General features: G+C 44.8%; 1 protein-coding gene across 2 annotated transcripts; it reads left to right on the plus strand.

Moving 5' to 3' along the window:
* The first annotated feature begins 101,490 nt into the window (after positions 1-101,490).
* On the plus strand, positions 101,491-210,551 carry LOC141091488 (galactosylgalactosylxylosylprotein 3-beta-glucuronosyltransferase 1-like). Of its 2 annotated transcripts, none has more exons than XM_073577098.1 (6): positions 101,491-102,007; positions 195,581-195,728; positions 201,305-201,837; positions 207,601-207,897; positions 208,174-208,278; positions 210,010-210,551. In XM_073577098.1, the coding sequence occupies exons 2-5, from the start codon at positions 195,617-195,619 to the stop codon at positions 208,258-208,260; spliced, it is 1,029 nt and encodes a 342-aa protein (XP_073433199.1). In that variant the 5' UTR covers positions 101,491-102,007; positions 195,581-195,616; the 3' UTR covers positions 208,261-208,278; positions 210,010-210,551. The 2 variants fall into 2 exon arrangements, with proteins under 2 accessions (XP_073433199.1, XP_073433200.1); XM_073577099.1 differs by lacking the exon at positions 101,491-102,007 and adding an exon at positions 104,011-104,129.
* Positions 210,552-279,941: the final 69,390 nt, after the last annotated feature.

Genomic DNA, 279,941 nt, shown 5'->3' on the forward strand with positions numbered 1-279,941 from the left:
GCATGGCCTGTTACAGTGTATCTGAGCATGTCTTCAAGGCCGTGTTCACACATCCGTATGCCAAGGACCGGCTGTGTGTCCCCAATGAGATTGTCAAGTTTGGGCCAGGAAAGTCGGTGAACCTGTGTCGGTATTCACAGGGTCGGGACAAACGGTATTCAGTCTTGAGCCTCTTAAAAAATAAACATGCTGAATGACTGCGGCTGCCCAACGCCTTCCTCCTGCCGCAGGCATTCAGCAAAGTGACGGCTGAGGCTCAGGCACACAGCGGGGCAGTGTTAGTCACTGACATCGCTCGTCTCTCTCTGCTTGCGCTTTGGCCATTGCTCTCTCTGCACTCAGTTGTATTCGCATCTGTCAGACGAGAATACAATTTCTGTGAGTGCCGCCAGGAACAGGAGCAGAGAAGCTGTAAAGCTGTAATCAGCCGCCTGCTCCACCGAGAACTCCAGCAAGACGTAGGCCTCTTCCAGCTTGTGCCCAGTTGGAGACGGAGCACAGAGGGAGCACCGGATGGCGCGATGAAGTGATGTCATCGTGCCGTCAAGCACCACTGCTGTACTTCATGGAAGAGGAGATGAGGATCGGGGAATATAAGCTTTTTTGTTTTGTTTTTCTTATTTCTTATATTACTTGGCCATGAAATCAGGGACTGTGCAGGGGGGCATAAAATGAGGAGCTGTGCAGGGGGGGGCATAAATTGAGGAGCTGTGCAGGAGGAGGCTCTATGAAGGGTAGCATGAAATCAGGGACTGTGCATGGGGCATAAAATGAGGAGCTGTCAGGGGGGGCATAAATTGAGGAGCTGTGCAGGAGGAGGCTCTATGAAGGGTAGCATGAAATCAGGGACTGTGCATGGGGCATAAAATGAGGAGCTGAGCAGGGGGGGGCATAAATTGAGGAGCTGTGCAGGGGGGGGGCATAAACTGAGGAGCTGTGCAGGAGGAGGCTCTATGAAGGGTAGCATGAAATCAGGGACTGTGCATGGGGCATAAAATGAGGAGCTGTGCAGGGGGGGCATAAACTGAGGAGCTGTGCAGGAGGAGGCTCTATGAAGGGTAGCATGAAATCAGGGACTGTGCATGGGGCATAAAATGAGGAGCTGTGCAGGGGGGGCATAAACTGAGGAGCTGTGCAGGAGGAGGCTCTATGAAGGGGAGCATAAAATCAGGGACTGTGCATGGGGCATAAAATGGGCTGTGCAGAGAAGCATGAAATGAGGGGCAGTGCAGTGGGACAGGAAATGATGGGCTGTGCAGGGGAGCCTTGAAAAGAGGGGCTATGCATGGTGACCATGAATTGAGGGGCTGTGCAGTGGGTCATCAAATAAGGGACTTGCGGTGGGGCCATGAAATGAGGGGCTGTGAAAGGGAGCACAAAATGAGGGGATGTGCGGGTGGCCATGAAATGAGGGGCTGAACAGGGGGGCATAAAATGAGGGGCTGTGTAGGGGGGACCATGACATGAGGGGCTGTTCAGGGGGCAGGAAATGAGGGGTTGTGAGGTGGGACAGCAACTGAGGGGCTGTGCAGGGGGACAAGCAAAGTGTATGAGGAGCTGTGGCGACCAACCTGTATAAGGGGCTGTGGAGGAAATTGTACTCTTTGCTGTGGTGGCCATACTGGATGGGGTATGTAGTTAATATCAGACTGTTTAAGGTGCTGTTTGTGGGTCATAATCCTGTATGGGGTGCTGTGGGGGCCATCAAAATATACATTACATGGGGGCTGCTTTGGACAACATCCTATTTATGGGGGCTGTTTTGATCTTCATACTATATATGGGGAGCTGTGGTGTTGTGTTGACCATGTCCTATATTGGCAGCTTGTTGGGTGGAGGGCGGTATGAGGGCATAGTGTGACGAGGGGGCAGCGTGTGAATGGATATGGAGGGGGGAAGTGTGAAATTGGGGGCACAAAATGGAGAGGGGTTTTCATGGTGGGGGGCAGTGTGGAGATATAGAAAATGTAATGGAAAATTAGAGAGGGAACAGCCATGGTATAGGCCATTGTTCATAGGACAGATGGTGTGGCAGTTATAGATGATAATAGTAGAGTGGAGGCCATATGCCATAGGAGGCTTATTTAGGGTACAATATGGACAGATATCGTTATGCAGATGGCATTTTAATAACACTCTTATTTTTAAGGGCACTGTGTGAGGATGTGCTGCAAAAGACCGGAGAAGAGGGAGGGCTGCAGAAACCAGCTGTGGATGTGAAAAGTCATCATGGCGTCCCGACAAGATGGAGTTGAAGGCAAAGAGACGACTCCAGAGAAGATGTTATCTGTAAGGTTATAAGATACCTGGATGTAAATGTTTATTTGTGATATTAATTCTCATCACTACTGTTGTACCTGTATGGTCCTCAGTCTGATGATGGCTGTTAATAACAACTCCTAGTATCGCCTCACCATTGTTAACAACACACTGGGAGTTGTAGTGTTGGAGGTTCATGCGATACAATTGTTTATGGGACTGAGTTGATATTACAATTGATCGTTGCACTCAGCTTGGTTCTTGTTTTCAAGAACTCTTGGATCTGGTCATGTATTCATGTACTGATGGTGGTTCTGGTGATGTTTTTATTTACTGATGGTGGTTCTGATGATGTTTTTATTTACTGATGGTGGTTCTGTCGACAAATTCATGTACTGATGGAGGATCCTGTAATGTATTCATGTACTAGTGGTGGTTCTAGTAACATTCGTGTACTGATGGTGGTTCTGTTGATGTATTTATTTACTGATGATGTTTTTGGTGCCATATTCATGTACTATTGATGGCTCTAGTGCTCTAATTATGTACTGATGATGATTTTGGTTTCGTATTCATGTACTGATGATGGTTCTGGTGATGAATATATAACCAGAATCATCATCACTACATGATTACAGTGCCAGAACAAACATCACTACACAATATGTCACCAGAGTCGGAATACATCAGCAGAACCACCATCGGTACATCAATACATCATTAGAGCCACCATCAGATTTGTGCAAGCTATATTTATCTCATGACGGATGCAAAAACCATCAGAAGTTTCTTGTCTATAATGGGGGTCTGTTTATTTTCCAATAGGGTATCTGCCAAATGCTGAACACATTAATTGAAACCAAACAACTCCCATTATAGTTAACCTACAGTCATATGTTAAAGTTTGGGCACCCCTATTAATGTTAACCTTTTTTCTTTATAACAATTTTGGTTTTTGCAACAGCTATTTCAGTTTCATATATCTAATAACTGATGGACTCAGTTATATTTCTGGATTCAAATGAGGTTTATTGTACTAACAGAAAATCTGCATTTAAACAAAATTTGACCGGTGCAAAAGTATGGGCACCCTTATCATTTTCTTGATTTGAACACTCCTAACTACTTTTTACTGACTTCCTGAAGCACTAAATTGGTTTTGTAACCTCATTGAGCTTTGAACTTCATAGCCAGGTGTATCAAATCATGAGAAAAGGTATTTAAGGTGGCCACTTGCAAGTAGTTCTCCTATTTGATTCTCCTATGAAGAGTGGCATCATGGGCTCCTCAAAACAACTCTCAAATGATCTGAAAACAGAGATTACTCAACATAGCTTTTCAGGGGAAGGATACAAAAAGTTGTCTCAGAGATTTAACCTGTCAGTTTCCACTGTGAGGAACATAGTAAGGAAATGGAAGAACACAGGTACAGTTCTTGTTAAGCCCAGAAGTGGCAGGCCAAGAAAAATATCAGAAAGGCAGAGAAGAAGAATGGTGAGAACAGTCAAGGACAATCCACAGACCACCTCCAAAGACCGGCAGCATCATCTTGCTGCAGATGGTGTCACTGTGCATCGGTCAACAATACAGCGCACTTTGCACAAGGAGAAGCTGTATGGGAGAGTGATGCGAAAGAAGCCGTTTCTGCAAGCACGCCACAGACAGAGTCACCTGAGGTATGCAAAAGCACATTAGAACAAGCCAGTTACATTTTGGAAGAAGGTCCTGTGGACTGATGAAACAAAGATTGAGTTGTTTGGTCATACAAAAAGGCGTTATGCATGGAGGCTAAAAAACACAGCATTCCAAGAAAAACACATCATGCTTTGGGGCTGTATGGCCAATGGCGGCACCGGGAGTCTTGTTAAAGTTGAGGGTCGCTTGGATTCAACTCAGTATCAGCAGATTCTTGACAATAATGTGCAAGAATCAGTGACAAAGTTGAAGTTATGCAGGGGATGGATATTTCAGCAAGACAATGATCCAAAACACCGCTCAAGTCTACTCAGGCATTCAGGCAGAGGAACAATTACAATGTTCTGGAATGGCCATCCCAGTCCCCAGACCTGAATATCATTGAACATCTGTGGGATGATTTGAAGCGGGCTGTCCATGCTCGGCGACCATCAAACTTAACTGAACTGGAATTGTTTTGTAAACAGGAATGGTCACAAATACCTTCATCCAGGAACTCATTAATAGCTACAGGAAGCGACTAGAGGCTGTTATTTTTTCAAAAGGAGGATCTACGAAATATTAATGTCACTTTTATGTTGAGGTGCCCATACTTTTGCACCGGTCAAATTTTGTTTAAATGCAGATTGCACATTTTCTGTTAGCACAATAAACCTCATTTGAATCCAGAAATATAACTGAGTCCATCAGTTATTAGATATATGAAACTGAAATAGCTGTTGCAAAAACCAAAATTGTTATAAAGAAAAAAGGTTAACATTAATAGGGGTGCCCAAACTTTAACATATGACTGTAATTCTAGTTGAAGCTCTGATGACCAGCTTATTACCTAAGCCATCATGTAACAACCCTGCCGGCATCACTGCATGGCCGCTCATGCCCCACACACCAACTTACTCACTGCTCCAGGCCATACTTTCTGTCTGCTGCCGGCTCCATGCTATGTGCCTCTTGCTTCCTGCCTGCTCTCTGCATGCTTCCTGGCTGTGTACATAAGGGGCGGCACCAGAACTCTCTGGATCTTATGGAATCAGTGTGCACCTGCCTAATGTGTCCCTGGCCAATTACCAAGAGGCCTCTAGCATTTAGGGCAGCTCCACCCGGTGGAAGCTGCCTGTGCAATGTCTTAACTCATTTAGTGTCTTGCTACTGAGTTGCCAGGTCCTGTCCTGTATTTTGCCTTCTCTGAAAGCTAGTTCCTAACTTTGTCTTGTACCTGTCCATCCGCCCTCCAGGAGGCAGAATATCCTTATCTCTTTGCTATTGCTCCTGACCTTGTCTCATACTTGTCCTTGCCGCCCTCCAGAAGGCAGAATATCCTGGTCTCTGTGTCTTTGTTCCTGTACCTTGTCTCTTACCGTTACCTTATCTGAACTCAGTCCTACATCTGTCTGTTAGTCTACTTGTCTGTGGCTCCTTTCCCTGCTGTGTCTATCCTTGTGTCTTCTCCATCTGCCTGTGCTACGCACTCTTGCGACTCTGCCTGTGCATCGATCTCTTGCGATTCTGCCTGTGCTCCGTACTCCTGCGGTTCTGCCTGTGCTCCGCACTTCTGCTGCTGCGGAATCTCTCGCTGCAAACTGCAGCTCCTCTCTGCAGTCTTGCGGTTCTTCTCCAGTGTGAACCGGTCCAAACCTGTTCCCTCATACCTGTCTATATTTCCATCCTACCTGTACCAGTTCCTACACCTCCTGTGTGAACATGTCCCTACCTATTCCATACACCACTCTTTCCTGCCTGTGTCCCTGTGCTTTTCGAGTTATTCCCTGCCCCTGTGTCTCAGCCGTTCCCGCCTGCCTTGGTCTCAACCGTGCCCGCCTGCCTGTGTCTCAGCCGTGCCCGCCTGCCTGTGTCTCAGGCGTGCTCATCTGCCAGTCTTGCCTGCTGCCGGCACCTGTCCTAGTGTTCCGTCTCCTCAGTGGGATCAGCAGCCACAGCCAGACACCACCCTGGAGTGGCACCTGGCAGCTACCTGCCGCACAAGCCTGACCTCACCATCAGAGGCTCCAGTGAACACCAAGGCAGCTGTCCTAGTCACGCTCCTTCCAGGGTAGTCTGGTTTGTGGCAAAGTGGGGCCACAACCCCCTGACTCACGCCCACCAGGCAGGGCGTGAGCGTGACAAATCGGAGGGGGAGGTGCATTAGTTACCTTAGTCTCTGACCCATGAATTTGCTATTGGCTTTATCTGCCTAGGGCACCAAAATACCTTGTCCCGGCCCTGGGTCTCACACATGTGCAAATAAGGCATTAGACAAGGAGCTTTTTCACATGGAAGCTATTCAATAATGATTAAATACAGTTATGGGGCACTGTGATGTTATTGTTATGTATGAGGCACTGTAGCTGTTACTGTAATGAGCTCTGTTTTACTGTTTTTTCTCGCCCTACCTGTGCGCTTTAATTAGTTTGAATGGAACATAATGAGAGTAAGAAGTGTCAGCTGTGGGTTGACTGAGATTCACCTATACTGCGGATCCCACCTGCCCATTATAAAATATCCACCCAGAGATTCTCCTTTAGCTTTCTATTCCAGCAGTTGGCACCCAGCAAAGAAAGCCCTCACCGCGGTGCCCACTCATCAGCATTAACATATCCTCCATTCAATTCCAAAGCTCTGTTGCCCACCATTAGTTATGCTGACTTGCCTTAGTAACTCCTTGTAGCCACCACTAGGGGGAACTCATTCTATATAAATGTATACTCCTTTTACACAGCTCAATACCATTAGTTAAAATGTATATGGTATACAGTGCGCTTCCCCTAGTGGTGGCTGTACGAATCTGTATGTAGTGAGCTCCCCCAAGTGGTAGCTGTATAAATATGTATGTAGTGAGCTCCCCCTAGTGGTGGCTGTATAAATCTGTTTGTAGTGCGCTCCATCTAGTGGTGGGTGTATAATCTGTATGTAGTGAGCTCCCCCTAATTGTGGCTGTATAAATCTATATGTAGTGAGCTCCATCTAGTGGTGGCTGTATAAATATGTATGTAGTGAGCTCCCCCTAGTGGTGGCTGTATAATCTGTATGTAGTGAGCTCCCTCCTAGTGGTGACTGTATCAATTTATATGTAGTGAGCTCCCCCTAGTGGTGACTATAAACATTTGTATGTAGTGAGCTCTCACTAGTGATGGCTGTTTGAATCTGTATGCAATGAGCTTCCTCTAGTGATGACTGTATGAAAATCTATGTATGGAGCTCCCTCCAGTGGTGGCGGTATAATCTGTATGTAGTGAGCTCCCCCTAGTGGTGACTGTATAAAAATCTATGTATAGAGCTCCCTCCAGTGGTGGCTGAATTGATCTGTCTGTAGTGACCTGCCTCTAGTGGTGACTGTATAAATGTATATGTAGTGAAATCCCTCTAGTGGAGTCTGCATAATCTGTATGTACTGAGCTCCCTCTATTGGTGGTTGTACAATCTGCATGCAGTAAGCTCCCCCTAGTGGTGACTGCATCCACTGCTGAATATATAGTTTATAATAATAACAATTCTAAAATTTGTTATGGGGTGCCAGGACTTCACTAACATTTGATGACATTTCCTGGCTAGTGAATATAATGCCAGAACTACAGTATTAACTGACACACAGACATGAAGTAGATAGAAAATGGGGGGGGGGCAACAAGTCGAACACTACTCTCCCCCCAGATGTATCATCCATGGACCTCACTCCTGGTATTTAGTTACACTACTGGCACGTAGCGGGTTGGAAAGAGTCAGTGCCACCCTCCTTGTAGCAGCATGAGATGATAGAAAATCCTCCTCTCCTCCCGCCTGGCAGAATCGTACGCGGTGCCGCAATTTGTTTTATTTTACAATTTCTATCCTCCATCACACGCCACCCCTTATCTGATGCTGGAAGCGTAAGACGCTCTATCAAATCTTGCTTTCCAATTCCCTTATAATCAGCGGAGGAATGTATGCAACGGATATGATTTCAAATCTCGTCTCGACAGAAAAAAAAAGTTAATTTATCCTCGGGTCACCTTGTCACTAAGAGTTTGATTATGTTCTAGTTGTTAGGATTATTGAAGTTATTTATCATGATCTCCTTTTCATACAAGGATAAGGGGAAATATATATCCATATTGTTTTTGTATTTTCTATTCTTTGTGGTAATTAATTATTTTCTTTAAATATCAGTTAGTTTTAAACAAAGTACAGAGTTTAAAGTTATAATTTTATTTTCTATTATTTTTTTATTTATTTTTCACTCTTTTTTTCCCCTATAAACATCAGAATTTACCGTTAAGGTCGGCGTCACACTAGCGAGAAATACGGACGAGTACTATGCGAAAAAAAATCACATCGCACTCGTCCCAATGTTAATCTATGGGGCAGCTCCCATCAGCCGATTTTGTTCTCGCTCGTATTATACGTGCGAGTGAAATCACAGCATCCTGCGATTGTCAGCGTATTATGCCCGTAAACCGCTAATGCAAGTCTATGAGGGCGAGAAAACTACGGATTACTCACGGACCAGACGTGTGACTTGTGAATACGCACCGGTGTCCTTTAACAAAAACTGGCAATTCAGTGCACGATACAGTAAAATCACACTGTAAATATATTTATATTTCATAGAGTTCTTCATAGCAGAATAGCCGCTAAATCAATTGCCGGCTTCTGTAAAATCATTCCAAAACCCAACATGAAATGACACAAGGTTACATACAGTAAACCATTTCATTTCATTTAGATTTTTATATGTCTTTGACTAATAATTAGTTTAGGATACGTGTGTAAAATTTGAGACATGTAGGTGTTAAATTAACAAGTAAATTAGTTGAAAAAAATTGTGTGGACTCCCTAGGTAATTTCTCTGCCAGAGAGGGAAAGCCAGTGAGTGAGGGCAGATATTAATAGCCTAGAGAGGGACCATTGTTTTTGCTCCCCCACCTCGGCTAAAAAAAATCTGCCCACAGCCACCCCAGAAAAGGCGCATTTATAAGATGCGCCTTTTCTGGCACTTAGCCTCTCTATTCCCATTGGTTCATGGGTTAATAATAATGGGTTAATGTCACCTTGCTATTGAAAGGTGACATTAAGCCGGGTTAATAATGGAGAGGTGTCAATAAGAGAAGTTTTTTTGTGGCCTGTTTATGCGGCAGACCGCAGAAATCACAGCAATACGGCCTAATAGAACGGTCAGCGAAAAACACGTCAGGATGGTGAGTTTGTGTAGGTTGGGAAAAAGATGCAGGAAATGTGAGAAATAAAATGTGTCTCTGTTACAAAGTCTTCAGACAAGTTGTCACAAAAGACGAGAGAAGTGAACGACTCCATCAGAAAGAAGGTCAGCTGTAAGTCACCATCTGTAACTGTACTGTCTGCAATTTTCTACTACCTGGTCCCCATATGGCGGAATCATCGGGCTTATTATATAGTGTTTGCAGGTATTATCTAGTCCTGTTATAGCAGAAACTTATGATAACTATTTACTGTACGTATATAGTTTTATTTTAAGTGTCGGGGTGGGGGTGTACGGGAAGACGTATGCTTTGAAGCTTGCACCCCTGATCTTTTAAGATCGTCCTGGTCTCCATAGCAAGGGCCAGCTTTACAGCTGCGTAACCTGTGGTTTTACAAAGGGTGCATAGACCACCAAGGCTAAAATTTAGCACCATATATAGAATTGCCCCAGAGGATTATTTACACCATGAATATTCAATATTTATTGTAATGCGGTATTTTTATCAGCATTGTATTTCAATCAAATTTGTTATTACGTTTCTTTATGACTATACTTTTTATTTGGACACTGTATGGTGTTCTATTATGCTATTGGGTTTGGCAGTTGTATTTTTTGCACTGTATGGCACTTTTTGTGGCGCTGCTAGGCATTTACTGAGCAGTATATTATTTTTGTCGGAGTCACTGCATGGCAGTAGTATTATTTTGCACTGTATGGCGGTTTTTGTGGCATGGTTAGGCATGGTGTGAACAGTATATTATTTTTGTCAGAGTCACTGTATGGCAGTAGTATTATTTTGCACTGTATGGCGGTTTTTGTGGCATGGTTAGGCATGGTGTGAACAGTATATTATTTTTGTCAGAGTCACTGTATGGCAGTAGTATTATTTTGCACTGTATGGTGGTTTTTGTGTTTTTTGTGACACGGTTAGGCATGGTGTGAACAGTATATTATTTCTGTCAGAGTCACTGTATGGCAGTAGTATTATTTTGCACTGTATGGCGGTTTTTGTGTTTTTTGTGGCACGGTTAGGCATGGTGTGAACAGTATATTATTTTTGTCAGAGTCACTGTATGGTAGTAGTATTATTTTGCACTGTATGTCAGTTTTTGTGGCATGGTTAGGCATGGTGTGAACAGTATATCATTTTTGTCAGAGTTACTGTATGGCAGTAGTATTATTTTGCACTGTATGGTGGTTTTTGTGGCACAATTAGGCATGGTGTGAACAGTATATTATTTTTGTCAGAGTCACTGTATGGTAGTAGTATTATTTTGCACTGTATGGCGGTTTTTGTGTTTTTTGTGGCACGGTTAGGCATGGTGTGAACAGTATATTATTTTTGTCAGAGTCACTGTATGGCAGTAGTATTATTTTGCACTGTATGGCGGTTTTTGTGGCACGGTTAGGCATGGACTGAGCAGTATATTATGTTAGCATGTCTTATAGGCCACTGTATGAAACTTATAATTCCGTGACAGAACAGACTGTAATCATATGACAGGAATAGTTGAAGGAGTCAGGAGGGCGAGGCTAACAATTACCAACACCTTAAGTGACCATAGTGACCGCCCCATAGTTCACCTTAAACATAACATTATATAATTGAATATTTTAAAGTTTTCCTTAAAATAATAATATATCAATACAATAAAAATTGTAGCACCGGCCCTTTAAAAAAAAAAACTTGTATTGTCATCGACTCTTTCAAGAACCTCATTGCGCCAGGACAAGGTGACAGCGCATCTTTTATAAGTGTCTTTCCAAAGCCGAGAAAATTGTAGAGCGTTAATGTGTTCGGAAGAGATAGCGAGGAAGCGCCATGAATCACTACGAGTCTTAAGAGCTGATCCGTCCATGTGACCCGCTAAGTATCACCCCAGGGCGATATCAATAAGCTGCTGGATATTGTCTGCATTCATCATAACACAGAGGTTTGTTCAGCTCATATCAAAGTCCTACATCCTGGTATAATCTATGGATATCGCCACTCAGTCACCAGCCGTTAATTACATGACTTAAAGGGGCGGCGTCCTGATTATAACGGGAGATGTTCTGTAGCACAATTGCTTATTTGCATGGATATTGAAAAAGCAAAGATTTCCGCTAATGTTTCAGAGAGTGTTGGGGGAGGGAGATGATTTTACTGGAAGAAATGTCAGATAAGAGATCGTGGAAATCAGCAGCAGCAAATCAAAGAAAATCATTTTCTTTCATCAAAGCTGAAATTATAGCAACAGTAAGAAAAATGGAATAAACACACGGATTATAAAATAATCTAGAGTCTATAAAAAGAATCACAATTACCAACAATAATAAAGTAATCATTAATAATCAATTATCTCCCCGAGGAGAAATTACCCTGGTAATATCCCATATGGACATGAATATAAATATACCAGAATATAACTACTATAATACTGCCCCTATGTACAAGAATATAACTACTATAATACTGCTCCTATGTACAGGAATATAACTACTATAATACTGCTCCTATGTACAAGAATATAACTACTATAATACTGCCCCCTATGTACAAGAATATAACTACTATAATACTGCCCCCTATGTACTAGAATATAACTACTATAATACTGCTCCTATGTACAAGAATATAACAACTATAATACTGCCCCTATGTACAAGAATATAACTACTATAATACTGCCCCCTATGTACAAGAATATAACTACTATAATACTGCTCCTATGTACAAGAATATAACTACTATAATACTGTCCCCTATGTACAAGAATATAACTACTATAATACTGCTCCTATGTACAAGAATATAACTACTATAATACTGCCCCTATGAACAAGAATATAACTACTATAATACTGCTCCTGTGTACAAGAATATAACTACTATAATACTGCTCCAATGTACAAGAATATAACTACTATAATACTGCTCCAATGTACAAGAATATAACTACTATAATACTGCTCATATGTACAAGAATATAACTACTATAATACTGCTCCAATGTACAAGAATATAACTACTATAATACTGCTCCTATGTACAAGAATATAACTACTATAATACTGCTCCTATGTACAAGAATATAACTACTATAATACTGCCCCTATGAACAAGAATATAACTACTTTAATACTTCTCCTGTGTACAAGAATATAACTACTATAATACTGCTCCTATGTAGAAGAATATAACTACTGTAATACTGCCCCTATGTACAAGAATATAACTACTATAATACTGCTCCTATGTACAAGAATATAACTATTATAATGCTGCCCCTATGTACAAGAATATAACTACTATAATACTGCCCCTATGTACAAGAATATAACTACTATAATACTGCTCCTATGTACAAGAATATAACTACTATAATACTGCTCCTATGTGCAAGAATATAACTACTATAATACTGCTCCTATGTACAAGAATATAACTACTGTAATACTGCCCCTATGTACAAGAATATAACTACTATAATACTGCTCCTATGTACAAGAGTATAACTACTGTAATACTGCCCCTATGTACAAGAATATAACTACTATAATACTGCTCCAATGTACAAGAATATAACTACTATAATACTGCTCCTATGTACAAGAATATAACTATTATAATGCTGCCCCTATGTACAAGAATATAACCACTATAATACTGCTCCTGTGTTCAAGAATATAACTACTATAATACTGCTATGTACAAGAATAAAACTACTATAATACTGCCCCTATGTACAAGAATATAACTACTATAATACTGCCCCTATTTACAAGAATATAATTACTATAATACTGCCCCTATGTACAATAATATAACTATTATAATACTGCCCCCTTTGCACAAGAATATAATTACTATAATACTACCCCTATATACAAGAATATAACTACTATAATACTGCCCCTATGTATAAGAATATAACTGCTATAATACTGCCCCTATATACAAGAATATAACTACTATAATACTGTCCCTATATACAAGAATATAACTACTATACTACTGCCCCTATGTATAAGAATATAACTACTATAATACTGCCCCTATATACAAGAATGTAACTACCATAATACTGCCCCTATATACAAGAATATAACTACTATAATACTGCCCCTATATACAAGAATATAACTACTATAATATTGCACCCTATGTACAAGACTATAACTACTATAATACTGCCCATATGAACAAGAATATAACTACTATAATACTGCCACTATGTATAAGAATATAACTACTAAAATACTGCCCCTATATACAAGAATATAACTACTATAATACTGCCCCTATATACAAGACTATAACTACTATAATACTTCCCCTATGTACAAGAATATAACTACTATAATACTGCCCCTATGTACAAGAATATAACTACTATAATACTGCCCCTATGTACAAGAATATAACTACTATAATATGTACAAGAATATAACTACTATAATACTGCCCCTATATACAAGAATATAACTACTATAATACTGCCCCTATGTACAAGAATATAACTACTATAATACTGCCCCTATGTACAAGAATATAACTACTATAATATGTACAAGAATATAACTACTATAATACTGCCCCTATATACAAGAATATAACTACTATAATACTGCCCCTATGTACAAGAATATAACTACTATAATACTGCCCCTATGTACAAGAATATAACTACTTTAATACTGCTCCTATGTACAAGAATATAACTACTATAATACTGCTCCTATGTACAAGAATATAACTATTATAATGCTGCCCCTATGTACAAGAATATAACCACTATAATACTGCTCCTGTGTTCAAGAATATAACTACTATAATACTGCTATGTACAAGAATAAAACTACTATAATACTGCCCCTATGTACAAGAATATAACTACTATAATACTGCCCCTATTTACAAGAATATAATTACTATAATACTGCCCCTATGTACAATAATATAACTATTATAATACTGCCCCCTTTGCACAAGAATATAATTACTATAATACTACCCCTATATACAAGAATATAACTACTATAATACTGCCCCTATGTATAAGAATATAACTGCTATAATACTGCCCCTATATACAAGAATATAACTACTATAATACTGTCCCTATATACAAGAATATAACTACTATACTACTGCCCCTATGTATAAGAATATAACTACTATAATACTGCCCCTATATACAAGAATGTAACTACCATAATACTGCCCCTATATACAAGAATATAACTACTATAATACTGCCCCTATATACAAGAATATAACTACTATAATATTGCACCCTATGTACAAGACTATAACTACTATAATACTGCCCATATGAACAAGAATATAACTACTATAATACTGCCACTATGTATAAGAATATAACTACTAAAATACTGCCCCTATATACAAGAATATAACTACTATAATACTGCCCCTATATACAAGACTATAACTACTATAATACTTCCCCTATGTACAAGAATATAACTACTATAATACTGCCCCTATGTACAAGAATATAACTACTATAATACTGCCCCTATGTACAAGAATATAACTACTATAATATGTACAAGAATATAACTACTATAATACTGCCCCTATATACAAGAATATAACTACTATAATACTGCCCCTATGTACAAGAATATAACTACTATAATACTGCCCCTATGTACAAGAATATAACTACTATAATATGTACAAGAATATAACTACTATAATACTGCCCCTATATACAAGAATATAACTACTATAATACTGCCCCTATGTACAAGAATATAACTACTATAATACTGCCCCTATGTACAAGAATATAACTACTTTAATACTGCTCCTATGTACAAGAATATAACTACTATAATACTGCTCCTATGTACAAGAATATAACTACTATAATACTGCCCCTATGTACAAGAATATAACTACTATAATACTGCTCCTATGTACAAGAATATAACTACAATAATACTGCTCCTATGTACAAGAATATAACTACTATAATACTGCTCCTATGTACAAGAATATAACTACTATAATACTGCCCCTATGTACAAGAATATAACTACTATAATACTGCTCCTATGTACAAGAATATAACTACTATAATACTGCCCCTATATACAAGAATATAACTACTATAATACTGCCCCTATGTACAAGAATATAACTACTATAATACTGCTCCTATGTACAAGAATATAACTACTATAATACTGCTCCTATGTACAGGAATATAACTACTATAATACTGCTCCTATGTATAAGAATATAACTACTATAATACTGCTCCTATGTACAGGAATATAACTACTATAATACTGCTCCTATGTACAAGAATATAACTACTATAATACTGCTCCTATGTACAAGAATATAACTACTATAATACTGCCCCTATGTACAAGAATATAACTACTATAATACTGCCCCTATGTACAAGAATATAACTACTATAATACTGCTCCCTATGTACAAGAATATAACTACTATAATACTGCCCCCTATATACAAGAATATAACTACTATAATACTGCTCCCTATGTACAAGAATATAACTACTATAATACTGCTCCCTATGTACAGGAATATACAGTCATGGCCGAAAGTGTTGTACCCCTTGAAATTATTCTAGACAATTAAGTATTTCTCATAGACAATTATGCAATTACACACGTGTTTTGTTATACACACATTTATTTCCTTTGTGTGTATTGGAACAACACAAAAAAAGATTAAAAAAAGGCAAATTGAACATAATTTCACACAGAACCCCAAAAATGGGCTGGACAGAATTTTTGGCACCCTCAACTTAATTGCTGGTTACACACCCTTTGGAGAAAATAACTGCAATCAGTAACTTCCAATAACCATCAACAAGCTTCTTACACCTCTCACCTGGAATTTTGGACGACCCCCAACAGCAATTTTAAGGTGTCTGTACAGATGATCAATGGGATTTAGATCCGGATTCATTGCTGCAACTTCAGAACTCTCCAGGACTTTGTCTCCATTCATCTCTGCCATCTCTTACCTGTTACTTGCCACAGGTAAGCATGAATGAGCATCATGTGCTTGAAGCAAAGTTGTTTACCCACAATTTTTGAAAGGTGCCAACAATTTTGTCCTGACCATTTTTGGGGTTTTGTGTGACATGATGTTCATTTTGCCTTTTTATCTCTGTTTTTTTTTTTGTTGTTTCAGTACACACAAGGGAAATAAACCTGTTTATAACAAAACATGTGTAATTGCATTAATTTTCTGGGGGAAATACTTCATTCTCCGGAACAATTTCAAGGGTGCCAACACTTTCGGCTATGACTATAACTGCTATAATACTGCCTGAGGTGCTCAATAATATGATGTGTGACATTTGCATTGTCAGGCAGACTGTGTCAGACTGTTTCTTGCGGTTGTTGCTATCATACTATCATTTGTTATTAAATGTCAGAGAGTTTTTCTATGTTGCATAATGTGCAGATATTTTTCTATGAAGCCACTTTTTGCCTCTAACACCGGCTCGGCAGGGACCATGAACATGTCTACAATAATTGGGATCTGGAAATGCTTTTAAATTATGCCCCAATTAAAGGGAGCACTGGCTTTTATTATGTGTCTATGTGCAGCACTAAAATCCAGAATAACTGACATCTGGTGGTTCCAGAGTGCGGGGTCCTGATCATCATTAATGGGTAGAGAGATGTGTGGAGCGCCCTCAGCGATGGGTAGAGGAGTGCAGGCTGAACTGGAGAGTCCAAATAAAGGCAAATTGCAGGAAATCAGCCGCACTGGCAGGGAGAAATTTTTAAATGATTTTATTTATTTCCGGGAAAGTTTTTCACCACAGTGCTGGGCAGAGGACTGCAGAGCAACACATCGCATTTGCGTTTCGATCCGTCCCGGATCTTTTTCAAACGTCGCTGGAGGTAAAGTGAAAATATGCAGAATTAATGTGCTGTACTCTATATATAATACTAGGTACTGAACCCGTTCTATGCCCGGGTGGCGAGTCACTCTCTCTATCTCTTTCTGTCTCTATGTCTCTCTCTCTCACTCTCTCTCTTTCTGTCTTTTTCTCTCTGTGTCTCTCTGTCTCTCACTCTCCCGGTGAAGCTGCTGCTCCAACCAACATCCTGCGCATGCGCTCACTCCTGCACTGACTCCTGCACATGTGCTCACTCCTGCACTGACTCCTGCACATGCGCTCACTCCTACATTGACTCCTGCGCATGCGCTCACTTCTGCACTGACTCCTGCACATGCGCTCACTTCTGCACTGACTCCTGCACATGCGCTCGCTCCTGCACTGACTCCTGCACATGCGCTCAGTCATGTGCTGACTCCTGCGCATGACGATTCCTACACATGCGCTCGCTCTTGCACTGACTCCTGTGCATGCGCTCGCTCTTGCACTGACTCCTGTGCATGCGCTCACTCCTGCACTGACTCCTGTGCATGCGTTCACTCCTGCACTGACTCCTGTGCAAGTGCTCACTCCTGCACTGACTCCTGTGCATGCGCTCACTCCTGCACTGACTCCTGCACATGCGCTCAGTCATGTGCTGACTCCTGCGCATGCCGATTCCTACACATGCGCTCGCTCTTGCACTGACTTCTGCGCATGCCCCGGAGGCTTCGGACACAAGGACACATCTCTGGTTATATTATAGACTAGCTGAAGAGCCCAGCGCTGCCCAGGCATAGTAACTAACTACGGTTAGTTATAACAAATTATAATGATTATTTCTATATATATATATGAAGTTGAGTGTAGAGCCCCGCCCACTCCACATAGCCACATTCACTATAATATCCCACATCATCCCGTCAGCCAGAGCCACCGGACTACTACCCCTAATATCCCACATCATCCCGTCAGCCAGAGCCACCGGACTACTACCCCTAATATCCCACATCATCCCGTCAGCCAGAGCTACTGGACTACTACCTCTAATATCCCACATCATCCCGTCAGCCAGAGCTACCGGACTACTACCCCTAATATCCCACATCATCCCGTCAGCCAGAGCCACCGGACTACTACCCCTAATATCCCACATCATCCCGTCAGCCAGAGCCACCGGACTACTACCCCTAATATCCCACATCATCCCGTCAGCCAGAGCCGCCGGACTACTACCCCTAATATCCCACATCATCCCGTCAGCCAGAGCCACCGGACTACTACCCCTAATATCCCACATCATCCCGTCAGCCAGAGCCGCCGGACTACTACCCCTAATATCCCACATCATCCCGTCAGCCAGAGCCGCCGGACTACTACCCCTAATATCCCACATCATCCCGTCAGCCAGAGCCACCGGACTACTACCCCTAATATCCCACATCATCCCGTCAGCCAGAGCCGCCGGACTACTACCCCTAATATCCCACATCATCCCGTCAGCCAGAGCCGCCGGACTACTACCCCTAATATCCCACATCATCCCGTCAGCCAGAGCCACCGGACTACTACCCCTAATATCCCACACCATCCTGTCAGCCAGAGCCACCGGACTACTACCGCTAATATCCCACATCATCCCGTCAGCCAGAGCCACCGGACTACTACCCCTAATATCCCACATCATCCCGTCAGCCAGAGCCACCGGACTACTACCCCTAATATCCCACACCATCCTGTCAGCCAGAGCCACCGGACTACTACCCCTAATATCCCACATCATCCCGTCAGCCAGAGCCACCGGACTACTACCCCTAATATCCCACATCATCCCTTCAGCCAGAGCCACCGGACTACTACCCCTAATATCCCACATCATCCCGTCAGCCAGAGCCACCGGACTACTACCCCTAATATCCCACATCATCCCATCATCCAGAGCCACCGGACTACTACCCCTAATATCCCACATCATCCCGTCAGCCAGAGCCACCAGACTACTACCCCTAATATCCCACACCATCCTGTCAGCCAGAGCCACCGGACTACTACCCCTAATATCCCACATCATCCAGTCAGAGCCTCCGGACTACTACCCCTAATATCCCACACCATCCTGTCAGCCAGAGCCACCGGACTACTACCCCTAATATCCCACACCATCCTGTCAGCCAGAGCCACTGGACTACTACCCCTAATATCCCACATCATCCAGTCAGAGCCTCCGGACTACTACCCCTAATATCCCACACCATCCTGTCAGCCAGAGCCACCGGACTACTACCCCTAATATCCCACACCATCCCGTCAGCCAGAGCCACGGGACTACTACCCCTAATATCCCACATCATCCCGTCAGAGCCACCGGACTACTACCCCTAATATCCCACATCATCCCGTCAGAGCCACCGGACTACTACCCCTAATATCCCACACCATCCTGTCAGCCAGAGCCACCGGACTACTACCGCTAATATCCCACATCATCCCGTCAGCCAGAGCCACCGGACTACTACCCCTAATATCCCACATCATCCCGTCAGCCAGAGCCACCGGACTACTACCCCTAATATCCCACATCATCCCGTCAGACAGAGCCACCGGACAACTACTCCTAATATCCCACATCATCCCATCAGCCAGAGCCACCGGACTACTACCCCTAATATCCCACATCATCCCGTCAGAGCCACCGGACTACTACCCCTAATATCCCACATCATCCCGTCAGCCAGAGCCACCGGACTACTACCCCTAATATCCCACACCATCCTGTCAGCCAGAGCCACTGGACTACTACCCCTAATATCCCACATCATCCCGTCAGCCAGAGCCACCGGACTACTACCCCTAATATCCCACATCATCCCGTCAGCCAGAGCCACCGGACTACTACCCCTAATATCCCACACCATCCCGTCAGCCAGAGCCACCGGACTACTACCCCTAATATCCCACACCATCCCGTCAGCCAGAGCCACCGGACTACTACCCCTAATATCCCACATCATCCCGTCAGCCAGAGCCACCGGACTACTACCCCTAATATCCCACACCATCCTGTCAGCCAGAGCCACCGGACTACTACCCCTAATATCCCACATCAGCCCGTCAGCCAGAGCCACCGGACTACTACCCCTAATATCCCACATCATCCCGTCAGCCAGAGCCACCGGACTACTACCCCTAATATCCCACATCATCCCGTCAGCCAGAGCCACCGGACTACTACCCCTAATATCCCACATCATCCCGTCAGCCAGAGCCACCGGACTACTACCCCTAATATCCCACATCATCCCGTCAGCCAGAGCCACCGGACTACTACCACTAATATCCCACATCATCCCGTCAGACAGAGCCACCGGACAACTACCCCTAATATCCCACATCATCCTGTCAGCCAGAGCCACCGGACTACTACCCCTAATATCCCACACCATCCCGTCAGCCAGAGCCACGGGACTACTACCCCTAATATCCCACATCATCCCGTCAGAGCCACCGGACTACTACCCCTAATATCCCACATCATCCCGTCAGAGCCACCGGACTACTACCCCTAATATCCCACACCATCCTGTCAGCCAGAGCCACCGGACTACTACCGCTAATATCCCACATCATCCCGTCAGCCAGAGCCACCGGACTACTACCCCTAATATCCCACATCATCCCGTCAGCCAGAGCCACCGGACTACTACCCCTAATATCCCACATCATCCCGTCAGACAGAGCCACCGGACAACTACTCCTAATATCCCACATCATCCCATCAGCCAGAGCCACCGGACTACTACCCCTAATATCCCACATCATCCCGTCAGAGCCACCGGACTACTACCCCTAATATCCCACATCATCCCGTCAGCCAGAGCCACCGGACTACTACCCCTAATATCCCACATCATCCCGTCAGCCAGAGCCACCGGACTACTACCCCTAATATCCCACATCATCCCGTCAGCCAGAGCCACCGGACTACTACCCCTAATATCCCACATCATCCCGTCAGCCAGAGCCACCGGACTACTACCCCTAATATCCCACATCATCCCGTCAGCCAGAGCCACCGGACTACTACCCCTAATATCCCACACCATCCTGTCAGCCAGAGCCACTGGACTACTACCCCTAATATCCCACATCATCCCGTCAGCCAGAGCCACCGGACTACTACCCCTAATATCCCACATCATCCCGTCAGCCAGAGCCACCGGACTACTACCCCTAATATCCCACATCATCCCGTCAGCCAGAGCCACCGGACTACTACCCCTAATATCCCACATCATCCCGTCAGCCAGAGCCACCGGACTACTACCCCTAATATCCCACATCATCCCGTCAGCCAGAGCCACCGGACAACTACCCCTAATATCCCACATCATCCCGTCAGCCAGAGCCACCGGACTACTACCCCTAATATCCCACATCATCCGGTCAGCAGCGTCGGACTGGCCCACCGGAGAACCGGTGGATTCTCCGGTGGGTCCTGGCATCTGGTGGGCTCTGGCACCTGCTGGAATACAGGGCCAGCAGTTGCCTAGGGCCCCCGCTGCTCCAGGGGCCCCCAGCCAGTGGTGTGTCGCACACCATGCAGCTGCTATGGGGGCCCCTGCCAGCGGAGCAGCAGCGGGTGTCAGGAGGCAGGAGCCCCTGTCCCCGCTGCTAAAGAGAAATGAATATTCACTGCGAAGCAGGTCTCCACCCCCAGAGGCCCCGCCCCCAGCCCAGTAAGCTGCTCTGCAGACGACAGCTGTAAATCAGGGCCGGCGCCGCCCTCAGTCCTCTCTGCTCCTGGCTCACAGCCAGTGCGGGATGACGTCACTACATCGCGCACCCGCTGTGTGTCTGGCAGAGGGGGCAGCTCCTGAGTCTCAAGCAGGCATCAGCGTGGGAGCGAGGAGGAGAGGTGAGTATTGTGTTTTGTTTTGTTTTTTATATCTCTCTCGCTCTCTCTATCTGTCTCTCTCTCTCTCTATCTCTCTTATATCTATCTATCTTTCTATCTCTATCTATTATCTATATCTATCTCTATCTATCGCTCTATCTTTATATCTATCTTTCTATCTCTACATCTATCTCTATATCTATCTATCTCTATATCTATCTATTATGTATATCTATCTCTATATATATTATCTCTATATTTATTATCTATCTATCTTTATCTATATATATATCTCTATCTAATATCTATATCTATCTATCTCTATACCTATCTATTTATCTATCCGTTATCTATCTCTATATCTTTTCTCTGTATCTATCTATCTCTATATCTATATCTCTCGCTATCTATCGCTCTATCTCTATATCTATCTCTATATCTATTTCTCTCTATATCTATCTATCTCTCTCTATAGCTATCTATCTATATATCTCTATCTATCTCTATATCTATCTCTCTGTATATCTATCTATCGCTCTATCTCTATATCTATCTTTCTATCTATATATCTATCTATCTTTCTCTATCTATTTATCTCTATATCTTTTCTCTGTATCTATCTCTCTCTATATCTATATCTATCTATCTCTATATATATCTATTATCTCTATATCTATTTCTCTCTATATCTATCTATTTATCTCTATCTCTATATCTATCTCTCTGTATATCTATCTCTATATCTATCTCTATATCTATCTCTATATCTATCTCTATCTATCTATCTATCTATTTATCTCTATCTATTATCTATCTCTATCTATCTATCGCTCTATCTCTATATCTATCTTTCTATCTCTACATCTATTTCTATATCTATCTATATCTATATCTATCTATCTATTATGTCTATCTATCTAGCTATCTCTGTTATCTATATCTACCTATCTCTATATCTTTCTGTCTTACTCTATCTCTATATCTATCTTTCTATCTAACACTATATCTCTATGTCTCATTATCTATCTATCTCTATCTCTATCTCTCTCTCTTTATCTATCTATCTATTGATCTATCCATCTATCTCTATATCTATCTCTATATCTATCTATTATATCTATCTATCCATCTATCTCTATCTATCTCTATATCTCTCTCTATATCTATCTCTATACATATCTCTATATCTAGCTATTATCTCTATCTATCTATATCTATGTTTCTATATCTATTATCTCTATATCTATCTCTATATACACTCACTGGCCACTTTATTAGGTACACCTGTCCAACTTTGTGTTAAGACTTAATTTCTAATCAGCCAATCACATGGCGGCAACTCAGTGCATTTAGGCATGTAGACATGGTCAAGACAATCTCCTGCAGTTCAAACCGAGCATCAGTATGGGGAAGAAAGGTGATTTGAGTGCCTTTGAACGTGGCATGATTGTTGGTGCCAGAAGGGCTGGTCTGAGAATTTCAGAAACTGCTGATCTACTGGGATTTTCACGCACAACCATCTCTAGGGTTTACAGAGAATGGTCCGAAAAAGAAAAAAAATCCAGTGAGCGGCAGTTCTGTGGCCGGAAATGCCTTGTTGATGCCAGAGGTCAGAGGAGAATGGGCAGACTGGTTCGAGCTGATAGAAAGGCAACAGTGACTCAAATTGCCACCCGTTACAACCAAGGTAGGCAGAAGAGCATCTCTGAACGCACAGTGCGTCGAACTTTGAGGCAGATGGGCTACAGCAGCAGAAGACCACACTGGGTACCACTCCTCTCAGCTAAGAACAGGCATCTGATGGCTACTTTCAGCAGGATAATGCGCCATGTCATAAAGCTCGAATCATCTCAGATTGGTTTCTTGAACATGACAATGAGTTCACTGTACTCAAATGGCCTCCTCAGTCACCAGATCTCAATCCAATAGAGCATCTTTGGGATGTGGTGGAACGGGAGATTCGCATCAGGGATGTGCAGCCGACAAATCTGCGCCAACTGTGTGATGCCATCATGTCAATATGGTCCAAAATCTCTGAGGAATGCTTCCAGCACCTTGTTGAATCTCTGCCACGAAGAATTGAGGCAGTTCTGAAGGCAAAAGGGGGTCCAACCCGTTACTAGCATGGTGTACCTAATAAAGTGGCCAGTGAGTGTATATCTCTATATCTATTTTTATTTATAGCCATCTATCTATATATGTCTATATTATTATTATTATTATTATTATTATATCTGTATATCTCTATTATCTATCTCTATCTATTATCTATCTCTATCTATATATCTATCTCTATATCTTTCTATCTATAGCTATCTATCTCTATATCTATCTATCTATCCATTATCTATTTTCTATCTATCTCTATATCTATCTACCTATCTATCTATCTATATTTATTTCTATATCTATGTTTATATCTATCTCTATCTATCTCTATGAATCTTTCTATCTATATCTATCCATTATCTACTATCTATCTCTATATCTATCTATTTCTACATCTATCTTTCTATCTATATCTATCTAACTCTATATCTATATATCTATATAGCCTTATACCCTATGAGGGGGTGCATTATTCCCTATGAGGGGGGCAGCATTATACCCTATGAGGGGGGCAGCATTATACCCTATGAGGATGCAGCATTATACCCTATGAGGGGGGCAGCATTATTCCCTATGACGGGGTGCATTATTATACCCTATGAGGGGGGCAGTATTATACCCTATGAGGGGGGCAGTATTATACCCTATGAGGGGGGCAGTATTATACCTTATGAGGGGGTGCATTATACCCTATGAGGGGGGCAGTATTATACCCTATGAGGGGGGCAGTATTATACCCTATGAGGGGGGCAGTATTATACCCTATGAGGGGGTGCATTATACCCTATGAGGGGGGCAGTATTATACCCTATGAGGGGGGCAGTATTATACCCTATGAGGGGGTCAGTATTATACCCTATGAGGGGGTGCATTATACCCTATGAGGAGGCAGCATTATACCCTATGAGTAGGCAGCATTATACCCTATGAGGAGGGCAGTATTATACCCTATGAGGGGGTGCATTATACCCTATGAGGGGGTGCATTATACCCTATGAGGGGGGCAGTATTATACCCTATGAGGGGGTGCATTATACCCTATGAGGGGGTGCATTATACCCTATGAGGGGGGCAGTATTATATTCTATGAGATGGCTGCATTATATTCTATGAGGGGTCTACATTATATTCTATGAGGGGGCTGCTTTATATTCTATGAGGGGGCTACCCCAACTCCTGCTACATAACTAAGACCTGTACTGCCTTACATTATACCCGGATATTAGCGTGTTTTACCGCACAATTGGTGGTCTGGTATTTAACTCTATGCAGCTACATAGTGGGCCCCAAGAATGATTTTCTCTGGTGGGCCCAAGGTGTTCCAGTCCGACGCTGCCCGTCAGCCAGAGCCACCGGACTACTACCCCTAATATCCCACACCATCCTGTCAGCCAGAGCCACCGGACTACTACCCCTAATATCCCACATCCTCCCGTCACCCAGAGCCACCGGACTACTACCCCTAATATCCCACATCATCCCGTCAGCCAGAGCCACCGGACTACTACCCCTAATATCCCACATCCTCCCGTCACCCAGAGCCACCGGACTACTACCCCTAATATCCTACATCATCCCGTCAGCCAGAGCCACCGGTCAACTACCCCTAATATCCCACATCATCCCGTCAGCCAGAGCCACCGGACTACTACCACTAATATCTGTCAGCACAGCCAGCTCCATAACCTTCATCAGAAGCCAGAGGCAAACCCGAAAATGAGCTCACAACAGGAAACCCTGAGAAATTTTTCGCATATGTTAGGATGAAAATGGAGAACTTTGATTTATTATTGGAAAGAATTGGACACCTCATCAGAAGAAGTGACACATATTGCCGCTTCTCCATTTCACCGGCGGAGCATCTCATGGTGACTCTTCGGTAAGCCATATTTATTTGATCTGCTTGCTTGAGAGCACACTTGCTCTGGAATGTTGTTGATGGTCGTTTGGAATAATTGTTTTTATAGGATCCCATGTTGTATTTGACTTATAACTTATGTTATTGCTGTGAATTGGAAATCATTTTAAACTTTTTTTTTATTCACAGATTCCTTGCATCTGGAGAATCCCTTTCGTCACTCCATTTCAAGTACAGACTTGGGATTTCCACCATATCTGGAATTGTGAAGTACACATGCCGTGCATTGTGGGACTCTTAAGTTGACAAATTTATACCAGAGCCCACAATGGAGAGATGGCTTGAAATTGCTGACAAGTTCCAAAAAATATGTCAGTTTCCTAATTGCTTGGGCGCAGTGGACGGGAAAAATATCCGCATCGTCGAACCTGCTGGATCTGGATCGGAATATTTTAATTACGAGAAGTATTTTTCCATTGTCCTCATGGCCATCGTTGATGCTGAATACAAATTTATAGCGGTTGATATTGGGGCCTATGGCCGGTCCAATGATTCCCAAGTCTTTAAATTATCAGCAATGGGCTGGCTTGTCTATGGAATCACCTTCCAATTTCCACCCCCTAGACTGCTGCCTGAAACATCAGGCCCACCAATGCCTTTTGTTTGTGTAGGGGATGAAGCCTTCCAGCTCTTAGAATACCTATTGAAACCGTACTCCAGCAGTGCATTGACACCTACAAGAAGAATTTTTAATTACCGCCTCACACGAGCACGAAGAATGGTGGAGGGCGCTTTTGGTATTCTTACAGCAAAATGGCGTGTTCTATTGACCGCGATCAACCTCAAGACTGAAACTGTGGACGAGGTGATCAAAGCTTGTGTGGTCTTGCACAATTTTGTTATCTGCAACGAACAGATTTCCATTGATGACACCTCTGAAGAATCCACCTTGCATGATTACCAGAACATTACCTTTGGAACTTCTGTGGCTGTTTCCAGAATGAGGGACAAATTTGCTGAATACTTTAATTCACCTGAAGGACGAATTGACTGGCCCGATGACAGAGTTTGAAAACTTCTTCTGTTACCTTTTTAACCAAAATTCATGTACTTTCTGTAACCACATTATTTGAAATTTTTAACAAAGTGGTGTACCACCTTGTTGTTACCTACATGATGTTACCGTTTAACCAAAGTTGGGTACATGGATGTGTATTTTACCACAATATTTTTACCTTTTTGACAAAGTAGTGTACCTGGTTGTGTATTATACAAAGTATTTTAACTTCTTTACCCAAAGTTATTTACATGGTTGTGGATACCCAATCAATGTAACCCTATGTAAGACATTTTTTTAACCTTTGTTTTACTATTTAACCTTTGAAATAAAAAACAGACAACTTTTTGAACCAACATAATTTTTTTTTTTTATTGTACTGGTATTAATCATTTTTTACTGAAAACGATTTTTATTAATCTGAAAAAATTCTGAGTTTTTAATAGCAAAAAACTATAAATTAACATAGTGTTAGGTGGAGATAATGCTGGAGGGGCTACCACTTTGGGACACTTCGACATTGGGAGTATGGAGAGAGGACTGAGATAGTGGTGGTGGGGAAGGATCGGTAGGTAAAAGAGGTGAAGGGGTTGAAAAAGAATAAGAATGGGAGGACATGTGGGAGGCAGAAGAGGTGGTGGGTGGTGGAGAGGATCGTTGGGCAGGGACTGGATGCGCAGAAGATGTGGATGGGAAATGGTACAGGGAAGGATGTTGGAATGTGGCAGGTTGGTGGTACGGGGCAGTTTGGTGGTATGGGAGAGGTTGCTGGTACTGGGGAGGTTGCTGGTACTGGTGAGGCTGCTGGTACTGGGGAGGCTGCTGGTATTGAATAAGAGGGGGAGGGGGGACAGAGGCTGAAGGGAGGGCAGGTGTGGGTGGAATTACTGGGGTGGGTGGAGGAGCTTGGGAGGTAACCTGCGCTAGAGCAGCGTGGCACGACTACATTACATGCATCTGCTGGCCAGGAGATAGTCCATCTATGCGCTCAACTACAGACCTGAAAAATGTGTGGTTTGGAGTTCGACTTGCATCTGAATGCATGCTTTGCAAAAGTGTTTTGACCTCAAGAATGCTGTTGCAGAGCATATTAAAGCCTGCGGCAATTTGCTCAGACAAGACTTTGAGACCGTTTTGAAAAGATGCATTCAGATGCAAGAATTCTTGAGCATAGCTCCTTTCCTGACCCCTCTGCCGCTGCCGCCCAGTACCTGCAGGTGTACTAGAGGTGGCAGCGGCAGAAGGGTGGGGTAAAGGGAAAGCTATTTCCTCACCAGCAGATTCATGGAATGGAGCTGGCCACGATGCTGCAGCGCTGGTGGATGGGATGGAGGGATCACATGTGAGGGCAGGCTGTGAAGGTGCAGATGGGCGAGGGCAGTCGAAGTGTCCATCGGTGGCGGTCTCGTGAAGGATCGCCCCAGAAGGGTCCAACTGTGCAGGCTCCCGAGTGCTTCTCACGGTGCTGATGAAGAAAGAGAGAAAAAACACAATTAATATATTGCTATTGCATGTCCCTGGCTGAAACTAAAGGAATTTGTTAGACATGTTACATTTTTTTGTACATGGGGTTTTTCAATATTTACCTTCTGGTGACCATTGTTGTCCGGAGGAACGACAGGGCGTGAGCATACTTGTACTTGCTCCTGTGTCCTCCAGAGTCACTCGGGGCCTGCATCTCTTTGTTGAACTCCTTCTTGAAGCAATCCCTGATAGACCGCCACCGCTTCACAATTCTCTCCCCTGAAAAGAGAAAGCACAAATTGGTTATTAGTCAACATCAGGGTTTCCCAAACTCCAGTCCTCAAGTCCCCCACGGGTCAAGTTTACAGGATTTCCATAGTGTTGCACAGGTGATAGAATCACAGATGCCTTGATGATACTTCCACCATCTGCGTAATACAAATGAAATCCTGAAAACAGAACCCAAATAGGGTCCACGAGGACTGAAGTTTGGGAAACACTGGTTTACATGCAGCCACATTACTGAAATGTGTATACTTACGGTTTAGAATCTTGGACCGGGCATCGAGGTCCTCACAGTTGGCCACAGATTTCCTCCCACATCTTCCGTGTGACTATGAGATCGGCATGGCGGCGGTCCCCCATGTTCCACAGTGGCTCCCTTTCTCGGACCAGATCAATGAGGAGGTCAATGTCCAGCCCCCCCTCCTCACCGTCCGAGTCAGGAGCACGCTGTGAATCCTGTTAAAGGAAAAAAAAAAATGTTAGCCTCAAAACTTGACACAAAAAAATCATCAAAAAACATTCTACCAAAAAGACAAAATAAAATTTTTTTAAAAATAACTACCAAAAAAAGGTGTAAAAATTTTTTTTTAAAAAATTCGAAAAAAGCCCAATAAAAATTTGTAAAAAATTATTGGGAATAAAGGGCCAAAAAACTAAAAAAAATTTTAAAAAATGCCAAAACCATTTCAAAAAAAAATTTTGAGAAAAAAGTAAAAAAAAAAAAAAAAGGGGGGGAAATAATATGGCGAAAAATATTTTCGAAGAAATTAAAAGAAATGTGAAGAAAAAAAAAAAGGTACTTACACGATGACGATGCACATGCCGACTGCCCTGGGAGGCACTTTGAGGACCTCTTGAACTGCCAAAAGATTCCGAAGACTATAATAAAAAACATAAAACAAAAAAAAAATTGTGCTTGGATGTAGGTATATGTGCTGTGTGCAGTGTGATATCTGCAATCATCTATTTTTATTTGTTGCCTGCAGTGTGATGTCTGTAATAAATAGTTTTATATGTGTTGTGTGTACTGTTATGTTGTGTTTCTGTGATGTATGAAAGAAACCTACGAATTGTGAGCCCACTCCAGGTATCTCTCCACCCCTTCTTTCTTCTTCTGGGAGCTCCTCTTCAGCCACCTCTTCATCTTCAAAATCCTTTAAAGAAAAAAAAAAAAAGAAAAGATTAAAAAATATATTAACCTATATAAATATATATATATTCATCTTATCATGTCAGGTCTGTCTGTCTGTCACAAAATTCACACGTAGGTGTTTGGTAGGGTTCCGCTAGGGCGCTACAAATCGGGCCATTCCTATATGTAGGTTCCGCTCCCAACGCTAGGGTCAACCCCGGGGCAGTATTCATACCTGGCGTTTCCAGCCGCGGTTCCGGCTCCGGTACCGAGTGGTAGATGGCAGCAGCCTCAACTCCTGGGGTGACTGGTTGGATGGGCCGCAGTTGGATCCGTGCCGGGACCAGGTCGGTCTCAGTCGGGGTCGTCGGTGGAGGTCGGTGCAGCCGCGCCCGGTCCAGATGGGGGCACGGTCCCGGCCCTCCGTTCTGCTCCAGAGCTCTCATATACTGTATCTCCTCCGGATGGGACTCACCCAATGGCAACATCAGCTATAAGGCGGTGGTGGCTGCTGCAGAGGATGTATCAGCTGTCGCAGCCTCCGCAGGGGCGGCCTGGGAGCGAGTGGCCTCTCCTCCCCCTGTTCTTCTGACTTCTCTCTTTTCATCATGGCGTTCTGGCGTTCTTCTTCCTGCCTCGGGCCCTTTCCCACCACTGGCTTCTTCTGCCCCTCCTTCTGGGGGCGGCGTATTCTTCCAGCGCCTCCATACCAAGCCAGTATACGAACCTCTCGGGGGGTGGGCCATGTATCTGTCACATAGTAATTGAGGCAGGGAAGGCAGTATTATACCCTATGAGGGGGTCAGTATTATACCCTATGAGGGGGTGCATTATACCCTATGAGGGGGTGCATTATACCCTATGAGGGGGGCAGTATTATATTCTATGAGATGGCTGCATTATATTTTATGAGGGGGCTGCTTTATATTCTATGAGGGGGCTACCCCAACTCCTGCTACATAACTAAGACCTGTACTGCCTTACATTATACCCGGATATTAGCGTGTTTTACCGCACAATTGGTGGTCTGGTATTTAACTCTATGCAGCTACATAGTGGGCCCCAAGAATGATTTTCTCTGGTGGGCCCAAGGTGCTCCAGTCCGACGTTGCCCGTCAGCCAGAGCCACCGGACTACTACCCCTAATATCCCACACCATCCTGTCAGCCAGAGCCACCGGACTACTACCCCTAATATCCCACATCATCCCGTCACCCAGAGCCACCGGACTACTACCCCTAATATCCCACATCATCCCGTCAGCCAGAGCCACCGGACTACTACCCCTAATATCCCACATCATCCCGTCAGCCAGAGCCACCGGACTACTACCCCTAATATCCCACATCATCCCGTCAGCCAGAGCCACCGGACTACTACCCCTAATATCCCACATCCTCCCGTCACCCAGAGTCACCGGACTACTACCCCTAATATCCCACACCATCCTGTCAGCCAGAGCCACCGGACTACTACCCCTAATATCCCACACCATCCTGTCAGCCAGAGCCACCGGACTACTACCCCTAATATCCCACATCATCCCGTCACCCAGAGCCACCGGACTACTACCCCTAATATCCCACATCATCCCGTCACCCAGAGCCACCGGACTACTACCCCTAATATCCCACACCATCCTGTCAGCCAGAGCCACCGGACTACTACCCCTAATATCCCACATCATCCCGTCAGCCAGAGCCACCGGACTACTACCCCTAATATCCCACATCCTCCCGTCACCCAGAGCCACCGGACTACTACCCCTAATATCCCACATCATCCCGTCAGCCAGAGCCACCGGACTACTACCCCTAATATCCCACATCCTCCCATCACCCAGAGCCACCGGACTACTACCCCTAATATCCCACATCATCCCGTCAGCCAGAGCCACCGGACTACTACCCCTAATATCCCACATCCTCCCGTCACCCAGAGCCACCGGACTACTACCCCTAATATCCCACATCATCCCGTCAGCCAGAGCCACCGGACTACTACCCCTAATATCCCACACCATCCTGTCAGCCAGAGCCACCGGACTACTACCCCTAATATCCCACATCATCCCGTCACCCAGAGCCACCGGACTACTACCCCTAATATCCCACATCATCCCGTCAGCCAGAGCCACCGGACTACTACCCCTAATATCCCACATCCTCCCGTCACCCAGAGCCACCGGACTACTACCCCTAATATCCCACATCATCCCGTCAGCCAGAGCCACCGGACTACTACCCCTAATATCCCACATCCTCCCGTCACCCAGAGCCACCGGACTACTACCCCTAATATCCCACATCATCCCGTCACCCAGAGCCACCGGACTACTACCCCTAATATCCCACATCCTCCCGTCACCCAGAGCCACCGGACTACTACCCCTAATATCCCACACCATCCTGTCAGCCAGAGCCACCGGACTACTACCCCTAATATCCCACATCATCCCGTCAGCCAGAGCCACCGGACTACTACCCCTAATATCCCACATCCTCCCGTCACCCAGAGCCACCGGACTACTACCCCTAATATCCCACATCATCCCGTCAGCCAGAGCCACCGGACTACTACCCCTAATATCCCACATCCTCCCGTCACCCAGAGCCACCGGACTACTACCCCTAATATCCCACATCATCCCGTCACCCAGAGCCACCGGACTACTACCCCTAATATCCCACATCCTCCCGTCACCCAGAGCCACCGGACTACTACCCCTAATATCCCACATCATCCCGTCAGCCAGAGCCACCGGACTACTACCCCTAATATCCCGCATCATCCCATCAGCCAGAGCCACCGGACTACTACCCCTAATATCCCACATCATCCCGTCACCCAGAGCCACCGGACTACTACCCCTAATATCCCGCATCATCCCGTCACCCAGAGCCACCGGACTACTACCCCTAATATCCCACATCATCCCGTCAGCCAGAGCCACCGGACTACTACCCCTAATATCCCACATCCTCCCGTCACCCAGAGCCACCGGACTACTACCCCTAATATCCCACATCATCCCATCAGCCAGAGCCACCGGACTACTACCCCTAATATCCCACATCCTCCCGTCACCCAGAGCCACCGGACTACTACCCCTAATATCCCACATCCTCCCGTCACCCAGAGCCACCGGACTACTACCCCTAATATCCCACATCATCCCATCAGCCAGAGCCACCGGTCAACTACCACTAATATCCCACATCATCCCGTCAGCCAGAGCCACCGGACTACTACCCCTAATATCCCACATCCTCCCGTCACCCAGAGACACCGGACTACTACCCCTAATATCCTACATCATCCCGTCAGCCAGAGCCACCGGTCAACTACCCCTAATATCCCACATCATCCCGTCAGCCAGAGCCACCGGACTACTACCCCTAATATCCCACATCCTCCCGTCACCCAGAGCCACCGGACTACTACCCCTAATATCCTACATCATCCCGTCAGCCAGAGCCACCGGACTACTACCACTAGTATCCCACATCATCCCGTCAGCCAGAGCCACCGGACTACTACCACTAATATCCCACATCATCCCGTCAGCCAGAGCCACCGGACTACTACCACTAATATCCCACATCATCCCGTCAGCCAGAGCCACCGGACTACTACCACTAATATCCCACATCATCTCATCAGCCAGAGCCACCGGACTACTACCCACATCATCCCATCAGCCAGAGCAACCAGACTACTACCCCTAATATCCCACATCATACCGTCAGCCTGGAGTCAGAACCAGAGCGCTGAGTGGAACGGTCCTAACTTCCATACCAGGGATCCCTTTAAGAGAGGCCTGGCGTCAGAATCAGAGCGCTGAGTGGATTTGCCCTCACTTCCATACCAATGATCCCTTTAATAGAAGCCTGGGGTCTGAATCAGAGCTCTGAGGGATTTGCCCTCACTTCCATACTGGGGATCCCTTTAAGAAAGCCTGGGATCAGAACCAGAGTGCTGGATGGATTTGCTCTGACTTCCATACCAATGATCCCTTTAATAGAACCCTGGGGTCAGAATCAGAGCGCTGAGGGATTTGCCCTAACTTTCGTACAGGAGATCCCTTTAAGACTACTTTCACACATCAGTTTTTTGCCGTCAGGTGCGTTCCGGCATTTTGCCGGAGCGCCGGATCCGGCTCCAACTGGAAGAAATGGATGCGGTTTTCTGCCGGATTCATCTAACGGATCCGGCAAAAACCCGGATCCATTTCTTCCGTTTCATCCGGTTTTTAATCCGTTTTTCGCTGGATTACGACGGGTCCGTTTTTTAAAAACGCCCATGGGGGTGCTCCAAAACATGTTTGGCTACGGATAACCTATTTTTACAGTGTTCCCAGCCCATCTTTCACAGTTTGTAGAGGAGCAAGTGCAGGTTGGAGAGAGAGAAGAGAAAGTAGCTGGCTGGCGAAGATGGACGTTGTGATAGCAAACATTCTGAAGAATTTGGTGGATTTCACTGTTGAGGAGAATCGTTTGAAAGCAATTGTTCTGGAGAAGGAGCGAAAGAGACAGCAGCGCATCATGCGTCAGCACCGACAACGTTTGTGGACCAACCCCATCACAGTCAAGAGAATGACGCGTGGGGTGTATTCTACACTCTACATGGAGCTAAGAGGAAACTGTTATGAATGAGTCACCGAGGAGGAAAAAACAAAAAGCAAGCTAAGCCCAGAAAACCGGAGAGGTTGGTAACTAGCGGATTGCAGACCCCTGATCCTATCCACAACAACTAGCAGTAGCCGTGGAGCGTGCCTACGGTGGTCCTAGACACCTCGTCATGGCCAGAGAACTAAATAAGCCTAAAGAAAGAAAGGGAAAATCTAAACTGCCCCAGAGCAGACCCCAAAGCAATAGACAGCCCCCAACATGTATTGTCGGTGAAAAAGGATGATAACACAAACACAGATAGAAAGATAGGCTGAGCAAACGATGGGGCCCTCGCTAACAAGAAAGGACAGGAAAGAAAAGTTGCTGTCTGCATTCACGCAAAAAAACATGCCAAAAAAATGTCCAACACGTCTGATAGAAAAAGGCCCTGAAGTCGCTAGACTTCAAATCACTATATCAGCACTCAGGTATATTCTGAAGACAGAGCAAAAGAGATCAACTGATCAGAGACAAAATGGGGATTCAGCCCAGTCCCAGCCAGGGCTGGCTGAACACAAAAACTAAGTAAACCAGACAAAACCTCATATGAACAACAGCAGAGAAAACTTAGCTTTAGGAAGGCAGGAACCAAACTGGAAACCAGAAGCCACAGTCAGGAAAATTCACCAGCAAGAAACTAGGGAGTCGGCTGCCTTAAATCCAGTGAGAAACTCCTGATGTTCAATCGCAGTCCTCTTCCTCAGGTGGCCGGTCTCTGCCATTTAGATCAGCTTCATTACCTCCCTTCACCAACAGAGGGACTCCAGATAGAGAACTCACTACTCCTCTGTCAGCACAGCCAGCTCCATAACCTTCATCAGAAGCCAGAGGCAAACCCGAAAATGAGCTCACAACAGGAAACCCTGAGAAATTTTTCGCATATGTTAGGATGAAAATGGAGAACTTTGATTTATTATTGGAAAGAATTGGACACCTCATCAGAAGAAGTGACACATATTGCCGCTTCTCCATTTCACCGGCGGAGCGTCTCATGGTGACTCTTCGGTAAGCCATATTTATTTGATCTGCTTGCTTGAGAGCACACTTGCTCTGGAATGTTGTTGATGGTCGTTTGGAATAATTGTTTTTATAGGATCCCATGTTGTATTTGACTTATAACTTATGTTATTGCTGTGAATTGGAAATCATTTTAAACTTTTTTTTTATTCACAGATTCCTTGCATCTGGAGAATCCCTTTCGTCACTCCATTTCAAGTACAGACTTGGGATTTCCACCATATCTGGAATTGTGAAGTACACATGCCGTGCATTGTGGGACTCTTAAGTTGACAAATTTATACCAGAGCCCACAATGGAGAGATGGCTTGAAATTGCTGACACGTCCCAAAAAATATGTCAGTTTCCTAATTGCTTGGGCGCAGTGGACGGGAAACATATCCGCATCGTCGAACCTGCTGGATCTGGATCGGAATATTTTAATTACGAGAAGTATTTTTCCATTGTCCTCATGGCCATCGTTGATGCTGAATACAAATTTATAGCGGTTGATATTGGGGCCTATGGCCGGTCCAATGATTCCCAAGTCTTTAAATTATCAGCAATGGGCTGGCTTGTCTATGGAATCACCTTCCAATTTCCACCCCCTAGACTGCTGCCTGAAACATCAGGCCCACCAATGCCTTTTGTTTGTGTAGGGGATGAAGCCTTCCAGCTCTTAGAATACCTATTGAAACCGTACTCCAGCAGTGCATTGACACCTACAAGAAGAATTTTTAATTACCGCCTCACACGAGCACGAAGAATGGTGGAGGGCGCTTTTGGTATTCTTACAGCAAAATGGCGTGTTCTATTGACCGCGATCAACCTCAAGACTGAAACTGTGGACGAGGTGATCAAAGCTTGTGTGGTCTTGCACAATTTTGTTATCTGCAACGAACAGATTTCCATTGATGACACCTCTGAAGAATCCACCTTGCATGATTACCAGAACATTACCTTTGGAACTTCTGAGGCTGTTTCCAGAATGAGGGACAAATTTGCTGAATACTTTAATTCACCTGAAGGACGAATTGACTGGCCCGATGACAGAGTTTGAAAACTTCTTCTGTTACCTTTTTAACCAAAATTCATGTACTTTCTGTAACCACATTATTTGAAATTTTTAACAAAGTGGTGTACCACCTTGTTGTTACCTACATGATGTTACCGTTTAACCAAAGTTGGGTACATGGATGTGTATTTTACCACAATATTTTTACCTTTTTGACAAAGTAGTGTACCTGGTTGTGTATTATACAAAGTATTTTAACTTCTTTACCCAAAGTTATTTACATGGTTGTGGATACCCAATCAATGTAACCCTATGTAAGACATTTTTTTAACCTTTGTTTTACTATTTAACCTTTGAAATAAAAAACAGACAACTTTTTGAACCAACATAATTTTTTTTTTTTATTGTACTGGTATTAATCATTTTTTACTGAAAACGATTTTTATTAATCTGAAAAAATTCTGAGTTTTTAATAGCAAAAAACTATAAATTAACATAGTGTTAGGTGGAGATAATGCTGGAGGGGCTACCACTTTGGGACACTTCGACATTGGGAGTATGGAGAGAGGACTGAGATAGTGGTGGTGGGGAAGGATCGGTAGGTAAAAGAGGTGAAGGGGTTGAAAAAGAATAAGAATGGGAGGACATGTGGGAGGCAGAAGAGGTGGTGGGTGGTGGAGAGGATCGTTGGGCAGGGACTGGATACGCAGAAGATGTGGATGGGAAATGGTTCAGGGAAGGATGTTGGAATGTGGCAGGTTGGTGGTACGGGGCAGTTTGGTGGTATGGGAGAGGTTGCTGGTACTGGGGAGGTTGCTGGTACTGGTGAGGCTGCTGGTACTGGGGAGGCTGCTGGTATTGAATAAGAGGGGGAGGGGGGACAGAGGCTGAAGGGAGGGCAGGTGTGGGTGGAATTACTGGGGTGGGTGGAGGAGCTTGGGAGGTAACCTGCGCTAGAGCAGCGTGGCACGACTACATTACATGCATCTGCTGGCCAGGAGATAGTCCATCTATGCGCTCAACTACAAACCTGAAAAATGTGTGGTTTGGAGTTCGACTTGCATCTGAATGCATGCTTTGCAAAAGTGTTTTGACCTCAAGAATGCTGTTGCAGAGCATATTAAAGCCTGCGGCAATTTGCTCAGACAAGACTTTGAGACCGTTTTGAAAAGATGCATTCAGATGCAAGAATTCTTGAGCATAGCTCCTTTCCTGACCCCTCTGCCGCTGCCGCCCAGTACCTGCAGGTGTACTAGAGGTGGCAGCGGCAGAAGGGTGGGGTAAAGGGAAAGCTATTTCCTCACCAGCAGATTCATGGAATGGAGCTGGCCACGATGCTGCAGCGCTGGTGGATGGGATGGAGGGATCACATGTGAGGGCAGGCTGTGAAGGTGCAGATGGGCGAGGGCAGTTGAAGTGTCCATCGGTGGCGGTCTCGTGAAGGATCGCCCCAGAAGGGTCCAACTGTGCAGGCTCCCGAGTGCTTCTCACGGTGCTGATGAAGAAAGAGAGAAAAAACACAATTAATATATTGCTATTGCATGTCCCTGGCTGAAACTAAAGGAATTTGTTAGACATGTTACATTTTTTTGTACATGGGGTTTTTGAATATTTACCTTCTGGTGACCATTGTTGTCCGGAGGAACGACAGGGCGTGAGCATACTTGTACTTGCTCCTTAGTCCTCCAGAGTCACTCGGGGCCTGCATCTCTTTGTTGAACTCCTTCTTGAAGCAATCCCTGATAGACCGCCACCGCTTCACAATTCTCTCCCCTGAAAAGAGAAAGCACAAATTGGTTATTAGTCAACATCAGGGTTTCCCAAACTCCAGTCCTCAAGTCCCCCACGGGTCAAGTTTACAGGATTTCCATAGTGTTGCACAGGTGATAGAATCACAGATGCCTTGATGATACTTCCACCATCTGCGTAATACAAATGAAATCCTGAAAACAGAACCCAAATAGGGTCCACGAGGACTGAAGTTTAGGAAACACTGGTTTACATGCAGCCACATTACTGAAATGTGTATACTTACGGTTTAGAATCTTGGACCGAGCATCGAGGTCCTCACAGTTGGCCACAGATTTCCTCCCACATCTTCCGTGTGACTATGAGATCGGCATGGCGGCGGTCCCCCATGTTCCACAGTGGCTCCCTTTCTCGGACCAGATCAATGAGGAGGTCAATGTCCAGCCCCCCCTCCTCACCGTCCGAGTCAGGAGCACGCTGTGAATCCTGTTAAAGGAAAAAAAAAAATGTTAGCCTCAAAACTTGACACAAAAAAATCATCAAAAAACATTCTACCAAAAAGACAAAATAAAAATTTTTTAAAAATAACTACCAAAAAAAAGGTGTAAAAAATTTTTTAAAAAAAATTCGAAAAAAGCCCAATAAAAATTTGTAAAAAATTATTGGGAATAAAGGGCCAAAAAACGAAAAAAATTTTAAAAAATGCCAAAACCATTTAAAAAAAAAATTTTGAGAAAAAAGTAAAAAAAAAAAAAAGGGGGGGAAGTAATATGGCGAAAAATATTTTCGAAGAAATTAAAAGAAATGTGAAGAAAAAAAAAAAGGTACTTACACGATGACGACTGCCGTGTTGCACATGCCGACTGCCCTGGGAGGCACTTTGAGGACCTCTTGAACTGCCAAAAGATTCCGAAGACTATAATAAAAAACATAAAACAAAAAAAAAATTGTGCTTGGATGTAGGTATATGTGCTGTGTGCAGTGTGATATCTGCAATCATCTATTTTTATTTGTTGCCTGCAGTGTGATGTCTGTAATAAATAGTTTTATATGTGTTGTGTGTACTGTTATGTTGTGTTTCTGTGATGTATGAAAGAAACCTACGAATTGTGAGCCCACTCCAGGTATCTCTCCACCCCTTCTTTCTTCTTCTGGGAGCTCCTCTTCAGCCACCTCTTCATCTTCAAAATCCTTTAAAGAAAAAAAAAAAAAGAAAAGATTAAAAAATATATTAACCTATATAAATATATATATATTCATCTTATCATGTCAGGTCTGTCTGTCTGTCACAAAATTCACACGTAGGTGTTTGGTAGGGTTCCGCTAGGGCGCTACAAATCGGGCCATTCCTATATGTAGGTTCCGCTCCCAACGCTAGGGTCAACCCCGGGGCAGTATTCATACCTGGCGTTTCCAGCCGCGGTTCCGGCTCCGGTACCGAGTGGTAGATGGCAGCAGCCGCAACTCCTGGGGTGACAGGTTGGATGGGCCGCAGTTGGATCCGTGCCGGGACCAGGTCGGTCTCAGTCGGGGTCGTCGGTGGAGGTCGGTGCAGCCGCGCCCGGTCCAGATGGGGGCACGGTCCCGGCCCTCCGTTCTGCTCCAGAGCTCTCATATACTGTATCTCCTCCGGATGGGACTCACCCAATGGCAACATCAGCTATAAGGCGGTGGTGGCTGCTGCAGAGGATGTATCAGCGGTCGCAGCCTCCGCAGGGGCGGCCTGGGAGCGAGTGGCCTCTCCTCCCCCTGTTCTTCTGACTTCTCTCTTTTCATCATGGCGTTCTGGCGTTCTCCTTCCTGCCTCGGGCCCTTTCCCACCACTGGCTTCTTCTGCCCCTCCTTCCGGGGGCGGCGTATTCTTCCAGCGCCTCCATACCAAGCCAGTATACGAACCTCTCGGGGGGTGGGCCATGTATCTGTCACATAGTAATTCAGGCAGGGAAGGCCCAATACTCTTCGCGGTCTTTTCCTAGGACCTCCCATCTCTTCACGCCCATCTTCTCCGTGCCAGCGGCCATTTTTAATGTCCATTTTACAGTCTATCAAATCAGGTCTTCTTCACATTTTCAAAAGTTCAAAGTCTCACAAATTTCAGGCACACAGAACCCGATGGCATCAGGTCTCGTCATCCTGTTCGTGACGCCAAATTTTGGGTCGCCCCGTCTCAGGGCTGTGGGGTACTCGGTACCGGGCCGGTGTCAGTGGGATGTGTCACGGTGGCTGTGACCCGGTCCGTGGCCCTGGGCGCCCAAATCAATGGTGGTTTGAGATATAGTTTATGTGATAGTTCGTGATGCCACCTGTGGTGTTTGGCAAGCAAGATGTTAAGCCAACGCTGCGTGCAGATCCTCTGGGGATGATGGTCTGTTGCAGCATAGATGGTGTAGCTCCCCACAGGTGAAGCTGTAACCCCAGGGCAGTGTGTAGGCGCAGGCGGTGTGAGGAATGTAGGTACCCAGATGTAGCAGTGCTGACGGTGTTGGCGCACAAATGAATGGAAGACACCAGGGCTTGCAGTGCCAAAGCTTAACTCACAGTTCGTGGTACACATTGGTGCCTGCCTTCGTGCCGTGTCCTCTGGGGTAGAGACTCAATCAACCTCCCGGCAAGTCAGGATTCTCCTCTCCAACACTCCGCCATCATGTACCTCTCCTGAACGACTCCTCTATTGCGCCTTGTAGTGTGAAGAGCTCCAGTACCGTGGTACTCTGAAGTTCCTCCTGTCAGATGTTCCTAACAACTCTACTTGTATGACAGACAGCTGTAGCCTCTCTCGGGGACTCCCTTCTCTGGAGTCCTGGCTCTCTATTCAGTTGCTGTTGTGCCCCAAGTCTTGGATGGGAGTAGTGCATTTACAGCCAACTACTCCACCGGTGTCTGCTGCAGAACCATAAGTGTCCATACAACCTCGGGGACCGGGCCCCGGCCTTGCGCTGAGAACCTATATGCAGGGTTCCTCTTCCAACCCACAACTCCTCTCTGTTCTCCTACTCCTTCGTTCCGCCCTGTTCCTTCTCTCTCTTACAGAAGTTTAGGCTGCAGTTCTACGTCTTTCTCCTTCTGTTCCTTTCCCGTGCCAGCTGGCTCAGGTCACTGAGGCAGCTGCAGCACTCCTTCCTCTCTCCCTCTTCTAGGGATCTCCTTCCTCTCAGACCCGTCCTCAGACTCTCCTGACTGACTGTCCAGACTCCCACTCGACTGACCTCCCGTCAGACTGACCTGTAATTCTAAACCTTCCCAACCTTTTATATATCTCAACTCCACTCACCTCCCAGCACATCTCGTGTTACTAAGCAAAGACCCACGAAAGGTGCTCTGCTACCCTCTAAGCATGAAGCCGCAATGTGGTCAGTGCTGAACTATCCTGGGTGTGGGGTGCAGGTGTTGTAGTGTGGATGTGCTGTTCCATGCATGTTTCTAGTTAAAGAAATCTATTTATGTTTTTTCGCTTGTCTCTGCTGCCATCTACTGGCCAGACCATTTAGTTCCTCGGTCTTTCCTTGTTCAGCCTGTGGGGAGGGGCTTCTCTTCAGCCTCTTCTCTTCCTGTTTGCTCAGTCATCGGCAGACATCTTACCTGAGAGAACTGTTCTCCCTCATGAGCTGAGGAAGCAAAGTCTTTTGACCCGCAAGTAGCGACTCCAGAGACAAGCTCCATGCAAGAGACTCAATGTAATGTTTGGATCGTTATCTACGGAATAAACCAACATTGTTCTTCATCACAACGCGTGTATGCTTATCTGAGAAGCTGCTAAGGGTCATGTCTGCCTCGCTTATTGGATACACAAAGGTAGGAAACTTCTCTCACTTACATGTCTGCATACCTTTAATCGCCATTAAGTGGGGACAGAACAGTCAAAAGACTAGCTTGCCGGCCCATACAAGTCAGAAGACTACTTTTAAAGCTCATAAGCAGCTAGAAAACCTCCTTATAGCCCAGCACCCCAGCTACAGATCTCCATCTGCCCCGTCTCCCTATGTGTAATCTGCCCAGCAACAAGCCTCGCACACCAGTCTGCCTGCTGCAGTGCACGTCTGGACAAGCCTAGAAGTAGCTCCACCACCTGCCACATCTTGCAATAACTCTGCTCGTACTGTTAATGAGGACTGTCTATGCACCTGCTGTTTCCTTCTGGCCACATCGCTCCTAAAGGCCTGCAGTACTCCATACCTCATTACCGCGCATCAGCGATCCGCGAACCCCCAAGTTTCGCCAAAGCCACTCTGGGAATCTAATCCGGGACCTCCCGCAGAGCCGCACAGCGATTTTCGGACCCCGATTCAAAAGTTGAATTTTTTAAAGAGACAGTACACCTTTATTCAAAATGGCCGAAAAAGACTTCGGACAGGTCCCTACTGCTGAAACAGTGCAAATACAACCTGATACCGTCCACGATGAAGCCCAGGAGGCAGACCCCACATCTCAAGCAGACCAAGTCACCCGACCAAAACGTTCTGCCAAACCAACTATAAAGGTGCTTGAAAACTATCACAATATGAAAGATGAGCTATGTGATCACCTGGAAGAACAGTGGGAATGCGTCACCTCTTATATGTCAAGACTCGAATCCTCATCAGGCAACGCCGCAAGCTTGCAATCCGTCATGGAGCGGCTGAACACCGCCCGTGAAAGGTACAAGAGACTATCAGCAAAGTACATCGCTCTTCTAAAAGATTTTAATTCTGATGAAGCTCCTCCAGACCTCAGTGAGGCGCTAGAGACGGACAAGGAGAGAGACGCCAAGGTCCAACAGGCCATAAACAAGGCTGAACACCGTATCTCTCACCTGCAAGAAACCAGGTCACACCGATCGACCTCATCTAAACGTTCCTCTCGGTCATCCAAGGCATCGTCCTCAAGAAGTTCAACCATGAGCGACAGGATACTAGAGGCCCGCATAAAGGCAGAGGAATCCAGAGTGAGACGCTCTTTCACTGAGAGAGAAGCTAAGGCAGAGGCAAAAAGGGCAGAAGCAGACATGGAAGCCAAGAGAGCAGAAGCAGAAGCGGAGGCTCAGCTGAAGATTCTTCGGTCACAGATGGAAGAGGAGGTCGCACTAGCTAAAGTGAGACTACTTGAGCAGGCGTTGATCCAAGGTCCTGATGCAGCTAACTCGCCACCACTGGAATCAGACGATCCAGTCAATCGCACGAAAGACTATGTACTAAACCAGCTACCTGTAGCAACCCCGGTCTACAGTACCGTCCAAGTCGACAACACCAAAACCTCCAACGTACTTCCAGAGGTGCCAGTACCCTCGAAGGCACCCGAGCTAATTAATGACAGTCACCCAGAGATACCTTCTCAAACACAGTCACCACCACAAGATGGCAACCAAGTGTTTCCTGACCCACCTTCACAGCTCAAGCGGTATTCGTCAGATTCTTCAAGGGCTAAACCACAGCTCAACCCTGCAGCAACATCGTTCTATCCGGGAACAGCTCATCCATTCACACCAGGCGGCCCATACGCCCCAGGGGCATCACGAGTCGTCGTGGCAACGAGTGGTGAGAAGTTGGATATGTCCGAGTTCGCCAGGTTCATGGTGAGCAGAGAGCTAATCAACACCAGTCTTATGAAGTTTGATGATCGTGCAGAGAGCTACAGGGCCTGGAAAGCAACCTTTAAGGCAGCCATCGCCAATCTCAACCTAACTGAAGAACAGGAACTTGACCTCCTGATAAAGTGGTTAGGTCCAAGCTCTTCAACCCGCATCAGGAGCCTCAGAGCGGTCCACGTGGGACAAGCAGAAGCAGGTCTCGCTGCCGCATGGCAAAGGCTGGAACGCACCTTTGGCAGCGCAGAGGCAATAGAGAAAGCCCTATTCAAGAGACTGCAGGATTTCCAAAAGATCAACCTTAAAGACGTCCACAAGCTGCAAGACCTAAGTGACCTGCTAATGGAGCTGGAGCTCGCCAAAAGAGACCCTCGTCTGTCTGGGCTGTGCTATCTGGATTCAGCCCATGGAGTAAACCCGATCGTGGTGAAGCTGCCATACAGCCTGCAGGAAAGGTGGGCAATGTCAGTATCAAGATACAAAAGAGTGAACGACGTTACCTTCCCTCCATTCATCCACTTCTGCAGGTTCATCGATGAACAGGCCCAGATGAGGAATGACCCCAGCCTCGACTTCCTAGAGTCCAACGCTTCGACAGCCGCACCAACTCCTGCGCCAAGGTATGAAAACACCACATACAAACGTAGAGACACTAAGAGAGCTGTGAGCGTTAGGAAGACCGAGCTACCGTCACCTGCAACGCCCACAGACGAACAGAACATCGTCTCAACACGAGATAAATCCTTTAATCGTGAATGTCCCATCCACAAGAAGCCACACTCGTTGACCAAGTGCAAAGGGTTTAGATCCAAAACCCTACAGGAGCGCCAGAAGATCCTCACAGAGCTCGGGGTTTGCTTCAAATGCTGCGCATCACTTGAGCACATGGCCAAGGACTGCAAATCCACAGTCAAGTGTGGGGAGTGCCACAGCGAAAAGCATGTTTCAGCCATGCACTCAACCCGAATAGCTAGAGACACACCGGCTGCAGTCACCACCGCTCCCGCTCCAAGTCATGGCGGGGAGCCACAGAATCAGACCGACACCGCCACAACTGTCTCCTGCACATGCTCAGAAGTATGTGGAGAGGGCCGCATGGAGAAATGTTGCGCCCGAATATGCCTCATCAAGGTTTACCCCGAAGGACATCCAGAAAAGGCAATGAAGGTGTATGCCATCATAGACGACCAAAGCAACCGGTCCCTGGCAGGAGCCAAATTCTTTGAAGCCTTCGGAATTAGTGGACCATCAGAGCCCTACACCTTGAACACCTGCTCAGGCCGCATAGAGACTAGCGGCAGAAGAGCCCAGGGATTCATCGCTTCTCCTATCAACGGGAAGACTGAAATACCTCTGCCAACGCTAGTTGAATGTGACCAAATACCCAGCCATAGGAGTGAAATTCCTACCCCAGAAGCTGTACTTCATCAGCCGCACCTGAAGCACCTCGCAAGCGTCATCCCACCTATGGACAACAACGTGGAGATTCTACTCCTGCTCGGCAGAGACAACCTGAGGGTACACAAGGTGCGACAACAGTGCAACGGACCTGACTACGCACCATACGCCCAGAGACTGGACCTCGGATGGGTAGTCATAGGAAACGTGTGCGTTGATCGATCAGAAATCGACTCCTTCAGGACCTACGTCCATGGAGACGGACGCACAACCTGCCTAAGGCCATGTCCTCATCACTACGAAGTGAAAGAGAAGCCCCCAGACTCAATACAGCTGCCTGACATCGCTTCTTCTCTGCGTACCGACAACTTGGGAAGATCAGTCTTTCACATCACCAAGGACGACGATAAAGTAGCCTTGTCAGTGGAGGACAGAGAATTCATCGACATAATGGACCGTGAGTTCTCTAAGGACAAAACCGACCACTGGGTCTCTCCATTACCCTTCCGATCCACCAGGGTAAGACTGCCAAACAACCGAGACCAAGCTCAGAACAGATTCAACTCTCTTCAACGTTCAACGAACCACAAACCTGAAATGAGGGAGCATATTGTCGCCTTTATGGACAGAATATTTCGCAACAACCACGCGGAACCCGCTCCTCCCGTGAAGAAGAACGAAGAGTGCTGGTATCTGCCTTCATTTGGTGTCTACCACCCACGGAAACCGAACCAAATCAGGGTTGTCTTTGACTCCAGCGCCAAACATGGAGGCGTATCACTCAACGATGTCCTCCTCACAGGTCCCAACCTGACGAACAACTTAGTAGGAGTGTTGCTGAGGTTCAGGAAAGAACTCGTCGCCATCACTGCCGATATCGAACAGATGTTCCACTGTTTCCTAGTCAGGGAGGACCACCGGAACTTCCTCAGATTCCTGTGGTTCAAGGACAACGACACCAACAAAGAGATGGTGGAATACCGAATGAGAGTCCATGTCTTCGGGAACAGCCCTTCACCCGCAGTAGCAACCTACGGTCTCCGAAGGACCGCATCAGAGGGAGAGTCTGAGTATGGCACAGACGCAAGAGACTTCGTTGAAAGAGACTTCTATGTAGACGACGGGCTCAAATCACTGCCCACTGAAGAAGCAGCCATTGATTTGCTCAAGAGGACCCAAGGTATGCTGGCCCAGGCAAGGCTCAGGCTTCATAAAATCGCTTCAAACAGCCCGACCGTAATGAGAGCCTTTGATTCGGGTGATCACGCCCCTGGATTCAAGGACATTGACTTGGGGCTAGACAGCCCACCCGTGCAGAGGAGCCTAGGCATCAGATGGGATCTCGCAGCCGACTCCTTCGGGTTTCAAGTGAATTGCTCGGACAAACCGTTCACAAAACGTGGTGTCCTCTCCATAGTGAACAGCTTATTTGACCCGCTGGGGTTCGTGGCGCCCATCACCATACAAGGCAAATCCTTGTTGAGACAACTATCTGAAACTGTCAAGGATTGGGATACCCCGCTCCCCTCCGACAAAGAGAAAAAATGGGAAACTTGGAAACAGTCGTTGTGCGGATTGAACAATATTCACATCCCGAGATGCTACACCAAAATCTCCCTTGCCTCTAGCGGAAGGAAAGAACTCCACGTCTTTTCAGACGCCTCCACAGAAGCCATAGCGGCGGTTGCATACCTGAAGGTGATGGACGCCAGCGGGCAAAGCTACGTCGGATTGGTGTTCGGCAAGGCGAAGCTAGCCCCGAAGCCCGACCACACCATCCCCAGACTCGAACTCTGTGGAGCCGTCTTGGCAGTGGAAATTGCTGACTTCATACTACAAGAACTGTGTATCGAAATAGATGAGGTCCAATTCTACACCGACAGCAAGGTCGTTTTGGGTTACATCTACAATACATCGAGACGATTCTACGTGTATGTCAGTAACCGCATCGAAAGGATCAGGAGATCCTCCAAACCGGAACAATGGCGTTACGTACCATCGGAGCTGAATCCAGCAGATCTTGCAACCAGACCCATGTCTATATCTTCTTTCGTTAACTCTTCTTGGCTTACAGGTCCAGAGTTCCTGCTGAGACAGTCAGAAGAAGGTGTCCAGGAAGACTTCAGCATCCTAGATCCAGACAACAATCCAGATGTCCGAACTGAAGTCCATACCCTGACCACCAGTGCTGAGAAAACATCCAACCTCGGCTGCCAACGTTTTGAACGTTTCTCCAGCTGGTTAAGACTCGTCAGGACTGTTGCCAGGTTAGTGCACATCGCCAGATGTTATCGTGCAGACTTTAAAGACAAGGACTGTCATCGCTGGCATGTATGCCACAGACCTCTTTCTGCTGAGGACATCTCCCGTAGTGAGTTCCTCATTATACGCCACCTCCAACAGAGCGAATTCGCCACCGAATGGAAGTGCTTAAATAACAAACAGCAGATTCCATTAAGAAGCCCCCTCGCCAATTTAAACCCAGTAATGGACAGCTTCGGCTTACTGAGGGTTGGCGGTCGTTTAAGCCAGGCTCGTTTCGGTGTCGCAGAGCAAAATCCTCTCATCATTCCCAACAAACACCACGTTACAGTCTTACTGATCCGTCATCATCATGAAAGGGCTGAACACCAAGGCAGGCAAATTACAGAGGGCACTCTACGGTCTGCAGGCCTCTGGATTGTCGGGATGAAGAGATGTGTAGCACAAATACTTCACGATTGTGTGCACTGTCGCAAAGTGAGAGGAAAGCAACCGTGCCAACAAATGGCCGACCTACCTACAGATAGACTTTCCATGGAACCACCTTTCACCTATGTGGGCCTAGACGTTTTCGGACCATGGATGGTATCCACACGCAGAACTCGTAGCAGCCGTGCGGACAGTAAGCGGTGGGCTGTGCTATTCACCTGCTTGAGCATCCGAGCCGTTCACATCGAGGTGTTAGAGTCCATGGATACCTCCTGCCTGATTAACGCCTTGAGAAGATTCCTCGCCATCAGAGGACCAGTAAAGCAGCTGAGGTCCGACCGCGGCAGCAACTTCGTCGGTGCATGTAGAGAGCTGAACATCGACACCAAGCCAATCCAAGACCAGCTGGCAGACAAGGGTTGCACCTGGATCTTCAATTCTCCTCACAGTTCTCACATGGGAGGCTCCTGGGAGAGGATGATCGGAATCTCACGCAACATCCTGAACTCCATGCTAAAGGACGTCAACTCCTCGAGACTCACGCACGAGACTCTAGTGACTCTTTTAGCCGAAGTCTCAGCCATCATCAACTCGAGACCCCTTGTGCCGGTGTCAATGGATCCAGAGGTACCAACCATGTTGACTCCCAACATCCTTCTTACCCAGAAGATCGACAACGCGGTAATTCCCAGCGGAGACTTCACTCATGCCAACACCTACCAAAGACACTGGAAACGAGTCCAATATTTGGCCGACTACTTCTGGAACCGATGGAGGAAGGAATACCTTACCATTCTTCAAGGGAGAAGGAAGTGGCGACATCCCAAGCCGAATATCAAGGAAGGAGATCTGGTCCTCATGAAAGACCAGACCACTGAAAGGACTGACTGGCCTCTGGGACTTGTTACCAGGACACTGCCTAGCCAGGACGGCAACGTGCGGAAGGTGGAGCTGAGGGTCTTTAGGAAGGGTGAGACGAAGATCTTTGCGAGGCCAATCCATGAACTCGTCCTCTTACTGCCTATCGAGAGCGCCACTACGGGATGAGCGTTCTGCACCTGAAGTTTGGCCGTTTTTCTGATTTTTTGAACTTTAATTGTTGCATTTAACATGCCCTTTCTTTTAGGTTTATTATTATTATGGACAATAGTGGAATCCCCATAGTGAATTCCAGACGGGGAGTGTGCTGTTCCATGCATGTTTCTAGTTAAAGAAATCTATTTATGTTTTTTCGCTTGTCTCTGCTGCCATCTACTGGCCAGACCATTTAGTTCCTCGGTCTTTCCTTGTTCAGCCTGTGGGGAGGGGCTTCTCTTCAGCCTCTTCTCTTCCTGTTTGCTCAGTCATCGGCAGACATCTTACCTGAGAGAACTGTTCTCCCTCATGAGCTGAGGAAGCAAAGTCTTTTGACCCGCAAGTAGCGACTCCAGAGACAAGCTCCATGCAAGAGACTCAATGTAATGTTTGGATCGTTATCTACGGAATAAACCAACATTGTTCTTCATCACAACGCGTGTATGCTTATCTGAGAAGCTGCTAAGGGTCATGTCTGCCTCGCTTATTGGATACACAAAGGTAGGAAACTTCTCTCACTTACATGTCTGCATACCTTTAATCACCATTAAGTGGGGACAGAACAGTGGAAAGGAGTTCCCAACTTACCTAGGAGGTGGGGCACTACACCTTAGGAGAAGGTTCAGTACCTCTGTGATGACTGCGCCTCAGGGGCGCCACATACACACTTGGTCAAAATTGTTGCTACCCCTCATTTAATGACAGAAAAACCTACAATGGTGACAGAAATAACTTGAATCTGACAAAAGTAATAATAAATCAAAAATCTATGAAAATGAGCAAATAAAAGTCAGACATTGCTTTTCAGCCATGCTTCCACAGAATTTAAAAAAAATATAACTCATGCAATTGGCCTCGACAGAAATGATGGTTCCTTAACTTAATATTTTGTTGCACAACCTTTTGAGGCAATCACTGCAATCAAACGATTCCTGTAACTGTCAGTGAGACTTCTGCACCTCTTGACAGGTGTTTTGGCCACTCCTCAAGAGTAAACTGCTCCAGTTGTCTCGTGTTTGAAGGTTGCCTTTTCCAGACGGCATGTTCCAGCTCTTTCCAAAGATGCTCAATAGGATTTAGGTCAGGGCTCATAGAAGCCACTTCAGAATAGTCCAGTGTTTTCCTCTTAGCCATTCTTGGGCGTTTTTAGCTGTGTTTTGGGTCCGTATCTTGTTTCAAGACCCATGACCTGCGACTGAGACCAAGGTTTCTGACACTGGGCAGCACATTTCTCTCTAGAATCCATTGATAGTCTTGAGATTTCATTGTACCTTGCACAGATTCTAGACACCCTGTGCCAGATGCAGCAAAGCAGCCCCAGAACATAACAGTGCCTCCTCCATGTTTCTCAGTAGGGACAGTGTTCTTTTCTTGATATGCTTTATTTTTCCATCTGTGAACATAGAGTTGATGTGCCTGGCCAAAAAGTTCCATTTTTGTCTTATCTGTCCATAGGGCATTCTCCCAGAAGCTTTGTGGCTCGTCAATATGTAATTTGGCAAATTCCTGTCTGGCTTTTTTATGATTTTTTTTTTCAGCAATGGTGTCCTTCTTGGTCATCTCCCATGAAGTCTACTTTGGCTCATACAACGACGGATGGTGCGATCTGACACTGATGTTCCTTGAGCTTGAAGTTCACCTTTAATCTGTTTAGAAGTTTCTCTGGGCTCTCTTGTTACCATTCATATTATCCGTCTCTTTGATTTGTCATCAGTTTTCCCCCTGCGGCCACGTCCAGGGAGATTGGCTACAGTCCCATGGAGCTTACATTTCTGAATAATATGTGCAGCTGTAGTCGCAGGAACATCGAGTTGCTTGCAGATGATCTTATAACTTTTACCTGTAACATGTTTGTCTAACATTTTCCTATCTCCTGAGACAACTCTTTCCTTCGCTCCCTCTGGCCCATGTTGAGTGTGATACGCACCATGTCACCACACAGCACAGTGAGGATCTGTAGCCTCTATACAGACCGCTCACTGATTCCAGGATTGTAGACACCTGTGATGCTAATTAGTGGACACACCGCGATGTAACATGTCCCTTTTGTCACATTATTTTCAGGGGTCCCATCCTTTCTGTCCAGGCCTATTCCATGAGTTTTATATTTTTAAAAATTCTGTGGAAGCATGGCTGAAAAGCAATGTCTGACTTTCATTTGTTCATTTTCATAGATTTTTTAAATTTATTATTGCTTTTGTCAGATTCAAGTTATTTCTGTCACCATTGTGGGGGTTTTTTTCTGTGTGGGTACCAACAATTTTGACCACGTGTGTACCTCTAATCACAAGGATAAGGGGCGTTGCGCTCCAGTGTTGATGTGATGTCATTCATAAAGGTATTAATTTTAGAAAGTGAACCAAAAGCGTGATGTCCTATTACTGCAGACCGGAAGTCTGTATATCTTCACTTTACCCACCAGCGACGTTTAAAGAAGACCCGGGACGAGTCGAAACGTAAATACGACTTGTCGCTCTATATTCTTGCACTCAGCACTTCGGTGAAATAATGTCCTGTAAATAAATGAATACAAACAATCGTTTATAAACTTCTCCATGCGAGTGCGGCCGATCATCAATAGGTAGACAGAACGGTCAGAAAAAAAAAAAAAGCCATCTTTATGCTGTGGATGGGCCCCCATAGGACTCATTACGCTTTGCCGGCGCTCAGATGTGCTTGGCTAAGGAAATTTCACCTGATAAGAACGTTTTGCCGCAGATTAATGGCGTCCGCCGGGAAACATTTATTGCTGTAACCTAATAAGAGGCGTAGCAGAGGAGTAGAAACGGCTGATTACACAAGTTACTTCTGAAGATCTTTACCTGACACCACAAGTTAAAAGGATCGATGCAAGGGGAAGAAGGAAAAATCAAAGGGCCTGGAGCGTTCTGACAATCTTGGGGAGTGAGGACATATGACACTGCGGGCACCGCGCTACGAGCGCTGTTTTCTATGTGGTTGGATCTCTTGTGGAGGCACTATTATAACATTGGAAACATTATATGGGCACCGCTTTATAGCTGACACTGCGGTATGGGACTACCGTGGCTCGGTTAATAGTATATGGTCATCATTACTCTATGGATGAACCTTTTTGGACAGGCACTGTTATATCACTGGCAAAATGGAATGGACACTGCTATATAGCTGGCACTATAAAAATAACGTTCTCAGGTGGCGAGCACAAAAATGGCAATGTTAGGCTCGCTTCATACTAGCCTTTAGGGCAGCAGCGCACGGCCGCCACTAAGCCCCGCCCCCTCCGGTCATCTCCGCCTAGTATCGCACTCGGCTGCATGCGATCTGCACACCCTATCTTTAGCATAGGGTGCGCAGACCATGCGCTGACGTGCGCTAGTAGAATTTTGCGTGCGCTGCGCCCCTTTGATGGTGCGCCGGTGTGCGCCGAACGCACCATGTTGCATTCTGGTGTGCTCGGGGCACCGTCAAAAGGGCGCAGCGCATGCAAAATTCTACTAGCGCACGGTCAGCTCACGGTCTGCGCACCCTATGCTAAAGATAGGGTGTGCAGATCGCATGCAGCCGTGTGCGATACTAGGTGGAGATGACCGGAGGGGGCGGGCAGGGGGCGGGGCTTAGTGGCGGCCGTGCGCTGCGGCCCAAAACGCTAGTGTGAAACTAGCCTTATATAGCTAGTTCTATTATTGAGGGCACTGATTTGTGACTGGTACTGTTGTGGGGTCATGAATATAAAAAGGTAACAACTTACAAGGCACCGTGATCAGATGATTCTATTATGTGGACATTTCAAGACACAAACCATAGATATATGGCTGACACTATTATATAAGATTAGGGAGGGCAAGGAAAGAAAACAAGAGTAAGGATGTGTAGTTAAAATTTAACTTTTATTCTTATATTAAGTTAAAAACTTTCAATTCAAAGACATCTATTTAAGGATCTATATTGGATCACCGTTATAGAAGTCGTTAGCGGTTATTACAACTGTGATCCACTAAATCCCGATTAGCGTCGATGGAGAAATAGAAAGTGAGATGAGAAACCCGACTATTGTTTCTTGCAAATTATAAATCAGGTTATTTAGTCCCCATATTCAATATAAGGCAGCTCTAATAACTGCAGTGTATTTGCGGTTTGCTGCGCTGTAACGGCACACATGTAATCTATTCCTTTATCATGATCTGTTACATACAGACTCAATGGTGATTCTGTATTAGACACACTATCCGGACATGTATCCCTGATGCGCATTTAACCGGGATAATGGCTTTTTCTAAAAAAAAAATCCGGTATCCCAGTGAAACGCGCGTCAGGGAGACATTTCCCAATAATGTGTCTATATGTCGAAATTATTGAGTTGCAGTGGCAACTTCTGGATTTGCGCAACTCTGGCCCGGAAGTTCAGTGGGGATCATTATCATTACCGTGGATTCCTAAATCAATGTCATATCTATTTTCAGATGCAACCTTCTCCGGTTACCAGTGATAGGAAAAAGGCTCTGTTCATCATTAATCTCCTGACTGATGAGGCTCATGCATGAACCTCACTTTATGTAAAAAAAAGAACTCTGACCTCCTAAATGACTTAGCTTCCTTCATCACAGCTATGGATCAAGTGTTTGATGACCCAAATCGTTGTGCTACAGCTGAAACCAAGTTGCATAATCTACGTCAAGGGCGGCGCTCTGTAGCTGAATATACCTCCGAATTCCGCCGCTAGGTGGCAGACACCACATGGAATTTAGCTGCCCAGAGGAGTCAATTTTGCCGAGGATTATCAGAGCTAATAAAAGATGAACTTGCAAAGATCGAGATCACTGATAATTTAGAGGACTTTATTCAACAATGTATGCGAATTGATCACTGAACGAGGAAAGGAAAGGCTGCAAATATTTGGAAACACCCCTAAGTACTCCTTTACTCAATATGCATTAAAAAAAAACAACAGGAAATGGAAAATGTGCCTGAACCTATGCAAATTGATGTAATCCGTAACCCTCTCTCTGCAGTAGAGAAGGAGAGGCGGCGTACAGAGAATCTATGCCTCTATTGTGGGACCGCTGGACATTTTGCCTTTAACTGTGCTAATAAAAGGACCATAGCCCTCACAAATGCCAGGACTGAAAGCGATTTAGACCTTTCTGAATGGATAGATCCAGTTCTGCAGACCATCTCATCTGTAATGCAGGCTAAAGCCAAAGAGCAACAAACATCGTCCCATTTTGTCATTCCCATACTGGTCATTAATAATAATAATAATAATAATAATAATAATTTTATTTCTATAGTGCCAACATATTCCGCAGCACTTTACATTTCAATAAACATTACAGCATAACAATAATCACATAAATCAACAGATACCAAGAGGAATGAGGGCCCTGCTGCTCGCGAGCTTACAATCTATGAGGAAATAAGGGGTCACGAAAGGTGGATGGTAACAATTGCTTTCGTTGTTCGGACCAGCCATAGTGTAAGAATCGGATGTTCATGTACTGCTGCATAAACAGGTTATCAGCTAGATTATGTAACAGTACAGACACAGAGGGCTAGTAAATGCATAAAGCGTGTGAGAACATGATGCAAGGAACCTGGTTATGGTAAAAATTTTGAATGGGCAACACAGGGATAGTTAGATTAATGCATTGAGGTGGTAGGCCAGTCTGAAGAAATGCATTATTAGGGCACGCTTAAAACTGTGGGTATTGGGGATTAATCGAATTAACCTGGGTAGTGCATTCCAAAAAAATTGGCGCAACACGTGAAAAGTCTTGGAGATGGGAGTGGGAGGTTCTGATTATTGATTTTGTTAACCTCAGGTCATTTGCAGAATTGAGGGCACGGGTAGGGTGGTAGGCTGAGATGAGGGAGGAGATGTAAGGTGGTGCTGAGCCATGGAGAGCTTTGTGGGTGAGGGTAATAAGTTTGTACTGGATTCTGGAGTGGATGGGTAACCAGTGTAATGACTGGCACAAGGTAGAGTCATTGGTGTAACGGTTGGTGAGAAATATGATCCTGGCTGCAGCATTCAGACGGATTGGAGGGGGGAGAGTTTGGTAAGAGGGAGACCGATTAGAAGAGAGTTACAACAGTCCAGATGAGAATGAATAAGAGAAACAGTAAGAGATTTGCAGAGTCAAAAGTAAGAAAAGGTTGAATTCTGGAAATGTTTTTGAGGTGTAGATAACAAGTGTGAGCCAGTGATCAGATGTGGGGGGGGGGGGTTAATGAAAGCTCTGAATCAAATATTATCCCAAGACAGCGGGCATGTTGCTGGGGAGTAATACTGGAACCATACACAGAAATGGCAATGTCGAGCATAGGTACATTAGTAGAGGGAGGAAACACAAGGAGTTCAGTCTTTGACAGGTTCAGTTTCAGATAGAGGGAGGACATGATGCTGGAGACAGCGGTAAGACAATCACTGGTGTTTTCTAATAATGCAGGGGTGATGTTAGGTGTAGAGGTGTATAATTGGGTGTCATCAGCATAGAGATGGTACTGGAAACCAAATCTACTGATTGTTTGACCAATAGGGGCAGTGTACAAAGAGAAGAGGAGCGGGCCTAGAACCAATTTTTGAAGAACCCCAACAGTAATCCAGGAGAATCAGCATGGAGTAGTGACCATTAGATTTAGCTGTTAGTAGATCATTTTTGGGAGCCAAAAAATACAATGTTCTGCCTTGTTAGATTCTGGAGCAGGAGGGAATTTCATGGACTTAAAAGTCACATTTGATAATAACATTGCAAGTAGGACTAAATCCATGCCAATTGATATGGAAACTGTGGATGGATCACCTTCATCATCTGGACCTGTTACTCATGAGACAATTGAACTGGAAATCTGTATTGAACCGAACCATCATGAAGCAGTTAGTTTCCATTTTATTTCATCTCCAAAATTTCCAGTTGTTCTAGGAATTCCCTGGTTTTCAATCCATAACCCATCTATCAACTGGGCATCAAGGACCATTACCTTTCCTTCTGAGTACTGTAAGAACAATTGCCATGCTAATGTATCGGTTTTCAAACAAATTCAAATTTCTGAGATTTCTCATCAGAATGATGATAAACTACCACCTCAGTGCCAGCAGTTCAGTGAGGTCTGCAGTAAGAAGAAAGACGATCAACCGCTTCCTCATCGTCCTTACGACTGTCCCATTGAACTACTTCCTGGAGCGTCCAATCCATTTGAGCAACTTTATAATGTTTCCGAACCAGAATTAAAAGTGCTAAATGTATATCTAGCCGAAAATTTAGAGAAAGGCTTCATTCAACCTTCTTCTTTGCCAGCTGGAGCACCCTAGTTTTGTGTAGAAAAGAAGGACTCGACCCTGCGGCCGTGTATTGATTATAGAGAAATCAATAAAATTACCATTAAGAATCGCTACCGACTCCCCTTAATCCCTGAGTTGGTGGAGAGACTGCCTTCTGACAGACTTTTTACCAAACTCGATCTAAGAGGGGCTTATAATCTCAAACGAATTCATCCAGGAGATGAGTGGAAGACCGCCTTTAGAACTAGATACGGACATTTTGAATACCTGGTTATGTCTTTCGGCCATTCAGCACTTCATCAATGATGTTTTTTGAGATTTTTTTTGGATCAATTTGTTGTTGTTTATCTCGATGACATTATTATATTTTCAGATACCCTGGAGGAGCATCGCAGACTTGTTCATTTAGTCCTGGAACGTCTACTAGAAAACCATCTCTATATTAAACTCGAAAAATGCGAATTCGAACAAACCAGAACTCAATTTCTGGAATATATCATCTCCCCAGAAGGTCTGAGCATGGATCCCAGTAAGATCAGAGCGGTAGTTGACTAGCTACCCCCAAAAATTCTAAAAGACGTCCAACGCTTTATAGGATATGCAAATTTCTACAGTAGATTCATTAAAAAATTTTCAAAAATCATTTTACCAATTACTTCACTCACAAAGAAAAAACTAAACTAAAAGAAAAAACAAACTAAAGACTCTTTTTACTTCCACACTATTACTTGTCCATCCAAACCTTGAACTGCCGTTTGTTGTCAAAGTAGACACCTCACCTCACAGCGAGTTGGAGACAAAACGCAGCTTCATCCATGTTTCTTTCTCATACCATGTCGGCTTCAGAATAGATCTATGACATTGGAAATAAGGAACTTTTAGCCATTAAAGTCGCCTTCTCCAAATGGAGACATCTTTTGGAAGGGGGCAAAGCATCCGGTGACTGTTCTTACTGACCACAAAAATTTAGAATCTATCCATACAGCTAAGAGGTTGTCTGCAAGACAAGCACATCGGGCCTTATTTTTCACCAGGTTTAACTTTATAATTTCTTATCGACCCGGTTCAAGAAATGGCAAGGCTGATGCTCTGTCCAGGATTTTTGCTGAACCTGAACCTCAGGAGGGATTTTGGATGCAGAACCACCAAATATATATCCCTGAATCTTCTCGACTTGAAGTCCTCAAACATGTCCAAGATTCTAAGCTTGTAAGACACCCTGGAATAATGAAAATGCAAGAACTACCGCTTTGTTCTTTTTGGTGGCCTAATTGTAGGAAAGATGTGAGAAAATATGTGTCCTACTATTTAACATGTGCACGGAACAAGACGCCACGATCTTCTCTAGGACTTCTTCAACCTCTTCCAGTTCCATCCAGGCCTTGGGGATCAATCTCAATGGATTTTATTGTGGACCTACCTCCATCTAAAGAAATGACTGTTATCCTTGTTGTGGTGGATCGGCTCACAAAGATGGCCCATTTTATTCCGACTAAAAGGATTCCTACCGCTGAACAAACCGCAGAATTAGTGATCAAAGAGATATTTATGCAGCATGGAATCCCTGACAGCGTAATTTCTGATAAAGGTGTTCAGTTTAGATCAAGATTTTGGAAAACCTTCAGTACAGGTTTAGGAGTTACTGGCAATTTGTCTACTGCCTTCCACCCACAATCCAATGGCCAGACTGAAAGAACTAACCAAACTCTTGAACAATAGCTGCGCTGTTTTATTTCTTACCTACAGGATGACTGGTTGGATTACCAACAGCAGAATTTGCTTATAATAACTCCAAACACAGTTCTACATCCCAAAGCCCATTTTTGGCTAACTATGGCTTACAGCCGGTATTTATTCCTAATCTTCCTTTTAATACCTCGGTTCCTGATATTACAAACAGACTTGGGCTAGGTTCACATTAGCGTACCGGAGCTCTGCGGAGGGCTGCATACTTCCTCCCTGAAGCTCCGCCCACTTCCGCACTTCTTCCATTTAGGTCCGCCTACTTCTGCATGCGTCCTGCGTACCTATGTTTAATAATGGGTACACAGGACATGCTGATGTATGTGGATGCGTTGTTTTGATGCGCCAGCCGACCGCACGGGAACGCAACATGTTGTGTTTTGCGAAGATGGCGGACATCCGTATACATCCGCATGCCCTTCATACCCAATGTTAAAGATAGGTACGCAGGACACATGCAGAAGTAGGCGGACCTAAACGAAAGAAATGTGGAAGTGGACGGAGCTTCAGGGAGGAAGTGCGCAGCCCTCTGCAGAGCCCCGGTACGCTAATGTGAATCTAGCCTTACAGAGTTGCAGAAAGCTCAAAAAGAACTAACGTAGATGTTAAAAAAGGCCCAAGATGATCACAAAGAAACAGCAGATAAACATCGCAAAGCCCCTCCTACCCTTCAGGTTGGTGACAATGTTTGGCTTTCTACAAAAAATTTGAAAACAAACATACCGTCTTCTAAATTGGGTGAAAAATTCATAGGACCTTTTCAAATTTCTGCCCAAATGAACCCAGTTACTTTCCTTTTAAAACTTCCTAACAGCCTGAAAATGCATCCTGTGTGCCATGTGTCCTTGCTCAAGCCATTCAGTGAGAACCCATTTCTAGGAAGAACTCAGCCACCTCCTCCACCAGAAAAAGTCCATGGTGAAGAAGAGTACATTGTGGATGAAATTCTTGACTCTAGAAGATTTAGCGGAAGACTACAATATTTGGTACGATGGAGGGGTTACAGATCAGAAGATAATTCATAGGTGCCAGAGGGCAATGTCCATGCACCCAGGCTTACAAGAGCTTTTCATTTGAGACAACCAGAGAAGCTAACGCCTGAACTGTCCAGAGGCCATCCTGGAAGTGCAGTACTGTCAGGACTCAAACCCAGCAGCTCTTGTGCACCAGGTGGCAGCTCTTACCTCTGAGCCATTCAGCTCGCTAGACAGTTCTGTGCTAACCCAAATACTAGTACCCGTGTTGTATCTGATTATCTCCACCCTGAGTTCTTGATTATCTCCACCCTGAGTTCCTGGTTGGCTTCACCCTGATTGAACACCTTATTTAAACCTGGCATTACACTCCCTTACTTGTGAGATTATTGAGCTACCAGCCTCAAGTCAAGCTTCGTTTCACCTGCTGCTCATCCTCAAGATTCTACTGCTGCTCAGTTTACCTACCTCTGGCTATATCCTGACTACGTAGCCTGCTGATCCTCAAGATTCTACTGCTTCACCATGTACTGTCCTCTGGCTATATCCTTACTATGTAACCTGCTGATCAGGGCCGCCATCAAGGCATTACTGCCCTGACTGGCGTATGGGGACCGGTGGGCAGAGGGGGCGTCTCATCTGCTCACCCAGGCCCCTACCGGCACACTAAACCGCCGGGCCCTTAGCGGCGTTGTACTGAGGCAGCTGAACGCTATTGACATGCAGACCCATCGGCCCGCATGTCAATAGTTAACAGCCGCCAGCCAATCGGAGGCTGGCAGCTGACGTTAGCTGCAGCGCGCCCGTCGCCGGCGTCTGACGTCACTGTCAGTCACCGGCGAGTGTGCGCTTCAGCAGCGTGGACTGGAGGGAGCCTCGCCCGCCGCTGGAGCGCGACCAGGTAAGGAAGAACTTTTTTTATTTTTTAATTGAAAGCGGCGATCCGGGGGGCCCGGGGCAGATTGCAGACATAATGGTGGCAGAATGCTGGACATAATGGGGGCAGAATGCTGGACATAATGGGGGCAGAATGCTGGACATAATGGGGGCAGAATGCTGGACATAATGGGGGCAGAATGCTGGACATGATGGGGCAGAATGCTGGACATGATGGGGGCAGAATGTTGGACATGATGGGGCAGAATGCTGGACATGATGGGGGCAGAATGCTGGACATGATGGGGCAGATTGCTGGACATGATGGGGGCAGATTGCTGGACATGATGGGGGCAGATTGCTGGACATGATGGGGCAGATTGCTGGACATGATGGGGCAGATTGCTGGACATGATGGGGCAGATTGCTGGACATGATGGGGCAGATTGCTGGACATGATGGGGCAGATTGCTGGACATGATGGGGGCAGATTGCTGGACATGATGGGGGCAGATTGCTGGACATGATGGGGCAGATTGCTGGACATGATGGGGCAGATTGCTGGACATGATGGGGGCAGAATGCTGGACATGATGGGGGCAGAATGCTGGACATGATGGGGGCAGAATGTGACAGTGAGACACAGGAGGGGGCAGAATGAACACGGGGCAGAATGTGACAGTGAGACACAGGAGGTGGCAGAATGTGAGACACTAGGGCAGAAAGTGACAATAAGACACAGGAGGGGGCAGAATGTGGCAGTAAGACAAAGGAAGGGGCAGAATGTGAGACACAGGAGGGTGCAGGATCATGGGGCAGGATGGATACGATGGAGACAGATGGGGAGATCATATAGGGCACAATGGATACTCATGAGGGTGGGCTGGGAGAACATATGGCTGAAGCCAGGAATGAGACACACGGGAGCCAAGATGCGGAATATTATTACCATAGTGGCTAATTAAGGGATATTATTACTGCAGTGATGTCTTTATTTTATTTTTTGAGTATACTGTTTTAAATGGGGGTATTTGTCCTGTTACTGTGTAGAGTGACTTTTTTTTCTTTATGTGATGTAATGTAGAAGTTGGGAAAAAAATAAGTAATGTGTTCTGCTCTAGATAACTGTGTTATTTCCTGCAGAGAAGAGTCCTGGCTGGAAGACGTGATGGTGGTCTGTGCTGGATGAAAGATGAAAAGCAAAGATGAAGGACTTCACCTAGATATGTCACTGGTGAGTTAGTGTGTTACCTATACACTGACACTATACAGTGGGGCAAAAAAGTATTTAGTCAGTCAGCAATAGTGCAAGTTCCACCACTTAAAAAGATGAGAGGCGTCTGTAATTTACATCATAGGTAGACCTCAACTATGGGAGACAAACTGAGAAAAAAAAATCCAGAAAATCACATTGTCTGTTTTTTTTTCATTTTATTTGCATATTATGGTGGAAAATAAGTATTTGGTCAGAAACAAGCAATCAAGATTTCTGGCTCTCACAGACCTGTAACTTCTTCTTTAAGAGTCTCCTCTTTCCTCCACTCATTACCTGTAGTAATGGCACCTGTTTAAACTTGTTATCAGTATAAAAAGACACCTGTGCACACCCTCAAACAGTCTGACTCCAAACTCCACTATGGTGAAGACCAAAGAGCTGTCAAAGGACACCAGAAACAAAAGTGTAGCCCTGCACCGGGCTGGGAAGACTGAATCTGCAATAGCCAACAAGCTTGGAGTGAAGAAATCAACTGTGGGAGCAATAATTAGAAAATGGAAGACATACAAGACCACTGATAATCTCCCTCGATCTGGTGCTCCACGCAAAATCCCACCCTGTGGGGTCAGAATGATCACAAGAACGGTGAGCAAAAATCCCAGAACCACGCGGGGGGACCTAGTGAATGAACTGCAGAGAGCTGGGACCAATGTAACAAGGCCTACCATAAGTAACACACTACGCCACCATGGACTCAGATCCTGCAGTGCCAGACGTGTCCCACTGCTTAAGCCTGTACATGCCCGGGCCCGTCTGAAGTTTGCTAGAGAGCATTTGGATGATCCAGAGGAGTTTTGGGAGAATGTCCTATGGTCTGATGAAACCAAACTGGAACTGTTTGGTAGAAACACAACTTGTCGTGTTTGGAGGAAAAAGAATACTGAGTTGCATCCATCAAACACCATACCTACTGTAAAGCATGGTGGTGGAAACATCATGCTTTGGGGCTGTTTCTCTGCAAAGGGGCCAGGACGACTGATCCGGGTACATGAAAGAATGAATGGGGCCATGTATCGTGAGATTTTGAGTGCAAACCTCCTTCCATCAGCAAGGGCATTGAATATGAAACGTGGCTGGGTCTTTCAACATGACAATGATCCAAAGCACACCGCCAGGGCAACGAAGGAGTGGCTTCGTAAGAAGCATTTCAAGGTCCTGGAGTGGCCTAGCCAGTCTCCAGATCTCAACCCTATAGAAAACCTTTGGAGGGAGTTGAAAGTCCATGTTGCCAAGCGAAAAGCCAAAAACATCACTGCTCTAGAGGAGATCTGCATGGAGGAATGGGCCAACATACCAACAACAGTGTGTGGCAACCTTGTGAAAACTTACAGAAAACGTTTGACCTCTGTCATTGCCAACAAAGGATATATCACAAAGTATTGAGATGAAATTTTGTTTCTGACCAAATACTTATTTTCCACCATAATATGCAAATAAAATGAAAAAAAAACAGACAATGTGATTTTCTGGATTTTTTTTTCTCAGTTTGTCTCCCATAGTTGAGGTCTACCTATGATGTAAATTACAGACGCCTCTCATCTTTTTAAGTGGTGGAACTTGCACTATTGCTGACTGACTAAATACTTTTTTGCCCCACTGTATATTGTATACTATATACAGAGGTCCTGTGTATAATGTCACCAGTGATCACTGTATTACCTGTACATTATATACAGAGCTCCTGTGTATAATGTCATTGATCACTGTATTACCTGTACACAGATACTGCATACTAAGTACAGATCTCCTGTGTATAATGGCACTTATGGTGATGGTATTGTGTTTTTTTATTACTGATCAGCATTGTAGTATTCAGTCACTATGTGTTGGTAATATGTGGTCTGGACATGGTGTTGTGGTATTTGTCCCTTGTATGTGCTATTATTTGGTCACTGTGGTGGTAATATGTGGTCTGGTCATGGTGCGATGGTATTTGTCCCTTGTATGTGATATTATTGGTCATAGAATCATAGAATCATAGAATCATAGAATCGTAGAGTTGGAAGGGACCTCCTGGGCCATCTGGTCCAACCCCCTGCTCAAAGCAGGATTCGCTAAATCATCCCAGTCAGATGTCTGTCCAGCCTCTGTTTGAAGACTTCCATTGAAGGAGAACTCACCACTTCTCGTGGCAGCCTGTTCCACTCATTGATCACTCTAACTGTCAAAAAGTTTTTTCTAATATCTAATCTGTGTCTCTTCCCATTCAGTTTCATCCCATTGCTTCTAGTCTTTCCTTGTGCAAATGAGAATAAAGTTGATCCTTCTACAATGTGACAGCCCTTTAGATATTTGTAGACAGCTATTAAGTCTCCTCTCAGTCTTCTCTTTTGCAAACTAAACATTCCCAAATCCTGCAACCTTTCCTCATAAGACAGGGTTTGCAGACCGGTCACCATTCTGGTCGCTCTTTTCTGAACTTGCTCCAGTTTGTTGATGTCTTTTTTAAAATGTGGTGCCCAAAACTGGACACAATATTCCAGATGAGGTCTGACCAAAGAGGAGTAGAGGGAAATAATGACTTCACGTGATCTAGACTGTATGCTTCTGTTAATACATCCTAGAATTGCATTTGCCTTTTTTGCTGCTGCATCACACTGTTGACTCATATTCAGTCTGTGATCTATTAGTATACCCAAGTCTTTTTCACATGTGCTGTCACTTAGCCCTATTCCTCCCATTCTATATATGCTTTTTTCATTTTTATTGCCCAGATGTAGTACTTTGCATTTCTCCCTGTTAAAAACCATTCTGTTAGTTGCTGCCCACTTCTCCAGTTTATTTAAATCTTTTTGAATCCTCTCTCTCTCTTCTCTAGTATTAGCTATCCCTCCTAGCTTTGTGTCATCAGCAAATTTAATCAGTTTACCCTCAATTCCTTCATCTAAATCGTTGATAAAGATGTTGAACAATACAGGGCCCAGGACAGAGCCCTGTGGTACCCCACTTGAGACATTCTTCCAACTGGATGTACAGCCATTTAAGACCACTCTTTGGGTCCGATCACTAAGCCAGTTATGAATCCACCTAACAGTTGCCTTGTCCATTCCATACTTAGTCATTTTTTCAATAAGGATTGTATGAGAGACTTTGTCAAATGCTTTGCTGAAGTCAAGATATACTATATCTACAGCATTTCCTTGATCCACCCAATCAGTGATACCGTCATAGAAGGAAATTAAGTTAGTCTGACATGACTTATTAGTTAGAAACCCATGCTGACTCTGTTTAATCACTTCATTCTTATCCAGGTATTGACATACATGTTGTTTAATAATTTGTTCAAAGATATTTCCTGGTATAGAAGTCAGACTCACCGGCCTATAGTTGCCTGGGTCCACCTTCTTCCCCTTTTTGAAGATAGGAACAACATTTGCTCTTCTCCAGTCTTCTGGCACTTCTCCTGTTCTCCAAGAATTTTCAAAGATTATGGAGAGGGGTTCAAAAATTTCTTCTGCTATCTCCTTCAGTACTCTGGGGTGTAATTCATCTGGACCTGGAGACTTGAATTCATTTAGGTTAGCTAAGTGTTTCCTCACTATCTTTCTGTTTATAGATATCCTGGATTCTTCTATTCCCTTAATAGGACAGTGAATAACAGTTGATGTTGCATTTCCTTTCTGAGAGAAAACAGATGCAAAATATGAATTTAAAAGTTCAGCCTTCTCAACATCCTGTCTTACCATTTCATCATTTTCATCCTGTAAAAATCCTATAGCATCTTTGACTTTTCTTTTACTTTTGACATATCCCCAAAATCCTTTATTATTGCTTTTGACATCTCTTGCAAGCCTCAGTTCATTTTCAGCTTTAGATAATCTGATTTGTGCCCTGCAGGTTCTGCAGACAGCATTATATTCTTCTTTAGATATGCCTCCCTCTTTCCATTTTATAAACATTTTTTTCTTCCTTTTTAGCATGTGCTTAAGTTCTGTGTTCATCCATCCTGGTTTCCTTAAATGCTTCCTATTCTTCCCTCTTTTCGGAATTGTTAACAACTGTGCTTTGAGAATTTCATTTTTCAAGATTTCCCATCCTTCCTGGACATTTTTGTCTTTAAGGATATCCAGCCATTGGATCCCTCCAATTCTCTTTCTGAATCCCTTAAAATCTGCCTTTCTGAAATCTAACCTTGACGTCTGAGTCTTCACAGGTCTTCCACCTCTAGTAATCCAAAATTCTAAAATAGCATGGTCGCTACCTCCTAGGGTCCCAGCCACTTTTACCTCCTCAACCATTTCCTCCCTGTTTATAAGGATTAGATCCAAGGTAGCAGTTCCCCTTGTTTTCTCCCTTACCTTTTGGAAGATAAAGTTGTCAGCAAGAGAGGATAAGAATTTCCTTGACCTGTTAGTTTTGCCTGAGAGAGATTCCCAACAAATGTCTGGATAGTTGAAATCTCCCATGACAACTATGTCATATTTTTTGGAGAACTTGGCCATCTGATGCATAAAGAGTTCATCTATATATTCGGCTTGCACAGGCGGCCTGTAGTAAATGCCTACAATGGTGTCCTTTCCATTGTTCTGTCCTTGTATTCTTACCCAAACAGTTTCCACAGAACTCCCAGTCTCTGAAGCTTCAAGCTCTGTGCAGATATACGCGTTTCGAACATACAATGCGACACCCCCTCCTCGTTTATCAAGTCTGTTTCTTGCAAATAAGTTGTATCCTTCTAGTCTTGTATTCCAATCATGTGTATTGTCCCACCAAGTTTCAGTGATTCCAATTACATCATATTTCTGTTCCTGTGTTAGTAGTTCCAATTCTCCTTGTTTGTTGCCCATGCTTTGTGCATTAGTATAGAAACATTTTAGTTTGTGATTGGTTTCTCTTTCTCCAATATTTTTATTAATTAGATTCTTTCGTCTTTGTTCTTCCTTTCCACTTCTAATAGCAGAGTTCTCAATAGCATTTGTCAGGTGTATGGCTTTTTCTGGTCTTTTGCTTCCCTTCCCATGGTCATTTTAAAAATTGAAAAATAAATAAAAATATACTGTACTTAAATTGTATTGCATATTTTAACAAATATTTAATAGGTTACAGTAGAGTAGGGCTGGGCCAAAAGTGTCTACAGTGTTGAAATGGCGGCTTAAAAAATCTTTTGGCCAAAACAAAAGCTGCCGGCTATATGTGTGATCTGGTGATGGGAACTGTTAATTTGTGATTGGTGAGAAGTGGAGTTTTTCCAAGAGAGCGGTGGGGCTGTGGACAGTTTGAGGAGTGGAGGCGGGGCTGCGGTGGAGCCTGGGCGGAATCTAAAGGGGGGCCCCGAAAATTTTGCCAGTATGGGGCCCTGAAATTCCTAGTGGCAGCCCTGCTGCTGATCCTCAAGATTCTACTGCTGCTCTGTGTACCGACCTCTGGCTATCCATGGCTACACTACCTGCTGCTGCCCCTAGTGGTTGCAATACCACTACTCCAACCCAGGTCAGTCCATAACAGGCTGTGTCAGAGAGGTCGTGCCTGAAGCTACTATTATAACCCGCGATCACTCACGTTAACCGCTCATATTTAGACACGGTGAGTGGAGTGGAGTGAACAACAGTGTATTTGACAATAGGGCAGTGGTGTGGCCACATTGGACTGCATTAAAAAGAGCTGCCTTATATTGAATATAGGGATTAAAAACCTGACTTATAATTTACAAAGGACAATAGTCAGGGATTCCATCTCACTTTGTATTTCTACATAGACACTAATTGGGATTTAGTGGATCGCAGTTCTAATAAACACTAGCAACTTCTATAACACTGATCCGGTATAGATCCTTAAATAAATGTATGTGAACTAAGAGGTTTTAGATTAATATAACAATAAATAGAATGCAAGACGTCTGAAATATACACTTTCCTATAACCCGGGCCTTATAGTCCTTGTGCATATCATATGGAGGAACTCAATAAATAACTTTTACAAGTTTATTTCAAAATTGCAAAATAAGATATGAAAAATGCACTTAGGTAATTTTGCAGAAAATATTAAAAAAAGTAAGCTACCGGGCCTGGGTTACACATTCTTGGGTTAAATTTTAATTACACATTCTTCCCCTTTTTATCTTTCCTTACCCTCCCTACTAATATACAGTTTACTGGTGGTGTACACCAATCTGTAATTATGTCCAATGACATTTGACAATATACATAGCGCACTATTATATAAGCACTGTGGTATATACTATTGTATGCGCAGTGTTATCTGGATATACAGTGCGGGCATCATTATGTAACTGGCACCACTGTAAAATCACCGGTAAAAAGCATTCACTATTGTCGAGATGTATCATTGTGTACCCTCCTCAGTGATTACCATCAGTGTGTGCCCTCATCAGTGATTACTCATCAGTGTGTGACCTCATCAGTGATTACCATCAGTGTGTGCCCTCCTCAGTGATTACCGTCAGTGTGCCGTCCTCAGTGATTACCATCAGTGTGTGCCCTCCTCAGTGATTACCCATCAGTGTGTGCCCTCCTCAGTGATTATCCATCAGTGTGTGCCCTCCTCAGTGATTACCATCAGTGTGTGCCCTCCTCAGTGATTACCATCAGTGTGTGCCCTCCTCAGTGATTACCCATCAGTGTGTGCCCTCCTCAGTGATTACCCATCAGTGTGTGCCCTCCTCAGTGATTACCATCAGTGTGTGCCCTCCTCAGTGATTACCCATCAGTGTGTGCCCTCCTCAGTGATTACCCATCAATGTGTACCCTCTTCAGTGATTACCATCCGTGTGTACCCTCCTCAGTGATTACCCATCAGTGTGTGCCCTCCTCAGTGATTACCCATCAGTGTGTGCCCTCCTCAGTGATTACCCATCAGTGTGTGCCCTCCTCAGTGATTACCCATCAGTGTGTGCCCTCCTCAGTGATTACCCATCAGTGTGTACCCTCCTCAGTGATTACCATCTGTGTGTGCCCTCCTCAGTGATTACCCATCAGTGTGTGCCCTCCTCAGTGATTACCCATCAATGTGTACCCTCTTCAGTGATTACCATCCGTGTGTACCCTCCTCAGTGATTACCCATCAGTGTGTACCCTCCTCAGTGATTACCATCAGTGTGTTCCCTCATCAGTGATTACTCATCAGTGTGTGCCCTCATCAGTGATTACCATCAGTGTGTGCCCTCCTCAGTGATTACCATCAGTGTGTGCCCTCCTCAGTGATTACCCATCAGTGTATGCCCTCCTCAGTGATTACCCATCAATGTGTACCCTCTTCAGTGATTACCATCAGTGTGTGCCCTCCTCAGTGATTACCCATCAGTGTGTACCCTCCTCAGTGATTACCATCTGTGTGTGCCCTCCTCAGTGATTACCCATCAGTGTGTGCCCTCCTCAGTGATTACCCATCAATGTGTACCCTCTTCAGTGATTACCATCCGTGTGTACCCTCCTCAGTGATTACCCATCAGTGTGTACCCTCCTCAGTGATTACCATCAGTGTGTGCCCTCATCAGTGATTACCATCAGTGTGTGCCCTCATCAGTGATTACCATCAGTGTGTGCCCTCATCAGTGATTACCATCAGTGTGTGCCCTCATCAGTGATTACCATCAGTGTGTGCCCTCATCAGTGATTACCATCAGTGTGTGCCCTCATCAGTGATTACCCATCAGTGTGTGCCCTCCTCAGTGATTACCCATCAATGTGTACCCTCTTCAGTGATTACCATCAGTGTGTGCCCTCCTCAGTGATTACCCATCAGTGTGTACCCTCCTCAGTGATTACCATCTGTGTGTGCCCTCCTCAGTGATTACCCATCAGTGTGTGCCCTCCTCAGTGATTACCCATCAATGTGTACCCTCTTCAGTGATTACCATCCGTGTGTACCCTCCTCAGTGATTACCATCAGTGTGTGCCCTCATCAGTGATTACCATCAGTGTGTGCCCTCATCAGTGATTACCATCAGTGTGTGCCCTCATCAGTGATTACCATCAGTGTGTGCCCTCATCAGTGATTACCATCAGTGTGTGCCCTCGTCAGTGATTACCATCAGTGTGTGCCCTCATCAGTGATTACCCATCAGTGTGTGCCCTCCTCAGTGATTACCCATCAGTGTGTGCCCTCCTCAGTGATTACCCATCAGTGTGTGCCCTCCTCAGTGATTACCCATCAGTATGTGCCCTCCTCAGTGATTACCATCAGTGTGTGCCCTCCTCAGTGATTACCCATCAGTGTGTGCCCTCCTCAGTGATTACCAATCAGGGTGTGCCCTCCTCAGTGATTACCCATCAGTGTGTGCCCTCCTCAGTGATTACCCATCAGTGTGTGCCCTCCTCAGTGATTATCCATCAGTGTGTGCCCTCCTCAGTGATTACCCATCAGTGTGTGCCCTCCTCAGTGTTTACCATCAGTGTGTGCCCTCCTCAGTGATTACCATCAGTGTGTGCCCTCCTCAGTGATTACCATCAGTGTGTGCCCTCCTCAGTGATTACCCATCAGTGTGTGCCCTCCTCAGTGATTACCCATCAGTGTGTGCCCTCCTCAGTGATTACCCATCAGTGTGTGCCCTCCTCAGTGATTACCCATCAGTGTGTGCCCTCCTCAGTGATTACCATCAGTGTGTGCCCTCCTCATTGGTTACCCATCAGTGTGTGCCCTCCTCAGTGATTACCCATCAGTGTGTGCCCTCCTCAGTGATTACCATCAGTGTGTGCCCTCCTCAGTGATTACCATCAGTGTGTGCCCTCCTCAGTGATTACCCATCAGTGTGTGCCCTCATCAGTGATTACCATCAGTGTGTGCCCTCCTCAGTGATTACCCATCAGTGTGTGCCCTCATCAGTGATTACCATCAGTGTGTGCCCTCATCAGTGATTACCATCAGTGTGTGCCCTCCTCAGTGATTACCATCAGTGTGTGCCCTCCTCAGTGATTACCATCAGTGTTGCCCTCATCAGTGATTACCATCAGTGTGTACCCTCCTCAGTGATTACCACCATCAGTGTGTACCCTCCTCAGTGATTACCATCAGTGTGTACCCTCCTCAGTGATTACCCATCAGTGTGTGCCCTCCTCAGTGATTACCCATCAGTGTGTGCCCTCCTCAGTGATTACCATCAGTGTGTGCCCTCTTCAGTGATTACCCATCAGTGTGTGCCCTCCTCAGTGATTACCCATCAGTGTGTGCCCTCCTCAGTGATTACCTTCAGTGTGTGCCCTCCTCAGTGATTACCCATCAGTGTGTGCCCTCCTCAGTGATTACCCATCAGTGTGTGCCCTCCTCAGTGATTACCATCAGTGTGTGCCCTCTTCAGTGATTACCCATCAGTGTGTGCCCTCCTCAGTGATTACCCATCAGTGTGTGCCCTCATCAGTGATTACCCATCAGTGTGTGCCCTCCTCAGTGATTACCCATCAGTGTGTGCCCTCATCAGTGATTACCATCAGTGTGTGCCCTCCTCAGTGATTACCATCAGTGTGTGCCCTCCTCAGTGATTACCATCAGTGTGTGCCCTCCTCAGTGATTACCATCAGTGTGTGCCCTCCTCAGTGATTACCATCAGTGTGTGCCCTCCTCAGTGATTACCGTCAGTGTGCCCTCTTCAGTGATTACCATCAGTATGTGCCCTCCTCAGTGATTACCATCATCAGTGTGTGCCCTCCTCAGTGATTACCATCAGTGTATACCCTCCTCAGTGATTACCATCAGTGTGTGTCTTCCTCAGTGATTACCACCATCAGTGTGTGCCCTCCTCAGTGATTGCCACCATCAGTGTGTGCCCTCCTCAGTGATTACCACCATCAGTGTGCCCCCTCCTCAGTGATTACCCATCAATGTGTACCCTCTTCAATGTTTACCATCAGTGTGTACCCTCCTCAGTGATTACCACCATCAGTGTGTACCCTCCTCAGTGATTACCATCAGTATGTGCCCTCCTTAGTGATTACCACCATCAGTGTGTCCCCTCCTCAGTGATTACCCATCAATGTGTACCCTCTTCAGTGATTACCATCAGTGTGTACCCTCCTCAGTGATTACCACCATCAGTGTGTACCCTCCTCAGTGATTACCATCAGTGTGTGCCCTCCTCAGTGATTACCCATCAATGTGTACCCTCTTCAGTAATTACCATCAGTGAGTGCCCTCCTCAGTGATTACCATCAGTGTGTACCCTCCTCAGTGATTACCATCAGTGTGTACCCTCCTCAGTGATTACCCCATTAATGTGTAAAGAATTAGGCTGAGTTCACACGTGGCGTTTTTTTCGCGTTTCCGCGCGATTTTGCCGCGAAAACGCGAAAAATAAGCATCCCATGCATTCCTATGGGATTCCGCAATGCTGTGCTAATGCTGCGGTTTTTACCGCGGCGGAATCGCTTCGCGGTAAAAACCGCAGCATGCTCATTAATTTGCGGAATCGCGGAGATCCCGCACCCATAGGAATGCATTGTTCCGCTTACTTCCCGCATGTGGCTGTGCACACCATGCGGAAAGTAAGCAGAACAATTGCGGATGGTACCCACGGTCTGGTACCAGACTGTCCTCCGGGCTTTGGGTACCATATCCCTGTAAAAAAATAGAATTTAAAATAAAAAATATTGTTATTCTTACCTTCCGACGTCCCGCGCAGTCGGAATTCCAGTCCGCGGGAAAATCGCATTTTAAATTCCCGCGATTTTCCTGCGGAAAAACTAGCGTTTTGCAAGCGTAATTAGCTTGCAAAATGCTAGCGTTCTCCAAGCGATCTGTAGCATCGCTTGGAAAACTGATTGACAGGTTGGTCAGACTTGTCAAACATAGTGTTTGACGAGTGTGACCAACTTTTTACTACTGAGGCCGCCTATGCGGCATCAGTAGTAAAAGATAGAATGTAAAAAAAAAAAAAAAAACAGTGTTATTCTCACCCTCCGACGTCCCGCGCATCCGTTCCCAGTAGTCCTTTGCGAAAATGCCCGCGATGACGTCAGTTCTCGCGGGATCGCGACGTCTCGCGGTAATTCGCGATGACGTCACGCGAATGACCGCGAGACTTCGCGATCCCGTGAGAACGGACGTCATCGCGAGCATTTTCGCAAAGGACTACTAGGAACGAGAGCGTGAAGAGAAGCGGGAAGGCTGCGCGGGACGTCGGAGGGTGAGAATAACAATATTTTTTATTTTAAATTCTATTTTTTACAGGGATATGGTACCCAAAGCCCGGAGGACAGTCTCCTCTCCTCCGGACCATGGGTACCATCCGCAATTGTTCTGCTTACTTTCCGCATGGTGTGCACAGCCACATGCGGGAAATAAGCGGAACAATGCATTCCTATGGGTGCGGGATCGCCGCGATTCCGCAAATTAATGAGCATGCTGTGGTTTTTACCGCGAAGCGATTTCGCCGCGGTTAAAAACGCAGCATTAGCACAGCATTGCGGAATCCCATAGGAATGCATGGGATGCTTATTTTTCGCGTTTTCGCGGCAAAATCGCACGGTTAAAACCGCAGCGGAAACGCGAAAAAAACGCCACGTGTGAACTCAGCCTTAATGTTCACATTTTTATATTTCCAGTCGCTGTCTGCGGCTTTATGACTGCAGTTCAGGGTTTTAATAAATGCTTCTTTTTCAAGTCTTCAGTTTTGTTCAAGAAACATTTCCTTAGAGGATTTCAGCTGCGCTGCTTGAATGATTACAGTCCTGGAGTTAAAAATCTCAATATAAAGTAAAGTAATATCTAGTAAATAACCAAAGGGACAAATGCAGACTGCGGGACCTTTACAGACTAGTCCACCCCAAGCCCTGTACATGGAGGCTGACACGCTTACAAATGGAAGAATAGTTGTTCAGAAGCTTCTACAATGTACACAGCCACAAATCATTAAAATGTGTGAAGGTCACATTGATGGCTTCAAAGATGGGGCACCCCGTGGGTCTCATTACGAACACATCAGATGATTAATCTTATAATATATCAATTTATTAACCCCATGATGTGCAGTTCTGGCGTTAAATGTATAAAAGTAATCCTTAAGCTCCTGAGCTCCCCCTGGGGGTGGCTGCCAGAGATTTTTTTCTTTGCCTAATAAGAATGATGTTGCAAAATTTACTTCTCTCTAAATCCTTGTCTTTCCATGCACTGTAGAAAATGCTTTCCTGCCAGGTGAGACCTATAAAAGTGTTAAAGTAAATCATTGAATGTGAGAACAAACCAGAATATATAAACTCATTAAAAGAATTTTCAAAGTTTAGGTTGTTTATGCATATGTGCTCATTGTAGGGGAAAACAATATTCTCTCCCTCCAGTGATGCCTCTTAGGGCTCTTTCACATGTCAGTGTGTCTAGTATGTGGATTGTTAGTGAATGGGTCTATGCACATGTCAGTGTGATTCCAGAAGCACGGGCTGCAAAACAGCGAGAGCAGGTGGCATCTAACAGGACTACTACTCCCATCAGCCTACACCTGCTGTTGCTAATAACAGTGAGAGCAGGTGGCGGTTGATGGGATTATTTATCAGCTGGTGCCTGCGCTATAAATAAAATAAATACACAAAAATGGCATGGGTTCCTCTTTATTTTTGATAACCAGCTAGGGAAAACTGACATCTGCAGGCTGCAACCGTCATTTGTCAACTTTAGCAAGACTGGTTATCAAGAATAAAGGGCTTCCACACCATTTTTTAAAAATATTTCAATAAATAATTTAAGACGGTGTGGGATCCACCTCATTTTTGACAACTAACCAAGTGAAAGTAGACACCTGGGGGTTGGAATTTTCAGGCTGATAAGAGACAATGTGTATTGGCCCACACCCCACACCAGCCTAAAAATAGCAGCCCGCAGCCGCCCGGCTTTGTCCAACTATTCCCACTTGCTTTGTGGTGGTGGTATGTGGGGTTCATATTTGTGGGGTTGATGTCACCTTTGTATTGTGCGGTAACATGAAGCCCATGGCTTAGTAATAAAGAGGATGCTGTATGTATCAGGTCTAGGTCTGTCATGTATGAGGTATAGGATCCTGTATGTACAATACACCTATCCATTACTAATCCTATAGTTATACTGTAAATAAACACAGCCAGAATAAAGTCCTTTATTTGAAATAAAAACAAAACACACTTTAGGCTGTGTGCCCATGTAGCGTTTTATTCCGGACACTAAAAACTGGACTCCTTCCCAGAAATCACGCGTTTTTTTCAGCGCGATTATGATTGCGGTTTTGCCGCGATTTTCGCGTGCGATATTCAAGCACTTTCCAAGCGATTTGAAGCATCGCTTGGAAAGTGATTGACAGGTGGGTCACACTCGTCAAACATAGTGTTTGACAAGTGTGAGCAGCTTTTTACTATTGAGGCCGCCTATGCAGCACCAATAGTAAAAGATAGAATGTTAAAATGCTAAAAAAAATAAAAAATCGGGGTATATTTACCTTCCGGCGTCCCGCACTGCATTCCCGGCCTCAGCGTTCCCAATAATGCCTTGCGAGACCTGTAATGACGTTGGTCTCGCGTTACTATAGCGATCTCGCGAGACCGCTAGAGTCACGCGAGACTACGTCATCACAGGACCTTGCCGCAAGGCATTACTGGGAACGCTGAGGCCGGGAATGCAGTGCGGGACGCCGGAAGGTAAATATACCCCGATTTTTTATTTTTTATTCTTTTTTTTACAGGGGTATGGTACCCAGGGCCTGGAGGACAGTCTCCTCTCCTCCACACCGTGTGTACCAACCGCACATGAGACGCTTAACTTCCTGCATGGTGGGCATAGCCACATGCGGGAAGTAAGCGATTCTCATGCATTCCTATGGGTGCGGAATCGCGGCAATTCTTTGCGATTCCGCACAAAAGAATGACCATGCTGCCATTTTTTCTGCGATGCGATTCCGCCGCGGAAAAAAGCACAGCATTAGCACAGCATGTGCGGAATGCCATAGGAATGCATGGGGGGGCGTTCTGTACATGATTTTTAAACGTTTTTGCACCGAAAATCACAGCAAAAACGCTTAAAAATCGCTACGTGGGCACACAGCCTTAATAACTTTCTTATTTAAAAATAACAAACAGTTATACTCACCTAACGCCTAATCCACCGATGCCCTCGTCTTCAGAAATGAATAGAAAATAAAAAACAACCATATCCCTCACTTGTCCGATGTTCTGTTCCAGCGCCATAATCCATGTTTTCAACCTGGACGGTGCCAAGATGCAACCCTGCAGGCTGAAAACCACCAGAGAATGAGCTGCTGTGAGAATGAGCTGCTGGTTGTCAAAAATGGGAGGTCCCCACACCGTGTTTTTTATTTATTTAAATAATAAACAAACTGCATAGGGACCCCTCTATTCTTGATAATCAGCCTTGGTAAATCTGGCAGATGAGGGTTGTGTCCCGCAGCGGTCACACAGGTTGGCATACACAAGCTCTTCAGCCTCATATTTATCTCACCCACGTCCGGGTTTCCTCATGGCTGTTTCTCCATGCTGCAGACATCCATTCCCTCCCGGGAATCACCAGGCATGTGCAGCCATTACACACAGCCACTCCACATGCTGTTAGCCAGGAGACACATCTCTCAGCGGGACCTTTCACAGCAGACCAACCAGGTCCCTGCATTCACCACATGTGACCTACCCTGGCCACCTTATATGGTCCGTAGCCACGCCCACTGGGTCACATGGCTATGACCTCATCACAGGCCCTTGAACCATTCACACACACATTGCAATAGTGCGTCGCCCGCCAGGGCCGTGGTGTACTCGGTACTGGGACGGTATCCGAGAGGGTAGTGTCACGATAGCAGTGACCTGGTCCGTGGCCCTGGGCGTCCATGTGAAAGGGGATGGTGTTAAGCGTGGCTGGTTAAAGTTTATAAGTGAATGATTCGTGACGCCACCTGTGCTTTCTGGTGAATTTGACCAGCGCTGCAGGGTTGCTTCTCTGGGACAGATGGTGTGGTGCAGCAATGATGTTGTAGCCCTCCACAGGTAGGGCTGTAGTCCCAGGGCAGTGTAAATAGGGAGATAGTGAGGAGAGCACAAAGGTGCAATGGTAAGCACAGAGATGTAGCAGTGCTGAGTGGGTTGATACAGGAATAAGCGGAGGACACCAGAGCATAAAGTTCCAAAGCTTTACTCACAGTCTGTTGTGTGTTATGATTGAGTCACCGAGGAGGAAAAAACAAAACACAAGCTCAGCCCAGAAAATCAGAGAGGTTGAAAACTAGCGGATTTCAGACCCCTAATCCTATCACACAACTAGCAGTAGCCGTGGAGTGTTCCTACGGTGATCCTAGACACCTCGTCACAACCGGAGATCTAAATAAGCCTAAAGAGAGAAAAGGGAAAAACTGACTGCCCCAGAGCAGACCCCAAAGCAATAGGCAGCCCCCAACATATAATGACGGTGAAGCAAGATGAAAACACTAACACAGATAGAAAGATAGGTTGAGCAAACGATGGGGCCCAAGCTAACTAAAAAGGACAGGACAGAAAAGCTGCTGTCTGCAATCCGAGAAAACCCTGCTAAAAATATTACCAACACAACTGATAAGCAAAAAGGACCCTGAAGTCACTAGACTTCAAACCGTATATCAGCACTATTCTGAAAGCAGAGCAAAAGAGAACACTGATCAAGGAAAAAGAATCCAGCACACTCCCAGCCGGGGATGGCTGAACTCAGAAAACAAGGTAAACAAAACCAAAACTAATAAGTTCAATAGCAGAGCAAAAAACTTATCTTTGGGAAGCAGGAATCAGACTGGTCTCCAAGAATCCAGCAGAGAAATCACCAGCCACTCAGAAGGGCGTCGGCTGCCTTATATCCAGTCTGAAGTTCCCGTTACCCAGTCACAATCCACCTGATCAGGTGTTTGGTTTCTTTCATCCAAATCAGCCTCACTACCTTCCTTCACCAGAAGAGGGAGATCCTCGGACACAAAAGGTGAACGAACAGATGAGCTCACAACAGTACCTCCCCCTTGAGGAGGGGTCACCGAACCCTCATCCAAGCCACCAGGCCGATCAGGATGAACCCGATGAAAAGCACGCACCAATCTTTCAGCATGAATATCAGAGGCAGAGACCCAGGAATTATCCTCCTGACCATAACCCTTCCACTTAACCAAATACTGGAGTCTCCGTCTAGCCAGACGGTAATCCAGTATCTTCTCTACCTCATATTCCATGTTACCTTCAACCAACACAGGGTCAGGAGGTGCCACCATAGGAACCACTGGTTCAACAAACCTCTTCAACAGGGACTTATGAAACACATTATGAATCTTAAATGTGACAGGAAGAGCCAACCGAAAAGAGACCGGATTAATAATCTCCAAAATCTTGTAAGGTCCAATAAATCTAGGTTTAAACTTTGGGGAAGCCACTTTCATAGAGATATTATTTGATGACAACCAGACCATATCACCCACCTTAAACCGGGGACCAATGGTCCTATGCCGGTTAGAAAACCGTTGGGCCTTTTCCTGGGAAAGAGACAACTTATCCACCACTTGGTCCCAAATCTGCTGCATTCTTTCCACCACAGTGTCAACCCCTGGACAGGCAGAAGACTCCACCTGCCCTGAAGAAAATCGAGGATGAAACCCAAAGTTACAGAAAAAGGGTGACATCAAAGTGGCAAAACTAGCTCTATTATTTAAACAAATTCGGCCAAGGGTAAAAATGAGACCCAATCATCCTGATCAGCAGATATAAAACATCTCAAATAAGCCTCCAAAGTCTGGTTTGTTTTCTCCGTCTGCCCATTGGTCTGAGGGTGAAATGCAGAGGAGAAGGAAAACTGAATTCCCAACTTGGAACAAAAGGTCCTCCAGAATCTAGAGACAAACTGAACTCCTCTGTCCGATACAATGTTCTCAGGAATCCCGTGCAAGCGAACCACCTGTTGCAAAAACAAGGGCACCAACTCTGAGGAAGATGGCAACTTAGGGAGTGGTACAAGATGGACCATCTTAGAGAATCTATCACAAATCACCCAGATAACAGTCATCCTCTGAGATACAGGCAGATCAGAAATAAAATCCATTGAAATACGGGTCCATGGCTTCCTGGGCACCGGCAAGGGCATCAACAACCCACTAGAACGAGAACAAGGCTTAGATCGGGAGCAAGTCCCACAGGACTGCACAAAATTTCTGACATCACGAGACAAGGCAGGCCACCAAAAAGACCGACTCACCAAATCTCTAGTACCAAAAATACCTGGATGACCAGCCAACGCGGAGCAATGAACCTCAGACATCACTTTCCTCCTCCACTGGTCAGGAACATACAACCTACCACTGGGACAACGCTCAGGCTTATCCTCCTGAAACTTCTCCAGAGCACGGCTCAAATAGGGCAAGATGGCAGAAAGAACCACCCACTCACCTAAGATGGTAGCAGGCTTGGTCACAATAGGAGAATCGGCCAAAAAACTCCTAGAGAGGGCATCAGCCTTAACATTCTTAGTGCCCGGAAGAAAGGAGACCACAAAATCAAAACGTATGAAAAACAAGGCCCACCTGTCTGTCTTCAAGCGTTTAGCCGACTCAAGGTAGATCAAAATCTTGTGGTCAGTGAGGACCACAACTTGATGTCTAGCTCCCTCCAACCAATGTCTCCACTCCTCAAATGCCCACTTCATGGCCAACAGTTCTCGATTCCCCACATCATAGTTGCGTTCCGAAGGAGAGAACTTTCGGGAAAAGAAGGCACAGGGGTTCATTTTAGATGTTACAGGATACTTTTGGGACAAAGCAGCTCCTGCACCAATCTTTGAAGCATTCACCTCCACCTGAAATGGAAGTGAGACATCGGGTTGTCGCAAAACCGGAGAAGAAGTGAACCTCCGCTTCAGCTGCTGAAAAGAAAAAAACAGCCTCTGGAGACCAATTCAGCAAATCAGCGCCCTTCTTAGTCAAATCAGTCAATGGTTTGGCAATAACAGAAAAATTGGCTATAAACTTACGATAAAAATTAGCAAAACCCAAAAACTTCTGGAGAGCCTTCAAAGAAGTGGGCTGAACCCAATCATAAATGGCCTGTACCTTGGCCGGGTCCATTTCAATAGTTGACGGAGACAAAATAAATCCCAAAAATGAAATCCTCTGTACACCAAAAAGACATTTCAATCCCTTAACATACAGGGAGTTTTCCCTCAAAATCCGGAACACAGTCCGAACATGTTTCACATGAGAGTCCCAATCCCTGGAAAAGATCAAAATATCATCCAAATAGATGATCAGAAACTTATCCACAAAGTCCCAGAAAATATCATTCATGAAGCACTGGAAGACAGAAGGGGCATTAGTGAGCCCAAAAGGCATCACCGGGTACTCAAAATGTCTCTCCGGAGTATTAAACGCTGTCTTCCATTCATCCCCATGCTTAATGCGAATAAGATTATACGCCCCCCTGAGGTCTAGCTTGGTAAACCAGCAAGCACCTTCAACTCTAGAAAATAGGTCAGAAATCAGGGGTAACGGATACTGATATTTAACAGTAATTTTGTTAAGGGAGCGATAGTCAATACAGGGCCTTAATGAACCATCCTTCTTGGCCACAAAAAAAAAAACAGCACCCAAAGGTGAAGAGGATGGTCTAATATGACCCTTCTCCAACGACGCCTTAATATAAGAACGCATAGCCTCATGTTCGGGTACAGATAAATTAAAAAGTCGACCCTTGGGAAATTTACACCCCGGACTCAGCTCAATTGCACAGTCATAACTCCTATGAGGAGGCAAAGACGCAGACTTACTCTCACTAAACACATCATAAAAATCAGCCAAATAGTCAGGAACCTCATGCGACTGGGGAGAGGTGGAGAAAACAGGAGCATCACTAAGGGCACACCGACAACCCCAACTCACCACAGACACAGGTTTCCAATCCAAAACTGGATTATGGATTTGCAACCAGGGGAACCCCAGAACGATGGTATCATGCAAATTATGCAACACCAAAAATCTGCAATTTTCTTGATGGTCTGGGGCGACCCGCATTACCACCTGGGTCCAAAACTGAGGTTTATTCTTCGCCAACGGAGTAGCATCAATACACCACAAAGGGATAGGCGTCCGCAGGGGTGTCATAGAGAAACCACAACGTTTAGCAAAATCCAAATCCATTAGGTTCAGAGCTGCTCCTGAATCCACAAAGGCTTTAGCGGAAAATGTAGACAGGGAGCAGATCAGAGTAATTGCCAGAAGAAACTTAGGTTGTACACCACCCACAGCAAATGTGTGTGCAAAACATTTCTCTCGTTTAGGGCAGACAGAAATAGTATGAGAGGCATCTCCACAGAAAAAACACAGCTTATTACGTCTTCTAAACTCCTGACGTTGCGCCCTAGACAAAACTCTATCACATTGCATAGGTTCAGACATTTGTTCAACAGATGGCAGCATTTCCCGTGTAGTTTTACGTTCACGTAAACGCCGATCAACCTGAATGGCTAATGACATAGAATTGTCAAGACCAGAGGGAACAGGAAATCCCACCATAATATCTTTTACGGTTTCTGACAAACCCTTCCGAAAGAGAGCTGCCAAGGCACCATCATTCCAAGTGGTGAGGACCGCCCACTTTCGGAATTTTTGACAGTACAGTTCTGTAGAATCTTGACCCTGGCTCAATGCCAACAGGGTCTTTTCAGCTTGATCAATCGCATTAGGTTCATCATACAACAACCCCAAGGCCTGAAAAAATGCATCCACATTTGTTAGAATAGGATCATCTGGTACTAAAGAAAACGCCCAATCCTGGGGATCGCCGCTCAGCAAGGAGATGACAATTTTAACCTGCTGCGCAGAGTTCCTCGATGAGTTAGGCTTCAAGGCAAGAAATAATTCTTAAAATTCAAAAATTTAGACCGATCCCCAAAAAACACATCAGGAGTGGGGATTTTTGGTTCAGCAGCGTGTGAATGAGCAAGATAGGCGGAAAATCCTCGCACTTCAGCAGCAAGCTGCTCCACACGATCAGACAATTGCTTAACTCCATCAGAAAAAAAAAAAATATTCCGCCGACGGCCTCAGAGAAAAAGAGGAAAAAATATACACACACACACACAAAAAAAAATAAATTCTGACACTCTTTTTTATTTTAACAAATCCTTCCTGCTTTTTAGTACCCTACAATCTGTGGTATGGCTGGTGATTCTGTTATGACTGAGTCACCGAGGAGGAAAAAACAAAACACAAGCTCAGCCCAGAAAATCAGAGAGGTTGGAAACTAGCGGATTGCAGACCCCTAATCCTATCACACAACTAGCTGTGGAGTGTTCCTACGGTGATCCTAGACACCTCGTCACAGCCAGAGATCTAAATAAGCCTAAAGAGAGAAAAGGGAAAAACTGACTGCCCCAGAGCAGACCCCAAAGCAATAGGCAGCCCCCAACATATAATGACGGTGAAGCAAGTTGAAAACACTAACACAGATAGAAAGATAGGCTGAGCAAACGATGGGGCCCAAGCTAACTAAAAAGAAAAGGACAGAAAAGCTGCTGTCTGCAACCTGAGAAAACCCTGCTAAAAATATTACCAACACAACTGATAAGCAAAAAGGACCCTGAAGTCACTAGACTTCAAACCCTATATCAGCACTCAGAATATTCTGAAAGCAGCGCAAAAGAGAACACTTATCAAGGAAAAAGAATCCAGCACACCCCCAGCCGGGGATGGCTGAACTCAGAAAACAAGGTAAACAAAACCAAAACTAATAAGTTCAATAGCAGAGCAAAAAACTTATCTTTGGGAAGCAGGAATCAGACTGGTCTCCAAGAATCCAGCAGAGAAATCACCAGCCACTCAGAAGGGCGTCGGCTGCCTTATATCCAGTCTGAAGTTCCCGTTACCCAGTCACTATCCACCTGATCAGGTGTTTGGTTTCTTTCATCCAAATCAGCCTCACTACCTTCCTTCACCAGAAGAGGGAGATCCTCGGACACAAAAGGTGAATGAACAGATGAGCTCACAACAGTTGTGCATACAGGTGCCCGCCTCGGTGTTATGTCCTCCAGGTCAGGGGCCCAGCCAACCTCCAGGCAAGATGAAGTACTCCGTTCCAAAACTCTGCCAACATATGCCTTCTCTGAGCGTCTCCTTTCTAGCGCTTGTAATGAAGTACTTGTGGTTGTGTGCTAAACCCAAGTTCCTCCATTAAGATGTTCCTTTGAGCTCTACTTGTATGGCAGACAGCTGTAGCCTGCTTCGGGGACTCCTTACTACTAAGTCCCGGCTCACTCACGTTGCTGTTGTGCCCCCAAGTCTTGTGTGGGAATAAAGTGATCACAACTTCTATTCCTCCGGTGTCTGCTGCAGGACCATTAGTATCCATACAACCTCGGGGACTGGACCCCGGCCATGCGCTTAGAACTTGAGGAAGGGTTCCACTCTGACCCTAGTCCTTAGTTCTCTTCTTCTCCTTATGTTCCGTACAAATCTTTATTCCTTATGGAGAATCAGGCTTTCTATATCTCTTTCCAGTGCCAGCAGCTCCAGGTCACAGGAGACTGCTGCAGCACCTCCCTCCATCCATCCCACTCAGGGAATCTTCTCTCACAGACTGACCTAGTCCTAATAATCTCCCACTCACTTGTGCAACTAAGCTCCACCCGCCTCCCAGCACTCTTCGTGTTCCAAGCAGGGAGCCACCAAAGGTGCTTTGCTAACTACTATGTTGTGTGGGATGCAGGTGTTGGAGGCTGGTCAGGTGTCTCCACCTTACCTGGATGGTGGGGTACCACACCTCAGGAGGAGGTGCAGCACCTCTGTGGCGACTGAACCCTCAGGGGTGCCACAATAGCGTTCTTAAATACACCCCCTGGGTGGGTTTGTAGGTAACTGGGTTCGCCCATCTCCCCAGCTACCTGGAGACTTCTCCCTGACACATTGACACAACACGTCAGCAGTATCACTACTGAGCAACACACATAAGTCTCCATCTCAAGGCCACCCACCATGAGATACATAATGGCCATTCATGACTCTGCCATTCACCCCCTCTCCTCGGACATCCACACAGCGCCCCCTAGCGGACACAGTGGTCACTACACCACACTGTCTATATTTCCCCTTTTCGCATGGAATAAATGGCGGTATATAAATGCATAATAATAATAATAAATAATAATTCCCAGGCGCCAGTACATGCGATATTGATGCGGCACACAGGAGACACATATATGACACACTTATGCCACAAGCATTAAGCACATGGACACTGATATCTCCGATACTGTTTTTTTCCAGTACCGGAAATATCTGGACATATGAAAGAGCCCTAAGCACTTGCACGGGTCACATTTATCAGGCTGCAGCAATGATCTTGTGCGGCTCAGCAGTCTCATGGTGACTATATTGGCCCAGTGATTGACTGCAGCAATCACATGGTTAGTAGTTTTGGTATCTCCTCTGCAGCTTGTTATCAAAGACAGGAACTTTGGTGGAGGGAATGTAAAGATAAGGTTATTATTTTTATATTGAGCAAACCAATAAGTCTAAAAAATACCCTTTCACTATTAGTCGCTAGAAAAGTGGCAACAAATCTTAAGTACTGCTAAATCACACATTTGATAATTTAAAGTGGAAAACCCCAGCTCCCCCTAGTGGTGGCTGCAAAGAGGAATCTTATGTATATTTCTGTATACAGGGAGCTCCTAGTGGTGTCTGCAGACAGAACCTTAACATGTATCTCTGCATACAGGGAGCTCCCCCTAGTGGTGTCTGCAGACTGGATTTTATCATGTATCTCTGTATACAGGGAGCTCCCCTAGTGGTGGCTGCAGACAGGATCTTATCATGTATCTCTGTATACAGAGAGCTCCCCCTAGTGGTGGCTGCAGACAGGATCTTATCATGTTTATCTGTATACAGGGAGCTCCCCCTAGTGGTGGCTGCAGACAGGATCTTATCATGTATCTCTGTATACAGGGAGCTCCCCCTAGCGGTGTCTGCAGACAGGATCTTATCATGTATCTCTGTATACAGGGAGCTCCCCCAGTGGTGTCTGCAGACAGGATCTTATCATGTATCTCTGTATATAGGGAGCTCCCCCCTAGTGGTGGCTGCAGTCAGAAGCTTATCATGTATCTCTGTATACAGGGAGCTCCCCCTAGTGGTGGCTGCAAAGAGAATCTTATTATGTATCTCTGTATACAGGGATCTCCTAGTGGTGTCTGCAGACAGGATCTTATCATGTATCTCTGTATACAGGGAGCTCCCCCTAGTGTTGTCTGCAGACAGAATCTTATCATGTATCTCTGTATACACGGAGCTCCCCCTAGTGGTGTCTGCAGGCAGGATCTTATCATGTATCTCTGTATACAGGGAGCTTCCCCTAGTGGTGGCTGCAGACAGGATCTTATCATGTATCTCTGTATACAGGGAGGTCCCCCTAGTGGTGGCTGCAGACAGGATCTTATGTATCTCTGTATACAGGGAGCTCCCTCTAGTGGTGATTGCAGACTGGATCTTATCATGTATCTCTGTATATAGGGAGCTCCCCCTAGTGGTGGCTGCAGACAGGATCTTATCATGAATCTCTGTATACAGGGAGCTCCCCCTAGTGGTGGCTGCAGACAGGATCTCATCATGCATCTCTGTATACAGGGAGCTCCCCCTAGTGGTGACTGCAGATAGGATATTATCGTGTATCTCTGTGTACAGGGAGCTCCCCCTAGTGGTGACTTCAGACAGGATCTTATCATGTATCTCTATATACTAGGACCTCCCCCTAGTGGTGACTGCAGACAGGATCTTACCATGTATTTCTGTGTACAGGGAGCTCCCCCTAGTGGTGACTGCAGACAGGATCTTATCATGTATCTCTGTATACAGGGAGCTCCCCCTAGTGGTGACTGCAGACAGGATCTTATTGTGTATCTCTATATACAGGGACCTCCCCCTAGCGGTGGCTGCAGACAGGATCTTATCATGTATTTCTGTGTATGGGGAGCTCCCCCTAGTGGCGACTGCAGACAGGATCTTATCATGTATCTCTGTATACAGGGAGCTCCCCCTGGTGGTGACTGCAAACAGGATCTTATCATGTATCTGTATATACAGGGAGCTCCCCCTAGTGGTGGCTGCAGACAGAATCTTATCATGTATCTCTGTGTACAGGGAGCTCTCCCTAGTGGTGGCTGCAGAAAGGATCTTATCATGTATCTGTATATACAGGGAGCTCCCCCTAGTGGTGGCTGCAGACAGAATCTTATCATGTATCTCTGTATACACTGAGCTCCCTCTAGTGGTGGCTGAAGTCAGAATCTTATCATGTATCTCTGTATACAGGGAGATCCCCCCCAGTGGTGACTGCAGACAGAATCTTATCATGTGGGGCAGTCTGTTAGACTGTTTATGGGGGTGCTCTGTTGGCTTTGTGTATGAAGGGAGCCACTTGCCCAGCATTTTGTATGGATGGAACTGTCTATGTAGTCATTGTGATTGTGTTGGTAAAGGGCTCATTATTTTGTTATGGGCTATATTTATGATTGTGGTTAACATAGAGAAACTTTTTGGGGTGCAGGATGTGTGCCAAATCTTTAGTAACTAGTGTGGGCATTACTTTTTGTACCCGGCCTGTGTTGATCAGACAGTAGACCAAGTTAGCTCTCCGTGCTCTGGACAGGACTGGATTCGGACAGACCTGGTGAGTTGGACTTTGTTTCTACTCCTCTGCACTGCTGCTATTGTGGCAGGAATCTATATATAGGGGGTGCAGTGGTGGCTGTCGCCCCCGAGCCCTGAAGTCTGCAGTGGTCCAGAGCTCACTGTATCACATAAGAAGACCCCAGTATTAAAAATGACAGATGATGGGGGGATTTTGCACTGGGGCCAGAGGCTCTGGATACAGATGTAGAATTTTCTTTATCTGAGATTCTTTTATGCAGCAAGAAGTCGAATGTAAATTACGCTGCAAATTCCTCTACTCAGGACCGCTGCGATCGTCGCCCCCTCATAAAGTGCCCGCAGAATGGATGCATTAGGCTAGCACTGGGGGTTACACAGATAGAAGATTACCTGTAGAAACATCCGGCTGTAAAGCTTTATACCATCACTAAAAGGGAAAAATTCCCTTCTGTGTTTACTGCGCTGCGGTCTCGGTATAAAGACCGTCAGCAATCAGGACTATAATAATCCCATCATCTGTGCTCATGACGTCTCTATACTGCAGCCGAGCAGAGCAATGAAAAGCAGGTGGATGGATAGGAGATAATAGATAGATAATAGATCGATGACCTCCCAATATATATATATAAATCTACCTTCTTACCCCCCACTGGGGGTGATCTTTGTTGTCCTTTCTCATTCTTGGGTCCTCTACCAGAGATCTGGGAGTTTGAGGGTTCTGCGCAGGATCTTAGTTGTTCCCAGCATTGCGCTTTTCTGGACAGAGAGCTCAGATGTTGCTCCTGGGATCTGTTGTAGACATTCTTCCAACTTAGGGGGGTCACTGCTCCAAGTGCTCTGATCACCACTGGAATCACTGTTGCCTTCACCTTCCACATCTTCTCCAGTTCTCCTTTGAGACCCTGGTATTTCTCCAGCTTCTCATATTCCTTCTCTCTTATGTTGGTTTACACTTTTATATATGGGTAAAAAAACAAAGGAGATTAAAAAAAAATGTGATCTAGATCATAAACTGTCTTCTCTTGGACTTCTAGAACACAGACAACCTCAATAGGAAAGGAACCCACCAAAACTGATAAGAGACAGCACTCCCAATGAGAGAGAATTTTGAGAGAACGGCAGAAGAGAGAGAAACCACAGTCTAGGAAGACGTCTGGTGGTCCCAAGCTTCTTCCATTTTAGGATTATGGAGGCCACTGTGCTCTCAGGAACCTTGAGTGCTGCAGAAATTCTTTTGTAACCTTGGCCAGATCTGTGCCTTGCCACAATTCTGTCTCTGAGCTCCTTGGCCGGTTCCTTTGGCCTCATGATTCTCATTTGGTCTGACATGCACTGTGAGCTGTGAGGTCTTATATAGACAGGTGTGCGCCTTTACAAATCAAGTCCTATCAGTTTAATTAAACACAGCTGGACTCCAATGAATAATAATAATCTTTATTTATATAGCGCCAACATATTCCGAAGCGGTTTACAGTTTAACAGTTTCAAAACACAAGTCATAAGTAACAACGTTAACAATACAATAATTAAAGCCAAAATAAGCCGCCCCTGCTCGTGAGAGCTTACAATCTACAATGAGGTGGGGGAGATACAGAGTACAGGTGTGTATTTACAGTGATGGTCCAGCCATCTTGAGGGAGTGAAGGATGGATGGAGATAGTGAATGGGCTACACACGCACACTTACACATAGAATGACTTTGATTAGTGAATGTGATAGGCCACTCTGAACAAGTGTGTTTTGAGGGAGCGCCAGAAACTATGCAAATTGTGGATAGTCCTGATTTCTTGGGGTAGAGCATTCCAGAGGATTGGCGCAGCGCGGAAGAAGTCTTGGAGTCGGGAGTGGGAGGTGCGGATTAGTGCAGAGGTTAGTCGAAAGTCGTTTGCAGAGCGCAGCGGTCGGTTAGGCCGATAGAGATGAGGGAGGAGATGTAGGGGGGGTGCCGCACTGTGGATAGCTTTGTGGGTGAGAACAAGTACTTTGAATTGGATCCTATAATGAATGGGCAGCCAGTGTAAGGACTGGCAAAGAGCGGACGTGTCCGAGTACCGATTCGCCAGATGGATGACCCCGGCTGCTGCACTAAGTATGGACTGGAGAGGGGATAGTTGAGTAACGGGGAGGCCAATTAATAGAGCATTGCAGTAATCCAGGCGGGAGTGGATCAATGCTACAGTGAGGGTTTTTGTTGTTTCCATGGTGAGAAAAGGGCGGATTCTAGAGATGTTCTTTAGGTGTAAGTGGCAAGAGCGGGCAAGGGATTGTATATGGGATGTGAAGGAGAGATTGGTGTCAAACATAACACCCAGACAGCGCACCTGCTGCCGGGGTGTTATTGTGGTACCACCCACAGAGAAGGAAATGTCAGATTTAGGGAGGTTAGTAGACGGCGAGAGCAGAAGTTCAGTTTTGGAGAGGTTGAGTTTCCGATAGAGAGCGGACATGATGTTGGAGACTGCAGACAGACAGTCAGTGGCGTTCTTTAGTACAGCGGGGGTAAGGTCGGGGGAAGACGTGTATAGTTGTGTGTCATCAGCATAAAGATAGTACTGAAAGCCAAATCTGCTGATGGTCTGTCCAATTGGGGCCGTGTAAAGAGAGAAGAGAAGGGGGCCAAGGACTGAGCCCTGAGGTACCCCGACAGCGAGAGGAAGAGGAGATGACGTGGAGCCAGAGAACAAAACACTGAAGGAGCGGTCAGAGAGATAGGAAGAGAACCAGGAGAGTGCAGTGTCCTTAATGCCTAGTGACTGGAGCCTAGAGAGTAGGAGAGGGTGGTCAACAGTGTCGAAAGCTGCAGAAAGGTCTAGAAGAATGAGCAGAGAGTGGTCACCGTTACGTTTTGCTGTCAGAAGGTCATTGGTCACTTTGATGAGTGCAGTTTCAGTTGAATGTAGGGGGCGGAAGCCGGACTGTGAAGGGTCTAGAAGGGAGTGAGGGGAGAGGTAACGGGTAAGGCGGGAGTAAACTAGGCGCTCCAAAAGTTTAGAGATGAAGGGGAGATTGGAGACTGGTCTGTTGTTGTTTGTGCAGGATGGGTCGAGAGCGGGTTTCTTTAGTAATGGAGGGGAGCTACTTGGTCAAGGGTGCTTTTATGAAGGAGTAGAACCATCTCAAGGAGGATCACAAGGAAATGGACAGCATGTGACTTACATATGAGTGTCTGGTCAAAGGATCTGAATACTTATGACCAAGTGAAATTTCAGTTTTTGTTTTTTAATACATTTGCAAAAATTTCTACCTGTTTTTTTCCCGTCAAGATGGGGTGCAGAATGTACATTAATGAGAAAAAAAATGGACTTTTTTGAATTTACCAAATGGCTGCAATGAAACAAACAGTGAAAAATTTACAGGGGTCTGAATACTTTCTGTACCCACTGTGGATCCCATTTTGGTTATTTTTTCTCCATCTTAAAGGTTCCTGGTGAATAATTATCCTCCTCACACAATGATTAATGATATGTGATCTGTCGGAAAGTCAACTCTCTTGTGTTCATCTTTGACCATTTGTTGTTTCCAATATTGAACAGGGCTAAAATGCGATATCAAACACATCCTAGAAAAAAAAAAATCCTCGGATACAAAGTTACCCAAAAACTTAATCTATTTGTTGAAGACGCTCTGCCATCTCTCTGTTACTTTGCTCCTTCTTCTGCATCTAATGTGAAGGATCATATTTGCCGTTTTGGAATCTAATAAGATACATTAATTAAAAAGAGTAGATGAAATAATGCGCCATTCATTACACGACGCGCGTTGTAGCTCTGATTCCTCGCAGTTCACTCGGCAGCATAATTAAGGACCTGGCAGACACAATCGGAGGAGGTCTTGGCGGAGAACTCGACGTCGCATTTCAATGTTGTACTCTGTAGTGGAGGACACAGTAGGTTAATCCCTTTAGAAAAGTTGCTTATAACCTAAAATATGACGCTCCACTACCCGAATCTCATTTTTCCTGTCGGTGTACCAGCTCCATCGTGTCAGGAGGAAGATGTGATTTTTTTTTTTGTTGAGTGCTGTGATTTGCTTAATGGTGTTTGTTTTATGATAAAACTCATTACAGCGGCTCAGTGAGAAGGCACAAGGATTTTGAGAGTAGCAGGGGGCAGAAATAGAGGAAAAACAATGGAAATGCGTTTGTCAACAAATCAGACGCTTGTTAGGAAACTCACCGGTGCGGTGGGAACTTCTATGCTGCGACAAAGTGAGGAAAAGAGAATATAGGGAATGTATCACCAGAAAACGACCCATTGTTTAAATCAGCTTTTTGGTTTTCAACTTTTTTTTTATATATCACAATCTGTATTTAAAGAAAAAAAATAGTAACCTTTGCTAGTTTCACACTGGCCACTGGGGATAATTTTTGACTCATCCTTCCTGTTCTTTACAGATGACATTTCAGAAGTCTCATTATCATCACAAGCAGAATTACGATGATGTGTAACCCCTCTATATTATTACACAACTGACCCAGGTATCCCGGGCTCCGCTTCCTTCCCCTCGGTCCGCTGCCCTGTGCTGTGCTCCATAATTTCCCTAGGCCTACTTAATGTCATCTAAGACACACACCTGTGTCTTAGGATTGAGACCCTAGAGTCCTCTGTTTTGTGTGCACCATCATCAGTGCTTCATCCAGTGAATTCATCCCTGTTGGATTCTACTTCACCTATCCTACTGCTCCTGAGATTCCTGTCTACCCAACTCCTCAAGGAAGCTGCACCAACGCCACATGGTCCGTGTGCCCATCCAGACCTGAGACTTAGTAAATGCAGCACAGGATCCACCAGTCACAAAATAAGGTATCACAGCTGACCTCCTCTTCCTCCCTTTGCACACACTTATTAGATGCTGAGTCACTTTATTGCTTCATGTTCATGTTGGTTTTCTAAAAGAACAGGAAGTTTGCATGTAGTGACCAGTGTGAAAATTTTATTCTTTCTAAATTATGTTTGAACACCAATATGCAAAATTAAGAAAAAAATTAAATAAGATAAATAAAATATAAAATAATAAGTAAAACAAAAAAAAGGACTTAACATAAAAACTTGCAGAGGGCCTGTGTGAGTTGCAGAGGGCCTGTGTGGGTTGCAGAGGGCATGTGTGAGTTGCAGAGGGCCTGTGTGAGTTGCAGAGGGCCTGTGTGAGTTACAGAGGGCCTGTGTGGGTTGGAGAGGGCCTGTGTGAGTTACAGAGGGCCTGTGTGAGTTGGAGAGGGCCTGTGTGAGTTACAGAGGGCCTGTGTGAGTTACAGAGGGCCTGTGTGAGTTGCAGAGGGCCTGTGTGAGTTACAGAGGGCCTGTGTGAGTTACAGAGGGCCTGTGTGAGTTGGAGAGGGCCTGTGTGAGTTGCAGAGGGCATGTGTGAGTTGGAGAGGGCCTGTGTGAGTTACAGAGGGCCTGTGTGGGTTGGAGAGGGCCTGTGTGAGTTGCAGAGGGCCTGTGTGAGTTACAGAGGGCCTGTGTGAGTTACAGAGGGCCTGTGTGGGTTGGAGAGGGCCTGTGTGAGTTGGAGAGGGCCTGTGTGAGTTACAGAGGGCCTGTGTGTTACAGAGGGCCTGTGTGAGTTACAGAGGGCCTGTGTGAGTTACAGAGGGCCTGTGTGAGTTACAGAGGGTGTGTGAGTTGCAGAGGGCATGTGTGAGTTGGAGAGGGCCTGTGTGAGTTACAGAGGGCCTGTGTGGGTTGGAGAGGGCCTGTGTGAGTTGCAGAGGGCCTGTGTGAGTTACAGAGGGCCTGTGTGAGTTACAGAGGGCCTGTGTGGGTTGGAGAGGGCCTGTGTGGGTTGGAGAGGGCCTGTGTGAGTTGGAGAGGGCCTGTGTGAGTTACAGAGGGCCTGTGTGAGTTACAGAGGTCCTGTGTGGGTTGGAGAGGGCCTGTGTGAGTTACAGAGGGCCTGTGTGAGTTGGAGAGGGCCTGTGTGAGTTACAGAGGGCCTGTGTGAGTTACAGAGGGCCTGTGTGAGTTACAGAGGGCCTGTGTGGGTTGGAGAGGGCCTGTGTGAGTTGGAGAGGGCATGTGTGAGTTGGAGAGGGCCTGTGTGAGTTACAGAGGGCCTGTGTGGGTTGGAGAGGGCCTGTGTGAGTTGGAGAGGGCATGTGTGAGTTGGAGAGGGCCTGTGTGAGTTACAGAGGGCCTGTGTGAGTTGCAGAGGGCCTGTGTTAGTTACAGAGGGCCTGTGTGAGTTACAGAGGGCCTGTGTGGGTTGGAGAGGGCCTGTGTGAGTTGGAGAGGGCCTGTGTGAGTTACAGAGGGCCTGTGTGAGTTACAGAGGTCCTGTGTGGGTTGGAGAGGGCCTGTGTGAGTTGCAGAGGGCCTGTGTGAGTTACAGAGGGCCTGTGTGAGTTACAGAGGGTGTGTGAGTTGCAGAGGGCCTGTGTGAGTTACAGAGGTCCTGTGTGAGTTACAGAGGGCCTGTGTGAGTTGCAGAGGGCCTGTGTGAGTTACAGAGGGCCTGTGTGAGTTACAGAGGGTGTGTGAGTTGCAGAGGGTGTGTGAGTTGCAGAGGGCCTGTGTGAGTTACAGAGGGTGTGTGAGTTGCAGAGGGCCTGTGTGAGTTGGAGAGGGCCTGTGTGAGTTGGAGAGGGCCTGTGTGAGTTACAGAGGGCCTGTGTGAGTTACAGAGGTCCTGTGTGGGTTGGAGAGGGCCTGTGTGAGTTGCAGAGGGCCTGTGTGAGTTACAGAGGGCCTGTGTGAGTTACAGAGGGTGTGTGAGTTGCAGAGGGCCTGTGTGAGTTACAGAGGTCCTGTGTGAGTTACAGAGGGCCTGTGTGAGTTGCAGAGGGCCTGTGTGAGTTACAGAGGGTGTGTGAGTTGCAGAGGGCCTGTGTGAGTTGCAGAGGGTGTGTGAGTTGCAGAGGGCCTGTGTGAGTTACAGAGGGCGTGTGAGTTGCAGAGGGCCTGTGTGAGTTGCAGAGGGCCTGTGTGAGTTGCAGAGGGCCTGTGTGAGTTGCAGAGGGCCTGTGTGAGTTGCAGAGGGCCTGTGTGAGTTGCAGAGGGCCTGTGTGAGTTGCAGAGGGCCTGTGTGAGTTACAGAGGGTGTGTGAGTTGCAGAGGGCCTGTGTGAGTTGCAGAGGGCGTGTGTGAGTTGCAGAGGGCCTGTGTGAGTTGCAGAGGGTGTGTGAGTTGCAGAGGGCCTGTGTGAGTTACAGAGGGTGTGTGAGTTGCAGAGGGCCTGTGTGAGTTGCAGAGGGCCTGTGTGAGTTGCAGAGGGCCTGTGTGAGTTGCAGAGGGCCTGTGTGAGTTACAGAGGGTGTGTGAGTTGCAGAGGGCCTGTGTGAGTTGCAGAGGGCCTGTGTGAGTTGCAGAGGGCCTGTGTGAGTTGCAGAGGGCCTGTGTGAGTTGCAGAGGGCCTGTGTGAGTTGCAGAGGGCCTGTGTGAGTTACAGAGGGTGTGTGAGTTGCAGAGGGCCTGTGTGAGTTGCAGAGGGCCTGTGTGAGTTGCAGAGGGCCTGTGTGAGTTGCAGAGGGCCTGTGTGAGTTGCAGAGGGCCTGTGTGGGTTGGAGAGGGCCTGTGTGAGTTGGAGAGGGCATGTGTGAGTTGGAGAGGGCCTGTGTGAGTTACAGAGGGCCTGTGTGGGTTGGAGAGGGCCTGTGTGAGTTGGAGAGGGCATGTGTGAGTTGGAGAGGGCCTGTGTGAGTTACAGAGGGCCTGTGTGAGTTACAGAGGGCCTGTGTGAGTTGCAGAGGGCCTGTGTGAGTTACAGAGGGCCTGTGTGAGTTACAGAGGGTGTGTGAGTTGCAGAGGGCCTGTGTGAGTTGCAGAGGGTGTGTGAGTTGCAGAGGGCCTGTGTGAGTTACAGAGGGTGTGTGAGTTGCAGAGGGCCTGTGTGAGTTGCAGAGGGCCTGTGTGAGTTGCAGAGGGCCTGTGTGAGTTGCAGAGGGCCTGTGTGAGTTGCAGAGGGCCTGTGTGAGTTGCAGAGGGCCTGTGTGAGTTACAGAGGGTGTGTGAGTTGCAGAGGGCCTGTGTGAGTTGCAGAGGGCGTGTGTGAGTTGCAGAGGGCCTGTGTGAGTTGCAGAGGGTGTGTGAGTTGCAGAGGGCCTGTGTGAGTTACAGAGGGTGTGTGAGTTGCAGAGGGCCTGTGTGAGTTGCAGAGGGCCTGTGTGAGTTGCAGAGGGCCTGTGTGAGTTGCAGAGGGCCTGTGTGAGTTGCAGAGGGCCTGTGTGAGTTACAGAGGGTGTGTGAGTTGCAGAGGGCCTGTGTGAGTTGCAGAGGGCCTGTGTGAGTTGCAGAGGGCCTGTGTGAGTTGCAGAGGGCCTGTGTGAGTTGCAGAGGGCCTGTGTGAGTTGCAGAGGGCCTGTGTGAGTTGCAGAGGGTGTGTGAGTTGCAGAGGGCCTGTGTGAGTTGCAGAGGGCCTGTGTGAGTTGCAGAGGGTGTGTGAGTTGCAGAGGGCCTGTGTGAGTTGCAGAGGGCCTGTGTGAGTTGCAGAGGGCCTGTGTGAGTTGCAGAGGGCCTGTGTGAGTTACAGAGGGTGTGTGAGTTGCAGAGGGCCTGTGTGAGTTGCAGAGGGTGTGTGAGTTGCAGAGGGCCTGTGTGAGTTGCAGGGGGCCTGTGTGAGTTGCAGAGGGTGTGTGAGTTGCAGAGGGCCTGTGTGAGTTACAGAGGGTGTGTGAGTTGCAGAGGGCCTGTGTGAGTTGCAGAGGGCCTGTGTGTTGCAGAGGGTGTGTGAGTTGCAGAGGGCCTGTGTGAGTTACAGAGGGTGTGTGAGTTGCAGGGGGCCTGTGTGAGTTGCAGAGGGTGTGTGAGTTGCAGAGGGCCTGTGTGAGTTGCAGAGGGTGTGTGAGTTGCAGAGGGTGTGTGAGTTGCAGAGGGCCTGTGTGAGTTGCAGAGGGTGTGTGAGTTGCAGAGGGCCTGTGTGAGTTACAGAGGGCCTGTGTCAGGCGCAGAGGGTCTGAGAAGTGAGCCATGTTACTGAATATTAGCTAGTAGGTGAGTAGTGAATAGATCTTGTCTCCTCATTCTCTGCCCTGTTGAATCCACGTACCTGTTAACAACTGTCCTGAGCATAAGAAGAATGGCCACCAGGAGGTCAGAGCAGAAAAAGATTGCCATTAATGTCCTCCTGCAAGGAAATGAAAGCCAGGAAAGAATGGAAAATGCATGCTGCCTGAAAAAGCCAAGACTGAGTGAGCAGAGCCGCGAGACAGTGTTGTCCCAGTACTGGGGAGTGACTCAGGGAAGCAGGACATGGAAGCCATCCTGAACAACTGACCAATTGTTCAGTGGACGATGAGCAGAACAAGTCTAACTAACATCAAAAAGTCAAAACAAAATGGAGGTAGTGAGGGGAAAAAGAGTCCACAGTCCAAGATTACAAGTCCGTTCTTGTCTCCAAATTCATGTGTGATTAATGATGGCTGTGTCTGATTTTTAGATAAGTGGATGGATAGACAGTCACGGAAGAGACCAGCACCACGTGAAACAGATTAGAATGGAAGAAAATCCTTTCGGACCCAGAACCAAAGGTCAGTACTTCATAAATAAAATTCAAATTTGGCAGCACGCCAGTGATTGTGATTAACAAAAAAAAAAAAGCTGTGTCCTCATTTCTTCTATGCTACATTTCGACTCTTTCAAAGACTCCATTGAGAGAATCGAAATGTAGCACAGAATAAATGAGGGCACAGATTTTTTTTTTTAAACACAATTGCTGGAGGGATGACTCTTTTTATATAGATAACAGATTAATAGATAATAGATATATAGTTATCTCAGTAAATTAGAATACTTTATAACACCAGCTTGAAAAATGATTTTAAAATCCAAAATGTTGCCCTACAGAAATGTATGTTCAGTAAATGCCCTCGATACTTGGTCGGGATCCTTTGGCATTAATTACTGCATCAATGCGGCGTGGCATGGAGGCGATCAGCCTGTGGCACTGCTGAGGGGTTATGGAAGCCCAGGTTGCTTTGATAGCAGCCTTCAGCTCGTCTGGTGTCTCTCATGTACAATCAAGCCCAGTGATACTGTTGTGTGTACACCAGGTATTGGTACTTTTGGCAGTGTGGACAGGGGCCAAGTCCTGCTGGAGAATGATATTTCCATCTCCATAAAGCTTGTAGGCAGAGGGAAGCATGAAGAGCTCTAAAATGTCCTGGTAGATGGCTGCGCTGACTTTGGTCTTGATAAAACCCAGTGGACCTACACCAGCAGATGACATGGCTCCCCAAACCATCACTGATTGTGGAAACTTCACAATAGACCTTCGCCTCCTGCCTGCTCCCTCTTATTGCTCTGCACCCTTGCCTCCTGCTCTCACTGCACTCGTTTTCTGCCTGCACCCTCACCTCCTGCCTGCAACCACTCCTTTCGTCCCCTCTTCTGTTGCCTCCTGCCTGAGCTCCATCCTCTCCTCCTGCCTGCACAGCACCCTCTTCTCTTGCCTCCTGCCTGCACTGCACCCTCTCTTCCTCTTGCCTGCTCTGCACCCTCTCGTCCTCCTGCTGTGCACCCTCTCCTCTCCCTCCTGCACTGCACCCTCTCCTCCTACCTGCTCTGCACCCTCTCCTCCTGCCTGCTCTGCACCCTCTCCTCCTGCCTGCTCTGCACCCTCTCCTCTCCTGCCTGCTCTGCACCCTCTCATCCTCCTGCTATGCACCCTCTCCGCTCCCTACTGCCTGCTCTGCACCCTCTCGTCTTCCTGCTGTGCAACCTCTCCTCTCCCTCCTGCCTTCTCTGCACCCTTTCCTCCTCCTGCCTGCTCTGCACCCTCTCCTCTCCCTCCTGCCTGCTCCCTCTCCTCTCTCCTCCTCCCTCTCCTCCTGCCTGCTCTGCACCCTCTCCTCTCCTCCTGACTGCTCTGCACCCTCTCGTCCTGCCTGCTCTGCACCCTCTCGTCCTCCTGCTGTGCACCCTCTCCTCCTGCCTGCACTGCACCCTCTCCTCCTGCCTGCTCTGCACCCTCTCCTGCCTGCTCTGCACCCTCTCCTCCTGCCTGCTCTGTACCCTTTCCTCCTGCCTTTTCTGCACCCTCTCCTCTTCTGCCTGCTCTGCACCCTCTCGTCCTCCTGCTAGGCACCCTCTCCTCTCCCTACTGCCTGCTCTGCACCCTCTCGTCCTCCTGCTGTGCAACCTCTCCTCTCCCTCCTGCCTTCTTTGCACCCTCTCCTCTCCCTCCTGCCTGTTCTGCACCCTCTCCTCCTCCTGCCTGTTCTGCACCCTCTCCTCTCCCTCCTGCACTGCACCCCTCCTCTCCCTCCTGCTCTGCACCCTCTCCGCCTCCTGCCTGCACCTTCTCTCCTCCTGCCTGTTCTGCACCCTCTCCTCTCTCCTCCTGCACTGCACCCTCTCCTCTTCCTCCTGCCTGCACTGCACCCTCTCCTCTTCCTCCTGCCTGCACTGCACCCTATCCTCTCCTCCTGCCTGCTCTGCACCCTCTCCTCCTCCTGACTGCTCTGCACCCTCTCCTCCTGCCTGCTCTGCACCCTCTCCTCCTGCCTGCTCTGCACCCTCTCCTCCTCCTGCCTGCTCTGCACCCTCTCCTCTCCCTCCTGCACTGCACCCCTCCTCTCCCTCCTGCTCTGCACCCTCTCCGCCTCCTGCCTGCACCTTCTCTCCTCCTGCCTGTTCTGCACCCTCTCCTCTCTCCTCCTGCACTGCACCCTCTCCTCTTCCTCCTGCCTGCACTGCACCCTCTCCTCTTCCTCCTGCCTGCACTGCACCCTATCCTCTCCTCCTCCTGCACTGCTCCCTCTCCTCTCCCTCCTGCCTGCTCTGCACCCTCTCCTCCTCCTGACTGCTCTGCACCCTCTCCTCCTGCCTGCTCTGCACCCTCTCCTCCTCCTGCCTGCTCTGCACCCTCTCCTCCTCCTGACTGCTCTGCACCCTCTCCTCCTGCCTGCTCTGCACCCTCTCCTCCTCCTGCCTGCTCTGCACCCTCTCCTCTCCCTCCTGCACTGCACCCCTCCTCTCCCTCCTGCTCTGCACCCTCTCCGCCTCCTGCCTGCACCTTCTCTCCTCCTGCCTGTTCTGCACCCTCTCCTCTCTCCTCCTGCACTGCACCCTCTCCTCTTCCTCCTGCCTGCACTGCACCCTCTCCTCTTCCTCCTGCCTGCACTGCACCCTATCCTCTCCTCCTGCCTGCTCTGCACCCTCTCCTCCTCCTGACTGCTCTGCACCCTCTCCTCCTGCCTGCTCTGCACCCTCTCCTCCTGCCTGCTCTGCACCCTCTCCTCCTCCTGCCTGCTCTGCACCCTCTCCTCTCCCTCCTGCACTGCACCCCTCCTCTCCCTCCTGCTCTGCACCCTCTCCGCCTCCTGCCTGCACCTTCTCTCCTCCTGCCTGTTCTGCACCCTCTCCTCTCTCCTCCTGCACTGCACCCTCTCCTCTTCCTCCTGCCTGCACTGCACCCTCTCCTCTTCCTCCTGCCTGCACTGCACCCTATCCTCTCCTCCTCCTGCACTGCTCCCTCTCCTCTCCCTCCTGCCTGCTCTGCACCCTCTCCTCCTCCTGACTGCTCTGCACCCTCTCCTCCTGCCTGCTCTGCACCCTCTCCTCCTCCTGCCTGCTCTGCACCCTCTCCTCCTCCTGACTGCTCTGCACCCTCTCCTCCTGCCTGCTCTGCACCCTCTCCTCCTCCTGCCTGCTCTGCACCCTCTCCTCCTCCTGCCTGCTCTGCACCCTCTCCTCCTCCTGCCTGCTCTGCACCCTCTCCTCCTGCCTGCTCTGCACCCTTTCCTCCTGCCTTTTCTGCACCCTCTCCTCTCCTGCCTGGTCTGCACCCTCTCGTCCTCCTGCTAGGCACCCTCTCCTCTCCCTACTGCCTGCTCTGCACCCTCTCGTCCTCCTGCTGTGCAACCTCTCCTCTCCCTCCTGCCTTCTTTGCACCCTCTCCTCTCCCTCCTGCCTGCACTGCACCCTCTCCTCCTCCTGCCTGTTCTGCACCCTCTCCTCTCCCTCCTGCACTGCACCCCTCCTCTCCCTCCTGCTCTGCACCCTCTCCGCCTCCTGCCTGCACCTTCTCTCCTCCTGCCTGTTCTGCACCCTCTCCTCTCTCCTCCTGCACTGCACCCACTCCTCTTCCTCCTGCCTGCACTGCACCCTCTCCTCTTCCTCCTGCCTGCACTGCACCCTCTCCTCTTCCTCCTGCCTGCACTGCACCCTATCCTCTCCTCCTCCTGCACTGCTCCCTCTCCTCTCCCTCCTGCCTGCTCTGCACCCTCTCCTCCTCCTGACTGCTCTGCACCCTCTCCTCCTGCCTGCTATGCACCCTCTCCTCCTCCTGCCTGCTCTGCACCCTCTCCTCCTGCCTGCTCTGCACCCTCTCCTCTCCTCCTGCCTGCACTTCACCCTCTCCTCCTCCTGCCTGCTCCTCTCCTGCCTGCTCTGCACCCTCTCCTCCTGCCTGCTCTGCACCCTCTCCTCTCTCCTCCTGCCTGCTCTGCTCCCTCTCCTCCTGCCTGCTCTGCACCCTCTCCTCTCCCTCCTGCCTGCTCTGCACCATCCTCTCCTCCTCCTGCCTGCACCCTCTCCTCCTCCTGCCTGCTCTGCACCCTATCCTCTCCTCCTGCCTGCACCCTCTCCTCCTCCTGCCTGCTCTGCACCATCCTCTCCTCCTCCTGCCTGCTCTGCACCCTATCCTCTCTCCTCCTGCCTGCTCTGCACCCTATTCTCTCCTCCTCCTGTCTGCACTGCACCCTCTCCTCCTCCTGCTCTGCTCCTTCTCCTCTTTTCTCCTGCCTGCTCCTTCTCCTCTCTCCTCCTCCCTCTCCTGCCTGCTCTGCTCCCTCTCCTCTCTCCTGCTCTGCACCCTCTCCTCCTCCTGCCTGCTCTGCACCCTCTCCTCTCTCCTCCTGCCTGCTCCCTCTCCTCTCTCCTCCTCCCTCTCCTCCTGCCTGCTCTGCACCCTCTCCTCTCTCCTCCTGCCTGCTCTGCACCCTCTCCTCCTCCTGCCTGCTCTGCTCCCTCTCCTCTCCTCCTCCTGCCTGCTCTGCACCCTCTCCTCCTCCTGCCTGCTCTGCTCCCTCTCCTCTCCTCCTCCCTCTCCTCTCTCCTCCTGCCTGCTCCGCACCCTCTCCTCTCTCCTGCACAGCACCCTCTCCTCCTCCTCCTGCCTGCTCCCTCTCCTCTCTCCTCCTGCCTGCTCCTCTCTCCTGCTCTGCACCCTCTCCTCCTCCTGCCTGCACCCTCTCCTCTCTCCTGCACAGCACCCTCTCCTCCTCCTCCTGCCTGCTCTGCTCTCTCTCCTCCTGCCTGCTCTGCTCCCTCTCCTGCTCTGCTCTCTCTCCTCCTGCCTGCTCTGCTCCCTCTCCTGCTCTGCTCCCTCTGCTCTCTTCTCCTGCCTCCTCTGCTCCCTCTCCTCTCTCCTGCTCTGCTCCCACTCCTCTCTCCTGCCTCCTCTGCTCCCTCTCCTCTCTCCTGCTCTGCTCCCACTCCTCTCCTCCTCCTGCTCTGCACTCTCTCCTCTCTCCTGCTCTGCTCCCTCTCCTCTCTCCTGCTCTGCTCCCTCTCCTCCTCCTCCTCCTGCCTGCTCTGCTCCCTCTCCTCTCTCCTGCTCTGCTCCCTCTCCTCTCCTCCTCCTGCTCTGCACCCTCTCCTCCTCCTCTCTCCTGCTCTGCTCCCTCTCCTCTCTCCTGCTCTGCTCCCTCTCCTCTCTCCTCCTGCCTGCTCTGCTCCCTCTCCTCCTCCTCCTGCCTGCTCTGCTCTCTCTCCTCTCTCCTCCTGCTCTGCTCTCTCTCCTCTCTCCTCCTGCCTGCTCTGCTCCCTCTCCTCTCTCCTCCTGCCTGCTCTGCTCCCTCTCCTCTCTCCTGCTCTGCTCCCTCTCCTCCTCCTGCCTGCTCTGCACTCTCTCCTCCTGCCTGCTCTGCTCCCTCTCCTCTCTCCTCCTCCTGCCTGCTCTGCTCCCTCTCCTCTCTCCTCCTCCTCCTGCTCCCTCTCCTCCTGCCTCCTCTGCACCCTCTCCTCCTCCTGCCTGCTCTGCTCCCTCTCCTCCTCCTGCCTGCTCTGCACTCTCTGCTCCCTCTCCTGCTCTGCTCCCTCTCCTCTCTCCTCCTGCCTGCTCTGCTCCCTCTCCTCCTCCTCCTGCCTGCTCTGCTCTCTCTCCTCTCTCCTCCTCCTGCTCTGCTCTCTCTCCTCTCTCCTCCTGCCTGCTCTGCTCCCTCTCCTCTCTCCTCCTGCCTGCTCTGCTCCCTCTCCTCTCTCCTGCTCTGCTCCCTCTCCTCCTCCTGCCTGCTCTGCACTCTCTCCTCCTGCCTGCTCTGCTCCCTCTCCTCTCTCCTCCTCCTGCCTGCTCTGCTCCCTCTCCTCTCTCCTCCTCCTCCTGCTCCCTCTCCTCCTGCCTCCTCTGCACCCTCTCCTCCTCCTGCCTGCTCTGCTCCCTCTCCTCCTCCTGCCTGCTCTGCACTCTCTGCTCCCTCTCCTGCTCTGCTCCCTCTCCTCTCTCCTCCTCCTCCTGCTCTGCTCCCTCTCCTCTCTCCTGCTCTGCTCCCTCTCCTCCTCCTGCCTGCTCTGCTCCCTCTCCTCCTGCCTCCTCTGCACCCTCTCCTCCTCCTGCCTGCTCTGCTCCCTCTCCTCCTCCTGCCTGCTCTGCACTCTCTCCTCTCTCCTGCTCTGCTCCCTCTCCTCCTCCTGCCTGCTCTGCACTCTCTCCTCCTGCCTGCTCTGCTCCCTCTCCTCTCTCCTCCTCCTCCTGCTCTGCTCCCTCGCCTCCTCTGCACCCTCTCCTCCTCCTGCCTGCTCTGCTCCCTCTCCTCCTCCTGCTGGTCCTGGATAAGATGCTTTGGGTTGGAGCAGCAGCTGGCGGGGATGTGGTTGCAGTGACTTCTGCAGGCGGCTGTGATGAACGCTTTTCATCCATTCCGACTTTGACCATTCTTCAGCCCGATGCCTGGAGGAGACGAGGGGGGGATGAGCCCCTGACTTTTCGGCGGTAGCCGGTGTAGCCGCGTCTCTCACTGCTGCCTCTCCCGCAGCCAATCAGCGGCCGCTGCTCCCGGTCTCCCGTACAGACCTCCCCGCCATTCAGATTTAAATGCCGGCAGTGCCTCGTCCCCAGACTCCGGCGTGACACGAGCCGGGGAGGACGCACCGATCCGCACCGCACCGATCCGCACCGCACCGCAGCTGCCTCCTTATTTTCTCGGCTTTGCCATTTTCTCGCGCAGTGATCAGAGGAGCTCGGGGGGCGCAGTGATAACAGGGGTCCTCCCCGCCTGTCAGCTGCATTGTGTGGACTGAGGCTTGGAAACCTGCGTCTAGAGACGGGCAGAATGCTGCATGCACCCGGGGCTGCCATCCCCCCAGTGTAGGAGCCCCCCGACCACCTGCAGGGGAGCAGTCAGGGGGTCTCCGCACCTTCCACCGGGCTGGACACAATGAAGCAGCCTCCTTCAGCCAGGTACGTGCTGCACCCCTTCATACTCTCCTTCAGTTTGGGGGTTTGCTGGGTGGGGGGCAAAGGCTATCGTTCATTTTGCCTTCCTAGTCCTCTGGAGACCCTGGAGGAGGCAGAGTGACTCAATGGCGCCCCCTCTGGCTCCATCCAGCTGTGCCCTTGGTGATTGTCAGCTCTTCTGCCAAGGAGACCCTCAATCTAAGTCATTGCATCATGGAGATAATGGGGATCAGGAAAGGATGTGATGCCCCTTATTGGGGGGTAGATGGGAAGAATTTTTTACCTAATTGGCATTAGAGGGTTAAATGGTACCTTTATTTTTTTTTTTGTTACCTAAAGTCATGTGACTTTATTTCTCATTATATTGGTGACCACTAATATCACTTCATAGCATTTCATATTGTAAATTCTTCTTAAAGAGACAGCGCGCGCCCTTCGTGTAGCAATTCCACCTTTGCAGATTGCTGTGGCTTTTGTTGCCAACTACAAAGTCAACGAACGGTTGGGTATTGTTGTCCAAAGGGAAATACTTTTTATTTTTTTAATTTATTTTTATTTTATTTATTATAATATTCTATATTTTATTATTATTTTATTATATTTATTATGTTATTATATATTTTATTTAATATATTATATTATTTTATTTCTATATTTTATTTTATATATATATAATATATAATTTTTTTTTTTTTTTTTTTTAAAGTGCAAAATTTACAGCCTGGGGGTAAAACAAGAGCAAAATCCATCTGCGGGCAGTAGCGATGTTTCTCATGAATATGTCTAGGAATGTGTGCAAAATGCTTTTGCATATGGGATCATTTGCATGCAGTAGTGATATACTGTATACCTTAGGGGTCAGGTTTTATCTCTTTACACCCCTTAGTAGCACCTATAAAATAGATTATCTTCCAATAATAATTTTTTTCCCCCCTCCCACCACTTAAAGATTTACATGGGGGTCCTCAGTCTTTTTTCTTCCACTATATACAGAGCGAGGGGGGATAAAGGTCAGATGTTACATTGATGGCTGCAGGACCGATGTCTGACAACCCTGATCCCGCAGGTGACAACTTCTCCTCTAGGTGCATCTTATGATATTTGTTCCAGAGCTGGAGACATTCTCCGCACATTCCGCTTCTTGGTGATACAAGTTTCTTTATTTCCTGAAAACCAACAAAATTAAATGTGACTTTTATATGTGCGACAAAGTAAGGACGTTTCCACCCCCCTGGGGTCTTCATCACAATGTCGCTGCAAATCAAGAAGACAGAAGAAGTGAATAATATAATGATCACAGGGCATCAATCAGCAATATGTGTCCGATATCCCATAGGAATCAGAGGTGTAATCGAGGTGCGGTACAGACGGACAATATATACAAGCAGAAACAGCAGAAATGGAAAAGCAAAAAATCAAAGAAAACATGAACAAAATAAATACAACAGATAATAAAGTCAGAGACATCGCCTGATAAAGGCTATTAACCCGAGGATCCAACTGGAATATGACAGTCATAACGCCGCCATGTGCATATATATATAGCAAATAGAGCGAGATCGTAGTATCCAACCGGTGTCAGGTTGTGGGATTACACAACAATGAGGGTAAATATATGGAGAAAGCCGACGGTGGGAGATGGGGAGGAGAAGAACTGGAGCCACTGCTGTAAAGAAATGACAGTGTATGGGAAATGTATCGAGTAGGAGCATCGAGGCTCACTAGGGAGGCATAGAGGCTCATACTGGGAGGCATAGAGGCTCATACTGGGAGGCATAGAGGCTCATACTGGGAGGCATAGAGGCTCATACTGGGAGGCATAGAGGCTCACTAGGGAGGCATAGAGGCTCATACTGGGAGGCATAGAGGCTCACTAGGGAGGCATAGAGGCTCATACTGGGAGGCATAGAGGCTCATTACTCCCAGTTGGCGGCTCCAGTTCTTCTCCTCCCCATCTCCCACCGTCGGCTTTCTCCATATATTTACCCTCATTGTTGTGTAATCCCACAACCTGACACCGGTTGGATACTACGATCTCGCTCTATTTGCTATATATATGCACATGGCGGCGTTATGACTCTGTGTCATATTCCAGTTGGATCCTCGGGCTAATAGCCTTTATCAGGTGATGTCTCTGACTTTATCTGTTGTATTTATTTTGCTGAATTGTATCCAAGTTTGTTTATTTTTCTTTGATTTTTTGCTTTTCCATTTCTGCTGTTTCTGCTTGTATATATTGTCCGTCTGTACCGCACCTCGATTACACCACTGATTCCTATGGGATATCGGACACATATTGCTGAGTGATGCCCTGTGATCATTATATTATTCACTTATTCTGTCTTCTTGATTTGCAGCGACATTGTGATGAAGACCCCAGGGGGGTGGAAACATCCTTACTTTGTTGCACATATAAAAGTCACATTTAATTTTGTTGGTTTGCAAGAAATAAAGAAACTTGTATCGCCAAGAAGCGGAATGTGCGGAGAATGTCTCCAGCCCTGGTCCTGGGGTCTCAGGCCCCTTCCCACCTCGACATTTGGACCGAGTGCACCACAATCTTCCACCATAATATTTGATCCAAACTAATGCAAAGTACTGAGCTCAGAAAGAATTTACTGGGTTTCGTTACTATTTTTTTTTTTACTCTACTTTATGCCTTTTTTTTGTAAGGGGAATTGGCCTTTAATGAGAGCTGCAGCTGAAATGGCGTGGGATTTATAAAGTATCCGTGTAGGAAGGTGAGGAGCAGTCCTGGACATTGTGTGCCCACCTTTAGGGGCTTCTCCTATAACCTAAGTAGAAGAGCGCAGTGTAACAATTCCCACCATGGATGATTGATAACCATTGTATATACTCCTTGTATTTAGTGAAATCCTCTGCATTTTACACTGTGTATCCCGGACAATTCCCATATTCTGCCAAGGAAAATATTCAGAATTGAGAGTCTTCAGTGGTTGATCCCTTTTAATGGCTAACTGAGAAGATGGTAACACATTGCAGCTTTCGAGACTACTCAGGTCTCTTCATCAGGCATAGACTAATACAACATCTGAAGAATCACATATTTATACACAGCACAGAAAGAAATAATGCAATAGACAAGTGACATGAAGCCGAACTATCATTATGGGAGAGGGATAAACAGTTGTGGTCACAAATATTGGAACAGTTCATAGATAAGGAGTGTGAATGTTTTATTGTCCTCTGATTGGGGTCTGGTTCTGTGTTGTGATGCCCCCATAAGGTGTGAGGGGCAAATTCCTTAATTAATGTAATAAGACATAAATCCATGTGACACATTGATTCCTGCATTGAGAGTGTCAAAGGTCGTCATGAGTTTGTACTCCCAGACTCTTCTGTTTCTCTGAGATGTGAAGTTACCTTTTAATACAAGTAATTTCATATCCATGGTGCTGTGATCAGGCATACAAAAATGTTTTGTCACAGGTAGGTCCATTCTTTTTCCGCTTATTGTGTGACGATGAGAATTCTGCCAGTTATGTACGGAGATCAGACAGAAATATGGAGGGCAGGGACGTAACTACCGCGGTCTCACCGGTCGCAGCTGTGACGGGGCCCGGAGTGCTTAGGGGCCCGCTCGCGAGTTGGACTTCCAAGGTGAGCTGTGTAGTGGGCGTGTCAGTGGAGTAGCAGCCTCTGGGAGCTGCAGCCGCTCATTGGCTCTGCAGCTCCGTGCTTTGATTGGCTGCCAGGCAGGCTAGAAGGTGGAAGGCGCACATTCAGGAGTGCGCGATGGCTGTTCTGTGCACACAGGACCTGTGATGAGGTCACAGGAGGGGAGGAGTCAGTGGTTACATGATCAGGGGCCTCGGTGTATGCAGGATTCTGCTGTGCTGGTTGCCATGGTGCTGGATGAGGGTAAGTTTATGTGTGGGGTCAGGAGGGCTTTACAGGGTGGATGTAGCAGAGCCATGTGTGTACGAGGTGTACAGAACAGAGCTGCGTGTGTGCAAGGTGTACGGAGCGGAGCCGTGTGTGTACGAGGTGTACAGAGCAGAGCCGTGCGTGTACGAGGTGTACGGAGCGGAGCCGTGTGTGTACGAGGTGTACGGAGAGGAACCGTGTGTGTACGAAGTGTACGGAGCGCAGCCGCGTGTGTACTAAGTGTACAGAGCAGAGCCGCATGTGTACGAGGTGTACAGAGCAGGGCCGCGTGTGTACGAGGTGTACAGAGCAGGGCCGCGTGTGTACGAGGTGTACAGAGCAGAGCCGCGTGTGTACAAGATGTACGGAGCGCAGCCGTGTGTGTACGAAGTGTACGGAGCGCAGCCGTGTGTGTACGAAGTGTACGGAGCGCAGCCGTGTGTGTACGAAGTGTACGGAGCGCAGCCGTGTGTGTACGAGGTGTACGGAGAGGAACCGTGTGTGTACGGAGCGCAGCCGTGTGTGTACGAGGTGTACGGAGAGGAACCGTGTGTGTACGAAGTGTACGGAGCGGAGCCGTGTGTGTACGAGGTGTACGGAGCGCAGCCGTGTGTGTACGAGGTGTACGGAGAGGAACCGTGTGTGTACGGAGCGCAGCCGTGTGTCTACGAGGTGTACGGAGAGGAACCGTGAGTGTACGAAGTGTATGGAGCGCTGCCGTGTGTGTAAGAGGTGTACAGAGAGGAACCGTGTGTGTACGAAGTGTACGGAGAGGAGTCGTGTGTGTACGAGGTGTACGGAGCGCAGCCATGTGTGTAGTAAGTGTACGGAGCGGAGCCGTGTGTGTACGAGGTGTACGGAGAGGAACCGTGTGTGTACGAAGTGTACGGAGCGCAGCCGTGTGTGTACTAAGTGTACAGAGCAGAGCCGCATGTGTACGAGGTGTACAGAGCAGGGCCGCGTGTGTACGAGGTGTACAGAGCAGAGCCGCATGTGTACAAGATGTACGGAGCGCAGCCGTGTGTGTACGAAGTGTACGGAGCGCAGCCGTGTGTGTACAAGGTGTACGGAGAGGAGTCGTGTGTGTACGAGGTGTACGGAGCGGAGCCGCGTGTGTACGAGGTGTACGTAGTGGAGATGTGCGTGTACAAGTTGTATGGAGCGGAGATGTAAGTGTATTTTGGTATGGGGGGCCCATTTGAAAGTTCGCACCGTGGCCCATAACTTTGTAGTTACGTCACTGATGGAGGGTAAGTGGTCACCTCCGGGGTCCTGAATTTGTGGGATTCTTCCAGGATCAAAGATTTGTTCTACAAAACAAAAATATTAACTGGGTGATATGTCATCATAGGAAATTGTCACCAATCTGTGAGACATAACGAGATTAGACTGTCAGCCTCGTAGACGACAGAAATATTCTGTGTACAGAGATGAAGAATAAAAGGAGAGAAAGATACAACTGGGATATATAGATAAAGATACATAATATATAGAAAGATAGATGATAAGAAATAAATAGACGGACAGATACTTGTAGACAGAGAGAGATAGATAATAGATGATAGACATATAATATATATATATGATAGATAATAGATATATATAGATGATAGATCCTAGTAATATAGGCTGGATGTGAGGTCTGTTTGTCTCTCCCGGTAATATAGGCTGGATATGAGGTCTTTGTCTAGAAATGATATGGCCATTCCTCCAAAGTGTCCCAGGAGCTGTTTTTAAACAAGACAGTGCCTTATGTTACTCGTGATACTGTGAGGCACCTGTGTGCCTTAACCTGCTCTTATGGCTGAAGCGTCTCTGGACTTGTCATTGGTTGGTGATTACACAGGAGCTGCCAGCAGTGGATCTTGATGATTTAACCAAGTGCATTCAGTGGCAGAACCTTCCTCAGGTGACCATTAATAACCTCAGTGATAGCAGCCGAGGAAGTGCCGGGATTTCTGCACATGAATTATACTTCTCATAGTCTTTTCCTGCTTGATGTTGTAATCACAATGTTGGAGTGTATATAGAGATACATAGATGTCAAACAGACAGACAGGAAAGAACATCATACATTTGGGCCTTTTTCACCATTTCTGATTTCTTTTACATTAGTATTCAGCTTTATAGCCACTAAGGACTCTTCATCTGTCATCTAATATAAAGCCGAGAAATATCCGCACAGATTCTGTCTCCTCGCGATTTATCCTCATGTTCTACTCATGTATAGTAGTGTGCAAAAATGTGGAAAAAAATGCTACAAAGTAAGAAGCTTTGTAAAGTGCTGTGGAATATGTTGGTGCTATAGAAATAAAATGATTGTTAATGCTTTAAAGGGAATCTGTCACCTGAATTTGGCGGGCTATTTAAATGACTTCTGTCTGGTCTGATGGGCGGTGCTTCCTATCAATTCCTCCTCCCCATCCTTGGCTGCCGTCCGCAATATTTTCTGGAATTTGAGTAGGTGTACGCCATAGTCCGCGCGTGCGCAATGCAATCTTGCCTCGCGCACACGCAGTATGCTTTGCCCAACTGCGGGCAAAGCCTAAAAGCATTACTGCCAATGCGCTGGTTAACTGTGTCCCGGAAGTATTTAGCTGTGTTCAGGGACATAGTTAACCGGCGCATGCGCAGTAATGTTTTTAGGCTTTGCCCGCAGTTGGGCAAAGCATACTGTGCGTGCGCGAGGCAAGATTGCATTGCGCACACGCGAACTATGGCGTACACCTACTCAAATTCCAGAAAATATTGCGGACGGCAGCCAAGGATGGGGAGGAGGAATGGATAGGAAACACCGCCCATCGGACCGGACAGAAGTCATTTAAATAGCATGCCAAATTCAGGTGACAGATTCCCTTTAAAAAGTAGAAATATTCGTTTATTTTTAGTATTTGAAAAATGCAAAGTAATTGAACAAAATAGAAATGTAAGGCTGTGTGCACACGTAGCGATTTTTAAGCGTTTTTGCCGCGATTTTCGGCGCGAAAACGCTGCGAAAACCAGGGCTGTGGGGTCGGAGTCGGAGTCGGTGCTCATTTTGGTGGAGTCGGAGTTGGAGTCGGTATAAAATGGACCGACTCCGACTCCTAAAATATATAATAAATTGAGTACAGTAGTTCAATGCAGGATGTGCTGAATATTTTTTCATAGGAGTTTGGGAAAGTTATGAAATGTCCTATAAATGGCTGTTATATTCCTGATCTAAGGCTACATTCACACACAGCGTTTTTCCTGTGTTTTTTGAGGATACGTTTTTCAGCTGCAAAAGCAGATCATCTTTTTAAAAAAACTGCATCACCTGAAAGGTTTTTGAGCTCATAGATAATGTTTTCAATAGCAAAAGCAGATTAGAAATCTGCTCTATCTATATATCCATTTATCCATATCTGTCTATCCATATCGTATCTGTACCAAAAAGAATGAAAACCGGGTAGTACACCAATATATATTCTGTTCTATCTAAATATCTTGATTATTGGATCATAAAAATGATTAAATGTCTGAGGTTCACATTGTACTACAATAAATTTTTCACTTAAATATAAGCAATATGTGTGGGGGTCGGAGTCGTGGAGTCGGAGTCGGAGTTGGAGTCGGAGTCGGTGTAAGGGAAATTGAGGAGTCGGAGTCGGAGTCGCAGGTTTGGCTTACCGACTCCACAGCCCTGGCGAAAACGCTTAAAAATCGTGTACAGAACGCACCCCATGCATTCCTATGGCATTCCGCACATGCTGTGCTAATGCTGCGCTTTTTTCCGCGGCGGAATCGCAAAGAATTGCCGCGATTCCGCACCCATAGGAATGCATGAGAATCGCTTACTTCCCGCATGTGGCTATGCCCACCATGCGGGAAGTTAAGTGTCTCATGTGCGGTTGGTACCCACGGTGTGGAGGAGAGGAGACTGTCCTCCAGGCCCTGGGTACCATACCCCTGTAAAAAAAAGAATAAAAAATAAAAAATCGGGGTATATTTACCTTCCGGCGTCACGCTCTGCATTCCCGGCCTCAGCGTTGCCAGTAATGCCTTGCGGCAAGGCCCTGTAATGACGTAGTCTCGCGTGACTCTAGCGGTCTCGCGAGATCGCTATAGCAACGCGAGACTACGTCATCACAGGTCTCGCAAGGCATTACTGGCAACGCTGTGGCCCGGGAATGCAGCGCGGGACGCCGGAAGGTAAATATACCCCGATTTTTTTTATTTTTTTTAGCATTTTAACATCCTATCTTTTACTATTGATGCCGCATAGGCAGCCTCAATAGTAAAAACCTGGTCACACTTGTCAAACACTATGTTTGACGAGTGTGACCAACCTGTCAATCACTTTCCAAGCGATGCTTAAAATCGCTTGGAAAGTGCTTGAATATCGCACGCGAAAATCGCGTCAAAATCGCGATCATGATCGCGGTGAAATCGCGCGGAAAAAAACGCACGATTTCTGGGAAGGAGTCCGGTTTTTAGTGAGCGTTTTAAAACGCTACGTGTGCCCACAGCCTAAAACTCATCAGTATCTGGTGACCACCCGTCACCTCCATCATCAGTATCTGGTGACCGCCCGTCTCCTCCATCATCAGTATCTGGTGACCACCCGTCACCTCCATCATCAGTATCTGGTGACCGCCCGTCTCCTCCATCATCAGTATCTGGTGACCGCCCGTCACCTTCATCATCACGCCTGTCCCCTCCGTCATCAGTATCTGGTGACCACCCGTCACCTTCATCATCAGTGTCTGGTGACCGCTTGTTGCCTTCATCATCAGTATCTGGTGACCACCCGTCACCTCCATCATCCGTATCTGATGACCACCCGTCACCTCCATCATCAGTATCTGATGACCGCCTGTCCCATCCATCATCAGTATCTGGTGACCGCCCGTCGCCTCCATCATCAGTATCTGGTGACCGCCTGTCCCCTCCATCATCAGTATCTGGTGACCACCCGTCACCTTCATCATCAGTATCTGGTGACCGCCCGTCACCTTCATCATCACGCCTGTCCCCTCCGTCATCAGTATCTGGTGACCACCCGTCACCTTCATCATCAGTGTCTGGTGACCGCTTGTTGCCTTCATCATCAGTATCTGGTGACCACCCGTCACCTCCATCATCCGTATCTGATGACCGCCTGTCCCATCCATCATCAGTATCTGGTGACCGCCCGTCGCCTCCATCATCAGTATCTGGTGACCGCCTGTCCCCTCCATCATCAGTATCTGGTGACCGCCCGTCGCCTCCATCATCAGTATCTGATGACCGCCCATCTCCTCCATCATCAGTATCTGGTGACTGCCCATCTCCTCCATCATCAGTATCTGTTGACTGCCCGTCTCCTCCATCATCAGTATCTGGTGACCGCCTGTGGCCTCCATCATCAGTATCTGGTGACCGCCTGTCGCCTCCATCATCAGTATCTGGTGACCGTCCGTCACCTTCATCATCAGTATCTGGTGACCGTCCGTCACCTTCATCATCAGTATCTGGTGACCGCCTGTCCCCTCCGTCATCAGTATCTGGTGACCACCCGTCACCTTCATCATCAGTATCTGGTGACCGTCCGTCACCTTCATCATCAGTATCTGGTGACCGCCTGTCCCCTCCGTCATCAGTATCTGGTGACCACCCGTCACCTTCATCATCAGTATCTGGTGACCGCCCGTCGCCTCCATCATCAGTATCTGTTCATGTCATGCCTGGAGAGAAATGATGGTACCCTTAAAGGGATAAACTGAAGCAGATGACTCCAGGATTAGTGACGTTTGCGTTTTTTATATGCATTATAGTCGAGGGTTGGTGGGCGCCATTCTTATTTGGGGTTCTTCCTCTACCTCCTCCGTTAGCAGAATGGGAATATTTGTTCCTTCTCGTGTCTTCAGGACCCTGGAAAAGGATTTTCATTACTAATAATTCTTCCCCAAAGAAATGCATGCATGTGGTGGAGGCGGCCTCCATCCTGGCCGGACATTTCTACCATCTGTCCAAGACTTGTCATGATGGATGGACGGAGGGAGGCTGGGGGCCTGGACTCAAATCCCACCAAGGACAACATCTGTGAGGCGTCTGTATGTTCTCCCCGGGTTTCCTCCGGGTTCTCGGGTTTTCTCCCACACTCCAGAGACTGATGGCGAATGAAGATTGTGAGACACAACTGATGATCCATTATCATCCTGTTCCCATAGACTTCAACGATAAACCAAAAATACAGGTCCAGATGCAGATTATTTGGCCAGAAAAAAACAAAAGTTATGCAGACATACAAAAATGTATGGCAAATAGAAAGGAGGCAGATGGACGACAATCAGGACGTCAGTCCAAATCCAAAAGAAAGGATCTTGTAACTGGAACATTTTATTTTTGCTTCTGTCGTCTCAAAACGGAACGTAAAATGGAAATAAATTCTGTACATAAAATCAGAACCCAAGATAATGCTGTGTAAGCCAACATGAGAAATAAAGCTACGGTAGACAAATAATAGATAATGGATAGATAATAGATGGATAGATAATAGATAGATGATAATAGATAAATATGTTAATAATAAGCTGTTAGAATGATTCATTCTAAGCACCAATCGTTATATCTACCCAATCGGTAATTCTCTTCTCTCATTACATGATCTCATTGATCGTTGCTCCGCGGACTGTTAACATCTCGCTGTCAGACACATGGAAGATTCCGCAGTCAGCAATCAATAATCTGAAGTGTTCAGATTGTTAAGAATGAGTGAAATGTGTATTACTGCCTGACCCCGCTACCCGACCCCGCTGCCTGACCCCGCTACCTCATCCCACCGCCTGACCCCGCTACCTCATCCCACCGCCTGACCCCTCTACCCGACCCCTCTACCTGACCCTGCTACCTCATCCCGCCGCCTGACCCTGCCACCTGACCCCACTACCTGATCCCGTTAAATGATCCGCTGCCTGACCCCTCTACCTGACCCCTCTACCTGACCCTGCTACCTCATCCCGCCACCTGACTCCGCTACCTGGCCCCGCTACTTGATCCCGTTAAATGATCCGCTACCTGACCCCACTGCCTGATCCCACTAAATGATCCGCTACCTGATCCCACTAAATGATCTGTCTACCTGATCCTGCTACCTGGCTGCAGCTGAGCTTTGTACCAGAGTAGCTGAGCTCTGGGATGCTGTATGTTGGTTGCTACAATGTATCTGTGCAGTTATCAGCTTTCAGTTTGGGGTTCAGCATTTGCTATTTCATCTCGCAATGCCTGCACTGATGCATTGCAACAAACCCCCAGCTGTGAGACATTAGGTCTGGTGAAGGGTGTCTGGATTGTGTCTCTTCATTATTCTGCAGCTGTACTGGGGGTCTTGGCTTTTGGGGAGATTTAATAATCTGGTCGGGTACACAAGCAATTAACTCGCTGCCCACCATGGTTAATATTTCATGTCCCTGGAAGTGTAATGCCGATATTCCGCTGCTCGATGCCAGGAAAGCTGCGCGCTTATGGCCGTGTATTTCCCCTGGCACATGGAGGGTCTTCTGGTATATAATGGGCCACCTGTCACAAGCTGCTGCCCACAGGCGCCGGGCCGACGTCCCTTCCCACATCAAGCCATTCCCTTAAAGGGACAGGCAGACTTAAAAAAATATTACAATCAATAATTCAAAGATTAGCACATTTTATTATAATAATATAGAAATTAAATAAAGCAGCTGATTTTGTTGGAGCGGTCACTTTAAGAAATTCCTCAATGTGAAAAGTGCCCGCATGCCTCCACCAACACATGAAAATCGACAGCCTCCAGACCCAGGGGCCAAGAGTCCGACAGAGCCTCATTCATCGCTGCCAAACTGGGAAAGTGATTTTTAGGCAGCGACCTTTCCATGGGCAGCAGAATGAATGTCACGTACAGCGCCCTCTGGTGGAACACAAAGCACTCCGCACCCCAAAAAACAATGTGCCGCATCTGTCAGTGGATTCTATAATCCCCCCCCCCAAAGATCGGAAAGGAGCGTCTGTAAATATAAGCGATTCTCTGTGAGGTCAGAAAAGAAGAAACTTTTTGTAAGTAATATTTTTTTGAATTTTATTCCAGCCTGCAGTGTAAAGAATCAGGGTTTATTCTGCATACAGTAAAGCACAGAGCGCAGCTCTGCAGAATATAATTATTATAATACATTTTTATAGCGCCATTTATTCCATGGCGCTTTACATGTGAAAAGGGGCAAATATAGACAAGTACAATAAGATACAAGACTCACACACAAGTACAGAAGGAGAGGGGACCCTGCCCGCGAGGGCTCACAGTCTACAGGGATGGGTGAGGATACAGTAGGAGAGGGTAGAGCTGGTCGTGCAGTGGTTCAGCAGACTGAGGATCACTGCAGGTTGTAGGCTTGTCGGAACAGGTGAGTCTTCAGGTTCTTCTTGAAGGTTTCCATGGTAGGCGAAAGTCTGATGTGTTGGGGTAGGGAGTTCCAGAGTAGGGGGGAAGCACAGGAGAAGTCTTGTATGCGGTTGTGGGAAGAAGAGATAAGGGGAGAGTAGAGAAGAAGATCTTGAGATGATCGAAGGTTGCGTGTGGGTAGGTACCTGGAGACCATGTCACAGATGTATGGAGACAGGTTGTGGATGGCTTTGTATGTCATGGTTAGGGTTTCGAACTATAGCCTCTGGATGATAGGAAGCCAATGAAGGGCTTGGCAGAGAGGAGAGGCTGGGGAATAGCGGGGGGACAGGTGGATTAGTTGGGCAGCAGAGTGTAGGATGTATTGGAGTGTTGCCAGAGTGTTGGAGGGGAAGCCACAGAGTAGGAGGTTGCAGTAGTCGAGGCGGGAGATGATAAGGGCGTGCACTAGTGTCTTTGTGGTTTCATGGTTGAGGAATGCATGGATCCGGGAAATATTTTTGAGTTTGAGACGGCAGGAGGAGGCGAGGGCTTGGATATGTGGTTTGAAAGAGAGTGCAGAGTCGAGGATCACCCCAAGGCACCGAGCGTGCGGGACTGGCGAAAGAGAGCAGCCATTGACATTGATGGATAGGTCGGGTGGAGGGGTAGAGTGAGATGGGGGAAAGATGATGAATTCTGTTTAGTCCATGTTCAGTTTGAGAAAGCGAGCAGAAAACATGGCTGAGATAGCAGACAGACATTGTGGGATGTCAGTCAGTAAGGAGGTGAGGTTGGGTCCAGATAGGTAGATCTGCGTGTTATCGGCGTAGAGGTGATACTGCAAACCGTGGGATTCTATGAGCTGTCCCAGGCCAAAGGTGTAGATGGAGAAGAGTAGGGGTCCTAGGACAGAGCCTTGGGAACACCGACAGACGGGGTGAGGTGAGGAGGTGGTGTGAGAGGGAGACAGTGAATGTCCGGTCTGTTAGGTATGATGAGATCCAGGATAGGGCCAATCTGTGATGCCAAGAGATGAGAGAGTCTGTAGCAGGAGGGACTGGTCTACGGTGTCGAAGGCAGAGGACAGGTCCAGGAGAAGGAGGACAGAGTAGCGTCGCTTGCTCTTGGCAGTTAGTAAGTCGTTAGTGACTTTAGTTAGGACAGATTCAGTTGAGTGATGCAGTCAGAAGCCAGAATGTAACCGGTCAAAGAGGAACAGGAGGAGAGGTGGGAGGAGAGTTCAAGATGGACATGCTGTTCCAGTAGTTTTGAGGCGTAAGGGAGAAGAGATATCGGGCGATAGACACAGAGGATGGGTCGAGGGAGGGCTTTTTGAGTATAGGTGTGATTGAGGCATGTTTGAAGGATGAGGGATGATGGAGAATATACAGGATGTAACTGACTGCGCCATCAGAATAGTGAGTGCAGCTCTGGAGTATAATACAGGATGTAACTCAGGATTAGTAATGTAATGTATGTACACAGTGATTGCGCCAGCAGAATAGTGAGTGCAGCTCTGGAGTATAATACAGGATGTAACTCAGGATCAGTAATGTAATGTATGTACACAGTGACTGCACCAGCAGAATAGTGAGTGCAGCTCTGGAGTATAATACAGGATGTAACTCAGGATTAGTAATGTAATGTATGTACACAGTGACTGCACCAGCAGAATAGTGAGTGCAGCTCTGGGGTATAATACAGGATGTAACTCAGGATCAGTAATGTAATGTATGTACACAGTGACTGCACAAGCAGAATAGTGAGTGCAGCTCTGGAGTATAATACAGGAGGTAACTCAGGATCAGTCAATGTAATGTATGTACACAGTGACTGCACCAGCAGAATAGTGAGTGCAGCTCTGGAGTATAATAAAGGATGTAACTCAGGATCAGTAATGTAATGTATGTACACAGTGACTGCACCAGCAGAATAGTAAGTGCAGCTCTGGAGTATAATACAGGATGTAACTCAGGGTGAGTAAAGTGACTGAGCTCTTTATACAGTATAATATATGTAGGACATATACACTGCTCAAAAAAATAAAGGGGACACTTAAACAACAGAATATAACTTCAAGTAAATCAAACTTCTGTGAAATCAAACTGTCCACTTAGGAAGCAACACTGACTGACAATCAATTTCACATGCTGTTCTGCAAATGGAATAAACAACAGATGGAAATTATTGGCAATTATCAAGACACCCTCAATAAAGGAGTGGTTCTGCAGGTGGGGACCACAGACCACATCTCAGTGCCAATGCTTTCTGGCTGATGTTTTGGTCACTTTTGAATGTTGGTTGTGGTTTCACACTCATGGCAGCATGAGATGGACTCTACAACCCACACAAGTGGCTCAGGTAGTGCAGCTCATCCAGGATGGCACATCAATGTGACCTGCGGCAAGAAGGTTTGCTGTGTCTGTCAGCGTAGTGTCCAGAGGCTGGAGGCGCTACCATGAGACAGGCCAGTACACCAGGAGTCACGGAGGGGGACGTAGGAGGGCAGCAGGATCGCTACCTCCGCCTTTCTGCAAGGAGGAACAGGAGGAGCACTGCCAGAGCCCTGCAAAATGACTTCCAGCAGGTCACAAATGTGCATGTGTCTGCACAAACGGTTGGAAACCGACTCCATAAGGATGGTCTGAGTGCCCGACATCCACAGATCGTGTTGGGCTGTGAGCACAACCCCCGTGCGGCCCTCCAAAGAAATGCCACCACACACCATTACTGACCCACTGCCAAACCGGTCATGCTGAAGGATGTTGCAGGCAGCAGATCGCTCTCCATGGCGTCTCCAGACTCTGTCACATGTGCTCAATGTGAACCCGCTTTCATCTGTGAAGAGCACAGTGCGCCAGTGGCGAATTTGCCAATCCTGGTGTTCTGTGGCAAATCCCAAGCATCCTGCATGGTGTTGGGCTGTGAGCACAACCCCCATCTGTGGACGTTGGGCCCTCAGACCATCCTCATGGTGTCAGTTTCTAACCATTTGTGCAGACACATGCACATTTGTGGCCTGATGGAGGTAATTTTGCAGGGCTCTGACAGTGTTCCTCCTGTTCCTCCTTGCACAGACGGAGGTAGCGGTCCTACTGCTGGGTTGTTGCACTCCTATGGCCCCCTCCACATCTCCTGGTGTACTGGCCTGTCTCCTGGTAGCGCCTCCAGCCTCTGGACACTGCGCTGACAGACACAGCAAACCTTCTTGCCACAGCTCGCATTGATGTGCCATCCTGGTTGAGCTGCACTACCTGAGCCACTTGTGTGGGTTGTAGAGTCCGTCTCATGCTACCACGAGTGTGAAAGCACAACCAACATTCAAAAGTGACCAAAACATCAGCCGGAAAGCATTGGCACTGAGATGTGGTCTGTGGTCCCCACCTGCAGAACCACTCCTTTATTGAGGGGGGTCTTGATAATTGCCAATAATTTCCATCTGTTGTCTATTCCATTTGCAGAACAGCATGTGAAATTGATTGTCAGTCACTGTTGCTTCCTAAGTGGACAGTTTGATTTCACAGAAGTTTGGTTTACTTGGAGTTATATTCTGTTGTTTAAGTGTTCCCTTTATTTTTTTGAGCAGTGTGTGTATCTGTATATATGTATGTATATATACTGTATATACACATGTAGTGAGACCCCTGTATCTAGTGTTGGAGTCTGTGTTGTGTCTCTCGCACTATGGGCTGCTGCCTCTTTTATACCCTATGTCCGTTGTGTTTCTTGTGTCCCTTTATATTCACCTGCTGTTCTCTCCCATATGTGTGTGGAGGATTTTCATGGCGGCCGGCTCGCAGCGATCCTCTTGTACTCGCCTATGTAAATCCAGGCAGGCTTTATTAATAACTGAGGGGTGTGTGATTGCTCCAGGGGTCTCTTTTTGCATTACACAATGTCTGGACTTTACCTCCCACATGATCTCAAACAATGAACATCGAGCAGGTAGCACATCAGGAAGCGTGAGTCATGAGCGTCGTCAGCCTCATTATGACCCGCAGGGAACATGCTGATGACTCATGAGGGAAAATCACCAAATTTCACCTCTGCAAAAATATCTCAGTACTAAAAATTAGGACCAATTGACAAGACCCTATAATTGGGGCTCTATGGCCCTTACCTGGGGGCCACAGCTAATGGGGCCAAGTTACCCCCAGCACGATCATATGGTTATCAAAGTTATATTATGATCTGTGCTACTTTCCTGTTCGTTCTCAGGCGGCAAAATACATTTCCTATCACTTCAGTTACTGGAAGTGACAGAATGCAGCTCTGGCTGTGACTAGAGTATTGGTTTTGCTGCTTTCATGTTAACTCTCAGGTGGCAGACTCCATATCTCATTGCTTCCTGCTGGGCTAAACTCCCGAACAGCAGAAGTCTAGAGCATTACAGGAGTTTTTCTCCAGCCGTTTCCTATTAATTTGTGCTTTGTAGCAGATTGCAGCTCTGGATGTGACTAGAGCATGACTCCATGTAACATACACGATGGTTTTGCTGATACAGATCCAAACCTTCTGCACGGCCAGTAAAACGATAAAATGTTGTCTTCCTTCAGCCGCCACTAGAGGGAGCTCACTGCATACTGAGGTCAATGTCTGAACAGTGAGCGGTAAACTCTTAAGTCTCCAGCTGAGGGTTTGTTACAATGTAATTCTAAGCAAGCCGAACACAGCAATAGCAGCAAAGCTCAGCGTCCGGTTGGACCGGTTTCTAGACTCTGATACTATCAGACTTTCTCAGCTAATTTGCAGGAGTTGAGAGAAAATCGATGGGAAATGAGCAGCGATGTCGAAGATAATAGCGGGGATCGGTACGTGCTGGAGTCCACCGCTTCTCTAAATTAAATCCTCGGCTTGCAGGCAGCGGTCACCAAATTACAGGATTGTAGGTGACAATTACCCTCATGCTGCGAGTAAAAACCGAGCCAAATTTTACTAGATCTTTAAAAATGGTACTAAAGTTGATTCATACACTGTAACAAATCCTCAGCTGTGTAAGTATGTGACCATGAGGGGGTTAATAAAGGATAATCATTATAATAATAACAATAATACTAATATTCCATTCACTGACAGCAAGCAGAGATCTTGGAAATAGTGAAAATGTTAAAAATAAAAGTATATTGTAAAGTTATAGAACTTTTTGCCATTTTAGCTTCATTCAGTAAAACCAGCTGAAGGTTTGTTGCATTGTATCGGTGTAGGTGACAACTGTCAGGCAGGGTCCCGTCATCCTCCAGGTTGACCCTACCTGGACCTCACGGACCCGGTGGCCGGGGGCCCATTATCCTCCTGTCCTCCGATGGACCAGTCTGAGTTACTTTCTTTATCTCACAGTAGATTGCTTATGCTGACACACTGTAACAAACCCTCAGCAGTGAGAAATGTTAGATTTTTTTTTTTAAGTATTTGGAGACAGAACAAGAACATAAGCATTCATCTCCCCATTAGAGATCATGAAAATAGCGAGAAATTCAGGAAAACACAAAGTTTATTAAAAACTTTCAGAACTTTTTAAGTAAAAAGAAATTAAAGGGACTGACAAGGATTAGAAAAAATAATGGAAATTGGTTCTTCCAAAATCAGCGACACCCCTGTCTATTAAAGTGAATGTTCCAGCACTGCAATACCAAACACAACCTGAAGACAGGGAGGGCGCTGTTTTGGGAAGAAGGCGGATGTTTTACTAATCCAGGACAGCCCCTTTAAGCTGTAATAACGTCCAACCAAAAATTCCCTTTAAGCAGTGTGCACAGAGTGTAGATGTATCTTCTTCATCGCTGGCGGCGGTCACAGTGATCAACGGACGCGGCGCGTTCACAGTCGCGCTGTATTAAGTGATCACACAGCGACTTATGGCGCCATCATAAATTAAAAAGAGGAAATTGGCTGATAAGGGAAAATGTCATCACGAAACGATGCCCCATTCATATCTGGAAGCCGAGAGTCTGATTGAAATTCGCTCCTCTCCTCGCTGATAATTAATTATCCGTTATCTGAGAGCGATTTATAATTGTTCTAAGGAAAGATAATTCTTTACAGAAAGTGGAATATTCAATAGTGGACACATAATAATGGCGGGGTGTAAGGACGGCATATAGTACCTACCTTATAGAGGCAGAACTACCACTGGGTAGAAAGGGGGGACCCCCACAGAATTGTTTCCCTTGCATAGTATTTACATGTAGCCACCACTAGGGGGAGCTCACTGTATACAGATTTATGCATTCACCTCTAGAGGGAGCTCACTACATACAGATCTATACAGCCACCACTAGAGGGAGCTCACTACATACAGATTTATACAGTCACCACTAGGGGGAGCTCACTACATACAGATTTATACAGTCACCTCTAGGGGGAGCTCACTATATAGATTTATACAGTCACCACTAGAGGGAGCTCACTACATACAGATCTATACAGTCACCTCTAGGAGGAGCTCACTACATACAGATTTATACAGTCACCACTAGGGGGAGCTCACTACATACAGATTTATACAGCCACCACTAAGGGGAGCTCACTATATACAGATATATACAGTCACCTCTAGGGGGAGCTTACTACATATAGATTTATACGGCCACCACTAGGGGGAGCTCAATACATACAGATTTATACAGCCACCACTAGAGGGAGGTCACTACATACAGATTTATACAGCCACCACTAGGGGGAGCTCATTGCATAAAGATTTATATAGCCATTCCTAGGGGGAGCTCACTGCCTACAGATTTACACAGCCACTACCAGAGGGCTCTCACAATATTCAGATTTATACAGTCACCACTAGGGGTAGCCCACAGTATTTGATTTTATATAGCTACTACTTGGAGGAGCTCAATACATACAGATTTATACAGCTACCCCTAGAGGGAGATATCTACATACAGATTTATACAGCTACCATTAAGGGGAGCTCATTACACACAGATTTATACGATCACCACTAGAGAAAGCTCACTAAATACAGATTCATACAGTCACCACTAGTGGGAACTCACTAAATGCAGATTTATATAGCAACCAGTAAAAAGAGATCAATATATATAGATTTATACAGCCTCCACTAGGGGGAGCTCACTGCATACAGACCTATACAGCCTCCACTAGGGGGAGCTCACTGCATACAGACCTATACAGCCTCCACTAGGGGGAGCTCACTACACACAGACCTATACAGCCACCACTAGGGGGAGCTCACTGCATACAAACCTATACAGCCACCACTAGGGGGAGCTCACTACATACAGATTTATACAAACTTCACTAGGGGGAGCTCACTGTATACAAATCTATAAAGCCACCACTAGGGGGAGCTCACTACATACAGATTTATACAAACTCCACTAGGGGGAGCTCACTACATACAGATCTATACAGCCACCACTAGGGTGAGCTCACTATATACAGATTTATACAAACTCCACTGGGGGGAGCTCACTGCATACAAACCTATACAGCCACCACTAGGGGGAGCTCACTACATACACACCTATACAGCCACCACTAGGGTGAGCGCACTATATACAGATTTATACAAACTCCACTAGGGGGAGCTCACTACATACAGATCTATACAGCCACCACTAGGCGGAGCTCACTGTATTCAAACCTATAAAGCCACCACTAGGGGGAGCTCACTATATACAGATTTATACAAACTCCACTAGGGGGAGCTCACTGCATACAAACCTATACAGCCACCACTAGGGGGAGCTCACTACATACAGACCTATACAGCCACCACTAGGGGGAGCTCACTGCATATAAACCTATACAGCCACCACTAGGGGGAGCTCACTACATACAGACCTATACAGCCACCACTAGGGTGAGCTCACTATATACAGATTTATACAGACTCCACTAGGGGGAGCTCACTGCATAAAACCTATACAGCCACCACTAGGGGGAGCTCACTACATACAGACCTATACAGCTTCCACTAGGGGGAGCTCACTGGCTGAAATTGCTCTATAATACTAATTACATTGATACTTAGATGTTCTTCTTTAACAACTTAAAGTTTTCTGCTAATTAGATTTCGGTGCACAGGGGCCGGACTGTGCACTGGGTTTTCTCCTCCCGGGTTTTCTCCTCCCTGTCTATGATTCATTGGTCTATTGAATGACAGGTGATTTTTCACTGACTCGCCTTCTCTGTTTGAAATCTGGTGCCAGTGCCGCCATTGCAGATTGAGCTCCCAGCTGCTCTTCGATAAAATGGTGCTGTCATTGCCGTGGGTGGCTCATGGGCCAATGATGTCTTATAGACACGACTGCAAGTGTTTTTCAAAAAATACAAAAGATCGAATGATCTCTATTTTACCCTTTATAGCAAGAAAATAAGCACATTCAATATCGCTGATTTCATAAAAGTCCAAAGTATCAAAATAAAAATGAATCAAACACTGTAAGAAAGAAACTAAATCTGAAAGTCTGTAAAAAAATTCAATAAAAAGCAATCAAAATGTCATATATGCCCCAAAAATGTTACCAATAATCAGTTCACCTTGCAAAAACCAAGTCCTCATACAGTTGCATTGACAGAAAAAAAAAGTTCCAAATCTCAGATTTTTTTTATTTTTTTTTTACAACTTTCCCATTTTTTTTATCACTTAAAAAATATCCAAGTTTGTCATCACCGTAATTGTACTGCCCTATAGAATCAAGATGCTGGGTCATTGAGCAGAAGCCCCCAAAAATATTTTTTCAGTAATTTGTATTGTAAAATAAAGTTATCAGCCTTGTAAGCAGAAGAGTAAAAAAAAAAAATAGCAAAAATTAAAATTGGCCGCAGCAGGAAAAAGTTAAGAAATATTACAAGGTTCTCAATTGTTCGGTAGAACATTTATTAAGGGATTGTCCCTTAATATTTTTATTACAATTTTCATTAAACTTCCAATTTTGCTAATGTATGATAATCCGGTTATCGTTTATTCTCTACACTCCCTGACAGAAGTTACGTCACTTATCGATGTTATGTAAATAAAAGCTTATAACCTGACGTTAAATTCATCCATTGGTTGTATAAATTACTCTTTTGAAAGCTGAAACCCTCCGAAATGTGGTTTAGGTTAAGAAAATAAATTGACATCAATGCAGAATTATTGATCATTTAATGGACACAGAACGGTCAGATTTTGGCAAAACAAATGTTTTGTCGCCCACAGAAAGTTATGTGATATTCAAACAAATAATTAACTTAAAATACAAATCTATGTTGCATAACATTGGTGAATGAAGTTGTGGCGCTATTAGAGTCATATTTAATATTTTGTGTGACTTCCATGAGCTTGAAGGACTGCATCCATGCGGTTCAGCAATGATTCATACAATTTATTAATGAAGTCATCAGGAATAGCGAAGAATGCAGTCTCACCTGCCTCCCAGAGTTCATCTAGATTCTTTGGTTTTGTCTTCCAAGCTTCCTCTTTCATCCGACCCCAAACATGCTCAATGATGTTCATGTCTGGTGACTGGGCTGGCCAGTCCTTGAGCACCTTGATCTTTTTTGCCTGGAGGAACTTTGTTGTAGAGATGGATGTATGTGATGGAGCACCATCCTGCTGCAGAATTTGACCCCTTTTATGATTTGGAACATAAGAGGTAGCTAATACTTCTTGATATTTTAGGCTATTGATATTGCCTTCCACCTTGCAAATGTTTTGCACACCCCCATACTGAATGTAACCCCAGACCATGATCTTTCCACCACCAAATTTAACTGTTTTCTGGGTGTATTTTGGATCCATACAGGCTCCAGTAGGTCTCCTGCAGTATTTGCGGCGGCTGTGGTATAATTCTACTGAAGATTCATCAGAAAAATCCGCCTTCTGCCACTTTTCCAACGTCCATCTGTTTAGCAGGCTGTGGGTCTTTGCAAATGCCACACGGTTTTCTATTTGCCTTTTCTTTAGTGCTGTACTCTGGGCACTGATTCAACCATGGAGGCCATTTCGAGACAGAATCCTACAAACTGTTCTAGTTGACACAGGGACTTGAGGTGACCAGGCCTGTTGGAGCTCTGCTGCAGTGGAAGAGGGGCTTGCTTTGGATTTTCTAACCAACAAACGTTCCTCCTGAGCAGTTGTCTTGCGGGGTCTGCCGGACCTGGGCTTGTCAAACACATCTCCAGTCTCTTCGAATCTTTTTTTTTAATTCTTTGTACTTGACGCTGAGACACATTAAAGGTGCCCGCCACCTCTGCAGTGGATCTGGTCTTCAGCCTCTTGATAATCCAGGCTTTGGTCGCAGGGTGGATTTTTGGCATGTTGTCAGAGCTCAAGTTGCAGCTCAAGTGAAGGTCTGGGGTGCTGGGTTTCTTTTTATACACACCCACTAAGTAACCGATCATTTACTGACCACAGGTGAGGATGTAAACTAGGATTGGGTGCATTATATGACCAGGCGAAAAAACTTTTGTCTTGCCAAAATCTGACCATTCTGTGGCCATTAAATGATCAATATTTCTGCATTGATGCCAATTTATTTTCTTAACCTAAATCATATTTCAGAGGGTTTCAGCTTTCAAAAGAGTAATTTATACAACCAATGGATGAATTTAACGTCCGGTTATAAGCTGTTATTTACATAACATGGATAAGCGACGTAACTTCTGTCAGGGAGTGTACTCACATCAAGACCTGCAATCAAATGTTACAGCTAAAGCTGTCGCCTGTAAGCGCCGGACACTGTAAAGGTGCAGGAGTAGGACACTGATCTCTTTAGGCTACTTTAAAGAAAAAAAAAAAAAAAAAGTACATTGTAGATGGGAGAACTAAAGCCTGAGAGTTAACAGCAAGACAGCAGAATTATGAACGCAGCTCTAGATGTAATAAAATTGTTAGACATTAGTCAAGACTGCTACAAATTAAAAGTATTGTTCTAAATAATATACAGAAATAAAGAAATACTAAACTAACAAACAAGTAAATGGATGAAAACATTGTGCCTGGACTTTAGAAGAGTTTTTGGAGAGTACATAGATCTTTTTTGACTCCTGATCACATCCGTTTTACGGACAATGATGACCGAGGAATGGCCGAGGTTGCAGCTCCTGAGCTCTCTCCGGGGCAGAGCTCCTGTGGCAGGCAGATGCCTTACAGCCGGTACGAGGTTTGACCGGAAAAAAAGAGAATATTTACAGATATTTAATTGTTTTTTGTGAATTCTTTACAGAGTAAGTTCCTTTTAGAGCATAAAATAAGTAACATCAGTCCCTCTAATATTGACGTACACCTTCCCATCCTATTAACATTCCACTCATACCCCACATCCGTCCATCTCACCTTGCCTGGATGTCTACTGAGGACACTGGTAACACCACTGGGATTGGCGCCAAGGTCACAGGATATTTCTTTATCTTACACATGGAGCATTTGACCCCCTGGCTAATTTTACCTTCTCTAACAGAAAAATAAAAGCATTAAATATTAGCTGGTGCAGCGGGTATTATAAATAGTGCCCTCGGAATTAACCCTTCTGGAGGCAAGAGGAACGTCCAGCATGCGGTCCTCCCCCCCGCGGCAGTCGTCCTGCCATGTGCATTCATACATGTAAACAGGACATTAATAATTCATACAAATTAAAACCAGCTCCTTACAGCTGATCCATTATTCATTAGTATTGATTGGGAAACAAAAGTTAGAATTTTACCGGCGTTATGATGAGAAGATGAAAGGCTCTGATTCACCGCACTAAATACCGGAACTTTCTACTGTAGGATAAAGACCAACCTTCCCAGATTCCAGGAAGGACACAAGACGGTAACTGAAGTCAAAGGAAGTCAAATGGATAAACTGGTTATCAAGCCAAAGTAAAGATAGGAAAAAAACCAAAAAGGTTATGTTATATTGCCACCTACAGTATATAGACAGGCAAAATGCTAAAATACTGTCCCTAGGTACAAAAAAAACACTAAAATACTACCCCCATCTACAAGAAAATTACTATAATACTGCCTCCTATGTACAAATCTATAACTGTTATTAAGCTGCCCCTATATAAAAGAATATAACTACTATAACACTGCCCCTATGTACAAAAATGTAACTACTATAATACTGCTCCTATGTATAAGAATATAACTACTATAATACTGCCCCTATGTGCAAGAATATAACTACTATAATACTGCCCCTATGTACAAGAATATAACTACTATAATACTGCCCCATGTACAAGAATATAACTACTATAATACTGCCCCTATGTACAAGAATATAACTACTATAATACTGCCCCTATGTACAAGAATATAACTACTATAACACTGCCCCTATGTACAAGAATATAACTACTATAATACTGCCCCTATGTGCAAGAATATAACTACTATAATACTGCCCCTATGTACAAGAATATAACTACTATAATGCTGCCCCTATGTACAAGAATATAACTACTATAAAACTGCCCCTATGTACAAGAATATAACTACTATAATACTGCTCCTATGTACAAGAATATAACTACTATAATACTGCCCCTATGTGCAAGAATATAACTACTATAATACTGCCCCTATGTACAAGAATATAACTACTATAATGCTGCCCCTATGTACAAGAATATAACTACTATAATACTGCTCCTAGGTACAAGAATATAACTACTATAATACTGCCCCTATGTGCAAGAATATAACTACTATAATACTGCCCCTATGTACAAAAATGTAACTACTATAATACTGCTCCTATGTATAAGAATATAACTACTATAATACTGCCCCTATGTGCAAGAATATAACTACTATAATACTGCCCCTATGTACAAGAATATAACTACTATAATACTGCCCCTATGTACAAGAATATAACTACTATAATACTGCCCCTATGTGCAAGAATATAACTACTATAATACTGCCCCTATGTACAAGAATATAACTACTATAACACTGCTCCTATGTACAAGACTATAACTACTATAATACTGCTCCTATGTACAAGAATATAACTACTATAATACTGCTCCCCATGTACAAGAATATAACTACTATAATACTGCCCCTATGTACAAGACTATAACTACTATAATACTGCTCCTATGTACAAGAAAATAACTACTATAATACTGCTATGTACAAGAATATAACTACTATAATACTGCACTTATGTACAAGAATATGACTACTATAATACTGTCCCTATGTACAAGAATATAACTACTATAATACTGCTCCTATGTACAAGAATATAACTACTATAATACTGCTCCCTATATACAAGAATATAACTACTATAATACTGCCCCCTATGTACAAGAATATAACTACTGTAATACTGTCCCTATGTGCAAGAATATAACTGCTATAATACTGCCTCTATGTACTAGAATATAACTACTATAATACTGTCCCTATGTACAATAATATAACTACTATAATACTGTCCCTATGTACAAGAATATAACTACTATAATACTGCTCCTATGCACAAGAATATAACTACTATAATACTGCCCCTATGTACAAGAATATAACTACTATAATACTGCTCCCTATATACAAGAATATAACTACTATAATACTGCCCCCTATGTACAAGAATATAACTACTGTAATACTGTCCCTATGTGCAAGAATATAACTGCTATAATACTGCCTCTATGTACTAGAATATAACTACTATAATACTGTCCCTATGTACAATAATATAACTACTATAATACTGTCCCTATGTACAAGAATATAACTACTATAATACTGCTCCTATGTACAAGAATATAACTACTATAATACTGCCCCTATGTACAAGAATATAACTACTATAATACTGCCCCTATGTACAAGAATATAACTACTATAATACTGCTCCTATGTACAAGAATATAACTACTATAATACTGCCCCTATGTACAAGAATATAACTACTATAATACTGCCCCCTATGTACAAGAATATAACTACTATAATACTGCCCCCTATGTACAAGAATATAACTACTATAATACTGCCCCTATGTACAAGAATATAACTACTATAATACTGCTCCTATGTACAAGAATATAACTACTATAATACTGCGCCTATGTACAAGAATATAACTACTATAATACTGCCCCTATGTACAAGAATATAACTATATAATGCTGCCCCCTATGTACAAGAATATAACTACTATAATACTGCCCCCTATGTACAAGAATATAACTACTATAATACTGCTCCTATGTACAGGAATATACCTACTATAATACTGCTCCTATTACATGTGCGTTTTGACTTATTTGCTTCGTTCATTATCTTCTCCCATCAGATGATCGTGTCTTTGGATTCTTTATCTGCAGTTTGTGTAGTCGGAGATCCATCATTGATCAGCGGCGCTGACTGCAGGGTTTCGTCCAGATTATAGATGTATTTATTAACAAGGTGTAATATATGGAGTGATAATCTGAGCTGCGATCTGCTAGTTTTCGCTGTGACGCATGGATTTAATCCAAAGTAATTACAACTTGTGTTGTGCCCCATACAAACAACAGAGAGGATTCTGGGAGTGGGAGACGGGTGCTCGGTATTATGGTGCACAATTAGGCGGAGTGTGATACATATGCAGATGTCACGTCCTCATTAAGTCTGTTATTGCTCCATCTCTTTGGCGCAGACTGTGAGCGTGTATGTTATTAGCGGGAGCAAATATGATATGGAATACATTAGTGTTATTTGCTATTGGCCTCTCCGGTTACAAGAGAGAAAGCAATCAAGTCTGCGGTGCCACAGGGAGGAGGTATCCGCACGGCCTGATTATAGGAGGACACCCGGGGGGACGCTCACACAACACGCACTTCACCTAATTTGGCTGAATCTGCAGAGAAAAGTCCCTACTTCGATAAACAATCAGAAAATGACAAAATAATACAAAGGAAACTCTAACATCAGAAGACGTAAAGGGCAATTGTCAGCGTTACATTGTGACAACCCTCTGTTGTTCTTGTTGGAAATGTATCAGCAAATGGACAACTGGGTATTTCCTTGTTTCTCAAAACAGCATAGAGTCTAAAGGTACTGTCACACTTAGCGATGTACCAGCGATCCCGACCAGCGATATGACGCGGTCAGGATCGCTGGTGCATCGCTAAGTGGTCGCTAGTGAGCTGTCACACAGGCAGATCTCACCAGCGACATCGCAGGGGTCGGGGGTCGCTACTTGCGTGTCAGACGAGGCGATGAAGACGTCCGCCCGCCCGCGTCCACGCGTCTCTCGTCGTCACAGCAGGAAGCTGACGACGGTCCAGGACATTCTCGCACGATCAGCAATAACCAGCGGGGGAGCGGTCGGAGTTAAGTATCAGACATAGCGATATCGCTATAATGTCACAAAAACCAGTGACGTTATAGTGATATTGTTAGCGATATCGCTTAGTGTGACAGGCCCTTAAGACAAGACAGGAGGCGAAATAAATCCTCAATAAATCACACAACACAGGACAGATCCTCTAATATGCTACACCACACAGGACACATCCTCTATATACTACACCACACGGACACATCCTCTATATACTGCACCACACGGACACATCCTCTATATACTGCACCACACGGGACACATCCTCTATATACTGCACCACACGGGACACATCCTCTATATACTACACCACACGGGACACATCCTCTATATACTGCACCACACGGGACACATCCTCTATATACTGCACCACACGGGACACATCCTCTATATACTACACCACACGGGACACATCCTCTATATACTACACCACACGGGACACATCCTCTATATACTACACCACACGGGACACATCCTCTATATACTACACCACACGGGACACATCCTCTATATACTACACCACACGGGACACATCCCCTATATACTGCACCACACGGGACACATCCTCTATATACTACACCACACGGGACACATCCTCTATATACTACACCACAAGGGACACATCCTCTATATACTACACCACACGGGACACATCCTCTATATACTACACCACACGGGACACATCCCCTATATACTACACCACATGGGACACATCCTCAATATACTGCACCGCACGGGACACACCCTCTATATACTACACCACACGGGACACATCCTCTATATACTACACCACACGGGACACATCCTCTATATACTACACCACACGGGACATATCCTCTATATACTACACCACACGGGACATATCCTCTATATACTACACCACACGGGACACATCCTCTATATACTACACCACACGGGACACATCCTCTATATACTACACCACACGGGACACATCCTCTATATACTACACCACACGGGACACATCCTCTATATACTACACCACACGGGACACATCCTCTATATACTACACCACACGGGACACATCCTCTATATACTACACCACACGGGACACATCCCCTATATACTACACCACACGGGACACATCCTATATATACTACACCATATGGGTCACACCCTCTATATACTACACCACACGGGATACATCCTCTATATACTACACAACACATCCTCTATATACTATACCACACGGGACACATCCTCTATATACTGCACCACACGGGACACATCCTCTATATACTACACCACACGGGACACATCCCCTATATACTACACCACACGGGACATATCCTCTATATACTACACCACACGGGACACATCCTCTATATACTACACCACACGGGACACATCCTCTATATACTACACCACACGGGACACATCCTCTATATATTACACCACACGGGACACATCCTCTATATACTACACCACACGGGACACATCCCCTATATACTACACCACACGGGACACATCCTCTATATACTACACCACACGGGACATATCCTCTATATACTACACCACACGGGACATATCCTCTATATACTACACCACACGGGACACATCCTCTATATACTACACCACACGGGACACATCCTCTATATACTACACCACACGGGACACATCCTCTATATACTACACCACACGGGACACATCCTCTATATACTACACCACACGGGACATATCCTCTATATACTACACCACACGGGACATATCCTCTATATACTACACCACACGGGACACATCCTCTATATACTACACCACACGGGACACATCCTCTATATACTACACCACACGGGACACATCCTCTATATACTACACCACACGGGACACATCCTCTATATACTACACCACACGGGACACATCCTCTATATACTACACCACACGGGACACATCCTCTATATACTACACCACACGGGACACATCCCCTATATACTACACCACACGGGACACATCCTATATATACTACACCATATGGGTCACACCCTCTATATACTACACCACACGGGATACATCCTCTATATACTACACAACACATCCTCTATATACTATACCACACGGGACACATCCTCTATATACTGCACCACACGGGACACATCCTCTATATACTACACCACACGGGACACATCCCCTATATACTACACCACACGGGACATATCCTCTATATACTACACCACACGGGACACATCCTCTATATACTACACCACACGGGACACATCCTCTATATACTACACCACACGGGACACATCCTCTATATATTACACCACACGGGACACATCCTCTATATACTACACCACACGGGACACATCCCCTATATACTACACCACACGGGACACATCCTATATATACTACACCATATGGGTCACACCCTCTATATACTACACCACACGGGATACATCCTCTATATACTACACAACACATCCTCTATATACTATACCACACGGGACACATCCTCTATATACTGCACCACACGGGACACATCCTCTATATACTACACCACACGGGACACATCCTCTATATACTACACCACACGGGACACATCCTCTATATACTACACCACACGGGACACATCCTCTATATACTACACCATATGGGTCACACCCTCTATATACTACACCACACGGGACACATCCTCTATATACTACACCGCACGGGACACATCCTCTATATACTACACCACATGGGTCACACCCTCTATATACTACACTACACGGGACACATCCTCTATATACTACACCACATGGGACACATCCTCTATATACTGCACCACACGGGACACATCCTCTATATACTACACAACACATCCTCTATATACTATACCACACGGGATACATCCTCTATATACTACACAACACATCCTCTATATACTATACCACACGGGACACATCCTCTATATACTGCACCACACGGGACACATCCTCTATATACTACACCACACGGGACACATCCCCTATATACTACACCACACGGGACATATCCTCTATATACTACACCACACGGGACACATCCTCTATATACTACACCACACGGGACACATCCTCTATATACTACACCACACGGGACACATCCTCTATATATTACACCACACGGGACACATCCTCTATATACTACACCACACGGGACACATCCCCTATATACTACACCACACGGGACACATCCTCTATATACTACACCACACGGGACATATCCTCTATATACTACACCACACGGGACATATCCTCTATATACTACACCACACGGGACACATCCTCTATATACTACACCACACGGGACACATCCTCTATATACTACACCACACGGGACACATCCTCTATATACTACACCACACGGGACACATCCTCTATATACTACACCACACGGGACATATCCTCTATATACTACACCACACGGGACATATCCTCTATATACTACACCACACGGGACACATCCTCTATATACTACACCACACGGGACACATCCTCTATATACTACACCACACGGGACACATCCTCTATATACTACACCACACGGGACACATCCTCTATATACTACACCACACGGGACACATCCTCTATATACTACACCACACGGGACACATCCTCTATATACTACACCACACGGGACACATCCCCTATATACTACACCACACGGGACACATCCTATATATACTACACCATATGGGTCACACCCTCTATATACTACACCACACGGGATACATCCTCTATATACTACACAACACATCCTCTATATACTATACCACACGGGACACATCCTCTATATACTGCACCACACGGGACACATCCTCTATATACTACACCACACGGGACACATCCCCTATATACTACACCACACGGGACATATCCTCTATATACTACACCACACGGGACACATCCTCTATATACTACACCACACGGGACACATCCTCTATATACTACACCACACGGGACACATCCTCTATATATTACACCACACGGGACACATCCTCTATATACTACACCACACGGGACACATCCCCTATATACTACACCACACGGGACACATCCTATATATACTACACCATATGGGTCACACCCTCTATATACTACACCACACGGGATACATCCTCTATATACTACACAACACATCCTCTATATACTATACCACACGGGACACATCCTCTATATACTGCACCACACGGGACACATCCTCTATATACTACACCACACGGGACACATCCTCTATATACTACACCACACGGGACACATCCTCTATATACTACACCACACGGGACACATCCTCTATATACTACACCATATGGGTCACACCCTCTATATACTACACCACACGGGACACATCCTCTATATACTACACCGCACGGGACACATCCTCTATATACTACACCACATGGGTCACACCCTCTATATACTACACTACACGGGACACATCCTCTATATACTACACCACATGGGACACATCCTCTATATACTGCACCACACGGGACACATCCTCTATATACTGCACCACAACGGGACATATCCTCTATATACTACACCACACAGGACACATCCTCTATATACTACACCACACGGGACACATCCTCTATATACTACACCATATGGGTCACACCCTCTATATACTACACCACACGGGACACATCTTCTATATACTACACCGCACGGGACACATCCTCTATATACTACACCACACGGGACACACCCTCTATACTACACCACACGGGACACATCCTCTATATACTACACCACAAGGGACACATCCTATATATACTACACCACACGGGACACACCCTCTATATACTACACCATACGGGACACATCCTCTATATACTACACCACATGGGTCACACCCTCTATATACTACACCACACGGGACACATCCTCTATATACTACACCACACGGGACACACCCTCTATATACTATACCACACGGGACACATCCTCTATATACTACACCACACGGGACACACCCTCTATATACTACACCACACGGGACACATCCCCTATATACTGCACCACACGGGACACATCCTCTATATACTACACCACACGGGACATATCCTCTATATACTACACCATACGGGACACATCCTCTATATACTACACCACACGGGACACATCCTCTATATACTACACCACACGGGACACATCCTCTATATACTATACCACACAGGACACATCCTCTATATACTACACCACACGGGACACTTCCTCTATATACTACACCACACGGGACACATCCTCTATATACTATACCACACAGGACACATCCTCTATATACTACACCACACGGGACACACCCTCTATATACTACACCATACGGGACACATCCTCTATATACTACACCACACAGGACATATCCTCTATATACTACACCACACGGGACACATCCTCTATATACTACACCACACGGGACACTTCCTCTATATACTATACCACACAGGACACATCCTCTATATACTACACCACACGGGACACTTCCTCTATATACTATACCACACGGGACACACCCTCTATATACTACACCATACGGGACACATCCTCTATATACTACACCATACGGGACACATCCTCTATATACTACACCACACAGGACATATCCTCTATATACTACACCACACGGGACACATCCTCTATATACTACACCACACGGGACACTTCCTCTATATACTATACCACACAGGACACATCCTCTATATACTACACCACACGGGACACACCCTCTATATACTACACCATACGGGACACATCCTCTATATACTACACCACACAGGACATATCCTCTATATACTACACCACACGGGACACATCCTCTATATACTACACCACACGGGACACTTCCTCTATATACTACACCACACAGGACATATCCTCTATATACTACACCACACGGGACACTTCCTCTATATACTATACCACACGGGACACTTCCTCTATATACTATACCACACAGGACACATCCTCTATATACTACACACAGGACACATCCTCTATATACTACACACAGGACACATCCTCTATATACCACAGCACATGGGACACATCCTCTATATACTACACCACACGGGACACATACTATATATACACTACACCACATGGGACACATCCCCGGAGAGGCAGAATAAGAACCCCACATCTGTGGCCTACCGCAGCAGTTCTTTTTGTGGTTGGGAGGCTATGAGGCTCAAGGACACCGGTGCAGAATGAACTTTCATCTGCCCTGAATGTGTGTTCCCTGAAGAACTCATCCCTGGGAAGCCCTGACTGTAACCTGGTTTGGGGGTGTCTACCAACCCATACCGATGGCCTGGGTTTGCTTGGATTGGGGTGCTGGGAGGGGGTTAAGGGAAGTTGGTGTGTCCGAGAATCTCCCTACACATGTTTTTTTGGTAACTGATCTGGGATGGTTGGTCGCTCAATTCTTTCCTGACAGCCCACTGAGCTCTGGTACGTCATGTGTCAAATACTGATAATGTGAATGTCACTGTGATGCACGATGATGATGTGTTTTGTGGTACAGGAGAACCCAGCCATGTCATGCTGAGGGGTGATGTTGCTGAGGATCCCCTAAAATAGCAAGCATGAGTGCTGTGGGCGATGGGGTCAGGCACGGAGATCATGAAGTAGGTGGTCCCGTGCAGCTGAACAGTGTCATGACAGACTGTGACATGGACGGTGGTAACTACTTCATGATTATAACTGCTCCTGAGGTATAAGGGGAGATGAGAAAAGTTTTATCCCTGGCCTGTCTGGATGGTGGGAAAGTGGTATTGTACTCAGTCTGTCAGGGTGGTGGGAAAGTAGTGTCCCCAGTCTGTCAGGGTAGTGGGAAAGTAGTGTCACGAGTCTATCAGTGGTGTGAAAGGGTTAATCACAGCCTTGCAGGGTAATGGGAAAGTGTTGTTATCCCCTGGAAGACAGCCTACATAGCCAGCGTCACCCGCAGTCAGAGTGCTCAGAACGCAGGTAACGTGTGTTTCCTTTTTGACCCTCATCATCCATTGGGATAACAGGACCAATTACTGACCCATAGCAGGTCCCAGAGGGTTCCTGCGGGGTTGGTGCCTTAATGTCGCTTCTGGCTACCTCCAACCAGGAGTTTCAGACTAGTCTGAAGGCGCTGAGTGACCTCACAAAGAAACCCATCTCTGCGTTCCAGAAGGAGAGGGTATTGTGGGATCCAGGGAGGTGAGCACCGTAAGGTGGGCTTGGCAGTAGAGTTCAGCGAATATGTTCGGATTCGATTGCTGAATCTGAATTTGCCATATTCGTGCCATGTTGGTACCCCATTCATGCCGAACACAGTATATGTTTGATGATCGGTTCTGAACATATTCGGTAATTTCTACTCCCATTGACTCTAATGACGTTCGGCTGTGTTCAACCAATATTGCAATATTCGCTGCCGATCGTATTCGGAATCTAATTCAAAGAAATTCGCTCAACTCTACTTGAGAGACAATCTGTAAATCACTCCGCAAAAAGGGGCAGCTGTCATAGAAAAATTAAAATCCATAAGACTTCTTCAGAAGGGAGAAACAGCTGACACTTCAAACTGCTTTTGAAGTAGGACTTTACATTGAACATATGGGGAAGAGAGGAAACTAGTTATAAGGAGAGAAAAACTAATTAATGTAACCTTTGCAAAATATTAAAATTTGAGAGTGCTCAGTGGCTGATACATTTTTAATGGCTAACTGAAAAGATGGTAACAAATTGCAAGCTTTCAAGACTACTCAGGTCTCTTCATCAGGCATCTACTGGCTAACACGATACAAAGGTATATATTTTTCCGGTACAACCTTTGAATCAGCGAGACCCCCTTATATTAATGCCTTAAAACACACTCTCTCTCTCTGTCTCTCTCGTTCATTGTTCTGGCATTTGGCAAATATTAATAATTATGGTAATCCTATTTGAGCTAATGCGTGAAAGATTTATTCTGATTTCATGTCAGATATTGGGAAGAACATGCAGAACAACTACCACAAAAGACTTCTAGCAGTTATTGATGTTAGAGGGGGCAATACACGGTATTAAGAAATGGGGTATGTGAACTTTTGATAAGGGTCATTTGGATGTTTAGGGTTGTGTGGTACATTAAAGGGTGTTTTACTGGATGGGAGATACATTTTTCCCTGCAGATTAATGTTTGGCCGGGTTTTCCCCTAAAGACAGGACCTGCGATGAAGTCATGGTCACGTGATCAGCCCATGTGATGTCTACCTCACCAGTGGGAGGGGGTATGGGCTATGTAATGAAGGTTGGTATTTGGCACATGGTGAGTGTGTGTGGAGGATACAGGTACTTGGCTGGAGTTAGCCTGAATCTGCTGGACTACACGTGCTGCAGAGCTATAGCAGGAAGACTCCAAACAACCCTGGGAATGGCACCTGGTGGATGCCACAGGACCTGGCAGCCGTTTAGTTAAGCCCGTCCCATGCAAGGGGTGATTCTGGGACCAGTGGTTCTCCAAGCTGGAGTACATTTATGTTTTTCCCTTTTTTTCTGTTAACCTGCTGTTTGCAAAGTGACTTTAAACCACTGAAATTGGACTTTAAGCCTGTGTGTTGCCTCATTACTGCAGCCCTGCCATTACCTACCAGAGCGAATCCCTACAGTTGTTATTATGATTTTAAAAAGAGGAAAACACAGTAGTTTGACAATAAATGGCTTCACCCAACCACTAACTATGAGTGGAGAAAAAGGTTTGTGTTATCATTCATATTCTCTGAAAAAAGGCCAAGAAAGCAAAAATTCTGCCAGGGTGTGTAAACTTTTGAGCACAACTGTATGCGGGTGTAATTTGTATTAATAAAAAGAGAATGACTATTATGATCTTCGTTCAATGCCAGGAAGATACATTGTTGTGTAGGATTGACCCACGACTGGAGTTCTTCCTTCCATAAATCTGAGCCACTTCCATGACCCAGGTTTAGTATTTTACAGTTGTCATTCCTTTTTATCCTATGTAATTGTATGTATCCTATTGTTTGTTACCATTTTGTATCATCTTAAATATTTTTTACAAATACTGCCTATCTTTTTAGATTAAATATGTACATTTAATAGCTCTGTTCCTCTTGCTCTGTAAACCGCACCCTTGAACCCATACGCTGTCTGTAATGGATGTCCAATCGGTCTGGTGGTGGCAGCTAGTATTTTTTCTTGGGTTACACATGTATGCAAAATTTGGGTTTATGAAAATTGTTTCAAATCCAGTGACTGATTCTTATGTTTTCTGAGGTCCCGATTTCAAAAAACATTTCTATTTTTAACCGTTACATAAGGATTTTGCACAAAACACGCGTGAAAAACATGCAAGCTAGATGAAAAAGATGTCTTTATTGTAGCCAAAAATGTACACAATATTATATATAAAACTTTATTGAACATTCATTCTGCAGCTTTATTGGAAATTAATTCTTTTCCACCTACCTTGGTATTGTTGTTCCATCTCCTTGATATCATTGCTTTGGATACTCCCTGAAACTTGGTACTCAGGTACATAAATGTCTCTCTTTTCGGTAGACCGTTCACAAACTGCTTCATCAGTCCAAGCTTAATGTGGATTTGTGTCAGGAGAACTTTAGTGGGATCAACTAAACTTTCTGCAACTGCGTTATTGAGTCCAGGTTGCAAAGATGTTCTCGGTGGCCAACTTTTTGGCTCCAGTGATGAGTTCTATCCCGGCTGTCCCATTCACCCAAAAAGCATGGATACTTTGTGTATCCTCCTTGCTGCCCAAGAAGCCAAAGAGAGAACTTTCAGATCACCACATAATGGCCATCCTTGATCCTCGTAGTTAAATTTCTCAAGAGTAAAGTGTAAATTCTCATAGTTTTCCTTCTAGTGCACAGAATGCCCTACAGGCACTGAAGTAGACTTGCTGCCATTGTGCAGTATCACAGCTTTCAGACTTTTTTTGGGATGAATCAATAGTCTCCACTCGCTTCCATTATTCTCAATTATTCCGCTGTTTACCCTGGATACCAGCTCCCAGCGCGAGCACGCGCGCTTAGTTACCCGCTACTTACCTTGATTACCAGCGTCCTCGCTGGTCCTGATCGCTGGTGAAGCTGCCTGTTTCCATTAATCGGCCTAGTAGTGAAATCCGTCGCCTCGTCCATCAATAGCGGGTCAATTGCGTATTGTTCTGACGATTGGAGAAAGCATAATACTGTTCCTTGACATAGTATAATGTGTCACTGGCCAAATACACTCTGGGGACCCACCAAGCGTAGCGAGCCAGATATACTCAGGGGAACTGTCTGTGTAGTGGGCCAAATATACTCAGTGAATCTTCCCAGCGTAGTAGACCAAATATACTCGGGGGGGACCCGCTGATAGCGGATCAAATATACTTGGGGAATAAGCCTGGTATAATGTGCCAAATATACTCGGGGGACCTGCTAGGCGTAGTGGGCCAAATATACTCTGGGCACCCGCTAGGCATAGCGGCTCAAATATTCTCAGGGTATCAGCCATAGTGGGCCAAATATACTAGGGGGACCCGCCAGGCATAGTGGGCCATATATATTTGAGGGACCCGCTAGGCATAGTGGGCAAAATATACTCGGACCCCCCTGGCGTAGTGGGCCAAATATTCTCGGGAGAACTGCCTGGTGTAGTGGGCCAAATATACTCAGGGGACCCGCCTGGCGTAGTGGGAAAAATATACTCGGGGGGACCCGCCTGGAGTAGTGGGCCAAATATCCTTGAGGGACCTGCCTGGTGTAGTGGGCCAAATATCCTCGAGGGACCTGCCTGGTGTAGTGGGCCAAATATCCTCGAGGGACCTGCCTGGTGTAGTGGGCCAAATATCCTCGAGGGACCTGCCTGGTGTAGTGGGCCAAATATCCTCGAGGGACCTGCCTGGTGTAGTGGGCCAAATATACTCGGGGGGACCCGCCCAACATCGCAGGTCATTTACTCTCACCCTGCGGCCCAGATTTGACCCGCGGACCAAAATTTGACACATGTGCTCTATTTACTACAGCACACAGGACAGATCCTCAGTATACTACACCCATACATATGACATGTAGTCTTAGCCCGTATTCACACTCGTGTGTGTTTATCTGGGCAGACGACATGATATTTTCAAGAAAAGAAAATGTCCTGTGCTTCAATCCCACGTTTTACCAGCTTCATCTCGCGTTCATCAGCTTCATCTGTGAAGAAATCCTTGCAAGACCATTTAAGAAGAAATTTAGCAGCTGTTTGCTCCCTAAGGAAATCTTGTAACGATGCAATTAACTTATACGGCCATAAAGTTTACTCATTCCAAGTGTCCGTATCCCTAATTAATCCGCTTGCTGTGACAGCCACTAAGCTGGCTTTAGAGTAGCGCTCCAATAACCATTGATTTTACTGCTACCTGATGGGAGGAACCTGCAATATGATGACTAGCGGGATCTGGGCTGACCTTGAGATCAGAGCATTGACCATGATAGGACTTGTCTCTAGTCAATTACTGACCCCTTGTGACCTGTCATCGATTACAGGTGGCTGCGCAGAAGCCTCATTTACACAACCTGCAAATACTGAATAACCTGTTATACTGTGACAGTCCTGGCAGTCTGCTCCCACTTTCCATCTGCGAAGCTCTAATGTCCTGCTGGACCTTACCATATTTTTACCAGTCCAGGAACTGGAGATTTGGAGGCTACTGTTTTCTTTTCTCTTCCAGCCTCTTTATTTTAGCAGCTTTTATATATCAGTAATAGCTTTAAAAAAAATGTGCATAAATAATACCGCCATATAGTCCTAAAACAATTTCAGAAAATACTACTTATTGCTATAAAATGGCCAAGGAAAAGATCAATGAAATTCCTAATAATGCTGCTCTACACTGCATAAATCCGGATTTCCAAGTATTATCACCATATACTGATATACCCTCCCAAATATTAATACTGGAAAATCATCAAAAAATAAGACTGCCATAATATAATAACAAATAATAGTACAAACCATTGGACAAAATAATTCTGCTCTACAGGGCGGGCTTATGTATGTGTCATGGGATCCCCTAATAATACCGCCAAGGTAATACTGCCAAATACACACCCCAAATAATAGTATCATACTAAACATTTGTCCTAATAAAACTGCAATAAACTACCCAAAGGTTTACATTTCCAAATACCTAAAGGTAGAAGAGCTGCATAGTGTAAAACTGTGAGACGTGACATAACGGGATGAATACACTATACAGTACATGTGCAGAAGCGGGAGCAACACGGGAAAAGAATGAGAAAAGATGGGCACTAACTTTGGCTGCTGCTCTACCTGCAGAGCTGATGGCAGTCAAGTCTCTAGTAAAAATCAGGGATGAATTGTGCACAAATAAAACAGAATCTCTATGGGCGCCACCAAGGAATAATGTCTTGTTTTTTTCTCACACCCATAAACTTGAACGGGTGAGACACAAAATGCACGCTGCGATATATTTTTTTTTTTTTTCTTTGTCACATGCCCATTCAGTCAGTGAAAAAATATTCATTCATCTGCACTGCCCCCCCCCGTTGAATTAACATTTTCAATGGATAGCACTCATACCGAAAATACAGTCGTGCGCACCTGCCTATATGCTAATATTGAAGAGCCAAAACGATACTGTCATAGATGATACACCACTCTCAAAACGTTAGAGATATTTAGCTTTCGGGCGATATTTCAGGTTGATCCTACAATGCCCTTTAACCTTTTCGGGAGAACTTAATGTGACATCTCTAAACTTTAGGGTGCGCACATCCAACTGTCCAATGTTTCAGTACTTTTTGCACAACTTGCTGTTCTCTAACAAGGAGCTTAAAGGGAATCTGTCACCTGGTTTTGGTGGGCTATTTAAATGAGGTCTGTCCAGTCCGATGGACGGTGTTTCGGATCTTTGCCGCCTCCCCATCCTTGGCCGCCGTCCGCAGTTTTTTCATGAATAGGAGTAGGTGTCCGCCATATTTCGCACGTGCGCTAAGCATTCATGGCTCACGCACGTGCAGTATGCTTTGCCCAACTGTGGGCAAAGCCGAAAAGCCTTACTGCGCATGAGCCGGTTAACTAGGCCCCGGAACACAGCAAAATACTTCCGGGGCTTAGTTAACCGGCACATGCGCAGTAAGGCTTTTCGGCTTTGCCCGCAGTTGGGCAAAGCATACTGCGCGTGCGTGAGCCATGAATGCTTAGCGCACACGCGAAATATGGCGGACACCTACTCCTATTCATGAAAAAACTGCTGACAGCGGCAAAGGGTGGGGAGGCGGCAAAGATCCGAAACACCGCCCATCGGACCGAACAGACCTCATTTAAATAGCCCACCAAACCCAGGTGACAGATTTCCTTTAAAGGCAAAATTCACGACAGGTGTTTGATCCATGAATCGGCCAATAAATGTCGGGGTTCAATTAGAATTGGTATTAACCAGTCCTCCTCATCAGGCTGCTCACATTTTGACATCATGAGACCAAGAGGACACCTAAAAATTCATGAACAGTACCCACCATTACGAGGCTTCAAGCAGGATGTTCTCAGATGAAAGTGGCCACTGAGCTTTGAGTGCCACAGAGTCATCAGCAGGGTGCAACTGAGATACAGTGACTGGAAGAGTCACAGAAGGGCAGAGAAGTGAACACATCCAACACTGATGACCAAGGCTTCATTGTGAACATTGCCCTTTGAAACTGGATGATGAATGCCACCCAACTCCAGGCACATTTAAGGGAGGTGAAACACACCCAAGTGTCATTGGAGACTTTGACATTAACATGGTCTGCGTACTAGACGACCTGTAAGGGTACCTGACCTCACCATTAGGCCAGGGAGCATTTACGCTGGACGAAGGACTAGTGGACCTCAAGGCTGTTCACTGATGAAAGTTGACTCATGCCGTGACGCCAAGCAGTAACGATGGCCACCAACGCTGAAGGAGAAGACAAGGAGAGCACTATGCATCAGCCACTGTTGTCACCAGACGAGCCTTTGGTGGTGGTGGTGTTAGAGTGTGGGCAGGTGTGTGTAATTGTAGTACGTGTGCCGACTGGGGGTGGTCCCTTTTGCTCCGCGAACAGACTGGAGACAGAAACCGATATGCGTTCAACAGGTCTTCTTTATTGGTCCTCCCAACGACCACAGCAACACGACAGCCTCCGTATACACAGGCTCGGGTAACTTTCACCTTCCTGCTTCCCTTTGTAGTGACATCCATCGCAGTTCTATCGCTGTGGCTGCTCTAGGCCTACCACCACAGCGCTTCATCCGTCCGAGTCTGTCCATCTGGTACCCCCGGGTTTCCTCTGTCCTGCGGCTGTCCTGTCAGGGCCACCCCCTGACTATTTTCTCCAACGGCTGTCCTGTCAGGGTCACCCCCCTGACCGTCTCTCCTTCCAGTCCCCTCTGGAGCTCTTCCTCTTCCCGTCTTTCCTCCTTCAGTCTCTTCCTCTGTCTCTTCCTCTGCTCAGCTCCTCCCCCTGGACTGGCTCCCTTCTGGAACGCTCTCTGCCTATTTATTCCCCTCCCTGGGAATTCCCCTCTAGAGCTCCTGTAACTCCGCCCATCATGACTATGAGGTTTCCTAGCCTTTTAAGCTGCTGTTAAGCCCTTTCCTCACTGCTCTCTATCTCCAACTTGTGGCCAAATCTTAGTACTGCACCTTCTCCTCTTCCTTCTGTTCTTTGTCTCCCCCTAGTGGCCAAAACCCAGTACTTCACCATCTGTCAGTATTTCTAGCTGTCTTCCCACCTGTACATACAAATCCACTTCAAGTATGTTTACTGCACATTTTACATTCACTGTTCTGCTTCAGACAGGTCCATAGGTCAGTCCACGTCCCTACACAGTCAATACACAGCGGCCCTGCACTTTGTGACAAGCCCCTACTACTGCTTGAATAACATCATTAATCCAGTCATTGTGCCTTTGCACAAACAACACCGGCCTTATTCCATCTTCATGGATGACAATGCTCCAGCTCATCGAGGTCTCATCATTAGGGAACAGTTGCTGGAGACTGGGGGACCTCCAATGGAGCGGCCTGCACTTTCTCCAGACCTGAATCCCATAGAAAACCCATAGGATCAGCTGAGATGCTGTGTAGAGGTCTGTACCTCTGTACCCCAGAACTTCAATGACCTGAAGGTCACCTTTCAAGAACAGTGGGATGCCATGCTTCAACGACAATAACGCCACGTGTGAGGAGCAGGAGATGTTGTCAAGCAAGTAACTGATGCTCAAGCCAACAAGACGAGTTATTGGGACACTGACATTTGTGTAGCCGCTGGTATTGGCTTTTGTTTCAATAAATTGTTTTGAGATGAGGAAATCACTATCGCTGCTTCCACTTGATGCCGACTGTCAGGATATAATATCACTGGCGCAGGAACTGTTTATGTTTTCCATAGATTTAATCTGAAATCCAAATGTCCCGAACTTTCTGTGAGTATAGACAGTATGTGCGCCATCTATACCACTGTAAAATGGTGCTACCATATATTAGTAATCACACCAAATAAAGGTCACGATGAGTCGAGAAATGCAGCCACACCTTACAGATATAAGATAATAGATAGATAATATAGTCAAAAAAATAAAGAGAACACAAACAGCCTGTTGCAAATGGAATAGTATTCCCTTTATTTTTTTGAGCAGTATATATAGATAGATGATAGATAGATAATAGATAAATAGATAGATAGTGACACATTGTTCTCTATGCCATGAAGTCAGTATACACAGCAGGAAGTTAGACTGTTCCTTGTCCGTGAATTTTTCACAGATTAGTGATTCCTCTAATTAATGAACCTGATTGCTGCTGTAATAATCCCACAATATCTGATTCCTGCTCTACACCTATGCATTATAATGTATGCCCCCCGACGCGCGTCCCTCCTCCCCGGTCTCCAGCAGTCACAGTCAATGGTCCAAATGATTGAAAAAGACACTTGAATTAAGGAAAGTATCAGAGCTGCAGGATTGTATCAGCATGGTATCGGGATGCAGGGGGTTTATTGGGTTTATATCATTTCTGCGCTGTAGTGTTTATTATTCATTTCTATGAGGTTTTAGGAATAAAGGTTAGATTTCATGAACGCTTGACGTTGGGTGAATATTTACGGGTCGGCGGTCGTTTCACAGCCGGTATAGACTGCAGACGGCGTCTACGATATGCACTGAATGATCTGTCATACATTGTGCATAGTGTATAGGATGTCACTGTTCTCAGCAACAAAATTTCTATTAACAAAGGATAATGTGCTGCCGAGAACACTGACTTTTTATGCAGCACAGTAGATCAGTTCATGCCGTGAACAAGCGTTTTCCTCATTCATCGAGTGATTGACGACCTGTTTACACTGAGCGCTCATATGAGAGCTAATTCACGATAATTGTGTGGTGTAAACGCACCTCAAGTTATAATGTGTTTTTTTTTTCTGATCTACTAATTTACATAGAACAGAGATCGACCTCGAAGACCTCCCTCCACTTGGTAAATGGGGGTCTCTGAACTCTAATCTGTCTGATGAGGATGTAATCATTACCTTCCATATATGCTGCCAATTCTAACAAGTTTTTCATGGCCACATAATATGGAAAAATGGATGTCAGAGAACCCCGAAATCCCCAGTATGCCACAGGATAAGTAATGTATGTACACAACGACTGCACCAGCAGAATAGTGAGTGCAGCTCTGGAGTATAATACAGGAGGTAACTCAGGATCAGTAATGTAATGTATGTACACAGTGACTGCACCAGCAGAATAGTGAGTGCAGCTCTGGAGTATAATACAGGAGGTAACTCAGGATCAGTAATGTAATGTATGTACACAGTGACTGCACCAGCAGAATAGTGAGTGCAGCTCTGGAGTATAATACAGGAGGTAACTCAGGATCAGTAATGTAATGTATGTACACAGTGACTGCACCAGCAGAATAGTGAGTGCAGCTCTGGGGTATAATACAGGATGTAACTCAGGATCAGTAATGTAATGTATGTACACAGTGACTCAACTTCTTATCCGTGTATTTTTGATGGCTTACATACCCTTTGACCCTAGGATGTGAAGTCTTGAGTAGTCACAATATTCTCTCCACTACTTATCATTAGACCAGGTGACGTGCTGTTTTCTGATTTCACCATTAGACTGTAAGCTCTTGGGGGTTGCTGAATGTCTGAACATGCAGGAGAAACACAAAGATGATAAGTTATTCGGTTTGATATCTGTGGAGACGTGTTCTGTAGGGGGAAGCTGCCAAGAACTGGAAAATTGCTAATAAAACACTAATTATCTTGAGTAATTAATTGCATGACTCTTGTCGCCTCTGATGTCTGTGCACAGTCAGATAGAGATGATGTCTTTTTCAATATATTTCACATTAAGAAGGAAATTTGGCAAATGCTGGAAACGCGAAGACATCAGAACATAGGATGATGAGCGGGAAGACTAGATCCTAAAACGGGGGAAAAAGAGAAAATATCAGCCCCAATCCTGACCCTGAGTACATAGAAAATAAGAGGTTAGCGTCCCCTAAAATTAACCATAACAGGTGTATCCGAGTCTATCTCACACAGGATAGGATTAGATACACGGCTCAGCAGTCAGTATCACGCAGGAGAGGATTAGATACACGGCTCAGCAGTCAATATCACGCAGGAGAGGATTAGATACACGGCTCAGCAGTCAGTATCACGCAGGAGAGGATTAGATACATGGCTCAGCAGTCAGTATCACACAGGATAGGATTAGATACACGGCTCAGCAGTCCGTATCACGCAGGAGAGGATTAGATACACGGCTCAGCAGTCAGTATCACGCAGGAGAGGATTAGATACATGGCTCAGCAGTCAGTATCACACAGGATAGGATTAGATACATGGCTCAGCAGTCATTATCACACAGGATAGGATTAGATACACGGCTCAGCAGAGAGTATCACACAGGATAGGATTAGATACACAGCTCAGCAGTCAGTATCACACAGGAGAGGATTAGATACACGGCTCAGCAGACAGTATCACACAGGAGAGGATTAGATACACGGCTCAGCAGTCCATATCACACAGGATAGGATTAGATACACTGCTCAGCAGTCCGTATCACACAGGATAGGATTAGATACATGACTCAGCAGTCCGTATCACACAGGATAGGATTAGATACACGGCTCAGCAGTCAGTATCACGCAGGAGAGGATTAGATACATGGCTCAGCAGTCAGTATCACACAGGATAGGATTAGATACACAGCTCAGCAGTCCGTATCACGCAGGAGAGGATTAGATACACGGCTCAGCAGTCAGTATCACGCAGTAGAGGATTAGATACATGGCTCAGCAGTCAGTATCACACAGGATAGGATTAGATACATGGCTCAGCAGTCAGTATCACACAGGATAGGATTAGATACACGGCTCAGCAGAGAGTATCACACAGGATAGGATTAGATACACAGCTCAGCAGTCAGTATCACACAGGAGAGGATTAGATACACGGCTCAGCAGACAGTATCACACAGGAGAGGATTAGATACACAGCTCAGCAGTCCATATCACACAGGATAGGATTAGATACACGGCTCAGCAGTCCGTATCACACAGGATAGGATTAGATACACGACTCAGCAGTCCGTATCACACAGGATAGGATTAGATACACGGCTCAGCAGTCAGTATCACACAGGATAGGATTAGATACACGGCTCAGCAGTCAGTATCACACAGGATAGGATTAGATACACGGCTCAGCAGACAGTATCACACAGGATAGGATTAGATACACGGCTCAGCAGTCCGTATCACACAGGATAGGATTAGATACACGGCTCAGCAGTCCGTATCACACAGGATAGGATTAGATACATGGATCAGCAGTCAATATTACACAGGATAGGATTAGATACACGGCTCAGAGTCAGTATCGCACAGGATAGGATTAGATACACGGCTCAGCAGTCCGTATCACACAGGAGAGGATTAGATACACGGCTCAGAGTCAGTATCGCACAGGATAGGATTAGATACACGGCTCAGCAGTCAGTATCACACAGGATAAGATTAGATACACGGCTCAGGAGTTAGTATCACACAGGATAGGATTAGATACAAGGCTCACCAGTCCGTATCACCCAGGATAGGATTAGATACACGGCTCAGCAGACAGTATCACCCAGGATAGGATTAGATACACGGCTCAGCAGTCTGTATCGCACAGGATAGGATTAGATATACGACTCAGCAGTCAGTATCACACAGGAGAGGACTAGATACACGGCTCAGCAGACAGTATCACCCAGGATAGGATTAGATACACGGCTCAGCAGACAGTATCACACAGGATAGGATTAGATACACGGCTCAGCAGTCTGTATCACACAGGATAGGATTAGATACACGGCTCAGCAGTCAGCATCACACAGGATAGGATTAGATACACGTCTCAGCAGTCAGTATCACACAGGATAGGATTAGATACACGGCTCAGAGTCAGTATCGCACAAGATAGGATTAGATACACGGCTCAGCAGTCAGTATCACAGGATAGGATTAGATACACGGCTCAAGAGTTAGTATCACACAGGATAGGATTAGATACAAGGCTCACCAGTCCGTATCACCCAGGATAGGATTAGATACACGGCTCAGCAGACAGTATCACCCAGGATAGGATTAGATACACGGCTCAGCAGTCTCTATCACACAGGATAGGATTAGATACACGGCTCAGCAGTCAGTATCACACAGGATAGGATTAGATACACGGCTCAGCTGTCAGTATCACACAGGATAGGATTAGATACACGGCTCAGAGTCAGTATCGCACAGAATAGGATTAGATACATGGCTCAGCAGTCAGTATCACACAGGATAGGATTAGATACACGGCTCAGGAGTTAGTATCACACAGGATAGGATTAGATACAAGGCTTACCAGTCCGTATCACACAGGATAGGATTAGATACAAGGCTCAGTAGTCAGTATTACACAGGAGAGGATTAGATACACGGCTCAGCAATTAGTATCACACAGGATAGGATTAGATACACGGCTCAGCAGTCAGTATCACACAGGATAGGATTAGATACATGGCTCATCAGTCAGTATCATACAGGATAGGATTAGATACACGGCTCAGAGTCAGTATAACACAGGATAGGATTAGATACACGGCTCAGCAGTCAGTATCACACAGGATAGGATTAGATACACGGCTCAGCAGTCAGTATCACACAGGAGAGGATTAGATACAAGGCTCAACAGTCAGTATCACAGGAGAGGATTAGATACACGGCTCAGCAGTCAGTATCATACAGGATAGGACTAGATACACGGCTCAGAGTCAGTATAACACAGGATAGGATTAGATACACGGCTCAGCAGTCAGTATCACACAGGATAGGATAAGATACACAGCCCAGCAGTCAGTATCACACAGGATAGGATTAGATACAAGGCTCACCAGTCCGTATCACCCAGGATAGGATTAGATACACGGCTCAGCAGTCAGTATCACACAGGAGAGGATTAGATACAAGGCTCAACAGTCAGTATCACAGGAGAGGATTAGATACACGGCTCAGCAGTCAGTATCATACAGGATAGGATTAGATACACGGCTCAGAGTCAGTATAACACAGGATAGGATTAGATACACGGCTCAGCAGTCAGTATCACACAGGATAGGATTAGATACACAGCCCAGCAGTCAGTATCACACAGGATAGGATTAGATACAAGGCTCACCAGTCCGTATCACCCAGGATAGGATTAGATACACGGCTCAGCAGACAGTATCACCCAGGATAGGATTAGATACACGGCTCAGCAGTCTGTATCACACAGGATAGGATTAGATACACGGCTCAGCAGTCAGTATCACACAGGATAGGATTAGATACAAGGCTCAGCAGTCAGTATTACACAGGAGAGGATTAGATACACGGCTCAGCAATTAGTATCACACAGGATAGGATTAGATACACGGCTCAGCAGTCAGTATCACAAAGGATAGGATTAGATACACGGCTCATCAGTCAGTATCATACAGGATAGGATTAGATACACGGCTCAGAGTCAGTATAACACAGGATAGGATTAGATACACGGCTCAGCAGTCAGTATCACACAGGATAGGATTAGATACACGGCTCAGCAGTCAGTATCACACAGGATAGGATCAGATACAAGGCTCAGCAGTCAGTATCACACAGGATAGGATTAGATACACGGCTCAGCAGTCAGTATCACACAGGAGAGGATTAGATACAAGGCTCAGCAGTCCGTATCACACAGGATAGGATTAGATACACGGCTCAGCAGTCAGTATCATACAGGATAGGATTAGATACACGGCTCAGAGTCAGTATAACAGGATAGGATTAGATACACGGCTCAGCAGTCAGTATCACACAGGATAGGATTAGATACACAGCCCAGCAGTCAGTATCACACAGGATAGGATTAGATACATGTCTCCGCAGTCAGTATCACACAGGATAGGATTAGATACACGCTCAGCAGTTAGTATCACACAGGATAGGATTAGATACACGGCTCAGCAGTTAGTATCACACAGGATAGGATTAGATACAGAGCAGCAGACAGTATCACACAGGATAGGATTAGATACACGGCTCAGCAGTCAGTATCACACAGGATAGGATTAGATACACGGCTCAGCAGTCAGTATCACACAGGATAGGATCAGATACAAGGCTCAGCAGTCCGTATCACACAGGATAGGATTAGATACACGGCTCAGAGTCAGTATCACACAGGATAGGATTAGATACACAGCTCAGAAGACGGTATCACACATCGTACGATTGGATACACAGTTCAGCAGGCAATATGACACATAATACGATTAGATACATGCATAGACTTAGGTTGTAAGTAATTAAACACAAGTATTAATTAGTGATATCATGTTGTCATGTAGGTTTTGTAGACCAAGGCTAGCATTAATTGTACTGTTATATGCACAAGGGTAAACTAGATAAATGTATGAAAGTACATACATATGGATGATGGTAAGGTGCCCGCCTTGCTGCCCCAATGCACGTTTCGCCCTCTCTTCATCAGGGGCCCCCTTAAGAGCGTCCCTGTGTAAGTACTTTCATGTCTTCATCTAATTTACCTGCAAATCATACATGATAACATTATAACTCTATCTAAAACTTGTGTTTAATTACTTACAACCTATGTCTATGCATAGCAGCAATAGACTAAAGGGCCTGTCACGCTAAGCGATATCGCTGTGTCTGATACTTACCTCCAACCGGCTCCCCCGCTGATTATCGCTGATCGCGCGAGAACGTCCAGGACCGTTTCTCATCGTCAGCTTCCTGCGGCGCTTCCTGCTGTGGAGACGAGCGACGCGTGGAGCCGGGCAGGAGGACGTCAGGATCGCCGCGTCTGACAGGTAAGTAGCGATCCCCGTCCCCAGCGATGTCACTGGTGAGATCTGCCTGTGTGGCAGCTCACTAGCGACCACTTAGCGATGTACCAGCGATCCTGACCGCGTCATATCGCTGGTCGGGATCGCTGGTGCATCGCTAAGTGTGACAGTACCTTAGCATTGTTTCACAATAGGCATAATGAATTTGGCCATATTGTATAGAACATTGAAACCTGTTGTAGGAATGACTGTGGTGTCTGGTACTACAGTTTTGGATACACCATTAAATCCCTGCATTCTTGTCAGGTACTGTGATTTGCAATTGCTTTTAAATGTAGTGTATATAAGGGTTATTTTTGGGTGTTATATACTCTGCGTTTTTCTGAGCATTACTGCACCAGGTAAATATGTGTCTACGCCAACTTATACAGTATATGTGTGTTTCCGTGCCACAGAAATGCCTTGTCAGACCAGAAATGTCTGTGATTTGGCCATAATTCCTCCTTGATGAAGACACACATCTCAGTAAAGGGTCTTGAAATGAATCAATAGGTATCCAAGGGAATAAGACGTCTCTATTGAGGATCTAAGTGCCTCTGACATGAATCTGATTACGGCTGCAGACTTGGGTACAGTACACTATGTGCAATTAACTGGAGTCTTCAAGAAAGCTCCAATCCCACACATTAGCCTAAAAATCCCTTTCTTTGTGTAGCTGAGGGGGCGTTCTGCAAAAGACGAAAATGTACAGGAGTTTGCTTCTCGAGCAAAGAGAAGAATTCACTTCTTCGGTGGTCATTATTCTTAATATCTCCATTTTAGGAAATGATTGGATCCTTTGCCTTCCATCTGAATTAATTATCATATCTTTAAAGATAAAAGAGTAGATAAAAGAGTAGGAGAAGTATGCCGATAAGAGCTGAGATGTAGAAGAGAAGCCATGGGGTCATCTTCTACTCTTCAACAACTGATAAGAGTGCAGACCCTGGTTCGGTTGTTGATATCCCTTTGTGGCCTGTCTCTGCTAGCGGTCCTTCTCCAACATCTATGTCTAATGCCTGCATACAAGTTGTCAATGTTAAGCGACCCACCTAAAATAGGAGCAAGGTCTGCCAATTTAAACCTTAAGCAGCTCACTTGTGGGATGTGGGAGAGAAGCTGTGGGGTCTACCCATGTCCCCCGTATTTTCTGACCAAAGAATATATCCCCAATGCTTCACCTGGTGCTGCCTCTTTGTGGCCAATCTCATTTGTAGGTCTTTTTCTAAACGCTACTGTATTTCTAATGACTGTCCACGTGGTGCCAATACTTAGCAACCAATCTAAAATTATACTATGATCTGGAAATCTAAATTACAAGAAGCTCACTAGTGAAATATGGGAGAGAAATCATGAGCTCTGCCTCTTTGTTGAAAAAAATGATATCCCCCAAAACTTCACCTGGGGTTGTCTGTTTGTGGCCAACATCTTCTCCAACAGATATATCTGATGCCTCCACATATTGTGCAAAGATTTAACAACCCAATTAGCGTAGAACCAAAATCTTTCAATGTAAGCTGCAAACAGCCCATCAGTGGGATGTGGGAGAGAAGCTATGGGGTCTACCTCTACCCCTCATCTGCTAGCAAAAGAATATATCCCTCAAATATTTGCCTGGTGCTACTTCTTGTGGCCAATCTCCTATGGAGTTCCTTCACTGAGGATGCACACTCAGCTGAAAATAGCCCCGGCAGCCCAACTTGTTTGTCAGAGACAGCCGGGGAGCAGGGCAGGTAGTCTGGTAAGCAATGTCAGTGAGTAAGTAACACTCTTACCTGGTCTGCCTATTTTTTTTCTACTTTTCAAATTGTGACCCTCTCAAGGAAGGTAGGAAGTACCGCCCTAGGCAATCACCTATCTCTGCCTATCCCTTTTCCCAGCACTAAGACTAAGGGTCCCGTTACATTTACCGATGTACCAGCGAACCCGACAACGATACGACCCGGTCAGGATCGCTGGTGCATCGCTAAATGGTCACTTGTGAGCTGCCAAACAGGCAGATCTCACCAGCGACGCAGCAGTCCGTCGGCGGTCGTTACTTACTTGTCACACGCAGCCATGATGACGACTTCCGCCTGTGTCCATGCGTCGCTAGTCGGCGACAGCGGGACGCCAGCAAGAAGAAAATGGCCCAGGACGTTCGCGCGTGATCAGCGATATCCAGTGGAGGGCCGGGTCGCAGGTACGTGTCACATGTACCGAGATTGCTAGCGATATCGCTGTTGCGTCACAAAATCAGTGACGCTTTAGCAATATCGCTAGCGATCTCGCTATGTGAGAAGGGGGCTCAAGACCTGCCAATCTATAGCATGAAAAGCTTACCAGTCGGTTGTGTAAGAGAAGCAATTGGGTCTACGTCTACCCCTTAACCAGTCTCTAATAGTTATGCATAACACAGGTCCTCCTAACAAGCCTTATTTTGTCTACCACTTCAGGAGGTCCCTCTGTAACATCTGTGGCACATGTCTGTACCTAGGGTGCAGTTTCATTAATACCCACTGTCACGTGGTCCTTCTCCGATATCACACAATCAACAGAGCGAGGGAAGTGTGAACAATCCAAAGACCTTTATTACAGGCAAAATTAGAAGGTCCATTAAGATTCCACCACACTGAGGATGCAATAGTCCAGAATAAGAATGCAGTCCAGTAACAGGATAAAATATCCAAGGAGACGAGATTCCAGAACTCTAGCACCAGAGGATAAAATGGGTCCTTCTCTCTGGCATGCAGTCTTCACGAAGCTCTTCACACAGGAACTGACTTGTCCACCTCCTCTCCTCCCCACCCCCTTCCTTGTGTGCAGCTTCTGTCCTCCCCAGCCCCCTCCTTATGTCCAGGGGTAGTCAGACAGGTTGAGGAGACAAAGGATCCTTGGGGATTAATGAACTACAGGGGGTCATCAAGAGACAGGTACAGTCAGGCTACAGACGCACAAAGCAACAAGAAAAACACTATGAAAATCAGTGAAATAGAAATATACACAAAATGATATCCACATAGCCTATCACACCATCACAACCTCTCCCCCCCCTATAATAAGTGAGCACACTATGAGGTCTACACAGACCTCTGGCCTGCTCCCTTTAGTCCACATTGCTCAGTTATTTATAGTTCCTTGTACAGTGGCAGGGGTAGGTCGGCCTGGGGAGTCTATGGTTCTTCTTGTCGAGACAGACCATCGGCGTTCTGGTGTTGGCTTCCCCGCTTGTATTGGATGGAGAAGCTGTAGGGTTGTAAGGACAAGCTCCACCGCAGCAATCTTCCATTGTCCCCTGATACGCGATTCAGCCATGTGAGGGGGTTGTGGTCTGTAACAATTGTAAAGTCTCTGCCATACAAGTATGGCTGCAATTGTTTTAGCGCCCATACGATGGCAAGGCACTCCTTTTCAATAGTGGCATAGGCAACTTCCCGATCCAGTAGTTTCCGACTGGCAAAAGCAACAGGATGTTTTTCTCCAGCGGCGTTCACTTGGCTAAGTACTGCCCCAATCCCAAAGGTGGATGCATCCGTCTGCACGAGGAACCTGCGTTTATAATCCGGGGCAGCCAAGACAGGAGCAGTGACGAGGGCAGTCTTTAACGCTGAAAAGGCATCCTCGCATGCAGTCGTCCACGTCACATTCCTAGGCATGTTCTTGCGGGTCAGATCGGTTAGGGGCTTGGCCAAGGTGCTGAAGCTAGAAACAAATTTGCGATAGTAACCAGCAGTTCCTAAAAATGCAAGTACCTGCTTTTTTGTCTGAGGTCTACACCAGATGCTAGTGGCTTCCACCTTGGCAGGCTCAGGCCTTAGGGTCCCACCCCCTACTCTATGCCCGAGGTACTGCACCTCAGCCACTCAGCCATCCCTATTTGGCACTTATCAGGGCGAATGGTCAGTCCTGCAGTAAGGATACAGTCCAGCACTATGCCCAAGTGTTTAAGATGTTCCTCCCAGGTTGTGCTAAAAATGGCAATGTCGTCTAAGTAAGCACAGGCAAAGTCCTGACATTGTTGTAACAGTCGATCTACCAGTCTCTGGAAAGTAGCGGGGGCAGTTTTCATCCCAAAGGGCATTCCCAGGAACTGTGTCTCTAAATCCTGACACTTTGTATCCATCAATTAAGACATCCTGCAGGTGGCGTTGCTGTTTCTCTGAGTAGCTAAAGGACAGAGGCCGGAGTCCGTACACTCCAGGAGGAGTATCTATGGTGCCGTGGTCGGTGGTCCACTCTGGTGGGGGTGGTGGTAGCTCTTCCTCAGGTGTGGTGGAATGTACAAGATGCACTGGACGAGGTGGGGCTGCGTGGGGCTCCCTCCGAATCCTGGAGAGACAGCCAGACTGCAAATGTCCAGGTTGCCCACACCCATAACACCTCCTCTCTGTGATACCCCCAGGTCGTGGTCGGAACTGTTGGGGCCTAGGATTGTGAGGCGTGATTGTCATCGGCTTGCGACTAGGTGGAAGGGCAGATATAATTGGAGGGGGACGGGGCGCGGGAGCAGGCCGTGGTTCATTGTCCAGAAGCCTCCTCCATTGCAGCCGGATAGTAAGGGCTTCATCGGCCAGGGCTGCAGCTCTCTCCACGGTATACGGCGCGCGCTCCTGGACCCATTCCCGTACTTCTGCAGGGCACTTGGCAAAAAATTGTTCTATAAGGAACGCCTGTATAACATCTTCCACAGTAAAGGCGTTTTCTGCTTCCAGCCATCTCCGACATGCCTCGGACATCTTATGTGCATACATCCTAGACGATCCCCCCGTGGTGCATGGGAGGTCTCGGAACTTGGCCCTATATGAGTCTGGGGTGATAGCATGGTAATCCAGGATAGTCCGCTTTACAATGTTATAATCCCGATTCCGCAGTGCATCAATAGTTCGGTAAGCCTCCGCCAAGCTTCCGTTCAGGAGCCCCACTAACAAACGCATCCAGCTAGAGTGGGGCACCTCCATCACAGCACACTGCTGCCTCCAGTTGTCACTGGGGTCCTTCTCCGATACCACACAATCAACAGAGCGTGGACCTGTCACTAGTTGAAAGACTGGTTGCTAGGGACTTTCAGCTTGACAATCCTTTGGGTGTTTGACAGTTTATACTTGGCAACCAGTCTGACTGAAATAATCAAATGGCATAAAAGGCAAGGATCAGAGAGTTTCTTAGTGTCCGGTGTTTGGATATTTGCCCAGTTTGTCACCGTTCCTAAATTCCATCCTGTTGATGTCAGTAAGAATCTATATCTCTGTGACCTGAGTATCTTGAGATGTATCGGTAGCTATGCACTCTGCTTATTAACCCACTGTGGTTTAGGTAGTGTATCTTTAGCAACCAGTTTGGAATGACATCAAAACTGGATTGGAGAACAAGTAAAGCCCCATGGTGAGAGTCACACGAGCTTCAGTTTAAGACCAGTCCGGTTTTGTCACAGCCTGTCTGCAGAGAGACATTTCTGCCCGTGTCATCCTTAATGACTCTCGCAGGGTTCTAGCAAGTGGCGAGACTTCAATCTGCGCTGAGATTACAGAGTAGGAGCCGCAGCATCTTACACTGGCATATAATTGGTATTTTCTTCCCGCCTGCACAGCCCGGCCGCCCGACCGCCGCTCACTTACGGCATAAAATATTCCCTTTGATGCTGAGAGATCCTGATCAATAAAAATGGCAAAGATATTCCCATCCTGTCACAGCAGGAGCCCGGCCGAGGAGACGGAAGAAAGCTTGTGAAAAGAATGAGTGAGGAGATAAATTATCAAAGGATTGTTTAAAACCTAAGACGTCTCCTAATCCGGCGACACACGGCTCAGATACGATTATAGATACAATGGCGATGTCTATCACCGTTATAATCTCATTACCCAGTCCCGGTGTACCGGGAAGTGCAGCACGGTAATAACTAATAGACCTATATAAAGTGTAAGTCTAACTGACGTGGAAAAGTACAGTTACAGTCGGTATTATACTCCAGAGCTGCATTCACAATTTTGAAAACATCAGAGCTTAAATTAAGTATTTGTTGGTTGTCTGCAGAGAGCTATGGAGATTTAACTCAGGATCAGTAATGTAATGTATATACACAGTGACTACACCAGCAGAATAGTGAGTTCAGCTCTGGGGTATAATAAAGGATGTAACCCAGGATCAGTAATGTAATGTATGTACACAGTGACTGCACCAGCAGAATAGTGAGTGCAGCTCTGGGGTATAATAAAGGATGTAACTCAGGATCAGTAATGTAATGTATGTACACAGTGACTGCACCAGCAGAATAGTGAGTGCAGCTCTGGAGTATAATACAGGATGTAACTCAGGATCAGTAATGTAATGTATGTACACAGTGACTGCACCAGCAGAATAGTGAGTGCAGCTCTGGGGTATAATACAGGATGTAACTCAGGATCAGTAATGTAATGTATGTACACAGTGACTGCACCAGCAGAATAGTGAGTGCAGCTCTGGAGTATAGTACAGGATGTAACTCAGGATCAGTAATGTAATGTATGTACACAGTGACTGCACCAGCAGAATAGTGAGTGCAGCTCTGGAGTATAATACAGGATGTAACTCAGGATCAGTAATGTATGTACACAGTGACTGCACCAGCAGAATAGTGAGTGCAGCTCTGGGGTATAATACAGGAGGTAACTCAGGATCAGTGCATATAAGTGATGCAGTGAATTTACAACATTAATGTAATATAGATTTTAATCTGATTGTTGCTGAATGTGGAGTTTCTTCTCGTGCATACATGATCTGAGTTTCCACTCCGCCAGTGCGGTGTTCCAGTGTTGCGCCCCAGACTGCGGGCACTACTGGTGTAATTTATAATCACCGTTATACCAATTATCATCAGTAAGTACATCCGCCTGCGGTTCATGAGGTTGTACAAATGTCATGTAATTAAATCCTATTACTATAAACACCTGAGAGGAGGCCGGGAGGTGGCGGCCACATTACTTAGCCATAATCAGTCCACATCCAGCCCCATGGCAGTCCTAATAAAGCCGTAGTCATAAAGCTGCCGAGAATTATTGTTTACTCCATAAAGCAGCACAGAAACCCTTGTTTATGAGCCGCCGTAAATCTCTCTCCTCTGTTACCACTGAGATCCACATAAATCATCCTGTCCTGCTGGGCTCATCTGTCATAGTCTGCAGCTTCTAATTTAGTGGGCAGAAGACGTGGATGTGCTGCAAACATCCACAATAGCCACATTTATATGAGAGACCGCATTTATCGTTACAATGTCCGGCGGCCTCCAACGTTTTCTATAACCTGGAAATATTGGGCCTTATATTAATTTTGGGCTTCGGCCCCTTTAATTACAATCGGCTGTGGAGTCAGAAAATGTAAAATCCAGAATCTTTGTAATAATAAAAATGATCTATTGTTATTTGAAGTTTTTGTTGCGGTTGCAAATTTCTTTTATTTTTTTTTTTACTCATTTGTAAAATATACACATATGTTGCTAAATGGAAACTGTCAGCAAGCAGATTTTTAGTTTTTACATTTGTAGGTTGTTTTTTAATATTTTTTATTTTAGCAGCCACGTGCATAATGTAAAAAGTGTGTTTAAAAAAAATCTATAGGGAAAATGACAGAAAAAAAACCCTCACATAAACTGTAGTCCTAAAAATGTCTCAATGCGCTTTTTGTTTTCCCTAAAAAGCTATGGTTTTTATGGTGGTTTTATCAGTTTTCTCATTTTGAAGTCTATACTGCAATATGAAAATAAATGTATGCAATGTGGCGTGGTTTGCTTTATTTGGAATGCTTGAATTTAAAAACTATAATTTAAAAAAAAAAAATATAGACCAAGATTGTTTCTCCTTAGTAGTAAGTTCACTGCTCAAAAAAAATAAAGGGAACACAGAAACACAATGTAACTCCAAGTCAATCACACTTCGGTGAAATCATCCTGTCCAGTTATGAAGCAACACCGATTGTGAATTTCTCCTCCTGTTGTGCAAATGGAACAGACAACAGGTAGAAAGATCAGCAATTAGCAAGACAGTCACTATAAAGGAGTGGTTCTGCATGGGGTGACCACAGACCATTTCTCTGTTCTCATCCTTTTTGCCTGTTTTGGACACTTTTGCATTTTGTCATTGCTCTCACCCCTACAGGTACTGTACAGTAGCATGAGGTGGTGTCTACAACCCACAGAAGTTACTCAGGTCGTGCAGCTCATCCAGGAAGACACATCAATGTGAGCTGTGGCCAGAAGAAGGGTAGCTGTATCTGTCAGTAGTGTCCAGAGCATGGAGCAGAGACCGGGAGACAGGACAGTACACTAGAAGAGGTGGAGGGGGCTGTAGGAGGGCAACAACCCAGCAGCAGGACCGCTACCTCCTCCTTTGTGTGAGGAGGAACAGGAGGAGCAATGCCAGAGCCCTGGAAAATAACCTCCAGCAGGCCACTAACAGACTCCATGAGGGTGGTATGACGTCCCGACGTCCCCAAGTGGGTGTTGTGTTTACAGCCCATCACTGTGCAGGACAATTGGCATTTACCACAGAACACTAAGATTGCCAGATTCAACATTGATGACCTATGATCTTCTCGGATGAGAGCAGGTTCAAACTGAGAACATGTGACAGACGTGACAGAGTCTCGAGACCCCGTGGAGAACATTTTGCTGCCTGCAACATCCTCCAGCATGACCGGTTTGGCAGTGGGTTAGTAATGGTATGGTGAGGCATTTCTTTGGAGGGCCGCACAGCCCTTCATGTGCTCGCCAGAGGTAGCCTGACTGCCATTAGATACAGAGATGAGATCTTCAGACCCCTTGTGAGACCATATGCTGGTGCGGTGGGCCCTAGGGGCTCCTTCTCATTCATGACAATACCAGACCTCATGTGGCTGAAGTGTGTCAGCAGTTCCTGCAAGATGAAGGCATTGATGTTATGGACTGGCCCGCCCGTTCCTCAGACCTGAATCCAATCGATCACATCTGGTATATCATGTTTCGTTCCATCCACCATCGCCCATTGCACCACAGACTGTCCAGGAGTTGACGAATGCTTTACTTCAAGCTTGGGAGGAGATCCATCCGGAAGACATCTGGTGCCTCATCAGGACCATGAGAAGGCGTTGTAGGGAGGTCATACAGGCACGTGGAGGCCACACACACTACTGAGCATCATTTACTAGTCTTGTGGCATTTCCACTGAAGTTGCATCAGCCTGTAATTGGGATTTTCCACTTTGATTTTGAGTATCATTCTAAGTCCAGACCTCCATGGGATATTCATTTTGATTTACATTGATCATTTTTATGTTTTATTGTTCTCTCAACGCATTACACTATGTAATGAATAAAGATTTGCAACTGGAATATTTAATTCAGTGATAGCTAGGATGTAGCATTTTAATGTTTCCTTTATTTTTTTGAGCAGTGTATTTTGTCTCATCCCAGTGCTGGATTCACAGCTATCTTGTTCAGTACAATTGTACAGTGTCTTCCATGTTGCTATTTCTGTGCTTTGAGTCCATTCTGAGAAAAGCACAATACAAATGTATGTTTTGTTTGGTAAGAGTGTTATCATACCCAAGTGCTAGGTTTGTACTTGCACTGCTCAGTACTGCTGTATATGGCCCTGCATGTTGCTGCCTTCTATTAAGTGCTTTATTACACCTTTTGAGCTGGATTCACACCTACTGTTCATTACAGCTATATAATCTCCTCCCTGCTTTAGCTTTCTATTAAGTGTTTTATCTCACCCTAATCATGGATTAACATCTATTCTGTTCAGTTTTGCTATATAATGTCTTGATGTTCATGTTTATTTTTAAAATAGCAGTGTAAATATGAATTCAGCTTTTGAATAAGCACTGGTCAATAAAGCCATGCATGCTGTTGCTTTCTTAGTGTTTTATCGCACCCCAGTGCTGGATTCTCAGCTGTGCTCCTCAGTACTGCTGTGCTGTATAATTACCTCCATTATGTTGCTTTCTATTAATAGTGTTTGATCATACCCAACAAATGTTTTCACACAGAAACACAGAACTGTTCAATAATCATCTCAATGTAGCAGCTTTCTAGTGTGTTTTTTCTTCTTACCCCAGAACTAGATTCACAACTAAGCTGTTGCAACTTTCTAGTAGACATTTTATATAGACTTAGAACTGGATTCATAGCTACTGCACAGTACCACTTTACAATGCTTTCTATGTTTCTGTTTTATTGAATTGTTTTATCTCACTCCAGTGTTAAATTCACAGATACACTGTTTAGTACTAATGTATAATGTCCTCCATTCTGTTACTGCTTTCTAGTAAGTGTTTTCTATCACTCTAGTGTTGGATTTACAGTTACACTGCTCATTTCTGCTGTTTAATGTATTCAATGATGCTGATACCTTCTAGAAACTGTTTAATTTCACTCCAATGCTGGAGACACAACAACACTTCTCAATACTGCTATATATTATCCTCCATGCTGCACCTTCGGAACATATGCTACATAGAGAGACAAGGGAGCAGGGGTCCCCATGGCTGTAATTTTGCTTAATCTGTGTATAGTGAATCACAAACAATTCAAGTTATAGAGAATTTGAATTTTTTTTTAAATTCGAGGAGATTTAAATTTGCATCAAGCAGATTTGTCATCTTTAGCTCTTACTCTTTGTAACTTTTTAACTCCTCTTAACATTTTTCAAAAGTGTCCAACGACTTGTACGGGATTGAGCTGGAAAGGGGCACAGTCAACAATTGGTCCCACAATGGTTTGTAGATTGCAGACTGATACATTGTAACAAACTGGCAGGGAGATTTGTGCAGCTGCTACTGATGGATTTAGCTCACAGAGCCTCATCTAAGCTAGATACATTAAGTATCTTTTCTTACACTAGATACATTAAGTATCTCATCTGCTGAGATCAGGACTAGTTGTGTACAGAATATACTCTATTATTTCTAAACACTATTTTTCGGTGATTCCTTTATATCCCCCGTTCATACTGCACCCACACACACAAATGATACACCATTTGAAAGGTAAACTTGTCCCCTTCAGCAAGAAAATAGCCAAACAAACCACACATCCATGATTTGATCACAAAATACAGTTTAAACATTAATTTTCATAAATCTTCAGTAAGGAAAAATGACTTGCAGGTGGCACCACACTACCCCAAAGCACACTACCACAAAGCTGCTTACAGACATCACAAACAAATCCAAACATTTGCCTTGGGGGCTCTCCAGCTTGCAGAACTGCTTGTCCAGCCTATTTCAGGCAAATTGGAGGATTGCATACTTCACTGCAGGTGAGGCACATATGTAAACATATTTGTAAACATGCACTGCTTTTTCGCTGATTACTTCGCCCCACCCACACACACGATATACCATTTGAAAGGTAAACTTGTCCCCTTCAGCAAGAAAAGAGCCAAACCACACATTTTATCACTAACGTTTACACTACAGTTTAAACATTCATTTTCATAAACCTGCAGAAAGACACAATGACCTGCAGGTGGCACCTCAACCGGAAAACATTTTTTGGCCTCTAATTATCAAAACAATTTATTGCATTACCAATCTACATATATAAATACCTGTCTGTGTTCATCAGCTCATGAAATACATTTACATTTGACCAGCTTGCTTTTTCTGAAATTGCCTGCACCCTCGACGACCAATGTGCGAAAATTTCACACAGGCCAACTAGTAAATGGAAACAAGAATATTCTCATTCCCTGACAGCAAACACAGATCTTGAAACATAGTATAGAAAGTCGTGGAACTCTTTTTTAATATATAGACCATGATGGTCCTTGCTTCCTATGTTGCCATGAGCCTTGACTGTGGTGGACAGATTCTGCCCCATATAATCAGCTCATCCCGTAATAACCCAGTAATTATATTGCTGTATTTCTGGGTCTTGACGTGTCAGTCGCCAGCAGATCTCGGCTCCGTGTATTTGCATTTCCATCCTGTACAACGCCTGTGTTATTTCTGAGAGAAGAGCTCCATTCACAGCACAGGAAGCGAGGATCTGCGAGCGCAAGGTACCGCGCACATACAATATTGTATTGTCTATCATTCCTCCATAATGAGCGCTGCACCATGATCTTGTGACTGTACAGACTCTGGCCAGTATAATTTGTACCCCCTCGCTGCCCATTATCAGGTCCACATTTACAATTTACGCAGAAAGAAGACTAATTTAACCCCTCCCCATCTGTGCTATTTTTTAATTCTTGAGCTTTGGTTTTTCTTCCGAAAGCCACACATTTTTTATTTTTCTGTATGAGGGCTTGTTTGGAATTTTTTTTGTCTTTTTATGGGATGACTTGTAGTTTTTACCATATTATAGAATGAAAAATGGGAAAAACATTCTTTATAGGCTGGAATTGGAGAAAAAAAAAACAGAAGGTATACATGGCGACGGGTGGGGCTGGATGCTATAACCCAGGGCAACTGGGCCGGATGCTATACATTGGGGGCAATGAGGCCGGAGGTTATGCACTGGAGACCGGAGGGAGGGCGGATATTATATATGGGAACGGGAGGATGGATGTTATACACCAAGAGGCAAGGGGCCGGATGTTTTACATCGGGGGTGAGGGACCCGATGTTATACACTGGTGAAAAAGGGATGGTAAGGGAACACTTAGTTAATTTAAATGCATTTAAATCTCCTGGTCCAGATGAATTACATCCTTGGGTACTGAAAGACAGTAGAGCAAATTGTAGAACCACTAGCCAGAATCTTTGAAAAACCCTGGAGAACAGGAGACATCCCAGAAGACTGGAGAAGGATAAATGTTGTCCCTATCTTCAAAAAAGGAAAGAAGATGGAGCCAGGAAATTACAGGCCAGTGAGCCTTACTTCTATACCAGGAAAGAGCTTTGAACAAATTATTAAAACAGCATGTATGTAAGTACTTGAACAAGGATTAATTAACCAGAGCCAGCATGGGTTTGTATTAAACAAGTCATGCCAGACTAATTTCATTTCCGTCTATGATGGAATCACTGACTGGGTGTTTCGGGGAAATGCAGTAGATATAGTATATCTCAACTTCAGCAAAGCATTTGATAAAGTATCTCGCACCATCCTTATTGCAAAAATTACCAAGAATGGGATTGACAAGGCTACAGTTAGGTGGCTTCATAACTGGCTCAGTGATTGGATCCAAAGAGTGGCAATAAATGGTTGCACATTCAATTGGAAGAGCGTTTTAAGTGGCAAGGGTCTGTTTTGGCCCCAGTGTTGTTCAACATTTTTATAAATGATCTGAAGTGATGTCACAGTATAGAGCAGGGGTGGGCAATTAATATTCCCGAGGGGCCACATAAGAGACTGTTGTGGAAGGCCGAACCAATAGGATGAAATTAATTCTACTCAATATTAATATTGATATAATTATTATATTATTGATAATTATATTAATTGTATCACTTAATATTGAGCAGAATTAAGTATGCTGAAATCCCCCTATTTATCGTTTGAACTTGAGTACAGCCCCTAGTGCATATCGTATGAGCTCCCCCACAGCCCCTTATATACTGTAAGACCACCACACAGTCTCTCAAATTTGCGGCATGAGCCAAACACAGCTTCCCCCATATGCGGCATGAGCCCCAAACCTTCCTCCCCCATATGTGGCATGAGCCCCAAACCTTCCTCCCCCATATGCGGCATGAGCCCCATGCCTTCCTCCCCCATATGCTGCATGAGCCCCAAACCTTCCTCCCTCATATGCATCATGAGCCCCACACCTTCCTCCCCCATATGCGTCATGAGCCCCACACCTTCCTCCCCCATATGCGTCATGAGCCCCACACCTTCCTCCCCCCATATGCGTCATGAGCCCCACACTTTCCTCCCCCATATGCGGCATGAGCCCCACACTTTCCTCCCCCATTTGCGGCATGAGCCCCACGACTTCCTACCCCATATGCGACATGAGTCCCACACTTTCCTCCCCCATATGCTGCATGAGCCCCACGCCCTCCTCCCCATATGCGGCATGAGCCCCACACCTTCCTCCCCATGCCCACCCAAACATTCCATACACATGAAAAAAAAAAACACATACCTTGATCCCATTCTCTGGCATTCTGCTTCTCTCCCTGCCTCCAGTGTGCGGGCCGGACTGAAACAGCCAGAGGGCCAGATGTGGCCCACAGACCTCACTTGACCCAGGTCTGGTGTAGAGGGATCATCCTTATTCTCATTTGCACAATAAAAGACTAGAAGCAACGGAAGGAAACTGAAAGGAAGAAGATACAGATCAGATATTATACAAAAAAATTTGACAGTGAGGGTGATTGATGAGTGCAACAGGCTGCCACGAGAGGTGGTGAGTTCTTCAATGGAAGTCTTCACACAGAGGCTGGACAGCCATGGTTTAGTGACTCCTGCATTGAGCAGGGGGTTGGACACGATGACCCTGGAGGTTCCTTCCAGCTCTACGATTCTATGAATATGAGACTGAATGAGAAACCGGAATCCAACGATTATAACGTGTCGCCCCATACTCTCCTCCTTATAGAGCTTCTCCCTCCGCAGCTGAATCACTTCGTCACGTTCTCCATTATTCTGATAAGGCCATTCATTTACAAGGCAGATATTTCCATTACATGAGACGTGCCCACCGGTGAGTGAATTACAGCTAATGCTCCTTTTGTTCCTCCGTGGCGATGTTGCCATGCTGACGATACACGGGCGTACAAAAAGAGTTCACGGCAGGAGTATTCACAATGCCGCCGCCGTTGACTGGCGCTTATTTGAACTTAAAGTTCCATAGCAACTGGGGAGCGGCGGGTTATCTCGCTATGAAGTCCAGGAAAATATTGCAAAAATGTGCTGCTGAAAACCACGAAAAAAGAGAACTAGAAAGCACATGAGGGGACGGATAAGTCAAGTATCACATCTACTACGTAGGGCGCATTGTGGGTTTTTTTCCCCACAGTCACAAAACTTAACGTTACATTATGTCTGTTCGTACAAACCTGGGGAGTGAGTCCCTTTTTGGTCATGGTGTTGTGTCCAAAATACAGAGCTTAAATAATAACCTAAGTATTAACAGCAAATATATCCTAACAACTGTAATATAGTGCACACAAATAATATCCTGATAGTGTCTAAAAAAGAACTATACAGTGCCAAAAAATACGTCCAATGCAGGGTTCAAATATCAGGACTTTATTTTGGTTAAAGAATAGGACTGAAACATATACAATTAATAGTCCCATATTGTACCCGTTAAATAACCTGAAAGAGTGTCCCAAACAGTGCTATAGAATGCCCAAATAATACCACCACACAGCGTCAAAATATCAGGAGGTTATAATGATTAATAATGTGAACAAAACATATACAATTAATAGTGCCATACTGTACCCATGTAATACACTGATACAGTACTCAAAATCCAGTGTTATAGATTAACCAATTAATACCAGCATACTGCGCCCAAATATCAGTAGTCTATAATGGTTAAGAATATGACCGAAACAGCATTATGCTATCTCCAAATGGTCATGGTGTGGTGTGGTCCAAATTACAGTGCCTAAGTAATACCAGCAAATATAATCAAAGTATCGTAATATAGTGCACCCAAATAATATCCTAACAGTGCCTAAAAAAGTACTCTACAGTGTCCAAAAATAACGTCTGTAGAGGGTCCAAATATCAGGACTTTATAATGGTTAGTGAATATGATCACAACATATACAATTAATAGTGCCATACTGTACCCATGTAGTACCCTGATACCCAATAAAACTCATTACTGTTCCCAAAAACCAGTGCTATAGATTGTCCAAATAATACCACCATATAGCATCCAAATATTGGTACTTTATATTGCTTAAGAATAACCGCAACATATACAATAGTGCCATACTGTACCCATGTGATACCCACTAAAACCCATTACTGTACCCAAAAACCATTGTCCAAATAATACCACCATATTAACCGCAACATATGCAATTAATAGTGCCATACAGTATCCATGTAATACCCTGATACCCGCCAAAAAATTACTGTACCCAAAACCAGTGCTAAAGATTGTCCAAATAATACCACCATACAGCGTCCAAATATCGGCACTTTATAAAGGTTAGGATTATAATAGAACCACAACATATACAATTAATAGTGCCATACTGTACCCATGTAATACCCTGCCACCAAAAAAAAAAACCTTACTGTACCCAAAAATCAGTGCTATAGATTGTCCAAATACTACCGCTATACATGCCACTATACGGGCGACGTTTAGCTTCTGCTTGAAAAAAATCATTGTGTGAACATAGCCTTACGTAGATTTTGAAGCAAAGCACATGAAGTTTTTTTTTTTTTTTTTCCTGTTGATCTTTCAGCCAGAATTATCCACATATTTTTCTGCTTCAGTTGATTCATTAGGCAAATCTGGAGCATTTGTATCAGTTTTCCTTTTTATTTTTTTATTTTTCTGCTCCAGGTGATTCATCCGCAAGTCACAAGTAAAAAAAAAAAAAAAAAAACCTGTGGGAAAAAAACCCATCCCCATGTGCACTATAGGGCGTGTTTTCACATTGAAATGAATAGGAAGCTTATTAAAGAGTATTTGAAGTAAATTCGCCCAAAACCGCACTGACGTGAACACGTCGCTTTAAGAGTGTGCGATGCTTCACCTTAAGATATTGAATTAAAAAAAAAAAAATATCCTTGTTTTTCCGGAAAGTATTCTCAGCTCAAAGTGGACAAGTAATTGGGAAATAAAGACGCGAGCGCGGGGCGACGGATGGAGCCGTCCCTTCATCTGGATGTAAATTGGAGCAGAGTTGTGTCTGGCGGGTGGATATCAGCCCAGAACAAACAGCCATGAATAAAACATGGGCCGTGGAAGCGGGGGTCATCCTTATAAATAATGGAGGCATCGTCTCCGCGCCTTATTGTCGGACTCGAGGAACCAGCAGGACTTAAATAATTTTGCTTCCCGATGATTGGAACCGTAACAGGGAGCCCGGCGGTGCGCCTAACGCAAGATTAATAAGAGCCGCGTCTTGCAAGTGCTGCGCCGGCCCTTTAAATATTCAACAAACAACTGAATCTTGGGTTTTCTTGTGTTTTTTTTTTCCATCACCTGAGGGCAAGACTAGCGCAGAAGTGATTGTGGAGGAGCCGTGGCGGCGAGGAGATATTTTACTAATAGTGCTCGTCAAGGTCAGGGCTGTTGCTAAGGGACATGATTTGTTTCTTACTTTCCCAGCTATAGAGAGGCGGCCATTTTTGTTTTAGCAAAACAAAGAGTCCGGCCTTGTTGCCCGTAGCAACCAGTGAGGAGAACAGAGGCGCAGCTGTGGCTGAGGGCCGCAGGGGTGATGGATGAGGCCTGTCGGGGCCTGTGTCCTGTATACGACTGGTCTCCGTCACTCCGGACCCTTCTGGTGTCGCACGGTTAGTCTAATGGACAAAAAAGTCACCATGAAAACTTTTTTATACCAACTTTCTGTCAGACGACAGACAATCCGGGAAAAAAGGCGACTCTGGGCAGTTATACACTAAGTGCCAAAAAATATATATATTACCGATGCAATGTCCAGAAATAAGTATTACAGATGGATAGAGATAGATAGATAATAGATGGAGACTAGCTAGATAATAGATAGCTGATAGATAGATGATAGATGGAGACTAGATAATAGATTGATGTTTGATTATTTATATATATATATATATATATATATACGCCAGCTGGGACTTCCGGCCGCTGTCCCTGAATCCCATAAGGCACCATGGCAGTGTCACTTGCGCAGGCGCAGTTAGTGGCCGCAAGTGACATATACGTCTCTGCTATTCCCGCGCAGTAACAACCACAACTGCGCGCTCTGCCCTCGCGTGCGTGGTAACGACGCGGCTGTAACTGCGCGCTCTGCCCTCACGTGCGTGGTAACGACGCGGCTGTAACTGCGCGCTCTGCCCTCACGTGCGTGGTAACGACGCGGCTGTAACTGCGCGCTCTGCCCTCGCGTGCGTGGTAACGACGCGGCTGTAACTGCGCGCTCTGCCCTCGCGTGCGTGGTAACGACGCGGCTGTAACTGCGCGCTCTGCCCTCGCGTGCGTGGTAACGACGCGGCTGTAACTGCGCGCTCTGCCCTCGCGTGCGTGGTAACGACGCGGCTGTAACTGCGCGCTCTGCCCTCGCGTGCGTGGTAACGACGCGGCTGTAACTGCGCGCTCTGCCCTCGCGTGCGTGGTAACGACGCGGCTGTAACTGCGCGCTCCCGGTGCTATAGCATTGGGCCTATTTCGAGTAGATAGATAAGAGATAGAGAGAGAATAGATAGATGACAGATAGATAGTTAATAGATAGATGATAGATAATAGATAGAAAAAAAGAAAAGAACAGCTCCTGAAAAATAGTAAAAGTTGTGTGCAGAGCTTCCGAGGTGCATACCAGTCCTTATAGGAGACAAAATGAGGAAGCAGCGCACCATTAATTTACTGCAGAAAAGCTGGTTTAATATCTCATTTGTATGACATTTTGGCTTGGTGTTTGAGCCTTCTTCAAGCAATGTGTAAATGCATATACTGTACAGATCACTGAGAATAGACAAGGAGAAAAAATACAAACACACAAAATACTAATATAAAGTGTAATAATCACATTAATATAAATAAAGATATAAATATATAAAAAAGTGTGATTGAACCAATCTCCCAAGAAAAGGATGGCAGACCATCCGGTGTGTATAAAAAGATTTACTCAAGGGTGGATAAAAAAGTGCCACAAGATAAGAGTAGAATGTGCAGCATGAATGATGATACAATGATAAAGTAATAAAAATAATAATAATAACAAATGGCAAAATTTTTGTGAAAAAAATGCCTTTATTAAAATATATTGGCACAACAATTAAGTGCATTAAAATTATATATATATATAATCATAAAAAAGAAAAAATAATAATAAAATATAAAACCACATATGCGGTATACTTATGTATATTGGAAAACCCGTTCCATAACAAGGCAGGCTTAATTAATAATACAGGTAAAAAAGTGCATAATTATAGTGACACAGAAAAATAAATATACATTAATAGATGTGCCAAAAGTGCAGCTGTGCAAATAAGTAAAAAACGCCCTAAGGCGTGTGCTATTAAACCAAAAAAAATACCTGTAAGCCAATGACCGCAATGTGGATAATATAATGACGCGCCCCAAATTTTGCCATTTCTTATTATTATTATTTTTATTACTTTATCATTGTATCATCATTGTATCATCATTCATGCTGCACATTCTACTCTTATCTTGTGGCACTTTTTTATCCACCCTTGAGTAAATCTTTAGGTACAGATCGATGGTCTACAAAAAAAAAAAAAAATTTCTGGCATGGACTTTGAGAACAGTTTTAGACTAATTTGAGGCTGCTGAATTCAAATCTGATCTTATAATTTCTCTATCACATCACGTTTTTGCGCTATAGGTATATAGCCCATTTTCATGAATTCCATGAAAAATATAAGTAGTGTATGAAAAGTGCCGGTTTATACGGTTCACTAAGGTAAATTTAGTTTTCATTTAGTCTCCCAATAAATGTGAGAATATCTTTGTTTTCTTTGAACATGCATAATTCCCATTTGTTATGATAAGAAAGTAAACAAACAGTTTTTAACCCCTTAGCGACAGAGCCAGTTTGCAGCTTAATGACCAGGCCAATTTTTACAATTCTGACCACTGTCCCTTTATGAGGTTATAACTCTGGAACGCTTTAATGGATCCTGCTGATTCTGAGATTGTTTTTTCGTGACATATTGTACTTCATGTTAGTGGTAAAATTTCTTCGATAAGTCTTGTGTTTATTTATGAAAAAAACAGAAATATGGCAAAAAAAAAATTAAAATTTTGCAATTTTAAAACTTTAAATTTTTATGCCCTTAAATCAGAGAGATGTGTCACATAAATTTCTTAATAAATAACATTTCCCACATGTCTACTTTACATCAGCACAATTTTGGATGCAAAATTTTTTTTTGTTAGGAAGTTATAAGGGTTAAAAGTTGACCAGTGATTTCTCATTTTTACAACAAAATTTACAAAGCCATTTTTTTTAGGGACCACATCATATTTAAAGTCATTTTGAGGGGTGTACATGACAGAAAATACCCAAAAGTGGCACCATTCTAAAAACTAGACCCCTCAAGGTGCTCAAAACCACATTCAAGAAGTTTATTAACCCTTTAAGTGCTTCACAGGAACGAAAGCAATGTGGATGGAAAAAATTAACATTTAACTTTTTTTTGGAAAAAAATTACTTCAGAACCAATTTTTTTTATTTTCACAAGTGTTAAAAGAGAAAATCAACCACAAAATTTGTTGTACAATTTCTCCTGAATACGCCGATACCCCATATGTGGGGGTAAACCCCTTTTTCAGCACACGGCAGAGCTCGCAAGGGATGGAGCACCGTTTGACTTTTTCAACGCAGAATTGGCTGGAATTAAGATCGGATGCCATGTTGCGTTCGGAGAGCCCTTAATGTGCCTAAACAGTGGAAAACTCCAACAAGTGACCCCATTTTGGAAACTAGACCCATTAAGGAACTTATCTAGATGTGTGGTGAGCACTTTGAACCTTCAAGTGCTTCACAGAAGTTTATAACGTAGAGCCGTGAAAATAAGAAATCCATTTTTTTTTCCACAAAAATGATCTTTTCGCCCCCAAATTTTTATTTTTACAAGGGTAACAGGAGAAATCATACCCCCACAGTTATTATGCGATTTGTCCTGAGTATGCTGATACCCCATATGTGGGGAGGAACCACTGTTTGGGTGCATGGGAGAGCTTGGAAGGGAAGGAGTGCCATTTTGGAATGCAGACTTTGATGGAATGGTCTGCGGGCATCATGTTGCGTTTGCAGAGCCCCTGATGGGCCCAAACAGTGGAAACCCCCAACAAGTGACCCCATTTTGGAAACTAGACCCATGAAGGAACTTATCTAGATGAGCGGTGAGCACTTTGAACCTTCAAGTGCTTCACAGAAGTTTATAACGTAGAGCCGTGAAAATAAGAAATCCATTTTTTTTTCCACAAAAATGATCTTTTCACCCCCAAATTTTTATTTTTACAAGGGTAACAGGAGAAATCATACCCCCACAGTTATTATGCGATTTGTCCTGAGTACGCTGATACCCCATATGTGGGGAGGAACCACTGTTTGGGCGCATGGGAGAGCTCGGAAGGGAAGGAGTGCCATTTTGGAATGCAGACTTTGATGGAATGGTCTGCGGGCATCATGTTGCGTTTGCAGAGCCCCTGATGGGCCTAAACAGTGGAAACCCCCAACAAGTGACTCCATTTTGGAAACTAGACCCATGAAGGAACTTATCTAGATGAGCGGTGAGCACTTTGAACCTTCAAGTGCTTCACAGAAGTTTATAACGTAGAGCCGTGAAAATAAGAAATCCATTTTTTTTCCACAAAAATGATCTTTTCGCGCCCAAATTTTTATTTTCACAAGGGTAACAGGAGAAATCATACCCCCACAGTTATTATGCGATTTGTCCTGAGTACACTGATACCCCATATGTGGGGGGGAACTACTGTTTGGGCGCATGGGAGAGCTCGGAAGGGAAGGAGTGCCATTTTAGAATGCAGACTTTGATGGAATGGTCTGCGGGCATCATGTTGCGTTTGCAGAGCCCCTGATGGGCCTAAACAGTGGAAACCCCCCACAAGTGACCCCATTTTGGAAATTAGACCCCCTAAGGAACTTATCTAGATGTGTGGTGAGCACTTTGAACCCCCAAGCGCGTCACAGAAGTTTATAAACGCAGAGCCGTGAAAATAAAGTCTTTTTTATTTCCACAAAAGTGATTTTTTAGACCCCAATTTTTAGACCCCCAAAGTTGGTAAATAGTGGAAACCCCTCAATTCTTGCTCCAACCCTAACCCCAACACACCCCTAACCCTAATCCCAACCCTAATCCCTAATCCTAACCCTAATCCTAGTTAGCCCAACCCTAACCCTTAACCCTAGCTCAACCTTAACCCTAACCCAACCCTAACCCTAGCCCAACCCTAACCCTTAACCCTAGCCCAACCCTAACCCTAGCCCTAACCCTAGCCTAACCCTAGCCTAACCCTAGCCTAACCCTAGCCTAACCCTAGCCTAACCCTAACCCTAGCCTAACCCTAGCCTAACCCTAACCCTAGCCTAACCCTAGCCTAACCCTAACCCTAGCCTAACCCTAACCCTAGCCTAACCCTAGCCTAACCCTAACCCTAGCCTAACCCTAACCCTAGCCTAACCCTAACCCTAGCCTAACCCTAACCCTTATGGAAAACTGAAAAAAATAATATTTTTTTTATTTCATTATGTGTGCCTATATAAGGGGGTGATAAACGGGGGGTTATGTACTATTTTTATTATTTTGATCACTATGATCGTTTATCATAGTGATCAAAATAATGAATGGAATCTGCCAGCCGGAGCCAGCAGATTCCCGGCGGGCGCACTGCGCATGCGCCCGCCATTTTCAAGATGGCGGCTCCCATCGGATGACGCCGGCGGGCGCGGGAACACCGGGAGGGGACGGAGGACAAGGGAGAGGTACCGGGAGGGGACCGGGGGGATCGGGGACCCTATTTCTCTATCCTCTGATGTGCGATCACATCAGAGGAAAGAGAAATTAAATGTAAAATCGCGGCTTTTTTTTTTTTGCGGTCGCCGTTATAGGGTTAATAACGGCGATCGCAAAAGCGGGGGTCGGTAAAAACCGACCGATTCATGTTCTCTGGGGTCTCGGCTACCCCTGGCAGCCGAGACCCCGGAGAAAATCCGACACTGGGGGGCGCTATTCACTTAAATCACAGCGCCGTGAATTAACGGCGCTGTGGTTTAAGTACCCTTAATTACCGCCGTTAAAAGGCGTATCGGCGGTCGTAAAGGGGTTAATGTACCCAACAGTCGTGTGCAGGTACTGTTTTCCTGGTCTTAGGCTACTTTCACACTAGCGTATTTTCCATGCAGCGCACGGTGCCGCTAAGCCCTGCCCCCTGCAGGCTCCCTGCCCTCCCCATCCGGTCATCGCCGCCTACTATTGCACACGGCCGCATGCGATCTGCGCACCCTATCTTTAGCATAGGGTGTGCAGACCGTGCGCTGGCCGTGCACTAGTAGGATTTTAGCGTGCGCTGCGCACTTTTGAAGGTGCGCCGAGCACGCCAAAATGCAACATGGTGCGTTTGGCGCACACGGGCACACCTTCAAAAGTGCGCAGCGCATGCTAAAATCCTACTAGCGCACGGCCAGCGCACCGTCTGCGCACCCTATGCTAAAGATACGGTGCGCAGATCGCATGTGGCCGTGTGCGATAGTAGGAGGAGATGACCGGATGGGGCGGGCAGGGGGCGGGGCTTAGCGGCGAAAATTCGCTAGTGTGAAACTAGCCTTAGTGAAGAGAAGAAAAAGGCTGGAATATTTGATGGACCTCAAATAAGAACACTTATGAGAGACCCAAATTTTCTCCCATCAATGAATGAGACAGAAGAAAGCGCTTGGAATGCAATTTGGAATGTGGTGCAGACTTTTCTAGGGAATTAGAAAGCAGACAACTATGAAGAGATTGTGGAAGAGCTACTAATGAGTCTGCGACATCTTGGATGTAGAATGAGTATCAAGATTCACTATGTACTCAGCCATTTGGACTTTTTTCCAGACAACCTTGGGGATGTGAGGGAGGAATAAGGGGAACGTTTTCATCAGGACATTGAGGCTGTGTGCCCACGATGCGATTTTTAAGCGTTTTTGTCTCGATTTTCGGCGCAAAAACGCTGCGAAAACATTTAAAAATCGTGTACAGAACGCCCCCCATGCATTCCTATGGCATTCCGCACATGCTGTGCTAATGCTGCGCTTTTTTCCGCGGCGGAATCATAGAATCATAGAATCGTAGAGTTGGAAGGGACCTCCTGGGCCATCTGGTCCAACCCCCTGCTCAAAGCAGGATTCGCTAAATCATCCCAGTCAGATGTCTGTCCAGCCTCTGTTTGAAGACTTCCATTGAAGGAGAACTCACCACTTCTCGTGGCAGCCTGTTCCACTCATTGATCACTCTAACTGTCAAAAAGTTTTTTCTAATATCTAATCTGTGTCTCCTCCCATTCAGTTTCATCCCATTGCTTCTAGTCTTTCCTTGTGCAAATGAGAATAAAGTTGATCCTTCTACAATGTGACAGCCCTTTAGATATTTGTAGACAGCTATTAAGTCTCCTCTCAGTCTTCTCTTTTGCAAACTAAACATTCCCAAATCCTGCAACCTTTCCTCATAAGACAGGGTTTGCAGACCGGTCACCATTCTGGTCGCTCTTTTCTGAACTTGCTCCAGTTTGTTGATGTCTTTTTTAAAATGTGGTGCCCAAAACTGGACACAATATTCCAGATGAGGTCTGACCAAAGAGGAGTAGAGGGAAATAATGACTTCACGTGATCTAGACTGTATGCTTCTGTTAATACATCCTAGAATTGCATTTGCCTTTTTTGCTGCTGCATCACACTGTTGACTCATATTCAGTCTGTGATCTATTAGTATACCCAAGTCTTTTTCACATGTGCTGTCACTTAGCCCTATTCCTCCCATTCTATATATGCTTTTTCCATTTTTATTGCCCAGATGTAGTACTTTGCATTTCTCCCTGTTAAAAACCATTCTGTTAGTTGCTGCCCACTTCTCCAGTTTATTTAAATCTTTTTGAATCCTCTCTCTCTCTTCTCTAGTATTAGCTATCCCTCCTAGCTTTGTGTCATCAGCAAATTTAATCAGTTTACCCTCAATGCCTTCATCTAAATCGTTGATAAAGATGTTGAACAATACAGGGCCCAGGACAGAGCCCTGTGGTACCCCACTTGAGACATTCTTCCAACTGGATGTGCAGCCATTTACGACCACTCTTTGGGTCCGATCACTAAGCCAGTTATGAATCCACCTAACAGTTGCCTTGTCCATACCATACTTAATCATTTTTTCAATAAGGATTGTATGAGAGACTTTGTCAAATGCTTTGCTGAAGTCAAGATATACTATATCTACAGCATTTCCTTGATCCACCCAATCAGTGATACCGTCATAGAAGGAAATTAAGTTAGTCTGACATGACTTATTAGTTACAAACCCATGCTGACTCTGTTTAATCACTTCATTCTTATCCAGGTATTGACATACATGTTGTTTAATAATTTGTTCAAAGATCTTTCCTGGTATAGAAGTCAGACTCACCGGCCTATAGTTACCTGGGTCCACCTTCTTCCCCTTTTTGAAGATAGGAACAACATTTGCTCTTCTCCAGTCTTCTGGCACTTCTCCTGTTCTCCAAGAATTTTCAAAGATTATAGAGAGGGGTTCAAAAATTTCTTCTGCTATCTCCTTCAGTACTCTGGGGTGTAATTCATCTGGACCTGGAGACTTGAATTCATTTAGGCTAGCTAAGTGTTTCCTCACTATCTTTCTGTTTATAGATATCCTGGATTCTTCTATTCCCTTAATAGGACAGTGAATAACAGTTGATGTTACATTTCCTTTCTGAGAGAAAACAGATGCAAAATAGGAATTTAAAAGTTCAGCCTTCTCAACATCCTGTCTTACCATTTCATCATTTTCATCCTGTAAAAATCCTATAGCATCTTTGACTTTTCTTTTACTTTTGACATATCCCCAAAATCCTTTATTATTGCTTTTGACATCTCTTGCAAGCCTCAATTCATTTTCAGCTTTAGCTAATCTGATTTGTGCCCTGCAGGTTCTGCAGACAGCATTATATTCTTCTTTAGATATGCCTCCCTCTTTCCATTTTATAAACATTTTTTTCTTCCTTTTTAGCATGTGCTTAAGTTCTGTGTTCATCCATCCTGGTTTCCTTAACTGCTTCCTATTCTTCCCTCTTTTCGGAATTGTTAACAACTGTGCTTTGAGAATTTCATTTTTCAAGATTTCCCATCCTTCCTGGACATTTTTGTCTTTAAGGATATCCAGCCACTGGATCCCTCCAATTCTCTTTCTGAATCCCTTAAAATCTGCCTTTCTGAAATCTAACCTTGACGTCTGAGTCTTCACAGGTCTTCCGCCTCTAGTTATCCAAAATTCTAAAATAGCATGGTCGCTACCTCCTAGGGTCCCAGCCACTTTTACCTCCTCAACCATTTCCTCCCTGTTTATAAGGATTAGATCCAAGGTAGCAGTTCCCCTTGTTTTCTCCCTTACCTTTTGGAAGATAAAGTTGTCAGCAAGAGAGGATAAGAATTTCCTTGACCTGTTAGTTTTGCCTGAGAGAGATTCCCAACAAATGTCTGGATAGTTGAAATCTCCCATGACAACTATGTCATATTTTTTGGAGAACTTGGCCATTTGATGCATAAAGACTTCATCTATATCTTCGGCTTGCACAGGCGGCCTGTAGTAAATGCCTACAATGGTGTCCTTTCCATTGTTCTGTCCTTGTATTCTTACCCAAACAGTTTCCACAGAACTCCCAGTCTCTGAAGCTTCAATCTCTGTGCAGATATACGCATTTCTAACATACAATGCGACACCCCCTCCTCGTTTATCAAGTCTGTTTCTTGCAAATAAGTTGTATCCTTCTAGTCTTGTATTCCAATCATGTGTATTGTCCCACCAAGTTTCAGTGATTCCAATGACATCATATTTCTTTTCCTGTGTTAGTAGTTCCAATTCTCCTTGTTTGTTGCCCATGCTTTGTGCATTAGTATAGAAACATTTTAGTTTGTGATTGGTTTCTCTTTCTCCAATATTTTTATTAATTAGATTCTTTCGTCTTTGTTCTTCCTTTCCACTTCTAATAGCAGAGTTCTCAATAGCATTTGTCAGGTGTATGGCTTTTTCTGGTCTTTTGCTTCCCTTCCCATGTTGTTCTAGTTTAAAGCTCTCCTTACAAGTGTAGCAAGGCGACTTCCAAATACATGCTTTCCAGTCTTCGTAAGGTGCACCCCATCTCTAGCAAGTAGTCCATCGTATAAGTAGTTCACTCCGTGATCCAGAAATCCAAATCGTTGCTGACGGCACCATCGACGTAGCCAGTTGTTCACCTGCAGAATCTTATTCCACCTCCTTGTTCCATGGCCATCCACTGGGAGGATGGAAGAGAAGACCACCTGCGCTCCCAGTTCTTTCACTTTCTTACCTAAGTCTTCAAAGTCTCTGCAGATGGTTTCCAGGTCGTTTCTTGCAGTGTCATTTGTCCCCACATGTAGTAGCAGGAATGGGTAGTCATCTGTAGGTCTGAAGAGTCCTGATATCCTGTCAGACACATCTTTAATTTTTGCACCTGGAAGACAGCACATTTCTCTTGAAGTTATATCCGGTCTGCAGATAGCGGCCTCAGTTCCTCTCAACAGGGAATCCCCCATGACCACCACTCTCCGTTTCTTCTTCACAACATTTTTCTTTCTCCATCCAGGAGGACTCTGAAGGCGTACAAGGTTGCTGCTTGTTGGCAAAGTCTTATCCTGATGTATTTCTTCATTGTTTTCCTGCGTGAGAGCCTGGTACTGGTTTCTGAGCAGTATGGGTGCTGACTGCCTCCTGATCCTCCTGCTTCTCTGGGTCACATGTCTCCATTCCTCTGTTTCTTCAGGTGCACTTTGAATTTCTTCTCTTTCTGTAACATGAAGAGATAATTCTGCTCTGTCCAAGAACTCTTCACCTTCCTTAATGATCTTCAACGTAGCTAACCTCTCTTCGAGATTTTGCAACTTTTCCTCCAACAGGGACACAAGCTTGCATTTGTGGCATGTGAAGTTTGGCTTTTCCACTGGTAAATCTGTGAACATGTAGCAAGAAATGCAGCTCACTAAATGGCTCCTGGCCTCTTCCATCTTGAGATTTCTTAAAAACGATGAAAGATGAGCCAAATTTCGCGCGCCTACCGGCGCGCGGTTTTTCCAATTTCCTCTTTTCAGCTGCAACGGCCAAAACCCAGTGATCGTTGAGCTCGCGGAGACTCTTCACTTATCCCAGAAGGCACTGGGAATATGCAAATGATCTCCTCAAGACTCTTCCCCTAGTTTTCCGATTTCCTCTTTTCAGCTGCAACGGCCAAAACCCAGTGATCGTTGAGCTCGCGGAGACTCTTCACTTATCCCAGAAGGCACTGGGAATATGCAAATGATCTCCTCAAGACTCTTCCCCTAGTTTTCCGATTTCCTCTTTTCAGCTGCAACGGCCAAAACCCAGTGATCGTTGAGCTCGCGGAGACTCTTCACTTATCCCAGAAGGCACTGGGAATATGCAAATGATCTCCTCAAGACTCTTCCCCTAGTTTTCCGATTTCCTCTTTTCAGCTGCAACGGCCAAAACCCAGTGATCGTTGAGCTCGCGGAGACTCTTCACTTATCCCAGAAGGCACTGGGAATATGCAAATGATCTCCTCAAGACTCTTCCCCTAGTTTTCCGATTTCCTCTTTTCAGCTGCAACGGCCAAAACCCAGTGATCGTTGAGCTCGCGGAGACTCTTCACTTATCCCAGAAGGCACTGGGAATATGCAAATGATCTCCTCAAGACTCTTCCCCTAGTTTTCCGATTTCCTCTTTTCAGCTGCAACGGCCAAAACCCAGTGATCGTTGAGCTCGCGGAGACTCTTCACTTATCCCAGAAGGCACTGGGAATATGCAAATGATCTCCTCAAGACTCTTCCCCTAGTTTTCCGATTTCCTCTTTTCAGCTGCAACGGCCAAAACCCAGTGATCGTTGAGCTCGCGGAGACTCTTCACTTATCCCAGAAGGCACTGGGAATATGCAAATGATCTCCTCAAGACTCTTCCCCTGGTTCGCATCGCGGAAAAAATCGCAGCATGCTCATTCTTTTGTGCGGAATCGCAAAGAATTGCCGCGATTCCGCACCCATAGGAATGCATGAGAACCGTTTACTTCCCGCATGTGGCTATGCCCACCATGCGGGAAGTTAAGCGTCTCATGTGCGGTTGGTACCCATGGTGTGGAGGAGAGGAGACTGTCCTCCAGGCCCTGGGTACCATACCCCTGTAAAAAAAAGAATAAAAAATAAAAAATCGGGGTATATTTACCTTCCGACATCCCGCGCTGCATTCCCGGCCTCAGCGTTCCCAGTAATGCCTTGCGGCAAGGTCCTGTGATGATGTAGTCTCGCGAGATCGCTATAGTAACGCGAGATCGCTATAGTAACGCGAGACCAACGTCATCACAGGTCTCGCAAGGCATCGCTGGGAACGCTGAGGCACGGGATGGCAGCGCGGGACGTCGGAAGGTAAATATACACCGATTTTTTATTTTTTATCCTTTTTCACATTCTATCTTTTACTATTGATGCCGCATAGGCGGCCTCAATAGTAAAAACCTGGTCACACTTGTCAAACACTATGTTTGACGAGTGTGACCAACCTGTCAATCATTTTCCAAGCGATGCTTCAAATCGCTTGGAAAGTGCTTGAGAAAATCGCGGCAAAATCGCGAACAGAATCGCGGTGAAATCGCGCGGAAAAAACGCTCGATTTCTGGGAAGGAGTCCGGTTTTCTGTGTGCGTTTTAAAACGCTACGTGGGCACACAGCCTAAAACAATGGAAGAACGGTATCAAGGCCGGTGGGACTCGCATATGATGGCTGACTATTGCTGGAGCTTGATGAGAGACAACCCAGAAGCTGGACATCACAGATCAGCCAAAAAAAGAAAGTTCAAATAACTGCCATTTGCCATTCATCTGTGTGCCATATATATGTGTTTTTATATTTTGTAGTTTAATTCTGTAAGTATATTTGACTTGCTGTACATAGACTTTGTAATCTTTGTTATTCCTTGATAAAAAATATACAAAATGTAGTACCGAAAATCATGTGTTTTTATCATAAAAAAAGTTCGATATGAGTAATTTTCATTAAAAAATTGAAAATATCTCGAAATCCTGATGTGATAGCCAAAACCGGAGTTCATATTCCTAATCAGCAGCCAAAATTGACTTAAAATATGTTTTAAAACCTTTTGCCAGAAAAATTGCGTTGACCAGATAATAGATGATAGATAGCTAGGTAGATAATAGATTATAGATATACAGATAATAGATAGATGATAGATAATAGATCTAGTTACCAAGATGAGATGATATAAATAGAGCTAATATTCTATAATCCATTTGGAATCCACTCGCTGAGCGCTGCCGGAGACTCCATGTGGCACCCCAGGTTCTGGCATCGGTAAAGGATGAGATACAGTTGTCAGTAAGGATGAAGAGTGATTTGAGCTGCTTGAACTTCTAGAATGAAAACAGGAAAGAATGTTCCAACCAGAACAAAGGAAGGTCTTCTGGAAAAGAAGAATCTGAAGGTGACTTTATAAAGACAGGAAATCAGATGATCATCAACAATGGAGACAGAAGCAGAGGACTCTGTATTCCTGTATAAGGAGCCACAAAGAAGGAGGCAGAAGGGAGGGAGTGAAGTCAATGGAGAGATAATAGGGCAGATCACAGGGAGATAGATTGTGGGTAAATAAGCAGACATAAGTTAGACGGATGGTTGAAAGATACCTAGAGGTAGGAAGACAGATAAGAGAGAAGGAAAGTTGATAGACAAATAGATTTATAGATGCAGTCATGGCAGAAAGTGTTGGCACCCTTGAAATTCTTCCAGAAAGTGAAGTATTTCTCCCAGAAACGTATTGCAATTACACTTCTCCTGTTATACACGTTCATTTCCTTTGTGTTTATTGGAATAACAAAAAAAAAAATGAGAAAAAAAAAGGCAAATTGAACATAATGTCACACAAAACCAGTGGCGTAGCCACTGTTTGTGGCGCCCGGGGCAGTCGAAAAATTTGCCGCCCCTTTGGTCGTTGATAATCCAGAAGCATCTGAAGAGCCCACACTACACTCAAAGATCTAATTGGGGGCAGATGACAGAGGCAGCACTGGAGACCCCCATAGAAGACCCTTGACTCAGCTTTGGTGGTCAGGAGTGGAGGACAGATGACAGGGGCAGCACTGGAGACCCCTAGAAAGACCCCTGACTCATCCTTGTAGGTCACGAGTGGGGGCAGATGACAGAGGCAGCGCTGGAGACCCCCATAGAGGACCCTTGACTCAGCTTTGGTGGTCAGGAGTGGGGGGCAGATGACAGGGGCAGCACTGGAGACCCCTAGAAAGACCCCTGACTCATCCTTGTAGGTCAGGAGTGGGGGCAGATGACAGAGGCAGCACTGGAGACCCCCATAGAGGACCCTTGACTCAGCTTTGGTGGTCAGGAGTGGGGGGCAGAAGACAGGGGCAGCACTGGAGACCCCTAGAAAGACCCCTGACTCATCCTTGTAGGTCAGGAGTGGGGGCAGATGACAGGGGCAGCACTGGAGACCCCTAGAGAGGACCCCTGACTCATCTTTGGGGGTCTGGAGTGGGGGGCAGATGACAGGGGCAGCACTGGAGACCCCCATAGAGGACCCTTGACTCAGCTTTGGTGGTCAGGAGTGGGGGGCAGATGACAGGGGCAGCACTGGAGACCCCTAGAAAGACCCCTGACTCATCCTTGTAGGTCAGGAGTGGGGCAGATGACAGGGGCAGCACTGGAGACCCCTAGAGAGGACCCCTGACTCATCTTTGGGGGTCTGGAGTGGGGGGCAGATGACAGGGGCAGCACTGGAGACCCCTAGAGAGGACCCCTGACTTATCTTTGGGGGGCAGGAGTGGGGGGCAGATGACGGGCAGCACTGGAGACCCCTAGAGAAGACTCCTGACAGGGGCAGCATTGGTAGACTCCAATCCTGCCCCCCCATGTTGCACTCGGGGGTCTCACCTGTGGAGTAGTGCGAGGGCTGGTGGTCGCGCAGGCCACCCAGAGTGCAGCTGGCCGGGGTGAGCAGGGGGCAGCCGGGGCTGGCGGAGAAGCTGCTCCGGATCGGGGTGTACTGGAAGGAGCCGGCCTGGCTGTATCTGCTGTACTCGGCGTAGGCGGACGCTTCCATGGCGTAGGAGTTCAGGTAGGAGTAATCCATGGCAGACATGCTGCTCTGCCCCAGCACCCCGGACCCGCAGCTCTAATACCCGCGCCAGGACCCGCCCCCTCCGCGCCGGCAACGCCCCCTCCGCACGGTTATTACGCTGCAGTCCCCCCTATAATAACGTCCTGTAGCATAATACACACTGCGATGGGGCAGCGTAATAAAACCGCAGATAAACGGTTATAATGGAGCAGCTGTGGAGAGTATTATCAGCTTATAACGGGGCCGTCACCTGTAATATCAGCTCATGTCAGTCATTACAGGGGCAGGGCTATAACAGTGCAGCGGCCTGCGGATTATATCTCTGTGCATTATATCTCTGTCAGGGGCGGACACAGACTGTAGTGGGCCCCTGTGCAAGAAATTTTTCAGGCCCCCCCAACCCTTCATAGGGCAACAAAGCTATTTGTTATTTGTTATCTAATATTGAGGCTATGCAGGGCTGGATATAATATCTGTATAGAACATAATGTAACCCCCCCATGGAATATAATGCAGTCCCCCCCATATAGTATAATGCAGCCCCTCCACAGAATATATGGCAACCCCCTCATAGGATATAATGCAGCCCCTTAAATAGTATAATGTAGCCCCTCCATAGAATACAATGTAGCCCTCCTCATATAGTATAATGCAGCCCCATAGAATATAATAAATATAATACAGCCCCCCTATAGAATATAATGTAGCCCCAAATAGAATATAATACAGCCCACCTCCCCATAGAATATAATGTAGCCCCCCCATATTATATAACACAGTCTCCCCCTATAGAATATAATGTAAAATGTACCCCCCACGGTATATAACAGCCGCATAGTATATAGCCCAGCACCACATGGTATACAGCCCACCATGGTATACAGCCCACCATGGTATAATACAGCCCAGCATGGTATATAGCCCCCCCCCAGAATGGTATAATACAGCCCAGCATGGTAATCATACAGCCCAGCATGGTATATAGCACCCCCCAGTATGGTATAATACAGCCCAGCATGGTATATATCCCCCCCAGCATGGTATAATACAGCCCAGCATGGTATGATACAGCAAAGCATGGTATATAGCCCCCCCAGCATGGTGTATAGCCCCCCAGCATGGTATGATACAGCCCAGCATGGTATATAGCCCCCCCAGCATGGTATAATACAGCCCAGTATGGTATATAGCCCCCCCCAGCATGGTATGATACATCCCAGCATGGTATATAGCCCCTCCCAGCATGGTATAATACAGCCCAGCATGGTGTATAGCCCCCCAGCATGGTATATAGCCCCCCAGCATGGTATGATACAGCCCAGCATGGTATATAGCCCCCCCAGCATGGTATGATACAGCCCAGCATGGTATATAGCCCCCCCAGCATGGTATATAGCCCCCCCAGCATGGTATATAGCCCCCCCAGCATGGTATATAGCCCCCCCAGCATGGTATGATACAGCCCAGCATGGTATATACCCCCCCAGCATGGTATGATACAGCCCAGCATGGTATATAGCCCCCCAGCATGGTATAATACAGACCAGCATGGTATATAGCCCCCCCAGCATGGTATATAGCCCCCCCAGCATGGTATATAGCCCCCCAGCATGGTATGATACAGCCCAGCATGGTTTATAGCCCCCCCACAGTCACACTGACCTGCGGCTGAACTACAGCCACCGTCTGGTCGGCGCCACAGTCAGGGCGGGCAGTGTGAGTGACAGTCTGACAGTCTGTCTTCCCTCCTCTCCTTCCCCATGGCACTGACGCTGCTGGCTGGTCGCTGATGATCTCAGTCCACTCTCACCACAGTCTTCCCTCCTCTCCTCCCCCACAGCACTGACGCTGGGCTGCTGGCTGATCGCTGATGATCTCTCACCTCAGCCCGGCTCAGCCCTCAGGGCTGGCTCCTCTGCACTGGGCCGCGCTAGCACCCTCAGGAGGAGTCAGACCCCTCCCGTTGCCTCCTGCAGGGGGGCTGCTCTCCTCTGCTCCTTGCTGGCTCTGCAGCCCTCACTCCACAAGTCCACATGGCTAATTTGCATGTATAATTAGCCATGCGGGGCTGGAGGGCCCCCTCTCCCCTGGGGCCCTGCAATGAGCCACTGCACAGGAGGTAGGTCCGCCCCTGATCTCTGTGCATTATATCTCTGTGCCTCCACACTTCTCCCACAGAGGAGAGGAATTGCTGCCGCGCCGCCCCCACACACACGTGCCGCCTGGGGCGGACCGCCCCCCCCACACTACGCCACTGCACAAAACCCCCTAAATTGGCCAGACAAAATTGTTGGCACCTTTCCAAAATTGTGTATAAACAACTTTGTTTCAGTCATGTGATGCTCGTTCAGACTTTCCTATGGCAAGTAACAGGTATGGGCAATATGAAAATCACACCTGAAAAAAGATAAAAAGGGGAATAAATGGCTCAATCTTTGCATTGTGTGTCTATGTGTGCCACACTAAGCATGGAGAACAGAAAGAGGAGAAGAGGACTGTCTGAGGATAGCTTTTATCTATAGCTATGTAGGCAATATATGGCACTGTTATCTGATATAGCACCCCAGCATTCTATGAGGGTATAGTGCTCTAGTTTTGGGGTAGGATTAAATGATTACCACTCTACTTTTCCCTACTTCCAGTGAATAGTGCAGTCATATGTTTTTTTCCTAAGAATCTCTAACTAGAGTTGAAAATTTGACACATGTCCTGCAATAAGGTATATCAGCACAAACATGGTCTGCAGGGTAAGAAGCCTCCGCAGCCATAAATTGGTTAAATATCCATACACCACAAACCCCTCGGGTTATAAAGATTTCACCTCCGGGGTATCGCATAATCCTGGCATTATATCCGCAGCCCCAGAGAATAAAGGACATTTATTAGTGTGTAACAAGTCAGCCGTGGGCGACTCCGTCCCTTCCCCGCACTTGTAATGTGCTGTTAGGTCTAATTAGAACGGCCTGGACTGTAATAATCAGATTACGCTCTCGCTGCAGCTGTGAATGTGGAGACAATAAATGATGAGATCTGCGGTGCTGGGATTAGAGAAGCAGCCAAAGAGGGATGAATCCTTGTAAAGGGACTGTTACTTAACCAACTGCGTGTCCGACAACTAGGACTCCCCCCCCCCCACTGATCACGTGATTGGAGGTCCCAAATATCCCTGTCTGTATGAAGCAGTAGTGAGCATCATAGTATTCACTGGCTTTGATAGTTGTAGTCATGCATATGCCATACTGTTCTCATAGAAGTGAATGTAGCTGTAATCACACATGCACAATACTGCTCCCATAAAAGTCAATGGAGCTGTAATCACAAATGTAGACTGCTGTTCCCATAGAAGTGAATGTGGCTGTAATCACACATGCACACTACTTCCCCATAGAAGTGAATGTGGCTGTAATCACATATACACAATACTGTTCCCTTAGATGTGAATGTAGTTGTAATCACCCATGCATAATACTGCTTCCATAGAAGTGAATGGAGCTGTAATCACACATGCACAATACTGCTCTCATAGAAGTGAATGGAGCTGTAATCACACATGCACAATACTGCTTCCATAGAAGTGAATGGAGCTGTAATCACACATGCACAATACTTCTTACATAGAAGTGAATGGAGCTGTAATCACACATGCACACTACTTCCCCATGGAAGTGAATGGAGCTGTAATCACACAAGCACAATACTGCTCTCATAGAAATGAATGGAGCTGTAATCGCACATGCACACTACTTCCCCATACAAGTGAATGGAGCTGTAATCACACAAGCACAATACTGCTCTCATAGAAGTGAATGGAGCTGTAATAACACATGCACACTACTTCCCCATAGAAGTGAATGGAGCTGTAATCACACAAGCACAATACTGCTCTCATAGAAGTGAATGGAGCTGTAATAACACATGCACACTACTTCCCCATAGAAGTGAATGGAGCTGTAATCACACAAGCACAATACTGCTCTCAAAGAAATGAATGGAGCTGTAATCGCACATGCACACTACTTCCCCATATAAGTGAATGGAGCTGTAATCACACAAGCACAATACTGCTCTCATAGAAGTGAATGGAGCTGTAATCACACATGCACACTACTTCCCCATAGAAGTGAATGGAGCTGTAATCACACATGCACACTACTGTTCCCTTCACATAAGGGATTTTGAGACCCCGGGGTCTCAATGGTTAAACTGAGGTTCTAGAATATCTGTTGCAGTCAAGTGACATAGGTCAACCCCTAAGCTCAGCCTTGGGTGTCACCTCACAGCCCTAAAGTATCACTCCGTGACCATATAACAATATCATCTATTTGACATCTCATCAGTTTTCCCTATTCTTTACACTGCAGTTCTGCTTGATCAATAAGATTTCCATTAGAGAAAGGTTGAAACGAGTAAACGTGTAAGTGGTGCACATATGCTGAGTGAAATCTGAAGTAATAAGGTGCGACATAGAATGAAACTTATATTTGAGCCCTTAAAAAATAACAAAAAGTCCTACTTTATTTTTCTCGTTTCCCTGTATCAATAATGACCGGAAATTACTGAATAATGGAGCAGCTCATAGGTTTCAAAAAGAAATACATGACTCTCTCCAAGAGGTGACAGACCCCCGAGTTCCTGCAATTTCATCTGTGGGGAAACAGATCGTGGCGGATAATTCCCCCTCCCTTCATCTGTTTATTAAGAAAAATAAGATTAAAGGAAAATTCGGCTTTTCAACAACATTTTGCATCTCGACAGCCGATAAATCTACATTAAACATGAAGCCGTTTTGTAAATACTTTGCTTTACTTATGTTTTACTGATTTCGAACTCTGTCGTGTTCTCTGCTCTAGTCCAATCTAAAGCGACAGCGACAGATCTAAAGCAACAGATCTAAAGCGACAGTGACAGATCTAAAGCGACAGATCTAAAGCAACAGTGAAAGATCTAAAGCGACACTGACAGATCTAAAGCGACACATCTAAAGCGACAGTGACAGATCTAAAGCGACAGATCTAAAGCAACAGTGAAAGATCTAAAGCGACACTGACAGATCTAAAGCGACACATCTAAAGCGACAGTGACAGTTCTAAAGCAACAGATCTAAAGCGACAGTGACAGTTCTAAAGTGACAGTTCTAAAGCGACAGATCTAAAGCGACAGATCTAAAGTGACAGCGACAGATCTAAAGTGACAGTGACAGTTCTAAAGTGACAGATCTAAAGCGACAGTGACAGTTCTAAAGCGACAGTGACAGTTCTAAAGCGAGAGATCTAAAGCGACATCGACAGTTCAAAAGTGACAGATATAAAGCATCAGCTCTAAAGCGACAGTACCAGCTCTAAAGAGACACTGACAGATCTAAAGCGACAGATCTAAAGTGACAGCGACAGATCTAAAGTGACAGCGACAGATCTAATGTGACAGTTCTAAAGTGACAGTGACAGATATAAAGCAACAGCTCTAAAGCGACAGTTAGGCTGTGTTTACACGTAGAGTTTTTTTGCGTTTTCACGGCGATTTTAAACACGCGATTTTGCTGGGAAAACGCAAAAATAAGCATCCCATGCAATCCTATGTGATTCCGCACCTGCTGTGCTAATGCTGCGGATTTTTCCTCGGCGGCATTGCACCGCAGAAAAATACACAGCATGTTCATTATTTGTGCAGAATCGCGGGAATATCCGCCCACATAGGAATGCATTGTTCCGCTTACTTCCCGCATGTGGCTGTGCCCACCATGCGAAAAATAAGCAGAACATTTGTGGATGGTACCCACGGTCCGGAGGAGAGGAGACTGTCCTCCAGGCTCTGGGTACCATATCCCTGCAAAAAATAGAATTAAAATAAAAAATGGTGTTATATTCACCCTCCGACGTCCCGCGCAGCATCACCAGGCTTCAGCGATGCTCCCGGCAAGTCCCATTCCCAGGGATGCATTGCGACAATGACCTTTGATGACGTCGCGGTCTCGTGATACTGTAGCGGTCTCGCAATCTCGCAACGTCATCAAAGGTCATTGTTGCAAGGCATCGCGGGGACCGGGACTTGCCGGGAGAATTGCGATGATCGGGAACGCTGCGCGGGACGTCGGAAAGTGAGAATAACACCATTTTTAACATTAGATCTTTTTACTACTGATGCCGCATAGGCAGCCTCAATAGTAAAACGTCGGTCACACTCGTCAATCACTATGTTTGATGAGAGTGACCAACCTGTCAATCAGTTCTCCAAGCGATGCTACAGATCACTTGGAAAACGCTAGCATTCTGCAAGCTAATTACGCTTGAAAATCACTAGTTTTTCCGTGGGAAATAGGCAGGAATTTAAAATGCGATTTGCTTGCATATTTCCCACGGAATGGAATTCCACACGTGTGCACTGTGCACATAGCCTAACAGCTCTAAAGCGACACTGACAGTTCTAAAGCGACTGTGACAGATCTAAAGTGACAGCGACAGATCTAAAGTGACAGGGACAGATCTAAAGTGATAGATCTAAAGCGACACTGACAGTTCTAAAGCGACTGTGACAGCGACAGAACTAAAGTGACAGATCTAAAGCGAAAGCGACAGATCTAAAGTGATAGATCTAAAGCGACAGTGACAGCTCTAAAGCGACATGTAAAGTGACAGCTCTAAAGTGACAGCGACAGATCTAAAGTGACAGCTCTAAAGCAACAGATCTAAAGCAACAGTTCTAAAGTGATAGAGACAGATCTAAAGCAACAGTGACAGTTCTAAAGTGACAGATCTACTGGTTGTTACTCTAAGAATCCATTGGAATCTAAGAGATGAACCGTGACTATGTGACTGCCACCTGCGCTCCCATCACGCGTCACTAGCTTTACACCCTGTAATTTCAAATTGACGGAAATAAGAGTATTCCCATATTTCACTATCCAATGTAAAGGCCCTTTTACATTTAGCGATGCACCAGCGATACGACCCGGTCAGGATCGCTGGTGCATCGCTAAATGATCGCTAGTGAGCTTCCACACAGGAAGATCTCACAGCGATGCAGCAGCGACGCAGTGGACAATACTCACCTTTCACACACAGCGATCCTGACGTCCTCCCGCCCGCGTCCAGCGTCGCTCGTCTTACACAGCAGGAAGCAGACGACGAGAAATGGAGCTGCCCGATCTCGTGTGATCAGCGACAGACAGCGGGGGAGCCGGTCGGAGGTACCGTAAGTATCACTCATAGCGATATCGCTAGCAATATCGTTATAATGTCACAAAATCAGTGACTTTTAAGCGATATTGCTAGCGATATCACTATGTGTAAAACCCCCTTTACTCCTCACTTACCAACAGGGGTCCAGGGACCCTCCGCTCAGCAATGCCCTGCAGGCAATCTTAGACCCTGAATTTCAATGTAACAAATAAAGCCACAGATAATGCTGATTTATAAAGTTCTGACCTGAAAAAGAGAAGCAGACAATTACCACAGTGCTGAATTATTCATTTGTATCCAATTATTTCTGGTGCGTTGTTATATCACAATCAGATCCCAAAAATTGGGCGTTCGCTTAACTGACTCTAAATGTAATTAAATCTAAACAGAGCGTAACAGCGAAATCTCCATAACCCACAGACTGCCGGACACTAAGCTGACCTAAGACTAATACTGGTTATATTCTTGTACATAGGAGCAGTATTATAGTAGTTATATTCTTGTACATAGGGGCAGTATTATAGTAGTTATATTCTTGTACATAGGGGCAGTATTATAGTAGTTATATTCTTGTACATAGGGGCAGTATTATAGTAGTTATATTCTTGTACATAGGGGCAGTATTATAGTTATATTCTTGTATATAGGAGCAGTATTATAGTAGTTATATTCTTGTACATAGGAGCAGTATTATAGTAGTTATATTCTTGTACATAGGGGCAGTATTATAGTTATATTCTTGTATATAGGAGCAGTATTATAGTAATTATATTCTTGTACATAGAGGCAGTATTATAGTAGTTATATTCTTGTATATAGGAGCAGTATTATAGTAGTTATATTCTTGTACATAGGAGCAGTATTATAGTAGTTATATTCTTGTACATAGGAGTAGTATTATAGTAGTTATATTCTTGTACATAGAGAGCAGTATTATAGTAGTTATATTCTTGTACATAGGAGCAGTATTATAGTAGTTATATTCTTGTACATAGGATCAGTATTAGAGTAGTTATATTCTTGTACATAGGAGCAGTATTATAGTAGTTATATTCTTGTACATAGGGGCAGTATTATAGTAGTTATATTCTTATATTCTTATACATAGGAGCAGTATTATAGTAGTTATATTCTTGTATATAGGAGCAGTATTATAGTAGTTATATTCTTGTATATAGGGACAGTGTTATAGTAGTTATATTCTTGAACATAGGAGCAGTATTATAGTAGTTATATTCTTGTACATAGGAGCAGTATTATAGTAGTTATATTCTTGTACATAGGGGCAGTATTATAGTAGTTATATTCTTATACATAGGAGCAGTATTATAGTAGATATATTCTTGTACATAGGAGCAGTATTATAGTAGTTATATTCTTGCATATAGGAGCAGTATTATAGTAGTTATATTCTTGTATATAGGGACAGTGTTATAGTAGTTATATTCTTGTACATAGGAGCAGTATTATAGTAGTTATATTCTTGTGCATAGGGAGCAGTATTATAGTAGTTATATTCTTGTACATAGCAGCAGTATTATAGTAGTTATATTCTTGTACATAGGGGCAGTATTATAGTAGTTATATTCTTGTATATAGGAGCAGTATTATAGTAGTTATATTCTTGTACATAGCAGCAGTATTATAGTAGTTATATTCTTGTACATAGGAGGCAGTATTATAGTAGTTATATTCTTGTACATAGGAGCAGTATTATAGTAGTTATATTCTTGTACATAGGGGGCAGTATTATAGTAGTTATATTCTTGTGCATAGGGAGCAGTATTATAGTAGTTATATTCTTGTACATAGGAGCAGTATTATAGTAGTTATATTCTTGTACACAGGGGCAGTGTTATTGTAGTTATATTCTTGTACATAGGAGAAATATTATAGTAGTTATATTCTGTACATGGGGCAGTATTATAGTAGTTATATTCTTGTACATAGGGGCAGTATTATAGTAGTTATATTCTTGTACATAGGAGCAGTATTATAGTAGTTATATTCTTGTACATAGGAGCAGTATTATAGTAGTTATATTCATGTACATAGGATCAGTATTATAGTAGTTATATTCTTGTATATAGGGGCAGTATTATAGTAGTTATATTCTTGTATATAGGGACAGTGTTATAGTAGTTATATTCTTGTACATAGGAGCAGTATTATAGTAGTTATATTCTTGTGCATAGGGAGCAGTATTATAGTAGTTATATTCTTGTACATAGCAGCAGTATTATAGTAGTTATATTCTTGTACATAGCAGCAGTATTATAGTAGTTATATTCTTGTACATAGGAGCAGTATTATAGTAGTTATATTCTTGTATATAGGAGCAGTATTATAGTAGTTATATTCTTGTACATAGGGGCAGTATTATAGTAGTTATATTCTTGTATATAGGAGCAGTATTATAGTAGTTATATTCTTGTACATAGCAGCAGTATTATAGTAGTTATATTCTTGTACATAGGAGGCAGTATTATAGTAGTTATATTCTTGTACATAGGAGCAGTATTATAGTAGTTATATTCTTGTACATAGGGGGCAGTATTATAGTAGTTATATTCTTGTGCATAGGGAGCAGTATTATAGTAGTTATATTGTTGTACATAGGAGCAGTATTATAGTAACTATATTCTTGTATATAGGGGCAGTTTTATAGTAGTTATATTCTTGTACATAGGAGCAGTATTATAGTAGTTATATTCTTGTACATAGGGGGCAGTATTATAGTAGTTATATTCTTGTACATAGGAGCAGTATTATAGTAGTTATATTCTTGTACATAGGAGCAGTATTATAGTAGTTATATTCTTGTACATAGGAGCAGTATTATAGTAGTTGTATTCATGTACATAGGATCAGTATTATAGTAGTTATATTCTTGTATATAGGGGCAGTATTATAGTAGTTATATTCTTGTATATAGGGACAGTGTTATAGTAGTTATATTCTTATACATAGAGGCAGTATTATAGTAGTTATATTCTTGTACATAGGAGCAGTATTATAGTAGTTATATTCTTGTACATAAGGGCAGTATTATAGTAGTTATATTCTTATATTCTTATACATAGGAGCAGTATTATAGTAGATATATTCTTGTACATAGGAGCAGTATTATAGTAGTTATATTCTTGTATATAGGAGCAGTATTATAGTAGTTATATTCTTGTACATAGAGGCAGTATTATAGTAGTTATATTCTTGTACATAGGAGCAGTATTATAGTAGTTATATTCTTGCATATAGGAGCAGTATTATAGTAGTTATATTCTTGTATATAGGGACAGTGTTATAGTAGTTATATTCTTGTACATAGGAGCAGTATTATAGTAGTTATATTCTTGTACATAGGAGCAGTATTATAGTAGTTATATTCTTGTACATAGGGGCAGTATTATAGTAGTTATATTCTTATACATAGGAGCAGTATTATAGTAGATATATTCTTGTACATAGGAGCAGTATTATAGTAGTTATATTCTTGCATATAGGAGCAGTATTATAGTAGTTATATTCTTGTATATAGGGACAGTGTTATAGTAGTTATATTCTTGTACATAGGAGCAGCATTATAGTAGTTATATTCTTGTGCATAGGGAGCAGTATTATAGTAGTTATATTCTTGTACATAGCAGCAGTATTATAGTAGTTATATTCTTGTACATAGCAGCAGTATTATAGTAGTTATATTCTTGTACATAGGAGCAGTATTATAGTAGTTCTATTCTTGTATATAGGAGCGGTATTATAGTAGTTATATTCTTGTACATAGGGGCAGTATTATAGTAGTTATATTCTTGTATATAGGAGCAGTATTATAGTAGTTATATTCTTGTACATAGCAGCAGTATTATAGTAATTATATTCTTGTACATAGGAGGCAGTATTATAGTAGTTATATTCTTGTACATAGGAGTAGTATTATAGTAGTTATATTCTTGTACATAGGGGCAGTATTATAGTAGTTATATTCTTGTATATAGGAGCAGTATTATAGTAGTTATATTCTTGTACATAGCAGCAGTATTATAGTAGTTATATTCTTGTACATAGGAGGCAGTATTATAGTAGTTATATTCTTGTACATGGGGCAGTATTATAGTAGTTATATTGTTGTACATAGGGGGCAGTATTATAGTAGTTATATTCTTGTGCATAGGGAGCAGTAATATAGTAGTTATATTCTTGTACATAGGAGCAGTATTATAGTAGTTATATTCTTGTACACAGGGGCAGTATTATTGTAGTTATATTCTTGTACATAGGAGCAATATTATAGTAGTTATATTCTGTACATGGGGCAGTATTATAGTAGTTATATTCTTGTACATAGGGGCAGTATTATAGTAGTTATAGTCTTGTATATTGGGGGTAGCATCACATTAGGTATTTTCCATTATGCAGAAGGCAGTATTATAATGTTGAGTGTGACTGGATTTACTATTAATGTGTAATAAATAATAATCATTCTTTTTGCTTTTCCTGCAGGTAAAGAAATGACCGATCACGGACAGGCAGAACAGCATGCTGAGGAGACGCAACCTTCTCACCACACTGCTCATTATTTTACCATGGGCTCTTCTTTTAACACTGTGGCACCAAAACCCCACCAGCCGCTACCTCACCCTTTTAAGAAGTAAGTAAATAAGTGGAGGATAAGGTCTATTCATTTACTCCATCTACATAAATAATAAATGCTGGAGCAATCACTTATGGCCACCACTGAAAAACCTATGGAAATGGACATTAAGATTTCCATGCATCTTGGCCAGTATTTGCGCATATCTTGCTTCCTCTTCTGTATTTATGTGTCAGTCTTTACTGCAGTTTCTGCATGTTACTCATTCAGTATGTTATGAATTAATTTTAGTGTTTGGTCTTGATTCATTATAAGGGTCTGTATTGTATCTAAGGTCTAGTCTGGGGGTTGAATAATTGGAGTTTTTGTTTTGGGATCTGCATTGTTTGTATGGAGCTGTTCTGGGGTCCAAAACTAATTTTAGAGGTCTGGTCTGAGGTCTGAATTATTTTTGGGGGCATTGTCTTTGATCATGATGATTGTAGGGATCTGGTGTGGGTTTTTGAAGAATTTAAGGTGATGGGGTCATTTTATTCCCACTGATCCCCTGAGCATTCCGTTTATTATATCTTTAAAGATCCACCATAGCATTTTTTACTATGGGGGCGTGGCTCACATGTTCCTCAGGGGCGTGGATCACAGGTTCCTCAGGGGCGTGGCTCACAGGGTCCCTCGGGGGGTGTCTTCAGGCTCCTCTGCATAAGTACCCTGTGGAAAAAAAATAAGAAAAAAAATGAGCAAATACTGGCCTCTTTTGAAGAAGTTACAGATCCCTATCATGAATGATATGTACAGTAATTCATTTTGGGGTTTAGCTTTCCCACTAATAATAAAATTGGTGTAAAAAGTTTTAAAAAGTTTACAAGACATTAACAATATGACATATTTACTTTTGGTGGACAGCTTGGACTTTCAGGTGACGGTGGACGTTGGCGAGTGAACCTTCATTAAAACTAGTTGGGTACCCATTGTCTATCAAGCATGTAGAAAACTAAATGGCTCCCCCTAGTGATGACTGTAGGAAGTTACATTTTATATCTTATCTCTATAGGGCTTTATATCAGAACCACCACAAAAACATTTTAAGGTCATACACCAAATTTTAGATATATTTAGAATAAAGTAAGTTATATTCAAGAGTAGCCATTTCTTATTAAAGCTTTGGCCGTAATTAACCAGATCCTAATAAAGAGACAGATTGGGTCTAGGAGTGCCCAGTTAGTTGCTAGTCAGACTTGGTGACCAAGCTGTCTCAGATTGCATAGATCTCAAGTTCAAGACCATGCTGACATTTATCTGGGCGGCAAAAAGTTTTGGCAATTCATGCTTTGGGCATTTTATTGGCTCCTTTTGCAGAAGCAATCAGACTTTTTAAAAATTATGGAACCCCTTTAAACCCCCCCCAAAAAAACTGGTTAGATATAAAATAAGCATAATCTTACCACATTGCCTCATTGGCAGGGGTTTGTTTTATTCTGCATTGGATCCCTTGGTGTCAGCGGCTTCCTTCCTTCCTCCATAGACACATAATGTGATATATTTGGGGATAAAAGAAATCCTTCTAGAACAAACAGAAATGATTCAATATATTTATAGATTTCTTTGATTACACTAATCTCCTCCAGCTGCCGGATTGGCATTAATCACCACTAATATCGGTACATTCTGCTGATTAAATGTAAATGTTCTCAACCTTTGTATAGTCTGGATTCAAAGACTTTCTTACATATAAATCTCATCCCCCCCCACCCCTGAGAAGGTGATAACCTTCGCAAGAAAGAAAAGTCAGGTCTCCGTGTATTTAATGATTGCTTTAGTCACCAAAAGTCTTTTTCCTTTCATTAACTTTTTCTTCAATTATTTATTCAATAAATTTCCTTTTACGAGACTGTAGAGGAAAATCGTTCCCTTTGTAATGAGTTCGGTACCATACATAACATTTAACAGTCAAATAAATGTACAAGGAGGCATTTTGGGACACCCACAAAACTCTTAAATCACTGACTATGGCAGGTGCAATGGCACCAATTCCTAGTGCTTAAAGTGTGTCTATCATCTTGTAAAAAGTCTTCACTTTTTGCTTTTATTTGATTCCTGCCACTCCCCTGAGTATTTCAGTTTTTGTTTTTTTTAAATCCGACATTTGGTTCCAGAGATATGGGCCTTTTTATGTATTGCCGAAATTTATGGTCGTTGCTCACAGGATGCTCAGGGGCGTGTCTTTAGACTCCTCTGTATAATTATGTAAGACACGCCCCTTTAGTAGAGGCAGTAAAAATGATCACTACATAAACAGGCCCATATCTCTGGAATCGTATGGCGGATTTTAAAAAAACAAAAAACGGACTATTCAGCAAATGAGCAGGAACAAAACAAGAACAAAAACTGGGACACTTTTGACCTGGCGGCAGGATCCCTTTAAGGAGCCTAAAAAACACTGTGCCACAAAATAGCACCAGTATTATAAATGGTACCTGGTAGGTACAAATTTTGAATTAGTGTTCAGAAGCTTTAAGCTGTATTTCTGAATTGAATGAATATTATCACAGGTTAATCCCTACACATCCTACAGGAGGTATATAAACTGCGAACCCCATTAATCAGTTTACGTGAGTTTTTTGGCATAAACTGGCAACAAAAAGTTGCAACTTGAGCATAAGGTTACATATATAGTTACATTGGTGGAAAGAAGACCTCGATCCATCAAGTTCAACCTTTCTCCACCAATTATACATTTTAGGGTATGTGCACACGATCAGGAATGGTTCAGTGTTTGCTCAGGATTTGACGCTGGTGGAATCTGCATCTGAGGTCACTGGCAGGTCACCTGCATTGTTACCTGCGTTTTTGATGCGGTTCATGCGTTTTTGATGCATTTTTTTTCATTGCATGCGTTTTTTTTGTCACTTGAAATAAAGCTAATTGAAAGTTGGCTTCTGGGAAGAAAAAAAAAGTGATTTCCTATTTGCAGATATATTGGGGGAATGTGCACACAGTCAGTAAATGCTGTGGGTTGGACGCTGCGTACATCCGCAATGTCCAACCTGCAGCGTCCAACTGTTACAGCATAGTGGATGAAATTTGAAGAAATCCCATGCCCACTCTGCGTGCACCGATGCCCGCGGCTTACCCGCTTACGAAACGGAGACTGAGTGTCTCCGCATCATAAATTCACATGCTGCGGTCTGGAAAGACGTGACGCATGTCCGTTTCCACTAAGCCGCGGGTGTCTCTGTACGCATAGTGGACATGGGATTTCTTGAAATCCCATCCACTATGCTGTAATATCTGGACGCTGCAGGTTTGATGATGCGGAGGTACGCAGCGTTCAACCGGCAGCGTTTACTGACCGTGGGAACATACCATTACAAGTCCCTTTTTCTTGGTGTTACTAATTGGAGGGTGGATGATCAACAACTTTTAGCGCAAAGTACATATACGTCCCGATTAATCAATTGCGGGGGGGTTTAATTCCCTTTCTTTTTTTGTATAGTGGCATTACTTACCGATTTCGGAACTAAATTCATCAAAATTGATTAATTTTGGTGTAAAGTCAAAAATAAACTTTCTTCACCTCTTGAACTGTGTTTGTGACTCCTGGCATCAAACAATTTTGACATCCTCAAAAATAAAAGGCGAGCGTATATAATATAGACTTTAAAAAGAAGTGCAAATAGAATAATGAATTGGATGCAAATAAATAAAAGTGCAAAACGTACAAAACTACTGTACATAAAAAAAACAGATGCAAAGGCAATGATGAGTCGGGCCATAAATTCTGATTTTAAGACAGTCCAAAATGCCCCAAATTTATTAAGGTGGAAAATTTTTAATGAAACAAATTTTCAAAAATGATTTCTAGCCCCAAATACATGCTTTTAGTGAAGCGAAAAAGGACCTCATAGATGGACAACCTCTTTAATAAAAAAGCAAGGAAAAATGAGAAGATCTTCAACGAAAACGTTCTGGAAGTCCAGGAAATGCATGTCTCCCAGTACATTTAATCAATGGATCATAGGACATATCCAAAAGTACTGGTATGTAAAAAAACAGTGCAGGGGAGGGGGCTGCTAGGTCCACGTGTTCTGATATTCAGGGCAACATTTATGGGCCATTTTGAAGGCAGTTCTTAGACCTTCTGATGTGTCAAACACTGTAATGTCAAGGCTGTGGCTCGTTGGGTCGTTTAGAACCTTGAGATGCTTTTTAAAAATATTTTGGTTCCGTGATCTATGTTTTCTGATGAGTTTTAGGCTAGATTTACAGCCCTGGAGCCCGTAGGCACAGGTTTTTTGGGGTCAGAAGAACTTTAGTTTCCAAAGAGCAAACTTCTTTATGCAAGATGGATCATCTCTTCCAGAATTCGACTCCTTATCTCACTTAAACCGGATATGAAAAACGCCTCCTCTAAACTTTTTACCCCTTTAGTTAGGCACAGGCTTAAAATTAGTTTTAATTACTTTTAATTATTTTTAGTTAAATACTTTTGACTCCCTTTTGGTGTTGCTTCAAGGCTGTTATTCCTCCCTTACTATTTTTTCATCTTGGGCGGAAAAGTGGGATAATGATACCTTGGATATGACAGCTGAAGATATTTACCAGACTATCTTGTTGCCAAGTGACTGTAAAATCCATTTTAGAAAAACAGGAGGAAAGCGATTTAATCTCACAATGAATAGCAATCATATCATATATTACTTTTAAGAGATAAGTAAAAAAATATATCTGCAAGAAAAAAAAACCATACTGTAATATATGAATGAGCTGATACAAATCATCCCTAAATTTTCATAGCATTTACCCGGCCTGGCCGTAATCATGACCGTAAAAATTTTTCTAATACACACTACTGGGAAATTCTGAGTTAAAGGAGTTGGGTGCTAGTTTTTTATTGATGGCCTGTCCTTAGGATGGTAAATCAATATCTGATTGGTGGAGATTCGGCATGTTCCACCGGTACTGGAAGCTCTCAGATGCTGCCAAAACACAGCTGCTCCATCAAAACTATAGTGGTCGCCGTGGCTGGGTACTGCAGATCCACCCCATATGTAGTTGAATAGTGGGTGGATCTGCAGTACCAGACCTTGGATACTATGGAAATTACAGACTTGCTGTCTTCTGACAGCATCCATGAACTTCTGACCGCTGGCAAATGGTTGGAGTAGATGCTAGATGTTGCACCCTTACTGAATACATGTTGATGACCTACACTATGGATAGGCCATCAGTGAAAAAGTAGTGGCCAACCTCTTGAATGGAGGGGCGTCAACTGTCGAGAATCCTCATGTGGATGACCAAAAATGTCCTGTTCGGTGTTACACACTCAAACCATTGATTTGATAGAGCGCTGTGTAATACTTCTTTTCACCTATAGTGGCGCTGCAGAAAAATTATACACTTACTATAAAGATTCCCCATAGATCACTGATCACCCGAGCTGCTGTGGTCAAGAGACTCCCCTAACCAGTCTGGATCCTCCAAATCAGAGACCCAATAATGATGTACATTTTCCAAACGCTTGATATTTTAAAACTTTTTGGTTACAAAAAAAAATATCCAGCAATCTTTTTGTTTCTTTTGAAAGCTACATGAATTTTTTGAGCCTAATCAAGGTCATTTTTTCTTTCTTACAGAGGAGATAGGTGACAATTCCACGGTCAAACCCCTCTTCAGCAACGTGACACAGAGCAAAGATGATTCTCTCCAATGTGTCAACCAGTATCCCACCCGGGAGACTCCGGTGGTGGTTAGGACATACGTCTATTCGAGACCCCCACCTTGGAATGAAGAACTTCCAGTTATCTATGTGATCACTCCCACCTACACCAGGCCTGTCCAAAAGGCCGAGCTTGTCCGATTGGCCAACACTTTTCTCCACGTAGTCAATTTACACTGGATCGTGGTGGAAGATTGCCCGAGAAAAACAAAACTGGTTGCTAATCTGCTGGAGAAGGCCGGGCTGAACTTCACCCACTTGAACATAGAGAGTCCACACAACCAAAAAGTGGGCATATCAAGGACACCAGAGGTCACCCCTCGAGGAACCGTTCAGAGGAATCTCGGCCTACGGTGGCTTAGAGACAACCTTAATGCTTCGAATCCACCAGAAGGAGTCGTCTATTTTGCAGATGATGACAACACGTACAGTCTTGAGGTCTTTGAGGAGGTAAGCAGTCTCTCTCTCTCGAGAGAGAGAGAGAGAGAGAGAGAGAGAGAGAGAACCATATTCGGCCTTCAAATGTTATAGATATCTTAATTCTCCCTTGTAATTGGCTTTCCCAAACACGCTTAATCACCTTTAATGTTGAGATTTCTTTTTTATGTCCATTGAAAAATCAATATGTTTTTGCTCCTTAATTAAACTGTGATTTAATCATGGATCTTAACTGGCAAAAGGCCTCACTCCGTAGAGGAATAGTCATTACGCCGTAGAAGATTATCACATTTTTCAAAAAGTTGACCTTTGGACAAACCACCAAGTTTTAGAGATTGCAAAGTGAAAAATGATTTACTTCTATGAAACGAACTGCTCTTAAGAGAATGATTTTTAATTTTTTTTTTTAATTTGGCGTATAAATATAAAAAGACGGGGGAAGGGAAGAATATTTAATAGAACAATAAATCCACCAAGAGAGTACTTTAATAATACAATGTGATCTTAACCCAAATAATTTAGAAGCCGTGTACACTTTGATTCATTAGCAGCTGGATTCTTTGGGTTCATTACAGCCGGAAGGAAGGACCTGGTGGAATATTGGATGTACACAGAGCAACACAATGATTAATATCTCTCATTAACATATCGTGTAGGACGTGCGCTAACTCTCCGTAATCTACTACATAACGACGGCTCATAGCTAAAGCAATTCATCATAAACGTCCACCGATGAGAAGGAGCCAGCCCTCTCCTTCCGATAGATAAATGTGTTTGAAGAAGGAGACAAAAAATACGCAAAACAGAACAGCCTTTCAGCCCAGCTACCCGACATTGAGAAGCAATATGATAAATATTACGGTAAAGTCCAGAGAAAGGGTCTTGTAGATTACAAAATTCACCATGGTTTGTGTATTATTCTAATAAGTAACTACTAGAAAATACTCCCAAAAACATATCAAAAACACCTTCGTTTTCTGCCAATCTAGCATTGGTGATGCCACCAGTCCTACAAGATCTTCCACACCACGAGTTAGATCTCTGGTGGACAACTTGTGGCTTTGAACCTACAATCAACCATACATTTTTGGCCTCTAGCTCCTCTATACTTCCCAACTTTTAGAGATAACTTTCGAGAAGGATGTTGAAATTGTCCAAAAAGATTTAGTAACCATGCCCCTTCTTACTGCTCAGACTCTCCCACACCCGAATATGTATTTGGACGTCTCGGCTCTGTCTGATGGCATCATGCTCAAGAAATCCAGAAATTATAGAATCATAGAAATGTAGAGTTGGAAGGGACCTCCTGGGCCATCTAGTCCAACCCCCTGCTCAAAGCGGGATTCGCTAAATCATCCCAAACAGGTGTCTGTCCAGCCTCTGTTTGAAGACTTCTATTGAAGGAGAACTCACCACCTCTCGTGGCAGCCTGTTCCACTCATTGATCACTCTAACTGTCAAAAAGTTTTTTCTAATATCTAATCTTTGTCTCCTCCCATTCCGTTTCATCCCATTGCTTCTAGTCTTTCCTTGTGCAAATGAGAATAAAGATGATCCTTCTACAATGTGACAGCCCTTGAGATATTTGTAGACAGCTATTAAGTCTCCTCTCAGTCTTCTTTTTTGCAAGCTCAACATTCCCAAATCCTGCAACCTTTCCTCATAAGACAGGGTTTGCAGACCGGTCACCATTCTGGTCACTCTTTTCTGAACTTGCCCCAGTTTGTTGATGTCTTTTTTAAAATGTGGTGCCCAAAACTGGACACAGTATTCCAGATGAGGTCTGACCAAAGAGGAGTAGAGGGCAATAATGACTTCATGTGATCTAGACAGTATGCTTCTGTTAATACATCCTAGAATTGCATTTGACTTTTTTGCTGCTGCATCACACTGTTGACTCATATTCAGTCTGTGATCTATTAGTATACCCAAGTCTTTTTCACATGTGCTGTTGCTTAGCCCTATTCCTCCCATTCTGTATATGCTTTTTTCTTTTTTGTTGCCCAGATGTAGTACTCTGCATTTTTCCCTGTTAAATACCATTCTGTTAGTTGCTGCCCACTGCATTAATTTATTTACATCTTTTTGAATCCTCTCTCTCTCTTCTCTAGTATTAGCTATCCCTCCTAGCTTTGTGTCATCAGCAAATTTAATCAGTTTACCCTCAATTCCTTCATCTAAATCGTTGATAAAGATGTTAAACAATACAGGGCCCAGGACAGAGCCCTGTGGTACCCCAGTTGAGACATTCTTCCAACTGGATGTGCAGCCATTTACGACCACTCTTTGGGTCCGATCACTAAGCCAGTTATGAATCCACCTAACAGTTTCCTTGTCCATTCCATATTTAGTCATTTTTTAAATAAGGATTGTATGAGATACTTTGTCAAATGCTTTGCTGAAGTCAAGATATACTATATCTACAGCATTTCCTTGATCCACCCAATCAGTGATTCCGTCATAGAAGGAAATTAAGTTAGTCTAACATGACTTATTAGTTACAAACCCATGCTGACTCTGTTTAATCACTTCATTCTTATCCAGGTACTGACATACATGTTGTTTAATAATTTGTTCAAAGATCTTTCCTGGTATAGAAGTCAGACTCACCGGCCTATAGTTGCCTGGGTCCACCTTCATCCCCTTTTTGAAGATAGGAACAACATTTGCTCTTCTCCAGTCTTCTGGGACTTCTCCTGTTCTCCAAGAATTTTCAAAGATTATGGAGAGGGGTTAAAAAATGTCTTCTGCTATCTCCTTCAGTACTCTGGGGTGTAATTCATCTGTGTCAGGAACACCGCACTGAACTTGCTCACTGAGCCAGTGTGCGTGTCCTGAGTAAAGCAAAACAGTGCTCAAAGATACCTGTGGAGCGGGCAGCAATCGAGTAGATGCGTACTTCAGAGCCGCAGGACCTGAAGCACGTGACCGTTGGGGGCGTGGCCTAAACTCCACAGAGCTAGGAGCTGCAAGATAACTCCTAGCAGGGTAACTGCGAGACAAAGTTACCAAGGGGCATAGACAGGGAGGATAGTCAGGACGTAGCCAATGAGTCACACACCGAGATAGCTGCAAGGTACAAGAGGGGCGAGCAGAGAGTAGTCAGGTCACAGGCAATGAGTCATACACAGATAGCTACGCAGTACAAAATCAACAGGCAAACTCACAACGGGAAACAGAGCCGGGTCAGAACCATATAAACAAGCTATAGCAACAAACAGGCACACGGGGTCAACACACTAGACCAAAGGCAAAAAAGTATAACTGGCAGGGATTGAAGCTTCCCAGGGGTTTAAGAAGCTCTCCCAGAGCCAGAAAGAGGCCACAATCATTAACTCCAAGTGTGCAGGTCAAAACCTGCACAGAGCTCCAGACATAAACCCCCGGTGTGCAGCTCAAAACCCTGCACTGGGATCATGACAATCTGGACCTGGAGACTTGAATTCATTTAGCTTAGCTAAGTGTTTCCTCACTATCTTTCTGTCTATAGATATCCTGGATTCTTCTATTCCCTTAATAAGACAGTGAAGAACAGTTGATGTTACATTTCCTTTCTGAGAGAAAACAGATGCAAAATAGGAATTTAAAAGTTCGGCCTTCTCAACATCCTGTCTTACCATTTCATCATTTTCATCCTGTAAAAATCCTATAGCATCTTTGACTTTTCTTTCACTTTTGACGTATCCCCAAAATCCTTTATTATTGCTTTTGACGTCTCTTGCAAGCCTCAATTCATTGTCAGCTTTAGTAAATCTGATTTGTGCCCTGCAGGTTCTGCAGACAGCATTATAGCATTATATTCTTCTTTAGATATGCCTCTCTCTTTCCATTTTATAAACATTTCTTTCTTCCTTTTTAGCTTAAGTTCTGTGTTCATCCCACCTGGTTTCCTTAAATTCTTCCTATTCTTCCCTCTTTTTGGAATTGTTAACAATTGTGCTTTGAGAATTTCATTTTTCAAGATTTCCCATCCTTCCTGGACATTTTTGTACTTAAGGATATCCAGCCATTGGATCCCTCCAATTCTCTTTCTGAATCCCTTAAAATCTGCCTTTCTGAAATCTAACCTTGACGTCTGAGTCTTCACAGGTCTTCCTCCTCTAGTTATCCAAAATTCTAAAATAGCATGTTGCTTTCCGTGGAATTTCAGCAGCTTTCAGGAAATTTGTACACTTTTCATTTTGGGAAATGAGCTCCTTTCTTCCATTTTCATACTATGTTCAGACCCTCAGGAATGTTTTTGTCATGGTCACGTGAGACTGGACACACCACCTCCAGCAGGGCGAATTTATATGACACGCGTGACCCTGATACACCGCCTCCAGCGGGGCGAATTTAAATAATAGAACGTGCAACCAGATACACCGCCTCCAGCAGGCGAATTTCAGTAGTACACGTATGTCTGGATACACCACCTCCAGCAGGGCGAATTTCAGAATAAACGGGAAAACCAGGAAAACAATTACAATGGTGGCCCTGGATAGGGAACGGGGACATGGAGACCTCCTGCACTCCCCTGAGTCAGTGTCTCTACACTCCTAACTATCCCTAGGCCGGTTCCGCATCGGTCGCCGATCAGGATACCTGAAATCCCTAGCTCGCCCTGAACCAATCCCTTACTAGTGAAGTGGACGGTGCAGAAACTAATCCCACCACTGCACTAAAGCACACATTGAGGAAAGTGACAAACAGGGAAACACCACTTAGCTTTGCTCTGTTGCTAATGCTCCAAGCAACAGAGTCCGACACCTGAGTGCATCTTTTCCTCCAACCGGATCCAACACCTGAGTGCAGCTTTCCTGCAACAGAGTCCCGCATCCGAGTGCAGCTTTCCCGCAACAGAGTCCAGCATCTAAGTGCAGCTTTCACCATAGCTGCCACTCCACCATGCTTTACAAGAACTCCTCACTGACACCATAGCTGCCACTCCACCAAGCTTTGCAAGAACTCCACCCTGACACCTTAGCTGCCACTCCAAGCTTTGCAAGAACTCCTCGCTGACACCATAGCTGCCACTCCAGGATTCTGACTGGGCTGCCGGGGACTCTTCTCAAATTCCTTCCTTCACCAAGGATGGTTGGAAAACACCAATATCACCAACAGTGAGTGAGAACACCTGACACACCTATATAGTTAGGAGCCAGAGTCTCACACCTGTTAGAGATTCCCGTGCAATAACGCTCACCACCACCGGGGGCAAACTAGAACAAAAGACACCACTGTGTAATAACCCCAATGACCACCTGGGGCAAAACCAACTCCAAGCAACCAGCTCAAAGGAAAAAAAAGGTTACTTATTCAAAACCTGTCATATCCAACCTGACAGTTTTTTTGGTATGACCACTTTCCTTTATTCCCCTTACAGAGTTTTTTCACATTTGATTTGTAGAAAGCCACCATGGGTATTGAGAACAGGGGTCTCGTATTCATTATTTGCTAATGACTTTTCTTTCGGTGAAGAGGGCTCGGCACATGTGAGACCACCTTTACTACTACCATGATAGGGTGTTAGATGAGGCTCAGATCCTAAGGTTTGATTGAGGTCCCATCACATTTCTTGCTTTTACTGACCTTTATTTGTCCTCAAAGATAAGTATTATTCAATGGCAATGAACTGTTCCAATGAACTTTATTCCAAAGATATACTGATGGGGAATTTAGATTGTGAGCCCCATCAGGGACAGCAGTGATAATGTCTGTAAAGCGCTGTGGAATTAATGGCGGTATATAAATGAGTAAACTGTTACCAGTACTGTCTGCCTATCTCATCCACAGATGCGATACACCAGGACGGTGTCTGTCTGGCCGGTGGCTTTCGTTGGTGGTTTAAGATATGAGTCTCCAAGACTTGGTTCAACGGGACGAGTGATCGGCTGGAAAACGGTGTTCGACCCTAAGAGGCCTTTTGCCATTGACATGGCTGGTTTTGCCATTAACTTACGCTTAATTCTTGAAAGACCATATGCCAACTTCAAGCTGGAAGGAGTAAAGGGAGGGTATCAGGAAACCAGTTTACTGAAAGACCTGGTCACCATGGAGGGACTGGAAGCCAAAGCCGCCAACTGCACTAAGGTTAGAACAGATACAATCGCCGGTTACCCAGTGGAGTAACATGGCTGATGTTTCGAGTATTCACATCAGTCCTGTGCAAAAGTAACTGCCCCTTAAATCTAACAATAAGGCAAACACATATTTTATATCATTTCATATCCAGATATATCTCCTACCTAGTGTCTACCTGATTGTCCATTAATCCTGTAGAAGCCCGTATACAGTCCAGCATAGTTCTGGGTGTGTATACTGCTCTACTGACTGTATGTACTGACCGCTGATCTTCCCTCCATACAGGTTTTGGTCTGGCACACGAGGACTGAGAGACCTACACTAGTGAATGAGGGGAAACGGGGCTTCACGGACATGAACATTGAGGTGTAGACCCGAGGGCATCACTATGTGAGTGCAGGCTCCTTCTCCGGAGCTATTTTGTCAGTGTTCACAATTTACAGGGGTTTCCCCCTTAAAGGGTATGTCCACCTTTGAAACAAGTTTTTATTGCTTTACCATTCCTTCACTTAAAAAAGACAAATTAACTTTGCAAATAGTTTTAATTACTAATCTATTACCATTTTGTGCCTACATTTCCTATAGTTGTATCACAGTCACAACACCAAGTATGTATCCCTTACAATATGTCCTGATACAAGAAAACCCTGTGATCAACTGTGATCTGTCAGGCAATCCAGTAGCAAGTGTGCAGTTTCCCTGCAGCACCGCCACAGGTGAAATGAAGCATTACACCGTCTTCATTAAAGTCAATGATCTGGTTGTGTAACGCGTCTATGAGCCGGGACCTCCAGAGTGAGACATGTTCTTTGTAGTTGCTTATAGATGAGGGTCCTAAACGAACGAGCCCTCAAAATTTATTCACTCAGAACTCTCTAATAGGGACTTTTTATATAGAGGATTTATAAATTAGACACCCTTTAAATGCAGACTTCTGTGGGAGTATGGGGGTGATATTGTCAATAGCATGATACATACTTATTTATGGAATCTGTCACATATATGTATAGATGGGAAAAGGTAGATACTGTAGATAGATAGAAAATAGATAACAGATAAATAAATGATAGATAATAGATATTCAGTAGATAATAGATGGAGAGATAGATAGAAAGATAATAGATATATATTTTTGAGATACCCACATAAATATAAACCCAGGGAGGAGAAGATAGAGAGAGAAGGGAGAGAGAAAGAAAAAGAAGCAGAGAGAAAAAGAGGGAGAAAAAAAGAAGAGGAAGAGATACATTGGGAGAGAAAGAGTAGAGGCAAAAAGAAAAAGGAGAGAGAAAGAGGAAGAGGGAAAGAAGGAGAGTGCGAGAAAGAAAAAGGGAAAATTAGGGTGAGGAAAAATAAGAGAAAGTGAGAGAAAGAGAGCAAGCGAGAGAAGGAAGAAGAGGGTAGAAAAAGAGTGAGGGAAAAAGCAACCATCAGTCCACCACACCGCTGCACGACCAGCTCTACCCTCGCCTACTGTAGACTGTGAGCCCTCGCGGGCAGGGTCCTCTCTCATCCTGTACCAGTTGTGACTTGTATTGCTTAAAATTATTGCACTTGTTTTTTTATTATATATAGCCCTTTTCACATGTAAAGCGCCATGCAATAAATGGCGCTATAATAATAAATAATAATAAATAATAATATAATCAAAAAGAAAATGAGGGAGATGGAAGGAGTGAAAAAAAGGTAAAAGAAAGAGAAAGAGAATGAGGCCGACAGAAAGAGAAAGGAGAGATAGAAAAAAGAAAAGGAGGGAGAGAAAGGTTGAAAGAGAAAAGGGGGGGATCAAGATAAAGCGAGAAAAATGGTAAATAGAGAGTAAGAGCGAGGGAGAAAGGAAGAGAGCAAAGGGAAGAGTGAAAAAAGGGAAAGAGAATGAGGGAGGGAGAAAGATGGAGAGTAAGAGAGACAGAGAAAGGAAGAGAGAAAAAAGAAAAAGAGGGAAAGAGAATGAGGGAGAGAGAAAGAAATTTGAGAAAAGAATGCTAAAATAAATGATTTTATTTCTTGTATTATTAGCTCTTATTTTATCTCCATAGTTACCACATTAGTAGCATTTTCTTAGTAAAGGTATAGTTGAATTTGATGATTGATCTTTATGTTTCTCTTTATTTTTCACAGATTACTAAAACAGACAAAAAAAGAAGAGAAAAATATAAAAGTTAAATAAAAATAAAGACACTGTGTTACATTTAATTTATAAATGCGGTATTAATAGAAAACTGTGGAACCTTCTTGTGGCTGTCTAAACTTCTACTGAACACGAAGAGAGAAAAAACAAAACTGTGAATAAACAGAAACTTTTGGGGGACTTTTCCTCCTGCTGCTGAGACGTGGGATGAGACCAGACTGAAACCTCCGGAATATCAGAGATCGGCTATTTCAGCGCTATTTCTCCTGTTCTGATGAAACATATGCTGGTTCTTCCTCAGACATATGGGTCTGTGTACCAAAGCTAATTAAAATGTTCTCACCGCTTGACGCGCCGTCAAATCTAAGACACTTACTAATCGAGTTTCCGGACGACTGAAAAAAAAAAATTCAAATTTTTATTTTATTTCATTTTAGAAATCCCAGCTTATGCCACATCTGACATAACAGATTTTGCTGCTGATAATTAAAAACAAAATGGCACATGGATAATAAAGGTTCTCCTGCTGGTACTTTTATGGGTACAGAATCATCATTTCATGGGGTTGTATGTGAAGATTCAGGCTTAAAGGGGATGTTCAGTCAAAAATTCTGTACTAAATAATTTTATTACATATCAGAACTGTTTTTCTAATACAGAACTCCAACTCCCCATCATAGAGATAAATCATGGAATTTTCAATCCCGCCTACCACCACTAGAGGGAGTTTAAGAGCCTACTGTATACTATTGGGATGCATGGAGAGTGAGCTCCCCCTAGTGGTGACCACAGGTAACTAAAATATTATTATAGCCACCGCTAGGAGGAGCTCACTGTATAAGGATTCCACATATACTTGATGTCAGTGGGTGAATGATATTTATTAACCATTCAAATACCAGCCAATTTTTATTTTTTTTACATTTTTTCACTGACGTAACTTATGAGGCTTTTTTTAAATACAGGATAGTATGTAGCATTTTATTATTTTGGGAGAAATATAAGTTACTATGGACGCTGTGTAAAAAAAAAAATATATATATATATATTATATAGAGAAAATCAATTTTTGTTTTAGTTTTTTTTTCTCTTTTTAATATCTATTTATTTTGCATTTATTTCATGTTTTTATTTATTATATTTATATATATCTATTTTTAAGTATTTTAAATTATTTATTTACTTATTTTACATATTTGTCCCACAAGAGATCATAAAAGATACGTCAGGAACACCTTTGTTTTTCCTTTATTGTTCAATTTTTCCAATGTAACTAGCACATCCATAGGAGTCCCAGTTACAGGGGACATCAGCCCTGTATAGTGACAAAAGTTACTGGCATGACAGATCTGGGTCTGCTAGGACACTGCAGCTTTGATTTGTGGCCAGAGACCTGGTGATCATGTGATCGGCAGGTTCTATAAAAGAATTGATAATACCGATGTGTCTTTCACTACTTAGCGCTCACTGAGTAGCTGGTGAAATAGAAGACAGAAGCAGTAAAAAACGCTCCTGTCTTCCCCTCCAGATTTGCTGGTTGAGTCTAATAGCCAGAGACCTGATGTGCTCCGGTTAGATTGCAAGAGCAGGAGTTTTAACTCTGTGCTATAAAAGCCTAGGACCAAGTGCGGTGAATTTAAGGAGCTTGGTCATGATCAAGTTAAAATGTTATCAGATTTTCTGCTACTATATCCGCTGTGGATTTTCTTTGCAAATTTACAGCATTTCGGAATTACATTTACATATTACCTACATATTCCTCAGAAATAGAGAAATACCCATGAAGCTTACAGTGGCTTGCAAAACTATTCACTCCCCTGGGCATTTTTCATATTTTGCTATCTCACAACCTGATATTTCATAGTTTGTTTGAGGATTTGCATCACTTCATGCACAGAACATGCCGACAACTGGGAACATTTGGTTATCTTTATATTATGACGCACACAACAAATAGGACAAAATCACTGAAAACTTCAGTGTGCATAAATATTCACCCTCTAAAGTCAGTACTTTGTAGAGCCTCCTTTTGTGGTAAATACAGCTGCAATTCGCTTTTGATAAGTCTCTATGAGCTTTCCACATATTGGCACTGGGATTTTTGCCCATTCCTTAAGGCAAAACTGCTGCAACACCTTCAAATTAGATGGTGTGCTCTGGTGAACAGCGATCTACAAGTCTGACCACAGATTCTCCGTTGGATTAACGTCGGGGCTGTGACTCGGCCACTCCAGAACATTTACTTGTCTCCCCTTAAACCACTCGAAGGTTGCTTTTGCAGTATGCTTTGAGTCATTGTCTTGTTGGAAGGTGAACCTCCGTCCTAGTCTCAAATCACTGACAGACTGAAACAGGTTTTGCTCAAAAATATCTCTGTATTTCGCACCATCCAACTTCCCCTGGACTCAGACCATTTTCCCTGTCCCTGCTGCCTAAAAAAATCCCCACAGCATGATGTTACCACCACGTTTCACTGTGGGTATGGTGTTCTTGGGGTGATGAGCTGCGTTGGTTTGGCGCCAGATATAGTGTTTACCTTGTTGGCCAAAACGTTCAATTTTGGTCTCATCTGACCACAGCATATTCCTCCACACGTTTGGGGAGTCTCTCACATCTTTTGGCCAGCTCAAAATAAGCCATATAATTTTTTTGTGTAAGTAAAGGCTTTTTTCTGCCCACTCTTCCATAAAGGCCACCTCTATGGAGTGTACGACGTATTGCGGCCAAATTGACAGATACTACATTCTCTGCTTCAGAACTCTGCAGCTTCTTCAGGGTTACCTTTGGAGATCTCCTTTGTCTTCATGGTGGTATTTGGAGATCTTCTTTGCCTTCATGGTGTTTGGATATCTCATTGGTCTTCATGGTGTTTGGAGATCTCCTTTGTCTTCATGGTATTTGGAGATCTCATTTGTCTTCATGGTGTTGTTTGGAGATCTCCTTTGTCTTCATGGTGTTGTGTGGAGATCTACTTGGTCTTCATGGTGTTATTTGGAGATCTTTGTCTTCATGGTGTTTGGAGATCTCATTGGTCTTCATTGTGGTGTTTGGAGTTCTCCTTGGTCTTTGTGGTGTTGATTGGTCAGTGGTGCCTCTCGTTAATGTGTGCCTCTGTGGCCTTTCAGAAAAAGTAAAGTGTATATACTGACAGACATGTGACACTTAGATTGCACACAGGGGACATTCTGTCACTAAGCATGACGGAATTAAGGGAATTGCTTACACCATAAAGTTTTATGGGCTTCATAGCAACAGGGGTGAATACATATGCACATGACCATTTTTAGTTATTTCATCCCATAAATTTAATTTATGCTTATATTTTTCTCACTTCACCAACTTGAACTATTTAGTGCTGATGCATTACATACAAATCGGATTACAAAAATGCTTAAACACAGGTTGTAATGTAACAAAATAGGGGAAAATCCAAGGTGGTGAATACTTTTGCAAGCCACTGTACAATCTAATTTCCTTGCCTGGCACGCAAGCCTACAGTACGGCCAATTAACAATGGAGGCTAATTAATATAACAGGAGGCTTAAAGACTACAGAAGGAAACCCACACACAGACAAATTGCAGGCAGATGGTGCTCTGGCCGGTGTGAAACTCATGGTCCCAGTGCTGTGAAAGTGGCGCCAGGGCTGCACATATATGACTGGCACCATGCCCACTTGTGTCATTGCTTAGATGAGCTGATAATGCTTCTTCACTCAGTAGCACTCTACAGGCAGCAGAGACATTAGGTCCTGATAATAATACAGAGGATGTGAGTTACCGCAGCGTTCCGGAGTGACATCTAATTATCTTTTTATCACTCCTGATACATTGTTCCCGGGTTCTCAGGCAGATGATGACGCCAGGTTTTTCTTGGCAAGGCATTTGTTGAGTAATAAAAATTAGAAAAACAGTGAATCATCCTCCAGAAGATACATCCCGGCTCGGGGGACAGATGATTATGTACTGGGATTAGTTTATATTACTGAAGAACCAACATAGCTGCTCCAGAGAGTTACGATGGCATTAAAGTGGCCCTCTACCCAAGGGCGGAGATGTCGGACACTGACACCGGCCTCTGTTCTCCAGGGGACGTTTGGGCTAAAGCTTATAAATAAGCCGACATTTCATTCATTGTACCTTGTGCCCTGCAGTAGGGGATGTAACACTCCTAATCACCATACAAAGTACTGAGAAAAGCTAGAGCGCAACAGTGTTATCAACCTGGGTCTATACCCAAATAATGAATTATAGGGTCCTGGGAAATTCCACAATGTGATAACTATATTGTCAAGCATCCTGGGATACATCTTGCATTATACTCCAGAGCTGCACTCACTATTCTGCTGGTGCAGTCACTGTGTACATACATTACATTACTGATCCTGAGTTACATCCTGTATTATACTCCAGAGCTGCACTCACTATTCTGCTGGTGCAGTCACTGTGTACATACATTACTGATCCTTAGTTACATCCTGTATTATACTCCAGAGCTGCACTCACTATTCTGCTGGTGCAGTCACTGTGTACATACATTACTGATCCTGAGTTACATCCTGTATTATACTCCAGAGCTGCACTCACTGTTCTGCTGGTGCAGTCACTGTGTACTTACATTACTGATCCTTAGTTACATCCTGTATTATACTCCAGAGCTGCACTCACTATTCTGCTGGTGCAGTCACTGTGTACATACATTACTGATCCTTAGTTACATCCTGTATTATACTCCAGAGCTGCACTCACTACTCTGCTGGTGCAGTCACTGTGTACATACATTACATTACTGATCCTGAGTTACATCCTATATTATACTCCAGAGCTGCACTCACTGTTCTGCTGGTGCAGTCACTGTGTACATACATTACATTACTGATCCTGAGTTACATCCTATATTATACTCCAGAGCTGCACTCACTGTTCTGCTGGTGCAGTCACTGTGTACTTACATTACTGATCCTTAGTTACATCCTGTATTATACTCCAGAGCTGCACTCACTATTCTGCTGGTGCAGTCACTGTGTACATACATTACATTACTGATCCTGAGTTACATCCTGTATCATACTCTAGAGCTGCACTCACTATTCTGCTGGTGCAGTCACTGTGTACATACATTACACTACTGATCCTGAGTTACATCCTGTATTATACTCCAGAGCTGCGCTCACTATTCTGCTGGTGCAATCACTGTGTACATACATTACATTACTGATCCTGAGTTACATCCTGTATTATACCCCAGAGCTGCACTCACTATTCTGCTGGTGCAGTCACTGTGTACATACATTTCATTACTGATCTTGTACTGATCCTGAGTTACATCCTGTATTATACTCCAGAGCTGCAATTAAAATTCTGCAGGCTCCAGAGCTGATATCTATTCTATTATTTCTAAAAACTGTTTTTCGGTGATTCCTTTATATCCCCCGTTCATACTGCACCCACACACACAAATGATACACCATTTGAAAGGTAAACTTGCCCCCTTCAGCAAGAAAATAGCCAAACAAATCACACATCCACGATTTGATAAAAAAAATACAATTTAAACATTAATTTTCATAAACCTGCAGTAAGGAAAAATGACCTGCAGGTGGCACCACAGTACCCCAAAGCACACTACCAACACATTTATAAACATTCACTGCTTTTTCGCTGATTACTTCGCCCCACACACACACGATACACCATTTGAAAGGTAAACTTGCCCCCTTCAGCAATAAAACAGCCAAACAAACCACACAGCCACGATTTGATCACTAAATACAGTTTAAACATTCATTTTCATAAACCTGCAGAAAGACAGAATGACCTGCAGGTGGCACCTCAACCGGAAAACATTTTTTGGCCTCTACTTATCAAAACAATTTACCGGTATTGTATTACCAATCTACATATATAAATACCTGTCTGTGTTCATCAGCTCATGAAATACATTTACATTTGACCAGCTTGCTTTTTCTGAAATTGCCTGCGCCCACCCCCGACGACCAATGTGCGAAAACTTTGCACAGGCCAAGCTTGTTTCTCTGAATTCCCTGAAGTCTGCACAGAGTTTCCATGGATGATTTGCACTCTGGGAAGTGTTGATCTGTGGGAAAAGATAGTGACTAGTCTCCATGTCACAAAGTGAGATTGTGTTGAGTATAATATACAAAAAGTAAAATAAACAAATTACAGATCTGTCACTCAGCTATCCTGGATCTAGTGCGAGGCTCTCCTCTGTTCTCCTATAGCCTCCTATTGCAGTAGTCAACGCCGTTTCTGATGTAACACAGCCAACTCTGCTGATGGCATGACCTTATGCCTTTTGAAGGGAACCTGTCACGTCCCCAAACTCTGTTAACCAACCAACCCATAAATGGCCTAGATGTGCGACACTTCTTCCACAAACGCATAATCCAAAAAGAATAAGGACGCTTATGCCATAAAATACCAAATCTTATTGAAACATATATTACTAGAGTTTAAAATTATTACGGGGATACAAATGCAAAAATAAAACCACATTTATAAGGGGTACACCAAATATAGTAGGACCAATGTCAAAATACAAAAAAATCACTTTATCCCCATATACTCATGTGTCAGATGAAATAAAGTGGAGACTTTTAGTTGAAAAATGACAATAGAATGAGTCACTACATACACTGAAGGTAAGGAGACTCTATAGTGCAAAAAATGCCAAAGTATATAGGTGAACCACCGTATACAGAAAGTTAAGTGATAGCAGCAAATATAGCAAAACCTAGGTGGGGATCAAAAAGTAAGGGCAACGCAGAGTAAATGGTATACAACCTTAGAGTGGCATAGGACCCCAACGCGCGTTTCGCGTACTGCTCCTTCCTGGGGGAGCGTGTGTTGGGGTCCTGTGCCACTCTAAGGTCGTATACCATTTACTCTGTATAAGGTGGTTCACCTATAATATTTTGGCATTTTTTGCACTATAGAGGCATGTTAGCTATGTGGCACTATCATTGCACTTTATTCATAAAGCTAGTTATATGGCACTGTTAGAGCACTTTGCAAATCTAGTTGTCGATTGATTTCATGTATGACAGCTGCACTTGCAAATTACAAGTAACATCTACGGTATATGGGCTTTACCCCTTGCCCGGTGTAACTAAGGGTTTATCTCCATACACTTCTATCAGTATTTGAGCCACTTGTTTTTTTTCTATTTATTTAGCATTGTCTCAGACCCTGCAGGTCCTGTGAGTCTCCTTACCTTCAGTGTATGTACTGACTCATTCTATTCACATTTTTCAACTGAGAGTCTCCACTTTATTTCATCTGACACATCATTACACGGGTTTAAAGTAACTTTTTTGTATTTTGACATTGGTCCTACTATATTTGGTGTGGTTTTATTTTTACATTTGTATCCCCTTAATAATTTTAAACTCTATTAATATATGTTTCAATAAAATTTTTTTATTTTATAGCATAATCTTCCTTATTCTGATATGGGGTTAATCTGCAGGTTAATAGTATTCTGAAGCTGCCCGGTCACCAAACTGAAGGCCCAGCTGTGGCAGCCTCCAGCTTTCAGTTATAGAGGTATGACTTCTGTCACTGTAAGTTGTAAGAACCTGCCGGCACTGACTGAGGCGGCTATGCACTGTATCAGAGCTGAGTTGGCTGTCAGTCATTGTGTCAGGTTGTGCTTTCAGCCTCCGTTCACTACGTACTGAGTGGTGACTGAAGCGGCAGCGGCACACCTCTATGACTGAAAGCCAGAGACTGTAGGTAGATATAAAGTTAATTTCCTCCCATCATCCGTACCCAAAGTGCAGCTGTCGTGCAACTTTAGAACACTAAAAACCTTCAGATTAACTCAATATCTGCAGTTATATAGCATTTGGGAACATGATATGTTCCCTTTAAGGCCGGCGGAAGCAGAGGTCAGGAGCATGGATATTAGGTAGCATTGCTCTCAGTTGCCTCAAGTGTGTCAGAAGATTTTTACTACTTTACTAGATTCAGTCTCCTCTATGACTTCTGACTTCCATGCTGCAGCTAGTGTTATTTCCAAGCTCAGTCCAGCTAGCTGCGTGTTGTCCACACCAACCTTTCAGTATGCAAGTTACTCTCAGTCCTGTTCATACTTGGTGTCTGCAATCAAGGTAACATATCTCAAGTAATTCTTCAGTTTGCCTGTACTTCAATGCTTTCCTACATTTAACCATGTTCTTTCTACAAATCTCATTTTGCATACATCACTGGTATCTTCCAAACATGCATATACTTCTCTATTACTCCTGTGTTTAACCACTGCCCTGCTGGAAGATCAGACAGCATTCCTGTTATTAACTGCTTACCTGATGGAAGTTCCCAGTTTCCTATACAGTTACTATTCCCTTGAATATCTGAACACCCAGTTCTGCTTCATTGGTTCTACCTGCTCTGCTTGCTTCTCTCCTGTGTTACATACTTTGCTGTCCTGGTCCTCAATGATTTGTGCTTTGTCAGTCAAGACAGTGGTGGATACAGACAGAGTAGGCTCCTCTGCAAAAAAACAGTATATGGGCCCCCTTTTATGTCTGAGAAAAGCTGCTTGCTGTTGTAGAGGTGAATGTAGACCTGCTTACTTCTTGGTCTCCTCTGCGGCTACACTGGTTGAACCAATGGTAAGTCCGCCCCTGAGTAGGACCCATTCCACTGCGTCTTTGCCGCTCACACAGACCTTAAGATTAGAGAGAATCCATCTTACAAGGTGGACCCTCAACAATATAAATAAGATAAACATATATGTATATATATATATATATATATATATATATATATATACACACATGTAAAAGTAATAATCGAGGTCACAACCTTAACAGGACCCATGCGGGTGAGGGGCGCAACGACAACAGCACAAACTTCAACTGGATGTCCGTCCTTGTATACACATTCCACTGTAGTGTACTGCGGCACAGAGACCCGCCGGGTCTGTGCACTTCAATACATGCTGCCGGCCAATCAGAGACCAGAAGCCAACGTCGACGTGCACGTGACTGGGGCCGCATGTCGTGGATTAAAATCCTGCAGGACAGGCAAGGTCCCCCTGTTCACGCCAGAACATGTCCAGACCCGTTGGAAGTTTGCCAATGACCTTCTGGATGATCCAGAGGAAGTATGGGAGAAGGTCATGTGGTCAGATGAGACCAAAATATAGCTTTTTGGTATCAACTCCACTCGCCATGTCTGGTGGTAGAAGAAGGATGAGTACAACCCCAGAACACCTTCCCAACCGTGAAACATGGTGGGGGAAACATTACACTTTGGAGATGCTTTTCTGCAAAGATGATAGGACGACTGTACCGTATTGAAGGGAGGATGGATTGGGTCATGTATCGTGATATTTTGGCCAACAACCTCCTTCTCTCAGTAAGAGCGCTGAAGATAGGTCGTGGTTGGATCTTCCAGAAACAGCCAGGGCAACTAAGGAGTGCCTCCATAAGAAGCATATCAAGGTCCTGGAGTGGCCTAGCCAGTCTCCAAACCTGAACCCAATAGAAAACCTTTGCAGGGAGCTGAAACTCAATGTTGCCCAGTGACAGCCCCAAAACCTGAAAGATCTGGAGAAGATCTGTATAGAGGAGGGGGCCAAAATCCCTGCTGCAGGGTGTGAAAACCGGGTCAAGAACTACAGGAAACGTCTGACCTCTGTAACTGCAAACAAAGGTTTCTGGACCAAATATTAAATTCTGCTTTTCTATTGTATCAAATACTTATTTCATGCAATAAAATGCAAATTAATTATGTAAAAATCCTACAATGTGATTTTACTCAAAGAGGAAATCCCAAGAAAGCCCCCTACAGAGGTACCGGGGGGGGGGGGGGAAGGAGAAAGAAAGGCAACAAAAATAAAAAAGAAGCAACCAGTGATACCAGGGTGAGTGATAAAAGTACAAATATTTTTAATTTGTCTTCATATAAACTTAAACCAATTGAAGAGAAAGTATTATCTAAGGGTTTGTCTTTTAGCCCCTCCCACTACCCTAGTGATTTCAATTTATTTATGGATGTTCAATTTTTTTTAAGAAAGCTTACACTTCGTAGACATTTTTTAATACTGAAAAAGGATAATGGGAAAGTATCAAAAGAAACATTGACCCCGGTTTTTGATACTCATTTACATGTGGATGTGAAACCTAAATCAAAATTTTTTCCTATAGAGAATATGGGGAGTTTTAGTAATGTATTTGGGGATCTGGTATTGAAGGAATTTAAATCCTTGAAAAATTTCAATAATAAAAAAGGTAACCTGACTAGATTAGAGAAAATGGCACTGAAAAATCTGGCAAACAATCGTTAAATAGTTATACGCCCAGCAGATAAGATTTTAATATTTACTGCCAAGAGGCGTTTAGAATTTTATCAGACTCCAATTTTTATTTGAAAGTAAAATCTTATCCTGGTACTAATATTCTAAAGGATATTTATCATTTATAAAAAATGCAAAAATAGATGGTATCCTTAATGAGAAAGAGGGGAGGTTTTTAATGGTAAAAAAAACGAATATTCCTTTTTATTATCATCTCCCCAAGATACATAAAGATCTTAATAACCCCCCAGGCAGGCCCATTATATCCAGCACTGGTTCTATTTATAACGGATTGGCTGAATATATTGATTCTGTGATGAAAATCCATGTTTTTACATTACCTAGTTTTTTAAGGGACTCCGCTCACTTGATTCAGCTTCTGAAGACTGTACAACGGAAGGATTCATATCTATTTGTGACTCTCGATATTACAGCACTTTATTCTAATATCCAGCAGGATGTAGCTCTATCTTGTTTATTATTTTATTTGGATTCTGATGATCGGCTTTCGGCCCCCCAAAGAACTTTTATATATAAGGGTATTTCATTAATCATGAAAAATAATTTCTTTACCTTCTTGGGTGCTTTTTATCATCAATTAACGGGTATGGCTATGGGATCTAAAGTAGCACCAACCATTGCTAATCTCGTTATGGGACGTTTTGAGAACATTTTTATAGAGAATTCTGTTTTTTCATAAGCGCTTTATTGATGATCTGATTTTAATTTGGGATAATCGGCACAATAACCTGGGTGTTTTTATTGATCATCTTAATTCTAACAAATGGGGTTTTAATTTTACTCCACATTTTAGTGATACCGCCATTGATTTTTTGGATTTAAATTTATTTATTGAATCCTGCAGTATACACACTAAGGCTACTTTCACACTAGTGTTGTGTGACGTACGTCGCAATGCGTCGTTTTGGAGAAAAAACGTATCCTGCAAAGTTGCCCGCAGGATGCGTTTTTTCTCCATAGACTTGCATTAGCGACGCATTGCGACGTATGGCCACACGTCGCATCCATCGTGAGACGGATGCGTCGTGTTTTGGCGGTCGCGACGCACACAAAAACGTTACATGTAACTTTTTTTGTGCGTCGTGTCCGCCATTTTCGACCGCGCATGCGCGGCTGAAACTCCGCCCCCTCCTCCCCGGACATTACAATGGGGCAGCGGATGCGTTGAAAAACTGTCCCCGTTGTGCAAAACTTTCACAGCGTGCGTCGGTACGTCGGCCCGACGCATTGCAACGTACGTCACACGACGCTAGTGTGAAAGTAGCCTAAGACGTTTTTTAAGAAGGTGGACGCTAATAGTTTTTTACATTTTGAAAGCGGGCATTATTTTAAATGGGTTTTCAATATACCAGTAAGGCTGCTTTAACACATCCAGCTTTTTGAATCCGGCACGATGCGGCGAAAAGTGTGAAAACCGGATCCGGAATTGGATCCGGTTTTGGCACATAGAATTTAATGATCGCCGCATCGTGTCGGAAGGACATGCGGCGCCTCCGTTTTAAGCCAGAAATGGCAAACCTGTGCCGTCCGGCGTCAGCAAAAAACGTTGCCTGCAACATTTTTTTGCAGCGCCGGAACGGCTTTTTCTACAGCGCATGCGCGGACACTGTGAGGTTTAACCCACAGGTGCCCGGCGCGCGCGCGTATCTCTCTCTCCCCCCCCACATACCGCCGCCTCTCTCGTCCCCGGTGTGGCTCCTTTAAATGCTTTCCAAGCCGGATCAGGCGCCGCATCTGCATCCGGAGTCACGCTGCAGGCCTGATCCGGCGGTCCGGCTTTTCACCGCATGCCGCCGGAACAAAACCACCGGATGTGTGAAAGCAGCCTAAATCAGTTTAAGAGAATTAGGAAGAATTGTACTGAGGAGAAAGATTATTTGGAGCAGGCTGATTTTTAAAAAAAAAAAGGTTTTATGCACAAAACTATCCAAAAAAACTTATTGAAAATTCCCTCAGACATGTACAGACGGAGTGTAATCAGGAAACGCTGCTTACAAAGAAAAAGAGCCGAGAGGATGGGGACTCCTCGGTTAATTTTTTAACTACATTTAATAAGTGCCACAAACAAATGAAAAATATATTAAGGAGGAATTGGCACATCCTCCGCAGTGATCCCGTTTTGGGGAAGTTCTCGCCTGAGAACCCCAGGGTCACCTATAGGAGGGCTCCCACGATCAGACATATATTAGCCCCCAGTCGCTTGAAGGAAAAAAACCGAAATCCCTCTGTGAATATTAGAATAGCTAGTAATGTTGGAGTAATGTTGGAGTGATTCGGGGTGGGAAATTGAAATGCCATTGTTGTAAAGGCATCACTCATAATGTGCCCTCTTTCAGCTCTACCTCCACCAATGAATCCTTCCCCATCCGTGAAAGGTTGTCCTGCGAGTCGGACTTTGTCATTTATTTGATACAGTGCAGCTGCGATAAGCAGTATATAGGGCGGACAACACAGACATTAAGGCCGGGATCACACATGCGAGGAATACGGCCGAGTCTTGCGTGTTAATACCCGGCACTGCCGCCGGCACTCAGGAGCGGAGCTTGCGGCTCCATGTATTGCTATGCGGCCACATGCGCCAATCCGAGTACCGGAGGCAGTGCCGGGTATTAACACGCAAGACTCGGACGTATTCCTCGCATGTGTGATCCCGGCAAAGAAAGAGAATTAATGCACATCGCCACAATGTCAAAAAAGGCTTCGTGAAGCCCGGCCTGTCCAGACACTGCGCTATCACACATGGACGGGATTTTTCGGGTTTGCGTTTTTTACCTATTGACCGGGTTGATTCTAATACCCCTAACAGATTCCAGGCTTTGTGTAGAAGAGAAAGCTAATGGATTTATAGGTTAAATACCATAAATCCAAATGGCCTCAACGAGGTGGGCGATATTTTCGAGTGAAATTTCTTCTCAGATGCGTTTATTTTTCTGTCACTCTGAAAAGTTTTCCTGACTTCTTATGTTAGTGCTGTAAGTGGAAAACCAGTCTGGTTCTTCACGGTCTTGGTTTTCTGTGTATATAATGTTCACTTTTTAGCTTAAATTGATGGCTCTTTTCAGTCTAATATAATAGTGTGCCTACAGCACTACCAGTGAAAGTGGATGATTTTAGTTCACATACATACTTTTAGTCCCACAACCTTATAGGTTTGATTCTGGTATGAGAAGTTTTTTTTTTTCTTTGTTTTTTCTTTTTAATCTAGTCTAATTTGTGATTTATGGGGAGTAAGTTATTGTGTCTTTTAATATTGGTTCGTTTTGTAATGAAATGTTTATGTATTTACATTTGGTTACTCCACCCCGCAGCTTCCTCTTTGTGAGCAGCGGGGTAATTAACCCCAACACGATATAAACCGTTAACCTTTGATTTGTCTTCATCCTTGTACATCCGACCTGAGGAAGAGGTCATGGAATGGACCTCGAAACGCGTTGTCTTTGTATGCACCATGAAATAAAGCATTGATATTGGAACCTACTCCTAGAATCGACTGGATTTCCTCCATTTGAGGGTTGAAGTATAGCAGCGCGGGAACCAGGTGGTTTTTTTTTTCCCTTTTGGGATCTTCTCTTTGAGTAATGGAAGCAGACGCTGTCTGTCTACACCCTCCTGCTGCAGCGTCATTATATGGGATTGAGCGTATTTCGTAGTTGTGGCGTTACACAACCTCTGAGGGTGAGTACCCTGAACAATTCAAATTTTACTTACATCTGGTAAAGCCCTATGGGCGCGCTTTTGTGGTTTCTTTTATCTTTACAATGTGATTTTCTGGTTTTTATTCTTAGATTCTGTCTCTCACAGGTGAACTGTACCTACGATAAAAGTTACAGATCTCTCCATTCTTTGTAGGTGGGAAAACTTGCAAAATCAGCAGAGTATCAAATACTTATTTTTCCCACTGTATATACCAGGATGCGGGATATATATACCAGGAAGGCGTCCAATATGGGGGACATTACTACATAATGGGGGAGTGGGTGCAACTTGTTTGTCCTTATAGGATTTAGAACAGTACAAGGCCCATACATCTGACCAACATGCGGGCAAGTGGGGGGTGCAGATCCAAATCTTGCACCAGGGCCTATCATCAGACTGTAGTTGTGCCACTGATAACAGCTTCGAATAATGATATGACTTTTCTATCTACCAGTAGGAACACAGTAATAAGAAATGGCAATATAAAGTATAGAAGAGAAATAAATACAATTTTTCTGGATTAAAGTTTTACTTTTTCCCTTGAAATCTACAATCTCCTATTGCTGCAAGTTTCCTACTCCTATAGTTTGATGACTGTCTGGCGCCATCTGGTGGTAAAGAAGCGCACACATAACTGCAGGAGCCGTAGGATGCAGTTTACACACACAATAATGACCCAAGATCTAGATAGAGCAATGCTGGGGTAACCTAGATAAACTCTTCCCAGGATCCCACCACCCCTCCTGGAAAGACGACATCATCCAGAGCTCATCATTTCAGCTCTGTGTGACCTCTGAAGCCGACATATACCGCATGGTCCGCCAATTGTTCTGATACACCCGGTCGGAATGGAGCTGCGACCGCACATGTGGCTGCTGAGTATACTGCTTGCCACCTCCAGCATTGCCATACAGAAGATTATATACAGTAATAGGGAATTTTAGAGCACTATTATCAGGATTAGTGAGGGTCTCAGTGGTCAGAAACCCACCTATCAGCAACTTACTATCAAAACTTAGTAGACCAATATTACCAATAGTACGTGTAAATAATGGACATATAATACCGCCGGACCATATATTAGCACTGTACTGATATAATGAACAAAACTACTATAGTCGCTCATTTTCTCTTTTCTTCTTTATCCGAGCCAGACCAAAATGACTGTCTCTTTCGTTCACGTGTTGTTTTTGCCAAAAGTAAGACACTGACATTGTTTTTCCAACCTGTACATAAGCTACACAATGCTATAACCATCCAAACTTCCCAAAGATGTCATAAAGTCCAACCCTAGTGTTATACACCAATAATGGAGCACCTTTGGTTCTTCCATGCAGTAACAGAGCCCCCTTTGTGCCTCTACAAGGTAATAGGGTGCTCTGTGTACCCCATGCACAGTAATGGTGTCCCTTCTGTGCCTCTACAAAATAATTGTGCCTATATAAGATAATTGTGTACTCCGTGTACCCTACGCACAGTAATGGTGGCCCCTGCCAGTTGAGGACCTGTGAGGCATCAATTTCTCAAACTACAGACTCTAATGTACTTGTCTTGTTGCTCAGTTGTGCAGCGGGGCCTCCAACTCCTCTTTCTACTCTGGTTAGAGCCTGTTTGTGCTCTCCTCTGAAGGGAGTAGTACACACCGTTTGTAGGAAATCTTCAGTTTCTTGGCAATTTCTTGCATGGAATAGCCTTCATTTCTAAGAACAAGAATAGACTGTCGAGTTTCATATGAAAGTTCTTTTTTTTCTGGCCATTTTGAGAGTTTAATGGAACCAACAAATGTAATGCTCCAGATTCTCAACTAGCTCAAAGGAAGGTCAGGTTTATAGCTTCTCTAATCAGCCAAACTGTTTTCCGCTGTGCTAACATACTTGCATAAGGGCTTTCAAGGATATTCTAACCAACCATTAGCCTTCCTACACAGTTAGCAAACACAACGTACCATAAGAACACTGGAGTTGTCATGATCCAGGTTTGATCTGACAGTTTTAAATGCACAAGTGAACTTTTTTCCTTTGGCTGTGTGCCAAAGTGGTGTGATTGTGGTGGCCATTGGAATTTGCACTGTGGTGTCGTTTGTTCTAAGTTGCCCCGGTGGTGGTGGGTGATAGTTAGTCATTCACAAGTAAGTCTGGGTGAAAGATGGAGCTGAACAAGAGTCCTGGGCAGCCCAGCCAGAGGGGACGAGTGGCAGCTATGGAATCTGCAAGGAGTGCTGGCATGGATTGGTGGAGTCCAATGATGGGGTCTGCAAGAAGGGCTGGCATGGCGTGGTGGAGTCGCAGTTTATAGTGTCAGCAGGAAGTGCTTGCATGGCTTGGTGGAGTGGTGACTATGGTGAGAGTTGCACTCAGTATGCTGGACTTGGTTGATGAAAGCTGGACTCAAGCATGCTGGACTTAATGGCAGAAAAGTTGGACTCAAGCATGCTGGACTTTTTGGCAGAAGCTGGACTCATCTTTGGGACTCTGTTTACTGGGCAGCTGCAACTGGTGGTGGACTCTGCTCCAAGGCTGCACTATGGTGATGGATCCAGTTATGGTGATGGATCCGGTTAAAGGAGAAGATGCACGCAGGTGGTGGGCTCTGTTGCAGGGAGCATAAGCAACAGAGCCAAGCTAAGTGGTGTCCCCCTGTATTGTCATTTTTCCTTATGTGTGTTTAGTGCAGTGGTGGGATTAGTTTCCGCACCGACCAATTCCCTAGTGAGGGTTTAGGTGCAGGGCGAGTCAGGGTTTTGAGGTTCATGTGCGTTGCCCGGTGCGGAATCGGCATAGGGAACGATAGGAGTGTAGAGACACTGACTCAGGGGAGTGCAGGAGGTCTCCACTTCCCCGTTTCCCTATCGCAGGGCTCTCCATTGTTATTGTTTCCCAGGTTTCCCTTTATTATTTAAATTCGCCTTACTGGAGGCGGGGTTTCCAGACTTTTGTATATACATGTAATATCTAAATTCGCCAGTTGGAGGCGGTGTATCCAGCTGCACGTCTTATTATTTAAATTCACCCCACTGGAGGCGGTGTATCCAGGGTCACGTGTGTCATCTAAATCCACCCTGCTGGGGGCGCTGTGTCCAGCCGCGCATGACCGTGACAGGAGTGATGGTTGTTGGAAATGGGCCTCTATACACCTATGAAGATATTGCATTACAAACCAAACGTTTGCAGCTAGAATAGTCATTTACCACATTAACAATGTATAGAGTGTATTTCTGAATCATTTAATGTTAGCTTTATTGGAAAAACTGTGCTTTTCTTTAAAAAAATAAGGATATTTCTAAGTGACCCTAAACTTTTGAATGGTAGTGTATGTACAGAAATAGTGCCATCTCTGTCCTTCCACAAAGTAATAGGGTCACCTGTGTGCCCATAGGCACAGTAATATTTCCTCTTCTACACCTCTACAAAGTAATAGTGCCCCTTGTGAACCCATGCATAGTAATAGTGCCCCAATTGTGCCTCTACAAGGTAATGATGCCCCTTGTGCAACCAAGTGGAGTAACAGTGCCTACTCTTTGTAATAGTGACCCCTCTATGCCTCTACAAGGTAACAGTGCCCCATGTGTTCCCACACACAGTAACAGTGTCTCCTCCTTGCCTCTTCAGGGCTTCAGGATAATAGTGCCACCTGTATACCCAGGTACAGTAGTAGTGCCTCGTCTGTGCCTCTACAAAATAATAGTAACCGCCATGTACCCATGTGGTGTTTGCAGGTACGCACGCAGGATGCAGTGACGAGCCACGAGACAATTTGGTGCTTTCTATAATAACTTTTATAAGACTAGAGGAAACTTTCCTCAGTCACGGCCTGATCACCAACAGGGGTTACACGGGTTGCCCTCGCAGGGGATCTATACAAGCAAACACAAACGGGTAGAACACGACTACTTCCGGCAATAGCCGGTCACTATAGGGCCGCGGTATGGCCGACTACAGGTCCTTAAATATATAATCAACTTAGCCGTCCAGACGTCCCTCGCCGTTCGGGATGGTGGTCTTTCGGCGTAGTAGTTGCTGGGCCCAGTTGCTGAGGCGTTGACGAAGTCTTCGCGCGCTCTGGCGCGCTGATGACACTGGAGCCCCACAGGCCCCGCCGGAGTCCTTGGACGAATGGGCCGCAGCCCCCGGACTGGGACAAGCGGCAGTGATGTGGGGTGGCGAATGACAGGCCACCTGCGACGCTAACGGCTGCGACGCGGAGTCCGTGGTCAGCAGAGGCCCGGCCCCTGCTGTGGACCGGAGCTGGACAGTGGTGGCCGCCGACGGCACTGTACTTGCCGCGGCCACTGGTGAGAGCAGGGCGGCTGCAGGTGGCGAGGAACAGGCCGCTGAGGGGAGGCGGCAGCGGCTGTGGGTTGAACTGGGGCCGCAGTGGCCGTGGGCTGGAGCGGGGCAGCAAGTCTCGGATGATCGCCTTGGCACCGTCCTTCTGAAGTCCTTGGTGAGTGTCTTCCCTGGCACTGGTAAGTCACTCTAGCTTTCAGTTGCTCCCACGGTCTCCTGCTGCCTCTGTCCCGATCTGCTGACTCATCATCCCGGGAATTCCCCGCCTCCTTTATACTGGTCCCTCCCCCAGCCCTTCTGTCTGTCACACCGGTCCGTCCCCGAATTCTGTCCCCCTGGGGACAGTTTCCCCCGGAACCCAGATGAAGGCTCCCTTGGTTCCGGCTCGGACACTCGATGGGGGCCGCTCCTCCCACACCCACACACAGTAATAGTGCCTCTACAAGGTTATAGTGCCTCCTGTGTACCATAAACAGTAGTAATGCCTCCGCTATGCCTCTCCACACACAGTAACAGTCCCTTCTCTGTGCCTCTACTAAGTAATAGTGCCTCCTGTGCAGCCATGCACAGTAATAGCGCACCCACTGTTGCTCTACAAAATAATAATGCCCCAGTATCACCACACACAGTGCCTCCTCTGTGCTTCTACAAATTAATAACCATGTGGAGCCAATAACAGTGCCCTCTTCCATGCCTCCACATGGTAACAGCGCCCAATCTGTGCCTTCACATAATAAGAGTGCCGCTTTCGAGTCTCCATGTAGTATTTATGCTGTTTGTGCCACCACACAATAATGTTAAGGCTAAGTTCACACGTAGCGGAACTACCGCGGAAGCTCTCTGCTTCTCCTTCTCCATGGTTTGTGACTGTATGTGTTACGGTTGCTGTAGCGGGGAGGCACGTAGAGGCAACCCGGACGTGGACCCTCTGGGTCACGGCTCCAGAGCCCCCGAGGGCGAGCGCCCAGGTGAGGACCACCCCCTATACAGGGAGTGTTAGGGGTAGACCCCCAGGGGATAGAACTGCGACAGCTGGAACCAAAGGGACGACTGGGGCTAGGCTGGAGTGGAGGCACAGGCGTATCCGTACAGTGAGCACAGGGGAGCACAGAGAGCGTGGAAACCGGGCAGAGCGCAGGACCGAAGCGTAGCGGGTGGCAATGGCTGGAGGCTGCAAAAGAAGAAGCACGGATAACACAAGCGGAAGGATGTAAGAAGCAGGACCGGGAAGGAGTAGGTGCAACTGAGGGCACCGTATAGCAGGAGAGCAGAGGGAGAACTGACGGAGGCAGCGCAGGCGGAGGCAAGGGAAGAGGGAGCCGAAGATACAGCACAAAGCAAAAGCAGAGGCAAGAATAGGAGTGCAAGGACTAGAAACACAGCGCAAACAGAGGCAGGGTAGAAGGGCCTGGAACACGGAGAGTGCTGCAATGAGACAGCGTCACCGCATTAGAAGAACAGGCGTCTTACCTGTCCAGACGCCGGCCATAAGTAGCGCTGGGCGCCGCCATGTTGGAGGCGGGGCCAGCGCGTCATATTACCCAGGGGGCTGTGCGCCAGGAGGGAGGCAGTGAGCAGGCGCCTGACACAGGCGCGTTGTCGGGATCGCTGGTGCGTCGCTATGTGTGACGGGGGCTTAAGCGCACAATATAAAAACTCACAAGCTCATCACTGCTGGAGGCAAGTTCTAAAGAAAAGTAAATATTTTTCCAATGCCTAGTCCTCTTATACTGCAGTGTTAAACTGAGTTATTTCTGCCACTTTGTTTTTATAAATGAGCAAAGAGCAACTTAAAGTTGAATCTAACAATGCTGAAAGCGAACTGGAAACCTGGAAAAGACAATTCCAACAAATCATAGTGGCCACTCCTGACATATACATCTATAGAAAACAAGTACTACAGTATAGCTGACGGCTATGCACAACAGAAAAGATACTATACTATTATACCCTGTGTACAAATATATAACTACTATAATACTGCCCCTATGTACAAGAATATAACTACTATAATACTGCCCCCTATGTACAGGAATATAACTACTATAATACTGCTCCCTATGTACAAGAATATAACTACTATAATACTGCCCCTATGTACAAGAATATAACTACTATAATACTGCCCCTATGTACAAGATTATAACTGCTCTAACACTGCCCCTATGTACAAGAATATAACTACTATAATACTGCCCCTATGTGCAAGAATATAACTACTATAATACTGCCCCCTATGTACAAGAATATAACTACTATAATACTGCCTCTATGTACAAGAATATAACTACTATAATACTGCTCCTATGTACAAGAATATAACTACTATAATACTGCTCCTATGTACAAGAATATAACTACTATAATACTGCCCCTATGTACAAGAATATAACAACTATAATACTGCCCCTATGTACAAGAATATAACTACTATAATACTGCCCCCTATGTACAAGAATATAACTACTATAATACTGCTCCTATGTACAAGAATATAACTACTATAATACTGCTCCTATGTACAAGAATATAACTACTATAATACTGCTCCTACGTACAAGAATATAACTACTATAATACTGCTCCTATGTACAAGAATATAACTACTATAATACTCCTCCTATGTACAAGAATATAACTACTATAATACTGCTCCTATGTACAAGAATATTACTACTATGATACTGCTCCTATGTACAAGAATATAACTACTATAATACTGCTCCTATGTACAAGAATATTACTACTATAATACTGCTCCTATATACAAGAATATAACTACTATAATACTGCCCCTATGTACAAGAATATAACTACTATAATACTGCTCCTATGTACAAGAATATAACTACTATAATACTGCTCCTATGTACAAGAATATAACTACTATAATACTGCCCCTATATACAAGATTATAACTGCTCTAATACTGCCCCTATGTACAAGAATATAACTACTATAATACTGCCCCTATGTACAAGAATATAACTACTATAATACTGACCCCTATGTACAAGAATATAACTACTATAATACTGCCTCTATGTACAAGAATATAACTACTATGATACTGCTCCTATGTACAAGAATATAACTACTATAATACTGCTCCTATGTACAAGAATATAACTACTATAATACTGCTCCTACGTACAAGAATATAACTACTATAATACTGCTCCTATGTACAAGAATATAACTACTATAATACTCCTCCTATGTACAAGAATATAACTATCATAATACTGCTCCTATGTACAAGAATATAACTACTATAATACTGCTCCTATGTACAAGAATATTACTACTATGATACTGCTCCTATGTACAAGAATATAACTACTATAATACTGCTCCTATGTACAAGAATATTACTACTATGATACTGCTCCTACATACAAGAATATAACTACTATAATACTGCCCCTATGTACAAGAATATAACTACTATAATACTGCTCCTATGTACAAGAATATAACTACTATAATACTGCCCCCTATGTACTAGAATATAACTACTATAATACTGCTCCTATGTACAAGAATATAACTACTATAATACTGCCTCTATGTACAAGAATATAACTACTATAATACTGCCTGTATGATATACCATAGAAACAGGAGTACACGGTGAAAACAAGAGAAATAAATAAATGTAAATATTTATTGTACATACAAAATACATAAAAAGTATAACAGAATAATCATAGTGCACCAAGGAACATGCAGGCAAAAGAAGGGGGTCCCATCTGCCCCTATGTACAAGAATATAACTACTATAATACTGCCCCCTATGTACAAGAATATAACTACTATAATACTGCTCCTGTATACAAGAATATAACTACTATAATGCTGCTCTTATGTACAAGAATATAACTACTATAATACTGCTCCCTATGTACAAGAATATAACTACTATAATACTGCCCCTATATAAAAGATTATAACTGCTCTAATACTTCCCCTATGTACAAGAATATAACTACTATAATACTGCCCCTATGTACAAGAATATAACTACTATAATACTGCTCATATGTACAAGAATATAACTACTATAATACTGCTCCTATGTACACAAATATAACCACTATAATACTGTTCCTATGTACAAGAATATAACTACTATAATACTGCCCCCTATGTACAAGAATATAACTACTATAATACTTCCTCTATGTACAAGAATATAACTACTATAATACTGCTCCTATGTACAAGAATATAACTACTATAATACTGCCTCTATGTACAAGAATATAACTACTATAATACTGCTCCTATGTGCAAGAATATAACTATTATAATACTGCCCCTATGTGCAAGAATATAACTATTATAATACTGCCCCCTATGTACAAGAATGTAACTATTATAATACTGTCCCTATGTACAAGAATATAACTACTATAATACTGCTCCTATGTACAAGAATATAACTACTATAATACTGCTCCTATGTACAAGACTATAACTACTATAATACTGCCCCTATGTACAAGAATGTAACTACTATAATACTGCTCCTATGTGCAAGAATATAACTACTATAATACTGCCCCTATGTACAAGAATATAACTACTATAATACTGCTCCGATGTACAAGAATATAACTACTATAATACTGCTCCTATGTGCAAGAATATTCAGCTTTGGCCACAAGTATTGACACCCCTGCAATTCTGTCAGATAATTCTCAGTTTCTTCCTGAAAATGATTGCAAACACAAATTCTTTGATATTATTATCTTCATTTAATTTGTCTTAAATGAAAAAACACAAAAATAATTGTCCTAAAGCCAAATTGGATATAATTCCACACCAAACATAAAAAAGAGGGTGGACAAAAGTATTGGCACTGTTCTAAAAATCATGTGATGCTTCTCTAATTTGTGTAATTAACAGCACCTGTAACTTACCTGTGGCACCGAACAGGTGTTGGCAATAACTAAATCACACTTGCAGCCAGTTGACATGGATTAAAGTTGACTCAACCTCTGTCCTGTGTCCTTGTGTGTACCACATTGAGCATGGAGAAAAGAAAGAAGACCAAAGAACTGAAAAAGCCTAAAACGTTTTGGAAGAATGTTCTCTGGTCAGATGAGACAAAAGTAGAGCTTTTTGGGCAAAGGCATCAACATAGAGTTTACAGGAGAAAAAAGAGGCATTCAAAGAAAAAAACACGGTCCCTACAGTCAAACATGGCAGAGGTTCTCTGATGTTTTGGGGTTGCTTTGCTGCCTCTGGCACTGGACTGCTTGACCGTGTGCATGGCATTATGAAGTCTGAAGACTACCAACAAATTTTGCAGCATAATGTAGGGCCCAGTGTGAGAAAGCTGGGTCTCCCTCAGAGGTCATGGGTCTTCCAGCAGGACAATGACCCAAAACACACTTCAAAAAGCACTAGAAAAAGGTTTGAGAGAAAGCACTGGAGACTTCTAAGGTGGCCAGCAATGAGTCCAGACCTGGATCCCATAGAACACCTGTGGAGAGATCTAAAAATGGCAGTTTGGAGAAGGCACCCTTCAAATATCAGGGACCTGGAGCAGTTTGCCAAAGAAGAATGGTCTAAAATTCCAGCAGAGCATTGTAAGAAACTCATTGATGGTTACCGGAAGCGGTTGGTCGCAGTTATTTTGGCTAAAGGTTGTGCAACCAAGTATTAGGCTGAGGGTGCCAATACTTTTATCTGGCCCATTTTTGGAGTTATGTGTGAAATGATCAATGTTTTACTTTTTGCTTCATTCTCTTTTGTATTTTTTCATTTAAGACAAATTAAGTGAAGATAATAATACCAAAGAATTTGTGTTTGCAATCATTTTCAGGAAGAAACTGAGTATTATCTGACAAAATTGCAGGGGTGTCAATACTTTTAGCCACAACTGTAACTACTATAATACTGTCCCTATGTACAAGAATATAACTACTATAATACTACCTCCTATGTACAAGAATATATCTACTATAATACTGCCCCCTATGTACAAGAATATAACTGCTATAATACTGCTCCTATGTACAAGAATGTAACTACTATAATACTGCCCCTATGTACAAGAATATAACTACTATAATACTGCTCCTATGTACAAGAATATAACTACTATAATACTGCCTCCTAGCTGTGAGGTTGTGTGTCTGTGGTTCTCCTCATGTCTGGAGCAAGCCCAGGGAGGGGCCACCCTGGGCGGGGAAGCTCCCCAAGCAAGGCCCAGGCTTCCAGGCCTACACTGGGAGGAAACTCCCATCCTTCTCATGTGGATGGAAATCCCAGAGTTGCCTCTGCAGGAAATAAACCTCAGAATGGAAGTCCCAGCAGCATGGAGAAAGATCCTGTGTTGAAGTTCAGCACAGGAAAGAAACAAGAGAAAGTTTTGTCTGTGTGCAAGGATGTTTCTTTAAACAGTTGGCCAGTCAAGGCAAACAGTGTCCAGAACCTGGAAGGAAATCCCAGAAGGCATCTTCTGCTGAGAACCTGAGTGCTGGAGGACAGGTGGCTGCACAGAAGGTGAGGCAGAGTCCATCACCAGCCTCAGGTGTGCAGCTCACTCCAGGCAGACAGAGACGGACATCTCTGGAGAAGCAAACACTCCAGGAGAACCTTCAGCTGGGACATGTGGTGACCAGCATGGCGAGCTCTGGACGCACGAGGTTGCAGGCTGGTGGCAGCGGTAAAAGTGTTGCGGATGCTGGAGCCACAAAACCAGCGATATTAAAAACCAACGTGTCAACCCCTAAAGCAAGACCCCAGAAGGAGCCGCCGCGTGCCCCAGAGCTACAGCTGGCAGAGGAGATACCAGGACTGGTCAGGAGGATGGGTGAGTTGCAGCAGCAGAGGAATCTTCTGCAAATGGAAATTGACTGCATTTACAAGTTGAAGGCTGCGAATCCTGGGGATCACTCTGTATATGACCAGAGACTGAATGCACTGGGGGTAGAGCTGGCGACTGTGGTGCGGGACATAGACTGTGTGCTGGTGAGGATGGGGCCCCTGGCAGAGACATATAGGAACCAGGAGCGGTTTAGGTCCTGCACGGAGGACTCTGCTGGTTCCCGCACAGACATTGTCCCAGGTGGGACCCGGCAGCAGGTACGGCCGGTGCTGCAGCCCGCTAGCTTCTGTTTTAAGGAGGGTCAGATACTGCACCAGCAGCCGCAACTACCTGCGGCAGACCCCAAGCAGGAGCAAGAGGCTCAGATCCCAGCGGTACCACAAGTCCCAGCATGCCCAGCACAACAGCAAGACAGTGGACATGAGACTGCATCTACTGTTGGAGCCCAGGAGAGCATTAATTCTGGGAATATTGATACTGTTCATGTGGGGTTGGGGGCTGAAGGGGGTACAGAGACTGTGGTGGACATTGCGCATCCTGATGATGCTATTGAGATTGATGATGATGATAATAATGTGCAAAATGTCTGTGATTCCCCCCCTTTGGTTTCCAGCACACAAGGTGTAACAGGCCCCTCCGCTGCAGACCCTCGCCCTGTCAGTCAGCCCAGTGTGACCCCACAGGTTCCTCCCAGTAATGTTTGGAGCCGCGGCGCTCCATCCTTTACCTCCAGCGCCAATTACACCGGGCAGGCTTTCAAAAGGAGGAATGTGGTGCGGTTCAGGCACAGAGGTGCCAAGGAGGATCTGCCGGACAGGAAGCTGGTGGTCAGGGAGCTTCTGTGCCGCCAGATGGGGTTTGCGCCGGTTAATATCTTGGGGGTCATCAATCTGCCAGACAGACAGGGCTATGATATGTCTGATCTGGACAGATTCTGGGCCAATTTCCCCAAGTTCAGGGACGCTGATGGCTGGAATAAGTTCAGCTTCATTCCGATATCTAAGCCGGATACCGCCACGGTTAATATCATCTTTTGGAATGAGGCTGTTCCCCCGCAGGACATTGTGGTGTGGCTCCGGAGGCATTGTGACCTTGTCTCCGACCTCACCAAAAACAGGGATGAGGACGGTATATGGACCGGTGGATGGAAGGTGCTGGTGAAACTGCGCCAGCACAACAATATCACGGCTCACTTAACCAACTCCTTCTTTATCGGAAGGGAGAAGGGGGTTTGCTTCTACCCTGGGCAGCCACGAAAGTGTTTTAAGTGTGGTAAAGTGGGTCACCTGGCAAACACCTGTACCGTGGTAAAGTGCAGCCTGTGCGGGGAAGTTGGCCACTTAGCGGCAGATTGCCAGAACATCAAGTGCAGTCTCTGTGGGGAGATCGGCCACCCTCACAGGGACTGTCCTGATGCCTGGCACAATATATGCAAGCTCCTTCCTGATGAGGAGTTAGTGACAGGGACAGAGGCTCAGGAGGAGGAGGCTTTAATGTCAGGGACAGTACTGACCAGGTCAGAGGTCCACCAGGGGTCCGCTCAGGTAACATCAGAGCAGCTTTGTACAGAGGGGAGCATGGAGGTCGTCCCTCAGGTCCAGCAGCCACATGTAGCCACCTCTTCAGTATCACCATCTCTAGCTGAAGAAAGTGGCTGTAATCAGGTAAAAAGGAAAAAAAAGGACAAGGCCTCCCGTAAACCTGAGGAGGAGTATGTCACTAGCCAGGGTGGCAGGAAAAAAGTCCAGAGTTCGGCAGGTGTGATGGTCGTGTCCAATAAGTTTGATGTTTTGTCTGAGTCTGATGGGGACTTGGAAGAAGAGATAAAAAGAATAGAGACTGAGTATGACAGGGACGTAGCGGACGATCACCCTACAAAACGGAAGCCCGTACTTGCTGACACTGAGATACAGTCTGACATGGAGACCGGTGGTAGTCAGAACATCTGTGACCCAGACTTATGATGGCGGCTTTTACATCTCTGCTCCTCTGTTGTGGTATTGTGATAGCGGATTTCTCATTAAAAATAACATCCAGTAATGTGAACAGCATTAAGGTGAGGAGGACGAGGCACGCTGTCTATGACCATCTCCGATACCTGGACGCAGATGTCCTCTTTCTGCAGGAGACGCGGCTGACAACTCAGGGGCTCATGAGGGAGGCTGAGAGGGAATGGCGGTCTGGTCCCTCTTTTTGGTCACTGGCTGTGGAGCCGTACGCCGGGGTCGCCATTCTGTTTAACACCAGGGATGTGACAGTACATAGGATGACGGAGGTGGTTATGGGAAGGTGTCTGGTCCTGGATGTCACTGTCCATGGCAGGCGACTTAGGCTTATTAACATCTATGGGCCACAGACGGTGACTGACAGGATACAGTTATTTAATGATGTCAAGCCTTATCTGTTCACCTCTCTTCCAGTGATAATGGTGGGGGACTTTAATGCCATACTGACATCAGGTGACAGCTCCTCAGGTAGAACCGTGACGAGGGATGGTAGGATCTTGAATAACATAGTCCTGCAGGCCAGATTAGGGGACGTCTTTAAACGGGGAGGTCGAAAGCCAAAATTAACCTATTCCTGCTCCAATAGAGGCAGTAGAATAGATCTGGCTTTTGTAAGTCCCATGGAAGTCATAGGTGCCATGAGTGAGAGAGTCGTCCCATACTCAGACCATCTTGCCCTATATTTCTGCCTGGGGGCCACTAAGCGAGCTGATGTTGGTAGGGGGTTATGGAGACTCAATTCCAGCCTCCTCCATGATGTCTCTGTCCAGAGTTGTGTCCACTCCCTTTTGCAGGGTCATCTACAGAGAGTGGACTTCTATGACAACATGGCCGACTGGTGGGAGGACATCAAGGACGATATCAGATACCTCTTGAAGAGACTGTCAGTTAAGAAGAGCAGGAGTAAGTATAGCCAGTACCTAAGGCTGCGCAAAGAATTGGTGTCACTCTATTCGGAGGGCGGGGGTAACAAAGAGAAGATCGACCGGTTGAAATCTGAGATAAGGCAGTATCAGTACAGCAGGTATACCTCCTTGGTTCTTGAACGGGATTATGGGGTCTTAGGGGCACCTGATCCCTTTGAGAATTGCCGGGAGCGGGTGGCCAATAAATTGGTCACAGGTCTCATTGACTCCCAGGGTGTATTGCAGGAATCTCGGGAGGGTATCCTGGGGGTTGTGAAATCTTATTATACTGACTTGTTTCAGAGGAAGGCTTTGGATAAACATAAAATGACTCAATTCTTGGAGGCAACTCCAACGCCTGATACTAATGATCTGGACTTTTCTCCTTTGACAGCAGAATTAACGGTGGAGGAGGTTAAGGAGGCCATTGATAAGTTACATCTGAAGAAGGCACCAGGTCCGGATGGTATAACAGCAGAATTTTATAAGAAATTCAGAGACCTCCTGGCTCCAATTCTTGTGGATGTTTACAAAAATTGTCTAGAAAATCACCTGATGCCTCCATCCATGAGAGTATCCTCATTAATTCTGCTGTCTAAAGGTAAGGAGCCAAGCGACATCAAGAACTGGAGGCCAATTGCCCTCTTGAATGTTGACAGGAAGATTCTGGCGAAGATCCTGTTTTCTAGGTTAGTCTGTTTGTCCCCGGCACTGTTGGTAGGCTCTCAGTTTGGCACAGTAAAAGGGCGGAACATCTCTGGAGCCGTCATCTCGATACGGGAGATGTTTGAGAGATGTAAAGCTCTGCGGTGTGGGAGATATGTTGTCAGTCTGGACCAGGCTAAAGCCTTTGACAGAGTTGATCATGATTATCTGTGGGCCACTTTGTCAAAGTACGGTATTCCAGGACAATTTGTGGATTGGCTGAAGACTTTGTACAGAGAGGCGGTGAGCTTTCCTCTGATTAATGGTTGGCAGGGTGGCACTTTTGGAGTTGAGGCGGGGGTGAGACAGGGCTGCCCGCTGAGTCCACTCCTGTATGTTTTTGCCATAGACCCGTTTCTGAGGTCACTGCAGGAGTGTAACTTTTGGGGGGTGCCGGTCCCCCACTGCTTGCCTCTGAAGGTGGTTGCCTACGCGGATGATGTGACGCTGGTGATATCTAATCCTCATGAGGTGCAGATGTTGTCTGCGGCCATCAGAAGTTACTCAGAGGCCTCCGGGTCTCTGGTCAACCTTGAGAAGAGTCAAGCTCTGTGGACATTGCAATCTGACCCAGACTTTGATCTGCCGCAGTTTGTAAAGGCCTCCACCCATATTAAGGTCTTAGGGGTGAAATTTGGGAGGGAAGATAATGCCAGCCTAAATTGGGAGGAAAAATTGGAGACCGGAAATGCAAAGGTTCAGCGATGGAAGAACGGGAGGCTGACTTACAGAGAAAGGGTTGCTATGTTGAAGACGTACCTGGTCCCCGTCTTCTTGTATGTCTCTGTCATTTTTCCTTTGCCAGAATCCTTCTCGGCGAGGCTCCTCAGCCTGTTCTTCCAGCTCTTGTGGGGGAACAGGATGAACCTGATAAAGAGGGGAATAACGTACCTACAGCGGAGTGAGGGCGGGCTGGATATGTTAAATCCAAGGGTTTTCTTTGACTCCTTGTTTCTGAAAGTAAATTTTGGGAGCATGGATTCAAACAGTAGCTCCCTGTGGGCGAATAGTATCAGGTATTGGATATTGCCTTTTGCGGAATCTTGGGTGCGAGGCGGCAGTCTCAAGAGGAGGAGATGGACAGTTGACCACCTCCCCCAGTATCTGGAATATGGTCTGAAGTGTGTCAGGAAGTGGGGACTGGAGAAGTCTTACATTGAGAGTAATACGAGGAAAGATCTGTGTGCTCATATATGTAGGACTTTCTTCTACTCTCCACTGGCCCTACGAGATTGTGCCACCAAGACCCTTCAGGACAGTCTCCGGTTCCTCAACGGGAGGCGACTTCCAGCAAAGTTTTTTGACATTGCTTGGCTGTCGCTACATGGGAAACTCTTTGTGAGGGGGAACTTAAAATATTTAAGTGTTTCGGATCGGAACTGTCCCCTTGGTTGTCAGCAGGAGGAAACCATGGAGCATTTTATTTGTGATTGCTGGGGAGGTAGGGAAATATGGACGGAGGTATCGACCAAGCTGAAAATCCCCAGACTGCTGTCCCTGAAATACCCTGACATTATCTATGGAGTCCCATCCACTGACGGTAACATCGACAGGGGGACAATGTACCTGGTCATTACCACCATTAAGTATTACCACTGGCACATGAGAACCCGAATGTCTCTCCACAGCGAGCCCTTCCATCCCGTCACCGCAGCCACAAAGATACTGTCCGAGCTCAGATGGATAAGAGCGATAGAGATAAAGAAAAGTCAGAGTAATGAGAAACTATGGAGGAATGTGTCTGTGGGATAATAACATGATCGTGTTACTAAAAGTGTTTATTTCATATTCTTCCTTCCACAGGAGTGAACTCTAAGTTATCTTTATTCCTAATGTATTAATTTTAATTGTAGAATTATTGTCTGATGCATTCATGAGAATTTGTTTTGTATTAATGAAGAATTCTGTTTATTTTAATTGTATTTGTTGGTTTTATACAATAAAAATTGCCCCCTATGTACAAGAATATAACTACTATAATACTGCTCCTATGTACAAGAATATAACTACTATAATACTGCTCCTATGTACAAGAATATAACTACTATAATACTGCTCCTATGTACAAGAATATAACTACTAGAATAATGCTCCTATGTACAAGAATATAACTACTGTAATACTGCTCTGATGTACAAGAATATAGCTACTATAATACTGCTCCTATGTACAATAATATAACTACTATAATACTGCTCTGATGTACAAGAATATAACTACTATAATACTGCTGCTATGTACAAGAATATAACTACTATAATACTGCCCCCTATGTACAAGAATATAACTACTATAATACTGCTCCTATGTACAAGAATATAACTACTATAATACTGCTCCTATGTACAAGAATATAACTACTATAATACTGCTCCTATGTACAAGAATATAACTACTAGAATAATGCTCCTATGTACAAGAATATAACTACTGTAATACTGCTCTGATGTACAAGAATATAGCTACTATAATACTGCTCCTATGTACAAGAATATAACTACTATAATACTGCTCTGATGTACAAGAATATAACTACTATAATACTGCTCCTATGTACAAGAATATAACTACTATAATACTGCCCCCTATGTACAAGAATATAACTACTATAATACTGCTCCTATGTACAAGAATATAACTACTATAATACTGCTCCTATGTACAAGAATATAACTACTATAATACTGCTCCTATGTACAAGAATATAACTACTAGAATAATGCTCCTATGTACAAGAATATAACTACTGTAATACTGCTCTGATGTACAAGAATATAGCTACTATAATACTGCTCCTATGTACAATAATATAACTACTATAATACTGCTCCTATGTACAAGAATATAACTACTATAATACTGCTCCTATGTACAAGAATATAACTACTATAATACTGCTCCTATGTACAATAACATAACTACTATAATACTGCTCCTATGTACAATAACATAACTACTATAATACTGCTCCTATGTACAAGAATATAACTACTATAATACTGCTCCTATGTACAAGAATATAACTACTATAATACTGCTCCTATGTACAAGAATATAACTACTATAATACTGCTCCTATGTAGAAGAATATAACTACTATAATACTGCTCCTATGTACAAGAATATAACTACTATAATACTGCCCCCTATGTACAAGAATATAACTGCTATAATACTGCTCCTATGTACAAGAATATAACTACTATAATACTGCTCCTATGTACAAGAATATAACTACTGTAATACTGCTCCTATGTACAAGAATATAACTACTATAATACTGCTCCTATGTACAATAATATAACTACTATAATACTGCTCCTATGTACAAGAATATAACTACTATAATACTGCCCCCTATGTACAAGAATATAACTACTATAATACTGCTCCTATGTACAAGAATATAACTACTGTAATACTGCTCCTATGTACAAGAATATAACTACTATAATACTGCTCCTATGTACAAGAATATGACTACTATAATACTGCTCCTATGTACAAGAATATAACTACTATAATACTGCCCCCTATGTACAAGAATATAACTACTGTAATACTGCTCCTATGTACAAGAATATAACTACTATAATACTGCTCCTATGTACAAGAATATAACTACTAGAATAATGCTCCTATGTACAAGAATATAACTACTGTAATACTGCTCTGATGCACAAGAATATAGCTACTATAATACTGCTCCTATGTACAAGAATATAACTACTGTAATACTGCCTCCATGTACAAGAATATAACTACCATAATACTGCTCCGATGTACAAGAATATAACTACTATAATACTGCCTCCATGTGCAAGAATATAACTACTATAATACTGCTCCTATGTACAAGAATATAACTACTATAATACTGCTCCTATGTACAAGAATATAACTACTATAATACTGCTTCTATGTACAAGAATATAACTACTATAATACTGCCCCCTATGTACAAGAATATAACTACTATAATACTGCTCCTATGTACAAGAATATAACTACTATAATACTGCCTCCATGTACAAGAATATAGCTACTATAATACTGCTCCTATGTACAATAATATAACTACTATAATACTGCTTTTATGTACACGAATATAACTACTATAATACTGCCCCCTATGTACAAGAATATAACTACTATAATACTGCTCCTATGTACAAGAATATAACTACTATAATACTGCCTCCATGTGCAAGAATATAACTACTATAATACTGTTCCTATGTACAAGAATATAACTACTATAATACTGCTCCTATGTACAAGAATATAACTACTATAATACTGCCCCCTATGTACAAGAATATAACTACTATTATACTGCTCCTATGTACAAGAATATAACTACTATAATACTGCTCCTATGTACAAGAATATAGCTACTATAATACTGCTCCTATGTACAAGAATATAACTACTATAATATTGCTCCTATGTACAAGAATATAAGTACTATAATACTGCTCCTATGTACAAGAATATAACTACTATAATACTGCCCGCCAGGTACAAGAATATAACTACTATAATACTGCTCCTATGTACAAGAATATAACTACTATAATACTGCTCCTATGTACAAGAATATAACTACTATAATACTGCTCCTATGTACAAGAATATAACTACTATAATACTGCTCCTATGTACAAGAATATAACTACTATAATACTGCTCCTATGTACAAGAATATAACTACTATAATACTGCTCCTATGTACAAGAATATAACTACTATAATACTGCTCCTATGTACAAGAATATAACTACTATAATACTGCTCCTATGTACAAGAATATAACTACTATAATACTGCCCCCTATGTTCAAGAATATAACTGCTATAATACTGCTCCTATGTATAAGAATATAACTACTGTAATACTGCTCCTATGTACAAGAATATAATTACTATAATACTGCTTCTATGTACAAGAATATAACTACTATAATACTGCCCCCTATGTACAAGAATATAACTACTATAATACTGCCCCTATGTACAAGAATATAACTACTATAATACTGCCCCTATGTACAAGAATATAACTAATATAATACTGCCCCTATGTACAAGAATATAACTACTATAATACTGCCCCCCATGTACAAAAATATAACTACTATAATACTGCCCCTATGTACAAGAATATAACTAATATAATACTGCCCCTATGTACAAGAATATAACTACTATAATACTGCCCCTATGTACAAGAATATAACTAATATAATACTGCCCCTATGTACAAGAATATAACTACTATAATACTGCCTCCTAGCTGTGAGGTTGTGTGTCAGTGGTTCTCCTGATGTCTGGAGCAAGCCCAGGGAGGGGCCACCCTGGGCGGGGAAGCTCCCCTGGCAAGGCCCAGGCTTCCCGGCCTACACTGGGACTAGCCTCCCAGGCTTCTACTAATGGGAATATTAATCCCAAAGCCGCTGTGAGTCCAGTGAATGCAGCGAGTCAAAGCTGCAGCAGTTCTAGGAAGAAGGAAACAGTTGTGAGTAAAGTTTTGGGAGGAAAACCTTCTCCAGTTCCAGCAAAGAAGCAAGAAGGCAATGTGTCAGTGAGTGATGGAAACCAGCAGAATGTGAAGTCTTGTAGCTCCCCAGTCAGTAAGCAGCTCCTGCCAGGTGCACAGGTGAGATCGGCCCCAGCTGTGCAGATCACCTCTCCTGCTTCCAGGCAGAGACGGACGTCTTTGGAAAGGCAGACAATGCAGGAGAACCTACAGCAGCATGGCAGTATGGCGCGGTCAGGACGCACACGGTCACAGTCAGGTGGCAGCGATAAACCTGCTGCGGAGCCTGCATCCAGCCAAGGGGCCACAAAACCATCCGTGGTGGACCCGCACAAGACTGTCTTCAAAACCCCTGTACCCGTGGTCAAGACTAAACCTGTGGGGCCGGCGCGTGCACCCGAGCTGCAGCTAGCGGATGAGATACCGGGACTTGTCCGAAAACTGGGTGAGTTACAGCAGCAAAAAAAGCGCTGCAAATGGAGGTAGACTTCATCTACAGTCTAAAGACCACTAATCCTGCCAGTAATGACGCCTATGACCTGAGACTGAACACACTGGGTGTACAGCTGGCGAGTGTTGTGCAGGACACTGAGTCTGTGCTGGAGAGCATGGGGCCCCTGGCAGAGACCTACAGGAACCGGGAGCGGTTCGCCTCCTATAAGCAGGACTGTGCTGTAGAGGCCAGGACCCCTGATGTTCAGGACGGGACCCCCCAGCAGCGGACACGGCCAGTGTTACAGGCTGCCCGCTTCTGCTTCCAGGATGGAAAACAGCTGCAGCAGCAGGCAGCTCAGTGTGAACAGGAGCATGCACTTCAGACTGCAGCAGAGGCACCACAGGTCCCAGAATGCCCCACACAGGAGCAGGACAGTATTTCTGAGACTGTTTGTGCTGATGAGGCCGAGGCTGAGGCTGAAGCACAGACTGTGGCTGGGGATGCTGTGCCCATGGGGTCGGGGGTTGGAGGGGTTTCACATTCTGTAATGGACGTCGCACTGTCTGATGATAATGATGCTGCTTATGATAATGTGCATGATATGTGTGATTATCCCCCTTTGCCATCTAGTCCACAAGGTGTGACAGCCCCCCCTGCTGCAGGCCCTCTCCCTGTCAGTCAGCCCAGTGTCACCCAGCAGGTGCCCCCCAGGAATGCCTGGAGCCGCGGCGCCCCATCCTTCACTTCCAGCGCCAGGTATACCGGCCAGACATTCAAGCGCATTAATGTGGTGCGGTTTAAATACATAGGTGCCAAGGAGGATCTGCCACAACGCAGGTATGTGGTGAGAGAGCTGCTCTGCGGCCAGATGGGGTTTGTGGCAAATGAGATACTGGCAGTGTCTAATCTTCAGGACAGGCAGGGCTACGAGGTCAGCTTCAAGCTCATGTCTGACCTGGACAGATTCTGGGCCAATTACCCCAAGTTCAGAGATGCTGAGGGCTGGAATAAGTTTGTGTTGGTTCCTATCTCCAGGTCGGACACTGTCACAGTGAATATCACCTTCTGGAATGAGGCCGTTCCTCCACAGGACATCGAGGTGTGGTTCCGGAGACACTGTGACCTCGTCTCTGGACTCACCAAGGTCAGAGATGAGGATGGTATCTGGACAATGGGGTGGCGGGTCTTGGTAAAATTACGGCAATGTAATAACATCACTGCCCACTTACCCAACTCCTTCTTCATTGGGAGGGAGAAGGGAAGGTGTTATTATCCCGGGCAACCCAGAAAGTGCTTCAAATGTGGTGGGAAAGGTCATCTGGCTAACGCCTGTACTGTGGTGAAGTGCAGTCTGTGTGGGGCAATCGGCCATGTCGCTGCAGACTGCCGGGATGTCAGGTGCAACCTCTGTGGTAGGATGGGCCACCCTCACAGGGACTGTCCAGACGCCTGGCACAACATCTGCAGAGTCTTCCCTGATGCGTTAGTGATGGAAGGGGCAGAGGCTCAGGAGGATGAGGATGTGGTGGCAGGGACACATGGGGAGTATTTAATGTCAGGAGAGATGCTGACCAGCTCAGATGCCCACCAGGAGTCCACTCAGGCAGCACCAGAGAAGCAGGGTGCAGAGGGGAACATGGAGGTCGTCCATCAGGTCCAGCAGCCTCAGATAGCCCCCCCTTCAGCATCGCTGTCTGTATCTGATGACTGGAGCATTAATAATAATAAAAGGAAGAAAAAGAACACATCCTCCCGTAAACCTGAGGCAGAATATGACACTGGTCAAATTGCTAGTAAGAAGGTTCAGAATTCTGCAGGAGTGATGGTCGTGTCCAACAAGTATGGAGTTTTATCTGACTCCAATGGTGACGATTATGAGGAAGAGTTGAGGAAAGTTGATGCTGAGTGTGACAGGGACATAGAGGACCATCCACCGCCAAAGCGGAAGCCCTTATCTGTGGTCCCTCAGGTAGAGTCTGACATGGACCATCCACCGCCAAAGCGGAAGCCCTTATCTGTGGACCCTCAGGTAGAGTCTGACATGGACACCAGTGGTGGACAGAACATCTCTGACTCATGATGATGGCTGTTACTCTGCTCCTTCAATATTGTGTCGTGATGGCGGGGTTCTCATTGACAGTGACCTCGAGCAATGTGAATAGCATTAAGCTGAGGAGAACTAGACACGTGGTGTATGAACATCTGAAATATCTGGACACAGATGTAATCTTCCTGCAGGAGACACGACTGACATCTCTGGGGCTTATGAGAGAGGCTGAGAGGGAATGGCGGTCCGGTCCTTCTTTCTGGTCACTGGCTGTGGAGCCTTACGCCGGGGTCGCTGTCCTTTTTAACACCAATGATGTGACTGTGCATAGGATGACGGAGGTGGTCATGGGAAGATGTCTGGTCCTAGAAGTCACTATCCATGGGAGGCGACTCCGGCTTATTAACATCTATGGGCCACAGACAGTGACTGACAGGATCCAGCTGTTTAATGACCTCAAGCCTTACCTTTTCACTTCTCTTCCAGTGGTGATGGCGGCGGACTTTAATGCCATAATGACATTAGGTGACAGCTCCTGAGGCAGGGCAGTGACCAGGGACGGTAAAGTCCTACATAACGTCATAATGCAGGCAGGACTGACTGACGTTTTTACACAGGGTGGGCGACAGCCAAAATTCACATATTCATGTTCCAACAGGAGCAGTAGAATAGATTTTGCTTTTGTCAGTCCTACTGAGGCTGTCGGCGCCCTGAGTGAGAAGGTCGTCCCTTACTCTGATCACCTTGCCTTGTGCTTCTCTTTGGGTTCCTCTAACCGTCCGGACATTGGTAGGGGGTTGTGGAAGCTCAATTCCAGTCGCCTGGATGATGCCTATGTTCAGAGCCGTGTTCACTCCCTTATCCAGCTTCATCTAGACAGGGTTGACTTCTATGACAACATGACCGACTGGTGGGAGGACGTCAAGGAGGATATCAGATCCCTCTTAAAGAGACTGTCAGTTAATAAAGGGAGGAATAAGTACAGCCAGTACCTGAAGCTGCGCAAAGAATTGGAGTCACTGTATTCGGCGGGCGGGGATGACAAAGTGAAGATCGACCGGCTGAAATCTGAGATAAAGCAGTATCAGTATAGCAGGTATACCTCCCTGGTTATTGAATGGGATTATGGGTTCTTAGGGGCCCCTGATCCCTTTGAGAATTGCAGGGAGAGGGTGGCCAAAAAAATGGTCACGGGTCTCACCGACTCCCAGGGTGTATTGCAGGATTCACGGGAGGGTATCCTGGAGGTGGTGAGATCTTACTATGCTGACTTGTTTCAGAGGAAAGTTTTGGATAAAGATAAGATGACTCAATTCTTGGAGGCAACTCCAGTGCCTGATACTAATGATCTGGACTTCTCTCCTTTGACAGCAGAAATAACGGTGGAGGAAGTTAAGGAGGCCATTGATAAGTTGCATCTGAAGAAGGCACCAGGTCCAGATGGTATAACGGCAGAATTTTTATAAGAAATTCAGAGACCTCCTGGCTCCAATTCTCGTGGATGTGTATAGAAATTGTCTAGAAAATCACCTGATGCCTCCATCCATGAGAGTGTCCTCGTTAATTCTGCTGTCTAAAGGTAAAGAGCCGAGCGACATCAAGAACTGGAGGCCGATTGCCCTCATGAATGTGGACAGGAAGATTCTAGCAAAGATCCTATTTTCTAGATTAGTCTGTTTGTCCCCGGCACTGTTGGCAGGCTCTCAGTTTGGCACAGTAAAAGGGCGGAACATCTCTGGAGCAGTCATCTCGATACGAGAGATGTTTGAGAGATGTAAAGCTCTGCGGTGTGGGAGATATGTTGTTAGTCTGGACCAGGCTAAAGCCTTTGACAGGGTTGATCACGACTATCTGTGGGCCACTTTGTCAAAGTACGGTATTCCGGGACAATTTGTGGATTGGCTGAAGACGTTGTACAGAGAGGCGGTGAGCTTTCCTCTGATTAATGGTTGGCAGGGTGACACTTTTGGAGTTGGGGCGGGGGTGAGACAGGGCTGCCCAATGAGTCCGCTCCTGTATGTTTTTGCCCTAGACCCGTTTCTGAGGTCACTGCAGGAGTGCGATTTTCAGGGGGCGCCGGTCCCCCACTGCCCGCCTCTGAATGTTGTTGCCTATGCGGATGATGTGACGCTGGTGATCTCCAATCCTCGTGAGGTGCAGATGTTATCTGCGTCCATCAGAAGCTACTCAGAGGCCTCCGGGTCTCTTGTCAACCTTGAAAAGAGTCAAGCTCTGTGGACATTAGATACTGAGCCCAGCTTTGATCTGCCGCAGTTTTCCAAAGCCTCCACCCATATTAAGATCCTAGGGGTTAAATTTGGGAGGGATGATAATGCCACGCTAAATTGGGAGGAGAAATTGGAAACCGGAAATGCAAAGGTTCAGCGATGGAAGAACTGGAGGCTGACCTACAGAGAAAGGGTCACAATGTTGAAGACGTACCTGGTCCCCGTTTTCTTGTATGTCTCTGTCGCTTTCCCTTTGCCAGAATCTTTCTCAGCGAGGCTCTTCAGCCTGTTCTTCCAGCTCTTGTGGGGGAATAGGTTGAACCTAATAAAGAGGGGAATAACGTACCTACGGCGGAGAGAGGGTGGGCTGGATATGTTGAATCCAAGGGTTTTCTTTGACTCCTTGTTTCTAAAGGTGAGTTTTGGGAACATGGACTCAAACAGTAGCTCCCTGTGGGTAAATAGTATCAGGTACTGGATATTGCCTTTTGCAGAATCTTGGGTGCGAGGCGGCAGTCTCAAGAGGAGGAGATGGACAGGTGACCACCTCCCCCAGTATCTGGACTATGGACTGAAGTGTGTTAGGAGGTGGGGACTGGAGAGGTCTTACATTGAGAGCAATACCAGAAGAGACCTGTATTCTCGTGTATGTAGGACTTTCTTCTACTCTCCACTGGCCCTGAGAGATTGTGTCACCACCACCCTGCAGGAAAGCCTTAGGTTCCTAAACGGGAAACGGCTTCCTCCTAAACTGTTTGATGTCACTTGGCTTTCACTGCATAGTCGGCTCTTTGTCAGAGGGAACCTGAAACATCTGTGTGTCTCTGATCGGAAGTGTCCCCTTGGTTGTCAGCAGGAGGAGACTATGGAGCACTTCATATGTGATTGCTGGGGAGGGAGGAAGATCTGGGAGGAAGTGTCAGCTAATCTAAAAATCCCCAGACTGCGGACCCTAAAGTATCCCGACATAATCTATGGTGTCCCCTCTACTGTTAGTAACATCAACAGAGAGACGATGTACATTATAATCAGTGTCATCAAATACTATCACTGGCACATGAGAACCCGGGTGTCACTGCACAATGAGCTGTTCGATCACACCGCTGCCGCCAATCAGGTTATGTCAGAACTCCGGTGAATAAAATCACTGGAAGTTGGAAGGAGTCCAGGAAACATAACGTTATGGAGAAACGTAAAATTCAGTTAGAAAATATGATAATTTTTATTTTTTTTTTCTAACTTTCTTTTTCTATCCCCAGGTGTGGACACTTTAATTTATTTATGAATATGATCTGATTATGTAATGCTTTGTATATATTACCTAAGTGGTTTGTGTTTTGTTATGCTGGATGATTTTTGTTTTATTATAATTGTATTTATGTTTGGTTTATAATAAAAATTGCCCCCTATGTACAAGAATATAGCTACTATAATACTGCTCCGATGTACAAGAATATAACTACTATAATACTGCTCCTATGTACTAGAATATAACTACTATAATACTGCACCTATGTACAAGAATATAACTACTATAATACTGCTCCTATGTACAAGAATATAACTACTATAATACTGCCCCCTATGTACAAGAATATAACTACTATAATACTGCTCCTATGTACAAGAATATAACTACTATAATACTGCTCCTATGTACAAGAATATAACTACTATAATACTGCCCCTATGTACAAGAATATAACTACTATAATACTGCTCCTATGTACAGGAATATAACTACTATAATACTGCCCCCTATGTACAAGAATATAACTACTATAATACTGCTCCTATGTACAAGAATATAACTACTATAATACTGCTCCTATGTACAAGAATATAACTACTATAATACTGCCCCTATGTACAAGAATATAACTACTATAATACTGCTCCTATGTACTAGAATATAACTACTATAATACTGCACCTATGTACAAGAATATAACTACTATAATACTGCTCCTATGTACAAGAATATAACTACTATAATACTGCCCCCTATGTACAAGAATATAACTACTATAATACTGCTCCTATGTACAAGAATATAACTACTATAATACTGCTCCTATGTACAAGAATATAACTACTATAATACTGCCCCTATGTACAAGAATATAACTACTATAATACTGCTCCTATGTACAAGAATATAACTACTATAATACTGCCCCCTATGTACAAGAATATAACTACTATAATACTGCTCCTATGTACAAGAATATAACTACTATAATACTGCTCCTATGTACAAGAATATAACTACTATAATACTGCCCCTATGTACAAGAATATAACTACTATAATACTGCTCCTATGTACAAGAATATAACTACTATAATACTGCTCCTACAGTATGTACAAGGTTCATTTTCATCACTCCGCTGTGATATTTGGTCATCATCATTTTCACTTTGACCATCAGCCTGCCTGTTCCAATTCTATGTAAATCCCTCTCCACATCCACCTGCCGCTGCGCCTTGTACAAATACTGCAGCATGTACAGTTGTGGCCAAAAGTATTGACACCCCTGCAATTCTGTCAGATAATACTCAGTTTCTTCCTGAAAATGATTGTAAACACAAATTCTTTGGTATTATTATCTTCATTTAATTTGTCTTAAATGAAAAAACACAAAAAGAATTGTCCTAAAGCCAAATTGGATATAATTCCACACCAAACATAAAAAAGAGGGTGGACAAAAGTATTGGCACTGTTCTAAAAATCATGTGATGCTTCTCTAATTTGTGTAATTAACAGCACCTGTAACTTACCTGTGGCACCTAACAGGTGTTGGCAATAACTAAATCACACTTGCAGCCAGTTGACATGGATTAAAGTTGACTCAACCTCTGTCCTGTGTCCTTGTGTGTACCACATTGAGCATGGAGAAAAGAAAGAAGACCAAAGAACTGTCTGAGGACTTGAGGAACCAAATTGTGAGGAAGCATGAGCAATCTCAAGGCTACAAGTCCATCTCCAAAGACCTGAATGTTCCTCTGTCTACCGTGCGCAGTGTCATCAAGAAGTTTAAAGCCCATGGCACTGTGGCTAACCTCCCTAGATGTGGACGGAAAAAAAAAATTGACAAGAGATTTCAACGCAAGATTGTGCGGATGTTGGATAAAGAACCTCGACTAACATCCAAACAAGTTCAAGCTGCACTGCAGTCTGAGGGTACAACAGTGTCAACCCATACTATCCGTCGGCGTCTGAATGAAAAGGGACTGTATGGTAGGAGACCCAGGAAGACCCCACTTCTTACCCCGAGACATAAAAAAGCCAGGCTGGAGTTTGCCAAAACTTACCTGAAAAAGCCTAAAACGTTTTGGAAGAATGTTCTTCTGGTCAGATGAGACAAAAGTAGAGCTTTTTGGGCAAAGGCATCAACATAGAGTTTACAGGAGAAAAAAGAGGCATTCAAAGAAAAAAACACGGTCCCTACAGTCAAACATGGCAGAGGTTCCCTGATGTTTTGGGGTTGCTTTGCTGCCTCTGGCTCTGGACTGCTTGACCGTGTGCATGGCTTTATGAAGTCTGAAGACTACCAACAAATTTTGCAGCATAATGTAGGGCCCAGTGTGAGAAAGCTGGGTCTCCCTCAGAGGTCATGGGTCTTCCAGCAGGACAATGACCCAAAACACAATTCAAAAAGCACTAGAAAAAGGTTTGAGAAAGCACTGGAGACTTCTAAGGTGGCCAGCAATGAGTCCAGACCTGAATCCCATAGAACACCTGTGGAGAGATCTAAAAATGGCAGTTTGGAGAAGGCACCCTTCAAATATCAGGGACCTGGAGCAGTTTGCCAAAGAAGAATGGTCTAAAATTCCAGCAGAGCATTGTAAGAAACTCATTGATGGTTACCGGAAGCGGTTGGTCGCAGTTATTTTGGCTAAAGGTTGTGCAACCAAGTATTAGGCTGAGGGTGCCAATACTTTTGTCTGGCACATTTTTGGAGTTATGTGTGAAATGATCAATGTTTTACTTTTTGCTTCATTCTCTTTTGTGTTTTTTCATTTAAGACAAATTAAGTGAAGATAATAATACCAAAGAATTTGTGTTTGCAATCATTTTCAGGAAGAAACTGAGTATTATCTGACAGAATTGCAGGGGTGTCAATACTTTTAGCCACAACTGTAACTACTATAATACTGTCCCTATGTACAAGAATATAACTGCTATAATACTGCTCCTATGTACAAGAATATAACTACTATAATACTGCCCCCTATGTGCAAGAATATAACTACTATAATACTGCTCCTATGTACAAGAATATAACTACTATAAAACTGCTCCTATGTACAAGAATATAACTACTATAATACTGCCCCCTATGTACAAGAATATAACTACTATAATACTGCTCCTATGTACAAGAATATAACTACTATAATACTGCTCCTATGTACAAGAATATAACTACTAGAATAATGCTCCTATGTACAAGAATATAACTACTGTAATACTGCTCCTATGTACAAGAATATAACTACTATAATACTGCTCCTATGTACAAGAATATAACTACTATAATACTGCCCCCTATGTACAAGAATATAACTACTATAATACTGCTCCTATGTACAAGAATATAACTACTATAATACTGCTCCTATGTACAAGAATATAACTACTATAATACTGCCCCCTATGTACAAGAATATAACTACTATAATACTGCTCCTATGTACAAGAATATAACTACTATAATACTGCTCCTATGTACAAGAATATAACTATTAGAATAATGCTCCTATGTACAAGAATATAACTACTGTAATACTGCTTTGATGTACAAGAATATAGCTACTATAATACTGCTCCTATGTACAATAATATAACTACTATAATACTGCTCTGATGTACAAGAATATAACTACTATAATACTGCTCCTATGTACAAGAATATAACTACTATAATACTGCCCCCTATGTACAAGAATATAACTACTATAATACTGCTCCTATGTACAAGAATATAACTACTATAATACTGCTCCTATGTACAAGAATATAGCTACTATAATACTGCTCCTATGTACAAGAATATAACTACTATAATACTGCTTTTATGTACACGAATATAACTACTATAATACTGCCCCTATGTACAAGAATATAACTACTATAATACTGCTCCTATGTACAAGAATATAACTACTATAATACTGCCTCCATGTACAAGAATATAACTACTATAATACTGCTCCTATGTACAAGAATATAACTACTATAATACTGCTCCTATGTACAAGAATATAACTACTATAATACTGCTCCTATGTGCAAGAATATAACTACTATAATACTGCCTCCATGTGCAAGAATATAACTACTATGATACTGCTCCTATGTACAAGAATGTAACTACTATAATACTGTCCCTATGTACAAGAATATAACTACTATAATACTGCTTCTATGTACAAGAATATAACTACTATAACACTGCCCCCTATGTACAAGAATATAACTACTATAATACTGCTCCTATGTACAAGAATATAACTACTTTAATACTGCTCCTATGTAGAAGAATATAACTACTATAATACTGCTCCTATATACAAGAATATAACTACTATAATACTGCCCCCTATGTACAAGAATATAACTACTTTAATACTGCTCCTATGTAGAAGAATATAACTACTATAATACTGCTCCTATATACAGGAATATAACTACTATAATACTGCCCCCTATGTACAAGAATATAACTACTAAAATACTGCTCCTATGTAGAAGAATATAACTACTATAATACTGCCCCTATGTACAAGAATATAACTACTATAATACTGCCCCTATGTACAAGAATATAACTACTATAATACTGCTCCTATGTAGAAGAATATAACTACTATAATACTGCTCCCTATGTACAAGAATATAACTACTATAATACTGCTCCTATGTACAAGAATATAACTACTATAATACTGCTCCTATGTACAAGAATATAACTACTATAATACTGCCCCTATGTACAAGAATATAACTACTATAATACTGCCCCTATGTACAAGAATATAACTACCATAATACTGCCCCCTATGTACAAGAATATAACTACTATAATACTGCTCCTATGTACAAGAGTATAACTAGTATAATACTAACTCTATTTCGAAGAAAATAGCTAACATAATGTCGCCCAATAGCCACATTAAATCAATAAGTGTTTTCTCACATAAGACTTATTTATAATTGAAGGATATACTTACAATGGGGAAAATAAGTATTTGATACATCTCCGATTTTGCAAGATTTCCCACTGTAAGATGGCCGCTGGACGGGTCCTTGAGGGGAGATATGTGTCATTGCAGTTATTAGCTGTGGTGATGTGAGCTCAGAAGCATGCTCCAGTACATATAGTGCTGTGAGAGTTTTTACGCCGTTCCAGGGCCAGGTTTTACGAGCAGTCATAAGAGATGGATGGGAATGATTTCTCACATATCCCAACCCCAGGAGCGTGGTTTGGCAGATCATAAGGTAAAAAATGTCTACTGTTCTCCCTAAATACCCTAAACTGGTCTTTCTACCCCAGGAAGTGCCACTACTGATTTGGGAGAGACCAATTACAGGTCAGAAAGTACAGAATTAATGATTACAGATGGCATTTGAGAGCTTTGGGAGCACCCATAGTCCTAGAAAACTGTACACCTGCAGCTGGGACTGTGAAGGTTATAACTTCTGGTGCTCCATGGACAGATCCTCGACCATCTGCGTCAGAGTCTCCACCTGATCACAGAGTGTACAAACTACGTCTATTGGTGGAGGAAAAGTGAAAAGTATAAGGCAAGTTTAATGTGACAGGTTCCGGTGGCAGATACCAATAGAGCACGTCGTAAACTAAAGGGGAAAGAAAAAGGCATAGTCAGGTCATGGTCCAAGGTCAGAATACCAGGAAGAAAGTTGATCAGAGCAAAGGTGCTAGGCAAAAGGATGGTCAGAATGAGGTCCAAGGTCAGGCAGCAATAGATTAACAAACAGAGCACCGGAAGTCACCATGCTCCATTATGCAAATGCTACGGCTGTCAGTGATCTGGGACTGACAGCTTAGCTAAGTAGCTTAGTAATTACTTAGAACAGGGAACACATGAGGAAAGCTCAGCACGCGCCTGCACTAGACTGGATGACGGAGCTCACACTCACTGCATCCAAGACACACTGAGCGGAGGAATTGTGACAGGCAGTAGGCCAAGACAAGACACAAGAGGCAGCAGACTGAGCCAAGCCCAGACACATGAGGCAGCAGGCCAAGCCAAGGAAAGAGGCAGAGGCCAGAGCCAAGCCATGGAATGAGGGTTGTCTTTTTATTTACTCCAGTCTTCATGGGCAGCTTTGGAGCAGCGCTTATGTCCATACGGGTATATTCTAGAATCTATCCAAGGGTTGAATTGGGTATTTCAGTTCACCCCAAATAAATGAGGTGAGGTTGAGCGGCAATACCACAAACAGCCTGTGGACGATTGTGGAGCTTCGGATAAGCCAGCCATGTTTATGTCCTTTTCTAGCAGCCTTTTAATTTCTTGCGCCTGCCATATAAACCTGTGATTTACAAGAAATTCCCAGAAGCCTCCATTTATATGAATAATTGATTGTGCCTTTCATTAATGATGAGTCCTCGTTAATATCTTAACAGCTGATTGTGAATGCTCTTTGATAGAAGGATCAATGGTTAAAAAGCAATGTGCTGACTTCAAGATGAATGTAAAAGAGAGAAACGGGTAAGAAAGAGCGGAGTCGCACATGTGTGATGGGAAATGCTACAGGAGGACTCACAAGACAAAACGCTTCTCAAAAACAGTTTATCCCAAGTTCTGCCGTAAGATTAAAGGAGGAGGTGATCATGTTTCCTTCATGGCTCCTGTGTAACTGGAGACCTAGGCAGTGCCATCCCTCATCTGGTTACCTACACAGGCCATCAGAAGCCACCAGAGAAACCCTGCGAGGGGTCATCAGGTCTACAACTCCCATCTGTCCTACAGGATTAGGGAATTCAGCAGCTGAAAAAAGCCCATTTTGCCTTGAAGGATTTTGTAATGCAATGCATTGGGCTGCATGTAACGCTTCATTTCACCTGCAGGAGCGCTGCAGGAATACAGTACTTGGGGAGCTCCAATAATAGTGATGGCCTACATTCACTCTAGTTACTTGATGCACATGGAAAATTAAAGGATGGAAACCAGAATGCAGCTCTGGAGTATAATACAGGATGTAACTCAGGATCAGTAATGTATGTACACAGTGACTGCACCAGCAGAATAGTGAGTGCAGCTCTGGGGTATAATACAGGATGTAACTCAGGATCAGTAATGTAATGTATGTACACAGTGACTGCACCAGCAGAATAGTGAGTGCAGCTCTGGAGTATAATACAGGATGTAACTCAGGATCAGTAATGTAATGTATGTACACAGTGACTGCACCAGCAGAATAGTGAGTGCAGCTCTGGAGTATAATACAGGATGTAACTCAGGATCAGTAATGTAATGTATGTACACAGTGACTGCACCAGCAGAATAGTGAGTGCAGCTCTGGAGTATAATACAGGATGTAACTCAGGAACAGTAATGTAATGTATGTGCACAGTGACTGCACCAGCAGAATGGTGAGTGCAGCTCTGGGGTATAATACAGGATGTAACTCAGGATCAGTAATGTAATGTATGTACACAGTGACTGCACCAGCAGAATAGTGAGCGCAGCACTGGAGTATAATACAGGATGTAACTCAGGATCAGTAATATAATGTATGTATACAGTGACTGCACCAGAAGAATAGTGAGTGCAGCTCTGGAGTATAATACAGGATGTAACTCAGGATCAGTAATGTATGTACACAGTGATTGCACCAGCAGAATAGTGAGTGCAGCTCTGGAGTATAATACAGGATGTAACTCAGGATCAGTAATGTAATGTATGTACATAGTGACTACACCAGCAGAATAGTGAGTGCAGCTCTGGAGTATAATACAGGATGTAACTCAGGATCAGTAATGTAATGTATGTATACAGTGACTGCACCAGCAGAATAGTGAGTGCAGCTCTGGAGTATAATACTGTCCCTATTTTGTTATCAGATATGTGATTGTTGATAATTAGGCTCAGTGTACATATGATAAGACAAGAAATATCATAGGGACACTGGCAACTTTACCTGTTACTTTGGATGATTTCTTTGCACAGAAATAAGTGATGTTACTGTGGTTGTTATGTTTTTGGGTTTTTTCCAAACTTTTGATACTTTTTCTGCATCTTCTGTTTATGTTGTGCCAGTCCTTTTAATTAGACAATCTTTCACATGTTTGCCCCGCTCTCACAATGCCAGGCTGAGCTCTTATACAACACCTCTCCTTATCTGTCCCAGCAGCCAATCTGTAATACACTTCATGCAGTTTTAATGAAGGGGGAGAAAATGGTCCCATTAGACCAAAACCAGGGGGACTAACCTGCCTCTTTACATTGCATTTTTCATGATCAGGCAATTCAGTTTTACCGGTGCACATAAACGTCCCATCCTCCTGGCTGCATAAGGTATATTTATTTCTGCGTCCATAACATCCTATTTAGTGCATTATTTATACCGTAACGCTCCTTTATAGTCACTTAAAGAACAGACGCCTTTTAAATCACTTAATCCTGCAGCACTCCCAGGAAAAGTGCAGCCTGATAAATGACTAGTAACAGCTTCAGGCTGGGTGAGCGCGCCGTCCCTTTAAGCTAGAACATTTATGCTGCGGACTGTGAAATTAGAAGCTTACGTGACTTAAAAACCCAGATGGTTCAATGGTAACGTTAATCACTTCTGTGTTTAATGGTGGAAGATTAAAAAAACTTTACTACAGCAAACTTTATATCACAGAAAGGATAATGGGAGAGCAAAAAAGCTACAAAGTAAAGGTAAAGACAGTATAAAAGATTGTGGGTCTACATGTATAACTCTGTATAATAGTATTAGGCTGGAGTCACACTTAGGCTATGTGCACACGGTGCGGATTCTGCTGCGGGTCCGCAGCAGATTTAGGTGCGTTGTACAGTACCATTGTTTTCAATGGTAAACTGGAAAATGCTGTGCACATGCTGCGGATTCTTCAGCGCGGATTTGCTGCGGGTTCTAATCTGCAGCATGTCAATTCTTTGTGCGGAATCCGCTGCGGTTTCAAACCTTCTCCATTATAGAGGTGTGAAACCGCAGCCTAAACCGCAGGTCTTTTTGACCTGCGGATTTTACCAAATCCACGTGGAAAAATCCGCAAGACCAAAATCTACGTGTGCACATAGCCTTAATGTTTAAAAATACAGACCGTATTGTACGGTCGTGATACGGAGAAATGTCCCCTAAACAGTGCTCTGTATGTCATCCGTTGTCAAGGTGTGGCAGCGTCTTTTGCGCATCTAAGCATCCGTATGTAATCCGTATGGCATTGCAAAATCTCGCAGGCTTGCAAAATGGACATATCATGGAGCCCAATGACAGGTTAAAACCCAAACGAAAGAATAGATATATACACATAGAATACACACATATATATATATATATCCAACAATGTAGACCAGCTCACTCCTGTGAACCACCTGGAACCTCAGCTGACCTGGTTAACTCCGTTGTGCCCGGATCTGGATGTAGGAGTCCATCCATACAAATGTGAACAACGACAAAGCAAAGTCCAGCAATAACGTGAGCAATCCAGGATGCTGTTAAAAAATTTTTTTCTTTTTATTCATAAATCCATTAAAATGCAATGGTCCAAGCAGTTCAAAACAGCAATAACGCAGGAAAGTCGTGCAGATTCTGGACCATGAAGAAGGCGGGTTCTACCGCTGAAACGCGTAGTCCTATCTGCACGACTTTCCTGCGTTATTGCTGTTTTGAACTGCTTGGACCATTGCATTTTAATGGATTTATGAATAAAAAGAAAAAAATGTTTTAACAGCATCCTGGATTGCTCACGTTATTGCTGGACTTTGCTTTGTCGTTGTTCATATATATATATATAGTATATTTCATAGAGTTCTACATAGCAGAATAGCCGCTAAATATTGTGTCCAGTTTTGGGCACCACATTTTAAAAAAGACATCAACAAACTGGAGCAAGTTCAGAAAAGAGCGACCAGAATGGTGACCGGTCTGCAAATCCTGTCTTATGAGGAAAGGTTGCAGGATTTGGGAATGTTTAGTTTGCGAAAGAGAAGACTGAGAGGAGACTTAATAGCTGTCTACAAATATCTAAAGGGCTGTCACATTGTAGAAGGATCAACTTTATTCTCATTTGCACAAGGAAAGACTAGAAGCAATGGGATGAAACTGAATGGGAGGAGACACAGATTAGATATTAGAAAAAACTTTTTGACAGAGTGATCAATGAGTGGAACAGGCTGCCACGAGAAGTGGTGAGTTCTCCTTCAATGGAAGTCTTCAAGCAGAGGCTGGACAGACATCTGACTGGGATGATTTAGCGAATCCTGCTTTGAGCAGGGGGTTGGACCAGATGGCCCAGGAGGTCCCTTCCAACTCTACGATTCTATGATTCTATGATTCTAAATCAATTGCCGGCTTCTGTAAAATCAATACAAAACCTGACATGAAATGACACATGGTTTACATACAGTAAACCATTTCATTTCATGTATTTTTTTATATGTCCCTGACTAATAATTAGATTAGGGTTTGTGTGTAAAATTTGGTACATCTAGGTGTTAAATTAAGGGGTTAATTCATTGTAAAAAAAAAATGTGTGCGCTCCCGCAGTAAAATCGCAACCAGAGAGGTAAAGCAGGTGAGTGAGGGCAGATTTTAATAGCCTTGAGAGGAACCATTGTTTTAGGCACCCCCCCCCCCCCCGGCTACAAAAATCTGCCCCCAGACAGAAGGTGACATTAAGCCGATTAGCAATGGAGAGGTGTCAATTAGACACTTATCCATTATTAACCCTAGACTATTAAACGGTTAAAAAAACACACAGACATTAATGAAAAATTATTTTATTGAAATAGAGTCCCCCTCTGCAATCCATCAGAAGGGGTTAACTGGTTTACAAAGGGGACTGGTGCTAATGCGACCAGCACCATGTAAACCACTGACAGAATGAATTATTTCATCTCTGCGCAGCCTCCCTGGCTACCCGGAGATGAACTAATAAGCGTGGGAAAGTTTCTGCATTTTTTCCCACACTCATTAGTTCACCTCATTTCAGCCAGGGGACTCCGCGCAACCTCACTGACATCACTGGCTGACCTGAGGTGAACTAATGAGTGTGGGAAAAAATGCAGAAACTTTCCCACGCTTATAGTAATATGGTGTCTGGTCATGATACGGTGGTATTTGTCCCTTGTGTGTGATATTATTGGCCATTTAAAAAAATTAAAAATATACCTAAATTGTATTGCATATTTTAACACATGTTTAATAGGTTAGAGTAGGGCCCGGCTAAAAGAGTCTACCGTGTTGTTTTGGCCAAAACAAAGGCTGCTGGTTTTATATGTGATCTGGAGATGGAAACTGTTAATGTGTGATTGGTGAGAAGTGGAGTTTTTCCAAGAGAGAGCGTTGGGACTGTGGACAGATCGAGGGGTGGAGGCGGGACTGGGGTGGAGCCTGGGCGGAGTTTCAAGGGGGCCTCGAAAATTTTGCCAATATGAGGCCCCAAAATTCCTATTGGCAGCTCTGGTCCCCCAAATATGTTTCTGGGAATTTTAGACACTGCAATCTTGGGATTTTTACCTTGAAGAATATTTATAAAATGTGCCATTGTCTCCTCCTGCTGACAACTCAGGGGACATTTCCTGTCTGACACTTCTCTGAAACATACATTTTCCCATGTAAGGACAGCGACTCTACATCAAAGAATTTAGCCAGGAGCCTCGCTCCATTGAGGAGCTTCACTCTCTCCTGTAAAGTGGTGGATGCTCGATCTCTCGGTGCAGGATGTACACAAAATAAAGTCTGGCGTATTCTGCCATTACGATCCTTCCTAGTTTACGTTCAACATCAGACTTCAGACCATTCTCTAAAACTGGTGGTCTTTTTACTGGGTTCAACCTAGTTGTCTACAAGAGCTAAAAGAACAGGCTGAGGAGCTGAGAAAGATTGTGCAAAGGTAAGATGACGGCGATACACAAGAAGACAGGGACCAGGTAAGTCTTCAACATAGCGACCCTGTCTCTGTAGCTTAGCCTCCAGTTCTTCCATCGCTGAACCTTTGCATTTCCAGTTTCCAACTCTTCTTTCCAGTTTAATTTGGCATGATCTTCCCACTCGAATTTAACCCCTAGGATCTTAATATGGGTGGAGGCCTTGGCAAGTTACGGCGGATTAAACCCTGGATCAGTATTTGATGCCTTCCCTCATAAGGATGTGTAATTAATGTCCTAAGGAGGGTTCCTCACGTGTGGAGGGGGCTCAGGAGCTCGTCTCTCTCCACACATGGCAGATACCGGCTATATTAAATGGCCAAAATCTTCCCTTAAAAGCATCAATCTCTAATAGCAATGTTTAACTGCAACGAGCACCGGTGACTGTGAACACCGGATCACACACATCAGTCATCACCCCCCTTTCCCCGCAATACAGTCACGGGAGACAGATGGGTGATTCGACAGTAAGGGATCTGTTGAACACCCCTGTTGTGATCATCTCGGTCCTCCTGTGATGCTCAGATATAGGGCTTATACCCATCACCGTGTAAATAAAGGGTCAGATTTTGGACCAGGAAAGTCTGACAAGTGTCAAGCAAGTGTTCTGCGATTTTCAGGAGAGTACAATTCGATTTTAACACCTAGCATCTGATTTACATGTAAATGCAATCCCATTGCAATGCAATTTTAACATGAGCTTTTAAATAGAGCAATTCTATATGAAATTTTCACATTTTTTTCCAAGGAAATATTCTTCAAGATACCTATATATATATATATAGTTGTGGCCAAAAGTATTGACACCCCTGCAATTCTGTCAGATAATATTCAGTTTCTTCCTGAAAATGATTGCAAACACAAATCCTTTGGTATTATCTTCATTTAAAAAAAACACAAAAGAGAATGAAGCAAAAAGCAAAACATTGATCATTTCACACAAAACTCCAAAAATGGGCTAGACAAAAGTATTGGCACCCTCAGCCTATCACTTGGTTGCACAACCTTTAGCCAAAATAACTGCGACCAACCGCTTCCGGTAACCATCAATGAGTTTCTTACAATGCTCTGCTGGAATTTTAGACCATTCTTCTTTGGCAAACTGCTCCAGGTCCCTGATATTTGAAGGGTGCCTTCTCCAAACTGCCATTTTTAGATCTCTCCACAGGTGTTCCATGGGATTCAGGTCTGGACTCATTGCTGGCCACCTTAGAAGTCTCCAGTGCTTTCTCTCAAACCATTTTCTAGTGCTTTTTGAAGTGTGTAGTCTTCAGACTTCATTATGCCATGCACACGGTCAAGCAGTCCAGTGCCAGAGGCAGCAAAGCAACCCCAAAACATCAGGGAACCTCCGCCATGTTTGACTGTAGGGACCGTGTTTATTTCTTTGAATGCCTCTTTTTTTCTCCTGTAAAATCTATGTTGATGCCTTTGCCCGAAAAGCTCTACTTTTGTCTCATCTGACCAGAGAACATTCTTCCAAAACGTTTTAGGCTTTTTCAGGTAAGTTTTGGCAAACTCCAGCCTGGCTTTTTCATGTCTCGGGGTAAGAAGTGGGGTCTTCCTGGGTCTCCTACCATACAGTCCCTTTTCATTCAGACGCCGACGGATAGTACGGGTTGACACTGTTGTACCCTCGGACTGCAGGGCAGCTTGAACTTGTTTGGATGTTAGTCGAGGTTCTTTATCCAACATCCGCACAATCTTGCGTTGAAATCTCTTGTCAATTTTTCTTTTCCGTCCACATCTAGGGAGGTTAGCCACAGTGCCATGGGCTTTACACTTCTTGATGACACTGCGCACGGTATACACAGGAACATTCAGGTCTTTGGAGATGGACTTGTAGCCTTGAGATTGCTCATGCTTCCTCACAATTTGGTTTCTCAAGTCCTCAGACAGTTCTTTGGTCTTCTTTCTTTTCTCCATGCTCAATGTGGTACACACAAGGACACAGGACAGAGGTTGAGTCAACCTTAATCCATGTCAACTGGCTGCAAGTGTGATTTAGTTATTGCCAACACCTGTTAGGTGCCACAGGTAAGTTACAGGTGCTGGTAATTACACAAATTAGAGAAGCATCACATGATTTTTCGAACAGTGCCAATACTTTTGTCCACCCTCTTTTTTATGTTTGGTGTGGAATTATATCCAATTTGGCTTTAGGACAATTCTTTTTGTGTTTTTTCATTTAAGACAAATTAAATGAAGATAATAATACCAAAGAATTTGTGTTTGCAATCATTTTTAGGAAGAAACTGAGTATTATCTGACAGAATTGCAGGGGTGTCAATACTATTGGCCACAACTGTATATAAATATATATGAGTGTGATATAAATACTTGAGTATAAGCTGAGATTTTCAGTCCATTTTTTTAGGCTGAAAGTGCCCCTCTCGGCTTATACTTGAGTCATTGTCCCAGGGGGTAGGCGGGGGAGGGGGAGCGCAGGAGTCGGCAGCTGTCAGATCATGGAGCGCATATTCATTATTTTAATGAGCGGTACCACGTGACCGCTGAACACTGGAAGGAGCTGCCGGAGACCATTGGAGAAGCAAGAAATGCAGAGACCGCGCCAGGAGGGGGTGAGTATGACGGGGAGAGCCATGCGATATTCACCTGTCCCCGTTCCACCGTCGCGCGCCTCTCTGTCTTTCGCGTCCTCTGGCTGTGACGTTCAGGACAAAGGGCACGATGACGTGGTTAGTGCGCGCGCTCTGCATGAACAGTCACTGCAAAGAGCCGAAGGACAGCAACGCGCGGCGGTTGAACGGGGACAGGTGAATATCGCAGGTGCCGGGGCCATGAGCCAGCGGCGACTCCGGCACCTGGCCCCCCATAGCGCGCCGGTGTCCCCACCTGCTCAGGACACCGGCACCTGACACCCAGCGACGAGAGGTGAGTATGTCTTTTTTTTTTTTTAATCGCAGCAGCATATGGGGCATACTCGTATATCTATGGAGCATCTTATGCATCTCGAGTATGCATCTTTATGGAGCAGCATCTGGGGCATAGATATCTATGGAGCATCTTATGGGGCCATCAACCTTTATGGAGCAGCATATGGGGCATATTATTCTATGGGCCATCAACCTTTATGGAGCAGCATATGGGGCATATTATTCTATGGAGCACCTTATGGGGCCATCAACCTTTATGGAGCAGCATATGGGGCATATTATTCTATGGAGCATCTTATCATTATTAACCTTTGTGCAGCATTATATTGGGCGTATTTTGTATGGAGCATCTTATGGGGCCCATCATGAACTGTATGGGGCATTATATGGGGCTTCTGATTCAATATGAATATTCAAAAACATTTAACCTACTGATATCTGAATTAATTTTACTTTTATTGGCATCTATTTTTATTTTTGACATTTACCAGTAGCTGCTGCATTTCCTACTCTAGACTTATACTCGAGTCAATAAGTTTTCCCAGGTTTTTATGGCAAAATTAGAGGCCTCGGCTTATACTCAGGTCCGCTTATACTCGAGTATATACGGTAATCAGTGCTTTAGGCTAGTTTCACACTAGCGTTTTTGAGCGCAGCGACGGCCTGAGCACGGCCGCCGCTAAGCCCCGCCCCCTGCCGCGCCTCCGCCGGTAGCTCCGCCTACCGGCGCATGACGCAGCATGCGTCCTGTGTCCCCTATCTTTATCACTGGGGCGCAGGCCGTGCGCAGTATGCGTTTGGCGGCGCATGCGTCCTTTTGACGGTGCGCCGACCTGCGCCAAACGCAACCTGCTGCAGTTTGGTTGCGCTCGGCGCACCGTCAAAAAGGTGCATGCGCCGCCAAACGCATACTGCGCACGGCCTGCGCCCCCACTGACAAAGATAGGGGACGCAGGACGCATGCAGCGTCATGCGCCGGTAGGCGGAGCTACCGGCGGAGGCGCGGCAGGGGGCGAGGCTTAGCGGCGGCCGTGCGCAGGCCATCGCTGCGCTCAAAAGCGCTAGTGTGAAACTAGCCTTAGAATCATAGAATCGCAGAGTTGGAAGGGACCTCCTGGGCCATCTGGTCCAACCCCCTGCTCAAAGCAGGATTCGCTAAATCATCCCAGTCAGATGTCTGTCCAGCCTCTGTTTAAAGACTTCCATTTCCATTCTTTGAGAGTGTAGTTTACTGAACAGGTTTTTTTTTATAAATAAATTCCTATGTCAGTCACATATATAATTATTGTCACGGTCCCCATGCCTCCTGTCACGGTCCCCAGGCCTCCTGCCGCGTAACTCACCGGGCCCTCCGTCGCCCGCGTTCGTACTTACCTCGCGCTGCAGCCTCGCTCCCTCCAGCCCCGGCCTCGGCGTCCTCCTCTGACCGGCCCGCGGCTGGTGACGTCATTACAGGCCCTGCGCATGCGCCGTAGGCTGCGGCCGGCTCACTGTTCCTGATCTTATCTCCGGCGGTGCCCTGACCCGGTAGCACCGCCGGACCAATGGGGACACAGCTGCGTCTATATCAGGCCGCCCTCCCATAGTGGAGGTGCCTGATCGTTGTTGTTCTACAGCATTCTAGGTCCTGTGGTCGCCGTGCATTAGGCTGCCACCCACTGATTACTTTGTGCTTCCTTGCAGACCTGCTGTCTGACTCCAGTCCTGCCTTCCATGTCCGTGCCCGCTGTCTGACTCCAGTCCTGCCTTCCGTGTCCGTGCCCGCTGTCTGACTCCAGTCCTGCCTACCTGTGTCCGTACCTGCTGTCTGACTCCAGTCCTGCCTGTATCCGTACCTGCTGTCTGACTCCAGTCCTGCCTATGTCCGTACCTGCTGTCTGACTCCAGTCCTGCCTAACCGTGGTGCCACCTGCTGTCTTATTCCAGTCCTCCCAACTCGTATCTACTTAGGCAGTCCCACTTCATTCCCACTCTCCTGTGTTCATCTCGGCACTCCATTCTGAGCCGCCCCTCTTGGTACCGGCCACCGTGGCATTCGAACCCCTGGACCTGCTCCTAGCGGTCCCTGTATAGGGGTCGGGTCCACCTGGTTGCTCGTCCGGGGCCCCTCGGTGCCACGGTCCAGAGGGTCCACTCCGGGAATCCCGCCTTGTCTAGCGAGGAGCTAACAATTATTACAGAGCTTGTGTAGCTTACTATACATGTATTTTCTTTACATAATTATTTTATGAAAAAATTGTGTGGGATCCCCTGACATTTTATTAACCAGCAGAGGGAAAGCAGACAGCTGGGTGCAGATATGTATAGCCTGGGAAGTAGGTAATACCCATGGAGCTTCCCAGGGCATTAATATCAGCTCACAGCTGTATACTTAGCCTTTCCTATTTATTAAAATGGGTGACCCCACCCCGCCTAAAAATGAAATAGGGTACCCCTATAATTAATAACCAGCAAAGGCTAGACAGACAGCTGCAGGCTGATATTAGAAGCATAGGGAGGGGCCATGGATACTGGCCCCCTCCCAGACTAAAAAGATCAGCTCTCAGCCACCCAAGAAAAAGCACATCCATGAAATGCACCAATTCTGACGCTAAGGTTGTGTGCACATGCTGCGGATTCCGCTGCGGATGCGCAGCGGTTTTGGCCCTGCGGATCCGCAGCAGTTTCTACAGTACCATTATTCCCTATGGGAAATGGAAACCGCAGTGCAGATGCTGTGGAATTTTCCGGGCGGATTTTCTGCGGTTTCTAAACCGCAGCGGTTTACCATCTCCTCCATTGTGGAGATGGTAAAGTCGCAGGGCAAAACCGCAGGATAATCCGCAGATTTATCTGCAGATTTTGAAAATCCGCACGGATCAATCTGCAGCAGATTCCGCAGCGTGTGCACACAGCCTTAGCCTCACTCTTCCTGCTTGCCCTGGTGCGGTGGCAAGTGGAGTGATGGTTGGGGGAGTTGATGTGACCTTTGTATTGTCAGGTGACATCAAGCCCAGAGGTTAGTAATGGAGAGGTGTCTATAAGACGTCCCTATTACTAATCCCATAGTGGTAATTGTATAAAAAAAACCACAGACCCAGAATAAAGCCCTTTGCTTGCTCAGCACAGTGCCTCACAGTGAACTCTTTTCAACTTACTGACATCAGTGCGAGCACCGTGGCAAAAGTTAAAACGCTGCTCCCGCTGACGTCAGTGAGTTGCACTGAATTCGTTGGCTGTGAACTTGCAGGACCTTACTGGCGACATCGCAAGCGTGAAAACTTTTTCATGCGGTGACATCATTGAGGTGAAAGGAGTTCACCACGAGGCACTGAACTGAGCAAGCACGCGCAGCTGTTTCTCTGCTGGATGGCAGGCTGTATACCTTACCATCTAGATATAGCAGAGCTAGACGCGTCAAAGAACAAATGGAGTATAACCTTCTCGGCCGACAGGTGAAGAATATTATTATTTTAATTCTCTTACGGGGACATTGGCTTCACGGGTATGGGCGATGATGTGAGCATGGTTTAATTATGTAAAAAAATACATGTTAAGTAAGCTACACAAGCACTGCACTAATTATATACAGGTGATTCTCCCAAAATTAGAATATCATCGAAAAGTTAATTTATTTCAGTTCTTCAGTACAAAAAAGTGAATCTCATATTATATAGACTGAGTCATTACACACAGAGTGATCTATTTCAACTGTTTATTTCTGTTAATGTTGAAGACTATGGCTTGCAGCCAATGGAAACCCAAACCGGTCATGCTGAAGGATGTTGCAGGCAGCTGTGGCGCCCCTGAGGCTCAGTCGCCACAGAGGTACTGCACCTTCTAAGGTGTAGTGCCCCACCAACTAGGTAAGTTGGGAACTCCTTTCCACACTCCAACACCTGCACCCCACACACAGGATAGTTCAGCAGGACCACATTGCGGCTCCATGCTTAGAGGGTAGCAGAGCACCTTTCATGGGTCCTTGCTTCGTAACACGAGATGTGCTGGGAGGTGGGTGGAGTTGAGATCCATATAAGGCCTGTTTCACACATCAGTTTTTGTCCATCAGTCAATATCCGCCGTTTTGCAAAAAAAACGGATCCGCCATTTTGCTTGGCGGATCCATTTTTTTACCATTGAGTTGCATTACCGGCGGATCTTGACGGATGGCCATCCGCTGGATCCAGTTTTTTGCGGATCCGCCAAAATTTTGACGTCCGTTGACATGCCCGAACGGAGCATGTAACGTTTTTTCGGGCGGCAGGATCCGCACTTCTCACTGCGCATGCCCAAAAGACTTCACTCAGCCTGAAATTTAACCCTAAAGTCTGTTCTGGCGGCTGGAAAAAATCTCTCTCTCTCTCTCCTCTCCAGGCAGCGGTTCCTTTAAAATTCTTCTTTCGACGGATCCGTTAAAATAACGGTCCGGTGACAAACGTTGTCATCAGTCCAAGAACGGATCCGTTGTCCGCCATTTTAGCGGATTTTAACTAAAGCTAAAAACTGATGTGTGAAACAGGCCTAAAAGGTTGGGAAGGTTTAGAATTACAGATCAGTCTGAGGTTCAGTCTGGAGGGTCAGTCTGACAGAGGGTCAGAGAGGACGGAAGCCACTTGGGAGGAGTGGGGATCCCTGGAAGAAGGGATGGAGGAAGGAGTGCTGCAGCTGCCTCAGTGATCTGAGCCAGCTGACACGGGAAAGGAACAGAAGGAGAAAGACGTAGAACTGCTACCTAAGCTTCCATAAGAAAGAGAAGGAACAGTGCGGAACGAAGGAGTAGGAGAACAGAGAGGAGTTGTGGGTTGGAAGAGGAACCCTACCTATAGGTTCTCAGCGCAAGGCCGGGGCCCGATCCCCGAGGTTGTATGGACACTTATGGTTCTGCAGCAGACACCGGTGGAGTAGTTGGCTGTAAATGCACTACTCCCATCCAAGACTTGGGGCACAACAGCAACTGAATAGAGAGCCAGGACTCTGGAGAAGGGAGTCCCCGAGAGAGGCTACAGCTGTCTGCCATACATGTACAGTTCTTAGGAACATCTGACAGGAGGAACTTCAGAGTACCACGGTACTGGAGCTCTTCACACCTTAAGGCACAATAGAGGAGTCGTTCAGGAGAGGTACATGTTGGCGGAGTGTTGGAGAGGAGAATCCTGACTTGCCCGGGAGGTTGATTGAGTCTCTACCCCAGAGGACATGGCACGGAGGCAGGCACCAGTGTGTACCACGAACTGTGAGTAAAGCTTTGGAACTGCAAACCCTGGTGTCTTCAATTCATTTGTGCGCCACACCGTCAGCACTGTTACATCTGGGTGCCAACATTCCTCACACCGCCTGCACCTATACACTGCCCTGGGGTTACAGCTTCACCTGTGGGGAGCTACACCATCTATGCTGCAACACACCATCAGCCCCAGAGGATCTGCAAGCAGCGTTGGCTTAACATCTTGCTTGCCATACACCACAGGTGGCGTCACGAACTATCACATAAACTATATCACAAACCACCAATGATTTGGGCGCCCAGGGCCACGGACCGGGTCACAGCTGCCGTGACACATCCCACTGACACCGGCCCGGTACCGAGTACCCCATAGCCCTGGGAGGGCGACCCAATTTTGGCGTCACGAACAGGATGATGAGGCCCAATGCCATCGGGTTCTGTGCGCCTGAAATTTGTGAGACTTTATACTTTTGAAAATGTGCAGAAGACCTGATTTGATAGACTGTAAAATGGACATTAGAAATGGCCGCTGGCGCGGAGAAGAAGGGCGTGAAGAGATGGGAGGTCCTAGGAAAAGACAACTAAGAGTATTGGGCCTTCCCTGCCTGAATTACTATGTGACAGATACATGGCCCACCCCCCGGAGGGGTTCGTATACTGGCTTGGTATGGAGGCGTGGGAAGAAGACGCCGCCCCCGGAAGGAGGAGCAGAAGAAGCCAGTGGCGGGACATGGGCCGAGGCAGGAAGGAGAACGCCAGAACGCCATGATGAAAGAAGACGAGAAGTCAGAAGAACAGGGGGAGGAGAGGCCACTCGCTCCTAAGCCGCCCCTGCGGAGGCTGCGACCGCTGATACATCCTCAGCAGCTGCCGCCACCGCCTTTTAACCGATGCTGCCATTGGGTGAGTCCCGTCCGGAGGAGATATATGAGAGCTCTGGAGCAGAACGGAGGGCCGGGACCAAGTACCCCACAGCCCTGGGAGGGCGACCCAATTTTGGCGTCACGAACAGGATGATGAGGCCCGATGCCATCGGGTTCTGTGCGCCTGAAATTTGTGAGACTTTATACTTTTGAAAATGTACAGAAGACCTGATTTGATAGACTGTAAAATGGACATTAGAAATGGCCGCTGGCGCGGAGAAGAAGGGCGTGAAGAGATGGGAGGTCCTAGGAAAAGACAACGAAGAGTATTAGGCCTTCCCTGCCTGAATTACTATGTGACAGATACATGGCCCACCCACGGAGGGGTTCGTATACTGGCTTGGAATGGAGGCGTGGGAAGAAGACGCTGCCCCCGGAAGGAGGAGCAGAAGAAGACAGTGGCGGGAAGGAGGCAGGAAGGAGAACGCCATGATGAAAGAAGGCGAGAAGTCAGAAGAACAGGGGGAGGAGAGGCCACTCGCTCCTAAGTCGCCCCTGCGGAGGCTGCGACCGCTGATACATCCTCAGCAGCGGCCGCCACCGCCTTATAACCGATGTTGCCATTGGGTGAGTCCCGTCCGGAGGAGATATATGAGAGCTCTGGAGCAGAACGGAGGGCCGGGACCGCGCCCCCGCCTGGACCAGGCGCTGCTGCACCGACCTCCACCGACGACCCCGACTGAGACCGGCCTGACCACGGCACGGATCCAACTGCGGCCCATCCCACCAGTCACCCCGGGAGTTGCGGCTGCCGCCATCTGCCACCCGGTACCTGAGCCGGAACCGCGGCTGGAAATGCCAGGTATGAATCCTGCCCCGGGGTTGACCCTAGCTTTGGGAGCGGAACCTACAGCTAGGAATGGCCCGATTGACGTCTGCCGACAACCCCCGACTGCAATACCGTTAGCTGAAGTCCCGATGGACACTGAAGAATCGGATTCTGAGGAATCAGCGGCAGCAGTGGCTGAGTCCCCCAACAGCCGCAGAAGCGCCATCAGAGGTAGTGGATATGCCGTCCCCGCAGGCAGTAGGCGTTTCAATGGCCCTTTCCATTACCCCGACCAGTCCCTATCTCACCCTGTGGGAGGTAGAGTATATGCGGCTAGCAAGTAATCAGCAGGACGAAGATACTACGTCTGGTAGCAGTTCCAGTTCGGCTTCCAGAACCCCAGGAGGGGAACACAAGTAAAAATTTTCAAATCTCGTTAACCAGGAGGGTTTGTTTGCACCAGTTGTGCCTTTTTCTATTTTTCTATTGTTCATCATGTTTTTGTTTTTATGGTGAATCCAAAGGGAGTTTGTAGCTATATTCCGCGCTGCCGCTTTAGACAAATTCCAGGAGAATGCTGTATGATTGCAGTGGTTTTATTCTACGCGTTTCAGGGGTCTCATGCCCCCTTCATCAGGAAATACCACAAATACATACAGGTATCACAGACATAAATAGGTTTGAAAGGATGCTGGAGTTCAAAAAAATGAGTGCCAACAAGTCAGATGGTGCAGTGTCAAAGTTCAATGACACCACATGATTAACAGTTAACCTAAGATATATTACAAAAGAATACGTATTTTAAAAGATTTTTTGATTAAATTTTCGCATGATTTCTTTGGTCGCTGAAGACCTGTGGATCTGCAGCAGCCGCTACCTACACGCTCTTATCTCATCCTAACCAGGTGAGCATATTTCATGATATACTGTCTTTTGTAACGTGGATAAGACCCTATTGCGCTTTTTTGTCTCCCCCTTTTTTTTTTTTTTGCAATTTGTTTTTATGGTAGCACTTTTGTTGCCTAGTCTTTGATTGGCAGCGTTGTTTTCTGAATGGAACTGAGGAAATCATGGACGCTGAATGATCTGAAACTGTGTTTGTAAATAGGTGCTCTCTCTTGGTTTTACATATAAGAGACACTTTGCGAAGATGATGTTTTACATAGAGACACTTTGCGAAGATAATGTTTTGCATGGACACTTTTTGAAGATGATGTCTACCTCAAAGGACACTGCAAGAAATCCCATCTGGGAGCGGTGTCCAGCACTTACAAGAATAATTGTTGAATGTTTTACTGTGAAGTATTTGATAATGTGTTTTATAAGAGTATTAGTAACTGAGAAATGGCTTTTATAGAGTAGAATTAGGAATGTCATAGAGATGAGTGATATGAATAAAGAATTGAAAGAGACAGGTGACGGACCAGGTATTTGCCGTCAGCGTCTTGCGTCTAGAGAAAAATGTGTTACAGAGAATAACACTTTGAATTGAGAATTGCACTTAGAATTAAACATTTTAGATGGAATTTAAGATAGAATTGTTTGTAACGTTCAAGATGAGTACCTTCTATACTAGGAAGATTAGTATAAGAAAAGTTTGTTACGCATTACAAAATTTTTGTATGTTTCTTTGCTGTCTACTTTGTTACCTTGCAGCCCGCGGTCTGTTATGAATGGGTCACCGAGGAGAAAAAAAGCAAAACAAGCTAAGTCACCGAAAACCAGAGAGGTTGGAAACTATGCAGATTGCAGATCCCTGATCCTATCACACAACTAGCAGCCGCCGTGGAGCGTACCTACGATGTTCCTAGATGCTTCGTCACAGCCGGAGGACTAAATAAGCCTGAAGCATGAAAAGGGGAAAACTAACTGCCCCAAAGCAGACCCCAAAGGAATAGATAGCCCCCACACATGTATTGACGGTGAAACAAGATGAAGGCACAAACACAGGCAGGAAAAAAGGCTGAGCAAACGATGGGGCCCAAACTAACTAGAGAGGAAAGGAAAGGAAAGACACTGTCTGCAACCTGCAAAAAAACCTACAAAAATAATGGCCAACACTTCTGATAGCAAAATTAACCCTGAAGTCACTAGACTTCTCCCACTATATCAGCACTCTGAAATATTCTGAGACAGAGCAAAAAGAGACCAAACTAGTAAGGGACAAAAAGCAAATTGGCAAAATACTGATAAATAAGAGTGGAAATTCAGCACAGCCCCCAGCCGGGGCTGGCTGACCACACCAAAAAACTGAAAAGACCAACAAAATCAAGTGTGAACATTAGCAGAAAAACTTAGCTTTAGATGACTGGAACAGAGCAGAAAACCAAGAGCTGACAAGCCAGAAGGAATCACCAGCCACTGAATAGGGTGTCGGCTGTCTTAAATCCAATCTGAGACTCCTGAGGTCCAATCGTCATCCTCATTCTCACGTGGCAGATCTCCACCGATCAAATCAGCCTCACTACCTCCTGTTACCACCAGAGGGAGTCTGGAAGGAGAACTCACAACTGGTGAACCAGAGAATGAACTCACAACAGCGGTCGTGCTGTGTTTAACGCGGGTATGTGGCGCCCCTGAGGCTCAGTCGCCACAGAGGTACTGCACCTTCTCCTAAGGTGTAGTGCCCCACCAACAAGGTAAGTTGGGAACTCCTTTCCACACTCCAACACCTGCACCCCACACACAGGATAGTTCAGCAGGACCACATTGCGGCTCCATGCTTAGAGGGTAGCAGAGCACCTTTCGTGGGTCCTTTGTTATGAATGAGTCACCGTAGGAGGCAAAAGCAGAAATACAAGCTAAGTCCAGAAAACCAGAGAAGTTGGCAACTATCAGATTGCAGACCCCTGAACCTATCAACACAACTAGCAGTAGCCGTGGGGGGTTCCTACGATGCCCTAGACCCCTCGATCACAGCCGGAGAAATACATAGGCCTAAAGAAAGAAAGGGGAAATGTAAACTGCCCCAGAGCAGACCCCAAAGCAATAGGCAGCCCCCAACATATAATGACGGTGAAGCAAGATGAAAATACTAACACAGACAGAAAGATAGACTGAGCAAAGACGGGGCCCCAAAACTACCTAGATAGGAAAGGAAAGGAAGGCTGCTGTCTGCAATCTGCCAAAACCCTATCAAAGACATAAGCCAACCAGCTGATATGAAAAAGGCCCTGAAGCAGCTAGGCTTCAAAAACTGAATCAGCACTCAGGTATTTTCAGAAGACAGAGCTAAATGAATTCAGCACACCCCAGCAGGGAATGGCAGAAATCCAGAAAAACAAAGCAAAAACAAAGTCAAAGCACAAAAGCAAAAGGCCGAGCAGCAAACTTAGCTTTGGAGGAGCAGGAATTCAGACTGGTCTCCAAGGATCCCACAGAGAAATCACCCACAGGGCAGAAGGGCGTCGGCAGCATTATATCCAGTCCGTAACTCCACTCAGCCAGTCACAATCATCAGCCTCAGGTGTTTGACAATCAGGCTCACTACCTTTCTTTACCAGAAGAGGGAGTTCCTCGGGCCTCAGTAATGAAGGGGAAAATGAACTCACAACAGTACCTCCCCCTTGAGGAGGGGTCACCGAACCCTCAACTATGCCACCAGGGCGATCAGGGTGAGCCCGATGAAAGGCACGCACCAATCGTTTGGCATGAATATCAGAGGCGGAGACCCAGGAATTATCCTCCTGACCATAACCCTTCCACTTAACCAAATACTGGAGTCTCCGTCTAGCCAGATGGGAATCCAGTACTTTCTCTACCTCATACTCCATGTTACCTTCAACCAATACAGGGTCTGGAGGTGGCACCCCCGGAACAACAGGTTCAACAAACCTCTTCAACAAAGATTTATGGAACACATTATTGATTTTAAATGTGACAGGAAGAGCCAAACGAAAATAGACCGGATTAATAATCTCCACAATCTTGTAAGGTCCAATAAATCTAGGCTTAAACTTAGGAGAAGCCACCTTCATAGCAATATTTTTTGATGATAACCACACCATATCACCAACCTTAAACTGGGGACCAATGGTCCTATGTCGGTTGGAAAACCGCTGGGCCTTCTCCTGGGAGAGAGATAACTTATCCACCACTTGGTCCCAGATCTGGTGCATTCTCTCCACCACAGTGTCAACACCTGGGCAGGCAGAGGGCTCCACCTGCCCTGAAGAAAATCGAGGATGAAACCCAAAGTTACAAAAAAAAGGTGACATCAAAGTGGCAGAACTAGCTCTATTATTCAAAGCAAATTCGGCCAAGGGCAAAAATGAAACCCAATCATCCTGATCAGCAGAAATAAAACATCTCAAATATGACTCCAAGGTCTGGTTTGTTCTCTCTGTCTGCCCATTGGTCTGAGGGTGAAAAGCAGAGGAGAAGGACAACTGAATTCCCAGCCTGGAACAGAAAGTTCTCCAAAATCTAGACACAAACTGCACTCCTCTGTCAGATACAATGTTCTCAGGAATCCCGTGCAAACGAACCACCTGTTGTAAAAACAGGGGCACCAACTCAGAGGAAGACGGCAACTTAGGGAGTGGTACAAGATGAACCATCTTAGAGAACCTATCACAAATCACCCAAATAACAGTCATCCTCTGAGAGACAGGCATATCAGAGATGAAATCCATTGAAATATGGGTCCATGGCCTCTTGGGGACAGGCAAAGGCATCAACAACCCACTAGAGCGAGAACACGATTTAGACCGGGAGCACGTCCCACAGGACTGCACAAAATTCCTGACATCACGAGACAAGGAGGGCCACCAAAAAAACCGACTCACCAGATCTCTAGTACCAAAAATACCTTTATGACCAGCCAAAGCAGAGCAATGAACTTCAGACATCACTCTTTTCTTCCACTGGTCAGGAACATACAACTTTCCACTGGGACAACGCTCAGGTTTGTCCTCCTGGAACTCTTCCAGAGCATGTCTCAAATCAGGTGAGATGGCAGAAAGAACTACCCCTTCGCCTAAGATGGTAGCAGGCTTGGTCACCACAGGAGAATCAGCAAGGAAGCTCCTAGAGAGGGCGTCTGCCTTGACATTCTTTGTTCCAGGAAGAAAAGAAACCACAAAATCAAAACGTGTAAAAAAACAAGGCCCACCTAGCCTGTCTAGGGTTCAAGCGCTTAGCCGACTCTAGGTAAATCAAATTCTTGTGGTCAGTGAGGACCACGACTTGATGCTTAGCTCCCTCCAACCAATGTCTCCACTCCTCAAATGCCCATTTCATGGCCAACAGTTCCCTATTCCCCACATCATAGTTACGTTCAGATGGAGAGAACTTTCGGGAAAAGAAAGCACAGGGATTCATTTTAGATGTTACAGGATCCTTTTGGGACAAAACAGCTCCTGCACCAATCTCAGAAGCATCCACCTCTACCTGGAATGGAAGTGAGACATCAGGTTGCCGCAAAACCGGGGCGGAGGTGAATCTTCGCTTCAACTCCTGAAAGGAAGAAACAGCCTCCGGAGACCAATTTAACACATCAGCACCCTTTTTAGTCAAATCAGTTAATGGCTTGGCAATACTAGAAAATTTTGCTATAAATTTCCGATAAAAATTAGCAAAACCCAAAAACTTCTGGAGGGCCTTCAAAGAAGTGGGCTGAACCCAATCGTGAATGGCCTGTACCTTGGCCGGGTCCATTTCAATAGTTGACGGGGACAAAATAAATCCCAAAAAAGAAATCCTCTGTACACCAAAAAGGCATTTAGATCCCTTGACATACAGGGAATTCTCCCTCAAGATCCGGAACACAGTCCGAATATGTTCCACATGAGAATCCCAATCCTTGGAGAAGATCAAAATATCATCCAGATAGATAATCAAAAATTTATCGACAAAATCTCGGAAAATATCGTTCATGAAGCACTGGAAGACAGAAGGGGCATTAGTGAGCCCAAAAGGCATCACCAGGTACTCAAAATGTCCCTCCGGAGTATTAAACGCTGTCTTCCATTCATCCCCATGCTTAATGCGAATAAGATTATACGCCCCCCTGAGGTCAAGCTTGGTAAACCAGCAAGCACCTTTAACTCTGGAGAATAGATCAGAAATCAGGGGTAACGGATACTGATATTTAACAGTAATTTTGTTGAGGGCACGATAATCAATACAAGGTCTTAATGATCCATCCTTTTTGGCTAGAAAAAAAAAACGGCACCCAAGGGTGACGAGGATGGTCTAATATGACCCTTCTCCAACGCCTCCTTAATATAGGATCGCATAGCCTCGTGCTCGGGTACAGATAAATTGAAGAGCCGACCCTTGGGAAACTTACACCCCGGACTTAGTTCAATTGCACAGTCATAACTCCTATGAGGAGGCAGAGACGCAGACTCATTCTCACTAAATACATCATAAAAGTCCGCCAAATAATCAGGAACATCATGCGACTGAGGAGAGGTGGAAAACACCGGAGCCTCACTAAAGGCACACCGACAACCCCAACTCACCACAGACACAGATTTCCAATCAAAAACTGGATTATGAATCTGTAACCAGGGAAACCCCAGAACAACAGTATCATGCAGATTATGCAACACCAGAAATCTGCAATTTTCTTGATGGCCTGGGGCGACCCGCATTACCACCTGGGTCCAAAACTGGGGTTTATTTTTAGCCAAAGGAGTAGCATCAATTCCCCTCAAAGGGATAGGCGTCTGCAGAGGTGTCATCGGAAATCCACAACGTTTAGCAAAATCCAAGTCCATTAGGTTTAGGGCTGCTCCCGAATCCACAAATGCCTTGGCGGAAAATGTGGACAGGGAGCAGATCAGAGTAATAGCCAGAAGAAACTTAGGTTGAACACCCCCAACAGAAAACGTGTGTGCAAAGCGTTTCTCTCGTTTGGGACAGACAGAAATAATATGCGAGGCATCTCCACAGAAAAAACACAACTTATTACGCCTTCTGAACTCCTGACGCTGCTCTCTGGAAAAAACTCTATCACATTGCATAGGTTCAGACATTTGTTCAACAGGTGGCAACACCTCTCGTGCAGCTTTGCGTTCGCGCAAACGCCGATCAACCTGAATGGCTAAAGACATAGAATCGTCAAGACCAGAGGGAACAGGAAATCCCACCATAGTATCTTTTACGGCTTCTGACAACCCCTTCCGAAAGAGAGCAGCCAAGGCATTATCATTCCAGGTAGTAAGTACTGCCCACTTTCGGAATTTTTGACAGTACAATTCTGCAGAATCACGACCCTGGCTCAATGCCAGCAGGGTCTTTTCAGCCTGATCAATGGCATTAGGTTCGTCATACAACAACCCCAAACCTTGAAAGAATGCGTTCACATTAGTCAGAATAGGATCATCTGGTTTCAAAGAAAACGCCCAATCCTGGGGATCGCCACGCAGCAAAGAGATGACAATTTTAACCTGCTGTGCGGAGCTCCCTGACGAGTTAGGCTTCAAGGCAAAAAATAATTTAAAATTATTTTTGAAATTCAAAAACTTAGACCGATCCCCAAAAATACATCAGGTGTAGGAATCTTTGGTTCAGCAGCATGTGAATGAGCAAGGTAGGCGGAAATTCCCCGCACTTCCGCAGCGAGCTGCTCCACACGATCAGACAATTGCTTTATCTCCATTGAGAGAAAAAAAAAATTCCCCCTACTGCCTCAGAGATATAGAGGAAAAAATATACACACTTTTTTTTTTTCTTTTACAATTCTTTCCTGCTATTGAGTACCCTAGAATCTGCGGTAGGGCGGGTGATTCTGTTATGAATGAGTCACCGTAGGAGGCAAAAGCAGAAATACAAGCTAAGTCCAGAAAACCAGAGAAGTTGGCAACTATCAGATTGCAGACCCCTGAACCTATCAACACAACTAGCAGTAGCCGTGGGGGGTTCCTACGATGCCCTAGACCCCTCGATCACAGCCGGAGCGCTAAATAGCCTAAAGAAAGAAAGGGGAAATCTAAACTGCCCC

This window comes from Dendrobates tinctorius, unplaced genomic scaffold (genome assembly GCF_039654945.1).
Source record: "Dendrobates tinctorius isolate UK_male_01 unplaced genomic scaffold, ASM3965494v1 ptg000054l, whole genome shotgun sequence".
Classification (NCBI taxonomy): Eukaryota; Metazoa; Chordata; class Amphibia; order Anura; family Dendrobatidae; genus Dendrobates; species Dendrobates tinctorius.

Coding starts and splice junctions, on each gene's coding strand:
- LOC141091488 (XM_073577098.1), top strand. CDS start 195,617: ATGCTGAGGAGACGCAACCTTCTCACCACACTGCTCATTATTTTACCA. Junction 201,838..207,600: donor GTCTTGAGGTCTTTGAGGAG/GTAAGCAGTCTC, acceptor TCTCATCCACAG/ATGCGATACACCAGGACGGT. Junction 207,898..208,173: donor AAGCCGCCAACTGCACTAAG/GTTAGAACAGAT, acceptor CCCTCCATACAG/GTTTTGGTCTGGCACACGAG.